The 279,555-nt window shown below is 37.9% G+C and overlaps 14 protein-coding genes across 24 annotated transcripts; 7 read left to right on the top strand and 7 right to left on the bottom strand.

Moving 5' to 3' along the window:
- The first annotated feature begins 2,124 nt into the window (after nucleotides 1-2,124).
- Nucleotides 2,125-10,317, top strand: LOC134648916 (uncharacterized). Its single transcript, XM_063503526.1, has 7 exons — nucleotides 2,125-2,440; nucleotides 2,858-2,997; nucleotides 3,650-3,809; nucleotides 4,576-4,794; nucleotides 5,454-5,612; nucleotides 8,906-9,040; nucleotides 10,119-10,317. The coding sequence occupies exons 1-7, from the start codon at nucleotides 2,291-2,293 to the stop codon at nucleotides 10,275-10,277; spliced, it is 1,122 nt and encodes a 373-aa protein (XP_063359596.1). The 5' UTR covers nucleotides 2,125-2,290; the 3' UTR covers nucleotides 10,278-10,317.
- Nucleotides 10,318-13,973: 3,656 nt separating this feature from the next.
- On the bottom strand, nucleotides 13,974-19,185 carry LOC134648915 (probable nuclear transport factor 2). 2 transcript variants are annotated; one of them, XM_063503524.1, is made up of 4 exons: nucleotides 18,972-19,185; nucleotides 17,568-17,639; nucleotides 15,775-15,873; nucleotides 13,974-14,282 (listed from the first exon to the last, which is right to left on the bottom strand). In XM_063503524.1, exons 1-4 carry the CDS (start codon nucleotides 19,077-19,079, stop codon nucleotides 14,169-14,171), a joined length of 393 nt encoding a protein of 130 aa, XP_063359594.1. In that variant the 5' UTR covers nucleotides 19,080-19,185; the 3' UTR covers nucleotides 13,974-14,168. The 2 variants fall into 2 exon arrangements, with proteins under 2 accessions (XP_063359594.1, XP_063359595.1); XM_063503525.1 differs by having other exon boundaries at nucleotides 18,953-19,075.
- A 323-nt stretch (nucleotides 19,186-19,508) lies between these two features.
- LOC134648944 (U4/U6 small nuclear ribonucleoprotein Prp31) lies at nucleotides 19,509-48,480 on the top strand. 2 transcript variants are annotated; one of them, XM_063503596.1, is made up of 10 exons: nucleotides 19,509-19,744; nucleotides 20,258-20,393; nucleotides 20,722-20,926; nucleotides 21,203-21,345; nucleotides 21,797-21,981; nucleotides 23,115-23,255; nucleotides 24,612-24,761; nucleotides 30,559-30,744; nucleotides 30,988-31,029; nucleotides 48,265-48,480. In XM_063503596.1, the coding sequence occupies exons 1-10, from the start codon at nucleotides 19,544-19,546 to the stop codon at nucleotides 48,373-48,375; spliced, it is 1,500 nt and encodes a 499-aa protein (XP_063359666.1). In that variant the 5' UTR covers nucleotides 19,509-19,543; the 3' UTR covers nucleotides 48,376-48,480. The 2 variants fall into 2 exon arrangements, with proteins under 2 accessions (XP_063359666.1, XP_063359665.1); XM_063503595.1 differs by lacking the exon at nucleotides 30,988-31,029 and having other exon boundaries at nucleotides 30,559-30,786.
- Nucleotides 48,481-57,938: 9,458 nt separating this feature from the next.
- On the top strand, nucleotides 57,939-156,090 carry LOC134648935 (cerebellar degeneration-related protein 2-like). 3 transcript variants are annotated; one of them, XM_063503576.1, is made up of 6 exons: nucleotides 57,939-58,284; nucleotides 148,135-148,247; nucleotides 150,378-150,526; nucleotides 151,317-151,760; nucleotides 152,116-152,290; nucleotides 154,161-156,090. In XM_063503576.1, the coding sequence occupies exons 1-6, from the start codon at nucleotides 58,209-58,211 to the stop codon at nucleotides 155,478-155,480; spliced, it is 2,277 nt and encodes a 758-aa protein (XP_063359646.1). In that variant the 5' UTR covers nucleotides 57,939-58,208; the 3' UTR covers nucleotides 155,481-156,090. The 3 variants fall into 3 exon arrangements, with proteins under 3 accessions (XP_063359646.1, XP_063359645.1, XP_063359644.1); XM_063503575.1 differs by lacking the exon at nucleotides 57,939-58,284 and adding an exon at nucleotides 120,627-120,939; XM_063503574.1 differs by lacking the exon at nucleotides 57,939-58,284 and adding an exon at nucleotides 138,407-138,626.
- On the bottom strand, nucleotides 77,246-78,142 carry LOC134649089 (serine protease inhibitor dipetalogastin-like). The gene is made up of 2 exons (XM_063503806.1): nucleotides 77,991-78,142; nucleotides 77,246-77,802 (listed from the first exon to the last, which is right to left on the bottom strand). The coding sequence occupies exons 1-2, from the start codon at nucleotides 78,028-78,030 to the stop codon at nucleotides 77,246-77,248; spliced, it is 597 nt and encodes a 198-aa protein (XP_063359876.1). The 5' UTR covers nucleotides 78,031-78,142.
- Nucleotides 156,091-157,601: 1,511 nt separating the features above from the next.
- LOC134648914 (ATP-binding cassette sub-family F member 3) lies at nucleotides 157,602-173,534 on the bottom strand. The gene is made up of 12 exons (XM_063503523.1): nucleotides 173,393-173,534; nucleotides 173,082-173,187; nucleotides 171,978-172,146; nucleotides 171,253-171,467; nucleotides 170,165-170,428; nucleotides 169,008-169,208; nucleotides 167,982-168,164; nucleotides 165,670-165,843; nucleotides 163,193-163,367; nucleotides 160,042-160,222; nucleotides 158,474-158,694; nucleotides 157,602-157,767 (listed from the first exon to the last, which is right to left on the bottom strand). The coding sequence occupies exons 1-12, from the start codon at nucleotides 173,463-173,465 to the stop codon at nucleotides 157,612-157,614; spliced, it is 2,118 nt and encodes a 705-aa protein (XP_063359593.1). The 5' UTR covers nucleotides 173,466-173,534; the 3' UTR covers nucleotides 157,602-157,611.
- Nucleotides 173,535-173,901: 367 nt separating this feature from the next.
- LOC134649266 (uncharacterized) lies at nucleotides 173,902-175,458 on the top strand. Its single transcript, XM_063503989.1, has 4 exons — nucleotides 173,902-174,159; nucleotides 174,373-174,498; nucleotides 174,587-174,723; nucleotides 174,926-175,458. Exons 1-4 carry the CDS (start codon nucleotides 174,114-174,116, stop codon nucleotides 175,433-175,435), a joined length of 819 nt encoding a protein of 272 aa, XP_063360059.1. The 5' UTR covers nucleotides 173,902-174,113; the 3' UTR covers nucleotides 175,436-175,458.
- A 197-nt stretch (nucleotides 175,459-175,655) lies between these two features.
- On the bottom strand, nucleotides 175,656-176,972 carry LOC134649265 (uncharacterized). The gene is made up of 2 exons (XM_063503988.1): nucleotides 176,627-176,972; nucleotides 175,656-176,547 (listed from the first exon to the last, which is right to left on the bottom strand). The coding sequence occupies exons 1-2, from the start codon at nucleotides 176,916-176,918 to the stop codon at nucleotides 175,742-175,744; spliced, it is 1,098 nt and encodes a 365-aa protein (XP_063360058.1). The 5' UTR covers nucleotides 176,919-176,972; the 3' UTR covers nucleotides 175,656-175,741.
- Nucleotides 176,973-177,701: 729 nt separating this feature from the next.
- Nucleotides 177,702-179,034, top strand: LOC134649264 (nuclease SbcCD subunit C-like). Its single transcript, XM_063503987.1, has 4 exons — nucleotides 177,702-177,800; nucleotides 177,903-178,022; nucleotides 178,116-178,258; nucleotides 178,451-179,034. Exons 1-4 carry the CDS (start codon nucleotides 177,755-177,757, stop codon nucleotides 179,027-179,029), a joined length of 888 nt encoding a protein of 295 aa, XP_063360057.1. The 5' UTR covers nucleotides 177,702-177,754; the 3' UTR covers nucleotides 179,030-179,034.
- A 2,712-nt stretch (nucleotides 179,035-181,746) lies between these two features.
- On the top strand, nucleotides 181,747-185,419 carry LOC134648983 (transcription factor E2F4-like). The gene is made up of 7 exons (XM_063503653.1): nucleotides 181,747-181,950; nucleotides 182,050-182,159; nucleotides 182,263-182,364; nucleotides 182,974-183,127; nucleotides 183,843-183,950; nucleotides 184,386-184,464; nucleotides 185,162-185,419. Exons 1-7 carry the CDS (start codon nucleotides 181,843-181,845, stop codon nucleotides 185,260-185,262), a joined length of 762 nt encoding a protein of 253 aa, XP_063359723.1. The 5' UTR covers nucleotides 181,747-181,842; the 3' UTR covers nucleotides 185,263-185,419.
- A 14-nt stretch (nucleotides 185,420-185,433) lies between these two features.
- LOC134648939 (WD repeat-containing protein 46) lies at nucleotides 185,434-194,396 on the bottom strand. Its single transcript, XM_063503580.1, has 11 exons — nucleotides 194,190-194,396; nucleotides 193,823-193,954; nucleotides 193,365-193,621; nucleotides 192,644-192,895; nucleotides 192,283-192,433; nucleotides 191,947-192,182; nucleotides 191,156-191,320; nucleotides 188,035-188,174; nucleotides 187,400-187,590; nucleotides 185,934-186,032; nucleotides 185,434-185,574 (listed from the first exon to the last, which is right to left on the bottom strand). Exons 1-11 carry the CDS (start codon nucleotides 194,271-194,273, stop codon nucleotides 185,452-185,454), a joined length of 1,830 nt encoding a protein of 609 aa, XP_063359650.1. The 5' UTR covers nucleotides 194,274-194,396; the 3' UTR covers nucleotides 185,434-185,451.
- Nucleotides 194,397-195,796: 1,400 nt separating this feature from the next.
- Nucleotides 195,797-239,027, bottom strand: LOC134648913 (myelin transcription factor 1). 7 transcript variants are annotated; one of them, XM_063503520.1, is made up of 17 exons: nucleotides 238,572-239,027; nucleotides 215,107-216,140; nucleotides 214,293-214,365; nucleotides 213,993-214,033; nucleotides 212,580-212,738; nucleotides 211,739-211,994; nucleotides 211,230-211,427; nucleotides 210,919-211,126; nucleotides 210,279-210,427; nucleotides 209,575-209,672; nucleotides 207,402-207,615; nucleotides 200,199-200,408; nucleotides 199,339-199,401; nucleotides 198,720-199,009; nucleotides 198,072-198,232; nucleotides 197,769-197,829; nucleotides 197,200-197,323 (listed from the first exon to the last, which is right to left on the bottom strand). In XM_063503520.1, exons 1-16 carry the CDS (start codon nucleotides 238,595-238,597, stop codon nucleotides 197,776-197,778), a joined length of 3,234 nt encoding a protein of 1,077 aa, XP_063359590.1. In that variant the 5' UTR covers nucleotides 238,598-239,027; the 3' UTR covers nucleotides 197,200-197,323; nucleotides 197,769-197,775. The 7 variants fall into 7 exon arrangements, with proteins under 7 accessions (XP_063359585.1, XP_063359586.1, XP_063359588.1 ...); XM_063503515.1 differs by lacking the exon at nucleotides 197,769-197,829 and having other exon boundaries at nucleotides 195,797-197,323; nucleotides 238,572-238,878; XM_063503516.1 differs by lacking the exon at nucleotides 197,769-197,829 and having other exon boundaries at nucleotides 195,797-197,323; nucleotides 209,575-209,666; nucleotides 238,572-238,866.
- Nucleotides 239,028-247,787: 8,760 nt separating this feature from the next.
- Nucleotides 247,788-249,722, bottom strand: LOC134648912 (uncharacterized). Its single transcript, XM_063503514.1, has 2 exons — nucleotides 248,272-249,722; nucleotides 247,788-247,803 (listed from the first exon to the last, which is right to left on the bottom strand). The coding sequence occupies exon 1, from the start codon at nucleotides 249,667-249,669 to the stop codon at nucleotides 248,362-248,364; it is 1,308 nt and encodes a 435-aa protein (XP_063359584.1). The 5' UTR covers nucleotides 249,670-249,722; the 3' UTR covers nucleotides 247,788-247,803; nucleotides 248,272-248,361.
- A 17,225-nt stretch (nucleotides 249,723-266,947) lies between these two features.
- On the top strand, nucleotides 266,948-269,520 carry LOC134649155 (uncharacterized). The gene is made up of 2 exons (XM_063503868.1): nucleotides 266,948-267,360; nucleotides 267,628-269,520. The coding sequence occupies exons 1-2, from the start codon at nucleotides 267,168-267,170 to the stop codon at nucleotides 268,695-268,697; spliced, it is 1,263 nt and encodes a 420-aa protein (XP_063359938.1). The 5' UTR covers nucleotides 266,948-267,167; the 3' UTR covers nucleotides 268,698-269,520.
- Nucleotides 269,521-279,555: the final 10,035 nt, after the last annotated feature.

Raw genomic sequence — 279,555 nt, 5'->3', positions numbered from 1 at the left:
CCGGTTCGACATTTTTAAATAAAATAATAAAAAATTCGCACCGCATCGCGACCTAAGAGCGGTTCTAGGAATAGCTCGTACTGGCGTGGGCCTGGGCTTCCACACTATCGCACCGAACCGTCAAAACGGTGCGTTCCTAGTTTACATACTGCCGCACACGTGCGCGAGTGTTGCCAAGTGTCCAATATTTCCGTGTTTTTCAACGAATTTTTGCCATGGAATCCCTTAAGATTTAATTTAAATTATTGTGGGTCTGCTTTTTTAGAGGTAGATGAAGGGCCTGAGGTAATATAGCTAGTCAAGCAAATCTTGTCAGTAAAAAAAGGCGCGAAATTCAAATTTTCTATGGGACGATATCCCTTCGCGCCACATTTTTCAAATTTGTCCACATAATCTACTGTTATGCCTGAAAATCTTTGGGAATCTACGTCCATAAAGCACAGCTTCCGCATTTTTGCTATTTCATCAACTGGCTACATTGCCGTCCAGTTTGGCATTGACATATTCCACTATCATAATTTGAAAATGACAGCTGTCAATCGGTGCGATGCAGCCTACACACTAGGGAAATTGGTGCGGAGCGCACCAGTATTATTACGTGTCAGTTGGTGCGACGTGCATGCCCATCGCACCACTATTAATAGTAATTATGTGCGATGGAAGCTTACACACTATCGATACGTGCGTCTTACCGCACCACTGTTACTGTTACTACTTTAACGTGTGCACACCCGTCGTACTCAAGTTTGCCAACAAATCCAACAATCAACAACCACGACGCCACAGAGCCAAAATAGAGCGCTAATAGCTTATTCACACGACACTTTTGGTGGGGCCCAATACCTATATCAAGATTATCAAGCTTCTAGCCGTAACAGACTACCGCACGTATACCCTGCCTTGACCCTCCTTGCATCTCCCTGATCCGCCGTACCGTACTTGCTTTTTATTATTAGGCCGGAACATACGGACTTTCTATTCGTCTTCCGCATGAAATGGCATGTGCAAAGCAAACCAGACAGCTGTATGAATGTGTATAGCGAAGTTCCGTTCACACATCATCATCATCATCATGATCATTTCGTAAGGAAATTGGGTAAACATTCCGTATGTATGTGGCCGACCTAACACTGCCCGACCCGACAAGGGGGGCCTGACCAAAGGGATGGTCAGAGGGGCTACCGCGAACCACGTACGACGTGTTGCCTCCCTGTCACACTTACGTACGAATTTACAAGTGCGACAGAGAGGAAACACGTCGAACGTGGTTCGCGGTAGGCCCTCTGAACCACCTTTAAAGCGACGAAAGATCATACAATCACGTTACAATTCACTGTGTAGCGTAAATCGGAACGTTCAGCCGTGTATTTCTTTCTCAGTCGCACTTGCGAGTGCAAGCAACACAGAGTGGGATACACTATGATATCGAGAACGTTTCGTTTCCAGTATAGTATGTAGCTTCTCACATCGTGAACCCTTTTAGAAAAATCCCTAAAAAACCCACTAAAATATTTAGCCCCTAAAAAAACCACTAGCTGCATTTTTTTCCCCTAAATTTAGTGATAAAACCCCTAAGTTGGCACCCCTGGACAAGAGTACAATGACATCTTGACATTTTATGTTGACAGCTTGGTAAACGAAAACTAGTCATAAACAATAGAACATAAAGTGGAAGATACATAGTAGAAGGTATTTAGATAAAGAAAATTGAAATATTGTTTGGCAATATTTCCGTTAGTAGAAAAAGGAGGCAAATTGAAAACATGGAAGCGTGTAGAATAGGAAGCACAACCCTCTACGCCGTTTTTTTTTATTTGCCGCCTGTTTTTACTGACGGAAATTGCTTGTCAAACTATACTTATTGGTTCATTGGGAGTTGTGTATATGATGCCTTATTGTCTATGTTTTATCCGAAGAAACGTTCATAAACCATGCCATTACAAAATTTGAATTATTGTTTATTTAAGTTTCCTCCGATCATTAATTAAATATGCTACAATCAAATACAATTTCCTTAATAACATCGTAGATACATGATTTTTGATACGCATGATATACTAATAAATGTAAATTTTTGGCAAGTTTAAAATCACTTTCCCTTCTGGATTCCGAACGTTACAAATCGCTATTTATGCTTGTCAAAATAACGAGAAGGAAGAGAGATCTATTTCATTCGTAGTGATAAAATTACCAACTTCTCAATATTGTGACCCCAATATCTATTATTTCAGCCGAAAGTCCAATTCAAAACTAAATGAGAAAACAGTTTTCATGTTTTATCCCAGACTGAATGGTCGAAATGAGAGACCTACCATACTTTACTTGTTTGGTTCTGTACATATTTTCTTTCCAAATTATTGCTACGAATTCTCGTACATCTAACATTTGGAAACTTAATCCTGAAGAAGGTACAATAGTTGATGGCAATACGTTGACCCAGGTCAGTTAATTCTATTCTTAAATGGACTTTTATATAATCAATGCAAACAACATTTTTTAGCATCACGATATACGTTACAACCCTCGCCGTGTGCTCAACGTATTTTATTTTACTATAAGTCACGTGAATATGAACTTTTTACACCTACAAGTAGTAACTAGTTGTGGTGCAACTTTGTAGAAAATTCATTTGATTGCATATCAAGTTGTAGAAATAGTAGAAGCTTATTAATATTTCTAGATCCCTAAGCTAAGTTTTTATTACATTCGGTGTTCGTTGGAGTTTTACTACCTATATTACCAGTGTCTTACACACTAAAATATTGTCTACATGAGCAATTACACAACAGTAATACACTATAAGTGTTAATTTTATTGTTTACTATCAACTCTACTACTATACTCCATGTCATAACAGGATGACGCTGATAAGCAAAAAATGACTGAAGAAGACCCCATATTCAACATAATAACCTCCACTGTGTACTACGGGAACACTTGGACCAAGCATGGCTTCGACATGTTTTGTACTGACTGCCAAGCTTATGAACAGCAAAGGTAAATGTGGATGTTATGCATAAACTTTATAAAAAAATTCAAAATTATGGAATGCATTCAAGTAGGCCAAGAAGCATTGTGGTAATCACCCTAAAATCCAATTGTTTAATATATCGTCAGGTGACAAGCAAAAGTAACTAATTACTATAAAATATTTAAACAAAAATCAACCTTCTTTTCGCACTAATATGGTTCACTATGGCTATGAACTTGTGGTGGTACTTAGTGACTTTTGCTTGTCACCTGATGATATTTACGTTTGCTTTTATTAAATAGTTTGCTCCTTATTCATAAACATGTACCAAAAGTCTCAATTAGCTAATTATCGTTTGTCTTTATCTATCATTTTGAATTGTGTTTATAAGAAAGGGATAAAACATATGTTAACTAATTGAGGCTTGTATGCATAAAAAATAAATAAGGGGGTTTATCTCTGTAGTCATACATTTCTTTTGGCTCCTGTTCTCATAATTAAGGTTTTAAATTACTAATAAACAGACAGAGTTTATTTATTTATTACTCTTAACTACTGCAATAGTTAGGCAGAATATCTTACTATTAGTCAATGACAGTTTTCTATTCAGAAAAAAAAAACAAAAGAAACCTTGTAAACATATTACTAAGAGCCAGTAATATTACTTTCCTGTCACAGATCCGGTGTTGAAAACGGAGATGAGTCAACACTGACTGAGACTAATGGTGATGTTGACGATGAATACTTGGACTGTGGGAAGGCTGTCAACTTCACATACTATGACAACCTTGTGGGGGTGGCCAGGCGCCATAGACATCCAAATGTTCCTGAGCCACAGGTAATTTAAATAATCATTTTTACCGTAGTTTTTGCGTTTTTGCGGGCAATGCTGCCTACCTCATTCTTACATTAAATTTCTCCTCCTAATTCAATTTACACCCCTTTCTTGAGGGAGATTTTTAAAATCATGTTTTCCAGGTTATAAACTGTCTGCTTAACTTTTTTAACCTAGATCCTCTTTTATCCAATGTGACTAGCAATTACACAGTGTTTAAAAAAAATATTGGAAGTAAATTGATCTTTACATGATATACAAATTAATTGTTATTTTAATAAGTTCAATTTCCTAACAATTTATACCGTGAGGCAGTTAGTGTTTATTTTAGATTTTACACACTAGATGGCCTTCAATATTAGGCAATGACCTTTCATTCTTGTATTAGAATTAATAAGAACAAGTTTATCTATTCATGAGTTACATGACCTAGTTACTTAATGCTGTCTTGTGGTGTAAGTGAGGAATAAATTGGAAACTAACACCTGGGCTAAGTAGGTATTGTAATGTTAGAATATTAGATATATATCAATGCGCTAGTTTTCGCCCAGCTCTAGTTTTCGTCCACTTGACAAAATTTGAAAAAAGAAATCTACATTGCTGCACAAAAATATTGCACTTATCCATCTATCTACATGAATGTCTAAATGATACTCCGCAAGTAGAAAATTAAAAATGAAACATTTTATTTGCTAATCCGTCAAGTGGACGAAAACTAGAGCAATATCCCTATCAAACCGTCGAATTTCCTACAATTTTCGCTTTACAGGTGGCTCTTATATTCACAAAAAAGAAGTCCTTTAAAAATGGTGTGACGGAGCTGGATATAAACGCTCTGGAGAAGCGTCTGAAGAAAGCTAAGAGAGAGAAACCAAAGTCGGTACAGCTGTACAACCAAATCGGCAACTTTTGGAGAATCAAGGGAGACACTAGACAGAGCATCGAGTGCTTCCGGCGAGCGTTGGCTGTGTCTCCTTATAATGCAGAAGTAAGTTACTTTTTTTTATAAATTAAACCAAATTATGTGTACTAAATTTCAACCTAATTGGTCCAGTAGTCTGTCTGTCTGTCACAGTCAATGTACTTCTACATTAACTGTGACAGATGGACAGACAGACACACGAGTTTAGTGATCTTGGGTTCCGTTTTTTACGGCTCCTCAAACTACCTCCATGTTTCATCTACCTAAATCGGTTTAGCCGTTTAAGCGTCAAGCGTTAAAGACACAAGAATGACTTTCGGATTTACAATATTAGTAAGGATAATAAAACTATAAATCATAATGAGCCAGTTCAAGAGTTCAAATACCTCAGGTTATGAAAATTAAAAATGTTTCTTTAAATATTGTGCTCGCTGTCATGTACCTTAAAATCTTAAGTTTCAAACAGGGGACTGTTATGGTGTAACTAGAAATAAAAATATCTCATAGCATTCACAATACTTTTTTGATATTCTAGAAAATCTAGAATAGTATTTAGATAAGGATAGTGATTGATCAGATTAGCTAAATTAAATCCAAAAATATACATTAAACAACCGTGATACCGAAATTGAATACCGGTTAATTTGTATAAAAGTATACCGGTATTCGGTCCCTGGTTTCAAACGTGGTGCTTAATATACTTACAATAACGTCTCAAATCCCAGGTGCTCCTGAACCTGGCGCGCGTGCTATTCACCCTTCAGTACCTCGACGACGCTATCTACCTGACGCGCCGCTCGCTCGAAGTCCAGCCGCCGGACCGCAGCGCGTGGCAGCAGTACTTCACGCTCGGGGAGATATTCAAAGCTTATGGACATTATCAGGTAACAATTCGACCTTACTGCAAAGACATAAGGTATACTTAAGGCCAATTAAGACTTGCTGTAAGTCACTGTAGTATTTAGACGACGCTAACCTGACGCGCCGCTCGCTCGAGGTCCAGCCGCCGGACCGCAGCGCGTGGCAGCAGTACTTCACGCTCGGGGAGATATTCAAAGCTTATGGACATTATCAGGTAACAATTCGACCTTACTGCAAAGACATAAGGTATACTTAAGGCCAATTAAGACTTGCTGTAAGTCACTGTAGTATTTAGACGACGCTATCTACCTGACGCGCCGCTCGCTCGAGGTCCAGCCGCCGGACCGCAGCGCGTGGCAGCAGTACTTCACGCTCGGGGAGATATTCAAAGCTTATGGACATTATCAGGTAACAAGAAGTAAACTTTACTGCAAAGACATAAGCTATATTTAAGGTCAGTTAAGACGCTGTAAGTCGCTGCAGTATTTAGACGACGCTATTTATCTGACGCGCCGCTCGCTCGAGGTCCAGCCGCCGGACCGCAGCGCGTGGCAGCAGTACTTCACGCTCGGGGAGATATTCAAAGCTTATGGACATTATCAGGTAACAATTCGACCTTACTGCAAAGACATAACGTATAGTTAAGGTCAGTTAAGACTTGCTGAAGTCGCTGCAGTATTTAGACAACGCTATTTATCTGACGCGCCGCTCGCTCGAGATTCAGCCGCCGGACCGCAGCGCGTGGCAGCAGTACTTCACGCTCGGGGAGATATTCAAAGCTTATGGACATTATCAGGTAACAATTCGACCTTACTGCAAAGACATAACGTATAGTTAAGGTCAGTTAAGACGTGCTGTAAGTCGCTGCAGTATTTAGACAACGCTATTTATCTGACGCGCCGCTCGCTCGAGGTCCAGCCGCCGGACCGCAGCGCGTAGCAGCAGTACTTCACGCTCAAGGAGATATTCAAAGCTTATGGACATTATCAGGAAACAATTCGACCTTACTGCAAAGACATAAAGTATACTTAAGGTCAGTTAAGACTTGCAGTACCTCGAGGACGCTATCTACCTGACGCGCCGGTCGCTCGAGGTCCAGCCGCCGGACCGCAGCGCGTGGCAGCAGTACTTCACGCTCGGGGAGATATTCAAAGCTTATGGACATTATCAGGTAACAATTCGTAGACCTTACTGCAAAGACATAAGGTATAGTTAAGGTCAGTTAAGACTTGCTGTAAGTCGCTGCAGTATTTAGACGATGCTATTTATCTGACTCGTCGCTCGTTCGAAGTTCAGCAGCGCGTGACAGCAATGCTTCACCCTAGGGGAGATATTCAAAGCTCATGGCCATTATCCGGTATGTTATACCCTTTTGCATCTGCTGTACCTGCCTTGTTCACACTGTACGAGGGGCGTTCAATATATAATGAGAATGAGATGTAAACTCTTTAAATATTAGGAAAGTAAATACTGGCCGGTAAAGCTAATCTACCTAGCTGATCGCCATGAAAAAAAAAACTAACTGTTTTTTGTTTAAAAAAAAATACGGCGATTTCTTTGCGATGCTATTGAGTACGTTAGCGAAAATGGAGAAAATTGAACTGCGCGCCGTTATCAAATACTTGTGTTTGAAAAATTTTTCTACGGACCAAGTCGATTTAGATTTACGGGACACTTTAAGGTCTAATGCTCCTCCGTATTCGACAGTCGCACGTTGGTGCGCCGAATTTAGACGTGCAAGAACATCGACCATGGATGACCCCCGCTCCGGACGCCCTACTACAGCAGTAACTGAAGAAATTGTGAAAAAAGTCGAAAACTTAGTTTTGGCGGATCGTCGTGTCACGGTTCGTTTTATTGCTGAAAATGTAAAGATTTCAACGGGGAGCGTGCATAATATTTTACATGAACGCTTGGGTATGAAAAAGGTATCAGCGCGTTGGGTACCCAGAATGCTTACTGACACGCAAAAACAAACTAGAGTCGAGATTTGTCAAGAAGGTTTGGACCTGATACAGCAAGACAGGGAACTTTTTTTGGCGCGATTTATAACAATGGACGAAACATGGCTCCATCATTACGACCCTGAAACGAAACCGCAGTCTATGACATGGAAAAGGCCATCATCTCCAACTCCGAAGAAATTCAAGGTGGGCCCATCTGCCGGTAAGGTCATGGGCTCTGTTTTTTGGGATGGTAAAGGGGTCGTAATGATTGAGTATCTCGAGCATGGAGCCACTATTACGGGCACTTTATATGCCAAACAAATAGCAACATTGCGCAATGAGATCCGTGAAAAACGGCGAGGTAAACTCTCGAAAATTGTGTTGTTCCATCAGGACAATACACCGGCACACAAGTCCGCCGTTGCAATGGCTGCAATACGTGATGCTGGGTTCGATATCCTTAAGCATCCTCCGTATTCACCAGACCTCGCCCCTAGTGATTTCTACCTATTTCCGAGATTGAAGGAATACCTGAGAGGCAAGAAATTTGAAGACGACGACGCGGTAGTCGCTCCAGTACAGGATTTTTTAAGTACTCAAGATGAAACCTTTTTTAGAAATGGAATTTTAAGTTTAGAAAAAAGATATACTAAGTGTATTATGCTAAAAGGTGACTATGTCGAAAAATAAAATAATATTTAATAAAAGTTGTATATAACATACTCATTCTCACTTTTTATTGAACGCCCCTCGTACCTATCTGACGCGCCTCTCGTAGGTATTTGTTTCCTGCTAATTGTGATTAATATAATATGATTGACCAGAACCTCGGTTAACTTTGTTAAAGGATGCGCACGGGTGGATGCAGCAAAAGAAGCCTTAATCTTTTGCCGTCGCCGCTTAAAAGTCACTAACTGGCAGTCAGAATATGCCACCTCGTAAGGAAATTTCCGCGCGCAGATGTTCGGTCTGTAAACATCCTCAGCCGAGACAAGGGCAAGCGCGGCCTCAATGCTTAGGACTCATTTAGACGGCGTTACACGCGGCGTATTACATTGCGTTATTTAAAAATTAAAATTAAACAAAATTAAAAAAAAAACGTAAAATATACACGTGTTTATAAAGTAGGAGATAGTGATCAGTCGGCTGAATTTTAGTAACCTCAATGGTCCGCAATGAAACTAAAATCGCATGCGAGTTCGGGCGCCGTCTAAATCAGCCATTAGGCGCGAAGCGTCTACACAGATTGAGCTGTTTCGTGCACCAATTTCCTCACGAGGCTTCGAGGGTCACCCTTCATTGTTCCGCCCACTCCACTGCCTTATAAACCTAGTATGTTACTTGTGTAATAAATTAATGTAATTTCGCAGGAAGCAGCGGTACACCTCAAGCACGCGTTAGATTTGAGACCGGACTTCGAACCGGCGCTGACGGCGCTTAAAGACATTGAAAACATACCGGAGGCAAACGTGCATGTGTACACGCTCCTTATTATTGTGTGTTTGGTGAGTGTATTGAATTACCCCCTTATTCATAGAACTTAGCAAACCTTTGTTAAATTGTCTAATCTATCAAACACAAATTTGTAAATGACAGGGCAAACTTACGCCTTGCGTTACTAAATGAAAAGGCTTTGTTGGTACAAAACTGTTGTCAATTGATCCGAGCAACACTCACGAAACTAATGTCATGTTTTGTGGCAACTTCACAGCCAGAATTACCGCAAAACAAAGATGGTACGATCCTAAAAGATGTGCTATAGGTACGCGTGCGTCCGTGTGGGGCAAAACATACGCAATGCGACACTATGATTGGTCGAATTTATTTGTTGCCCACCATAATCCATACTCAATTTACGGTGGGGAATAAAAAAAAAGTGAGATTGTGACAAGGACAAACAATAGCGCTTTCGCTGCTACTCATACTGAAAGATACATCGACTATCCCGTTCGGTCATTTCCCCCCACCCCTCATGCCTACATTAGCTGTCAAACTCGAAGCACGAATTTTTCTTCGAATTTACGCATTTTATTCAGTCGATGAATTTCCTGGTTGCAGCTTAAAGACTTTTTAAACAACTTTTTTTTTTTTTTTTTTTTTTTATAGCCTTATTTCAGAATACATTTTTTTTTTTTTATTATATCTACAGTTTTCCTTAATTTACTATGGCAACTGATTCTGTGTGCCTTCGGGCAAAGGCCTCCCCCAATCTTCTCCACTCTTCCTTATTATGAACTAATCTGGTCCATGTTTTTGTTTGATCTAGCACGGTTAGTGAGTATATAGTCAATTTCATTCTTATAACGTCCGTCAGGCGAGGACCATGTCCATCTTCTGTTTTGTTTTTTCTTGTAAAATGAATTCAAAATTACTAAGTGTTGTTCAAAGGCTAAATCTATTAATTTCTGTCCATTTCTTGTTCTTTTGCCTTGGTAGTGGGGTCCCATTATGATTTCCTCTCCGTCTCTCCTGTTCCCTATTTGGGCATTGAAGTCTCCCATCAGGATTAAATTTGTTGGACTTATTTCTGTTAATGTGTCATTTAGTTTTTTATAACTATTTAATGTTAAATCCTGTTCCCAGGTGATGGGCGTCCTCCTTGTAATCCTGTCGTCCGTGGACAACAACGGCGAAGCGGAGGAACACAAAACTCAGCGACACTTCAACCGCGCCATGGCGATGCGCTCCCTGCGAGGCGTGGCCTTACCCGGCTCGCGCGGCCGCAAGAAAGGCGGATCCTAAGCGGGATAGCGGAGACCCGGTCTAATGTCGATGGTTTTCTGCAGTTTCGAAGATGTACGTCACAGACAATCCAACCTCTAGACATAGCATAGTCGCGCTACCCCCTCTGCCACACATACGGTAGCGTTACTCCATCTTCGAGTCAATCCCGTGCCGTGATTGGTCCCGTGTCTTTGAACGGACCAATCACCCCCGTATTTTTGGCAGCATCGGTTTCATGAAAGAATTGGCCTAAGCTCAGTCTAGAGGTTGGATTGTCAGTGATGTACGTATTTTGTAGGGATGTAACGATACCGATACCGATACGAAATATCGGCCGATATATCGGCATCGCCGATTTAAATACACCCGATATCATAACAAAATGTAAACAACCCCCAGTAAAATATTTTATTGGGCAAGATTTTTTTTACCTTCATTTTAACTTGATGTGTCAAAACTTACGTAAGGTTTACTACGATATATTACTTAACTCAACGTAACAATGAAGCTACGATAATCGTGCTATTTTGCTAATAGGAATTGTATATCCATATTTTTATTTATCGGTTTTTCACACTTCTTAAAATCGAGTGTCTATTAACCATAAGTATGTTTCATGCATAAAAAGGATATAATTATTTATTTATTTGATTTATTAACTAACTACCAGGCTATCGATATCGGTATCGGTATCGCCGATTATTTACTTTAAATATCGGTATCAGTATCGTATCGGCAAAACCATGTATCGTTACATCCCTAGTATTTTGGATTTAAATTATTTGGACTTTGTTTATAATTTCTAGATGGCGGTCGAAACGTTTCGAAATATTTAACACAATTATTATATATCGAATATTGCCAGCTTGAGAAAATAAAGTAAATTAAACAAGTCATAAATCTGTCCAGCTTTTGGTATGAGCTTTTATTGCCGACTGTACTTTTCTTCGTACAGTCATCAACTACTAGATAGTTCAAAGTAGATAAGGTTATTTTGGTTTATTACAGTTCCTATTACCTTTTGTGTCTATTTATCATTAGAAAGGTACATAAGTTAAGTGTGTACTTAGTTATGCTCAACTTCATCGTAATTGGAATACTAGGAAGTGAAATTAATCGTGCAAATACCTATTTAAGAGTGTTGCAATAAGTCACAAGCAATGTGTTTTTAGTGTCTAGAAATTATAAACAGTAGGTTTTTTTTAAGTGAAGGAAATTAGTAATCTGATTTGGTTAATGCTCAGTTAGGAATTCTTAATTATTTTGGAGGTTGTGATTAAATTACTTAATTTTTATATCAAAGACATTAGACCGGAGGTGTTTATAACATTTTATCGCTTGATAATTACAAAATTGACAGCTAAAATGTTCCAGTATCGCTATTGATATCTATGAGTATGAGTAAGAAACCGATGTTGTGGTACTGTTTCGTGAAATATATTAAAAATAAAAATAGTGAGTAACTTGCATTTAAAGTTGAGTTGTGATTGTAACTAGAATTTTGCAGTGATGGGAAAATTTAGCCATATTTTATAATATGACGCAAAACTCTGCGTAGAGAGCGCCACTAGTACAGGCGCTCCTATCTGGAGCGCCCGAGGTGCTCAAAGAGGGGCAAAAATAGGCCAAATATGATCACATGATTTCTGGACGACCCCATACTGAAGGCCTACCGCTACCACGAAACACAAAATCGTAATTTCGTTATCTGCCTCTCCATCACTCTTGCATATTCGAGTGATAGAGAAGCAGATAGAGTCAGACCGAGAAAAGTCTGCAGCGATATCCCACGCAGTGCAAGTGTCATTTTAAACGTCAACTTCTATGAATTTATGATGTGTAAATAACACTTGCACTGCGTGGGCTATCAAAATCGCTGCCTTGGAGGATACAACTAAACGGAGTAGCCATTAACAGGCTTTCCCCTCTGTCGAAAATAGGCGGCCAACGGTCATACACAATGTATGGACTGACGTTTATCTGACATGGCTATTTTTACGTTACGCATACATTTGACGTTCCCCTCCCCCGCTAAAATCGGCAGACTGTTTTGTACAGAAAATTACAGACATGGCGTCTCCGTTTGATTATATCCTCCAAGATCGCTGCAGACTTTTCTTGGTCTAACTCTAACGAAATCTGGATTTTTGCGTTTTGCGATAGGCTCTCTGACCTCTCCGTAAACAAACCGCCTTGATACTTCTCAAAAAAACTGTATGTATAAGTATGGAGTACCATGGTGTAGAATATGTACTAGTGCTGCACTCTGGCGGCAGAACATTGCAGTAATATTACTATTCAATTGTCAGATTCCTATAATTTGACGAAACAGTGCGACAAAGAGAGGCTAATGTACAAAAGTGACCTAACCGGTCTTGCCATGTCTAATTTGATCTCTGCTTAGTAGTCTTCGTCACCTAATTGATAGTTCCCTAATGTGTCGTGTTTCCTTTTAGCGGTTTCGGTATATCGGACGGCTTATCAAATTTACAAATGTTAATCTACAAGAAAAACCTGGTTCTTGTCATAATGTATTTTATTCTAAGTCTTATTTAACTGCTAATGCTTGATAAGCAATAATGTTAATACATAACTACATGGAAGGAAATGGAATAAATAAACCTCGAATTTCGCCAAGTCATAATCAATAATAGTTATATTTTTGCAAGTTGTTACTCCTTCAAAATGCAGTATTATAAGGGATCTACATACATATAAAGCGCGATTTTGGTTTGAAGACTCGGGTCGGTTGTGGCGTGCAAGCCTTTGGAGCGTCAACTTTTGCAACCTAGTCATTCACTTAGACAAGTGGGCCTACAGGCCGCGTGTGTTTCGTTAGTAGTGCATGCAAATAACTTGTTAAGTGTTCGTAGTGTCTAAGGATTTAAAGGGAGGTGCGTCTTAAATTCTGAGATTGGTGAAATGTACCTGTTTTCAGTGTTTCTTTTGTTAATTTTTGACTATTTATTACTTAATACATGATTGTCTTAGCATCGACCTTCGTTTCCTTTATGGGCAGTTTCAGGCTAGCGTTTTATAAGCGTCTATAAGCTCGTTTTTGGAAGCGTAACCAAGTATAGCGCGTGTAAGCGCGTAACGCCGAAACGACTAAAACGCACAAAAAAACGCTAATGTGAAACCGCTCTATCTACTCATTTTCAGGTGATGTGCAAAAGAAAGGATGAGAAAATGAAACCTATTAAACGAAACAAAATGTTACAAAATTATAATGTATTTATTATAAAATGTATACACGTAACTGAAAATTACGCCCTTTCGAAGCTTTATTTTACATCTAAGCTGAAAACGACCATTTACTTAGAGGTTCTTAAATTTGAAAATTCACAATTGGGCAATTCATTTACTAGTTACTTACACCTAGATAACCAAAACAAGATGGACTTGCAGCGTGATGACAAATATTGAAAAATGTTGATCGACATTAAAATTGCAAAGTCGCGAGTCAAGCGAAAGGGACATTTGGCGTAATTCATAAAAACACCTTTAAAATTCACGAGACATACTCATTAAATTGGAGCGAATAGTGTCATGAAACTGTTTTTGATTTAAATATTATAGATGGTCAACCAAATCTTGTCAGTAGAAAAAGGTGCGAAATTCAAATTTTCTATGGGACGATATCCCTTCGCGCCTACATTTTTCAAATTGGCCGCCTTTTTCTACTGACAAGATCTGCTTGACCAAGTATATATCATTCGCTTCAATTGAACCAGTTGTCAACACATTCACAATTTAGTGTGCCATACAACGTACAGAACAATATATCTATAGGGTTCAATGGAATCTCTATGGAAGTTTATACATTGGACGCTCAGGATTGAAACGGGTTAGGCTAAAAGTGGATGTGGTAGTCTCTTCACATTGATTCGCGATGGACAGTCTATGATTTTAGGCGACATCGTGGATGCAGAGACGGAAAATGTCATGCTGAACGAAGAATGAGTCTCCAAGTGTTTTTAGTACAAACGTCTGCATGTAGGAGTGTGGTGGGTCGTCGTCACACTGAAAAGAAATAAGAAAATCTTTAGATATACATACAATATTTTGAATACCAAGAAAACCTTAAAGGTACCATGATTAGTGCGTGTGGCACCAAGAACATCTAGAAATGTCAAGGCTTAAGCTACCAAAGTAGCCTTCCCGCTTCCGGCTTCAAGTAAGTAAGGTTTATAATTGACAACATCTGCCAATGAAGTGGGCTTGTGTGTGACATTTTAGGGGAGACATACACAAAAATAATCAAGTCTTTTGAAGTGAACTTCTTTAGCGGCGCTGTGCAATTTTTGAGGTGGGGAAAAAATGTTAAACTCGCGAGAGATGACGTGACCGTAAGACGACACGTGACCGTAAGACGGACACGTGACCTGATCGAAAAACTGTATGTAATGTCATTGAGTTGGTCTTTATTGATTTAAATGCCATCTAGTGAGTTTAGCTCTAACTGGTATTAATATAACTCGAGTACTAACAGTGATGTGCTTAGGGGTTTCAAGTAATGCGACGAAATAACGCTAGATGGCGTTAACCTCAATTATACATAGTGCATTATGCACTAGTCATTGAGTTTTCACTTCTGCCAGCACTCCCCGAGTGCAACCCGTTGTTTATTTCTTTTGTTTTCTCATCTAACTCATCTCAATATTAGCCTTTTTGCATTTGATTGAAGCATGGAAGCAAGCATGTATTACAATCTATTAATTTTGACAACCCTACTTTAAATATAAATCTACAGTACTATTAAATAATCGTTTTTGTAATTTCCATCTAAGAATCCAATTGAATGTGTTATCTCACTTGCTGTTCAATAATTATAAACAAGCTAATAAGGTTAATGTCATTAGCAAAATGTCAATCACCTCTGCAAAGAGATAACATTATGATTATTCTGACGAACCTACTTTTCAGTCTTAACAATAAGACACAAAATGCATTACATTTTCTTACCGCAAAATCAACATTTTATGATTTGGGTTTTGAATGCATTTACATAATAATCCTATATATTGATAAACTGGTAGATGAAATTATTTGTACAGAATGAATGATTTATTTGCAGAAGAATATAGTTTTCAGTTTTCATTTATTTGCACTGCATGCTTATCTGAATATTTGTGTATTTATGAATATATGTATATACGAGACTGCTTAGCATGACTTGCGTTGTAAGAATGCAACTTTCAAGGGTATCGTCTTGGGTCGTCCCATTCGTTTTTCGTCAAGTTCTTAAATTAGTCCTATTCTGCTTTCGTCACCCATTCTACATTCGTCACAATCGTCGGTGGCTTTCAATGTAGAATGCGTGACGAAAGCAGAATAGGACTAATTTAAGAACTTGATGAAAAACGAATGGGACGACCCAAGACGATACCCTTTCAAGAACGATGTCGCGCGCGACAACTCAAGTCATGCTGAGTGGTCAGATGGTTCTAAGATCTGCAAATATAGAGAACAAAATATTCTTCAGTATTTGTTAATATAAAAATATAATGCTTACTTGCAACCTGCCAAGAACATTAATTAGAACACCACCATCAAACATAGGCTGTGAGTCAATTGATGTGATAAACCTGCCGATTTTTTGGAATCCCAAGGCCTGAAAATAAAAAGTAAAATTTATTAAATGTCCCCTAACAAATGTAAGAAGCAGCAAGGAGTAGAAGAACCCTATATTAATATTATCAAAAACATCTATGGCAAGAGCACAGGCCGAATAAAATTGGAATCTAAAGGCGAATCCTTTCCTATAAATAGAGGTGTGAGGCAAGGAGATCCCTTGTCTCCTAAACTGTTTAATGCAGTGCTTGAGAGTATATTCAGAAAATTAGACTGGTTTGATAGTGGCCTCAAAATAGACGGTAAACGACTGAATCATCTGAGATTTGCGGATGATATTATACTACTAGAGGAAGACCCTATGAAACTACAAGGCATGGTACAAACCCTGGCAACCAAAAGCAAGGAAGTGGGCCTTGAATTAAATGCGAGTAAGACAAAAATGATGACTAACACAAAAATCGTCGATATAACAATGGATGGCACCAGTTTCGAATATGTAAGCGAATATGTTTACTTGGGACAAATCATCTCGGTGGAGAATATGATGTCCAAGGAAATAAATAAAAGAATAGCCAGCGGGTGGAAAAAGTATTGGTCACTTAAAGAAATTATGAAGAGCAAAGATTTAAGCGTCAACATCAAAAAGAAAACATTCAACACCTGCGTTCTACCTTGCCTAACGTATGGCTGTGAGACCTGGTCTCTTACCGAAAACCATCGCGAGACACTTGCAAGGTGTCAAAGGGCAATGGAGCGTAGTATGTTAGGGATCAAACTATCAGATAAGATCAGAAACTCAGAAATAAGAAATAAAACAAAGATTACCGACATACTTGCTCGCATTGACCATCTAAAGTGGGGATGGACAGGCCACATGCTACGCTGCCCAATAGAAAAATGGAGCAAACAGATTACTCTATGGTACCCCAGAGGCTGTACTAGAAAGCAAGCACATCCATTCACAAGATGGAAAGACGACATCCGTCTGACTCTGGGGCCATACTGGATGAGGGTTGCTGCAGACAGATCCCAATGGAGACAGTTGGAGGAGGCCTATGCCTTACGGCACACCGAACTAAGAGATATATTATAAAAAATAAAAACATTTGTATATTCAATTGTAACTTGATATCGTTCGGAATAAATGGCTATATTATATTATATTATTATAAAAACAAATGTAAGACCATAGTCAGCTCAAATTACACATTTTTAAACTTTTTAGTCAAAAGACAAAGAAAATACCAACTACTATTGATACAAAAAGTGGGGTCAGTGTATAAAATGTATATATGCAGTCATATTTTTTATTATTTATAACATTGGTAGTATAACCTCTAGAGACCCACCATAAAAAATTAGGTTAGGTAACCCAGGTGTACCCAAGTAGATACAATGGGTGAGTAATGGCTACTAGGTTAAAACTGAACGAAACAAAAGCAACTCTGTTCCATTTAATAATGATTAAAATTTAATCGTATGTATAATTAGTTAGTACTAATCTTCTCTAGTGAGAAGGTGCATTATGTTTTGCAATAACAAAGTAGCAATTGTATTACTGACACAAATTGAGAACTTATTAATAAATACATAAATGGTTGCCATGCAGAGTGCAGCAATATTGTCTAAAGGTTGTAAAATCATATTGTTTGGCAGCTTGCCCAAATATCTTTGACTTAGCTAGAGCTCGTCTATACGTAAATAATCATTACTTTTCTTCTAAACACTTACATTTAATTTTTCCATAATTTTAACAGCACCTTGTAGTTGCACTCCTTCAAATGTCATAAAAGATGATTCTACCTGAAATAAGCAATGATTCAAAATTAGCAAGGATAGAACTATCAACATTTCCTTAGCTGATGAAATTGGTTCATCCATGGCCTGTTCATCTGACCTTAGGAATAATGGGTATAAAATTTTAATTAACAGTAAATTAGTAGTCTTTAAAAGTTAATGTTTTTTGTTACATAAGTTTGTTTACTCTTTCATATCCATAGCCATACTATTTGAAGATATGGTCAAACACTGCTACTTAGATGGGAACCTGGCCAAATCCGTACTTTCCAAATACCATTATTTAAACTGTAAATGTGTGGTGTGTGGGATGGTGCAGATGGACTGCAACTTGTATGGGAACTGCAAGCCAATTGCAATGTCAGTGTGCAGTACAAATTGCAGTCCATCTTAACGGTACTTAGTCAGGAAAATACACATGAAATCGGCACTGTTTCTTAGACAATTATGTTCTATTGTAAGTACCTAGTTCTCCTAAATGGCTCTAACCTGGAAGATGTCCTTAACATCAGAATCAGCCATTTACATAGAGATCATATGGAAACCCAAACTGCCCAGGACCACAACAAGTGCAATAATATGATTTAAGCCCTACAATTGAACAGAGGGTAAGATAATGAATAGGAGAGAGGATACCTTATGACAGTAGGTATAGACTGCAGTAGTTCCTAACCTGGGGGTAATTACCCCTGTGGGGGTAAAACTGGTATTTTGCGGGGGTAATAAGCTGACCTAATATGACAATACAACAAACATACATGTTTTCTTTTTTATTACCATTGGGAGGGGTAAAATCAGGTTCCCTAGTTAGTCATAGGGGTGACCCGACTGAAAAGTTTAGGAACCACAGGTATAGAGGATGGGTAGTTAGTAAATTCAATTGATCAAAAACTTGGTGCTTTCAACTCTGCTACAATATTGTTAATGTTAGTATAACAACTGACAGAGGCTAACATTTTAAAACACTTTTTTACCAGGTAGCAATATGTTGGTGTATAATTTTATTGTAATTGCCAATAACTGCACATTTTAAACATAAATATAAATGATAACCTAGTTGGTGTTGTAGCAGTATAACAAATAAGTTTGCGTTTGAGTACACTAGTATGTATCGGCATTAGCCACTTTCTAATGTTAACTACTTTTACTGCAGATATAGGACATCGCACCGAAAATCGTAATATTGCGTAGATGATTCATCTGTCTTATAAACAAACTATAGATATGACATCAGAACATCCCATAGAGAGGTTATTTGAAATGTTATGTGTGACAGAATGAAGCATTCGTCTCAATGAAATATAATAGCTGCAGCTCACAATGCAAAGAAGCACTCACGTTGTACAAATTTGCCAGATTTGGTCGCTGTGCCGGGTCGTCGAATAGCGCATAATATTGTTGAACAAATCCTTTTCCGATTGCATCGTATTGTGGATTTAGCGCCATTTAGACGATTTTTGGTTTCAAACTCACTGTAACGTCCACAAAATTGCCGAAAATGTAAATTTCAGGCTTTCGGCATGCCCCTTCCACAGAGAGCGAAAAATGGCAACCACCAGACCACCACACTGACGACACTGACCAACCGTTTTCAGTGTTACCAGTACTTACTTTTCGTTCAGAAATTAGAATGACATTATGCCGTGATGGCGGTAAAGGCAATAATCGGATAGCGATTGATGTCGATAAAATATACAATGTAGTACAACACTATACCACCATAGACAAATCTATTGTAAAAAAAAAACTTGACATTACATGACACATTGAATGACGATTTCGTACCGATTTGTGCGTGGTGTTGGTGGTTTTTTGTAGCAATTTGATAAAAGTACACCAATACTATAATTTTCATTCAGAAATAATTATAATTACTTAACCCGGTGCTTTAGCCACAACCATCTCTTACCATGTCTTTAGCGGATGAATTGCTCGCTGATTTGGAAGAAAACGACGATGGGGAACTGGAAGCTGCTATTGAAAACAAAACATCTAAAGATGCCGAACACGAATTCGCCGTACCCCATCCTGTTATTCCTATGGAGGAAGACATTAAAAGTGTCACTATAAGAGAATTAGCGAAATTGAGGCACTCGGACCGCCTTCAGAGGGTATGTTGGATTGCAATGTATTTTACAACCAAATAAATGTTATTCCTTCTTTTTGGCTCTCCTGTGATACTCAAGCCAGTTATTGAATGAGACCGCATACGGCATTTCTAAAGATTTCATTTACCATGCTTAAGATAGGACATTTCTAAGAGATTTCCACAACAAATACGTTATAATCTATCCAATACCTTTAAACGAGCAATTCTTGCATATTTATTTATATATTTATTTATTTATATGTATATATATTTCGGGGATCTCGGGAACGGCTCTAACAATTTCAATGAAATTTGCTATATGGGGGTTTTTGGGGGCGAAAAATCGATCTAGCTAGGTTTGGTCTCTGGGAAAACGCACATTTTCGAGTTTTTGTATGTTTTCCGAGCAAAGCTCGGTCTCCCAGATATTACTCTAGAAATGGGGTTTTAGTTGTTCAGTGGCTGTATTCTCTCCTTTTTTAAAGTATCGCCATAAAAACGGAGAATATTCACCCATCAGCATTTTTTATCACAGGTCATAGCAGAAATTCAGCAGAATGTTGGCAACAATCGTAAAAAGATTGAGGTGACAGGACTCATGGAATCTGACCCCGAATACCAACTGATCGTGGAAGCTAACAACATAGCTGTGGAAATTGATGGGGAAATTGGTAGGTTAATAATAAATTGTTTTATCAATTATTTTTTATAAGGACACAGTTATGCATAATACAACTAATTAGAGCAAGGGGTGAAAAATATTTTTTATTTAATTATACACCCGCTCCAAAAGCGAGCTGATCACAGTACTTGTGTTTCTTTTGCACTTATTAACATTCTAAAATATGTGTTTAGACTTTACAATTGCAATTTCACTGATTGTTACAGTAAATTGAAAAATTAAATTTATTTATCATCTAACATTGTATAACTACAATTATAACTTGTTGTATTAATGCAAAAGTGTCCAGCTTGTAAATAGGCAATCTTATTTTCCAGCTATTATCCACAGATTTGTCCGAGACAAGTACCAGAAACGTTTCCCGGAGCTGGATTCCTTGATTGTGACACCGCTGGAGTATATCCATACTGTGAAAGAACTTGGCAATGACCTGGATAAAGCCAAGAATAATGAAACTCTGCAGAGTTTTTTGACACAAGCCACCATTATGATTGTGTCTGTGACAGCTTCTACTACACAAGGGTATTTATTTATATTGATAATAATATGGAATTGTAAACCTTGTCGGAATGCACGAAAGGATATTGCACGCGTCAGTTCATGTCTTTAGTGGTCAAAGGATTAACACAAGCTTGTAAAAACTTACTAAGACCAGCCTTTTTGACAGCTTTTGTTAGAAAAGGACTTCCACTTGTATTACAAGTTACAAGTCACAAATGAAAGAATAGAAACTGTAAAAATTAAACACGAGAACTTACTATCTACAGATCATTTTTACTAATTGTTTTTTATTTGTAGGAAAATCTTGACAGAAAATGAACTAGCTGAAATTTACGAAGCTTGTGACATGGCCAGTGATTTAAATAATTTCAAATCAAGCATCTACGAGTATGTGGAAAGTAGAATGACGTTTATTGCGCCCAACATAACAGCTATTTTGGGTAAGTTATTTTTTTCTATTATTTATGGGTGACTTAACTTATGCTCTTCTATGACGACTACTGCAAATCATAACTTGGGTTTGTTGATGGCAGTAAGAGTTTATACTTTGCTCGACTAAGAACTTCTAATGAGAGCAAACTGCTTTGGGACAAGTGCAAACACTCTATTTTTCTTTAGCCTGTGCTGCCATTTTACCACCAACCACCAGTATATAATTTTTATTATTACAGCTCTATTCTCCACTTAACAATGTATTTTCAGTTTACAACTTTAACTATATCCTTGTCTTTGTTATTTGGCCCATCTAAGGGTAAAAGCCTCCTCCACTCTTTTCCATCTTTCCCAGACCTTTGCTGTATACATCCAACCAGTTGAAGGTCAGGGAAGGTTAGATTCTATATACTGGTTGGATAACCAGTATATAGAATCTGATTTAATTATATTTTTCAGGTGCATCGACAGCTGCAAAGATCCTCGGTGTGGCGGGTGGTCTGTCCAAGTTATCCAAAATGCCAGCCTGCAATGTACTGCCCCTAGGTCAGCAGAGGAAGACTTTATCTGGGTTCTCACAGGCTGCATCTCTGCCTCACACTGGTTTCATCTATTTCTCACAGATTGTTCAGGACACTACCCCTGTAAGTTTAGTTTAGTTTCAAGTTGTCTAGGTCTTATTGGATTAAAATAACTTATTGGAATAAAAAGAATAAGGACCCAGTTGCCTATTAAAAAACACAAACTAGATAGATCTCCTTGGTTTTAAAATCTAATCTAATATCCCTCTCAATATGTATAAGACAAGCCCCGAGCAAGTTGGCTTTCAAGCGGTTGCTACATAAGTATCTGCTGAAACAAGAGTTCGAGTAGCGTTCATCATTATATTATATATTATGAGTATGTATGAAATATGTAGTAGTATATTAATTATATATATTCTAGTGTTTTTATTTGTGAAATAGAAATAGAAATAGAAATTTATTTGCTAGAAATGTGGTAGGTACAGAAATTAGGTAGTAACATGCAATTTAGCGAGTTCAGCACATTTCGCCAATAATCTAGGCATGCAAATTATGTTTTGTTTTAACCTATATTGTACTATACATTATTTACAAACTATTTACATAATATCATAAACTCACCATCGCATTACAGTGGCAAATATCGCATTATAGTGTGTATTCTACATGTAGTTTATCATAATTATTAATTGTTTAGTTGTTTACTAAGTTCTAATAAGTAAATTCCTTTTTTCTCCTTGCATCAATTTTACATGTCTCTGTTTGGCCCGATGGTTGACTGGTAGAGAATGCCATTAGGCATTAAGTCCGCCATTTGTACAGTATTTTTGTGTATTGTGCAATAAAGTTTAAATAAATTAATAATATTACCAAATATATATCGTCATGCATAATAATAATCACCAGTCTTTGTATAGTCCCTCCGTTGGACACAAGCCTTCTCTTTGTTCTGCAGACCCAATTAATTTCTTCGCAAATCGCAGACTTATTGTACTCGCGCGATTTTATTATTTGCTAAAGAGCAACTAGTAAATAACCTCGATATCCAGTTTGAAAGCCGCACCTTACTGCTCGGCTACAAGTCAGATTAGAATTATACATGATCATCATCATCTACTCAAACGTTAACTGGAAGAGATCCCTCAAAGGGATAAGTTCGTCTTTGTACTTCTTACAATTTTTTTTGTTATTTTTAATATGTCTTTTTGTACAATAAAGAGTTTACTATTACTACATGATTGACATAATTTTAGGAACTGCGTTACAAGGCGGCTAAGCTAGTGTCCACGAAGCTGATATTGGCGGCGCGTGTCGATGCCTGCCACGAGAGTACAGACGGACACATCGGTCGGCAGCTTAGGGAAGGCATTGAGAAGAAACTGGACAAATTACAGGTATGAACCCCACCCCCCCGCCCCCCCCCGCCCCCCCCCCTTTATCTCCGAAACTATTGGGTCTAACATTTTGAAAAATACACAAAATAGTTCTTTACTATAGATGACAGGAAAACCAATAGAAATGTGCAGTCAAGCGTCAGTCGGACTTCATGTACGGAACCCTTGGAACGCGAGTCCGACCCGCACTTGACCGGTTTTTACTCTTCGTGGTATTATCATTTTTAGGGTTCCGTACCCAAAGGGTAAAAACGGGACCCTATTACTAAGACTCCGCTGTCCGTCCGTCCGTCCGTCCGTCCGTCCGTCCGTCCGTCCGTCCGTCTGTCACCAGGCTGTATCTCACGAACCGTGATAGTTAGACAGTTGAAATTTTCACAGATGATGTATTTCTGTTGCCGCTATAACAACAAATACTAAAAACAGAATAAAATAAAGATTTAAGTGGGGCTCCCATACAACAAACGTGATTTTTGACCGAAGTTAAGCAACGTCGGGCGGGGTCAGTACTTGGATGGGTGACCTTTTTGCTTGTTTTTTTGTTGATGGTGCGGAACCCTCCGTGCGCGAGTCCGACTCGCACTCTGTTTTTTTTTTGTTATTCATCCTACTTGAAAACAATTATTAACATACACCAAGGGATACTAATAAACATAAAGTAGTGCGCAATGTTGTAGCAACAAATTTAACAGCTAAGGTAGATGGCACTTTTCGGCCCCGTACATTATAGGTACGAAATATGTCAAGCGCAAATGTTTGTCAATCCTGTAAAATGTATGGCGCCGTACACCGCCATCTGATTCAGATACTAAATTTAGCTAGTGAAGGTACTATTTTGCACTAGGTACTTCACGCGTCCTCGTAATCGCTTATTTATGCTTAAACTAATATACATGTAGCTTTCAAATCTTTCCTTTATTGTGAGTTATAGGTACCTACATCAAACTTACGTATTGTAGACCGTGCGCGGTGAAAAAACATCACTGAAAAAATCCCTCTAGATAAAACCGAAACATATCATATCAATATTTGTTGGAAAAAAATTACTATAGTGTTGATCAGTTTTAAGTAAATATTATTATTCAATGTTAAATTATGGACAAATTTTATTGGTTTTTGACATATTGTAATTTTATCGTTCTATGTATTTTAATTACTTTTAAAAATAGGCTCAATTATGTATTATGACTATAGGTATTATTGTAAAATTGTAAATGAATATTTGTAAATTGTAAATAGGCATGATTTATTTAGATAATAATGTAACATTCAGACACAATTGTATTATTGTTTATGAATAAATGAAAAAAAAAAAATATGCGAGTCTAACCTTTTCTTTTTAACTTTTTCACACAGGAACCACCTCCAGTAAAGTTCCTGAAGCCTCTACCCAAGCCTATCGAGCAGAGCAGAAAGAAGCGCGGCGGCAAACGAGTTCGAAAAATGAAGGAACGCTACGCCATGACCGAGTTCCGCAAAAACGCCAACCGACTCAACTTCGCTGACGTGAGTGTAATGTATACAGGGGTTGAAAGGTGCTTATTGCTACACAGGGCGCTTAATTTAAGGCTAATTTAGACGGTGCGAGAACTCGCATGCGAGTTTCATTACATTGCATCATTTGATCGGTCGGCTGAATTGATGTAACCTCAATGGTCCGCAATGTAAGTAAAATCGTATACAAGTTCGCGCGCCGTCTAAATGAGCCCTTAGGGTCCAACTTCTGTAGCCTGTGGTATACAGGGTGTTTGGTACACCGTTTGCCAAATTAAAACGGCAGACAGGTTGAGTCATTTGCTATCTTATCATGCCTAGAAAAAAAAATGCGCACGTTTTTTTTTCAGCTCTATGCCAGGTTTTCAAATTGTTACTTGCGCAGTAGTAAAAAAAATCATGGCCAATTTTTTAAAATAATGTATTTTTTGTCGAACCATGTCAGCACTAATTGTTTTGGTTTACGACTTAAGATTTCTAATTCTAACAATGTTTACAGTCGGAAATTACTTTTTAATTCGTTGCGCACTAATTAAGTACACAGTTTAAGAGCTATCCAGGACGGAAAGCAACAATAAACGAACAGGAAACAACCTCATAATTTAAACTAAATATGAGCATTAATAATTTAATATTAATTAAATGCATCTACTTTTATTAATTTGGCCTGACGTCTCGAACGCTTGCCTGCTTGCGACTAAGGACGTAATGTTACGTTCAAAATTTCATTCCAAATAATAAAAAGCGGCCAAGTGCGAGTCGGACTCGCGCACGGAGGGTTCCGCACCATCAACAAAAAATAGAGCAAAAAAGTCGTGTTTGTTGTATGGGAGCCCCCCTTAAATATTTATTTTATTTTTAGTATTTGTTGTTATAGCGGCAACAGAGATACATCATTTGTGAAAATTTCAACTGTCATCGCGGTTCATGAGATACAGCCTGGTGACAGACGGACGGACGGACGGACGGACAGACAGCGAAGTCTTAGTAATAGGGTCCCGTTTTTACCCTTTGGGTACGGAACCCTAAAAATGAGGGCACCCGTTCCCGATTCAGTTTAAATTATGAGTGAAAATTGTTTTAAATTAATAGGAGAAACTACCCAACAGTTACCAGCTTAAATAAATTCACTCATAAATGTATCGCACTTAATTGTGATTACTGTGCGAGATCAATTATAAACCGAAGTCCGTATAATGAAAATTCCATGATTGCTGGAGAAAGCTATTTGAAAATTGGAACCAATTACAATGGCTCTCTTGTCATGTTCTGAGAAAATAGAGGTTTCTTAGCAAAAAGCGGACTAGCTGTTCGTTAATTGTTTTGGTAAATGTGATTTCATCGACTTCACTATTTACATTAAAAGATGCTCGGTTCACTCTGTGAATAATAAGTAACCATAATCTGCACGTACTTTAATAGTTAAATTGAACCACAAATTTCTTCAAAATTCGACCCAAGAAAAATTCTAAATTGCATACAATCCGGTCGGCGAAAATCAAGCGGAGGACTGATTGTGGCCCTTGGGTCACAAAGTTAGGAGACTGACCCACACTATGTTGATGCATAAATTTGCCGTGATTTTGCTGGAGAGGCTGAAAATATAAGGCAATAATAGCTTCATGAGACAGAGTCAAAGTTATAAAAATATCTATTAAAATTTTCTTTTGTTACCACGATTGTTTTTCGATAATTACAAAAAAAATCTATCATCAATCATAAAAATAAAATTGGTATGACTATTATAACTTTCCCCGCTATCCCCCTTCAAACGATTTCTTAAATCAATTAAGCTCTTTAACGAACGAACTATCATATATACTAATTACTTTTCCACCCATGTAAAATGTAAGCCCTCGCAATACAGTCAGCAGCAATAGTTACTAAGCGGCGAGGTGTTCAAAATTATCTTGACCCACTATTATTCTCTTAACAATAAAGTCGCTTCAAGATCATTTTGAACACATCGCCCGCTTGGCAACTTCTGCTGCTGACTGTACATCAAAGCTGTACATCCGCGTTGAACGTCAAACTAACCAAACATCGCTTTCCTCACGATCTTCTCATAACTAATTCCTAATTACCCTTAATTAGTAACCGATAAGCCAAACGATTAATCAGATTAGCATCTAACGTATTCCCAATTCGCAGAATCCTAAATGTGACGGCACGCTCGGCGAGCCGTGGGTGAATTTCAAGTAGACTAGACTGCATGTGGATCGTTTTTAGGGTTCCGTAGCCAAATGGCAAAAACACGGAACCCTTATGGATTCGTCATGTCTGTCTGTCCGTCTGTCTGTCCGTCCGTATGTCACAGCCACTTTTTTCCGAAACTATAAGAACTATACTGTTGAAACTTAGTAAGCAGATGTATTCTGTGAACCGCAATAAGATTTTCACACAAAAATAGAAAAAAAACAATAAATTTTGGGGGTTCCCCATACTTACAACTGAAACTCAAAAATTTTTTTTTATCAAACCCATACGTGTGAGGTATCTATGGATAGGTCTTCAAAAATGATATTGAGGTTTCTAATATAATTTTTTTCTCAACTGAATAGTTTGCGCGAGAGAGACTTCCAAAGTGGTAAAGTGGTAAAATGTGTGTCCCCCCCCCCCCCTGTAACTTCTAAAATAAGAGAATGATAAAACTAAAAAAAATATATGATGTACATTACCATGTAAACTTCCACCGAAAATTGGTTTGAACGAGATCTAGTAAGTAGTTTTTTTTTAATACGTCATAAATCCCCTAAATACGGAACCCTTCATGGGCGAGTCCGACACGCACTTGGCCGCTTTTTTCGCAAGTCAAATAGACCGGAACGCGACCCGCGGACGTCCGTGCCTGTGCGGTAGATACACACTGTTGTTGCCATTGTCAAACGCTTACTTTTGACTGAAATAACTTCTTGCCTCGGTTAAACGGTAGACTTATAAAGAAATGGTGGGATAGTGGATCTCTATTGTACGTAAACTTGTTAAATCGTCAGGTGACAACCAAAACTCACTAATTGCAAAAAAATATGTAAACAAAAATCAACTTTGTTTTATTACCTATGGCAATAATAATATTGGTATGCTGTTTTTATTTTGGCTCTAAACTTATGGGAGTGAATTTTTGTTATCACCTGACGAACATACAGGATTAAATATTCATAGGCAAACTATCAAGTACCTAAAACGTTAGAAGCTTTTGGAGAGAATAGAGCAAGAAAACGTAACTAATCTCAAAAATTTCATTACTTTTTAGCGTAATTTATATTTAAGTTTAATTTTTTTTATATAGTTCTGCTAAATTATTTGACAGCTTTCTCGACAGTGTGTTCCATTCGCAATAAATCTACCAAGCACAATCCTCTAGCATAATTGCACATCGTAACTCATTACAATTATATCAAACACTAACGATGGCTCATTTCATTTGAATCGAATGCTTTACAGGCATGTTATGATATGTTATACTAACTATACGATGAACAGTTAACGAGAGATCATTTCTACCAATTTGTTACACGCAATGTTCTTCCGCAGTCGACATGGTGTAGAACCATTTCTAGAATGCATTTTTCGTGATGGTAATTATGGGACTATGGGTGAATAACCTTCGTATAGTATAACAAAAACTTTTAGGTGACAACAAGCGTTTTTGTACAAAATATACAATTTAAAAGTTGTTTTTTGACGATATTCTTCCGTTATCAGACCCGAGTAAAAAGTACCTACTTAGATTTACTGTTTTGAAATACGTAATTTTTTGGCAGTCGCTTTTATAAAGCCTACTGCTTGCACCAATTATTATTGAACTAGGTGGTATATAGAATTAAGCCTTTTATAAAACGCCTAAAACTTACCACTTATATGAAGATGAGGAAAAAATATGTTTGTGTTTTCGCAACCAGATTTTGTACTTTTAAATTCGCGAAACATTGATATATACATTTTTCTGTACGCCATCCAAAACAAAGTTACGTAGGTATATTGCGTTTACTGATATAGCGATAATTCTTGCAGTCCCTTTATCTATTACGGTATTACTTCACTTAAGTACTTAACCATGTTGTTATGCATGACGGACCGTGCAATCTCTTTATTTGGACACAAGAACATGGTTTTGATTTAAACGATACTCATCGTTATGTAAGCGTCATCCCATATATAGTTATTCTTTTGTTTATACGGTAGTTGATCGTGCGTGCCAAAGTTTTTTATAACTCTTTCATCGCGCGAAATTGATTAATAACTTCTCTTTTCCATGATGTTCTTTAGGTTCAAAATCGGATGAGTTATTGTTCCAGAAGCACTAGACGTTTACTGTCGTAGCGTAACGATTTATAGCAGTTAATTGAGGGGAGAAATAGCTTAATAGTTGTTCGTAGTTATCGATTCGTTTCTTTAACACAGATGTTGTGATGAGATTGAGAACGTAGAAAACTGGGTCGATTGAGAGAAAAGAAGCGGAAAATATCGCGTGGTCCTCAAAATAAATACTCACATGAGAATGTTATCGAAAGTGTTTTTTTTTATATATCGCTTGAAATATCTCTTACATTTTACATTACAATAAAGACATCGACACACTAAGCACTACATCCTCTAATGATAACTATTGAATATCGACTCCATTAAATCGTTGTTCATCTGATTGTGACCTTACTGCATTTGGTATCCGAGAACCATTCATAATCACGACTATAACTAAGTATAAGGTCAACTATAATTAAAAAGCGGCCAAGTGCGAGTCGGACTCGCCCATGAAGGGTTCCGTATTTAGGGGATTTATGACGTATTAAAAAAACTACTTACTAGATCTCGTTCAAACCAATTTTCGGTGGAAGTTTGCATGGTAATGTACAGCATATTTTTTTTAGTTTTATCATTCTCTTATTTTAGAAGTTACAGGGGGGGGGGGCACAAATTTTACCACTTTGTAAGTGTCTCTCGCGCAAACTATTCAGTTTTGAAAAAAATGATATTAGAAACCTAAATATCATTTTTGAAGACCTATCCATAGATACCCCACACATATGGGTTTGATGAAAAAAAAATTATTGAGTTTCAGTTCTAAGTATGGGAAATCCCAAAATTTATCGTTTTTTTTCTATTTTTGTAAGAAAATCTTAATGCGGTTCACAGAATACATCTACTTACCAAGTTTCAACAGTATAGTTCTTATAGTTTCGGAAAAAAGTGGCTGTGACATACGGACGGACAGATAGACAGACAGACATGACGAATCCATAAGGGTTCCGTTTTTTGCCATTTGGCCACGGAACCCTAAAAATGGCATATTATTTCATTAATACCCACGCCACCACCGCCGCCGGAGCCACGCCATTTTGTCGACTAAATAACTAGTGTTTAGTTTTAAGTTTATAAAATACATATGTATGTTAGTCTGTAAGGTATTTGTAATATGGGCCTTGTTGCCTGATTTAAATTTCAAATAAATAAATATATAAATTAATTGGCTGATTATGCATGAAATATTCTAATTTAAGTTTTTTACAATTTACAAAAAGTAACTGTATTCAAACCTTTCATAATTACATTGTACCTACGGTAAATCGTATTATTTAAAAAAGTACGAGTAATTGCCTCTACCTGTAAGTGGATTGTATAAACTTTAAATTCTAACCATAATCCATTTATTGCCAAAGACGGTCACAGACCCACACAGTTACGGTGTATTCTACCTAATATAAATCTTCATACATTCCAATTAGGTTAATGATGGCGCGTATGGTGTTAAAAGGGGTAATAAAAAAGTATTCACTTGTTTTCACAACTAAACATCTTTCTTTCGTAGATCGAAGACGATGCCTACCAAGAAGACTTAGGCTACACGCGCGGCACAATCGGCAAGTCCAGCACCGGCCGAGTCCGTCTTCCTCAAGTAGACGAGAAGACCAAAGTGCGGATCAGCAAGACGCTGCAAAGGAATCTGCAGAAACAGAACCAGCAGTATGGAGGAGCGACGAGTATTAGAAGACAGGTGTCCGGTACTGCGTCGTCGGTCGCGTTCACACCTTTGCAGGTTAGTTTAAACTGCTGAATTAGGGTTAATGTAGGTAGATCGTCTTGAGAGGCAAAACGGAGATCTGTTAAGGGACCATCGGCAAGTTCTCATCTTCAATAAGTAGACGAGAAGACCAAAGTGCGGATCAGCAAGACGCTGCAAAGGAATCTGTAGAAACAGAACCAGCAGTATGGAGGAGCGACGGGTATCAGAAGACAGGTGTCGGGTACTGCGTCGTCGGTCGCGTTCACACCTTTGCAGGTTAGTGTCATCATGTAGATGTAGGTTTGTGTGAGTTAGCCTATACAGATACACATACAAGTATGTGGTGACGTCATAATCAGAAGTCAAGTCAAGCGTCCATTCAGGCGAAAAACAAAAAGAAAGTTGAGTATGGAGGTTGCCAACTTACTGCTCTCAAATCAGAGATGACAGGAGACAGCCATAAACGTGAACCACGGCATTCGTTAATTAGTCTCTTTGCCTCTCATTCGCTCTTGCATATTCGAGCGAAAGAGAGGCAAATAGACGTAATTTATATTTTCTATGTTCGCGGTAAGCCCTCGGGTATCATAAGTCATATCTAGTACGACCACCATTCGTTTGATATATTCATTCGATAGACCTAGTAGAAACTCCGTACGTTCCCAGCCTTTCCCAATTGCAAAAAAAAGCGGCCAAGTGCGAGTCGGACTCGCCCATGAAGGGTTCCGTATTTAGGGGATTTTGACGTATTAAAAAAAAACTACTTACTAGATTTCGTTCAAACCAATTTTTGGTGGAAGTTTGCATGGTAATGTACATCATATATTTTTTTTAGTTTTATCATTCTCTTATTTTAGAAGTTACAGGGGGGGGGGGGGGGGGACACACATTTTACCACTTTGGAAGCGTCTCTCGCGCCAACTATTCAGTTTAGAAAAAAATGATATTAGAAACCTCAATATCATTTTTGAAGACCTATCCATAGATACCCCACACGTATGGGTTTGATGAAAAAAATTTTTTTTTGAGTTTCAGCTGTAAGTATGGGGTACCCCCAAAATTTATTGTTTTTTTTTTCTATTTTTGTATGAGAATCTTAATGCGGTACAGAATACATCTACTTACCAAGTTTCAACAGTATAGTTCTTATAGTTTCGGAAAAAAGTGGCTGTGACGTACGGATGGACAGACAGACGGACAGACAGACAGACAGACATGGCGAATCCATAAGGGTTCTGTTTTTTGCCATTTGGCTACGGAACCCTAAAAACGACTATAAAATTTAACGATGCCATATATCGCCATGTCGGCCATTATCTTAGTGGATCGGAAAGTGTCATCGGAGCGCTCTGTTTAATGGGACTGATGGATGCATTACCATCAATAAAGCTTTAATTGGCGCGTTTAGAGTGCCCTTTTCTTACATATATATTATTCTTGGCTATTTGTGTTAAGAGTCACGCGAACCTTGAAGTTACGCTTTCATTTTAAAACGACATGCTGTAACATATTTGGCGTCTCGGGGCCCGATTCGGATTTTGTAATAGACATCTATTAGATATCTTTTCGACATCGCCAAGATACGATAACGATATGTTTAAGATCTATCCTGTCAAATTTGACATTTCCGCGATTCTGGAGATACTCTAGAACGATTTCCACAAGATATTACTTAGAGATCTAATTCACGTCTAATAGATATCTAGCACGATCTATCGCAAAAGCATGTAAAAAAGAGTACTAGTTGAAATCTAAACTATAACGTATCTAGAATGGATCTAGTACGTGTCGTCTCTTGTGAATATCTTGAAGTTCGAATACGGCAGTCGGAAATCGCACACCTACGGATTTTGCTTTCAAGCGAATTAATAGCTCTTATCAAATTCATTAGGTATGCCTAATGATAGGTGTTCATATCATTTTAAAGCACGATGAATACGCTTTAAAACATGCATAGACCATTTTAGCAAAAAAAAAAACACGAAATAATGGCGTCCCTGAAAAACATCTAGACTACGCGTTGTAAGGTAGTTGCGTTATTCATATTCATATATGTATATTCATATTCAATCATTTATTTGCACAAAAAAACATATACGAATGCATGCAAATACAATTTTTAAAATCACATAAAATCTTACAATTTACCTCTTTGGAATCGTTCTCGATTCTTTACTACGTTGGTTATTTATAATATACACTGTGTGAAGATCTCAGAATAAGACCCTGAAACCATATTGTCTATGCACTCTTGATTAACGATCCTATCATCTATGTTTTCATCAAAGCTTATTGTAATGTTTCGTTGATCAAATCTTAATTAATACGATCGCTTCAGAGATAATTGTGACCAATTGTTGCTCTGAACGCGTGTGAAGACCTTGGAAATGGAAAACGACTAACGTAAGTTTATGCAAATTTCATAACAGATGCATTGCGGAACAAATGCTCCAGATACCAAGGTTCAGTTGTAAAATGTGACAAACGAAATCCTATACTCGCCTGTAGACAATCTAAAATTCGAACTCGCTTGGTAATTACATAAATGTGGGTTAGGTATCCTCATAGACTATCCTTATGTAGATTATGCATTATCTTTATTATGAATCATACATGAACAGTTGAGATCACCATTGGTAGTCCTACATGTATGGAGTCGTACATATCGTGCCTCCGAAGAATCATTGTCCTATGTTTCAGAAATACCATCATTCAAATGAAATTACACATAAGTATCGGAGAGAAATGCGTCGGAAAATTTATGCGTTAATCGCTACATAGTATAAAACAAAGTCGCTTCCCTGTCTGTCTGTCTGTCAATGGATTTTGATGCGGTTTTTTTAATAGATAGAATGATTCAAGAGGAAGGTTGATGTATAATTTGTTAACCCGTGCAAAGCCGGGGCGGGTCGCTAGTAAAATATAAATAAATAAACTATTCATAAACGCTAAAGACATACACAAAAAAAAACTATTCAAAAAAGCAAAACGTAGGAAGGAGAGAGTGCCAAATGGTCTTAGTCTTATCCAGAGATGTACAAAATGGTTTTAAAAAAGCATTTAAATACAAAATGCAAAATACTTTTCAGATTTACTATTTCAAATGCAAAATACCAAATAGTTTTGCGTTTTGTATTTCAAATGCTAAATGCAAAATAGGTATTTTCAAAATGCTTTTTCAAAATAAAATGCCTTTTGACCAAATCTCAGATATTTTTGTTTATTTTAGGTATTTATCATGAGAATAGCCATAGAATAGATAATGTTTGTCATTTTCGTTTCACATTGACACTAGTCAGACATAATAGTCGGTTTAGACTCTCGTGGCTCGCAAGCTCGTCGAGCTAATATAATTTAAACACTAACGGCACGGCATAAGGTTTATAACCGAATGACAAGCCGAATGCGAGTGTGTCGAGGCGAGCCACGAGACGCGCCGCGAGCCGAGCCGCGAGCCGCGAGTCCACCGCGAGTCTAAACGGCTATAAGGCGCGCACTCTGACCAAAGAAAAAATAATCTTTAATAGAAAAAAACCGACTTCTCTAACTACTAGCCTAACCCACTTAACGGTGCTTATACTTTATTTGGTAATATGTATACATTTTATGGTAATCATAGTGGTTGATTTAGTTTAGGTATCATAGTGGTTTTCCGGGTCAAGGTCCGGGTCTGGGTCCGAGTCCGAGTCCGAGTACGGGCCCGAGTCCGGAGTCCGGGGCCCAATCCAAGTCAAAATCGAAATTGAAAATCACAAAACGTGTACTATGCGTCGTTGAGGAGTTCTGTTCTGATCATCATCAGCAGTTCCACTTCATCAAATGCCACAGTTTTTAATGTAAATGCTTGATTTTCTGATGAAAATATATAAAATTCTATACGGATGCCTTTAAGATTTGAGAAGTTCCCTCGATTCCTCATGGATACCATGTTCAGGACTTGAGATTGACATAAATGTGCCTAAAAACCTAACTTGCTTAACAAACATAACGAAAAGGACAAATCGCCAAATGCGAGCTATGCGTCGTTGAAGAGTTCCGTTATGATCATCATCAGCAGTTCCACTTCATCAAATGCGACAGTTTTTAATGAAAATGCTCGATTTTCTGATGAAAATACAAAAATCTCTATACGCATGCCTTTAAGATTGGAGGAGTTCCCTCGATTCCTCGTGGATCCCATCATCAGAACTCGAGCTTGACAAAATTGTGGCTTAAAAACTTAACTTGCTTAACAAACATAACGAAGAGGACAAATCGCCAAACGTGAACTATGCGTCGTTGAAGAGTTCTGTTCTGATCATCATCAGCAGTTCCACTTCATCAAATGTCACTTTTTTTTATGTATATGCTTGATTTGTTAATGAAAATACAAAAATCTCTATACGCATGCCTTTAAGATTTGAGGAGTTCCCTCGATTCCTCATGGATCCCATCATCAGCACTCGAGCTTGACAAAAATGTAGCTTAAAAACTTAACTTGCTTAACAAACATAACGAAGAGGACAAATCGTCAGACGTGTGCTATGCATCGTTGAAGAGTTCCGTTCTGATCATCATCAGCAGTTCCACTTCATCAAATGTCACTTTTTTGAATGTATATGCTTGATTTGTTGATAAAAATACAAAAATCACTATATGTGTGCCTTTAAGATTTGAGGAGTTCCCTCGATTCCTCATGGATCCCATCATCAGAACTGGGTTTTGACAAAAGCGGGGCCAATCTGTATGCATATACATACAATCAAAAAAATAATTTTCAAAATCGGTCCAGTAATGACGGAGATATGGAGTAACAAACATAAAAAAAAAAAAAAAATAAATAAAAAAAAACATACAACCGAATTGATAACCTCCTCCTTTTAGATTTGGAAGTCGGTTAAAAAAACATACAACCGAATTGATAACCTCCTCCTTTTAGATTTGGAAGTCGGTTAAAAAGGGCGCGCATGGCTAGCAGACGCCTCTATCGGTCAAATTCGGCAATACAAGCGTCATTCGTTCATTTCATTTTGTTTGACTGGTAATGTTGGCTAAACTTAATCAAAAAGTATTTTGCATTTTGAAATGAATATTAAAAATGCAAAATACATCTCGAAAAGTATTTCAAATAAAATACAAAATGTTTTTTACTAAAAGGCATTTAAATGCAAAATACAAAATAGGTATTTTGCATTTTGTATTTGCATTTTAAATAGAAGTATTTCAAATAAATCGCATCTCTGGTCTTATCTCATTATGATGCAGCCGACTTCCAACTTCCAACGCTGGTCTTCCTATGAAACCATCAGGTCGTTAGCCATTCTTATTGCAGCTCATGTTTATCTCTGGGGCTAATTCTAGAATCTTTCTACGGTTTTTTTTACGTAACAGGCCGTAAACGCAAGACGCAACTGAAAAAGCGGTCACACACCGCTGCCTTTACTTTTATGGAACCAATGCTGAGCCCGAGTCTTACATGCTGCATCTAGCGATAGCGATCTGTCGGTATCCTCGAGAAAAAAACCGTGCCGATGTACTGAGTTAACAATTTACATTGTCGTCGTGCCGTAATCGTTGCTGTTATCTCACGTATTCACTCATGCGACCTTACATAGACATTATATTAATACGCTACCATCTTCCCATTGCAATTTGCAATTTTTTCATTCTTATCTAAACGTAATTACGTTCAATCGCACAATAGACTTGAACTGTTTAAAAAACAACAATTCTGTAATTCGACTATTAAAATTAAGTGGAACTTGTCCAATTTGAAGGACCTGTTTAACAGAGGTTTTAACGTTTTAAAATTATGCGCGTGTTGTAATATGAAAAGGCGCGTGTGTCTTGGCCTAGCTTATAGGTATAAGAACGTCTACATACCCAGTACGAGCGAGCGAGAGTTCAGAGTGTGCACGCCGCGCCTGTGCACTACACGTTTTCGTTAACGCTTCATGTATAATGCAGAGTCTATAGAAGGAAATCTATTTGAGCAATGCATCAAGTATGCCATCGCATTCTTGGCGTTCGCGGCGCATCGCGCACCGGCATTGTACTTTATGGTGGAGTAAAGACATTAGCGCTATCTAAGATCGTGCCCTTAAGGAACCGGCTTGATCTATCGCTGCTCGGACGATTTAGCACTTAGGCTCGAGTTCCCAATCTGTAGGGGCATGGAGATAGCAAGAAGGGCAAAATATCTAGAGGCTTTAACATTACCTACCTTACTAAATAAAAAAGCTTGAGGCACAAATTCACGTCTCTCGCCGTTAACACATCCTTCAGAGCTTTGGCAACCTTAGGGCTCATTTAGACGGCGCGCGAACTGGTATACGATTTTAGTTACATTGCGGACCATGGAGGTTACATCAATTCAGCCGACCGATCAAATGACGCAATGTAATTAAACTCGCATGCGAGTTCTCGCACCGTTTAAATGAACCCTTACTCTGAACCAAGAACATAATAACTACATCTAGACACTCTAGAGAGTAGCTATAATAACAATACAACCTATTAGTACATTCTTTTGTACGATAGAGAAACAGTCAAGAAATTTTAATTCTATACAATTTCGTACATTGTCTTAGTGACTATTAAAATAGAAGCCGCTATGCTAGGGATCTCATAGTATTGTCCCTGTGACAAGGTGCGAATTGACACGGAAATTAAATTCCTTCACTGTGCCTCTACCGACTTTCCGTTGTGCCCTACATATTATGCAATACAAGAAAAATTTCTTCAGGTTTTACCACGAAAATAATTAATCATGGGAAACTCCATGCAAAAACTTTGAAAACCGCTGATTTAGACAGGGCTTGCTTAGGCTATTAGACTTAGCCTTGACTATAGTCCTTCAGCCAAACGTCGCCTAGTAAACCCCATTGAGCGCACGGTAAGTTATGACAGTCATTCGTCACTGGATTGCGACGCCGCTAGGACTATAAACAAGTGACGCATAAGTTATGGTCATAAATAAATCGTTGGAAAGTTAAATAGGAGTGACAGTCCTTTTTGATGGCGGTCCTTTGCCGCGGGCGTTACTAAGCAGTTGGTTACTCAACTAAATCATTACTCAGTTGAGTAAAGACACACTGATGGCCGCTGATCAGCTGTGTGTCATGTTTTTAAATTAGGCTTAAAGAGGATTTTCTTCAATGTTGGGTTTGGGCGTTTTCTAAAATAAATATTGAAAACCCGATTCTCCCAGATCCTGGTGTTTTTGGGTTTTTTCAACTCAGAATCACTAGCATATTCAATCCTGATGATAAAAAAAGTTGTCCCAAAATTTTGTATGAAAATTGTACATTCCACTACGTCACGTTACATACAAATGAAGAAATTTCTCATACTAAAAACGTGACGTAATGGAATGGACATTTTGGGACATCTTTTTTTAATGGTAGGATGGAGAGTGCTGTCGATTCTGAGTAGAATGAGCCCAAGAATGTCCAGATTTGAAAGAATCGGGTTTTCGATATTTATTTTAGAAAAAGCCCGTTTACGTTGACGAGATCGCTTTAAATTGGTGTTGCGTTACTTTATTGCGCTTATACTCGTAGCAAGTACCTTAAGCACCAATTTCAACAAAATTGTAAGTGATCAAAGAAATAAAGCTCTACCACTTATCAGGAGGTTGGTAAAATAGTTGTGCGGCGATTTACTAGTAGAATGTAGTTGACTTTTGAGTTAATGTATTTCATTTTTATTTACTTAATTAAATTAAATTTAATTTCATGCAGCAAGGTTTTAACTAGTCATCTTACCAACCGTCTCAGTTAAACTTTAGAGATTTAATAAAGCTGGAGAGATTTTGAAAATAAAGTCGCGTTCAGATGGTTTTATTGTAAGTTTCTTGTCTAATCAAAAATAATTAAGCGCGACTATAGTCTATTTGTGTTCACTAATTATTCAAATGTATTATTACCTATAGTCTGTCTATGAGAATACCAGTAACTCATGTTAATCCTTCCATTGTGCCGGCATTCCCACACGGTTGACGATTTCATGTCGTCGTCCGCTGCCCAGCTTATCTAAATAAATTATGATATTTTTGTTTTTACCGTGGTAATGGAATATTATAGTCAACAATCAATGGCATGTCGTATCAGTAAATAGTACATTGTTGAAAAGAAAGCCGAGGGATGGAAAGAAAGGCATTTTCTGACGAGGTACCTAGATGCCAGGGCGATGTGGTAAAAGTCCGAGTCGGAAAATGTCTGTTTCCATTTCTCAAACTATGTAAGGAAATATTTCAATAATAAACCAAATTTAATAGAGGTGAGTGATTTGATATTAATGCCATGTTTAATCAGGATTGCAAATTTGAGCATAACAAATAGACGAATCACTACTTACTCGTCTTTTCGTGTACCTATCCCTACTTGAGTTTTCTGTTTTTAAAAACATGATATCCATTTAGTGCGTTTAATTGATTTAAATATGTACACATTTTTTACTATATATTATAGTACGGCCGTGTACTGCTAGGTCTACTAGGAGGAATGTGTACTATTAGAAATGGCTGACCCGGGAAATATATCTAGTAATTCCATGAGCTCTTTATCCCTTAACCATACCAACATCAAAACATTTATAGAAACTAAATTGACTATGTAATTACTTTCCCTTCGACGCGGGGTAATGTTTCATAGTCTGTCAACAACATTAACAAGTACACCAAATCTAATTTAACTGCCCGCCGTCTGCCCGTTAACTTACAAGGCATAGTCTACCACAGTAGACTCCGCTCATAGAGCGTTCACGCTGAACGCATAATTTCCGGTACGGATATGATGGCCGACATTTCGATTTGATTGTATGACTGTTATGTAAAATTCGCAAGAATATTCTTGTGACTCTTAACGACGTGACATCGTGATAATATCATTGTCAGTTTAATTGCGCGGTGTTAAAAAAGACGTTTGCTCTATAACGTTGATAACAATTTATATTATAGCCAAAAGTATCCACACTTAGACGCTATTTTACCTATACGTAGGCAAAGCCACTCCAACAGCCACCTAATTCAGTTGGAGGTTGGAGGCGACTCCATTTTACCTATAGTACAAATAATGTTTAACCCAATAACATTTTTATTTTCTTATTTTTATACATTAGTACCGATCGCAAACTCAGCAAAGTACATATCGTAAAATGAGTACGACACCAATGCCCTGAGACCGTGAGTTATGTACTCCATCTGTTACGTAAGTAATCTGTGTCACAAGTATAATTGCGCCTGAATACATTTCAGCCGGCCCTCAATTAACAGTATAGCAAACAGTCGTGAATTGAAAGTACTAGGGGAAAGTAGAGACACTAGAAACTCTGCCCATGGCCCTAACACAGTACAGGGACAGTGACAGCAACCTATCCCTGGTTAAGGAATTATCGTGATGTCACGTTCGATGTTCAACTCTCGAGCGTTCGTTGTGTCTTGTAGTACTAATTGCACTCAAATCCAGGCTAGTGTCTTTTCAGTTTGAATCTTATTAATAGTTTTATTTGAAAATATAAAAATCAGCATATTCCACACACATCACTTATAAACTAATTACATTTAATTTAAAAAAAAACCGGCCAAGTGCGAGTCGGACTCGCGCACGGAGGGTTCCGCACCATCAACAAAAAATAGAGCAAAAAAATCGTGTTTGTTGTATGGGAGCCCCCCTTAAATATTTATTTTATTTTTAGTATTTGTTGTTATAGCGGCACCAGAGATACATCATTTGTGAAAATTTCAACTGTCGGACGGACGGAAGGACGGACGGACAGCGAAGTCTTAGTAAGGGTCCCGTTTTTTACCCTTTGGGTACGGAACCCTAAAAACGAACTTGTAACCATCAAAAAAAGTCCCCCAGATCTGTTCCCTGCCGAAGGGTGCCCATAATGCTGGCTTCATTCCCCCGCTTAATGGCAATGCCGATTCTCTGGCCAAGGAATGAACCAGCCCTACCCTAGGTCTCTAGTGGCGTCGAGGAGTATCTGCTTTATCTTAATGCAACTATGAGCATCCCGACACCAAGGTCCCTAAGTCTCAATCGCAAACGTGACGCTCGTGCGAAGGCAAAATACTCTGAATAAGTCTACTTCGTTCCTTGTAGTTAGTGTTTATTTATTTTTACCCTAACATTTATTACAGGCGCATTATGTGTACTTTGCATGTGGGCGGGGAAAATTACCCATTGGTATTTCAGACGATCTGGTTAGGACTTTCACCGTTTAGGTGCATGGTATTTATGCCATCGGCGTTGCCCTCACGTTAGTGCATAGCTTGCATTGCAATTTACATAGTGTACGGACAACTTTATCAGAAATGGTGGTGTAGGTATTTTATTAAAATGTCGTAGTTACATTATAAGCTTCCCGTATAAGCTGAGTGATTTGATTAACCCCTGGAGCGCCCCAGAATTACCGTAGTATGGAACTCCTATACTAGTTACTAGCACACGTGTCTTGTTAGGGCGCTCCACGGGTTAAGTATACAGGCAAATGATTAGCAGTTACTAACTTGTTTAAAGTATATATTAGCTACTTAAAGAACTAGGCTTAGGCTATAGGGTAAACTGGGAAGACTTGATCCTAGGAGAGATTAGATCACCGAAATTATAAAATCATAATCTTAAAAGGGGCCCACTGATTAACAGTCCGCCGGACGGTTTCGGCCTGTCAGTTAGAACAAAACTTTAACAGTTCCGAACAACTGACATGCCGATACCGTCCGGCGGACAGTTAATCAGTGGGCCCCTTAAAAGTCGGATATTAGAACTCTTTGTGGAAGGTAAGTAGGTACTCGTATATGAATACATTCCAACCATTAGATTATGATCATATAAGTTAGAATTACTACTTCACTAAAACGCATATCCTTTTATCCTTACGTGGACTAGCCTTATATGTAATTTTATTAATATGATAACATATTACGAAATATATTTATACGATCCTCATTAGGAACTCGCAAGGCAAGAATTTAAGATAAGCACGAGAAATAAACTTATCTCACTGAAAATTATTTACGGAAACAAAGGCTTTGGTAAGAAAATACATATTAGAAACTTTCGAAGAGCGACTGAGAATTGTCCCTGGCAATATTAAGGGTAGCAAAATTAACAAGTTCAATGTCCCCATACAAAATGATGTAACAAATTAAAATCACACGGCCAAGCGTGCTTCCACTTTGAAGGAAAAAAAACATCATGACCCCATATTGGGACAGGGAACGTGTTAAAAAGATTAATTTGCTACATCTAGTCCAATAGTTTCAATGCGTACGCCTTATTCCTGTCCGTCATCCCACGATTATCATACTAATACGTCTAGCATTTGACACAAGCATCATCTATCAACTAGGTATTCAACATTTGTATGTTAAAGCACTTGTCTCGCCGGGACAGAATGAGCCACGAGCTTACGGTTAACCATAAGCACTATGGCTAATGAGCTCTCCCGTGTAATGGTATAATGTTTTGTTCTTTCAACTAACAGTCCTCTACTTTATTACGGAACTTACTTACAGCGGTTTGATAAAGTTCCGTTAAATGCAGGATAGATCAAGGCAGTTCAGTTTGAAGCTTGTAAATAAACATACAAATAAAATTAAAAAAGATTTTAAACCCCGTCTATTTTACGCATACATTGCTATACTTAACTCCATCATAGAACGTTTGGCTTACAAAGAGCGCCATAAAAATATGTTTAGCGTGCTGCAAAAGTGCATGACTACTTTATGAATGAATGCCATGCATAATGTGTCCATGCAATTTAGCAGATCTACACTTCTTTAGTCGAGTACCTACACTGAAATCTCACCAATATTTAGATAAAAGTATGCCAGCTTTTGCCTGTTTCTCCATGGATATTTTCTATTATATGATATCATACATTTCCGCTCCCAGGGTGTAGATACGTGAGAGATCATAACCGGTCCGAGCACTTATGTCATTCCTTCATATTCCACGTCAAGATAATTATCCTTTTCCCGCATTTAACACGACCACATCCCAACAATCCGACGTAAAACCCACGCTTATAACATATACCAATTCCGCCTTAATCGACCACAACCACACCTGTGGTGCAAACGACCAGTCTATTCACAAATCATTGTATCTGGACTCTATGAACGCGTTACTTATAATACACGTATTCACGTATGTACTTAGAACTTTGATAATTATCTCGTTTGGATTCTTGTCTTTTTCGTCCGGATTCGAGTATCAACACCGTTCTAAATTTTTTTTTAAATTGTAAATGGGCTTACTCATGGCCACAGACTAGCCGAGGCGAAGACGTGGCCTACGATGGAGCGAGCCTGCCCAGAAGGTGCCTGTTCACCCTTGATTTGAAGGTTGCCGGGTTATATGTGCTCGGAAATATAGACGCCGGCAAGGAATTCCATTCCTTGGCAGTGCGCATTTTCTGGATCAACATTAGCAACTTATTTCTTTTACTGTCGTCATTCAGGTGGTGGTCTTCCTGCTTCTCAGTTGTTCTGGCGGTGTGTTTCCCAACCTAACCACAGAATAACTAATAGTACTACCGTACAGAAAATTCACTCCTTCACAAAAGTCAGATTTAGGTATAAAATTACACCTATATCGCCGCCTGCAAGCAAATTTGAAACTTATAACCGCGCACGAACCGTGAATCTCCTTTGCGCGCCGCAGTTTTATGACCGAGCTGTGAGTGTCGGCACGGGGTTATCACTTGACAAGTTTTTATACCTAAAGTCTATTTTTTTATTCGGTAGACTAAAATGACATTTCATAGTATGGACATCATGTGTCATTTCATACTATGAAATGTCATTTTAGTCTACTGAATAAAAAAATAGACTATTACCCACTGATTTATTATTTTTAAGATAAATATGTAGGAATTACAAACGTTGATTATGTAAACATACATTTTTTATCCGGAGATAGTAGGTCTGATTCTCACGGAAGTAAGTTTCGAAGCCATTGTATTTTCAATTTTGCGCGAGCGCCACGTGACACGACACGACTCGTGCACGCCGAGCGGCAGCCCACAGCCATACGCCTGTCCGATGGGCGCGCCGGCCAAATGTACCTAAACTGCGGAGTGACACCCCCCTGACCTAACCCAAGAATCATCAACGGGATCGATTGTTCATTGTCATCTCAAGATGTCATATTCTTCAAAGACAAGAGGCAAGGCAAGAGACAAGGCATGCACAATTTAGGGAAATCACTCTCTCTCTCTCTTGGTTAATTTTGGAATTCATGTTCTAGCTAGGGTAATACCGTTGATAAACCTAATGAACAGTGAACACTTATTGGACAATTTTTTATTTATGACATGGCATTTTGCGCGGTCCGTGATTTGCGGCCTCTGGACCTATAGCGATGTATTTTTATACACATGCGCAAACCAATTTCAGAGAAGTAGATGTTTAGCACGATCTGTACTTTGTGAATGCTGTACCTAGCTGCAAACTGGGGGCTATTACTGCCCTCCGCCCAGCAACCGTTAACCGATGGCAATCAGCGAGATTGTGGCCGCCAGCGCCCGCTGATGTTCAGTGTGCGTCATATATACCTTCTGTACCTCAGTGTACAGTCGCCATCAGATATATCGGAGCGGCCAAGGTGCTCAAAAATATCTGAACACGCACTCTAACGCCTTGACAATAGAGGCGTGTTCAGATATTTGTGAGCACCTTGGTCGTTCCGATATATAATCTGATGGTGACTGTACCTACGTTTTATATAAAAATAATGCAAGATTACATATCTTAATCAGTTAATCATGGTAATCACCGAGTCCATCGGTCATATAGATTTTGTATGAGATAGGTTGACCGCGGTTAGGTCCGGTTACCTCAGCCTTCCTTGCACCTCCAAAATATATCAGGCGTCAGAATGCTGTATGGGTTAAAAAGTAAATCCCGATTAATAATGTATAATGGCATGCTTTTCTGTACTTCTATGTTACATACACTTACTTACGGTACCTTTTATAAAAACCTATTCGCCTGAGCTATCCTGAAAAAAAGTTGAGAAATAGTTACCGGTTAATAAGTCATATAACAGTGCGAAACGAATCTATAACGAAACGTAATATATATTATTATATAGTTGAATAGTTAGCTAAAATTAATAGTTTAATATTAACAGAAAGATGCTCCATTCATTTGGACATTACAAAAATAAACAAACTTAATTGTCTAGTTTTCAGCTCGATCGTTTTATATGGTCCGTTGCTAATGAGAGCAAATCGTCTTAATCATCTCAAGCGCTCATATAAAGTAACACATTTCGCGCTGACGCCACGCTTTCTTCGTCGATTTCACACTATTTTTGCAAAATGTCCAGCTGTTAAAAAAGGTTAACATTTTTAACCGACTTCCAAATCTAAAAGGAGGAGGTTATCAATTCGGTTGTATGTTTTTTTTTATTTTTTTTATTTTTTTTTATGTTTGTTACTCCATATCTCCGTCATTACTGGACCGATTTTGAAAATTATTTTTTTGATTGTATGTATATGCATACAGATTGGTCCCGTTTTTATCAAAACCCAGTTCTGATGATGGAATCCATGAGGAATCGAGGGAACTCCTCAAATCTTAAAGGCACACATATAGTGATTTTTGTATTTTTATCAACAAATCAAGCATATACATTCAAAAAAGTGACATTTGATGAAGTGGAACTGCTGATGATGATCAGAACAGAACTCTTCAACGACACATAGTTCACGTTTGGCGATTTGTCCTCTTCGTTATGTTTGTTAAGCAAGTTAAGTTTTTAAGCCACAATTTTGTCAAGCTCGAGTTCTGATGATGGGATCCACGAGGAATCGAGGGAACTCCTCCAATCTTAAAGGCATGCGTATAGAGATTTTTGTATTTTCATCAGAAAATCGAGCATTTTCATTAAAAACTGTCGCATTTGATGAAGTGGAACTGCTGATGATGATCATAACGGAACTCTTCAACGACGCATAGCTCGCATTTGGCGATTTGTCCTTTTCGTTATGTTTGTTAACCAAGTTAGGTTTTTAGGCATATTTATGTCAATCTCAAGTCCTGAACATGGTATCCATGAGGAATCGAGGGAACTTCTCAAATCTTAAAGGCATCCGTATAGAATTTTATATATTTTCATCAGAAAATCAAGCATTTACATTAAAAACTGTGGCATTTGATGAAGTGGAACTGCTGATGATGATCAGAACAGAACTCCTCAACGACGCATAGTACACGTTTTGTGATTTTCAATTTCGATTTTGACTTGGATTGGGCCCCGGACTCCGGACTCGGACCCGTACTCGGACTCGGACCCAGACCCGGACCTTGACCCGGAAAACCACTATGATACCTAAACTAAATCAACCACTATGATTACCATAAAATGTATACATATTACCAAATAAAGTATAAGCACCGTTAAGTGGGTTAGGCTAGTAGTTAGAGAAGTCGGTTTTTTTCTATTAAAGATTATATAATAATCAGTATTAAGAATGGGAGAGAACCGGACTGCCAAGAGGGCGTACCTGGGAAGACCGACTGGTGGCCGCCCGGTAGGTCTGCCCAGATACCGCTGGAGAGACAGTGTGGAAGCGGATCTGCGTCAGCTTCAAGCCGATAATTGGCAGGAAACGGCGCAGGATCAGGAAAAGTGGTGTGCTCTCGTTTCGGAGGCCAAGATCCTCTTTGGGTCGCTGAGCCGTAATAGTTAGTTAGTTTTATAATACACTGGGGTAATAACTAAAGACCTGTAATTCTCCCTCAAGCTCTCAATAGTGACACGTTTATTGTTGTAGGCGTTGCCCCGCCGGTGTTCTCTGGCTAGTCATATCGTATAGAGACGCGCGCGACAACACCAGGGGCTCTAGCCAACATGACAATCGTTGATGGAAAACGCCAATCGAAACTTGAATAATGTATGGAAATATCGATGTACGATTGTCGTCTTGCCTAGGTACCTGTAAGCGGTAGTAATGGGTCTGGATAAAACAAAGAAGACTAAGTGACAAATAAAAAGGTTAGCACTTTTAGCCATCTTACGGCATCTAGGTTAGATCGCGTGTCATGATAATTACTCAGTACAATATAATTAGCAAAAAACTGTCGTGCTGAGCGCGAATGAAGCGAGAAATTCACTAACCATTGTATTGAACCGGCTTACTTTACTTAATTCGATGTGATGATGGTAAATGCTCTGCCGTGTGGTCTGCCTTACAATCAGGCCGTGTGTTCTCAATGGAGCGCGAGCACGCGCATTGTCGTTTGCTCTTGTTCTAAGGTCTAAAGGGATCTTAATCTGTTTGGTTTATATATATTTTAAATATGTATAATTATGGTCAAAGAAATTTGAATGAGCAATAGGCGTTCATGGCAAATCACCGTAAACACTCATCTAAATCTACAAATTTTAATAACAAAGGAAAGCGGAAAAATTCACTGCTCCAGGCAAGAGTCGAACTTGCGACATTTCGAAAAACCGGTGCGATCGGTCTTAACCAGCTGGGCTACCGAAGATTTCCAGAAGCGTATGAATTTGTGTTCCAAGAGGTCATAAGTTCGTGTCTTGCCCGAAGTGGTGATTTTTTCCATTTTTATTTTACATTTGTAGTATAGCTTGCAGACGTACGACTCGTACGAGTATCTGCTTGATAAAAAATAGTTTGGCTTTTTTGACACCAGGCGCGCGGCATGTGAGAGCGATAACACCAAACAGGCTCCTACACTTGAAACAGGCGTTCCCATCAAGGCAATAAATTATATTTCCCATTTGGCGTGGCTCGCAGTATGCATGGGAGATGATGGTTTCTAATATGACCTGAAAACTTGAACGACTTGCGCCTGCATGACCCTAAAGGTTAACGCGCTTTGCGGAGGCATTTTCCTTAACCCAGAAACCTGGATGTATTTAGTCGTCAAATACTTATATTATTTCCTTATGCAGGTCCGGTTCGGAATAACATTACGAGTATTTAGGTGTTTGGCGCAAATACGAGAAGTTTTTCATATACTCGTACTACGTTTTTAAATATTGAAAACAATTTTGCCAATCATCACCGTTTAGACGACAACGGTTTCACTCACTTGAATTTTTAGTCGCTGTTTTTAGTGCACGAGTTGCAGTCGCCGCAAGCACTCGAGCCTGAAGAAGGACCCCCGAAGGGCCCGAAACATGTCGACAAGATAGCGACTAAAAATTCAAGTGAGTGAAACCGTTGTCGTCTAAACAGTTTAAAATATGTCTCACGAAAGTTTAATATCGATCAATCATCACCGTGTCTACACAATTTTGCCAATCATCATACTATGAACGATAGCTGATACTATACGGTGACCTTTGTGCTTCCAATTCCAGCGTAATTGGGTACATGCGTATGCGTATTGCCCGCTCGTATAAACATATTAAAATTCGCTGTTGGTACTCAACAACAATTTAAGACCTTGTTTTGGGCTTCTATAAATATCTCCTTTCCCCATAGTTCCGTTATTTCAACTTTGTTCAATAAATGATCGCTCAATGTATATTGTTGTCTTTGTTCTAGGGTTTGGAAATCGTGAATCCTCAAGCAGCAGAGACGCGTGTGAACGAAGCGAACGCCAAATACTTCTCGAACACATCGGGATTCTTATCGGTAGGAAAGAGGACAACGTGAGTTATGTCAATTTGATCTCAATGTGCTTTGCTATTAGGGTGAAAATGGAATACGCTCCTGGTCGATGTACAAACTTGTCATGAATAAAAGTATTTGGTAAGTTTATTTTAATTTTCTTTTTGAAATTTCCCCTAATGTATACCTAAATTAAATATTAAGAACCCATGGCTAAAAGAGTTGAGTATTCTTCCGTCTAGTCTCGTGCCAGATACCTAAACCTGGGCACTGAATACCTGAAATTAACATATAACTTAATTACGTATAGCTCAAATATTTAAGAATCCATTTTCAAATATGAAGATTAAAATTGTCTGTATGTTACAGTGAGGCTCCATTATTTAGTCCGTTGCGTTGCATTGTGTCGCGTATATATATATTTTTACGATATGTCACATTTATGCGTTGCGACGACACGACGCAACGCAACGCACTAATAGATCCTCACTCTTACAGAAGTTGCCGTTCCATATTTGTATTCAGACTTGAATTCTATCATCATTCATCCAATTCTGGGCTATAACCGCGAAAATCGAAGTTCGTCAATAGCGGGAATTTTTTTCTGTCACTAATTACGTCTTAATAAGAGTAAAAGAGAAAGATCCCCGCAAGTGCCGCTTACGAAGGGCACTTCTTTTTTGTTACCTTTACCTATGCCCCTGTTTAACGATGGGGTTAAAAATAGAAGATTTCATAAACACGTAACTGAAATGTATCAGGGTCAGCAGGAAAACTTGGCATACTTCATGTAAGCAGTTGATGGATACAAAGTAACACAAACCTACGGTTCCATTCGGCGGCGAACGATTTCATTCATATCCAATTCAATTTTGATTATAAATCCCAGCCGGGCTGACACATGATTGGCGCGATAGTATCTCGCGGCGAGATAGACTACCCGTCCCTCTTTTATTAACATAGTTAGAAAAAGACGGGTAGTCTATCTCGCCGCGAGATACTGTCGCGCCAATCATGTGCTAGGCCTTCAGACGGGGAGACCTCATATTAATCTTCGCATGACATTCTGAAATAACATGAAATTTGTCATGAACATAAAGTACCTTAGTTTTCGTTGCCAAAATGAGAGCGTAACTTGGATTGTTTGGGAGCGCCAAAAAGTGAAATGAGTGATTTGATGTGAGCGGGAATGACATACAGTCAACAGCATTCGTTGCTAAGCGGCTGAGGTGTTCAAAATGAACTTAACACAAATTAAGAGAACACTACTGTTAAGAAAATAAGAGCGTGCGCAGTTAATTTTGAACATCTTACCAGCTTAGTGAGCTTAGCTACTTTTTCTGCTGACTTTACAATAGCTATCAATACAATCCTTTTTAAAATTTAGCCGTACGAGAACTGAGTTCTAGAGCTTTATACGCAATCTATCTAGTAAAAATAAATATAATCTAACAATATCCACACCACGTGGCGCATAGTACACAATCGCGCCTTTTCTTATTTATTACTAGCGACCCGCCCCGGCTTCGCACGGGTTAACATACATTAATACACATAAACCTTCCTCTATCTATTAAAAAAAAACGCATCAAAATCCGTTGCGTAGTTTTAAAGATCTAAGCATACAGACAGACAGACAGGGAAGCGACTTTGTTTTATACTATGTAGTGATAGTGAAGAGTGAATAGGCTATTACTGAACCGGTGAGCTCCATCTTAGGCTCTGTTTTCACTTTCCATCAGGTGTGATTAGAGCCAATCGCCGATCAGTTAATTATAGAATAAAAATTGTACTGTACTTATGTACTTACTTAGTACTGTTTAAAAATATAGGTGTACCTATTATAAATAAATGATATAAGAAGAAAAAAAAGATAAGAAAAGAAAAAACGTCAACGTTGTTGTTCACCCCTCGTGCTAATATTGAGACCCGATCAAGCGAAATGAGATTCCAAAATGAAACCCCGAGCGTAGCAAGTAATTTTAAATAATATGTTGTGTCCATGTTGTGTCCTAGATAACTAAAGCCTAGATTTGGCAAAGCAGCAACTGTGTGTCGCAATGAGCATATAAATAAACTTAGAGATACATTTATCAAGTTGTGTGAGACATATGCCCATTTATGCTGGTTAAGGTAATAAACGTACCGTGAGAATGGTTACCGTTACACTCTAATATGAAACCTAGGTCCAACGTAGTCCCGTCAACGGGGAGTTTTGTAACAGCAATATTCTTCCCATTCGCACTTTTTTTTTTTGTAAATACATCCACTATCTTTACAGGTAACCCTTATACAACAGTGTATTAAATTAAAATAATTTATGATGATTAAATTGATGGATTACCTACGTAAAATAACATAATATAGTAAGGCTTTGCTCAGAATATAAAAAAGTCCTTAATTCAATGCTAATAAGAGTACGCCGGACTAAATGCGCTGTGTTTAAAATTACAAGATGGAAAAGTATAAAAACAGTTGTAAACCTTTAGGATAAATTATGCTCAGTTGGTACAAAATTAGCCAGCCGAGTTTGATGCACGTTCCGCATTGTTTCATAGCCTATCCATTTTCTTGTAGTTCTAGCAAAAAGGCACGGTGGGAGAAAGGTGTCTTCTTTGATCAGGGTTATACCACGGTCGCCAGTCTATTTGCTATAAAATGTACTCTGGTGTTCTTATCATCTCGAAACGCCTTTGTTGTGGTCGGTAAATTGAATAGCCGCGTTAACATCGTTAAAGCTGATCTCGGCTGTAATTCCAATCGAACGGATTCAAACGAACGAGACCGAACCAGTATTTAAGCTTCTGACGGTCTTGCTTGCAGTCTGGGTAGAGCAGGAAGCAGCCATGTGCTAGAGAGAGAGCCATATGTACCTAATATGTGGACATTACCATGACCAGTCGGCCATGTACAGAGCGTTATTTTTTTTGTACTAGGCAGTTGTCCCACCGCAAGCGATGAGCTATAAGCGAACGATAAACTAGAAACGAGTGGGCGAGCGGCGAGAAGCGAGTGTTAGCTTCAATAGTTTTGTCGCTCGGCTATAGGCGAGTGTTCGTGTGCGACGGGCTATTACTCGCTTCACTCGCTCGGACAGTGCAGCCGAACACGCAGACGTCGCAGATTGGTCTCGCAGCTTGAGTTCAACTACCAAGCGAGCATCGCCGAGCGAGTACCTACCGCTAGCTAGTTTTATCTCATCGCTCTTATCTCGGCGACAAACTATACTTCGTTTTTTTTAGGATTAGAAATTTGGTAAACAATCTTGATGTGTCTTTTAATTGAAAAACACTTTTTAAAAATCAATAACTATTACTTATGAAAGAAGAAGACTATAAAAGATCGTATTAGATTCATAATTGTTACATATTTACCGTAACTTATTTTTAAATTGTGTCTTTCAATTAAAAGACACATCAAGATTGTTTACCAAATTTCTAATCCTAAAAAAAACGAAGTATAGTAGAGCGAGTGTTCTCGCCGGCAGTGTGAACAGCCAGCGATGAACTATAAATATATGTATCTCTTTTACTAACACTGGATCCCTATCTTTTGTTCGTTTCTTGGGCGAGAAAATCGCCGACGCCGATAGCTAATCGCTTACTCGCTCTTGGTGGGACAACTGCCACAATCGCATTTATTTTAATATATGTAGTAATAAAAATCATAACAATCATATTACATAGGCAAGGGGGTAGATAATACATAGGTAGGGTAGGGTAGAAAAGGGGTTTCAATCGATGTGTGGAAGGGCGGCACCGTCGTCCAACCCAAGCCACAGAGCGTTAATTGTTGATTACGCGTAGTTGTTAGGGATAATAGTGTTCAATATATTCACCTTTGCTGTTTATGTCAATTACACGGTGTGTTATGAGACCAATATTTTTGTATCTTTGATATGCTTCTTTTCAATGGACAAGTTTACTCAATCCTTTACGCAACTATCCCGTTATTTCCTTTTCTCCGATGTGACTTTGGTGAAAAGATTAAAAGCAAATCACTTCCAATTACTAAATAAAACATTCAATTAAAAATGTTTCCAACCAAAATATTGAACTGCGTCCCAGTTGGCATTTCCTCGTATTTCGATGTATCTAAATTACGCAAAGAGATGCACTGGCCGCTTAGATCTATTACTAAACACACTTGCACACACTATGGTCTCACATTCCGACCATTTAGCTATTCGTTACGGCGCGGCGTTATGTTATGTTAGAAAGGGCTATGGACATTTAAGTCTAATAGTTATTATGTAACATGTTTTATCCAGGCAGGCATGTTTTGTGCCTTAGCACGGTGTGATAATCTTGAGAATAATGTTAAAGAACGATGCTACAAGACAGTTTAAAGTTGCATTAAATTATACTTACAATCATGGTGTGTATTTTTATAAAAGTTGAAATTAACTAATTTCGGAACCCAACCTTAAAAGTAAAATATAAATGCGACCACACATGTATAATAAAACCCGTATAAATTTTAACTCTATGATAGGTATCGTTCATCGACATTAACTTATCAAGTACACAACTGCGAGAACCGTGGATAAGTCTAACCATAGCCTTTTATGCCTTCTAGGGTTTTCTAAAGCGGTACAAAGATTCAACGTACTTATCTAGACTTTGTGATACTGATACCATAGAGCCGATAGGGCCTGCCATAGTTTTAAGTCAATAAACAACTTGATTGGTTGTGGTATAACTACATACTCGTAGTATAAAACAAAGTCGCTTCCCGCCGTCTGTCTGTCCCTATGTATGCTTAGATCTTTAAAAGTACGCAACGGATTTTGATGCGGTTTTTTTAATAGATAGTGATTCAAGAGGAAAGGTTTATGTATAATTTGTTAACCCGTGCGAAGCCGGGGCGGGCCGCTAGTGTATTATATTTATACACAGTGTGTGACTATGCAGATCATACTGGACAAATTTTACTATGCAAGTATGCAACTAAGCTCGAAAATGTTACTGTTCCATAAAAAAACATTGACATATGATTAGGCGAAATGTACGAGACAGCAGATATTTTTTATTGCATTCGGGGTTGGCCCCTTAGTAAAAGTTGTTCTGTATGACCAGACTATGTATGACACACATATTCAGCCCTCAGGGTATGGTCAAACATAACAAAATCACACTGTCTGTAAGAAATAAATAACCAACCATAGATGATTTAAACCCTCGGTATCGAACTGCAACCTTGATTGCAAATAATGCACAGCGCGGTGTTTTTCGAAGTGTTGATTGGTGTTTGTTATCAGATTACTATCTAGGTTCTAATTACTGGTTCTTGTTCTGCCGGCCGTTTATTTATACCGTGTACCGTGTCCGACTGATACTGTTTGTGAGTGTAAACTGTAGTACTTTGATTGATAATCGAGGTAGCTTTATCAAGGCTGCAACCTGTTTATTAGTGTCCATTGCGTTACAGTTAAAATAAATAACGATCGCCAACAAATTATGATTTATGACGTAGGTAGGTATATTATGAAGCACTTAATTCACATACTTAGGTAATAGATTTTACGGAACAAAATCGTATACGCCCAGCCGAAAAAAATCAAGGCCACCTTATGTATGAATTCATTCATTCATGTGAAATGCAATGAAATAAGCTCGCTGTACAGTCGCCATCAGATATATCGGAGCGGCCAAGGTGCTCAAAAATATTTGAACGTTCACTTCATAGGTAATAGTGGCTTTGTTCAGATATTTATATACCTTTTACGGCTCCGATATATCTATTATCTAATGGCGACTGAACAGGTAGGTATCAAAGTAAATGCTGGATGTATTAGCTCCGAATAACCCGACTTGTATGTCTTGGTTGGTGTATACAGAGCCGCTGCTATATCGAAACCCGAAATTACCCCAATTATTTGAAATTATCCCTCCTAAAGATCGTCATCAGTGAAATGCGTTGAGTTTCGCCAACGACAGGTCCGGCGCTCGCGCACGTTTCATAATAACGTCCGCGTAACTTCAGTTCAAGGACGTCGACCGTATTACGCCGCTTTTATCATATCTCGTGTGTCCACGAGTCGTTTATTGGGGTGTTTTAAAAAATGGAGAAAGTACAAATAAGACATTCTTATGTAATTATAGGTAGGTAGTAGATTAATTACTAATTAATAAAATATTGTAATAAAATTAACATAACTAGATAGTTAGCTAAATAGAAATGATAATTTTTATACGAGTATCGTAAATCGTGGTTATTCGTAGATAAATAATAACCCTTGTATCCGTAATATTAACTACGATTTATTAGATAACTATTGGGAGGTTATATTTTAAAGAAAATTTTGCTATTCTAAGTCCAACTGCTCACTCTAGTTAAGAAAGTTAATCCACCAGCCTAAATTATAGTTATACATATAATATAGGCACTATCTTCTTACTCCTCTACGTCCTCTACGTATCCTACTCTTATATACCCAGAAATAAGGCTTATTCTATAGTCCGAAATAAGTATCATATACGAAGGGAAAAATTACCAACGTGTCCAGAGCTGGAATCGAACGAGCGTCGCTCGTTTACCGGACAGGTCCCTGAACCACTTGGCTATCCGGTCACGGTGGCATTGGTCGAAATTTCCAAGTACCTATATAACAATTTGCTGAAGGCTTGTGGCGCCCCCTGGCTTTTGTGGCTTATTATATATAGTGCTGAGTTCCCGATCGCGCTATTAGTAAGGATATACTTTTTCTCTGCAAGTACATACCTATGCCACAACGTAACAGATAATGATACTTTCTTATTGCAAACTATCTGTAGGTATGAGATCACTACGCATACAATAGATTACGTCTACGTTTATCTCCTTGTATGGTGTATCACTTCAAATGTATCAAGGGTCGAAAGTCGCGACCTTTCAAACAAGAATAGGTATCTAAAATTCATTAATCAAAGCTTGCGTGACCGCTGCCAGCATTTACCTGCAATTGTGCTAAAATTACATGAGCTTGGGTGTTGTTACACTCTCTTACCGAGAACGGGTAACGGACCGGTATAAATCTATGTTATAAACTCAGCAATATTGCTAACTTTAGCAACTTTTGAAGCCATTTACCATCCCAAATTCACATCGATGGTTTTTTTTCCATACTTTTAAGCAACTTTTGGATATTTTCCTTGAAATCGTTTGGGACTAGTACGCTTAGTGGGAGTAATACGCTTTACATGAAATCATCTAAGTTTACCCTGGAGGATAAAAATCGCCACTTTCAAACACATAGGGACATAGGCTTATCACACACACATTAATTAGTGGCGAGTCCATACATTTGCCACTAATCTCAAGTAGTAAATGTATGAACTCGCATTAAACACTGACCAATGTGTAAACACCCTATGACAAGTCTGGACTTCCGACCATCAGTAAATATTACAAAACAATATCTTGGAACCGTTTCTCCTATAGGCGTGGTAACTAATTTTTAATCAGATATTATTCAACGTGAAAAAGTATTCATCACAGCAAATAATCATGGCATGAATAGTTGTTGTTACAAATATCGAGGCCACGCTACACTGGTTAGCCAGAGAACTCGATGCGCCCGCGCCCGCGCATCCAATAGAAATAATTACTTACAGAGCCTTGCCGGATGAAACTTTCTTAATAATTAAATTGTGCATTACTTTCGAGTCTAATGACGGATTGCTGTTATCCAAGCCGGAATAATACAATTAAGTGGATTCTGTTTCATCACAACGTTTTGTCGTGATCACATTACAGAGCAACAAACTGGGGTTACTTCAGACAGAAGTGGAGATACTTTGAAATATAAAAAAAAACAAAGCAGCCTTTTTATTTCAGACCTTTTTAATAGTTGAGTTGGGGACATATCGATTAAGTTCTTAAAATAGTTCGATAAAAAAGTGTTATGAAACTAAAAGGCTGAAGACTTCAAAAAGTAAATCGGCATGTTTGTCATATGTATAAAATATCTAGGAAAATTGAGACAAACTGAATACAGTAGAAATTATTAAGTTTGGTAGGGAGTTGAAGATTAATATATAATTTAGTTGTATTTTTAATAATGCATAAAGCTTCAGAGCCAAATGTTAAATCACAACGGCTGACAGGAACTTAGATATTATACCAACGTTATGGAAACTTGGCAGTTGGGCCAAAATGTTAACGGAGTGGTGGCCGCTTACAGACGAAAGGAGTGCCTGGCGTCCGTTGGGTCGTTGGGTAGACGATATTCGGAAGATTGCGGGTCACTTCTGGATGAGATTGGCTCAGGACCGGGATAAGTGGCGTACTCGAAGAGAGGCCTATGCTCAGCAGTGGGCGATAAAAGGCTGATATGATGATGATGATGATGATGATGATGATGATGATGATGATGATATGGAAACTTCTCACTACTTGCCTACTTTTCGTAAGTTATAATATTCGGAAACTGTAAACTTATCCCTTCGCCGTGCTTTAGTATACATTAACAAACGGATATATCTCCATTATTGTATAAATGTAGGTACTTAGTACCTCTTGCTGTTTGCTCACGGTCGGATAAGAAGTGTTAACTTTTATGATTAGAATAATTCTCTTGACAATTCTACTTCATTACAATACATTACCGACTGCTCTAACGTTTAGCAGAATATGTTTGAAAAAATTACATATCCTTCGTATGAGTGGGTATATGTCGTTAAAATGACTTGGTTTACCAACGCACAGGAAAACCGCCAATAATTACTTCAAGATCTATAACAATTTAGATCCTTTCTCGTTTGAATGCCGGTACACATAGACTTAAGTTTGCACTTGAAATGCGCGTGGGCTTGCATAAGCCTAAGGACGGCTCTAACGGCCGTTCTACGTGCCTCGAATTACAAAACGTGTTAAAAATGCCAAATAATAGCATTCCAAACTTAAAATAGGTACCTACCACTTAGACTTCGTAATAAAACGTTTATTGAAACAGTTTGGTTTTTAGGGCGTATTTGCATTAGGACACTGCTACTTTTGTTAATGAAATGGAGTCCTACCCACGTGTATAATATATTCAACGCTCTATCTTACCATTATTTAAGAACTGGTCTTTAAAATCTCATGATGACATGTCACTCTTGTCATAGTCGTCAGGCTCTGAAATGCAAATACGAAATATACAGTCCACGGTTTGGCGATAATGATGGCTACATATTATGAGGTACACTAAGTTTCAATAATACGTACATCATACAATTAGCTACAAAACAGTGGCATGCAGCCCTATTAACGGAATGATAATAAATAAATATCCTGTTCGACGGCGATCTCAGATTATCATAGCCACCAAGTAGTCAAATTCGATATCCTTTTAAAACCAAGATGGAACGCTTGGAATTCACAAACAAGATATTATCAAATGCAACCTGCAAACGATTCGCGAATCCGCTCCAATTCCTAACAATCACAACTGTTGTCCATTGTGTAGCTCAATGCAATATTACGTGATAGATAGATAAGACGACACACAAGAAAAAAAAAGTTTTAACGGTTCGGTTCATTGAAATCGAAAGAACTCTGAGCGCAGGAACTGGTTCCGAGCGGCATCCCGAGACACCCGCACGGTTGCCGCGCAGTGCTCTGCTGGCCGTTTGCGCGCGTGCGCGTACATTCGAAAATCGAACGCCCACACGAGATTGCCGCGGATTCCTTTTATTTATTTTTTTGAACTCTATAAATTTATGCGCAGTGTATATCCAGCCAGTACCGTTTTGTTTTTTTAATTGTACATTTCTAAACAACCAGTGTTGTAATCTAATTATTTTCAAATACCTGCTGACCTTAAGGACAGGTTGTGAACTGCAACTGGATGTGAACAAGTGTTAGTGCAAGCTGAATATTATGTTACTGAGTGGACTGGAAGTATAGCCGTAGCCATGGCCAGCTTCAACGACCTCTCCTTCGACTGGGAGTCGCTCTGCCAGGAGTGTCCTGAATGCTGGACCACATCAGGTAAGATAAGATAAACTGACTAACACGACGGTATTAGCGCAGGATCGTCTCAAACTATTTCGACAATGTTTTGAATATGCAACTACAGACGGTATACATATACATCGGCATTTTTTTTTGTGCATTGAAAAAACTACCCTCAAAATCGGTTAATTTTAAATCTGTATTTTTTTTACTCTTTTATATTATATGCAATATGCAATAGGTATTTCAGATAAGGGTAGGTATCTATATCTTAGATATGATTTTTAAATGTGTGTTCCTTTATCACAATTACCGTACATATGTATAGTATTATGTATGATATGATACAATCGTACTAAACACGGTAGAGGCACCAATGACGGACACTAATGGTATAATTAGTGGTGCAATTTGATTAGTTATCAATTACAAGCTGTCAAACGAAACATATACGTAAGTGCTTACCACGCACGATAGTGTAACAACAGGCATAAACATTCTGCGGTTGAAAATATTATGAAATATTAGCTTGCGCCCGCGACTTTTTCTGTATACACGCTAATTAGCTACGACTTCCATGGTAAATTGAAGTCACCTTTTCAACCCCTTAAGGGATGACTTCCGGGATAAAAACTTTTTGTCTATCGCCAGGACTCATAGGTATATTTACTATCTGCACATCAAATTTCATCTAAATTGGTTCAGTGGTTAAAGCGTGAAGAGGTAACAGACAGACATACAGACAGTTGGTTTCGCGTTTTTCAAATAATTTATAATCTATATAGATATTTATAATATTATATAGATATTATTTAATATAGATTAGGTATTCGTCAACGCCTACGAGTATGGAGAATTAGCGCAACTGGGTCATACGCGAAATTAGGATGCGATTTGCTAGCTGGCTGGCTCTCCGGTTCCTGTTAGTTCCGGGCTTGGAGCATTGATACCCACACATTTTGCACGTGCCACAACTTTTTCGGAAGTAAGTAAGCTATATGTATGTACAGCGAGCTGCAAAAGTGCCTACCCATTTTAATATGAATGAATTCCATTCATATTGTGTGTTGACCTTTTTTACAAAGTCTTATTTCAATTATTGTTTATTTATGTAGGAACTTACTTATTATTTTTTCGGGTGTAATCACGGTTTATTCGGTATTAACATTTTTTTTAATCCCAATTTTTCACCTTTTAAATAAGTTTGAATTAAACAGGTACAATTGAACGCCAACGATAATAATAACTAGGTAATTTTCTAGGTCTTTAACTTAAGCTAGAAATTGAACTGATAATACAACCTTCAAATTTACATTGAGTCAATTAATAAAGGTGAACTAGATAAATAATTCATATTTTCTTGAAGGTACAACCAAGTACAATGGAAGGTTCCTACAATGAAGTAACTGATTGCCTGCTAAATAGTACCTATTCAAGAATAAGAACTAACTTTCGTTGATGTCTTATACTTGAATACTTAGGTCAGTCTAAGCTAACTTTGTATCGACTTGAATATAACAAAGTGAAGTCGTGTCATATTTTAAGGCTCCGTTAACGATTTTAGAGCCAAAATGTAAAATTGATAGATTTAGTCGTTGAAATTGTACTCCTTTTGTCACTTAATATCTAAATAACAAGTATTGGTTTCTATTGACACGTCTTCTCATCTTGCCTTTTAATAATAAGGTCCCGAGCGTGCGTCACCGGCAATATATGACGAGCAGGGGCAGTTTTTAAAAATTCATCAAAAAATTATAGTTATAAATTATAAAAAATTATGTATAAGGACAGTTTCAGGAAATGTTGTAGATTGTTTAAGTATCAAAATTACGTTGAAATTAAGTCGATTTTCACGAAAAATGTTCACTTGTTATGAAGTAATTTCTGGTGAAAATTGATTTCGTCTAACTTTCATTTACTCTTGTTCAATATCATATAACAAAAATGTAGTCTATGCAAGTTGGAGTATAGGATATGTGTAATACATAATTACCATTTTTAGCAGTCCAAACTTTACGGAATTTACAAATAAGATCGACTAAATCAGTGCTTTACGCGCGTTTACCTAAACGTCCATCAGAAAAAAAAACATTACTAATTTAGTGAGTCAGTTTTCAAAAAAATGATCTGTACAAATGCAAGATAAGAAGACGTGCTAATACCAGTACTTGTTATTTCTATTACGTAACAGAAGGTGTACAATTTCATCGACTAAATCTATCAATTTTACATTTTTGCGCCTAAAATCGATACCGGCCTCTTAATAGAAAATATCAGGGAGACCGAGCAAAGCTCGGAAAACATAAAAAACATGAAAATGCGCGTTTTCCTAGAGATAAGACCAAGCTAGATCGATTATTCGCCTCGAAAACCCCCATATAGCAAATTTCATCGAAATCGTTAGAGCCGTTTCCGAGATCCCGAATAAATAATTAATAAATATACAAAAATTTCTCGTTTAAATGTATAAGATTTGTCATTTTCTTTGTTAATGCAATTGCTATGCAGAGTTGGCTTGGTCGGAGTCGGGCTATACTCGTGAGGCACACCCAGCATACTGAATAAACAAAAACTTCATAGACGGTTTAGTGTGTGACCTCATGGTGTATGTAATTTTAGTCACCTCACCAACCCTACGGTAATATGATACATAACATATATGTATGTATACTTGTTAAAATAACATAGGATAGTTATGTAATATGAAACCAATATGGGGTTAGATGGTTTGAATTGAACGCGACCGAAGCAAAAATTAAAATTACCCAGGTACTCATTTATTAAATGAAATGGGGTTACCTGTAACAATAAGTATGATGTTCTCGCCAAAATTTATCTGTTTCAAAGCTAGAATGCTGCTGTGTCGTTAACTTATTAAGATAAAAAATATATATCTGTTTATTGCTTATAAATGTTAGAGGTACAGTTACACTCAGTTACAATCTCTATATTTGGAGATTATCATAACTAAGTAAGTAAGATAGTTGTTTATGAAGTGAAAACTTCTTTAGCGGCGCTGTGCACTTTTTGAGGTGGGGAAAAAATGTTAAACTCGAGACAGCGTAAGACGATCACGTGACCGTAAGATTTAGATGGCCACTCATTTAGAATATTTAGATGGCATTTAATACAATAAAGAAAAACTCAATGACATTACATGAAAAACTGTTACATGTAATGTCATTGAGTTTTTCTTTATTGATTTAAATGCCATCTAGTGAGTTTCGCTCTAACTGGTATTAATATAACTCGAGTACTAACGGTTATGTGCTTAGGAGTTTCAAGTAATTAACGCTAACGCTAGATGGCGTTAACCTCAATTATACATAGTGCATTTTGCACTAGTCATTGAGTTTTCACTTCTGCCGGCACTCCCTGAGTGCAACCCGTTGTTTTTTAGGGTTCCGTACCCAAAGGGTAAAAACGGGACCCTATTACTAAGACTCCGCTGTCCGTCCGTCCGTCTGTCACCAGGCTGTATCTCACGAACCGTGATAGCTAGACAGTTGAAATTTTCACAGATGATGTATTTCTGTTGCCGCTATAACAACAAATACTAAAAACAGAATAAAATAAAGATTTAAGTGGGGCTCCCATACAACAAACCGTGATTTTTGACCGAAGTTAAGCAACGTCGGGCGGGGTCAGTACTTGGATGGGTGGCCGTTTTTTTGCTTGTTTTTTTTTTGCTTGTTTTGCTCTATTTTTTGTTGATGGTGCGGAACCCTCCGTGCGCGAGTCCGACTCGCACTTGGCCGGTTTTTTTTATTTATTGCAAGATTGTGTTAATACTTCTGACGATCCGAACTGTTTGGATTAAGTCTGTTAATGCAACTGACAAGTTCTATATTTGTAGTGTTTATCCGAAATCCGAAACAGTTACTCAAGTTAGTTCTAGAATCTTTATTTTCACCAGGTCTTTTAAAAAAGTTGGTGCGGAACTAAATATAAGTACCTATACATATTTGTCATAAACTTACCTCAGGATATTTCAAAATGACTACGATCTGTTAATTTAAAGTTTCCGGAAATATTGCACGTATTGGAGCCTTCTTTTGCTGTTGACTCTCCGATATATTAAAATTGTAATTTTTAATCTTAAAAATATATATCATATTTACCTACCTACTATTTGAAAATTAAATTTTTGACTTTTGCTTTTCTACTATTTTTGAATTTTGCCCTCAATATTATTTAGACACGGAAATCAGCTTTGTTTTTAATATTAACTCTAATTTTAAAATGTTTCTTAATTTTAATTTTAAACTTTTTCCAATTTTAATTCGACATGTAAATGGGCGTTTTTAGGGTTCCGTAGCCAAATGGCAAAAAACGGAACCCTTATAGATTCGTCATGTCTGTCTGTCTGTCTGTCCGTCTGTCTGTCCGTCCGTATGTCACAGACACTTTTCTCCGAAACTATAAGAACTATACTGTTGAAACTTGGTAAGTAGATGTATTCTGTGAACCGAACCGCATTAAGATTTTCACACAAAAATAGAAAAAAAAAACAATAAATTTTTGGGGTTCCCCATACTTTGAACTGAAACTCAAAAATTTTTTTTCGACAAACCCATACGTGTGGGGTATCTATGATAGGTCTTCAAAAATGATATTGAGGTTTCTAATATAATTTTTTTCAAAACTGAATAGTTTGCGCGAGAGACAGTTCCAAAGTGGTAAAATGTGTCCCCCCCCCCTGTAACTTCCAAAATAAGAGAATGATAAAACTAAAAAAAATATATGATGTACATTACCATGTAAACTTCCACCGAAAATTGGTTTGAACGAGATCTAGTAAGTAGTTTTTTTTAATACGTCATAAATCGCCTAAATACGGAACCCTTCATGGGCGAGTCCGACTCGCACTTGGCCGCTTTTTTTTTTGTTGTCCCCTACACTTTTTTTTTCAAATTTGGGTTTTTTTTATGTTATTTCTACTCAGAATCACGAGCTCTTTCTATCCTAATAGGAGAAAAAAAGTGTCCTAAGGTTTTTATTTCCATTACGTCACCATTTTTCATAGACTTTGTATGGCGGTCGCGGAATGGAAAGATCGAAAAATTTATGGAAATTTTGGGCCACTTTTTTTCTCCTATTAGGATAGAAAGAGCTCGTGATTCTGAGTAGAAATAACATAAAAAATCCCAAATTTAAAAAAAAAAGTGTAGGGGACAACAAAAAAAAAACGCCCAAATAAGATTTGTTTTAATTTTCGATTATGATTGTATATATAATTTTAAGTTTAAGTGTAACTGTATAATTCTAATTTAATTTGACATGTAAATTGGCTTTATGAATAAACGAGTATGAGTATGAGTATAGCGACCGCACTAGCTGTATACCGGTTATCCAATGCTTGCACTTGGTGTTGACTCGGACAGCCGGACACACTTTCGGGCAACGTTCGCTATCGGCCAGGCGGCCATGGATCATAAACTCTAGGATTTCATACTGTAAGATGTAGTGTTAGATTATTAAAATGTGTTTGTTTTGCTCATCTGAAAAAAACTGATCAAGCCCTCCGGTGGCGGAGGCCGGAATCGAACCAGCGTTTTTATCTAATTCGGCTAACGTCTTGACCACTAGACCACCCGGTCACTTTCCGTTCACTTTTTCTTTAATATGTAACATCTTTTTCAATTAATAATTTATACCTATATAGTAGTGTGACTACTTAAAATAAATAAATATTATAGGACAATTTTACACAGATCAACCTAGTCCCACACTAAGCTTAGTACCTAAGGCTTACTTAAGGGTAGGTACTAACCGAGTAACATTTATATATAAATACTATACCTACATAGAAAACATCCATAACTCGGGAACAAATATTTGTGATTAACACACAAATACGACTCCTTACCTTAAAATGTCCTTATCAGGAATCACCAAATCAAAAAATATTTAAGTTATAAAATAATTTGAACAACAGCAAAGTTGTACTCTGCTCTGATCATTTTGAAAACTTCGCCTGCCTTTGCAGCTGATTTTATTTTTCAACATAAGCATAAATATGCATCATAGTAATTATAGATGTTATGTTTATAAATTACACCGGAACGATTTCCTGCACTTGTTAAATTTATGATTTTAATTAATATCTTCGCGGTGAATTTCTTTGGCCATAAATGTAGCATCAACACATCGTTAGCTGAATAAAAGTGATTCAAGATAACTACATAAATACCAATTTAGAGGCGAAAGCCCCAAACTTTAGCTCTCACTGACTAATAGCTATTAAACTAAAACGATTTATCAAATTATAGTGATTTGGAATATTTGAAAAAATAGAAATTCATAGACTTCTCTTGACTTTTGGGTGACTTACAATAAATAGTTATTTGTACAACAAGTGATCAAAGTTTGATATTTCTTCGAGTGCTTATTTTGAGTCCCGTGCAAGCGAAAGATTCTATAACAAAATCGCATTTTGCTCACTGTTTTTAAGAATCAAAGTACCCTTGTTCGAGCTGCTGAGGTGAAAAAATAAATACTTTAGGCCTGAATACAATTCCATTGTGTTATCATATTTTTACTTACATGGTTATAAGTTTATTATTCTTAAAAAAATTACTACCTGGTCAAGCAGATCTTGTCAGTAGAAAAAGGCGGCAAATTTGAAAAATGTAGGCGCGAAGGGATATCGTCGCATAGAAAATTTGAATTTTGCGCCTTTTTTTACTGACAAGATTTGCTTGACCAGCTAATTATATTTATCCTTTCACATTACCCATTCAGATCCCAGGATCAAATGTTAATGAGAACAAAGAACAAGTCATGACCACTAGAGGTTTTAATAAATAAATCCGTTGAACATTCCGTATTAAAAAATCTATATACCTACTCATGACTTAATCTATGGTTGCGATTGCTCTGTTGATTAATCAATGGTTACCAATGGTACAAGTAGGCCTACGGCGTGTCCGGATACCATGCCGTGGGTGACCAAGGCTAACCAGAACCTATATTCAAATCTGAGGGAACCATGGTCTATCTATAGACATTTTCGAGTACGAATCCCTATGCGTGAATTAGAAACTAAAATAGATTTAAGAAAAAGCCACCGGATTCAACGAATGACGCGGAAAAATAAAAATAACAAATTAAATCGAAATACCTATTTGATAGGTTAAGTGTGGATGCGGGATAGGTCTTTTTTGGGCTTTTTAGGGCGATGTCCTGAGTCCAGACTTTTGTCAGGGTTATACATTTTTTCTTATGGCAACCCTACCTCCGGTAAACCCTGCACATAATTTATCATAAGTGTAGTCTCACACGGTAAATCGATCACCGGTTGTCCACAATCAGTGCAGCAATCATAAGGCCAAACAGGTTGGTCAAGTTATGATTTCGAAACGTTTGATTCGAACAAACTCCTACGGAGCACACTATTTATTATCTTTGTTTCATTGCCAGCAAACCTACGTGGTACAAAGCTGTAACATGAACATGACAACTGGAAAGCATAATATCTAACTGCTCAATGTTTAGTTTATAGAGGTTGATTAAGACAACATCTTAACATTTATAAGTGATTATATTCCGTAACATTCAATTTTATTTATAATTTTTATAAGCATTTTTTTTATAGGTTCACGATAATACTAAATTTATGTCTTCGGCTGATTACGATTATTTTATTCACCAGTAATTATTGTCATTATTTCTCTAAGACCTTGCAATCTACCCGCGTAAACCACGCTTAATTAAATAAAAATTACCTATTTTAATCGCGTAACAAAGTATTGTTCTAATCTACGCGTAATTTGGGTTATTAAACACTTGAACAGTTCCTATTAGTATTGAATGTAACGGTGAGTTCACACGACGCCTTCTCACGACTGCGTTTAATTAGTGCATCTGTCATTGACCCTCCAATCTCGACGTGATGCATGAGGAGTAGGTAACATTCGATTTATTCAACTATTGTAAAATTGAGTTTAGTTTTTGGGAGAAACGACATTTATAACGAGATCTCCGCATCTGTAAAGGGGCCACTGATTAACAGTCCGCCGGACGGTATCGGCCTGTCAGTTGTTCGGAACTGTCAACTTTTTGTTCTAACTGACAGGCCGTTACCGTCCGGTGGACTGTTAGTCAGTGGGCCCCTTTAGTAATAGCTCAGCCACGTTTAGCGTAATTTACGCGATTTATACTGGTTCAAACGATGAACTTCGAACAACATCCAAGTTCGTAATTTAATGGCCCTGATGATTATAAAATTCATATTTCGATTATGGCGATGGCGGTCACTGGAGAACCGGTACGGGCCGGGCGTGATTCATTTCGCGGATTTCCATTGTAAGCGGGTTTTCAACGGTTTTTGGTTTATTCAAATTAGCCTTGATGTTTCATTTATTGGTCAATTAGCTGAATCTTACATTAATATTATTGAAATATCCTGCATTATATTTGATTTTTTTGACAGCTCGTGAGATATCAAATGTAATGTAATATCATGTTATCACAACATCACATATTAGCCATTCGAAAAAGCGAATATCGAGTGATTAGCTTCGATCACGCTTCGATAATTCAATAGATGATATATATTAATTATATTATATGGTGAAAATATCTATCATAAGATAAGTAATACAATCACAACAGCATTACATAGATTAGGTAAACCTACTTAGCGTCACTCACAAACGCATTAATGCCACGACACAGCAATGATTATTGAAAATAAACATCAATACAACTAGTACAGTAAAAAGCTAACGGCAGCTAATGGGCGCATGTTTATAACATAAATAAAAGTCACTTGTCAAATAAAGTGGCATTTACGGTGTTTTATCACGTTGAGAGTAGTGATGTGCCGAAAGAGAATGTTTCGAACAGGAGAATAGTTAGAGTAAGGAACGAACGTAACAGTAAATTAGGTATGCTTCACTATAGGGACCTGCATTTTTCATATAAATCTACCTCTGCGTCTTTATTTCATACATAATTACTTGCCTTTATTTTATTATTAAATTAAGACATACTATTTTATGACTGAATTTTGCAATATTTGAATTCGTATATTTGAAGGTGCAAATGTAAATAAATAGCCAAGACAAATAGGTGACCTATAAAAATTCGTTATAGTCTGTACAGAAAGAGAAGAGTCGTGGAATATAAGGAACCTGTAGGTACATTTTATGAATCTTCTCTTTCCACAAAGACTATAAGAATATTTGTATTTTTTCTTATTGATGTTATATTTCTGAGAGAGGATGTTCATATTTCTCAGATCGCTTTAGAGTAGGTACATATGGTAAATTCATGTTTGCTAATGACTTACTTGTCTTGATAGTAAAATGACTTAAATTTCGGCTGTTTAGTAAAATTTTGATGGTGTCTTTAATTTATATATTTGAAGGGTACACGGAAAGAACATATCTAGTCACTTTGACAACATTTTGAGTAATCGCGGTTTGAAAGGAACGATGTATTTAATAATTAACCATACTATTTTCGTATATAGGTGTTTTAAAAGTGAGAAAAAAGTAGTTTTATTTATAATTACAGAGGTGACAGAAGCTGTAACTAATAGTTCATTGACAGCTCTACATTTTGAGATTAAAATCTCATTTTCCAAAAAAAGTGACTAGACATGTTTTTTCTGTGTACCCTTCATTTGCATTATTCTGTATCTTCGAAATTTCCCTAAGTAATGTCGATATTTTCGTGATCAGAACATCACTAGTTCCAACCTTACAAGTATACGCATGGCCGAGTAAATTGAAATAACTGTCCAATATGTCGCATGGGACTTTTGAGACCATAACGCCACCTGAATAATAAGGAACCTGACATGGTGAAAAGGCCGTTATGCGTCAGGAACTAGTTTTGGCAGCCGTGTTTGTGAGTCCAAATCAAGGGTCATCAAAATGCGAGTACCTACTTATGATATCAAAAAAAAGTCCCAATTCCACAATTCACAAGGAAACATTGCATATATAAGAAGATACAGACATAGACATCCTGTTTTTTATAAAAGAGTAAGCGATTATATAAAATGATTGCAATTAATGATGACTGTCTGATAATCAGTCATCTGTTTTCCTCTGATAACGATAACCAATCATTAAGATCGATAATTAGTTTAAATTGGAATAGATTAGATTTTTAATTATTACATATCTACATAGCAAACTTCTTTACTTATGCAGTCAGCAGTCAGACTCATATACATATTCAGTAACATACTTGCATCCGAAGTAAAAAAACTTCTTTAGCACGATCATAAACGAATAACGGTAGAATTATGCCAAATGCTTAGATACCTAGGGTCTGGCCAAAATAACTCAGCATGGCATTTGCAAAATTATGGTAATGTCATCATTAAGGTCAAATTTTTCTATAATATTTTGACTTTTTGATAAACAAATGCTGTTTTTCTATTTCAAAGTATGATCGCTGTCGTGGCAACGTTGTCTTCAGTATGTCGTCGATGAGATCCGCTAATTATTTTCTTGATATGATTTTAATCATTTGTTTCCTGTTTAAAAAGACACTACCACTTATTTCCAAGTTCGGTAAATAATGTTATTCACAAAGTAACATTTACGCACGACTTCACATTTAACGTTTGCTCAGAACATCTCAAGTAGGTAAGTAAGTTCACAGAACATGTTGATCGGTAGGTTGAGAGAAGCTAGAGATCCGTAAAAACGTATTTAGTACTGTAGCGTTCCTCAAGAAAAGTTACAAACTGCAAACAAAATTGCCAAAGCTATGTAATGTCACACAGCAGAACCATTTTACTTATAAAAATGTAAATGACATTTTAGTGGAATATTCTTTCAGGTGATTCGACTGAAACAATATATAAGTATATTGTTGTTCAGTACCTACTACCAGTAACAGTTGTGTTCAGAAGTTTTAAGGAACTTTTTTACAATGGGGAGAGAACAAATGTGTATTTGATATGTAGTTAATTTGCAGGACATCTGCAATTTACAAATTACAAGTCGCGAGAAGGAACACGCTCGCAAAATCAACGAGATTACACATTACACTACAATCACGTATCCTCTGTTAGTAGGTAGTGTATGCGCAATCATTCCTAATAATCCTATAGAAATAGAAATGGCACCTCGCCGCGCATCGCACATGTAATTTGAATAAGATTATTCCACCGCACGCTAACGATCGTTTTTGCCGGCATTTATGTTTTCTTTACGACTTTCCATGTGAGGAACATTTCTTTTCAAAAGCATTTAATTATTGATAAGAGTTCATATTAAACTGAACCTTCGTTTGTTCCGGATAAAGTCTAGTTTAGAAGCAACCTGAGGATGGATTTAGAACTTTTAAAAATTGAACTATTGACTGTGACTATGTTGTATTCATCCATATATTACGGGGAGGCTGAGACTGCAACCCATCCAAGCATTATAAAACAATTAATTTAGCCTATAAAATAAACGGTAAATCATAGTCGATAGAATAGTCGTTTTGTGTTTAACTACTATTTTATAGTCTATTTTTACTTTATTGTAATCTTATTGATTAATTGGATCAGTCCCAGATTAGAATTAAATAATAATATGCATAGCATATTAATTAGTATATCGTGTTTTAATACAGTGTGTCTTTTAACGTTTACACATCACTGGGGTGATCGTATTGAACATTATGTACCTACTATGAGAACGTCCTGAAACCGTAAAATAAATTCTTCAATATTGTAACAGTTGGCGTCTTGTCTCTTTGCGTTTCATTTCAACTTCGATAACAAGTATTTGTTCTATAAACTTTTGTGTATGTATGTGCAGGCATACCTATAATGAATTACACTTTGATACAATGACTCAAGGATAGTCGATGACAACAAATCTTGCAATACGCAATATGGCTTTTTTTTATTGTATCACTAGTTATATTTCCTCCTGAAACGGAAATAACTTTGAATTAAAGAATTTGCTCTTAAAACCTAAAATAAACCATTGTGTATACTTACACTTACCTATGCACATATAAAGCGAACTCTCTACAAAACCCTGCCTGTCTCGTTAAAATTGACTTAATACGAGATAGTGGGCCCGATTCGGATTTTGTAATAGACATCTATTAGACATCGCCAAGTTACGATAACGATATCTTTAAGATCTAACCTGTCAAATTTGACATTTCCGTGATTCTACAGATACTCTTGAACAATTTCCACAAGATATTACTTAGAGATCTAATTCACATCTAATAGATATCTAACACGATCTATCGTAAAAGTGACATTGGTTGCCCGAATTGCGCTGCATAAGAGAACTAGTTGAAATCTAAACTATAACGTATCTAGAATGGATCTAGTACGTGTCGTCTCTTGTGAATATTTTGAAGTTCGAATACGGCAGAGTGTCTAAAGAAAATTACAGCGATAATACACAAGAAAATAAAAATTGTGACAATGACATACATTATGTTCCAGTTTATACTTGTAAATTTTCTTTAGACACTATCTCGTATTAAGTCAATTTTAACGAGGCAGGCAGGGTTTTGTAGAGAGTTCGCTCTCATTTCTTAGACTGGTACGTAGTACGTACTACGTACCATTTTCACTGTCACCGAAATTTTGAATCGTACGAAACTAGTTTAATAATATTAGTCCAGCTACTATTAAGGTTACACCATAAAAACAATTGACGAAAGAATGGCCTGGTCTCAAACTACTATCAAGCCCTTAACATATTAAATTACATACGTGCCAATCCGGCTTTACAACAACAACCCTAAAACTATAATGGCAACCACAAAAACTGGTGTCCATTGTGGCAGTACTATTGTCTTAGGCAGGTTCCAAGCCTGTTGTTCTCCGAACTTACCGAGCAGCCGCTATTGAACCAGTATAAATGGCAACTTTTATTACGCACGGTGGGAACGGATCATAAGATCATTCTTATGTTGGTTATTTTGAAGTAAACTTTTGCCTTAGCTTAGTAATAAAGACCAAAGCATCTCCCATGAAGCTTTGCGTAACCCGACACATCGTGAGACACTCACGTGTGTTTTCAACCGAAGCTACGATACCAAAAGGAACTAAAAACATATGGCTTGCATGTACTTACTACATCTTGTTTCTGCGGACATCTTGCCGTATCTGTAGCACGTGTATCAAGCAATAATCGACCTTCAGCGAATGTAGTAAGAGCTTACATCTGAGATAAGTGGACCTGTATGTGAAACCCTGATGTCAATGGCCACTGAACGGCCACTACTACGAGCTTATTACGCTCGAATTGTATTTAATACATGGGTACTATATATATATATATATATATATATATATATATATATGCAAGCAAGTACATTATTAATTTTATATTATAAAACTAGCGACCCGCCCCGCAGGCTTCGCACGGGTTAACAAATTATACATAAACCTTCCTCTTGAATCACTCTATAAAAAAACCCGCATCAAAATCCGTTGTGTAGTTTTGTAGTCTTAAAGATCTAAGTAAATCTAAGATCTGTATGTATATACAGACAGACAGCGGGAAGCGACGACTATGTAGTGATAATAAACGAATTCAAGCTGACATCTGGTTATTCACTTTAAAACTTTAATTAATTTCGATGTCAGCTATCACAACATTTATGGCCCACACAGACAGCCATAGAGATTGAAAGCAACTCGTACGCTACAATTTCTTCCTGTATCACCTTAAATGTCTTATCAAATATGTACATGTATATACCTAAGTACATATGCTCAACGTTTCATTTACCTATCTAGAATATACAGTAGGTGCTCCGTGAGACAGGATGTCAGAGCGAGCGGTCGCGCCCAGGGTCAACAGCTAATCAGGAACCACATTCCGATATCGAATATTGCGATGCTAACTGATATTGCCTCAAATTTATGGGTTTAATTAAAGTGTAGAGAGCCTACTGCGAACCACTGCATTCGTTAGTTCGGATATGGACAATTGATAAGAAGATGCATTGTATTGCGATGCAATTTAGTATTGTCTAACGCGTGACAATCAACAAAATAATTAATTTGTATGCCAAATAGGAATTTTAAAGACTTCATATATAATTTAAAGTTGTTAAACAATAGTTCTATCGTTAATGTCATTATATTATAAATTATAACGCTAGGTGTCTCCCCCTTCTAATCTGCATCCTCGAGATACAATGAGATGTTAACTTTCATGTACAAACAGCATCAAATATATAGTGAGATCCAAAGTGGCTAAAACTAAGAAGATTTATTCCGATACTAAAAAAGGTTGCAATGCATTCGGCCACTTGCTCACTGCACCTAGTCATATCTGTAGGTACCCTACACTTAGTATTTATAATGTTTGCGACTGACGCAAATTCAAGAACATTTTCGAGGTCACCTGAACCTGTCATTAAGTTCATTTATCTACTTCCACGGAGCTACTCCTAAACCTGCCGGTTGTACCGCTTATAAACAACAACCTTAGGTAACTACAAGCTCGAAATATTATAATAGGTATATCAAAATACATAGATCATGTAATAAAACCGTAAATGTTCGTTGTTTTTAACTTTTCAGTTCATTTTAAACAAGCAATCGTGTTTTTAAATTTTTAATTATTTTGTTATCTATGCACATAATATATAGTTTCAATCTTACTCTACCAATCCGTACATAGTGAATTGTGAAACGTATGTTTTTGTGTTTCATGTTTCATAATCACCTCTACTTGCTTCCTTTGCTTCCTCGTTCAGAGTTCAAAAGTTATTGAGCAAAACAGATTCTAGGAGATTATCCTCATTACAGTTTATTGAGTGTACTTCAATTACTTCTCTCACTAGCAATTTATATAATATTTTCTTAGAAAACTTATGTCTATGTTTTTCATTTCCGTCACTTATGACAGCCCCCAGTAGGTTATTTGTGAGGCTTTAAATGTAAATACAAGTGGGCGATTCGAACTTTATAATCTCATTATGGCCTTCGAAGAGTAACATAATTATTGCAGGTGACTGTACTCTCGTACCCAAGAAGTAGGACGGGCTTATCGTATCGTAGGAAAGACGCTATCTATGGCGGCATAAACTCATCTATCTATTTAAAAACACCAGTGAAACGAAAGTACTAAAAGAACCGCTAAGTAGAAAAGGTGTATTAACACACTTACGTGCTAATCCATTTATTTTACAGTTTGCTTTCATTATCACAGACAATGCAATGGCACGAACGAGAACAAGTATTGTTCATCCGAAGCGTTTTGTTCTATCAGCAATCTTTAATTTTCATTGTCACTCATTTTTAACTGCAATAGTGTAGGTTATAAAGTAATCCATCTTCAAACGAACGAACGCGCGCGGGTGATGTGCAAAAACAAACTCTACCCAATAGAAACTGAAAATAATGCACCTATGGAATTGACTGTTCGATTGGCGTTCCTCGATTAAAGATTCTCATCTTCGCTACAGCCTCAAAGTAACACTAAGGCTATGAAGCTAACTTGAATTATGTAGTAGCGCACCAGTTGTTATGTCCAAGATTTAAAAGTGGAACTTAAATTTCAAAATGACTGGAGGTAGTTTACTGTTTTTGGTCCTTACACTGTAGCTACTATCTGTGTCACATTCTTTGAGATTCAGGTACATCGAGAATAATCGAGATAGTCATAAGGCAGACTAAATACTCTGACACATTCACACTAAAACAATACGTGTTCCATAATCATTTAATTAAGATATTGTCCACTGTTCTCACGACTATGTAACACTGATCGAATTACACCATAATTACAGACTAAATGCTGTAATTTTGAGACAATGTTAAATACCTGGTGTCTAGCCAATCAATATATCCAATTATGTATTAAAAACCATGTGAATTTATCTTGTAATGCAATGTAATTAAAATAAAATACCAATCCCAATTGTCAGTGAACTATTAGTTACAATAATTGAACACGGAAATACTTACCTACTGACCGCGGGAAAATATACTGCAAGTCAGTCGTCATTAGTTTAAATCCATCTATATAATCTTATCTTCATATTGACCAATCTTATAAGATCTTTACGTCTGTGCAGCGTCTTCTTTTTAACGTATTTCAGTCTTTATGTCATGTGGTATAAGGTTGATAATTTGCTAGTTAGTTAATGGATGGTTCTTAACGTTGTGGTCAGTAAGAATGCCGCATTAACTTGAACTTGTCTTTTGTTTGACGCCTCAGCACCTGACCAGCAATGTGGGTCAGTAATAAAGCAATTTGTGTCGCCAGGCGGAAACAAATGCCGATGATGCTTGGTACCAAATAAATGGCCTGTTTAGCTGATAATAAAGGTCACGGCATACGTAAGGATCGTGATTAAAAGTTGTATTTAAATTAAAGGTAATAAGGTAAAGGTAATAATTAAAGGTAAAGGTATAACATAAGAATTTCTCTGTCGAGCTAGCTGTTCCTCATTTTATAATTCTTTTTTTCAGCCTCGTTTTGGACTGTATGACTAAGTCACACTATCGTTATATTTTGCAGTTTATTTATTTAATTAGTTGTCTTTACTTTCTCTGACAGTTTCCAAATTCTGTGGTTAAATGCTTAATTTTGAGATATCATAACCAAATTCATCGTTGGTATAACTTAAAAAAATCTCCAATCACCCTTAGCCCGTAGAAGAATGTCTTTGTCTACACGTTTGCTTAAGCGATGAAAACATTCTTACAGTCTTTGTTGCAATAATATGCTTCGTTTTCAGGAATGCATTGTTCATGGAAAAGAAACATAACATGTGAGAAGTTAGAAATACAGCACCTACAATTGAATTAAACAAGTGCAGTGCAACTAATGACACAAACCGTTAGATGTTGATCGAGTCATAGTGTAATGGTGACGCGTCAATTTTAGTTTTATTATTACACTGTCATTGTGATAATGCTTTCATTGTCACCTGATTATCGCTTATAATATGTATACGAGCGAGTACACATATTGCGGAGTTAAAATGTGTTTCACTGATTAGCCATTCTTTGGGAGGTAAATATGTATGTAGGTACAGTTGTAGTTGACGAGTACAAATTGACCATGAGAGCTGATACACGTCAGTTCAGCTGATCAGCTCTCGATGTTTTCTATAGGATACCCCACCACATTGAAAACGTGTTATCTTTCATTAAATAATTTCACAATGTAGTACTTATGTACTCCAGGAATAATTGGCAGGGAGTGAAAATTCATATTATGCATTTTTAACTACTTATTACACGAGAAAACGGCAACTATTCGTCTGGTTAGTTAGTAAGTTAGTTAGGTTAGATTTAAGAACTTAGTTAAGAATTAGCTTTAGGTTTTTTTCTGGTTGGGGACTGAAAATCAGCGGTCTCGCTGAGTCTCATCCATTTTACTGCACAAATATTTGTAAATTCTACCTGTTTTTTTCAATGTACTTGCAATTCGTTGTATTTTTGTGTGTCGGTAAATAAATATCTTTTTATTTATTTTATTTATTTATTTATTATTATCCTGTTTATTTTCTAAGGTTATACCAGCTAATTGTGTAAGTAGGTAACATATTACTTAAACGCTTAGTTTTAATAACAGGAAATCACAATTTAAGGTCACCTAAGTCTAATGTAGGTGTACCCCGTTATGCCTTACAATGTCGATAATTTATATGCTCATTTGCTTTGTACACGCTACATTTGAACAGAACTGCAAAAACGTTGATAAATGGAATACATTTGAATTTTATTTCAATCTTTTGGAACGAGAGTTAGCTTGGAAAGGTAAAATAAGAACGCCTGTTCACATCTCTACCGCGCATAATTATATTGCTGTCTCGTCGATGATGCCGTAATATAATTATGCGAGTGCGATAGAGAGAGGAATAAGCGGGTCAACGTACGAAATTCTCCGTGCTTAGCGTCCTTACTTTATTACCTACACATCCATCACAGCAGTAAAATGTTTACTGCGCATATACTCGTACCACAGAAAGTACCACTGTCTCCTGCCTGAAAAGCTGATCTTTAACAGGCTGCCCTACTTATTCAGAATTACAGCGAATTATAACCGCTGAAATACTCCGAGCATTACAAGATTCGACTGATAGCTAAGCTAGCCCGGGCCGCTGTTGCAAGCGAAGCTGAAGAAAATTATTTCATAACGACCACGCCTCTGCATTGCTGATAAATATTTAGGAGATGTTCGGCAAATTGTTCTGCAACGCGAAGTGAGATTTCAATCTGTTACTCAACTGTTTGTACCTGTTGTTATACAAATGTCGCATCTCGAGTCTTTAGTCGATGGCTATCATTAGAAGCAGTTTTATCTCTCATTGTATTTAAATTCCAACGATCTTGAAGTCAAACGGAGTCGGGTCCTTTGTGTTATGTAAATTGTGATTGACGACAGCTGACCTACATTCGAGTCAAAGATCGCCATCATCATGCCGAGCTTTGATTAAAGTTTTTATATGAGTGTGGGCTGCATCGTGGACACATATATTATTTACGAAATCAATCATCGTCATCGTTTCAGCCAAGTGACGCACACTGATAAATAAGCTTATCCATATTCTTGATAGTACCTTTGGGCTTAGCCAAGATGACAATCATTGATATTAAAATGCCAATCGAACGTTAAATAATGTATGAAAATAGTCACACGACTTTTCGATGCTACGAATCGGTCATCCTAATTCATTTCTTTGAAGTTTTTCGGTGAAGGATTGTCATTTTTCCTAGGCCTCTAGGACCCTTGCCGCCATCTAGTACCTACTGCCACAAGTCCCACACTCTGCCAAGATCGTTATCTTATAGGTTTAATTACACCGTGTTTTTCATCCGTCTTACAAGTAATGCTAGTCACTATTAAAAATATAACTTCAAAAAATATGCATGACCATACCAACAAAGGGTTGGTAAGGTTGACACAGAGAGCACTCCAGCGGTATTATGAGTACTTATTGCGTAGGTACCTAATAAAATAAAACAAAGGAAACACTTTGGTACTCGATATTTCTATATTTTTATTTCAATAACAATACTTGGCAGTGTAGTAGCACTATCCTAGCCCTTGTCATTTTTACGCGGCTTTCTAATTTTCTTAGTAGGATGACCAAATGACAAATTTTCCTTTTCTTTGGAACGTTCTTTTTTACCTTTCGCTTTGATATCACGAGGTCCGTCCGCCAAATCGCGGCTACTAAGGGAAGCAAAAAGTTTTTTGGGCATGAATGAACTCCACAACTTTACCTTTTGTAGATCTCTATAGGTTATCGTATCTCTCTTCAGCATAGCGTTACATAAACCAAGATGCCGTATAGACAAATGTTCACTCTTCCTTGCCTTTTCCAATTCGCAGTTGTTCGCGTAGGACTGACCGTTTGAAGCACATATTGGATCCCATTCATGGCCTTCCTTTGGATCACAGAAACATGCTCCGTTTTCTATAATTTTTATCGTCGGATATTTTTCGAGAGCTTTTTGAAACTCGCATAGGTTTAAATATGTGACATCGTCGGAACCACACAAGAGAGTGTCGTGAGCGGATTCGCACTCGTCTTCGGACTCTTCGAGGGATTTTCGGTTTGGCATACCGTGCCCGGGAGCTAACCACAGTAAGGCTGTAGATAACAAACAATTTGCATACAATTTCTTTGATTCATTAATGCTATTCAATAGAAACATGGACAAAAGAAAACAAAATGTCTAAATAACTTATTAACCGACCTTATTAATCGAAAAATCATCTTCGTCTGTGTTATACCCAGATGTTTTTCCAATTAAAATCAATAATAAAATAGTAACTTACTAATCGCTAAGAACAGCAGAATCCCCCGTCTAGTTTCCATGGTGCGTCCAGTTTCTTCATCTAACTGCCTTCAGTTTCTTAGCATCAAATTATTAGGAAATTAAAATGACTTCTTAATATGGCTAATTCATATGCATAACCAAACACGGGTAAATTAATTAGGGTCTGAATTCGGCTCGAGAACTACAATTCCAATCAAATAATAAAACGAGTGTGTAAAACCAATTCTTACGATAGATAAGGAACCTAGTTGTTTACCTTCTCAGCGTGTGAGAAGAAACCAATAAAACTTAGATTTAATTTCATATCATCAATTTACAACCTCCATAATAGTGTCTTAAGGTGCATTAGTACTTTAAGCTGATGTAACATACTTTTAAATGAAATAATATGTAATCATTACTTAAGAATGGAAGTTTTAATATTGGTTGCTAATCGGCTGTCATGCCCCAGTGCTGTCAAATGTCTACTTAAGTATATAAATACGAAACTGTTTTAGGTACTTATAAGGCAAAATGGATGGTTGATATATATTATGTTCACGTTTATATAGGTAGGTATATTATTATCCTGAATACGATTCCTGTAATTCCGCTCACAATAAATAAACATACCGCTTCAACAGCACTTTAATTATCCTAAATAACAAAACTGAATGTAATAGGAGCCAGTTGAACTTCTTGACACATCAGAGGTGTTAATTTCATTTGTTTCGCAGTTCTATTGTTTAACTTCATGTAACTTTAGATGTGCCGACTGTGGTGCATTTTTTTGTAAACCTACTAAATAAAGCACCAAACGACAGACGCAACATGTGACATTGGATTATATTTCAGGAAATGAAGCCATTTCAACGCATATTTCCCAATGCTGCTTTTTTAGTTCATATAGTCAATCATACCTGCCAGCTGAGCCTTAAAATTTGAAAACAATAATATTTTTGTGTTAATATATATTAGGTACCTAATGATGACAATAAAACTAATTTTGTGACAGTATTTGAAAAGCTTCATTCGCCGATACAGCCATAAAATCTATTGGAGGTCTAGGAGGTATACGAGTATAAGTATTTGACAAAAGATAAAAGCTAGGCGGCAAACTAAATACTTAAATGTCTCACTAATTTTAATTATTATATTATCTTACCTGTATAAAAAGTTAAAACATATCCCGGTTTTCAAAGATTTGTTAGACTGTTTGTCAAATATTTAAGTATTATTCTGAATACAATGAATTAAACAAAATGCAACTTTCCGCATGGATATTTTATTCAGGAAAATTATACAGCTGATCGCGGTCTAAAGTCAATAAACGCCCTCGTCTCACATCCACAGATAGAGCCATCTTCTGAAAACATTGCCAGTCTGACATTCACATCGTCTTTTATGTAATTGCATAAGTTAGTGGGTCCGAAACAAACATCCTTCTTTTTGTTGGCTGAGCCGGTTCGCCGTCCTCGCCTGATTGCCGTACATTGGTCAGTGCAGAGCCACAAGGTGACTAAATAACAAAAGTAAAAACAATTTAGGTACCTACCGTAAAACCTGGATGGTTTGACCTGGAACCTGGATGGAACCGTGGTCTGAAATCTCCCAACTATGGTACAAACCTAACTCGCATATCTTCGTTTAGGTAATAACTATTATTTGAATCAAATAGTTCTAATGCAATATAGTTTCATAAATGGAATAAAAAAAAACATACAAAACTAAAAGGGAAAAATAACGTGGTTATTGATATAATTATAATTACGTATTGAACCTGTAGACTAGAGTTGCAGTATTGGACCATAGTGGGGTGGTTTTACTCGAATGCAATTGGTTACGGAAGGACTACAATAATTTGAAAAGCTCATCGACAGATATACTGAGGACTGAGGGGGCTTCCGCGAAAACCGAATTTCGCAAATTGGGGGCATTTTTCTCTGTCACTCTAATTACGCCTTCATTGGAGCAAAAGAGAAACATCCCCGCAATTTGGGTGAATCAACTTTTAGAACACTGATTTCGTGTTCCTAGACTCCCTAGCAAAGAAAAATCGATTTTCAAAAACCATGTTGATTTTTATACTTTTTTGTTTACGCGGGCATTATTAGATAACTAAATATTTAATTACCACAATAAATTAATAACTTGATCAGATAAAAGTTACATTTTGTGAGGTAACGCAGTAGAAAAAGGCAAAAATGTCGTGTCCCTGATTTTTGTATGGGAGATAACTTTTTTTCTCCTGCGTTACCGTACAAAATGTAACTTTTATCTGATCAAGTTGTTAATTTTAATGTGTTCTTAATTACTTATGGATCTAATAATGCCCGTGTAAACAAAAAAGTAGAAATATCGACATGGTTTTTTAAAAATCAATTTTGTCTTTGGTAGGGAGTCTAGGGACACGAATCTAAGTGTTCTAAAAGTTGATTCACCCATTTGCGAAATTCGGTTTTCGCGGTAGCCCCTCTGTATCAGAGTTTCGACCTTGCGTATAAAAAACTACGGAGCCACTTTGCGTTCCAACTTTAAAATTCTCTTATTAAAGTTAGTTTAGTAGCTACTTCTAAATACTGAATTAGGTATTATCATATCACATGACGTGGCTTAGGTACCTACGTATTTAAGTTCCCAATAACACATATATGAGTATATTTAAATTTTTGAAATATTAAACTTACCGATGGCTAGCAACATGAATGTCCTCAATTTATATGCTGAAATCCATCTCAATCACAAAATCATATGCGTGACGGAACATAACCGAATAATAATATTATTAATTCGTTTTATGTCCATTCATTCGCTATTTATTTATTGACTTGACGACAAATTGAAAATTATCGTTCAATCTTGCATACATCGCTATGCTTGACCATGTCATGGCTAAATACATACCTACATTACTATGTTAACTCAGTGCCTATAAAGGCTTAATATACTTAAGTATATTTTTTAACTAAATATGTATGTATGTAATGTACCTGTCCTGTTGCTATATTCCAATACATATATCTAATAAACAATATATCTGATGAACACAGATTATTTTCCTATTTTCTATGTATAGAAGTATGTATTTATCTATACAAGTATGTATATCGTCGCCTATATAGCACCCATAGTACAAGCTTTGCTTAGTTTGGGGCTAGGTCGATCTGTGGAAGATGTCCCTAATATTTATTTTATTTATTGACCGAAGCGTAGCGAAGGTCTACGCTTTGACTCGGGCATTTTGCTTTTGTATGTCCGGATGTTCTCCTCTACAGGTCGCAATTCTTAACCGATTTTCGTGAAATTTTGTGACCGAATTCTATGACTAAATAAAATTTTTTTGTCGATCCGGTTTTTGGAAATTTTTCAAAATGGCGGAGTCGTGATAGCTCCCGCCTAAACAAATAGTCGTATCGGTATCATAAGAGTTTTTTCTTTTTGAGATATATTTATAGATTAAATGGCCAAAAATTCAGAAAATTTGTATCGCTGGTTTTGGCGGTATTTAGATATTTAGTTTTTACTTGAGAATGAGTAGCTAAATTTCGTCAGCTTTAGTAAGAACTATAATGGCGTATTTTGCGAACGTTCGCTTTTTTTTGTTTGCATCGGCAGGTCCCTGGTTCCATCCCCAGGAATTGTATACTGCTACATAACTTTTTGTATTTTTTTTTATACTTAAATTTCGTATAGTTGTTTTTTATTATAATTTTTTTATTTTGAAAAAATTAAAAAAATCGTATTTTTTATTTATCAAGCGCGGGTTAAGCGTATTCATTTAATTTTTGTTCGTAGCTTTATGTAGTTTTTAATTTTTTGTTTATATTACATGTACTATACCTATATTTTAATAAATATTTTTGCCAGTTTTAAGCTCTGCTCGCGAGGTCTACAGCTCACAGAGCCACTAGTTAAACATATGTAACATCAATAGCCATGTGGCTGCTACTTTTCTCCGGAAAGCTTTCCATAGTTACACAACTTACATAGCATAGGTACAGTACATTGATACAATTCGACAATGTAACGACTCCTTTCCCAATGAAGGCCACCGCAAACCACCTTCCTTGTCTGTATGACATAACGACGGAGTCACGACAAATTAATGTCAAAACAAATACTTTTCTTTAAGTGACTAGACAAGATTCCGCAGCATGACGTACAAAACAAAACATAAACTGTCGGCGTGATACAATATGATTATTTCCAGTTGTTGGATAGGTTTTAAGTCCATTTCTAAGTCTTATAAACGTAAATAGGCACATTAAAATAACTACTTAGGATTAAATTTAACTGACAAGCCCAAAACAGAACAGCAATTTAGTTTTACACTGTAGGTAAGTACCTAAACATATCAAAACAATCGAAAAAAGCAATTGTTGTAACAACTGAAAACTTTTGTGGTTTTTTTAGGGTTCCGTACCCAAAGGGTAAAAACGGGACCCTATTACTAAGACTCCGCTGTCCGTCCGTCCGTCCGTCCGTCCGTCCGTCCGTCCGTCCGTCCGTCCGTCCGTCTGTCACCAGAGCGCCTACCGCGAACCACGTTCGACGTGTTATCTCTCTGTCGCACTTGTAAATTCGTACGTAAGTGTGACAGGGAGGTAACACGTCGAACGTGGTTCGCGGTAGGCCCTCAGGCTCTATCTCACGAACCGTGATAGCTAGACAGTTGAAATTTTCACAGATGATGTATTTCTGTTGCCGCTATAACAACAAATACTAAAAACAGAATAAAATAAAGATTTAAGTGGGGCCCCCATACAACAAACGTGATTTTTGACCGAAGTTAAGCAACGTCGGGCGGGGTCAGTACTTGGATGGGTGACCGTTTTTTTGCTTGTTTTGCTCTATTTTTTGTTGATGGTGCGGAACCCTCCGTGCGCGAGTCCGACTCGCACTTGGCCGGTTTTTATTTGAATAACTAAGTAAAAATGATTAAACAGCTGCTGGTAAATTAGAACATACCAGCAGTAGGCCTTTCATTAAACTTAGTCCTAATTACCATAGTTTTTATTATAATAATTGAAATTAAAATACGAACATCATTGTGTTGCCAAAGTCCAAATATCAAATGCGAGGTATTGACACCTTGATAAAATATTTAATTAATTTAAATAAAAAAGGTGTTATGTATATAGGTATGTAATTCCATTAAGTATTTCATAAAGATGGGCAGATAGATCACAAAGGCCATTTCTACGATACTACGATTTGACTACGACTGCAGTAACTCGTAAGTACATAATATTTTCCCTTCTTTCTTCTTCTTTCTTTTCGACGTTAAAGAAACCAAACACATTAAAATTAATTCGAATACGGGACATTGTGACATAAACATGTTTTGTTAGTCAGTGAACGTAAAAGTCTGAAGAAATGACAGGTTGAAAAAATTTCGCAAAAGGTGTAATTAATACCTATCGTAAGCATTCACCAAATCATAAAGTAGGTATGCAGCTTTATATTGCATTTACTGATCTAAACCCAGTCTGTTCCTATTTATTTGTTTCTATTTTTTTTACTTTTTGTTTTACTTTGACTACGTGATGGAAATCTAATCTAATCCCGGTCCTTACCTCTGTGATCAAGCGTGATATTTTGACTAATCCCCCCTAAACGAGTCTCGTAGTATGGTTCTTGTATTTAAGGTAGATCTAACTTTTGGCGGATAAACTAGTTTCTTAATGTATAATTAGCGGTAACCCACATTATCTCAGTATGGGTTTAAATCGATCTTGACGTCGATATCTATCAACCAAATATCCTATAACACGATCAGAAAGATTACGCAATTGAACGTGAGAAAAACGGACCTCCCAATCGTCGGCACCTGTTCCCGAACAATGGCGGCTGTTCATAATCTCGCGTTCACTTTCTGCGCCCACGCAACTAGTTAACATTTTCGAAAATCGAACGCGAATCGTGACCGGACCATCGCGGTTCCCTTTCAAACGTCACGAGCCGGCACCTAGTTATCGGGATTTGCGATTCGAATCCGTTGGGATGAATTTGTTACGAAACGGTCCTGTAATTTCCTGGGCGATGGTTCTGATCTAGGCCGGTTACTAAACTTTAAATTGTTCGAGAGCATCACATTATATCCTACAGTATATTTGTGTTTGGAATATAATAAAACACTATTTTGTGAATGTATGTGTAAAGTAATCTCTAAAAAATATATTGAGATTTTTGGAAAAAAAAAATTAAAAATTTAGTTTTAAAAAGATGTAAACATCAAATTCTACAGTAGCGATTTTTTGTTCAAAAGGCATAACTAAATATTTTACACTGTAAGTAAAATATGCACCACTTTTTTAGTGGTGCATACGTCACGAGCAATAAAAATGTTTGAAATAAATAATTACAATACAACATTAATTAAACACTTGGTGATTTTCCACTATATTGTTACGCCAATCATTTTACTCAATCTAAAAAAATAAAAAACCAGGGGATTTTATTTTTACTATTTTTTAAACAATTATAACGTATTTTACCCCACGCGCATTAATTCTACAGTATATTTTTTTAATGCACCATACAGCCTGTAATTAATGTTATCACAACGTCAAAGAATCTCCTATTAATACAATGAGCTTTTGTCACAATTGTAAAAATGGCTATCGTTAAATTATTTAAATGATCGGCGCGGGGCGGGAGGGGAAGCGATGGCGATACCTCAAGGCCGCACGGCCGCAAAGCAACGGATTGGATAGGATGAAGGTATCTTAGGGCGGTTACAGAGTAGCGTTTTATACGAGCGTACGCGTACAGTCACCAGCAATTAAATGTCTGCTAGTGCACGAAAATACTAACGACCTTTTTTCCTACGTCCAGTTGACCTAAGTTTAAAATGTATAAATTGCGAAACTTGTAACGACATGTGTCCCACGTTTAGCTGACCTAAGTTTAAAAAGTCTACCGTACCGCGAAGAAATTCAAAGGTGTATGTGAAGTCCCCAATCCGCATTGGGCTAGCGTGGGGACTACCGTACGAAACTGATAATTTTATTTAACATCACGATTTTTGGTCGTTCATGAACTGTCAAAAGTGACGTTTCTTCAAATAAAAACGTCACTTTTGACACTTGTATGGATGGGATATGTCAGTGTCAAACAAGTGACTAAAGTGACGTTTTTTTTTAGAAACGTCACTTGACACTTGTATGGATGGGATATGTCAGGGTCAAACAAGTGAGAAAGGTGACGTGTTTTTAAGAAACGTCACTCTTGACACTTGTATGGATGGGATATGTCAGTGTCAAACAAGTGACAAAAGTGACTTTTTTTTAGAAACGTCACTCTTGACACTTGTATGGATGGGCTATGTCAGTGTCAAACAAGTGACAAAAGTGACGTTTTTGAAGAAACGTCACTTTTGACATGTATGGATGGGCTATGGCAGTGTCAAACAAGTGACAAAAGTGACGTTTTTTTAGAAACGTCACTCTTGACACTTATAGGTATGGATGGGCTATGTCAGTGTCAAGTCAAACAAGTGACAAAAGTGACGTTTTTGAAGAAACGTCACTTTTGACATGTATGGATGGGCTATGGCAGTGTCAAACAAGTGACAAAAGTGACGTTTTTGAAGGAACGTCACTCTTGACACTTGTATGGATGGGATATGTCAGGGTCAAACAAGTGAGAAAGGTGACGTTTTTTTATTAATATTGACTTTCAAAGTATTGTCATTAGGCTTTTTGAACGTAGCTATTTTGAGCGTAGCAATTTTAAAAGTATTGGTCTCAAATTATTTGTTATTTATTTTGATTTCTCGCAAAGCACTTGTTATTATTCCAATATTTTTTTGATAACACGTGTTAAATAAACAGATAATTGTAGAAATATAAAATTTTCGAGTGTAGGATGAATAAACATATTTTTTAAGCATAAAATAAAAAATAAAAAATCATAATAAATAGATCTCACGGTATCCGAGTGGTGCAAATTTCCATATCAATTGAGATTAATATTATGACCTAATCATCAAATTTTCGAATTGTGTAGGAATTTTTAAGTTACATTTATATCGATTATTTAAAAAAAAACTATAGATTGAGCTTACTGTACACAGCTCACAGGAAACTCTCGGGATTTCTTTGTTATTAATCATGAACTAACTTAAGACATATAATTGATACATTATCCCGACTGTATGACTTAGTCTGTATAGTGTTCTAGATATTGACCCTAGGGTCATTAATTTCATGAAGAGCTCAATTACGGTACTGGAGATAATCGTATCGTGGGCATCTGTAAACCCTAAATATTGATTAGAAAAAGCTTTCGAAACTGTACGAATTAATGCAAGCAAAATTTTTTCTTCCCCGCCTAATCTGGTTTCACATTAATCTGGCTGCTAGCTGGCAGGGAAAACAAATGCTGTTAGTTTCGTAATGTTGACACATTGATGGTTACAGTCTGATCGTAAAGCTTGAAGCTCTTACACGATGCTTAGGTTTACATCGTTGTTTTAAGAAACTGATTGGTACTACTTATGTATAAGTAAATCTTGTTAAGTAGGTACCTAATGTTGGCGAAATTATTAGAGTTAATTAAGTCTACATATATGCCAACTAAGTTGTCACCAAAAAGCTCCGTTGCGGTTTCGACGTTACAAACGCAAAATACGATCGATTCGCTAAAACTGGCAAGAATTGAATAAACTACTACATACGCGTTGCATGGTTCCATTAATTTCTACTATAGATTTACTGTAAGTCTGTAATTGCAATATGGTATTAAAATATGTAGGCGGTACATGTACACTGTACAGGTACTTCATTTACGAATAAGCACTCGCTCTAATGAGATTATACAATCGCGATGTCTAAATAAGGTTTGGTTACCAAAACTAAACGTGCCACTTATTTGATAAACACTCACCTTTAAAAGTAAAATATATACAAAAATTCAAGCTTAAAACTCGTGACGCGGTTTTGCAATAAATCGGGTCTCATAAGCGTTCCTTTGCTCTCAATCTAAATTCTGTAACAACATGGCCTTTAAAGGCCGTGTACACAAACTGGATAAAGTAAAACATCGGGTCAATACGATAGTTATTTTAATAAGGTCATACAAGTACAAGTAGGGATCCAATATCACATTGATGAAACAGGGGCTAGGAAGCTACTAGCAGCTTCCTAGCCCCTGTTTCATCAATGTGATATTTGTCACCTGAAAATGACAATACTCCGCACATTGTTGATCCAACTAATTATATAGGTAAGTCTGAAAATCGGTCTGATAATCATAATACAGTCGCGCCTTATGGAGACTTGGTACGAATGGTAGGATGCACTGGGGGCTACTTTTTAGATTAGTTTTGTTTTAATTTTGTTATTGTTTCTTTTATAATTTTTCACATACACCCAGCTGCAAAAGTGCATACCTACTTTATGAATGAATTGGATTCAATAAATTCCTTCCACGGAGAGTGGACAATTGTATCTAGATTTTTTTTACATAGCCTCTACAGCTACACAATCATACAAATCATCACATACGAGGATATAGGTACCGATATATAATAGTAATCTTCTAATGCAGCGGGGAATTATGTAGCAAGCAGGTACGGTACTCTAGTCAAACCACGCCTAACATGTTCAGGGCAAATTCACAGTTAGGGTTAACTTTAAAGCCACGCCCTATCTCCGTATCTACATAGAAAGTCTGTGCTTCTATCTACGGCACTAAGCTCACTTAACAGTATCTTAACATGCAGTTCCGGAAGAAATGGACCACAAGCGTTTCCGCATTAGGGCTGCGCTGATAAATAAGAAAACCATGAAACAAATAAATCAAGATAACTACTTAATAGGTACTTTATGTAACAATCCTGAATGCACAGTGAAATCTAAATAAGGTAACGAAGAAATTTATTGTCTTACAGAATAATGCAATTATTTAAGGTGATCGTGTTGATATGTTTGTATGAGTTCCGTTTCATTGAAAATAACAGATCTTTTGATTAATATTCGCGACAGGTAGCGTGTTCCGAGAAGAGTTCGCAACATACTTAAGTGACCGTTGGACTCGCCACCCACACTCATTTTGGCACAAGTTTGGTATAATATGTGGACTCTCTTCGGTTGTAATAATGGATAATATAGCTTGAAGGTGTGCCAGCTAGTTGAATACGTGAGTGAGGTTTCAAATGGAGCGAATTTAGCCTAGAGCTTGAATTTAGAACTGCGGCTTACAAACTAACAGGAACACGGAACCAAAACATTCCTCAGTCAGATCTCTAAATACATTTCCAGTAGAATTAGCATAATCAGGTTGCATGAGTCAAGGTAGTCAAACTATTGTACTTGGTTACAGTTCGAGTAAAATCGACATTTAATTTATCAAATTTTTAAAATAAGGAAGTAGCAGGCATCAATAATAGCAGCGGATGAAAAACAACGCTCCAAACCTGCCAACCTGCAATTTTTTTTTTAAATAGAGGTATACGAGTATCTCTACAGTTCACGTTATAAAGTATATAATAGGATCTACATTACATCTTATCTTTTGTTAAGCTATTAGAGAATTGTAGATACTTTTGACGTGTAGTCTGATAAGTTACTTTTTATGCTGAGTGTATCTGCACATTCGCTTACAGAGATTATCAATATAAATTCAACGATAATGTAGGGATATTTACGATAATGTAAATTAGTTTTTTAAGAGACTGCCGTAACCGCTAAGGGATGAAACATTTTTATGTAAATGCCTGGATTCTACAAAACTAAACAATTATTATGTCAATGTTACAAACTTATCCCTAAAATAAGAATACCAGTCGGTAAAGTCGGTATTATGACAATAACGTAAAGTAAACCTGCATAATTGAAAGTGAATTTTATTCACAAGTGGCTTTAATAGTAAACATACAATTTCACCAATTTACATTCTTAAAAATTTCACTTTCATGCTTACGCTCGCTGTTAGCAGTTATTACGGTTTGTTCAAAAAATAAGCGCCGCACACCGAAATGTTTATGGGTATTTTATTTGACGCCCGTTCAATTTTAAAGTGACGAGTGACTGTTAGCCATGTGAGTAGGTATTTCGTTATCGTCATTTGAAATAGTGATGCCATATTATTATCCGAGTATGGTGCAGCTGATTTATTTGACCACGTCTGATATGACTGACTGCGAAAGCTAGACGTTGTTATTGTGATAACTTATGCAGTTTCACTTGCTTTCTTGTATAGGCTTAGGTATTATAAATCGAGCCAAACGTCGCCTGTATTGACGCTTAATGCGCAATGTGAAAGCAATTTTGAATAAGTTCTTGCAGACACCTGCAATATCTCGGGATTATCAGATCTTAAACGTTATGTAACCTAAGATCCTTATAAATAGGAAATGCTCAAATATATTTAGCTTTTATTTTAGTAAAGGTCCTATGTCCTCACTCTATGAGTGTGTGTTTGTGGCGAATTGTTTCTACTCCACTATGCATAATAACAGTACGAGTAAGTGTCATAACACAAAACCCATGCAATTTTTTACCGTATTATCGCACAATACAATTCAAGTTATAACTAATTTTTCACTAACGATCATGGTATAATAATATACTCCGCCTGGTACTCTCTTCCGAGATTCGCGAATGACCTAACTGTCACTTGCCTACGTCATCATGCTGTTTACAGGTTCTCAAACTTTAAAATGTGGGAGAATTTTAACCAACGGTGAAAATTATTTTAACGGCATTTGTTCTAAGTTATTCATGTAGAAACATAGTAAAATAAAACAAATCTATACTGCACTTTTCACTCCTACTCTTACAGTTCTGAATAGAGCAGCCAACCATTTTCGTAACAAAACATTAATTACCAAGCTTACGACGTGAAAAGTTTGGAAAACACTGCGACTGCTGACACTGAGCGAGAAGGAAATAACAATTAACACGCGTTCGACAAGGATGACGGTCAGGGACAAAATGGCGGATTGTCAAATGTGACAGCGCTATCCTGTGTTGCCAGTAGTGTAAACAGAATTACCCGAACGTCTGAAATTTCTTTCGTGAATCGGAAGATATTGCTAACGAATAATTAAAAATGACGTGTTATTGTAAAATTTAAGATGAAATACATATAAATGAAAATTATAAAATTATAAAGAAATATTTTAACTTATTAACCATAGATATAATGTACCCATGTAACAAGTTATGTTGAAATAAAGTGGCAATGTTATTGTGACGTAGGCAAGTGACACTCTGGGAAGAGAAGACCATGTTTTATTAGACCATGCTAACGATTGTTATACAGGTATAATCGTCCCTCTTATTCGATAGTAAAAAAATAAGAAGCCAGCGATGGGATTAGTAGAAATACGAAATTCAGCAACAAACAAACCTGATCCGATTTCCGTAATAATTGTGACAGATAAGAGTATAAGTAATATAAGTTCGTGTTGAATTAAATTAATAATAAAGTTTTCTAGGTGCGTATGTATTCATTTATTAATTTACTCATTTATGCAATAGCTACTAATGTTTAACACTAATCGTAATAGCACATTGATAGCTCCTCATAGATCATATATATCATGTTTATCGCTCTTATCAGCACATTACATCATTTAAGTCGACCATGTAATTTCGTGCGTATCTATGCATGCTAAGTCACCTCCCACATAATAGCATATTTTCTCTACCACCACCGTTTAGCCGCACGTCCTCTCAATTTGCATGTTTGCTAAACCGATACAGTTTTGTAATCAACTTATTTCACATCTTGTAACATGATATGATACTGTAATACCGTATAAGCGTTGCGATGTGATGAAATCGCACATTAGTGTTAAACCTAGGACGAAACTTTCCTATACCACTTACGATACGTATTGTGACTTTCGATGGCTTTTCGCTTATTATTTTGATAGACGGGACAATACGTACGTAGTTGTAGAAATAAATGGCCAATTGTAGTTAGGTCTTTGGCCGTCCTAACATGGCGAAGAAAGTCTAAAAGCAGTTGACCACGCCCGACTGAGGGCAATAACTCAAGCAGATCTGGAATCGACACATCGGATATTTATAGCGGCACGAGTTCATCGTGGGAGCGAACTTTAAGGGAAATTACCGGTAAAAGTCATCGGGGCAATAGCTGTTACAAGAAGCAATAAGTTTGAATGTTGACTTACCAACGATTAAACGATACTATAGAAACTGATAATTAATTTCTATTGTTTGCAAGCGCTGTTTACTTTCATATATTTTTTCCTGCGATGGATATTTTATTTATTTACTTACCTATGTAACTATGCCACGAATTTAATAATTCGGCAATTAACCAAAACATTTTTTTTGTTTTCAGGTACTTACTACTTTACCACTATCAGCCATCGGTTAACATGGTGTGTCAGGAGTTTAGGACATAACTAATTAACGCAGGTAAGAGGGGCCCCAATTGAATGCGTTGCGTCGCTCGACACTCTTCATTCATGCCAAATCCATAGGTTATACAAACAATGCTGAGCAAAAGATTTCAGTAATAAAAATAACAACTACGGTTTCTATGACAATGAGAGCCGAATTACAGCTCACAGTTTACCATCGAGTTGATCTTGTAATGGACACAGTAGGAGGTGGCCATAGTAACACTGTGATAAAACAACGCACCTTGATTGTGTTTGGGTTTGTTATAATTGTCTCGATGAGTATTATTTGTCTGTTGAAAGAAAAGTACAGTCAGCGATAAAAGATTGTATTAAAAAATGAAAATTTTGTCAAAAAACGTATAATTATTTTCAGTTTTTCAATGCAATCATAGATATGCCTTAAACCTTTATTAAAACAGCAGGCACCATAAAACAATCACTTCACTTTGGTTCCTAGATCACGCCTATTATATAAACTATTACCTATTGTTCTTACTATGAAAAAATATATAACATTACCTACTACAGTCATATTTTTATTGTTTTCGCACAATAGAACATTGAATTGGTCTATTTGATTTGATTTTAGGGGACAAAGGTTGGATACCATAATTATTATTTGTGATCATCTGATAAAATAAATGTTCATTGAATCGAATGATATATTATGCTTTAATAAACTACAATTTTATTTTAAGATTAAACGCCAATACTACTGAAATGCAAATTTACAAATAATATTAGGTAGGTACCAGAGAATTAAATCGGATATGTTTATCATATCATACGAGTAGATATCTCATTTATCTGTCAAATACCTGTTGCTAATGTGTATTTTCAAATTCAGTTCCTTAAAAACAGGTCCAAAATTCAGTAGAATATCTTCGTTCAGTACGGATATGATGGTCGTTCTTGTCTACGTGACAGCGTGATAAAACGGTGTCCGTCACTTTCTTTCCCACGGTGTTAAACAGTGACAGTTATTTTATCACGTGGATAAAGATGGATAAAGCTATCCATAATAGGCTGGCAGGTGTGATTAAGTATTTAAAATATTTAATGTCGTAGTTCTATGGGTTGACCATGTGTTATAATCGTATGTTGCAATGGAAGACAAAACGCACATTGTTATCAAATACTTTTTTTACTGAATCAAGGAAATATTTATTTCGAAACACCATAAATTACTCTTAAGTATAAATACAATTAAAACTACAAAAACACCTACTTAATTAATATTGAACCATTGTTGTAGTTCTGGACTAGTTGGTTGGTTTTACGGTTTAAAAAGTTGATCTGGCAAGTATCGCAATAAGTATCACAACAACCATATTACACGGTCATCAGCATCGTGAGAAGTGGTCAAAAACAATGTCCAGCTTCATTCAGATCATTCCGCGTGATTGATATTTTAAGAATGTACACCAAATACCGGCGTCTCGTACCTGACAGCGTAAATAATCGTAGCGTACGTTTCCGATACACATACGGCGGTTGTGCTATTAATCTTAGAAAGGCTGCTTTCTCCGGCTTCCTAGCTCGGACAGAAAAATTGCAACTAATCTGAAGGTTTGCGTAAAATGTTCTGCTTATTCGAATACGAGTATAATAATAACAAGTATAATTTACGAGTCTGGAGAACAGTTGTTAAGTTATAAGTGTAGGTAGACATAATGTAATGTATGATAACTATGGTAAGCACATACTATGATAACTATAGTACATACCTACTACATTTTAGTTTGTAATTTGTTACTTTTCCTATTTACGTAAAAATAAAATACCTGTTTTATGTATTGCATATTATTATTGTAGGTAATCAATCATTGCGGTTTGTTGCCTGGAGAGTGGAGAGCATATACTTTATTTTTAAGTTTTTATTATAGTTTAGTTTTCATTTTAATTATTAGTTTATTTTTATTTTTAGTACTTATAAGTATATGATAATTTTATACTAAATGCTAGGATATAGGTAATTATATATCTTATTATCTTATATAGCTTATCTTTACAATTTAATGTTGTTAGACCACTATTATACGAGTATTTTTAGCAAACTTGAAGTAGATATCCGTATACATCAATCTTCGCCTTTTATTTCCCAGAAGGTAAGTAAGTTGTTTTTTTATAATTTCTTAAGTTTCATAAGAGATCTGTGTATTGTTTCTGTTGTAAAATCAGAGCAACAATAGGTAATAATACTAATAATTATGGATTCTTTTCTACATTTGCCAGCAATTTTCCTATTTACCATATATTAATATCAATCGTCGCTTTCTACCATATCGTTTTTTATTTATAAATGAATGGTAGTTGAGTTCACGCACGCATAAAAGTGCACATCGGTCAAAGGTGCCTGTCTGGCAGCCGACGATTTTAGCACCGTCAGTCATTTTCTACAGTAAGTCTCATAATAAAATACAATACAATTTTTAAGAAACTTTTGAAGCGGCTTTTCGTCTCGGGCTGAACACTGAAGGTCATTGATTGGACAAAAAGCCTATGTCAACGCGTGACAGGTTTGCATTGACCAGTCAATTAACACCTTACATTTAATGCGCATCACATGAGCTTTAGATTTATATCTAACAAAAATCACGATAGACTGAGGCTTGCAAGTCTGCCTGTGTAAGATAAAGTAAGATAAATGTGCCGTAGATCTGCTATTGAAGTTTAAGCTCATCTTTAATGGCTTGGTAAAATTACAACCTATAAGTGGTATTGGGATGTGTCCCTGTGTTACTGTGGTAAAGGAGTGTTTCTACACAAACTAAAACCAGTTCTTTCGTTCCGTGAAGAATCGCAACCTATTTTAAATTGCGGACACTTGCTAAATGTCGGACACGTTAGATGTGGCAAATTTTGAATTATCTGTGAACATATAAACTGTGCTTAGGCTTAAGTATAATAATTTCGCCGAGCTTAACAAACCTACAGAATTAAGTACCACTACCTACATACATTTCTTAATTAAACATATTATATGGTGTCGTATACTCAAACAAAATGAGTGTAACAGATTTTAGTACCCCAAAGATAATCTTGACCTCCGACATGATTTATAAGAATTTAGAAATATTCCTAATAATATTCTGAATATGGAAATAAAGTTTATTTCTATATGTAGGTACATCATAGAATTTAATTTCTCGCAGACAGAGTAACAGTCACATTGTAAGTATTAAAGTTGGTACCGCTTAAATATTCCTTATTTATCGTAAAATATTTCTCTGGTAGACAACAAAACACATCGTCGGAGGATGCAGCCTACATTATTGCTAATAGAATTGATTTCACATAAGCACTCGATTAGATATCTAGCGAAGTGGAAGAAAGCAGGTGCGTCCTATCCTACGCATCTGTTGCTCAACCTGTCGAGCACAACCGGCGCTGCCCGACCCCAGGGGTTAGAATGATTTCTAGTGAATTACGGGTCAAATGTACGTAAGTACATACGTCAGGAAGTGTTTAGATTGTACAATTGTCAAGAAAGTGCCAGTGTACTAATTTCTAGTGAGTAGATATGCGATTAGATAGGTAAGTAGTTAAAGCAGGTATCATCAGGTAAAATCCTGCATTCCTGCCACAGACCAACCCCTATAGACCGACCTTATAGGACGACTCGCGGTCACCGCCCGTATGGTGTATAGGTCAAATATAAAATTGTTCGCGCACCGCTCCGATCAGTTGCGCCCAAGGTTACGACCTGTTAGCAGTATGCACGAGTCTAAGAAAATAAATCGTAAACTATTGAATTCATTGGGAAATCATGGGATATTGCAGCGTAAAATGGTGTGGCAAGTCATCTAAGACTTCTACTTACGAAACAGATGGAATAACATCCCACAGGAAAGTCAAATTCATTATTTCATTGAATAATGTTTCTTGTCCGCGGGGTTCATTTTATACTGGTCAGTAAGCAGAGGCGAAGTATGTCCGTCCCTTTTCGTCAACTTGAAAATGCAATGCGCTATCCCTTTCCCTTTCGTCTAGTGATGTGACGATGATGGTTTCGTCAGTTGCGGAAACTTCGTGCTTCGTCATACCGTATTGTACCATTTTAGACATAATATATAGGTAATATGTTGTGTAAGTTTTTTTAGAATCCTCTAGGCCAGCGGAGCAGTTAGGCCGCATGTCACGAGATGGACCTGATGATGAACTTCAAAGAAGTGCGAGGGATCGCGGTGTTGGTTTGTGATAGACATATGTTGGTGGTATAACTTTAGATTCTAAACTCCAGTGGGGTCCCCATATTGCTACTCTTTCGAATAGACTGAGTTCTGCAGCTTTTGCAGTGAGCAAAATCCGTCAGTTAACTGATGTGAAAACAGCTCGATTAGTATATTTTAGTTACTTCCATAGCATTATGGCATATGTTATTTTACTGTGGGGTGGTGCTTCAGAGATAAATACCATTTTTGTTCTGCAGAAGAGGGCTATTCGAGCAATATACAAAATGAACCATAGAGATTCACTTAGAGATAAATTTAAGGAAATTGACATAATGACAGTGCACTGTCAATACATTTATGAGAATATTCTGTATGTACATAAAAACATTATAATTTTAGAAAAAATTGTGAAATTCATAATATTAATACTAGAAATAAACATAAGCTCGCAGTGCCCTTCACTCGGCTCCATAAAATTAAAAAATCATTCATGGGTAATTGTGTGAGATTTTATAACAAACTTCCAAACCATATTACTGAATTATCTATTAATAAATTTAAGAATTATGCAAAGCGTAAACTTATTTCTAAAGCGTATTATACCACACAAGACTACATGAATGATTTAACAACGTGGGATTAATTGTTATTCGAAATGATTATTTTTTTAGGTATGATTGATTAATGATGAGGAAATTGATATTCCGATGGACATACTTCTTTTGTGTTTTTTATTTATTTATTTGACATTTAGATTTTATTCTAGAAACATTCTAGACTAGTGTTTTTTATACAGTTTTTTTTCATGTTTGACGATCCTTTTGTGAAATTCTTAATTTAATTTGTGTTTAATTTGATTTGTATAATAATCCAATATTCTTATGGAATAATAACATCAATAAATTGCTCTGATAATTAGCTTAAGATAATTTATAAGTATGTTACATACGATTCATAAGTGCTTGTTGCTAGGCCTACATGAATAAAGTATATTTTGACTATTGACTATTGACTATTGTATGGGTTTTTTATAATCCTCTAGGTGAGCAGTTAGGGTCTCATGTCACGAGACGGACCTGATGATGAACTTCAAGAAGTGCGAGGGAACTCGGTGTTGGTTTGTGATAGACATATGTTGTATGGGTTTTTTAGAACCCTCAAGGTGAGCAGTTAGGTCTCATGTCACGAGATGGACCTGATGATGAACTTCAAAGAAGTGCGAGAGGACTCAGAGTTGATTTGTAATAGGCATATGTTATTGGTCCTTTTGAATATGTTTTCAATACAACCTTCTATGACCTTAATAAAACGGACAAAAGAAAATAATTGTACCTATGAGATTTTGGCGACACTTTTTTCTCGTATCGAAAGAGATTGCGATTCTGAGTGGAAATAATTATAATAATTCTAAACTTTAAAATTCAAGTTCTGAGTACTTTAAACAGAAATGCCCTTATATGTTAAGTAAAAATTTCAGGTACATTGTTAAATTACTTAATGAAATATTAAATTAATCAATATAATTATTAAGTAAGTTTACTATAAGTATACTAAATTGGCATTAAATTGGTAACAATTTTACCACAATAAATTTCGGTATCACTGGTAGCAGTACCCACTACCTGTAATGAACATGTCCCATCCCTACGCGTACACGTGTTAGCGCGCCATGTTTGGAACGACCAATCGCAACGCCGTGAGCACCCCTCCCGCACCTCACAGTTTGGTGATTTGCGTCGGGAACAAAATGGCCAATATTAGGTTTCTATAGGCGGTGTTCTGTGATTCCTGCACATCAGTTACGCAAACTGTCTAGTAACTAGTTATAGTGTCGCGTGCGCAATATTTGCGTCGATTCGACTTCAGGAGTTATAAGGAATTATGGCCAGAGTAATAGAAGTGAAGAAAGGTATGTGATTTATAATTATTAAGTAAGAACATTGGCAAACATTAATTAAAATTAATAGGTTCGATTCATGTTCGATTGACACGCTAAGGTTTGAATGTCTGTTGGTATTTAGGTGATGATTATCAGTGATCGTTAATTTTCCAGCAATTTTGGTGCAGCATTGTTGGTTAAAAGCATCTGTATGCCCTACTCTAGGTGGAATAGATAATTAGGGTTAATAACAGTAATAATATTAACTAAAACCAATCCTCTTCCTAGAAAAAAAAGAAGAAAATCCTTTATTTTTACTATGCTGCACTAAAATTGCTGGAAAATTAACGATCACTGATGATTATCTATAACAGTAAACATATCCACCAGTGAGGCTTCGGACTTTTGTTTAATAGTCAGGTCCGATTACGTAATTTTAGGAATTCTAAAAGAGTTCATGTAGAATGCACACAAGCTATGACACCTTGGCATTTATGGCAATATCTAATTTGAGTCTTACCTTATCGACAACTAAGTAATGTAAATAACCAATACATCACGGCGGTTGAAGGGCTTTACCAAAGAGCAAACTTTCCGGTTTTAGTTATACCACTTTCCCTACTTACATTGGGTCATTACACCATCCTCATCAGGCGAAACATACCTGACCATCCTGGACGTTTCTGCGTATCCACTTATACTCGCACATTACTTGCATTTTATAGTAGGTCCATACATACACTTTCATTCCTTTCATTCCTGTAGATCTAGTCGAATGAGATTTATCCGAGGCAAGTTTCATCTCGAGATAAGTAGAGGTAACTAGGTGTTGGTGTTGGGAATGCTGGTCTATTACAAAAGGGGCTTGCGGTTAAATTCCTAAGTTGAGTTGTTTGTCGTTTAGTGGTTTTAGAAAATGATATAATTCACGACGACAACTATGGAGATGTTGAAGTTAAAATTGTCTAGTTGTCATCACTGCAGCATACTGGGCTTTCTTCGTTTAAAATGAGGAAAGTCTACAACCATACGTACATTTTCGTTAGTCGCGTTTATCGCGCGACGAAAATAAGGTAAAGTAGGACATTCATCGCGTTTTATCAGTATGTTATCCATTAACAAATTTAATGTAAATGTAAATTTCTCATTGTTAACACTTTATTTCAGTGCAATTTTTTCGATAAGTAAGGTGGTAGCATAAAGTCAGGCAAATAATCAAACAAACTGAAATGATAGCATATTCTAGCATAGAATCTATTTGAATAAGAGTCACATCTCCATAGGTACTCTTATTGACCCACTTCCATTCGTTGAGCGCTGCCGCTACATTCGCGCCTATCAGTACCTAGTACCCGCGAGTACCTACTACGCATCGTGCACGTGAGACCGGAGAAAAGCACGTCGTTTTGAGGGTTCTGTAGCCAAAATTGCAACATCGGAACTGTTATAGTTTTGTGCCTATCTTTTCTGTTCGTCCGCATATCCTAGTCATTACGAGTATACTCTATTACATTAATTACAAGCATTAATGCAACATCCTTACTCGTAGGTGTATTTTTCGTACTAGCTACCGCCACATCAATTTGTAGTTAAATTATAGAGATAATAATGTTTGTATTAGTGGACTGTCCCAATTTAAAGGAATACCTACTATTATCATAATGGTAAGTACTTCTATATTATACTAAATTACTTCTATCAATACACCTTATTAAAAATATCATTACTTATACAACTTACAATTGGCAAAGTAATACACTGTTGTTGAAATGTCTAAAAGTTTAATGAATTATTTTAGATAGTCCGTAACTGTAAACATATCTGTTTCCGACTGTACGCGAACTGTACAATCAGCCTAAGTATCTCAGCCTTAGGGAAAGTCTTGTTGTGGTCTGGAATCTATTTACATTGCAAGATGAACTTTAGCTAAGAGATAATTCCGTGGAACAATGATCTTTGGAATTAATTGTTTGATTTACTATCAGACTAACGGTACCTTATTTAGTTTGCTAAAGGTGTTTATCCTTTTTGGATCATCAGGAAAGGTTGTATTGGCACGAATTGTTATGTAGTACGAATAGTTTTTAATAGACCGTCACTACTTTGAAAAAATCTTGTATCTCGCACTGCTACTCAAAGTTAAAACGCAGTAGCTCTTCCTCATAATTAATTACCACATTTTTCTTTTGATTGACAGAAGAAGCTACGAGTTTTTTTCAAAGTAGTAACAATTATAAAATAAAAATAAACTCAAAAACAAACTAGGTACCTATGCCTACTATAAACGTATGTCCAACATCTATTACAACTGACAATCAAAATAGTCGACAGCTGAGAAGGGTTCTAACTCCAACACTTCAAGATGTCAAAAGAAGGACCGTTTAATGACTATTAACCGACCGACTGGTCGAAGGCATAAAGTAACTTATTTAAGCCACTTTTATGAGTTATGAGACTTGCGTATAAAATAGTGTGTTCTTACTAAATGTATTCGTTGCTAAAGTGACAGATTTTAATTTACTATTTTTCTCACAATTTTTTGGGTGAACAACGACACTATTGTAAATTACTTATACAAATCAGTTTAGTATGAAATTTCACATGTAATGTATATCATTTTATCAACCTTTTCCGTCCTAACGTCTCTTTCGATACATCGTACTTAATCCAGGGAAAGTTTCCCACGTTTGAGGGCACGATATGCACCGTTTATCTGACGACATTATCAAATGCAAAAACACATAACTAGCATATCAACTTACATAACTAGATGGTTGCTAAAGAGGTTAGTAGTCTAACTTAGCAAGTTTTAAGAGCTTTCAATCAAACGCTTGTTTAGATATTAATGCCAAAGGTATCGAAAAGGTTACGCAAAGTATAACTTAATTATTCATATGCATTTTATTTAGAACGGATAAGTGTTTGTGGCAAATTATGAACGAATATTCCATATTACATTAAACATCAACTGCCAAGATCAAGATATTAATCAAAACTTTAAATAAAAACAAGAGGGGCTATATTTTATTTTTGTTTACAATACCATTAAATAGACTACAAAAGACTATATCTAATCTAAGAACGCTTGGTGCTTGGCTCGGTAAAAATATCTATTCAAAATTAAATCAACACCGTCGAACGTCCAATTATGTATTTTTAAAGGTGGAACCATGACGATTCTTAACTTCAACGACATTACTCAGAGAGAAAATAAACATTTCCTTTCACAAATGCTGGCGCTCCGCTCATAAGCAAATATTGAGCAGGTACCTACCTACACGTGCAGTCGGTGCAGTCACAAGAAGGACTTCGTAAGTTCAATTTACTTTGTAAACGCCATAAACGTTATTTATAGCAATATCGATATTATAAGCAATCATTCATCATAACTAACGGTATTCGAAGAAGGGCCAATTACCATCACGATACAAGGTATCAATAAAACGAAGATGAGAACTGTCCCACTCTGCTGCACTTAGGAAGCGACAGTATCTGCATTTGAAAATTCAGCCAATTGTATACTTTGTTCTCATACGATAAGTTACACAATCGAACAAGTTTTCAAATGCACATACAGTCAATATGGTAGTACTGGGTACTTTTCTCCGTCACGGTAAAGCAATTCCTAGGCACAATATATATCCGTCACAAGATCAAAGGTACGAACATCCAGGGATGTTATTCTTATAATTTAGCGGGCTCATGCGAGAATTTGTCCAGGAAGATTCAACAAGTCTAAGAGTGGCATCTCAAGATCATACCGAACGAGCGATGTTGGAGATCTTATTATAATGGTCGTCTTGAGTGAAACACTCGGTAAGCTAAGCGAATATAGGACTAGAGTGGAACTAATCGGTTACCAATCGATCCCGTCACGATGTCTCGTCGTGCCGCCACGTTGAAAGCTCGATATATACGTTGGTGGCAGGGAAAGTTGTGGGAATCGATTCCGATGGAAGGATCGAGATTCTGTAGATACTGTGCCACCAATTGCCACCATTAGTACACTTACAACATGCTTCCTCAAGAGTATCAAGACTCATATAATCTGAAATAATAGAATATGGCAAATAACTGAAGGATAAAATTTACTTGTTTTAAATATCGCATTTTTTTAAGTTTTTTAAAGAAAATGCTTTGTTGAAGTGTATATTATTGATATCAAAGTAGATTGATAACTTAAAAGCATTTGTAGATCAATGAGAAAGAATTTGAAGAATTATAAGTCAATGGTGTTGAAATGACATTCTTACAATATGCCTGCCTCTACACACCCTAATAAACAAATTGTTTGCTAATATTGTAATTAAAAGGTTCACACTTCATAATTCTGAGCTATAGAGATAAGATAGAGGTTTCAATGTTTCGCAATAATGAGCCCAAAACCAAATGATTCTGGGCTACATATGATTTCAACAGCGACCATATAAATGCCAAAAAACCTCATAAAGCCCTACCTTATCTGCCCTAAGTAATGAAGTGTGAACCTTATTTCGTAATGTTTACACTGATAATTATCGAGATAATTCTGCCCGAATTGTAATGAGAAAATTATACAGAACGTCGCGACCTGTTGAATATTTAAACGTACAGTTACATTCAAAGATATATATGTATTCATTTTCGCCTTATTACCGTGGAATAAGGAGTGAAAAGACAATGCCTCGTAATCTAGATAACGTGTTGCGACCTTGTTACATCAGTTACTTCACGCGTTCAGGTCAGTTCACAAGAGCCGGCGCCGATTGTGTGTAAAAACACTGACAGATTTTACTTTACTACTACTTTAAGGCTAGGATTACCACTATCAGGAACGTTAAAAAAACTCGACTTTTCTTTCATAGCTTTTCTTAGGTTCAACCATAGACTAGGAATCCTCTAGGCGGAGTTTAGAGCAATTATTTCATGAAACCGATGCTGCCAAAAATACGGGGGTGCGGGGGGACGAGGTGAGCGAATCCCGTGCCGTGATTGGTCCGTTCAAAGACACGGACCAATCACGGCACGGGATTCTGACACTTTGACTCGAAGATGGAGTAAAACTACCGTATATAGTGGCAGAGGGGGTAGCGTTACTATGCTCATTCTAGAGGATGTATTGTCTGTGCGTTCAACGGAGCAAACACCCGAACAATGACAAGCTTTTCAAGTAATTTTTAGGACCTTATCAAGACCCTACTCGTATTATATACCTACCTAAAGCAAACTTTCCTGGGTCTCTAGGTTTATTATCAAATTTTATCTCAACCAGTTTCCGCTTGTTTAATTAAATGTAACCGGTATCTGCTGGTAATCTGAAGCTGCCATGTACAACATGGTCGGTACATTACTAACCTCGTTTCCTAACATAGTGATGAACTCCGGGGAGGCAATTACCCTATTATTAGGTTCTTTGCAGGTTAAACTATGCATTTTACTACCTACCGTATAGAAAATTTGGTGCATTATTACACTATGTACTTTTAACCTTATTGTTTCTAAAATATAAGATCCTAGTCTTGCGGTAGACCGACATCTCGCATCGTACCTTAGACCGATCATCGAAATCAGCCACCAAAATCCATAAATCGTCTGTAATAGACAAAACGGCCCATGAGAGAGTCCTGTATATTATTATAACCCGTACATTTATGGTAAATCTGATTTTTACTTCGATCGATTAAGATTAGGTAAGTTTTTTTAATCAGTGCGGTGAGGCACTTGTTTGAATGTTATGTTGAAATATTTAGCATTTTGAAAACGAAAGGTGATAGGTAACAGTCGTAAGTTTTTCCTTTTGTGTAATTATTTTTGCATTACTATAATGAAAGTAATAAGCAGGTGAATCGGTAGAAACGAAACGTAATAGCAATTGAAATGCTTAGCAGTTTTAAAACGGTTAGCCTTTGAAAGTGATTTTTAAGCACCTATTATTATGCTTTGGATTAAAACGTTTAAATAAAAGACATGGCGGCACGGTAACCGTTTATTTGTTACCTAGATTAATTTATAAATTATATTTTGTAGACATGGAAATAAATAAATTATCATACTATATTTTAAATATTGTCTTAATACATATAGATGCATACTTCATAAATACATGTAAGTACAATATAACTAAGTATTACTTCCCAATTTAAGAATTCAATGTAGGTTAATTTAAAAAAATGTACTTACTCCTATGTATGTCTTTACACTGTGTCACAAACATATATGACATATATTCCTCGAAAACAAAATACCAATCTGACGACATTTCACACAACATTAAAATTACGCAAAGTTGTATACCACTTAATAAAGTTTCCATAAACTGAGCTTTACTACGTGGCATTATAGTTGAAATTCCAAATAAACTAAACCACGGAAAGAATTTTACAAAGTAGGTATCTCACATATGGTTGTAGGGTGCTTACTGCTCAGCTCATATGGTGAACTGAACCGGGTTAATTACGTAAACTACCATTCAGGAGAAAAGAGTCTTAAGAATATTATGAAACTCACAGACTTTACTGCCTTTAATCGTTGATTAATTATTAACTCTTGCGTCCCGCTTATGGCCGACTGATTCGGGAAATGCTTTTGACAAGTTTTTCATGTTTTCCCTGAGCTAACGTAGCGTATATAGGTGTGTCGTGACATTAAGAAATTATGTGACACGCTACATAACTTTAAGCTGTAAATTAAGCACATGCCCCTAATTTAGTAATACCGGTTATGTGTTAGGTTATTAGATTAGGTATCCCACGCACGTCGCACAGGAGAATAATATCCTTAGGAAACATATGGGTACCAACCTAAACATAACTATTACTGAATTTCCTGTACAATTACTAAGAACACGCTGCGCTTCTTCAATCTTATTCTCTTGCATAATGAAAACTATAACAGTACGAGTACAAGAGTATTCATTTTTAATCATCAATACATGTCATATACTAAACCACAGTGTTTGAAATAGTGTGTTAACACTCAAGACCACATAGTCTTCACAAATACGATTTGACATATAAGTAATAATATGCGAAATTTTTGACGGTATGTTTTGGTGCGAACGAGTGCTTCCGTTGTGTCACTGAATGATTGGAATGAGACCTACATTTCTATTTGTGTGGCGTTGCACTGCTTAATAACTACTGTGTAGTTGTGTACTACATAACTATATCAAATTTAAGACGCTTATATGTATTGTGGCCATTGTGGGATAGTTTAAGATTTAATCTGTTTGGTTTTATAGGTTAGCATTTCGCTGAAGCGTCAAAAACCACACTAACCTACGTAGTGCCTCTAGTTTCTTTCACAACAGCTTGATGAGGAAGGTACACTGCTGCATCATATATATTCGTAGACTTTTTGGATTACCTATGTATAATTTAATTCGGTGGATGTAAATAAATTGACTATCTGTCACTTCCAAACAATTATTAGGCTTTAACTTAATCATAAAGTACTCGCTCTTAAGACAGCCAATAGTTATCTGTATCGTGAGTTTGTTTGAAATGTCAATGTCAACTCTAGAATGGCTTGTACAGGAACCGAAATTATCTTGAACTATTAAATAAAAAATAAACGTTTATTTATGATTGTAATCATTTTCTATCAACTAAAAGTCATAAAAAGTACAAATGCAACAAACAGGTAGATATGTGTATCTAACTAAAAATCATGAGCAGTAACTAAGTACTAAGGTATACGTGATTATTTAATTCGTAAGTTTTTTTTAAAGACCAAACGAGACCCAAATTTTGCTCGTGTCATTTATTCGTAAGACTACTTACGGTGATGATCTAAAACTGTTACGGCATAAGTACCACACACAATGCGTAATGTAATCGATTATAGATAACAATCAATTACGTCCAATCTGTGTCTCAATCGATGTAATTCGCTTGTGAATGAATGGTCCGGTAATGCGTATTGAAAACCGTCTAATTTCTATGACATTTGACAGTCTAGTTAGGCGCTTAAGCACTGCTATTTAGTACCGAGTTGGATTTCGTTGTCTATTTAATTAGGCACAGCAATAACTGTACCTACTCTCTATGGGTTAATTCTTCTTTTCCATGGCGAAATCTATCCACACATTAAGTAGTACCTTGTTTACGTATAGGCCCCTGGTAGGTATAAAAAAAATCTTTGCACTAAAAACACAGCCATACTGGGATAGTTTTGGGGTTATAGGGGTCGTGATCCTGAATGTCAAAAATGTGTTTACGAGTTTCACGTCGGTTCCGGAAACCATCTTAATACATTTTTAACATTCGGGATCACGACCCTACATTTAAAAATAATTGAAATGGATGGGATTTCATTCACAAGTCACTACTGGTTCCCCAAGTTAAATTAAATAAAACTAGAACAGAAAGTCAAATAAAATAAATCGCTAGTTGTTACTTAAAAGTGTAACCCATTAATCAATTCATTCGGACACGGTGTAGCGTGGCGTAATAATGTAATTATTTTGATGATTTTACGATGTATGTTAATGTTAAGACGATCAGCGAAATTCACAACGCTAACCCGAAATACAATTTAGCTTTTACCATGTACCAGTTAAGCTCTTAGGGCCCACCAAAAACATCAATAAAAATCCGGCCAAGTGCGAGTCGGACTCGCGCACGGAGGGTTCCGCACCATCAACAAAAAATAGAGCAAAACAAGCAAAAAAACGGTCACCCATCCAAGTACTGACCCCGCCCGACGTTGCTTAACTTCGGTCAAAAATCACGTGTGTTGTATGGGAGCCCCACTTAATCTTTATTTTATTCTGATTTTAGTATTTGTTGCTATAGCGGCAACAGAAATACATCATCTGTGAAAATTTCAACTGTCTAGCTATCACGGTTCGTAAGATACAGCCTGGTGACAGACGGACGGACGGACGGACGGACAGCGGAGTCTTAGTAATAGGGTCCCGTTTTTACCCTTTGGGTACGGAACCCTAAAAATGGAAATTTCGTTATCTGCCTCTCTATTGCTCTTGCTTGTTAGAGCGATAGAGAGGCAGATACCGAAACTGGAGGTCTCTAGGGTCAAGTTATGATAGGAACACGCACACAGTCAAATGCTAGTGCTAAATGAATAGCAGCCAAGGAAGATTAATAATTGTAAGTGGAAAGGCTGTTAATGCTCTTATGGGTTGCGTGTGAAGGTGTAATGTGTAACATGTGTAATATGCAACTTACTATTGGATTATTTAACAGAAATGAGAGCGTGCAATATTTATCATCCTAAGGAAATATGTGCAGCGACTTTTCGTGACTTTAGTGTAATACTGCAAATATTTTATGCAAAAATTTACAAAATATTATCTATTTTAAAGTACAGCCAATTAATTTAAATTATAGGCCTCGTTGTTACCTTTATAGCGCCTTAGCAAGTGACAACAGGTACCTAATATGAGATTTCTTGTGATTTTCAATGAATTACCTCTATGTCAACCTATGCGTACAAGCAACATGACCAATATATATTTGAAATTAGTAGATTAAATTCTGTGCGTAAAGAGAAGAGTCGTGAAATGTATGGGGTCCAAGTTCTACGACTCATCTCTTTCCGCACAGACTAGTAGGTTTATATTATGACATACATTCATAATATTTGCCAAAACCTAAAGTTCTGATCTTACGAAAATGAAAGAAATAATCAGTTTCATTAAGATCTCTTCAAATTGTTTGCTAAAACATTTGTTAAATAACATAGTGGTGTTATAATTTTATAAACGCCATTAACACTTTTAGCGCATTTTAATGGACCTTAACGGTTTCATGAAAGTGGATGTTATGTTTGTCTTCGACTTTCTGCACAGACTACTGACTTTTAAAACGCGTTTAAGTAGGTATCTTGCGAATGATCTTGCGTAACTTGGCATAATCTTCATTTTTCGGGTAAGCCCCTCTCAGCCCCCCATTTACCCCTAAAACAAGAAATAAACAGCTTTGCCTTATTTACAATATTAGTAGTGGTAATTGCTATTAGTTTTCCATGTAATGGTAACGGTCCAACGGTATTTATCTGAGAAAAACGCATTTTCCGATTTTCAAGACCGAAGTGATCCCAGCAAAGTTTTGTACGGAACACTAAAAATTAAGTTAAATCGCGAATTCGCAAAAAAAAAACAACATATCCGTTTGACTCAAGATAATATTTAGGTACTTACGAAAAGGAATATTTTATAAGCATAGCGCTTAAGTACATAATATTATACTAGCGCTAAATATATATACCTATATACTTACCTATAGGTACATAACAGAGAATAACACCACATTGTAGCAAATAGTTGTGACGGATCGTCTACGGAACTCGATTCCTATCGGCTTGCATAGAATTCAAACAGAGCAGTACAATTCAAGAAGAAAAGGAGAGCCAAATTAAGCCTAACTCGCCCACTTATGAAAATATTATTTGCCAAAAGCTAAAACGGCCACGACTTCTTACACAATAGCGTTTAACATCGCATATTACCTCCGCACTTTAACCGTAATCGCCTATCGTCTTTTATAAGAGGAAATCCGATCTGCTATTCTAGATATTGATGCAAGAGGGTGCTAAGACTGCTAAGTGACGCCTTCGATAACTTTCTTCATGTTGTAAACGTTTAATGTTTCGTCATAAATTTATGATCGAGAGTCAAGAAAGAAGCAAGTCGGAGTGTGTACGTTGATACAATTAATTGACATAGGTACAACATTAACTTTAGCACTGCCAAATACGATAATTATATTTACTTACTTAATGCCTTATTGTTCATTTTAACAAACCTTTTTAGTTTTTTCAGCTGCAGAGAAAAGGTAATCCATATAAGCATAGATGTATAGAAGTTTGTATGAATAGTATTGCAGACTGTACATGATAAATATTTTTAACAACTTGGAAAATTTGCAAGATATTAATGCAAGTGACCCTGTCAAAAATAATCAACTGAACCAAATAGTCGCGTGTCAGTAATACATTTAATAAGCTACCGGATATATGCAATATATGCATGTTATTATTAAAACCAAAAGTAATCACAACTAAAACCGAGTTACAAGCTAATTTAACACCAATGCATGTACGTGAAGGTTCTAATTCCAAAGAACTTGATAATTTACATAGTTCATTTTAATTACATTTCCGCGACCGATTGACGCGTATCTGACGAATCAATCACTTCCCACCAAACTTTCGTAGAGTGTATGTATGCATAAATCTATCATATCATAGATCGAACTTCGTATCGATTTCATCTTATTTATTTTTATTACTAACGGTAAATTAGTTAAGCGTTATCTGAACGAGATGACACTTTCTTCCTTCATATCAATATGTGACATGACACTGATGACAATGACAGAATCTTTGTCTAACGGAGTCGATATTTGACTTAGTTTTTGATAGCTGTGACATTGCCAGTGTTTAGACATGACATGGCCGTGACACCGAGACATTGTTCCTGAACCGATTAAACTTTCTGTGTGTGACTTCGCTACTGCTCTTTTGTATTTTTTGTCTAACATAGGTATACCTACTTGAAGCATTAGAGTCTGGCGAATGAAAGTTGAGACTGAGATTTATTTAAAACTTTTTATATGGCAACTTTTTTTCCTATCAAATAAGCTGTCAGTTTCAAGCTGTCATTTAATTTCATAGTAATTTTATTGCCAGCTGCGGTTTTTATTGAAATTCCCGCGTTTTTTTCGTGCCACGACACGCTGATCAGACTCTAGCATTATTAGGTCTGAAAAATCTAAGATTAGAAAACTTTTATCTATCTATTTAAATACTATACCTAATATTATTTTCACGGCATTACCAAGTGTAACGTATACAAGGAACTATTTCGCTCTTATAAGAAAAGTTTTTACGGCAACTGAGTTTTACTACATAACGGGTAAAACGATCCTTAACTTAAAAAAAATAATAGGCATATTCTACCCGAGGTTTGCTTGAGTAAAACGGTCCTTAATGGTCGTAAAGGTTCCTGTTACTAGATTTTGTTTACACCTTATACTTACGTCACGTCAGTACATATTAGATAAACGGGCGAAGTGTTCACAATTCAATACGTCTAATTAAGCATGAATACCAATGTTCGGTTTAGTTATAACTGGATTTTTTCTCCCATTCTCGAAAATATTTTATATTTTGCGTTATTACTACTTACACCAAAAATCTGACTCACGAACTATATACACCGGTCAACAGGTAGGTAAAAGCATAATCTATTTTAGGATATTAATCGAAATTTATATCTTTGTTCCCTAAGTTCAGGTATTTTTTAACATACTTCGCACTCAATGAGTTCAGCTAAGTATTGTGTCCAGAGTAAGAATCAAATAATATTTCGTTCAAAAGTTCTACAAAGCAAATCTTTGGTGCAAACCAATTTTTGAATCCGTGACCTGATTTTAAAGTTGCACGCACCATTCGGCTACCAAAGATCTTTATAATAACTAGTCGGAAGCTCATAGTGTGTGCAAAAAGTTTAAACAAATAGGCAGGAAACAGCCAATCCATAATCTACCGTGCCTAATTAAAAACTTTGTCCGATGCTACAGATAATTCATAATACTTACGCAACTAAGTCATTGCCACATTTTGGCTTAATACTTATCGATGATGAATGAGTCCATTGTGAGGTAATTACTTTCATTTAATCGATACACCTTACTGTTTGGTTAAAGCTTGAGCGTACAAGGGGCTCTGTTCCACATGGAATTATGACAAGTTATTATGACATCGCCGATTTTGTCTCGATAATATGAACATTATTATCTCCGTCTGTAGACATTTCTTATAATTTAAACGACGATATAGTAGTAGTGTAGTAGTAGTGCAGTGCGATGCGCGCTTGGAATCGGACGCGCTTCACTGCATAATATCGAATAATATATTTTTTCGCGATCGGCGTGACTTAGGTCGCTGCCCCGTATTTTTTCGCGATGGGTTCACAACAACTCATAGCGAATGAGTTACTGGCGTTTGTACAGAATGCCATAGACACCATGGACGAAGTCAGCATCAGGCAGATCTGCAAATCGAGTTTCAATGAAGACGACATTTGCAGTGGCAAGGCGCTGCTCTTCCAGACGCTCGGCAAAACTGACCAGATGCCATCCCGTCGGAGGGATGGGGGTGTGAAGAGTCTCCAGGACATAATCAAACTGTTCAAGGAGACCGATCCAGACGACGTGCCTGCCTTCGTTGCGAAGCAGCTAGACCGGTTACCACCGGTTACCTTCGATCACGTCGACGTCACCAGGCTGCTGAAGGACATTACATTCCTGAAGACGAGTCTGGCAGAAGTGCAGGCTAAGTTAGAGGTATCTAATAATACCATCAGTGAGCTACGTTCCGAATTGGCATTATTACGTAGCGCAAGTTCGGAATGTAGGTCAGATACCTCTAACATAGCCGTGTGTCACGTGGCGCGGAATGTGTCCATCGGCGGTTTAAAACCCGCGAATTTGGATGCGTCGGCGATTGCTGACAAGGCGACCGCCAACCCGCGCCCCGCCGCCCGCCCGTCTACGTCACCGGAGACGCGCACGTCACGCGAGAGTACGTTAACCCCGGAACGTTCTTACGCTGATACTGCCGCTAAGCCGCCTGCTGTGTCCAAGCCTAAGCAGCGGCCGAAGAAAGGGGTGCAGAGCCTTCGTGAACATGTTCACAAGGACCAACAGCCGGCTCTAAGGGAGTCGCGATGCGACGAAGATGGTTTTAAAAAGGTGGAGAAGAGAAGGAAACCAGCTCGTCAGAACCAGTGCGGTACCGCACCGACCGGACCCAATCATTTGCTGCGTCCTGCAACACCGTCGACGCTGCTGTATGTGTCCCGTCTACACTACCTTACGAAGGTCGATGATATCGTAAAGTATGTGAAAGTAAAAACCGGATTCATCCTGAGGGTCGCGAAGTTGGAATCTCGACACAATGCGAATTTTAATTCGTTTGTGGTGATCGTTCCGACTGAACATCTAGCGACCTTCACCAAGGAGGAGTTTTGGCCGAAGGGTGTCAAGTTTCGGCGGTTCCGCGGCCGGTTCCCTGACACTGCGGGGTTGCGTAATGCATCGCAATCATAATGTGTTTTTTAGTGTTTAGTTATATTTTTATAGTATGTATGCTAGTTTTAAGGTATTTATGTATGGGCCACTAGTTGCCTGAAATAAACTATTTCATTTCATTTCATTTCATTTCAGTACCTAGTAAGGCTAGTGGCTAGTAAACTACCACATCGGCCCTACCCTACAGTCACTTCCCATTCGGTGAGACTATACGGTCAATCAAAATGGATTAAAAAATAAATAAAAAAATCAAATTCTACTAAATGAATACTCTACTCATATAACACCAGATGACCAGAATAACCTTTGAAGTACCGACTATTCGAGAGCTTTCATAAATAACCACAACAATATATTTAGAACAAATGGACCTTCAAGCACCGAAATAAGGACCATCAATAATTACAATATTGCGTCGCTGCGCTTGTAAATTCCGCTATTTGATCTGTCGAATTTAAAAAAGAAAACCTGATGTATAGTTTTCAGGGTTTAATTCAGTTTTCAAAAATCGAACACATGTCGGTATTTACAAGCGCAGCGACGATTGGCTATGTCACGAGCGGTTAGTAATAATTTGGAATAATGCTCAAGGACGTTGGGTAATGGAACGGATACCCTACCTGGCGGATTTCGTTTCGACATGCTGTGTGCTGTCAAAACTTCAGAGCTGACACTAATATGCAGATAGAGCAAAGTGGAAGGTGTCAGGTTGTCAGGTCAGGCCAAATGCATTTTGTCAGGTACCGTTTGCAAATTTTAATACTATACCTATCTATACCTTACGTACCTTCCTTACGTTCCTTAATAAGTACCTTCTCGCTCCAGTGGTGCCCGTGTTTACGTTCGACCTATTTACTATTAGTGATATCTTAAGCGCTATTAAAAACATAAAAAGGAAGCCTTCTATGGACGTTAATGACATGTCAACACACGTTTTAGATTACTATCCCCCAATTGCTGTGTCTATCCTACTTAATTTATTTAATCAGTGTGTTAACAGTGGAGTATACCCAAACCCACTGAAAATAGTAAAAGTGCAACCAATATATAAAGGAAAAGGTGACATGGACGCACTTAAATGCTATAGGCCTATTTCCATGATACCTATTATTTCTAAAGTATTAGAGCGGCTAATGAGCATGCAGTTAATGAAATATTTTAATGAAAACAAACTTATTAACCCCCAACAGTATGCATACCAGCCGGCGCGGGGCACGGTGGACGCGGCGCGTGACCTGACGCGGCGAGTGCTGGCCCACCTGGAGGGCGGGCGACAGGTCGCAGCCACGTTCTGCGACCTGTCGCGCGCCTTCGAGACCGTGGACCACGCACTACTGACCGCAAAGCTGTCACGGTACGGTGTAAATGGTAGTTTTTTAAAATCAATTAAATCTTTTTTGGCAGATCGTAAACAAAGTACTTTTGTTAATTCGTGTAAATCTAACCTAGAAGAAATAGGCTCAAGTGCGGTCCCACAGGGCTCATCGATGGGGAATACCTTGTTTTTGATTCTTGTGAATGATATCACCTCCGCCTCTGATCACTCGGAATATGTCATGTTCGCAGACGATACGTGCATTATAACATCAGCTGATAATTTCGCTGCCTTAAAAACTAAACTAGCTCGAACCTTACAAGATATTTCGAACTGGTTTTCTGTGAATGGCATGCTACTCAATATTGAGAAAACAAATGTAGTACACTTCCAACTTAGAAAAAACACAAAAGATAAACTTGATATATTCATGAATGACATTCCTGTGCCGCAGGTTAACGAGGTCAAGTACTTAGGATTTATTATAGACTCAGGACTATCATGGTCAACCCATATAGAAAATACATGTAATAGGCTCTCCTCGGCGTGTTATGCGTTATCCAGATTGACCCATAGCCTCTCTGAGGAGAACTTAAAAAAAGCGTACTTTGGGTATTTCCACTCCATACTAATATATGGAGTGGACCTATGGGGTACTGCTGCAGACCGCGATAAAATATTTAAGTTACAAAAACGTGCACTCCGCATAATGGCACAAAAACCTCAAGACCACCCGGCGGAGGAACTGTTCATTAAATTCGAAATATTAACGTTGCCTAGTGTATATATACTTGAAGCATGTAAACACATAAGACGGAACCTTGCCTCGCTGCCTACCAATGGGCAGATGACGGGCACTGTGACGCGCAGGCGTAACCAACTGCGGGTGCCCCCGCGCCGGCTCGCCAAGTCAAAAAAAACCCTGGACGTACTCGGGATTAAACTATATAACACATTGAATGATGATATAAAGCAAACACCAACTGATAAGATGTTTGTTAGGAAACTAAAGGCTATATTAATACAATTAGCTTGTTATAAAATTGATGATTTTTTTCTCCGACTACAAGTCATTGGCCCAATCATAAATTAGGAAATAAAAACTGACGTTATTTAATAACATGTTACTTAAGTTAAATTAAGTTTAAAGTGTTTACAACTTTGTATAATATCATAATGTACCTACTATGACGTGTAAATAACTATTTACCAATAAATCATTATTCATTATTCATTACGTCGTAACTGAGTAGGTACATAACAGCTCTGTTTTCCAAGTTTAGAGCGCTACTTATCTTGTAATACCTAAGTAGGTAACATATCCAATTTTTTACAGCAATTCCTATCAATATTAATAAACAAAGTGGTACCAACTGGCCCAAAATTTGTGATGAAAATGTAACAATATTTTCCGTCTTAAGTAAGGTAGTATGTAGTATGGGAGGCGCGGTAACAACCCCTGTCTTATAATTGCCCCACATACCATACTATGTTTTATAGTCCAGCCACCCTACGCGAACTAGTACATAAGGAATTACACGGATTACACCATTGTTACACAACTGTCCTCCCACATTTGGTTTTACGATTATCGCCACTCTCACCATTGCGCCCTGAGCTATAAGATTACAATAAATAACTATCACTCCGTTCTGACTGCCATTTGACTGTGATATACAGTCAGATATAATGAGACGATGACATAATTATAGGTACGCAAACGTACGATAGCCCGAAGCCGAAACGCTAAAGCGTTTGTATCAGTTGCTTAGTTGCTATCTCTATTTGGCTAATATATTCAATTCAATTCAATTTATTTATTTTAAAGACAACAATGGCCCATAATGGTTAGTAACAATTAAGATTAAAAACTAAGTGTTAGTGGAACAAAAACAGATAGCGATTTAAAACATAAACAGACACCAATAACAACCTATCACCTAGTAGCGGTTATGACACACTCAAAATGCCGCATTATAGGTGAGTCGTATCGGCCCGCTACAGTAGTCAGGATGGGGTTGGAGCTGGCACGCACTCTGCAGAGCAACTCTCTTTCGTATTACGGCATAGTAGTCATATAATTTACACATCACATGTTAATGTAAAAAGTGTAAATTATATGCCTATGTCTATCCGGTATTGGCAATGTGCACATAAACGGCAGCCAGCTTACCTAATGGTAGTATTAGTGTGGTATTTTACGAACCATAGAAAATCCATCTCATTTTGTGGTTACGTACGATTTGCGATGAAACGGGCCTGAAAACGATACACCTACACGAAGAGTTATCTAACAAGCATTGGTATTACATGGCATCAATCAAATTTAACTGAGGATTGAAAAGATTATAATCACCTAAATGGTTGCACAGGCGAGGGTTTATCAATGATTTCTAATTTGACATGACAACATTAAAATAAAATAAATAAATAAAATACACATTGTTTGTATAGTTTGACGGTGATCAAAAAGCATACGGTCCTCCTGACAATAAGCTTTTATACGCTCTTGGCTCTAGAGGTGTCAAATGTGCGTTGATAGCCTTATTGGTAACAGATGTACATTGGTATTCAATGACACGATTTTTACACTAACTATATAAAGCCAAGGTGTTATTTTACTATGTTGCATTCTGAATACTTACTACTTTGTACTCAATTACATCGTATTCATTATTTTCCGACAAAACAGGATAGGTCGTAAGAAAACCTGATCACTTCCTACATTAACGCTTTTCCCCATTTCCTGTACAACTCATTTCACTTTCCTCCATTTGGTTCTAATTCAGCTGTCATATTCATGTCATATGTACAACAACATAACAGTTGGCGGTGAGAATCCGCGGTAAATGTAGAACAATCGGGTTTTCTAGTCGCACGAGTATCGAGTCGATACTATCGACACGCCATAAGCAAAAAGCATTTAATGAAGTGCAATCATACTATCTTCCATTTGATCACAGTCGAATCGGAGGTTTTGTTTTATTTCTGTTTTTACACCTCTTTTAGTATAATCTCGTGTTTTAATTAGGACGCATAGGAGATAAGATCTTACTTATTACGAAACTGTAAAGAAGGTTTTCAATATGGGTGTTTTTTTATAAATAGCAGACATGGATGGAATAACTTTACTTGTAGAATTGTAGTTCCCAACAGTCTAATCTAACCTAATGGAGACTCGGAGAGAATCTATGTGGAAACATAAAATAAGAATTTCGTTTCAGTATAATCTTATACGTTCCTTCACATGCTAATGGCGTTACGTGAAAACATCTTAAATGAAACATGTACCTACATGTAAAGGGGGTCTAGCCAAAATTACAATCTAACGCTAAAGCTAATCGAAAAGTAAACATTTAAGGGGTAGAAAGGGACAAACGCCACGAAAAATTACGTGATCTTTTTTATTCGTTATTTTAGTTTCATTTGGCGTTTTTATATACTGTACGATTGTCACTTGGCTAGGCTTACTACTTAGGTATTGAACATGTAAAATATTTGTACACTTCGTAACATTTATGTTTAGATACGTTTAGATACGCTTTCAAACCTTGAACCTCTATACCTAGTGTAACCGGCAAAGTTACGTAAATGCCGCCAGCATGCCATTATTTCAAGTTCAGTAAGCTTTTGTTTTCCTTTGAAGGTGAGCTTTGAGCTTTTGATTATTGACGTAAATGCGTGACTTGCAAGATTAATTTAGGCATCTAATATCTAAACATGTTTGAAGTATCCTATTATTGACATCATATATTGTTCATTAACACATGCACAGGTATGTAGAGCTGTTTTAATGAAAAAATATAAACCGCTTAGGTAGAGTAGGTAACGTAATATCGTATTTATCGTCATATAGGGGTTAAAAATACTGGATTATACGAGTACCTATTCCGAATTCAAAGTCAATTTAGTTAAGTGGATAAAGCGGATATACTGACCATAATACATCAATCGCGCATGTCTGATCTATTTTTCTCCTTTCAACCTTGTTCATAAAACTTTTAGTAACCTCTTACAAACCTCTGTTAAATTTTGTTTCTTTGACACAAATGATTATCAACGGTTTGTTAGATTTAAGAATAACACAATTATCGTAGGACATTAAATAGTTTAAATCTTATAGCACTTTCTTAGTCCGGTAAACTTAACTGATTATAAACCTGCAAACATTGTATCTAGTTTTATTTACTCATAAAATATCAAATGGCAATGTTTCCTGGGTACAGTCGCAGAGAAACCCGCCGATAACAAACACTTTATGACTGTACAGATAGCCCGTGGCGTTCTGCAACCCTATAAACAATGTGTGTAGATCTGCTTGTTTATAGGCTCGCTTGTCACAGCGGGATTTTAACTGCGTTGCCAACGACCTTAATGTAAATTAGGAGGTTGACTGGTTGAGAAGTAGCTGTACACTTGGTTCTTCGTAAACATAGCTGCAGATTTAGTCAGTCGCGTAAATGGCATTGTTGGCGTAAAATGAAATATGTTCTTTAAGAATCACAATGGGCAGTTTAGATTAAATAAATATATGTAGTACCTTTAAATTTATATGTGTATGTAGAGACTCTTAATTGCAGGCAAACTGTAAATATAGTTTTGCTGGGATCGAATAAATAATATTATTATAAAATAATAGGTACGTAACAAAAATCGAGGTTAGTTACTTTATGTAATACCAACAAAGTCTATGTAACTGTCTATCCACAAAAGCAAACGTCACATTACTCTTTTAAAAGGTATTAAAATGAACATAGGACATAAAATATTTTAGTGCGTCTTGAAATAGTCGAAACATTAAAAGATAATTAAGGAAATAACAAGGTACTATTTAGAATGACTTAACTGCAATTTCTTGTCAAATCAAAGATTACTGCGTGTAGTTATCTAACAAATCGGCGTCGAATGAGTCAGATCAGCGATAACGATAACATTGTTCTAGTATTTATGGGGCAATTAAAACCGTGTGAAAATTTGTCTACATAAAGGCATTAGCCGTTATTGAGCACTGATTCTTGGCGCCTGTATCTAATAGTATTTTTGCTATGCCATTGATAACGTTATGTAAGTTATAAGTGTATTTATTGCTATGAAAATAGCAGTTAGCATTAGAATTTCAGTATGATTCATGTCTCCATTAGACGCCTAAGGCCGATAACTCAATTGGCCGATATTGCAGATATGATTCTGTATTTATATTTGTATAGTTTGTAGTTTTCTGTGTTCTGTATTTTAGGGTTTGGTTTTTATTATTACGCTCTGGATAGAGATGCAACCAAAATAGTTGGGTAGATATATAAGTTGACGTATTAAGTTGGTTAAATTGCTTTTTAAACGGGCTCCCTTATTTTCACTCAAAACGGGAGCCGTCCTTTTGATAGCCAATCCAGAAGAAGAAGAAGGCAGATTAGGGTCTAAGCTCAAAACCACACCACCTGAGTTAAGTTCGTACCGTATATGTACGTATGTATACCTACGCAGCGGCTACGCTACACGGATCAAGTTAGTTGCCGTGCCGGATTAAGATGTAGGCAATTTCATTGGCCTGATTGTTAATTTTATTAATGAGTTACAGTTTAACTACTCATTGTCCGAAGGAATGATGTAAGTTTTGTCATTAGGTCCATTAATTTGGCTTTAATAGTCGTTTAGTACTTACATAAGCTTTCGGCTGTAAAATAATGTAACTATTGTACGCCCGCGAGCACCTTTGTTGCTTCCCTGTGGGACGTAACAAATAGTCTGCCAAACTTTCATGCGATTAATTTCCACTTGTCACTTTGACAGTCTCGTATCTCATTTACTTTTATAAATTGAAAAGCAACCTTGTGCTGTGCAAGTTAAGTTGCGTATTTCAAATTAAACCAATGCAGAGTTATAAGAAGTTTGTTGTAAGAATTCGATTTGTCGTCCAAGAACCAATGGATTGTGTAATAGCGATTTTATCGTATCCAATAAGTGAGTATGAAACCCAAAGTGTAACGATGCAGTGTCTAATTAATTTATTAGCCTTCTTTGTTGTACCTACTGATTATAATCTTGTTTAAGATTTTTGTTCGCGAGAGAGAACTTATTGATGATCTAAGCTGGTTAATGACATGTTTTGAATATATCCGGTTAGAACATGTATTACAAGTTGTCAACCTTAATTTGATTTTTTTTTGTCCCAAATGTGGAATCAGAGTCTGAGTAGGTAGGCTCGTAGGTTTTGGTTCGTCCGAAAGGTTCGGCAATCAATGGTCTGGTTGAAACCGAACCTCTTGCCTAAACATTATTTTTATCCCGGAACCTGCCGAAATCGAAATTTCGGTCGAATACGAATCTTCTTCTTCTTCTCAGCATATTTGCGTCCACTGCTGAACATATGCCTCTTTCATGGATTTCCATGTTGTTCTGTACGCGGCGGTTTTATGCCAGGTCGGCCCTGCCGTCTTTCTAATGTCGTTCGACCATCTGGCTCGTGGTTTCTCGTCACTTCGGCTTCCCAGTCGAGGTCTCCAGAACAGTACTCGCTGGCCCCTTTGGTCGTCATCCCTTCGACAGATATGGCCGGCCCATTCCCACTTCAGTTGCGCAATTCTTTTGGCGATGTCGGTAACTTTCGTGCGTTTCGTCTAACTTCTACTTCGTCTTCGTCTAACTTTCGTGCGTTTCGACGTTTCGTCGAATACGAATATTAATACGAAATTAACATCCTTTTTTTAAAGTAGGCGCCCCTCTTTATAAGTAGTTACCTCCGGAATAAGCTTGACATCATCTTCTTGACAACAAGTTCCATGATGTCATGTTGTAACGTTTTTTGTCGCCTTTAAACTCGTTGATCAAAAATATCAAACATAACATTTACCTCATAATCATAACCAAGCACGAAATACAAATTAATATTTTCTGTGGTCTTAAATGCTTTTATTTTCAATAATAGCCTCGGCCTAACCACATTTTGAAACAACTCAATTATTCAAATAAATTTATTTTATCTCCACAAAATCTTTAATGTTACATATTTGACAACTAATTCTCTCCTTCCTGCTATTCAACTATTTTCTTATATAAAACAGACTCAACAGAAAAAATAAAAAACCTTAACAGTTTCAATATAGGTACATATTACTTATATTCGGTTACGAACACAATTTATATTTAAGTTTACCATTAAGTATATATGCTTAAAATAATATGTAGTCGAATAGGCCCCCTGAAGCTTAACGTTACCTAGGTTGGAATAAAAACATCAATTAAAAAAACAAATTGGGAACCTTCTATTTTTGGAAGATTTGGAGTGTTATATACTTAGAATGTAGGTAATTTTCACGTGATAGTGAAAAAAGTGAAGGAAAGGGTGAAGTTGGGGTAGTATAGATAGTTAACTGGTAACTGGTTATAATGTTAGCAATGTTACCAGAAGTTCATAGCGCCTGCACGATATAAAATAGCACGAACATTGGCAAAAGCTGCGCGAGAAACTGTAGGCGCTTTCAAGTTACTGCGGTTTAGTTTACTCAGTACTGACCAACTATTGCAAGCTTGAAGTGCAGTAAAAGTAAATCTGAACCTTATTCTAAAATACATACAGTTCACCGTTCACATTTGAAATCATATAATATTCTCAAAAACAACCCGGATCCAGTTAAACAAAGTCGTTCTTGTTTAACTGGAAATTTCATCGCAATCTTAGACCTTGATAAGGAACGCTGGCACCAATTAGTTAGCCCATTATCATCTATGATAGGCGGTCAATGGCGCTGGCGTCCCGTCGCCGCCATAGCGCGTCGATACCGGAGTCTCACGCATGCGTACATTCCCAAGGACTGACGCATGCCCGCGGCAGCGCAGAACAGACTCGACGCGGCCACTTGCGACACTCGACTCCTCTTTTCGCGGCCCTGTCGCATAATAAAATTGATTGTACAGTCGATTCGATACTGACATTGAACGGACAGTGCAAGCGACTCTTAATCAAGCCAGTTATTTGCGTTCATTTGCCGCGATAGCGCGTCGGTGGCGGCCGACCCCTCAATCAGCTGGCCGCTCTGACGCAGCGACGCCGCGTGTGCATGTGTTGTGTGCAAAATGCCGTAGTGTCTTTGTGATCAAACCATGGATATCGCGAAGGCCAAGTCAGGGGCGCTTGAGGACTTCGAAGAGGATGATCAGGCGTCACGCCGATGCATGCTCGACGGTGAGTCACATAAAACGAAAACATCATAAGAACTTAATTTGCAAATTGAGAAGACAAAGTACAAAGATCATGGTTCATATGACGCGACGTCAAAGTCTGTCTCGAGAGCGAGATGTTATTGATTTTCCCCAGATGACAGAAGGCTGCTGGCTGTTTACATGCGTACTTAACTACTATCGCGATTATTTATCTCTAACTACCTTCATATTCCCTAAAAGTAACTTTTGCACGAGTATTGTCCTTACTGGTTGAAGCTTATTACATTATGATATTGTTAATCTCTTACATAATTTTCAAGTTTTGATTTGACTCAATGAAATAAAGCAATCGCGACACGGATTGCTGTAGTTACTACCTACCTGCTTAGCATTGCGATAGGTTAATCATTGCTAAAAATAAATCCCGATTAGTGTCACTAACCAAGATGGAATGTCAAGCGATTTTATAACGAGCCACGAGTATAGCAATGATTTTTCCAATTATACAATTATTTGACGTGAATTTGAAGAAAGGAAGCGCTGTCGACCAACGAGAATCATTTTAAGTAGCCATGATTATTGTTTAATGGTTGCCGGGCTAAGGGGACAGTACCCAGTTTTGGCAAGTTAAGGTTTCGTATTGTGACCACCGCGTGCCGTCGCGAACATTCACCCCGGCTCCCCTAGCTACTTTGTAGGGTTTTAAAATCGATAAGTCTTTTAGCCAACCCAACCGGTTAAAAAGCGATTTATTCGCCCCTAATTTTTATTATTCCGGGCACCTTAAACTTCATTCATGTAATGTTCACTCTGATATCAATTTTCAATTTGACGCTCGTCCGTCTGTGTAACCTTTTCAACGCCGTGTCAAACACAAAAGCTGTCACGCTGACGCCACGTCACCGAAGTGTCAAAACTGAAATTGAACTTTATATGCATAAATGCATGCACGTGCAATGCTTTATATGCATGCACGTAGGTCTATGTTGCTCTGTGGTCTGTGACCGAATAATCGGTCTTTGGCGTTGAACCTACGGTGCGGATATATCGGTCATTGGCGTCCAAAAGGTTAACAGCTACTCGTTAGGTAAACTTTTTAGTTACATTCAGAAATATAGAAATATCGTTTAATAACCTCCCCTCCTTCCTGCCTGCGAAATTATTCAAAAGGTATCTAACCTTACGTAAAATCCCAGCCCAAACGGGCACAATCTAGATTCTAGGTAATCCACTCTCGCTTTTTTAGATCTCGTCTGTGCCTAACAATAGGACTTATTATAAAGGCCGAATTGAACTACCTTCCCGTCTAATTCATGGCATAATATTGTCAAAACGACGACTACACAACAAGTATACTATATAAGTATATTAATAGACTTAATTTATCTCAAACGATGAACTAGGGAATTCGATATTTACTTACTAATTCATCTAAAAATGGAAAGAATGGACATGTTATTTTTAATTATATATTTTTTTATAGTATGTCATTATAGTAAGTTATTAATTATGATACTCTGTGCATCAATGCACCTTCAAGGTTGGCAATAACATAAGACAATGGGTTTGTCTACACGTGCACTTCTTCAAGCGTGATTTTTTTATAAAAGAAAACTTTTTATTGAGATTGAGATATGATCAGGGTTGGGCAGTATTTCAATTACATGTATTTGAAATACGTATTTGAAATACAAATTAGTATTTTGTATTTGTATTTCAAATACTACCTCAAAAGTATTTTGTATTTGGTATTTCAAATACTGCACTCACATGTATTTAGTATTTTGTATTTCAAATACTTCAAGCTTCAAAATACATTTCTATAAATACATTTTATTAAATTCTATAATCCTAAAATGTCTAATCTCTCGCACAAGCTGTGAGCCGACCGCGAACCTCCGATCCAGCCGAGATACAATTTTCATTGGCTGGATACTGGATCTATATTAGGTCAACTTCTGCGTGGAACTTTTCGTTTAAATCTAGGGGATAGGGTCATTGCAGTAGTTTCCGTCCATGCACTAGTTTTCGACGACTTGACGGATTATCAAATATATATTTCATTTTTAATTTACTACTTTTTGCGAAATCTTCATCTTCCTCGCGTTGTCCCGGCATTTTGCCACGGCTCATGGGAGCCTGGGGTCCGCTTGGAAACTAATCCCAGTAATTGGCGTTGGCACTAGTTTTTACGATAGCGACTGCCATCTGACCTTCCAACCCAGAGGGTAAACTAGGGCCGTAATTGGAATTAGTCCGGTTTCCTCACGATGTTTTCCTTCACCGAAAAGTGACTGGTAAATATCAAATGATATTTCGTACATAGTTCCGAAAAACTCATTTGTTTGAGCCGGGGTTCGAACTCGCGACCTCCGGATTGCAAGTCGCACGCTCTTACCGCTAGGCCACCAGCGCTTCCTTTTTGCGAAATATCATTGTTATATGTAGACAGATATATTGCTTAGACGCCTTAGACATAAGGATTGAAATCAGTCCAAATTTGTGCAGGAATGTAGGTATATATTCAAATTTCGTCAAGTGGACGTAAACTAGAGCTGGACGAAAACTAGCGCAATGACCCTATAAGTTTATATGAAAGGATATTCGTTAACGTTAAAACTAAATGCTAAACAAAAAAATAAATAAAGGTATATTTTGTAATTGAAATACATTATTTTAAACACTGTAATTTGTATTTTGTATTTCAAATACCCGTCACCAAAGTAGTTTGTATTTTGTATTTCAAATACTTTTAAAAATGTATTTTGTAATTTGTATTTCAAATACGTGGAAGCCAGTATTTTGCCCAACCCTGGATATGATGAACTAGGGAATTCGATATTTACTTACTAATTCATCTAAAAATGGAAAGAATGGACATGTTATTTTTAATTATATATTTTTTTATAGTTATGTCATTATAGTAAGTTATTAATTATGATACTCTGTGCATCAATGCACCTTCAAGGTTGGCAATAACATAAGACAATGGGTTTGTCTACACGTGCACTTCTTCAAGCGTGATTTTTTTATAAAAGAAAACTTTTTATTGAGATAAAAAGTTTTCTTTTATAAAAAAAATCACATGAGTGCATGAGTGCAGAAATGTTAATTGTCGCTGTATATTCTTTATTTCTATTGATTACGATGGTTAAATGTATTTTGCTAACCATCTAATTTAATACGAATTTCGGATGTGATTAACAAACAAAAGAGGCTTAAAATAACTAGTTGTAGGTACTTATTCAAGTATGAACCTTGCATTAAAAGTTCAATATTAAATCGTCCTTCTAATTCATATTCATAATTCATATCTAGTCATGCTAAATTAACTGTGTCTAAAGTACCTATTACCTATACATTTATACATGCAGTAGGTATTACCTGTCTCTGAATAAGTGTACTGACCGAGACAGAATTAGGTAATCAATACATTTTATAAATAAATATTTAATTTATAGTTAGTTATTATATTAATAAATGTATAGGATTATTTGATAAATGTATAAATAAATATGATTTGGTACACAATTACCAATTAAATGTTAGAAGAGAGAATATTTAATCATATTGTCATTATTAAAATCCGGGTGTAAACGTGACTACTTTCTTTCAAATGCTAAAAGCATGTGATTACATTTCAGATACTACGTGAATAATTGACTCATGTGCGAAAGATTAATAAAATTTATAGCTAAGTAGATAAATCATCATCAACATTTGCATAATATCCGGTATCTTTACGTTTAATTAAACTCAGTAGATTTTTTGCAAACATAGTATACACCAGTAAATATAAAAGTTTTATTTTACGGTGTTTGTTTTGCATTTGTGTGCACAGGGATCGGATACCGGTATTTTTTGTATGGGAACGGAAACGGTATTTTTTCGTTCTTTGCTAATTACTTCATTTCTAATTGGGCAATCTAATAATACGAAGTCGTAACCTACAAACACAACTGAGTGCTACATTTCGAGTATAAAATAATTCGAAAAATATGGTTATTTCTATGTTTTTGCAAAAAACCGGTTCCGATCCCTGGACTGTGCACTGTTTTTACTCAGGTTTATATCATGCTCTTAATTGCCGATGCAAAAAGTGGTGTATTGAATTCCGAAGCCAATCATTTTATATGTTTGTACCTACCTTCGTAGAGAGCCTTAGGAAGACAGTCTAGGTATACCCCGGATCAACTGGTTTGAGTGCGGTTTTATTTATCAATTGACTGAACAAAACCCAGGGTAGGTACTTTTTGTAAAAATACATAACAATATTATTGGCTAGGTGCGAAGTCGGTGGAGGGGGAAGTGGCGCTGATCGTCACAAACACAGGTAATCTTATGGAATGTCCGTCATTAATACTAGCGGCAGCCGCTTGAACTAATTTTACTCCATAAGATTTAACGTAGAAAGTCCGCCAAAATGACGGCAGCACCAGTCGTGCACCTAGCGAATAAGTGATTGAAGCAACACTTTATTAACTAGGTAATTTTTCGTGTTTCATAAACTTGAAAGGCAAAGAAATATATTAGAATAAATAGGTAGGTACTATTACGACAGGTGTGTGACTTAATGGTTCAAGTTGAATTCAAGAAAAATATTGATGTCATCTTCTCAAATTGTTACGCGCAGAGAGCTAACAACCTGTTGTTAATTTATTTCTTATCTCAGAGCTGTAAAACTCACAATTTGGTTACAGATGGCTTGTAAAATGTCCAATAACATTGTTAGAACTTATTTAGTCATTTTCTCGAACCTTTTATGTCATGGAAAGTTAGCTTGTGGGTTTTGTTTTTAGTGTATCTTTTTTAGGGTTCCGTAGCCAAATGGCAAAAAACGGAACCCTTATAGATTCGTCATGTCTGTCTGTCTGTCCGTCCGTCTGTCCGTCTGTCCGTCTGTCCGTCCGTATGTCACAGCCACTTTTTTCCAAAACTATAAGAACTATACTGTTGAAACTTGGTAAGTAGATGTATTCTGTGAACCGCATTAAGATTTTCACACAAAAATAGAAAAAAAAATTTTTTTTTGGGGATTCCCCATACTTAGAACTGAAACTCAAAAATTTTTTTTTCATCAAACCCATACGTGTGGGGTATCTATGGATAGGTCTTCAAACATGATATTGAGGTTTCTAATATCATTTTTTTCTAAACTGAATAGTTTGCGCGAGAGACACTTCCAAAGTGGTAAAATGTGTGTCCCTCCCCCTGTAACTTCTAAAATAAGAGAATGATAAAACTAAAAAAATATATGATGTACATTACCATGCAAACTTCCACCGAAAATTGGTTTGAACGAGATCTAGTAAGCAGTTTTTTTTTGGGTTTCCCCATACTTAGAACTGAAACTCAATTTTTTTTTTTCATCAAACCCATACGTGTGGGGTATCTATGGATAGGGCTTCAAAAATGATATTGAGGTTTCTAATATCAGTTTTTTCTAAACTGAATACTTTGCGCGAGAGACACTTCCAAAGCGGTAAAATGTGTCCCCCCCCCCCCCCTGTAACTTCTAAAATAAGAGAATGATAAAACTAAAAAAAAATATATGATGTACATTCCACCGAAAATTGGTTTGAACAAGATCTAGTAAGTAGTTTTTTTTAATACGTCATAAATCCCCTAAATACGGAACCCTTCATGGGCGAGTCCGACTCGCACTTGGCCGCTTTTTATAACTAGTGAAGTAAGGTTAAATAATCACCGTATTCACAGTCAGCGCACGCTTTAAATGACGCCGGTGCCTGTGGCGTTTCTCAACTGTGTGCGCGACAGTAGCGCCCGCCTGGCGGTTACATATATGACACATTAGTTGATAGTTAACAAATGTGCCTTCGTGCCTAGCCCTCCTTAACCTAAGGCATGGCACCGCAGGGCGCCAATGACGCATTATCTTTCCTCAAAGCTAGGTTTAGACGAAGCCAGCGCTGGCTTGTTATTGGCCTCGTATAAACAGTTTTTTAAGACAAGCCAGCGCTGGCTGCCAGCACTGGCGGGTGCTGGCGGTAATAGAGCGCTTGTCTATTCGCACCAGTGCTGGCTTGTCTGAGGACTGGGGCCAGCGTTACCTACTGGCTTCATCTAAACCTAGCATAAGGCCATTATCATTAATATTTTTACTGCTCGGCGCAATGGTGACCCGAACACACCAGAACAATTGAGTGAAATACCACCAACGAAAGTCATTGTTGCCAACTGACACCAGTGACTGTCACCGAACATTATATATAGGTAAGTAAGAACATTATCCATTGTCTGACACGTCGCTATGCCAATATAACCTTTGCCAGTAAACGATGCATTACACAAGTTGACTAAGACAATATTGGAATTGATTGCTAAAGTGGCCATGGCTCAGTTAATTGTGTGTTAGAATTCTAGACAATAATATCATTATAAATCCCAATATCATTGGCTGATAAGGCAGCGAGTTAGGTAATCTATTTTGATTAGTTAAATTTACACCTATTAATTTGGCCTCTATCTACAGTACCTAAACATAATATTAATTTACCTACCGTGATTTCCCCGTAGTCGCGTTAAATTACTTTAAAAAGTCAGTAATTGAGTGTTTAGGTAGTTACTTAAATTCACTGAATTATATATTATTCAGTAAATGAGTTCCTATTTTTCTTAAATTATTTTATGAATACCTATTTAATTTATAGGTATAATCTGAAGTTATTATAGGGAAATTACTGGAGCAGTATATTATTAGGTACATATATTTAAACTATCACGAATTCCACATATTGTTTGTACAAAACTGGACGTTATCTGCCTTTCATCTTAATTGGAATCGGAATTGTGGGAAAATCGTGAAAGTTTAAACCAATATAGTATTGCTTGAGTACAGTCAGCAACATAAATAGCTTTATGTAGAATAACATTCAACATTAAAAAAAAAATAGTCTAATAGGTATTTAAATTTAGTGAACATTAACATCATTTCTTTTTAGCTTAGGTATTTAGATGGCGTCACGATGATATGGTGATAAGAGTTACGTACTTACCTATATATAAGCTATGTAAAACTACAAACATGTTTTTTATGAACATTGAAATTGATAAACTTTGCCCTACACTCTAATATTTAATAGTTGATTTCTGCATAATATATTATCTCCACCCGTTTTTTTTTATGTTTAATAAGTGGTATCGATTTACCAAACAACAGACGTTATTTGACTATACGTTACTTCCAATCGCAAAAGTATGTTTGAATATCAATAGGTAATGTGAGCCACAACACTCGGGGTGTCTAATTTCAGTCGCGGTTTATATTTCTTCACCGATAGGTACCAGTTTTATCCATAACTCCATAACGGCATGAGTTATGACATGCTTGATACATGCCTACTTATTTCATCTGAATAATCTTGATTATTTTTACGAATTGAAATTAGCGAATTCAGAACACTAGCACATCATCTAGCTAGTATGTATCCGCAATACAAGAGCGAGTAAGATTGTTCCATAAAACACATTTTATTTACTAATAATTCCCGCAGACACAGATATGCGATAAAATAAAGGTTCCTTGTTGACCTTGGATAGTAAAAAATCGGCCATGTGCGAGTCGGACTCGTGCACGGAGGGTTCCGCACCATCAACAAAAAATAGAGCAAAACAAGCAAAAAAACGGTCACCCATCCAAGTACTGACCCCGCCCGACGTTGCTTAACTTCGGTCAAAAATCACGTTTGTTGTATGGGAGCTAGGGTTGCCAACTATTTTTTGGTGGAATATAGTATTTTCCAGAATAAGGCATCAAAAATATAGTACATGTCAATAAATATAGTATTTTTAGATCAAATACTAAACATAAGTGTAATATACGAGTACGTTTAATCGGAAATATAGTATTTTAGCGTATTTTTCCAAAAGTATATAGTACAGAGAGCCAAAATATAGTACAATACTATATAATATAGTACGGTTGGCAACCCTAATGGGAGCCCCACTTAAATCTTTATTTTATTCTGTTTTATGTGTTTGCTGTTGCGGCAACAGAAATACATCATCTGTGAAAATTTCAACTGTCTAGCTATCACGGTTCGTGAGATACAGCCTGGTGACAGACGGACGGACGGACGGACGGACAGCGGAGTCTTAGTAATAGGGTCCCGTTTTTACCCTTTGGGTACGAAACCCTAAAAATCGAAGGAAATTCAACTTTAATAATACACAATTGTAATTACATTCGATAAAGATTCGGAAGCAATATCTACTATATCTTAACTCTACGAGTAAGTAGGTACGTTTTCGTTTTATTTAACGTTTTTCTGTAGTGTGCCGCTTATATCAGTGCGAAACTTATTTTCGTTGAGTTCCCCTTCAATAATGTACCTTACTAATTAGCAAAGATAGTAAGTAATCTGACAAAAATATTGCCAACCTTTAAGGTACTAAGTTGTACCTTTGTCACGGTGACTATTATTTTGAAGGCCACGCGAGTACTCTCATATTATATTCAAATTAGACGAGAGACGACTATACTTATACTTATACATGCGTCAAAAACCAGTTGCCCATGTTTTATACTAACATAAGTGTACAATTAGAAAACAACTTGTCAAGTCGGTGAGTGAAGAAGCTTGATAATACGAGAATATGCCGCAGTTTTACGACTTGACTATTCAAACCGTCCAGTCAACCGTCAGCGTTGCATTGAACGTTCATGATCATACCCTTGAACTGACAGGTTCCTGCTATACCGACCGGTTTTAGACTTATTTTTGCGTTTCACGATGTACAGTTAATGTGGACAAGCTCTGCTCAATCTGGGGGCACGGCAGTGCCCCCGCCAAGTCGAGCGCGAAGCAAACACTGCCGTACCATCCTTTACTGGAACCATTTCGCCGCATTTTCAGGCCCCTATTTGAGAACCTCTGGATAAGACTAGAACGCAGAAATTTTCGTCATCCAGTAAGCTATAATCACATACTTAAAATACAAAATTTCAAGTCTGTAGGTCATTTAGTTCCGAAGTTAAGCGAAAGCAAAGTTTCGCATTTATAACACTCACTCATCACTCACTCATGATCATTAGAGTAGAACTAGTACTTCCCATAAACTCAGAGAGCTGAAATTTGGTACAGAGTTAGGGTTTAATGGCCACATAAAGGGAAAACCTAAAAATATTGCAATATCAGTCACGTTTTAAAGATCTAAGAACTGCATAAGTAAGTTTGTAATCCCATATAAATATATGATATTACAAAGTTACTGTTGCAGTTCCTACAAATAGTAGGTAAAGGTACACTACGATGTACGATGTGAGTATGAATGAAGATATGTTTAGTTATGATATGTGTATACATAGTATGGGTATGAGTTCCCGAAAAGAAGGACTGCCTACAAAAAGAGATGAGATCCCATCAAAAACATTACATGTAAAAAGGTGCAAGTCTCGCAACGCTTTTATTACAAAAAAGTTTTGAGATGTAATGTGAAACCAAGTTGGTTATTTTAATCAGTGCCAGGGGGTGTTAAAACCGTATAAATAAGATATCTTTAATTTGTAATACATATAATGACTTGGCAATCGCACATAATGCTTTACTCGTACCGTACTCGTAAATATGTTTAATGCTCAAACTGCAATTAGCGCTAGCGTTATGTTCAATTAGAATTATTTTTTAATAGGTGACGATGATCCTTTTGTCATTATGCAGCCGTGCGATGGCCAAGTCATTATATGTATCACAAATTAAAGACATCTTCTTGATACGGTTTTAACACCCCCTGGCACTGATTAAAATAACCAACTTGGTTTCACATTACATGTCAAAACTTTTTTGTAGTAAAAGCGTTGCGAGACTTGCACCTTTTTACATGTAATGTTTTTGATGGGATTGAGTTTTCGTATTCGAATGATCCCTCCAGAAGTGAAAATGATTTTCTTTATTCAGGCGTATTTATGTACAAATATGATTCGGAAAGTAAATCAAAGTAATTTTAACTCATGTCGATTTACTCTTTCTAATTTTAGATATACGAGTATAGATGTTACGAACCTTGTTACGAACGTTTTGACATACGATGTACCTATACCTACTCAGTACGGCTTCGAAAATATAACATTACAGGACTGATTTCAGGTAAATCCCAGATTACTGTCATTCATTTCATGAACCTACTACATACGAAAAAGGAAAAGATTAAAGCCAACTTGTAGTATTATCCGTCTGTGTCTATAGGTATAAATCTCCCTATTGTATATTAGCTATGAATGCACTATATGTGCCTACTAACCGCCGTGCGACTAGGTCATTATCAAAAAGAATATAATAGATTTGTACCTAGTTGTCACCTAACGACGAGTTAGTATCTAAATCATAACAATACGGTTTGATAATGGCTTGTTTAACTATAATTAATTATCGTACTTGTTACTGTCGCTTAAGTTAATTGAGTTATTTTGTTGTTTAACTGATAAAGCAGCGGCGTTACTATTGATTCCATAATGATTAATTCATTTGTTTGCGCTTAAGTTGAAACTCAATACAGAATCTGACAAATACGTTTAGTAACTATAATACGTGCCAGTGCTACTAAATTATCCATAGCAATAACATATTAATGTAAGGTCATGACCTCATGACTGTAGGTGATTTTCTTATCGTTAGTGATACACTCTGTGTAACTGTAACTTATAGGTACCTAGGTATATACTATATATACACACTGATATTTTGGATACATAATTGCATGTGACAATATACGCATAGGTGTGCAAAACTGTAAAGCTAATGTAACATGTAACCTAGTAAAAGTCACATTTAATTAACTTTCTGATGTTTCTCTATATAAGTACAGCCGCAATATTAACCGCACTGTCCTTAGACCATAGATAGAAATAAATACGGATACCCGAGTGATGAATTAGCCAATTTCAAAGACAAAACGGTGCTCGGACTGCTCAGAGGGGGTGCGTATCATAATGAATACGCACTTTTGGTATAATTTCAGTTTACAAACGTTCAAAACGTATACTAATCTTATGTATAATGCACTAAATCTATATTTTCAATAAGTATAACATAAAAATAATATAACATACAATATACATACCGCTGTTTGGTATAACATACAAATCAACTAATTATATTTAATATAACATTCATTATGCATATAAATTAAAAAAATATATATAACATCTCATATAAGTATCTGAACAAAACATCAGTAAAATTATTTGGATAGCTCAGTATTTCATAGGTCATCGAAACTAATTACTGTCAGAAAAGTAGGTTAGGTTAGGTTAGAACTTTGACTCCCCAGAAAAAGAAACTGCTACCAGAAAAGTAGGTTAGGTTAGGTTAGAACTGTGACTCACCAGAAAAAGAAACTGTTACCAGAAAAATAGGTTAGGTTAGAACTGTGACCCCTCAGAGAAAGAAACTGCTACCAGAAAAGTAGGTTAGGTTAGGTTAGAACTGTGACCCCTCAGAGAAAAAACTGCTACCAGAAAAGTAGGTTAGGTTAGGTTAGAATTGTTACCCCACAGAAAAAGAAACTGCTACCATAAAAATAGGTTAGGTTAGAACTATGACCCCCCCCCCCCCCACAGAAAAAACTGGTACCAGAAAAGTAGGTTAGGTTAGGTTCGAACTGTGACCCCTCAGAGAAAGAAACTGCTACCAGAAAAGTAGGTTAGGTTAGAACTGTTACCCCCCAGAAAATAAAAGGTTAGGTTTATTGCGTGGTATTTGTTTTGTATATTATATTATTTCAACGTTATACCTTTTTATACTTATCATAAACGATATTATATGTAAAGTTCATTATACATTATAAAATTATAGAATTCATTGTTATACGTATCGCACGTTATACTTATTGCACGTTATGCCATTCAAAATTATACTAATTGAATTTATATATTCTGAGCGATATGTTATATGTTTGTATACGTTCTATTACTTACCCTTCCAGCTTGTTCGTTCAGAGGTAGGTATAGTGTACTCTTGGTTTTATCGGCGACGTCGGTCGAATAAAACCATACGCAATAAATATAAAATATTTCTTATTTTTATGATCCACTCAGCCTTATGGTATATAAGCATGTATGGATTGAAATGAAACATGGTGCCCCACTTGGCTCTGTATCAACACAAACACAGATGTGCCTAACACGCAAGGCTGCCCTACTTAAATTATTTCAGGTTCAAAGGGCGCTCGGGAATAAATTTACTTATTTGGTCAGTTGAATAACGTATTAGAACACACTTTGTTGACTAAGAACTTGTTGCTATGTCTGACTACAAATATTATGCTGCCGCGTGAGGTTTAAAAGGGTTAGAGTTTTTTAGTCTTTATGGTGTGGTATGATGTTTACAGCTGTCCCTAGTTATCTTTGATTCATTCGACTTAAGATACGACGATAATACTCAGGTAACTTAGGTATCGTACATTCACGCCACCGTTAAGAGCCAACAGGAGTGGTCATTTCTCCATACAAACGTACTCGACTGTTTCGTCTTAACTTCCGTGATCATTTCGATTTTAAAACAGATTTATTGGGTTATTCCCACTAGTTACCACCAAGTTGTTACCAGTGGTAACTACTGGGAATTTTTTTCCCACCTTTTACCACTGGTAACTACTGGGAAAAATTATTCCCAGTAGTTACCACCAAGTTGGTTTAGTGGTAACTACTGGGAATTTTTATTCCCAGTAGTTACCACCAAAATTTTGTTAGAGTTAAATACTAATAAAAACAGTATAAAATAGTATAGTATAAATATAGAGTGATTTAATAAACAATTATAAGTCCATTAGTGTTTTAGTAAACTGCCTTAAACGTGACCAAGAATATTGAAATTGAAACAGTTTAAGGCGACGGTAGAGGTGGGTAAATTTTCAGATTCTGTCAATTTACCCCATTTCACACACAAGCGCACTTCACGCACACTACCCCACTTTACTGGGACAGGTCATTGACCCATCAAGTTTTTTTTAAGATAGCGTTTTGAGTTTAGTGGCCTCCTTTTAGGAAAAGCGTTCCATTGAAAGAAGAAAGAGAAACAATACATTTAATCTTGCTTTCCTTGTCTGTTCATGTCACACGTGACGTATTTAAATTCTAATAATTCATTTGGTTGTTGACAATTTTCTACATTATGGCTTTGTCGAGATACGCGTTTTCTAAAGTTAAACCGAATAAAACCAGATGTCATTAAGTCAGATGTAAAATTTTATTTACTACTCTATACGACTTAAAATCAAATTACTCTATATTTATACTATATACTATTTCTATACTGTTTTTATTAGTATTTAACTCTAACAAAATTTTGGTGGTAACTACTGGGAATTTAAACATAATACAGTAGTTACCAGTGGTAAAAGGTGGGAAAAAAATTCCCCGTAGTTACCACTGGTAACAACTTGGTGGTAACTAGTGGGAATAACCCGATTTATTTTGCAAACGGCCAGACCATAGACAATCTACTTTCTAAAACAAATTGATTCGACTTTCAACAAATTGCGCACGCGGCGCGATCCAGTGATGGCCTGACATTTCGAGGCATAAATATCATAAGCTCATATCTTCTTTCACGGTGTATTGCAAAATGCCACCCTATTACTTAAGTTTAAAGTACATTTTTAAGGTAACCCTGAAAGGTTATACGAGTTTGTGAAAATGATGTACAGAATTGTTGCGGCTAACTTGGCTTCCTTGTAAGAAAACTGTTTAACATTTTGTTGTGCTCTGCCTATTATTGCCTTACCCGGAAAATATCAGAGAGGGAAGCTCAGTAGTCGGTAGCAGACAGACCGACAGCGATAATATTTACTGCGGTTGTTTTACAGAGGCCGCACACTGCGTTCATGATTTGCACGTGTGGCCTTTAATCAACACAAGCGCTGAGTAACACGCGTGTTTTGTTTTTCTGTGAGCCAAAACTACCATATATTCAAGAATTATTGTGTCACTAAGGTCAGTTAAGCATTAATCTGTCCTATCCCAATGGCTCAAATAAAAGTCGTAATTATAAGGCGTCGAGAGGTCGTGGGATCGGAGAGGAAGCCGTATGAAACGAAATATGTATTACCATATTTTTCTTCAAAGCTTGGAAATAAATGAAAATGAAAAAATTCACTGTGTTCGAGCGAACACGCGACTCTGGATCACTAGCCCATCGCCTGCCTACTGAGCTACCGAGCCTTCGCTATACGCGCGTCCTGCTTTACGTCTACTATAGATATAGTAGGTACCTCTTACGTATAATGATTATAATGTCAAACTTGTCAATATTAAAAACTTTTTATATTACTAATAGACACACCCATACCTTGAAATTCGAACTAGAACCAGTTCGAGTAGGAAGTTGAACTAATGAATGGCGTCCCTTGTGAATGAAGCGTAGTGCGGCATAATTAGTGGCTATACTAATAGCTATATACTACATTGAAGGTACTCTATTTGAGCTCGCGGCATTTGATTTAATTACAGAGGGAATTGAAGTTCATTAAATCGAACTTCTATGTAGACCTAATTATTAGTTTCACAGATATATTTTCGGACAGACTTAGCAAACTCATACAACACTATTTTAGGATACATTCTTGCATGCATACGTCTAAATTTATATTATATGCACTTATTTGAAAAAAAAAATCAAGCGCAACGTAATATATTATGTAATAATAATATCACAAACAAGAAACCTAGTGTCAAGATTCATTAAAATAAGTATTCCGACCAATTGTACCAATTTCATAAGTTATGACTTATGAGTGATTATACCTTGCACTCTGCCACGCTTAGCATCTCAGCCGTATATAAAATCTAGTTCAAATACCTATATGCTTTATTCTTTGAGAGCAAGGTATACAATTGAATGAGTTTTCTTTTGCACATACAGTTGGTAGGTAACCTACACTAATACGGGTATTGAGCAAAATATTTTGAAACTTAGTTATGCAACTATAATATTTGCCGGGTCAAGCTAATCAATCCCATTAAATATGAATACAAAGCATAGAACCTAGGTAATCTTAAGAGTGATCTACTATTACAATCTAAGTACATAGGTATAAGTATAAACTTATAAAGAACCGCGAAAGCTGAGTACATAGTTCAGTACAAACACTAATAATAAGTTACTCAATAAATACTCAGTGGTTATAACTACAGCATTTACTTTTCCAAAGATATCTATTTCAAAGATATACCAAAAGTGACATAGGTAGTGAAGGAAATGTTATTAGTTCACAATAAAAGATAACAGTAAGAATAAGAAGGATCATTAATTTAAAGAAGTGTATTTATAAATTGTGTAAAAACTCGAACCAACGGAAGTACAGACATTATAGATGTCAAAAAGAACATACGCTTCAATTAACAAGAAAAAAACGTCAATATGTAAATTTTCGTTTTTCGCTCTAACCGAAGATTCACTTTTGTCAAAAGTAAACAATCGAATTGGTATTACACCAATCTCTGAATAAAGCTTCCCAATTAAAACGAAACGAAATGCCAGAACGTCACCAACACACATGCCACCAACTAAAAAACATAGACAATCAGCTCGTAAATGCACAGCACATTTTTTAAGCAGACTTTGGGAATTGAACCAATTACGAGTGGCGTGATGCGATGTGCGTGACACGGGACATGATTGAGATGGATGTTGTGTTGTGTCAACGATCCCGAAACGTGTGGATGTGGATTGGTGCAAGCGGACGCTGACACGGTATTGGGTAACTCGGTAACTGGTGTTTCGGTACCTGCATGCAATACGCACGCATGTGCTTGTTTACCTATGAGATGGTGATGTAGCAAAAACAGCTGTTAGAATTGGTTGGTAGCTATGTACCTACATATTTATACGTGTAATTTTTGTACCTACGTGTAATTTAAAAGTAACGTGATTAATTTACCATGCCTTCTGCTTTGAATGCACTATACATACAAAGACATGAAAGCAGCAAAGCAGTTTCGGTCCATACTTTGTCCAACAATAGGAGTCTCTTGGACAATAAGCAAAAGTTACTTTGACTAACTTAGCTAAAAGGATTTTGGAAGTAATTCTAAGACGAGGTGAATTAAATCATTCTGACCAAACGTTACAATTAAACACTGTAGGTAGAGGTAATAAATGAACCCGGAAATCAAGATATAGGTAATCCTCCTATTGATTAAAAATATCAATCACTAATCTAGCTGAGATACCGTATGATCCTTCTTTATATCAGTCCAGTAGGATTTTGCACGTCATTAATCGAAATGTCTTAAATCAGTAATGTTTCCTATTCTGATTCACAGTTCATTGAATAAGTCATTTACCTAATTGTTCTTTTCTTTGTGATTTTTTTATCTCTTGCATCGTTTACATCGTTGTTCCGTTTCATCGACCTTTGTGCGTACCGTCAGCGTCACAAGATATGCGCGCACGCACCCATCCGTTAAGCAGGTTCCAATAGATTAATTAACAAGAGCCGGCGCCGAATACCTGTATCTGATAATGCTTTTTGACAATGTAGCTTTAGCACTTAAGTATATTACTTGAAATGCAAATGCATATTTTGCTGAAATTCTTGTCAACTGCCAACACAAAGCATGATAACATTCATAACTGAAATTAAAGCACCACTTTTTGGCATAGACAATGGCAAAGAAAAAAGCTCTTAGGTACATACTTACTAAAAGACATGTCTAGATTAACAGATTATAGGGTATGTACAACAATAATTTAAGAAGGTCACTACTCCTTTTCGTGTCTAATATGACTCTCGATCTAGAGCCTCAGCTGATTGAATTGCGTATCTCATTGACCATACCAATAAAACTTGGCTGTATAGTTGATGTTGATGGCCATACACAGAGAGATTCAGGTCGTGTGCAGTCAGCCGTCAGGCGCGATCAGCCGTGGCGCGCACCTGTTTTGTCACCCGCCCTCCACCGGGATACCGCCATCTTGAAAATTATTCATTAGTTACAAAATTAATATTTTGCAGCTGCCGGCGAATCACCAAAGCTATATGTAGCATAAATGCATCTGCATTTAGACTGCAAGTTGAAGCAATCTCCTTTATCCAATTTATATTTTAATATCTGACGGGCCCTGTAAAGCAAAGAATGTCGAATGTTAGTTAATTTAATACAGACTCTAGGTTTACTTACACTGAGCTAATTATAGATAAACTGTAACGTCATTGACCTTCGCGAAAGTTTAAAGATAATCTGCATAATAAAGATCGAGCGATATCAATATACTCATAAAGACAGCATACCCATAATTTTGCACACATACCTACCAGCATCTTGATTGATCGCTTTAGCGCGAGACGAATCACTTTCTCCGAACCTGACTCGAGTTTTACTTTTTGTTCATTATGTTACATTAGTAAGATAACATTCGTTAATTTCTTGCTATCGGCGAGTAATCGAAAGAAATGAGATTGTGGATTGGGTTCCGTTGGCGTCGTAATTGCAATGCGGTGCGGTGTTTGTTCGCCGCTCAGTCTGTGTTGCGCCGCCGTGGAGGGCACGCCGCAGCCCGCTGTCAGTCAGACATGACAAAAAAAGCCAAGTAAAAAGTTGACGTTGACCTTGGTTCGCGTGTGTCCCATGGAAGATGAGCGAGGAACAGGAGCAGCCGGACTCGTTCAACTCCTGGGAGCTGAACGGGCTCAACTCCTTGGACCTGTGGGACTACACGGTGGAACTGGAGTGTCTGCAGGGGACCGAAGGTTAGTTGCGCAAGGCTGTGTGAGAGGCATTTACTGGCCGTTGCCCACGAAACGCCTTCAATTGTACCGTAAACCGGGGTGACTTTCAAATGCAGGGGCGACTTCGATATTTCAGTTTTTCAGCCGTTACATATTTTTATTCGGATTTTTTAGTAGTAGGTAAACAAGTATGTATAATAATCTAACTTGTTACGTACATGAACAGTTCGAGAAAATAATGAATAATGATAATTTAGTGGCAGTTTTAAAACTATCAAAGTATCCCCAAAATTTCCTAAAGTCACCTCGTTTTACGGTACCATGAAATTGTTCCACTGCGTTGGATATTATGGCTGATTCTTTCAACGGTGAATAAATTAGGGCCTTATCTCGTGGTCGGTTCTAGAATATTGCTTGAATTTGAGCCTAGTGTTTGTTTCAGCAAGTTTGAGCCGCATAATACCATAGTTGATAGTGAATAACACCCATATAAAAACTTTGCTTTTGGATTAGATTGATCTATACAAGTATGTCCCCAGGAATATTCAGGTAAATATTAGATTGGCTTGGCTGAAGCGTCGAGATTATAATCGTCCTTAGCTTACCTACTGTGTAAAACTACCATAATACTTCATGTGCTCATTAAAGTTTGCCACGTTTGGTTTTACACGATAATAATAGACAGTTTTGTTTTGTCTCAGCCACTTTTACCAGCAAAACGAGGTCTCTTCTATTGGTTTAATTGCATTTGTTAGGTTTAATTGAACATCCCGTATGGCCCTGTGCCGGGGCGTTAAGCAGTTAAGTGGCCTCATCTAAATTTGTATTCAGATATACATTATGTACCTATTCATAGCTCAAGTACATATTATAAGTATGTACTTATCTATTATCATAATAGGCACCTATCTGAGGCAATTCTTTTGTGAGTTACTCTCTCTCGCTCTCTTGCCATTCGTTATATTGGTAATTCATAATAATATAATGATGTGGTAGATACCTACGCTAAAAGATACGTCCAATATCATTTTTTATTGCATTTTTGTGGTGAAACTAGCCAGTCTTTATAGACCTTGTTCTATATTCTATGCAGATTTGTGATTCGGTACCAAAACCGAGGTTTTCTAGTTTGTCTTAAACCTACGATTACCGACTTGGTTGTTCTACCACCATTGCTAATATTTATAAAATCTATTATGTATCGCTTATCAGTAGATAAGAAACACAAAGCAGTTTATCAATTAGGTAGATACAAATCTATATGCCTTTGGATAAGTCGTTGCACTCCATATCATTCTTACGTTGAGGGCATTGTATTTATTTTAAGTAGGTAGGTAATAATTATTTTCAGTAACCTATGTCTTCACTAATTTGCATACAAACGAATGAAGTCAGACGAAACCCGTAGGTATGTTCTCCGTCTTTAAAAAAAACACGTGGCACAATCGTATTTTACACACAAAGTCTCATCTCAGTCATAACATAAAAAAGCAAATCTGTAATTAGGTAAATATCATAACATAAAGTTGAAATGGCAAAAACCGTACAGTGGCAGTTTGTCAGTGTGATTACATACAAATTACATGCTAGCTCCATTATTGTGGCTTCCGTATATCGAACGAGTTGTTCTAAACGCTCAAAAAATAATCTATTATAAATACAAGCTTTTCAGTAATAAATCTGAATAGCTATTTGTATGGAATTTAATAATTTCTTTGTTTCACGGCACAGTTACGTGCATAACGGCGCGACTGCAATTTGGTAAGGATTGAGATTGCGCTACAAACTAGCTATTTAATTTGACTACTAATTGTACCTACAGTTAAAATATTCGAAACAAGCATTAGGCATACTTTTGTGAAGTCGGGGTATGGGTATTGTAACATACCGAACCGACTGTTTTTTATCATTATGGTAGGTAGCATTACTTAATTAGTTTCTCTAATGATAATAACGAAACTAATACTTAAGTACCTATAGTAACGGCACCAGTCATGGGACATTTAAGAGGAAATTTGGAGTATTTGTGATATTTCCCTGATACATGTAAAAGTTCTACCGCTTAGCTTGTTAAAAGATGAATATCCTATCCTTCTCTCATGTTTCAGGCGTGTTGTATCAAAGATACTGCAGTTAGTTTCCACATAATTAATAAATTAAAAGTATGTTTTTTTTCTCCAGTCATGGACACCAAAGCTCCAGTAATGGAACCCCGGTAATGGACGTGGATCCAGTAATGGGCCCCCTATAATGGGCATACCCTATCAGTATAAGATATTGGAATAGGGAATAAGTTTTAGTCATTTTTGTCACCCGATTGCATTGTCATCCGATTTGCATACGTATCCAAAATTTCAACTCAATCGGAAATCCGAAAGTGGCTCAAATGCCATTTCCAAGATTTGAACCACACTAACTAATACAGGGTGGATTTTCTTTTTGGGTCAGTGAGGGCAGCTACCAGATCCCGTGCTGCTACGAGAAAACGGTCTTAGAAGACCTTCCCTCGATTTCAAATGAATGAAGATTGGCTTTTACAGATTTTGGAAAAAACATACAGGGTGCGAGGAAAAGGTAATTTTTGACAAACTTTTTTTTTTGATGCCAATCGATCCCATTCCTATTGAGGATCAAAAGCTTGTATGGAACAAAAAAAAATTCCGGCTAGAAAAGCCACAAATCGAGGAAAACATTTGCCATACAATTTGTATGAAAATGAAAACTTATATTTTTCACATGCTATTTTTGTATGCCAATCGATTCCATTCCTATCCAGTATCAATAGTTTTTTTGGGGTCAAAATTAAATTTCACATTTTCTCCATAGTAAATGTACCTATGGAAAAAGTTTTTATTAATTTGTGGCTTTTTAGTACATTATCGTAAGTTGACCCCAAAGAAACTATTGATACTAGATAAAAAGCGGCCAAGTGCGAGTCGGACTCGCCCATGAAGGGTTCCGTATTTAGGCGATTTATGACGTATAAAAAAAAAACTACTTACTAGATCTCGTTCAAACCAATTTTCGGTGGAAGTTTACATGGTAATGTACATCATATATTTTTTTTAGTTTTATCATTCTCTTATTTTAGAAGTTACAGGGGGGGGGGGACACACATTTTACCACTTTGGAAGTGCCTCTCGCGCAAACTATTCAGTTTAGAAAAAAATGATATTAGAAACCTCAATATCATTTTTGAAGACCTATCCATAGATACCCCACACGTATGGGTTTGATGAAAAAAAATTTTTTGAGTTTCAGTTCGAAGTATGGGAAACCCCAAAAAAATTTTTTTTTTTCTATTTTTGTGAGAAAATCTTAATGCGGTTCACAGAATACATCTACTTACCAAGTTTCAACAGTATAGTTCTTATAGTTTCGGAGAAAAGTGGCTGTGACATACGGACGGACAGACAGACGGACAGACGGACAGACAGACAGACATGACGAATCTATAAGGGTTCCGTTTTTTGCCATTTGGCTACGGAACCCTAAAAATGGAATCAATTGGCATAGAAAAATAGCATGTGAAAAATAAAAGTTTTAATTTTCATACAAATTGTATGGGAAAAGTTTTCCTCGATTTGTGGCTTTTCTAGCCGGAAATTTTTTTTTAGTTCCATACAAGCTTTTGATCCTCAATAGGAATGGGATCGATTGGCATCAAAAAAAAAGATTGTCAAAAATTACCTTTTTCTCGCACCCTGTATGTTTTTTCCGAAATCTGTAAAAGCCAATCTTCATTAATTTGAAATCGAGGGAAGGTTTTCTAAGACCGTTTTCTCGTCGCAGCACGGGATCTGGTAGCTGCCCTCACTGACCCAAAAAGAAAATCCACCCTGTATACAAACTAACAGGGCAAGTTAAATAAAATTTTGTAAAAACGATATTAATTTATCCGAAGTCCGAGAAGACCTCCTGACATAGTTCGTACGAGTAACTACATTATACTTCTGTATTGTTTAAACATGAAATTACGCCATGGCAAGCATCATTATGTAAATTATCCCATCATAGGAGGTATGCAGTTTTACAGCTCCTATAATGGGATTGGGCAAAATACCACTATTTTTTATACATCTCTAGAGTCACAACATAATGTGTTGTATACCTTATCTCATGGTAAATGCAATTAACAAAACACATTCTAGTTTACACCAAGTAATCATTAATTACAATTTAATATATGAACTCACCTCTCTTAGCGAAGTTGTTAAGAATTCTTACTGGTTATTTTTTCCAGTGACACGACAACTTTTGGGTTGGCGCCAATTTCTTAAAAATTAACCGAAATTAATAAAAAGTCAAACTTAAACAGCTCTATGACTCTTATTTATGGTAAAATGTTGCCAGTGTTTATAAACTACTTTTACATACTTATTTTAGAGGATTTGTGGTTTTATGTCCCATTACCGGTTCCACGTCCATTATAGGGTCCTTTACGTTACTTGTTTATTAAGGCCTGCTCTATTTGTTAACGAACATAATGAGTATAATGACAGTTAAATAATATTAATTAGCGTGATAATGATAACTCTAAAGCTTATTAATAATAATACCTATGTTCTGTGTCTAAGCACACTCGTTAGCGTTGTAAGTTGTTAGCTAAAAAGGTACGTACTACTAATGTTTACTGCAAGATAATTAATATTTTAATGTAGGAGGAATAACATTAACTAGTGAAATAATATTTTCAGTGTTTATAACATGCGTCTCTGCCTTATAGCAGTAGGTAGAAAAATGGTTGATAATGACATATACCTACAAATTAGTACATTTGGTAAAAAAATAGCCTCCGTCGTACTACGTACTACTTAACTTGTTACATACGAGACACTTTAATTGAATTGCACATTGTTTTCAGTTGCACATGATTCACATATATTTCGCGATTGCCACAGAAGTATTATTATTAGGAATTATAATGACTTCCTAATCACGTTATTAAACATAGCCATTTTCATGAACCACAGGTACATAAGTTGTTTACTGCAAATTAACTTCATTAGGCAACTGTAACGAATTCGAGCAATCACGTGTCACCAATAAAGGATTATAACAAAAAGACATCAACGTGCTACTGTTTAATGAATAAGAAGTGCGTTGGTGTCTTTTGTACTATATTTTTATCGACTGAGATACTTACACCTTATTTCGTTTAATTAGGTATTTAGGTTTTATAGTAAAAAGAGTATTATTTTAGTGGACTCGTAGAACAGTATGGTATACAATGGTGATATGGGTGTATAATTTTAAGGTACCTACCAACGTTTTAGATTCTTTTTTTATTTAGGTTCGGATTGTACTTTCAATACTCGTATAACTACATTTTTAAGAGAACAAAATACACAGGCATATAATTATGGAACAATGTTAAAGACGTTTCTTATGATTCAGGTGCTACGGTCCATACAAATACAATATACATTGTATACTATAAGGGTACAATTAGACCGGCAGCGCATCCGAATCATTAGACCAGCCTCGCCTGAGAAGCTAGAAAGTTATCATACTAACCTCCATAATATAGGTAGCCATAGAAACTGCCGCATTGTATGCTACAACACAGATCCGCGTATTTGAAAGTTACTTCGCAGATTTAAGCACATACCATGATAGGAATAATTTTATGTTTGATCCCACAATTTTGAGTAATGGATGAAAGTTGAATTATTTTGGCGTACACTAGCTTCAATAATAGGTAGGTACCTACAATAAGCCTCCAAAAACAAAAATAATTCTACAACTTCTTCCTAGAATGCTGACCTGGGTTTAGGATAACGTTTGTGTTGACCATTTATACATAGTATATACATACGTAATATCTATCAAAAGTAATTAGTTTTTCTACAAATTGGCCATAGGTAACGTTTCTACTACTTAGAAGCGCTGGTGACCTAGCGGTAAGAGCGTGCGACTTGCAATCCGGAGGTCGCGGGTTCAAACCCCGGCTCGTACCAATGAGTTTTTAGAAAAATACGAATGTACGAAATATCATTTGATATTTACCAGTCGCTTTTCGGTGAAAGAAAACATCGTGAGGAAACCGGACTAATCCAAATAAGGCCTAATTTTCCCTCTGGGTTGGAAGGTCAGATGGCAGTCGCTTTCGTAAAAACTAGTGGCCATGGCCACGCCAATTCCTGGGATTAGCTGCCGAGCAGGATGCAGGCTCCCATGAGCCGTGGCAAAATGCCGGGACAACGCGAGGAAGATGATGAGGTAACGTTTCTACTTAGTTGATTAAACAATTATAAAAATATATTTAAAACGGAGCTTCATACATATAAAGCATTTCCGTAACTTAGAAATCGTACTGTAAATCAGGAAGTTTAAATAAATGTTTCTTATCTGATTGCGTTGGTGCATATGCATAGCTAATGCTCGTAATAAAACTGCATATTGATGGATTCATCATGCATAACAGACACGTTTGTTTAGTAGACTGGCCGACAGACGTACAGGTAATAATTATGCGTTTAAATTTTTAGTGTCTGTTGTATAATTAAATTAATTAATGTTTTTAAATATTAGTCGTTTGACAAGCACTTTGATTTAAATTTGTAAACATTAAGACGAAACAGGAGCTGAGATTTAAATATTTTAGGTATATATACCCGTCTCGCTAACGGAAGCGGCTCCTAAAACTAGTGCGATAAGGACAAGGCGAAAAATCCTGCGTAAAATTCTCAAAATCGAGGTTCCGTACTCGACTGTTTCCTCCTCCAAAACTTAACCAATCGTAACCAAATTTGGAAATCTAAATGATTATGAAATTATCTGTGTCGGACCGCTTTGCTTTTTTGGCTAATTGATATCAGTTCTGAATACCACGTCTCTCATCGCGGCATAGTCAATTAGGCCATTTTGGCCATGTTTGAAGGGCTTATATCAAAGGGTTTATATCAAAAAAAAAACGGTCCGACACAGATATTGACAATATTAATCTGTGTTGAAAAAATCATTGCTCTAGCTTCAAAACCCACGGAGGAAACAGTCGAGTACGTTTGTATGGAGAAATGACCACTCCTGTTGGCTCTTAAGTAATCGAGTTTTCCATAGGTAAACATAGGAACTTCACCTTTGTCACATTGTATTTAAGTTCAAGTCACATTGTAACATTGTAGTTACACGTAAGTAAACCGCTTGAGCAGAGAGAATAACAATAACAATATTTTTATTGACAATAAAAGTTTAACAAAATTAAATGTATATTCTAACACTAAGTTACTGGTTCAAGATCACACGTGTTTTTTGTTAATATAACTCCTCTGCGTAACGTAGGTAGTGAAAGCAGATATAAAATTATGTGTACCGATCCAGACATCTAAATTAATAACACGTAAAGAATGTTCTTATATCTTTAAAAATAATGAGAATTTATTGTAGGCACATATTGCGCTACTTAAATTTACAAATGTTAGGCATAGCTTGCCCGCTTGCCGTCATAAACTGCAAATTGCTGATTTTTGGAGCGCAAGATATTTCCTTATACAAACTTACCTAACATCCGTTCTTAAAACTTTATTGGGTATGTACCATTGCCCGCCATAGATATATGTATGTATAGCAGAGGGTTTTACCACCAACATCGAAAAATAGAAAGGCTTTTGGGTGGTAGGCCCTCTGGTTACCGACTGGCTTATAAAATCGCGTTGTTTCAATATAATATAATTGCATAGCACATGTATAGTGCTTTTCTCAAACATGCAATGAAATAAAAAAATACACCACTAAAAAAAAACAAATTTATAATCTTTATAATAGAAATCCAACTTCACAACAAAAGTTTTTTAATTTTCCTTCCAATCCCGCCATAATTGTTTTTTTTTACGGAAGTCGTCCGTATTTCGCGTGTGTAGTGTTCGAATAGACCTTATTAGGGCCATTATACACAATCTGATAATAAGAATCTCAATTTCTATAAATAAAATAAATGCAGAGGATTTTAAATATTGTCTATGGTCTCTGGTGACTTACGTATAGACAAAATTTTAAATTTATTCATCAACACATTGAATCATACAGATTCGTATTCTTAATATCAGTACGTTCGTGTATAACAGGCGTTAATACGGATATTTTGGTCCGATAACCATTCATTCACTAAAAAAAATATATATATATAATTCGGCTGTTTAGCCTGTTCATGGACACAGACCCCATGTTTACATTAGAATTTAAAAAAAATTACTTCCCGGCCTAGGCCTTCAATTTCGTATGAAATTCCTTTACAGTTCTCTGGAGTCGCTCCGCCCTAAACGTGATACTTCGAAGCCTGATATAACGCCCGGAGCGACGACATTTCATTGCATGTTTGGGAAAAATATCATTGCGCTAGACACGACGCCTTGAAAACAAAACAGCGTATAGTGCGTTTACGGAATTTTAGGCGTAATTGGGAAGCGTTAGGGTTGAATTTAGTTAATAGTTTTCGCCTTTAGTTTTAAGTTGCGATTATCCGTGCTTCATCTGACTGTTGTAACCCGGGGCCTCGACTGCACTGGGGTTTTATTACAATCGCTTACCGAGTCGAAAGCTTAAGCGAACAAGTGCAAATACGCTTTCCGATTAATTGTTATGGACCTCGAGGTTCGAGTTACACTGGTTTTGAACCAATAAGCCTCGGTAAGCAGTGAAGATACCTCTTTAATGCTATTCCAATATAATTCGTTGTCTCAAGCATGTCTTTCACTGGCATGTTGGAGTCGCTCTCACCTTATTTATGCCGATTCGACATACCTTTTGAATCAGACTGGGTGGGCCTTGCAGTAGAGCATAGTCCGAATATTCTACGTTACTCGTACTTCAAATTTGTTGAGTAAATTTCATAGATCACGAGAGCTCTTGGGGGTCTAACGAATGAATCCCCATGCTCATATGGAGATAGCAGACTCTACATTTCATGTGTCGGCAAAGCAAATGTTTACCGGGGTTAACCGGTTAAACCTGGAGTTACCATGGTTACCAGTACAATTTGACACTGGGTTAAATGGTTTAACAGCGTAACCCCGGGTTAGTGGGATGGTGCAAGTGGCCCTTAAGATGCATTATACCCAAGCTAAAATTACCCTTTCACACCACCTATTCGGAAAAGAGCTTTTTCTTCCCTGCTAGGATCCCTCCTAGCAGGGAGGAAAAGTGGCATTTTTCCTCCCTGCTGGGAGGGATCAAAGTAACACTTTTCTGTTCTAGCACACTATTTTTACATTTTTTTGCGCATTATTTTTTTAGCTTAAATAATCTGTTCAACAGATCAGATCAGATTGTGTCAATACTAAGATATTTTATTTTCCTCATAGTTGATGTGAAAATGATTTCGTCTTGGGCGTTAACACTTAAATCCCTCATTACGCTCAGGATTCTACTTTAGAATCCATCGCTTCATTCAGGATTCAATGTATGCCCTTGACGGAAATATATCATTTTGATCCCTTGTATTTACCACCAGTCAGACTAATTGCGCTTATTTTTCAACATTGTTGTATTCGATAAAGGTTTTAACTCTTTTTTTTTTGCGTTGTTTCAGACTTGCAGCTCGCGGCAGAGCTCGGCAAGACCTTGTTGGAGAGGAACAAGGAGCTTGAGACCGCACTGCGACAGCACCAGAATGTTATCGAGGACCAGACGCAGGAGATCGAAGTAACACTTATTTTTTTAAATACTGGATTATTTTATTTCTAACTAGCGACCCGCCCCGGCTTCGCACGGGTTAACAAATTTTATACATACTTAAACCTTCCTCTTGAATCACTCTATCTATTTAAAAAAAACCGTCATATCCCGTTGCGTAGTTTTAAAGATCTAAGCATACATAGGGACAGACAGACAGTGGGAAGCGACTTTGTTTTATACTATTTAGTGATTTATTTATTCTATCCAACCTAAAAGTTAAACAAAAGGCTAACGTGACAATAAGTTATATAATATTTTTTTAACTTCACTTTTTACCCGACTCCGGCAAGGGTTATCTTATGAATTATGATTTAATATGTGGTTATGTTTGTGTCGTCTTTTATCGTATCGTCTGAACTACTAAGCCGATTTTGATGAGATGTCATACCTAAGCCTAGTTTAGAGACGTTTATGTGACGTGGTGGTCATAGGCTACAGCAGGGGTCACCAAATGGCGGACCGCGGTCCGCATCCGGACCGCTGACCTATTTTTTTGTTGCTTATTTAATAAACTCAAGGAGAAACAGACCGTGTTGGTCATTTTATTTTAAGAACCGGACCCCTGAAGAAACTAATTGGTGACCCCTGGGCTACAGTTAAAACCGTATTTGAATGTGTTACCGGCTTTTTAAAATCTTGTTACCAAACTAAGTAGGTACCTACATCATCCAGCCTATTATGGATAGCTTTATCCATCTTTATCCACGTGATAAAATAACTGTCACTGTTTAACACCGTGGGAAAGAAAGTGACGGACACCGTTTTATCACGCTGTCACGTAGACAAGAACGACCATCATATCCGTACATATTTGTACAACTATTGCTTAAAAGATTGTACTACGTACTACGCCGCGGAGACTATGTATAATAAACGACGATGGCTATTTAGTTTTTACGCCACGCGTAGACGTTACGTAAATGAGTTAGAGCCCGAGGACAGCGGCTTACGTTTATTACCCAGTAATTACTCTAAGCCGGCGTTTTGAAACAAACAAACAAGCATTCGATCCTCGTTTCCAACATGGCTGGATTATTTTAACTGCAAGATGTAAAAAAAACCTAGTATTTTTGCGACTCATGGTGAACCATCAGTTAGCCACAGTCTAGTGAAGGTTTAATTTAACACAGCTTCGTACTTAATTCTCATTTATTAGGCAATAATAAAAGGGCAATTTAAAAAGGTTTAGAGGTTACAACGATTACTTTATAGGTACTTGGTCAAGCAGATCTTGTCAGTAGAAAAAGGCGGCAAATTTGAAAAATGTAGGCGCGAAGGGATATCGTCCCATAGAAAATTTAAATTTCGCGCCTTTTTTTACTGACAAGTTTTGCTTGACCAGCTATAAGGTAACCTAAATTGTAGTATAGATTTAGACTAAAAGAATATTCACGTGCTGGCTGGTACAAATTTTGGACCAATTACGGAAGAACTTTGAATTAACGTTGAAAGAACTTTATATCACAACAAAAAAGAAATTTTCCCTGACTTAATGAGAAAATTATATACGAGAGTACTTCTCTAATTGAAATTTTTATAACCCCGACAAAAATACGACAACGCCTTTTAGTGAGTTAAAACCTAATATCTAAGTCACCTAAGTGCCATCGCTATCAATGTTACTTTTTAGGGTTCCGTACCCAAAGGGTAAAAACGGGACCCTATTACTAAGACTCCGCTGTCCATCCGTCCGTCCGTCCGTCCGTCCGTCTGTCACCAGGCTGTATCTCACGAACCGTGATAGCTAGACAGTTGAAATTTTCACAGATGATGTATTTCTGTTGCCGCTATAACAACAAATACTAAAAACAGAATAAAATAAAGATTTATGTGGGGCTCCCATACAACAAACGTGATTTTTGACCGAAGTTAAGCAACGTCGGGCGGGGTCAGTACTTGGATGGGTGACCGTTTTTTTGCTTGTTTTGCTCTATTTTTTGTTATGGTGCGGAACCCTCCGTGCGCGAGTCCAACTCGTACGTGGCCGGTTTTTTTTTCGAAAACCACAACTAAATCAGACAAGCCGTCAATCTTGCACCCATGGCACCTACATTTATAAGTTAGTGGATATTAATAATTACGTGTTAATAATTTCAGTACTTAACAAAACAAACGGTCGCCCTGCGCGAGGTGAACGACTCAAGACTGAGAATCTACGAGCAGCTCGAGGTCAGCATCCAGGACCTAGAACGCGCCAACCACCGCCTCGCCGTCGACCACGCCGGCGATAAGAAACACATTAAGACGTGAGTCACACGATAATACACTCTAAAATCTTTACAATAAGCATTATAAAGGCCTGCGCAAACCGGTGGAGCGCAGCGCAGATCAGGGAGGTAAAATCCCCCGCGATACCGCGAGCGCGGTGGCGGCTGGCGCACCAGGGAGCACTTCGGCGCAGGCCGGGGGATGCCGCGGCATGCCGCCGCGTGTAATCTATCACAAGGGATTAGTGACGTAGTGTGTACGAGTTCTCCCCCGTCGTCCCGGCGCTACTCCGGCGCACTCGGGAGGCCTCGGCGCATGGCGGGGGATGCCGCAGCATGCCGGCGCTTAGCGTGCTCCTCGATGCCGCGGAGTAACAATCCTCCGTGATGCTCCGAGGTCGGTCTCAAAGCATTTAAATTTATGCCTGAAGGTAATTGAAATAGGGAAGAAAATACATTGATAATTTTAAAGTGATCTGCGCTGTGCTCCGCCGGTTTGCGCAGGCCCGTCAACTCCCACGTGTGTGACGTCACCATAAGCGTTCTGGCTCAAATTTGAGCCCTTGGGATCTGACAGGTTAATGCAACTGATTCCTTACAAGCTAAAGAAGTCCAAGCGATTAACAACTCTAAAGTTTACACAATACATTTCAAAATTATAGGCACGACACGCAAGCTACCGTTATAAGTTGCTTTGTTTTTCTGCATTGAACACATTTCTCGCAATTATTTATGAATGCACATTAATCTCCTACACTCTACAGCATTAGTCTCGGCTTAGCGGAGAAACAAACGACTGTTGTGACACACCCACTTCCTATCATTACAGGTTGTGCGCGAACATCGAAACGCTCGAAGGGAAATGCGAGGACCTACAAAAGACTGTCGACGACCTTAACGCCCAACTGGAGATAGCGAGGCGGCGCGCGGAACGGAAGCCAGAGAGCACTGAAAAACCCAAAGAAAAAGAAATCAAACCAGAACAGACGCCAAACTCGAAAAAAATTGAAGCGAGTAGCACGCCTGTAAAAACCATCGCTCCCCTCCCAGAACTGACTAAGGAAGACGAGGATCTGCTTAGGTTAAGCGATGAGTTGCGAGAAAGTAAAGTTGCCTTCGCACAAGAGCAGAGACGAGTTACAGAGCTCGAGGAGCAGTTAGCGTCTATAGTGCAGGAGAACAACAGATTGCAAGATCAGTTGAGGAATTGGAACCTGAACAATGAGGAGCCCAAGTCGATGCACGAGGAATTCGCGATCTTGGAAGAAGTCAGGTATGAGTTAAAATCTTTCTGGGACTTTTGTGAATCCACGACCCGAGTGAATCCTTTACATCAGTATTTCTAAGCTTAGTCTGCACCGACGTGACGACAAGAGAGTGTGGCAGCGATAAACGACATGTCATATTTTCATAAGTAGGTTTTGTTACGTTTATGGCAGCGCTGGCTTCACTTTGTCTCTAGCATTTCAATGCAGGCTTGGCGAAGACAGATTTTACTAGTGTTTCAAACTTTTACACATCCAGAAAATGTAAAGCTAATCCTTGTGTAGCCACCGTAGCGAACGGTCGTATGCCACCAACACAATGGAGGTCAAAAAGTCATTGTAGTTATATGTCCTTTATTGCAGACAAGGTCAACTGTGCATCAGATGTCTACGGGGCGTCGAGCGGGGAGACGACATGTCCTCCATGCTAGACGGAGACGACGATGACCGATCAGTCATCAGCTCTCTCATTCTCTCCCCCTCAGTCCAAGACAGCCCCAGAGAAGAACGCGTTACAACGAAACTCATCAAGTTCGATGTAAGTATCTGTACAAAATCTTGTAAAATATCCCTTCTCTTTCTTTCTTGAGTCTATTATTTCTGTGTATAATTTTCTGTCCTATTAACTTTCTGTTTAAAGTCAATTCTTTGCATAATCAGTACCTATCTAACTGCACTTTTTCAAAATTATGAACAAAAGTAATTAACAATACTAACGGCTGGACTAATATTATGAAATGACAGCAACTTATGAAAATTAATTATTGAGTGTTTAGTCCATTTCAATATATCACGAGTCAGCTTTCACATTTAGAACGCATGCCATACATATGTACTACCGTGGCGTTGACAGATATATGTCTAAGTAGACAACGCAAACGAATCTACTTCGCGTGCCAATTACAATGCTCTGCTAAGCTGAATTTTTTATGCATCGGAGTCCAATTCAAACTTAATCCGATTTTATTTCACAACTTATTCGGAATATTATTTTCTATTTGGAGTTACTTATTTGCCTGTTGAGAAAATCCGAATTTGAATCAAAGCTCTTCAAAAGTAATTGTCAATAATTGTTAAATAAAATAATGTATTAATTCGTCCATGTATTTATTTGCCTGTTACTAAAATACCTACTTTAGACGACGTTCTTATACCTCACAAAAACATTAAAATTGGCACGCTTAGTTTAAGCATGAGATGCATGCGGTACACGCGACGTCTATCTAGATGTTTGTCTATCATAGCGTTTCCCTTCAAAATCTCATGTGAAATGTTTCACTCGTTTCTAGGCGACAATGCTTTTCGAACTGCCCCTGATGTTGTTGCTCACGCTTTGCATATGCATAATGAAGCGCATTTGCAGTAGTTTTCTTTGGATTTATCGTATGTAGTCAAAGGTACGTCCATTACTGACACGTTACTAGACTAAGCGATCAGGCGTGTTCCGATTGGTTGCGCGAGTGCGTGCGAGTAGTTCTCGGACGGACCAGTGTGACATGACCTCTACTTTTACCATGAGTTTATTGTAACTGCTAGCGACTTGTACAGCGCCTCTAGCGGTCACTTATAGAACTAAAGATCACTAGTTTGAGTCCATATTACTTGTAGATTTTTCGGTTGAACATAGGTTATATTTCTATGGATTGCAATTTGACTGTTTTCGATAAATACCGTATGGACTACTAGTAAAAGACTAAACTATTCAAAGCTTTTTTTTTGGCTTTTGTTGTAACAACGTAATGAGTTTCGATAGCAAATCATGACAAGGTGATCTGAAACAGCTGTGCGTAACCGGAGAGCGCTCTTATGCTGGTTCTTTCAAGTGGTGAACTCGCCCGCGCTTGGCAACCGATCAGAATTACACCCAGCACGAAATGGTGAAGGTACTTGTGACAGTATTGGGACGCACGAAAGTTGATTTTAAACTTCGGAAATGCATGGCCTTTCTCTTACCTTACTTAATACTTAACCAACTTAAACCGCGTATTTTTTTTAAATGATAATAGTAGATTTTAATCAATTGTCAATTGTGATGTGTCTAATGTTAAAAAGTGGAGTAATGGGTGTATGTTTGACTAATCATCTTCTAAATTAGAATTTAAGTATCATTATAGTTTGACTATACTCGTATCATTCATTTAAAATGACCTACATATTATGCAATGTTACTATGAACATTGACAACAATTTCTGTTACTTATTATTAATGATGGCTTCTTTATCTTTTATCATCGAATCAATTTTCAGTAATTATCATGGATTAGTAATCACTTCAATAACACGCATTATTCAACCAATTATCAAATTTGATCATCGAGCAGCTATAACAAATTTCATCATCATGAGGTATTTTACTAATAAAATAACACTAACTTGTCATCTCACCATAATTTTCCATGTTTCCTCAGAATGCGAAGGAAAAGCTACTTCAAGGCATTTGGGCTAATAACAAGGAGGATGGTCACGACAACCCGTACCGGGAGCTCGTGCAGAAGTACGAGGCGCTGCTGGAAGTGCAGCTGTCGCAGGTGAAGGGCATCCGCAAGAACAAGCCCGCGCCCTCCGGCCCCGTGTCGCTGCAGGACGAGCTGCAGGTCTCCGGCGACTTTAGCCACTTCAGCGTCAAGGACACGGACGAGGAGAGCGGACACGGAGAGGACGCCAAGGAAAAGAAACCTGAAACGCGCAAGAAATTCATCCAAACCCCAGACTTCTCTGAAGCGGAAACCTCCAGCTCTGGATTCTCCGATGAGACCAGTAACAAAGCCACGCAGACGGAACGCGAGCGCCCGGGCTCCTTCCTCTGCACCATCGCCGACGGGGAGGACTACCGCTTCAGCATCTACGACGACGTCAGCCCCATGGACAGTCGCTTCCGCAACCGACCGGAATACAGAGAACTCTTCAAAGAGATCTTCACAATTTTGAAGAAAGCGGCGGAAAACAAAGACGAGGGCGAACAACTCCCGCTCCTAGACGACACGGGAAAAGTTCCCCCCGTCACCCCCGCCAACGAGGAGCCCCCAGGAAACTTCACCGACGACACGCAGAGCGTACTTTCCTCTGTCATGTCTGAACAATCGATTCCAGTGTCCGATATTACCGCTCCGGAGACGCCGACGCTCAAAGAAAAGGTCCACGTGCTCGAACCCGCTAAGAAGGAAACCGAGAACAAGGAGAACAAACCAGTGGAGGAGACCGCCAAACCGAAAGAGAAACGAGAGCCCGAAAAAGCTGAGAAGGCAAACGAGAAAGAAAAGGAGAAGGAGCGAGTTTTGACTCCCCTGGTCCGCCAGCCTCTGGAGTACATAGCGGCCACTAGAAAGAAGTCCAGACATCGCAACAGGAAACACAGCCAGGAGCGACAGGGCGCCGACTCGCCGGTGTTCCCGTCGCCGCCTAAAATCACCTACCAGAAGTCGTCGAACAAGAAACGAAGAGACTACCGGCCTATCGAAGTCAGTCCGCTGGTGCGGCCGAGCGAGCCCGCCGACTGGAACGGGTCGACGCTGCAGTTCTACAACCGCAACTTGAACTCGCCGACGCCGAGCGCCAGCGGCCGCACCGGCAAGATCTACCAGGGCTGGAACCCCGAGACCGACTCGTGGGACATCAAACAGAGCACGGCCTCGCAGGAGATCCACAAACTGCGGAAACTAGAGCTCTCGTATGCGGAGGTCCTCAGGAACGCGGACAAAACTAAGCCGCGGCGCAAAAAGCACCAGTAATTTATTCGTTTTATTTTATTACGTCGACCCCTCTTACTCATCAGTAGGAGCCGAGTGATCCGAACGCCATTTGTCTTTGCCAACTGGACATATTAAATTTAATTTAAGAGTATTTGTTTGTGATCTGCTAGTGTTATTATTTTATTTTATTACTTGAACATTATTCGAAATCTTAATCGAAATTGCCATAATTAAACCGGTATATTGTTTGTATACCTCGCCGATACGTATACCTTTGTAAGTCTGTCATTCTGTATCAAATAGTAATAGTACTGCCCTCCGATATCCCGAACAGTACGTACGACAAAACGACCTTGCATTTATGTCAATAAAGTTGAATTTGGCTTGAATTGAGTACCCGCATTTGGAATGAATTAGGATTTTAGAATTTTAAAATGTTAACTGTTTCTGTTGCTATATTAGTCACTATTTTAATTGTATATTATGTATTCGATTTATAATTTGTAAATATTATTTTCGTTTAAGTTAATTATATTTTTTTAATTGCCATGGATATTTGAGAGTACTCAAGGTTTGTATGGAATCGGATGCTATTTAAAGAAGACAGGAAGGTTGAAGGTATAAATAAAAATTTGCATTAATAATATAATCAGCATTTCATTTCGTTCCTTACTGCGATATAAATATATGTAACATAAAGCGTAATAAATAATAAAACGCTGTAAGTATATTACAATAATATAATTTATGCATTTTTATACAGTCACTAAGTAGCATTCGTGTGAACGCCACGAGCGTCCAGTATCTTGCTTCGAACGCGGCATTGGCAGCAATGAACGATGTTTGATATAAAACTATTCATCCTAATGTAACGTATTGCTTTATGTCACATACAGGCGATACGGTGTAAGCCAAAGTGCTACTTGAACAATATAACAATTGCCACATGATTTTATCATGCATTGTCACCAAGTAATTTGTCTGCAACGAATCTTTTCAAAGCTAAAGTACTAGTCACTGTGTAGAGTGAACAGTTTAGTCATTATAAATAATGGTAATGTTGTCCTCTCGGTTCGTATACCTTATAAACATGCGTCAAAGTGAAGGTCGGGTGGCAATTGTCGTATTGTTAATACTGGAGTCCCGAAGAAGACATTTTTCCATTTAGACTTAGGTAAATAAAAGTTATACCAAACATATCGCACCTATTGGCAGCTGACGCGGACAGTTCGCGAGCTAAGGCCGATGAATCGTAGGGATTACCTACATATGTGCAAGTTAAGGGACGTTATTTAAACATTGGGATTGGGTGTCTCAAATCTCGGAAAGTTCATAAAAAAGGGTGTATTCCCATTTGTTTCCGGCTCATGTAAGGCGGTGATCACGTGGGGCGAGGACAAATAGTAATACACCAAAAAAAGGAAGTTTCCCAGGTTTTTGAGAAATGTTCCAACGCAACTTACACAATGCACATACGAGGTGTTTTTTTAACCCTTGGCCATATTTTGCGACATGAACATGTCCTCCTGACGACCGATGTTCCTACAACATGTAGTACAGTAGACCCCAATGAAATTTTGACTTTATCTATTTATTAGCCCCGTAGACAACATGCCAATCGCTAACGCTCCGAAGCGAACGAAACGCAACTGTCACTGTCACACTAATATGCAAGAGTGATAGAGAGACACAAAGCGATTCGATGGCGAAGCGCAAGCGATTGTCACCTAGGCTAGGCCGCCGGTTCAATTCAAACTACGAAATTTTGATACCCAGTCGTCAGGAGGATAAAGGTCATACTGAGCATCTCTTACCAACACCGAAATCGCGAAAAAAGTATCGGCTCCGCACCCTCCCTCAGACTTGGCGTGCGAACTGTCGCTGTCAACTGCTGAAGTCGTCATCGGGGTCCATAGACTAGGAATCCTCTAGACGGAGTTTAAAGCAATTATTTCATGAAACCGATGCTGCCAAAAATACGGGGGTGCGGGGGACGAGGTGAGCGAATCCCGTGCCGTGATTGGTCCGTTCAAAGACACGGACCAATCACGGCACGGGATTCTGACACTTGACTCGAAGATGGAGTAAAACTACCGTATATTTGTGGCAGAGGGGGTAGCGCTACTATGCTCAGTCTAGAGGATGTCTTGTCTGTGTCGGGGTGATTCTGCTATTTGTTCTGCTCGGCGAGCTCCCTCTCGACGATTTTGCGGTACTCGTCGAAGCCGCCCTCTATGCTGGTGACGGAGCCGTTGCCGCAGATCCACAGCTCTTTGCACACCACTCGTATTAGCCGCTCGTCGTGGGATACTAGGATCACGCCGCCCTGGGGAAATACGTATACATGTTGTTATGAGATTCAGGATTAATATCATAGACAACGAAAACATACATAGTCGAATTGGACACTTAATGGAGACTATAATAATATAAGGGCGGTCAATGTTAAATTTGGCGGCGGTAGCTGGCATCTCATACATTTTCAAACTTTTCATAGTAAGCATGTTGACAAGTGCCCCTATTACTGCTGCGTTCGACTTCGTGCTATACCTTCGTGCTATATGCTTCGTTTTATGGTACTATACCTAGTTTGTTTTTAGTGCTGACAGTACAAAACGATGAGACGATGTGGAAGGTCACACATGACTACTTTCTTCCTTTCCTGTTTGATAGAACAAGTAGAAAACTACTTCATTATGTTTCATTATTTGCACACAAAAAATCTACCGTATACTTGTTAATCGTCAATCAGCACAAGTTGGGGTTGCCCATGCACATGATGGCGATGGCCACTCGAGACTTCTGTCCACCGGAGAGACTGCCTATAATCTGATAAAAAAACAACAAAACTTACTGTATACTTGTTGATGCCCTTCCCCAGTGCCTCAATAGTCTCAATATCCAAGTGATTCGTCGGCTCATCGAGTACGAGGAAGTTGGGGTTGCCCATGCACATGATGGCGATGGCCACTCGAGACTTCTGTCCTCAGGAGAGACTGCCTATGGTTTGATATAATAACAACTAAACTTACTGTATACTTGTTGATGCCCTTGCCCAGCGCCTCAATAGTCTCAATATCCAAGTGATTCGTCGGCTCGTCGAGTACGAGGAAGTTGGGGTTGCCCATGCACATGATGGCGAAGGCCACCCGAGACTTCTGTCCTCCGGAGAGACTGCCTATGGTTTGTAACGCGAGGTCACCGCTGACACCGAAACTGCCTAGTTGCCGTCTATATTCTTCTATCGTTTTGCCTGTGAAAGTAGAGTAAGATATAAAATCGATCAAATAACAAGTTGGATTCGATAAATCATGCAGACGCAAGACCTAAATACAAATATAACTCATTTATTGTCAGAAAGTGAGTAATGGAAATGATGTTTACGTTAAATAAAGTGCCTGTAACTGTGTTGATTTAACTTGCCTGTTGCAGTAAACACATTGACGATAGGTATTGTGCATAATGTGTAAAGAGTCCAATATCGTCAGAAAAATCGTCTAACTTTAGAGTTAACTAATACTTAGGTATTAGTAGTAAAAGATACGGTTACACGGTGGGAACATCAGATATGAACACAGCTCATGTTTTTAAAAAAATTGTAAAACGTACGTACAAGACAAGACTAGCTGTTAAACTCAACAAACAACGTTCACCGAACCAGCGACCCAATGACCTAACCCCCTTATTCTTATGAATCCACCAAACAAACCTTTATACGTTTGCTAAATTAATCAGCTGATGATCATCGTTTCTCCCTATCTATGACATAACGACATTAGGGAGAAACGACGATCATCAACTGATTAAGTTAGCAGCCGTTTATGAATAACGCCATAAGGGCCAGTTGCACTAACCACATTTGACTGACTGATCAACGTCAGCCGGCGCGCCCCGGCTTTACTATGAAACTTTCCATACATACAAATTTAGCGAACGATATTTACGATACGAACAGTTTGATGCAACCGACCGTAAGTGTAAGGCCTGAGTGGACGCTCGAAGCGGAGCGTTGGGCGGGGCGTGCAGCGTGGCGTCGGGCTCACAAGTGATGTGAGCAGCGTGCACTAAGGCCGCTCCTATACGCTTGCATTTGTTTAACATGCACGCCGCACGCCCCGCCCCGCTGCACGCCCAACTCGAGCGTCCACTCAGGCCTTACACTATAACAGGGATGTTGCGAACATCCGCATCCGCATCCGCAACCGCGGAACTTCCGCATTATTTTCAACATCCGCATCTGCATCCGCATCCGCATAAAATCGATGCGGAGCTTATGCGGATGTCGAACAAGTCGGTACAGGAACGTCTTAGCGGCGGCGTAAGTGCTAGGTAGGTTCGTCATTACCTACAACGAAATCGTCTAGATCCAGAAAAGTCGGCCAAGTTACTGTTTATTAAATATAACGCATCTATATTCTTGCTCAAATACGTTTCGTTTTTTTTAAATAAAAAAATACTAAAAATATAATATTTGACGTTTTCTAAGTACCTAATCTTGACATCCGCATACGCATCCGCATCCGCGGATATGAGCCTTTAAATATCCGCATCCGCGGATGTCAAAAAATCTGCATCCGCAACATCCCTGCACTATAAGTACCTGGGTAGCTCTTCTGGAGTAGCTCGACCGAGTTGACGTTCATCTCGAGCTGGTCGACGTGGTGCTGCGAGAAGTAGCCGAACTTGAGGCCGCGGTGCACGTTGCGCGCGCCGCTCGTGGGGGAGAGGATGCCCATTATTATCTTTAGTAACGTCGTCTTACCGGCACCGTTGTCACCCACCTGCGATGAGAAAAAAAGGAGAAACTTAGTAAACGTACCTAAAAAATACGGTTGCCCCAAATACAACCGACTGACAGAATTTTAGCAGAAAACTATGAAAGTCCCCTGGTCAATCTGGCTAATAGGGAATATTACGCGGAAGTCTGCGTAGAGGGCGTCACTCCCACAATAAGTGACAATCTAAGGGTCTACCGCAAACGAGAGAGTCGACATTTTGATATCTAACCTCTCTGTCACTCTTCCATATTCGAGCGATAAAGAGGCAGACAGCTGAGTTTCGATTTCGCGTTTCCCGGTAGGCCCTTTGTAAACAGACCGCCTTGATGTATCAATGTCATATTTGATTGTCTGTGCAAACTTGTCAAAAAACAGTTTAAGTTACTAGCACTTAAGTCACTAGTGCTGCACTCTGGCGGCAAAACATTGTAGTAATACTCCCTATTCAGTCATATCCGGCTATTCCGTCCACGAGCGTATATTTCTTTGATTTATCAATCGTAGGAAAAAAACCATTTGCTTTTGATTGCTGAAACTAAAAGCAATCGCTGCTTTGTCGATGAATTTAACAATTTTGTTCCTTGTTCGAGAAAAACGCTAATGGACGGAATAGGTCCTATGACGGAAATAGCCACATTGACCTTACAAACAATTACAGCGCACGTTGTAACAACTGCAAAACTATTTGGTGTAACTCGAACTAAAAATTATAGTAGCATCAGAGGTGAGTACAATCTAATCCGTATCCATTATTCATTTTATACAATAAAGTTAATTTAATGGAAATAATAATTAAAAATTTCGGCTAAATTTCAGATTGAGAAAGTTATTTTGTGAGTTCACAGTATGGTAAAGCGATTAGTTGTAAAAAATACTAGATATATTTAAACACATTCACTGCCTGCCACTGCTAGCCGCTTTTCGCTACACACGGTTTTTCCCGTCTCATGGGCTACGCTACGCTCATAGCGCGTAGCTGGCGCTGGCACCGAATGTGTTAAACAATGCACTAATAATAAAGAAAGCATCTCATCTATTCTCATGGTACAATGAATAAAGATAAAACTGTAGAATGCCTAATAAACATAATTGTCCAATTATAAATTCGATTAGCTATGCTAACTAAAGTAACAAAAAATCATTATTCATCAATGTCGTTCTGTTTACTTTGTTTATATTTTCCCACGAGCTGATTGGTATTGAAAAATTGCATTAACCTTCACAAAGACGAATCATTTAGCACGTTTAGTCTCACAACCTTGCATTAAATAACGCAACAATTTAAACCTTCGATTGTTCTACTTAGTAACAACACACGATACAGTCAGCAGAAATAGTTGCTACGCGGGCGAGGTGTTCAAATTGATCTTGACACGACTTTATTGTTAAGAGAATAAGAGTGCGTCAAGGAAATTTTACCCAATGCAATTATGCCCAGAATAAATCAACAATTTAAATCACATTCGAGCCAACACCAAGTAATACAAGTAAATGTGAACTTAGTAACACTAGAAGAAATCAAAATTATACAGAATTTGCCATTCGTTCAACCAACGCGGCTATTGCATTTGAGAAATAATAAAGATCTTCGGGCGCAGCAATTATTGTTCGATCTTACAATTTTACGAATATGGAATGGACGCAGTAGAGGTGATTTAGCGTTAATAGCGGTAAGGCGTGAGGCTTTCAAGCCGGCGGTCGCGGGTAAATTCGTCTATTACAAATGAATTTCTAAGAAAACTTACGATACGAAATAGCGATGTGACGAGTCCACTTTTTTTCAATTCGAATCATTCGAATTGATTCGGCCGCTGATTCGAATTCAAAATCGAGTTGACTCGACTCGACGATTCGCGTGGTTCGCGACAAGGTCACAGGCACAGGCGCGGAGCGAGTTGAGACGGCGAGTTACGCGGCAGTTGTTGTAAAAAGAACCTTCAGGGAACGGAATTAAGGTTTATTTTTGAATGGCCATACTAGCAGTGAACTCGAGTTGGGATACTTGGAATGGCGAATCAAGCGGCAGTTGTTGTAAAATGAACCTTCGGGTCACGGAATTAAGGTTTATTTTTGAATGGTCATAGTACCAACTCGAGTTGAAACGGCGAATCGAGCGGCAGTTGTTGTAAAAAGAGCCTTCGGGCTACAGTATTAAGGTTTATTTTTGAATGGCCTTAGTAGCAGTGTGATAGCGTTGACTCGGCTCGGCGAGTTGTTCGCCGAGTTAGCTAGTGGTCGAGTTGATTCGAATTGCCCATAGTCTTAATTCGAATTAACTCATCTGTAGGCTGATTCGAATTATTCGAATCAGATAACTCGACTCGCCCATCGCTTTACGAAATATATATAACTTGATATTTAACAGGTTCTCTTTGGTGAAAAAAAGCATCATGAGGAAGTCGGACTAATCCCATTAAAACTAGGCTTTAATTTCCGTCAAGAGAAGTTCAGAAGGATGGTATTCCACCTGTCCAATTTTTTAACGCAGTAGCTTTCGTAAATTCCCGGACACCTTTATGGAAGCATTGCAAGCGGGAATGCGCTAACATAAGACATAAGGAGGAAGAAATAGTTATTTGTACAACAAGAGATCAAAGTTTGATATTTCTTCGAGTGCTTATTATGCGTATATGCGTAGTAAGGGACTCAAAAGCGCACGAGATGTAAATAACTTTGATCTCGTGTAGCACACAACATTTTTCACCTCAGCAGTGAGAACATATTAGAGAACCCGAAAAATGTATTCCTTCTTCATCACTTACCTCTATTCACTCATGTTTTCTTAAGATATACCAACAATTAAATTTTCACCTCAACAGCTCGAACAAGGGTACTTTGCTACTTAAAAACAGTGAGCAAAATCGGATCGCATTTTGCTCATTTTGTCTCACTCAGTGAGCAAAATGCGATTTTGCTCACTGTTTTTAAGTAGCAAAGTACCCTTGTTCGAGCTGCTGAGGTGAAAATACTTACAATACATATCCTAGACTCCAGCGTAGCGCCAAGGTTGACGTTGGTGAAGATAACCTTGTCCTTCGAGTAGTAAAAGCCGACCTCGTTCAACTGCAGAATGGGCGGAGAGAGGGGCTCCGTCTCCGGAAACCGGAGCACCACATCTATTTCCTTCTCTACCGGTTTTAACTCTGGACTGTAGAAGAGAAATATGGTTAGATTTATGTATACTAATACAGGGTGCTTCCTGTAACAGGAGCAATAAATTAAACTGTAGGCTGTACTCCTCAAACTGACCAACATTTGTTCAGCAACTTTTGAAAATAACTCAGGTTTCGATTTTTATTACACTTTTAAGTTTATTCTAAGACGCAATGTATTGCAAATGTTGTTATGTTTAAAGCGTGACAAGCAATGTCAAACACACTGATGTCAGCGTACATTGAAGGCAATACATATTTATTTTGTATGAAAAAGAGGAAGTCTAAAGGATTCATAATTTTAAAAAGTTGCTGAACAAATGTTGGTCAGTTTGAGGAGTACAGCCTTTAGTTTAATTTATTGCTCCTGTTACAGGAAGCAGCCTGTATAATAATGGAATCATACTATTGTTAATCTAGGCACACAAAGCAAAGCGACTATGCTCAGTTTTAAAGTAATCTTGTAGACGGTGGTTCGGCCCAAACGGCTGTTTGTTATAAAATGTTATATCATTGTATCGTATGACAGGGACAACAAAATAAAACACTATCAATATTATCATATTGTCCCTTTCACACGATGTTATATAACGTTATGTAACAGCCAATTGGGGCCCACCATAAAGCACATAAATAAAACAAAGTTCGGTTCTTTTAAAGTGTCCCCTGGGGAAGGGGAGTACAGTTTACAAATGGTTAATCTCTGACACATTTTATTCATATATGGCTGTGAATTACAGCCCGCTAGATGGTAAGCGGTTGCCATAGCCTGAGGGCGCCTCCAACTCCAAGGATGCCACACGCCGTTTTAAAGAAAACCCTTGTACATACCTTTTTTGAAGAACCACATATCTACTTCTCCTAGTTACCTCAAAAGAAAGTAGAGGTAAACAACAGGCGTAATTATCGCTAAAGAGGAATCTCTTCCAGACGGTACTCACAGTTTGTCCAACATCTTGATCTTGCTCTGCACGGAGGAGGCGCGGTTGGCGTTGTAGCGGAAGCGGTCAATGAACTCCTGCGTGTGAGCCCGGTGTTGCTGTTGCGCCTCCCATTCACGTTGCTGGTTCTTGTGCTTCTGTCTTTTTATAATGAAACTAACAGCACAGGCGGTCTTATCTCTTCCAGTACTCACAGTTTGTCCAACATCTTGATCTTGCTCTGCACGGAGGAGGCGCGGTTAGCGTTGTAGCGGAAGCGGTCAATGTACTCCTGCATGTGAGCCCGGTGTTGCTGTTGCGCCTCCCATTCACGTTGCTGGTTCTTGTGCTTCTGTCTTTGTATGATGAAACTAACAGCACAGGCGGTCTTATCTCTTCCAGTACTCACAGTTTGTCCAACATCTTGATCTTGCTCTGCACGGAAGATGCGCGGTTGGCGTTGTAGCGGAAGTGGTCAATGAACTCCTGCGTGTGAGCCCGGTGTTGCTGTTGCGCCTCCCATTCACGTTGCTGGTTCTTGTGCTTCTGTCTTTGTATAATGAAACTAACAGCACAGGTGGTCTTATCTCTTCCAGTACTCACAGTTTGTCCAACATCTTGATCTTGCTCTGCACGGAGGAGGCGCGGTTGGCGTTGTAGCGGAAGCGGTCAATGACCTCCTGCGTGTGAGCCCGGTGTTGCTGTTGCGCCTCCCATTCACGTTGCTGGTTCTTGTGCTTCTGTCTTGGTATAATGAAACTAACAGCACAGGTGGTCTTATCTCTTCCAGTACTCACAGTTTGTCCAACATCTTGATCTTGCTCTGCACGGAGGAGGCGCGGTTGGCGTTGTAGCGGAAGCGGTCAATGTACTCCTGCATGTGAGCCCGGTGTTGCTGTTGCGCCTCCCATTCACGTTGCTGGTTCTTGTGCTTCTGTCTTTGTATGATGAAACTAACAGCACAGGCGGTCTTATCTCTTCCAGTACTCACAGTTTGTCAACATCTTGATCTTGCTCTGCACGGAAGATGCGCGGTTGGCGTTGTAGCGGAAGTGGTCAATGAACTCCTGCGTGTGAGCCCGGTGTTGCTGTTGCGCCTCCCATTCACGTTGCTGGTTCTTGTGCTTCTGTCTTTGTATAATGAAACTAACAGCACAGGTGGTCTTATCTCTTCCAGTACTCACAGTTTGCCCAACATCTTGATCTTGCTCTGCACGGAGGAGGCGCGGTTGGCGTTGTAGCGGAAGCGGTCAATGACCTCCTGCGTGTGAGCCCGGTGTTGCTGTTGCGCCTCCCATTCACGTTGCTGGTTCTTGTGCTTCTGTCTTTGTATAATGAAACTAACAGCACAGGTGGTCTTATCTCTTCCAGTACTCACAGTTTGTCCAACATCTTGATCTTGCTCTGCACGGAGGAGGCGCGGTTGGCGTTGTAGCGGAAGCGGTCAATGAACTCCTGCGTGTGAGCCCGGTGTTGCTGTTGCGCCTCCCATTCACGTTGCTGGTTCTTATGTTTATCTGTCTTCGTTTTGTGGAACTGCTCGTAGTTTCCTCTGAAAAAAAAACCAATTAGAACGCTTGGAGTAACCAGCGCATTTTATTAAAAAAACCGGCCAAGTGCGAGTCGGACTCGCGCACGAAGGGTTCCGTACCATTACGCAAAAAACGGCGAGCCCCACTTAAATGTTTATTTTATTTTGTTTTTAGTATTTGTTGTTATAGCGGCCACAGAAATACATCAGCTGTGAAAATTTCAACTGTCTAGCTATCACGATTCATGAGTTACAAACTGGTGACAGACAGACAGACAGACAGCGGAGTCTTATTAATAGGGTCCCGTTTTTACCCTTCGGGTACGGAACCTTAAAAAGACTGACACAGTCACACTTATAGTAAAGTAAACTAACGTCATGGCACGGAATAAGTAATAGTAAAAATACAGAAGATTCTATCGCCTAATGTTCCTTATAACTACTCCAAGACCACAGAGCGCACGCTCCGAGCGTGCACTCTTGACGCTAACGCCGACCGCTACATACATTTATTTTAGCTTTTACCCACAGTTTGGTGCGACCGAGGCTTTAGTGGTCGTTTCGTAAGGCGTTCTTGCTGCGAAGAAACGAGCTTACACTGGGATTATCTCGTCAGGTAACAAGCAAAAGTCACTAAGTACCACCACACAAGTTCATAGCCATAGTGAGCCATATTAGTACGAAAAGAAGGTTGATTTTTGTTTAAATTTTATAGTAATTAGTGATCTAATTTAAACTGCTGTGAGACATACTAACATTGAATAATTTTACGGTTTAGACTCACTTATTTTATGTCACTCGCGCGACATGTTTCGGAGAGCCTAGGTCTCCTTTCTCAAGCACTAACAGTGCGAGCAGCGTTCACGACGGCCGTGTATCGCGTACTGCGGCACGCCGCGTCGCACAATTAGTGACTTTTGCTTGTCACCTGACGATCTGTCTATGATGCCTTGTGGGCTGGTCGAAGCTAGTTCTCAAGCCAACCTTTATGTCCAACTCGTGATATTACCTGTAAGACTCTATCCTCTGCGTGTGCAAGTGTAAGATGTCTGTGGGCACCGTGTCGAGGAAGTTTCTGTCGTGGGAGACCACTAGTAGCGTGGTGGACCAGTTCTGAAGGAAGTACTCAAGCCATCAAGCCATACAACTTGTAATATTACCTGTAAGACTCTATCCTCTGTGTGTGCAAGTGTAAGATGTCTGTGGGCACCGTGTCGAGGAAGTTTCTGTCGTGGGAGACCACTAGTAGCGTCGTGGGCCAATTCTGAAGGAAGTTCTCAAGCCATCCAACTTGTAATATTACCTGTAAGACTATCCTCTGTGTGTGCAAGTGTAAGATGTCTGTGGGCACCGTGTCGAGGAAGTTTCTGTCGTGGGAGACCACTAGTAGCGTCGTGGGCCAGTTCTGAAGGAAGTACTCAAGCCATCCAACTTGTAATATTACCTGTAAGACTCTATCCTCTGCGTGTGCAAGTGTAAGATGTCTGTGGGCACCGTGTCGAGGAAGTTTCTGTCGTGGGAGACCACTAGTAGCGTCGTGGACCAGTTCTGAAGGAAGCACTCAAGCCATCCAACTTGTAGTATTACCTGTAAGACTCTATCCTCTGCGTGTGCAAGTGTAAGATGTCTGTGGGCACCGTGTCGAGGAAGTTTCTGTCGTGAGAGACCACTAGTAGCGTCGTGGACCAGTTCTGAAGGAAGTACTCAAGCCATCCAACTTGTAATATTACCTGTAAGACTCTATCCTCTGCGTGTGCAAGTGTAAGATGTCTGTGGGCACCGTGTCTAGGAAGTTTCTGTCGTGGGAGACCACTAGTAACGTGGTGGGCCAGTTCTGAAGGAAGTACTCAAGCCATCCAACTTGTAATATTACCTGTAAGACTCTATCCTCTGCGTGTGCAAGTGTAAGATGTCTGTGGGCACCGTGTCTAGGAAGTTTCTGTCGTGGGAGACCACTAATAGCATCGTGGGCCAGTTTTGAAGGAAGTACTCAAGCCATCCAACTTGTAATATTACCTGTAAGACTCTATCCTCTGCGTGTGCAAGTGTAAGATGTCTGTGGGCACCGTGTCTAGGAAATTTCTGTCGTGGGAGACCATTAGTAACGTCGTGGGCCAGTTTTGAAGGAAGTACTCAAGCCATCCAACTTGTAATATTACCTGTAAGACTCTATCCTCTGCGTGTGCAAGTGTAAGATGTCTGTGGGCACCGTGTCGAGGAAGTTTCTGTCGTGGGAGACCACTAGTAGCGTCGTGGGCCAGTTTTGAAGGTAGTTCTCGAGCCAAATGATGGCTTTTATGTCCAACATGTTGGTGGGCTCGTCGAGCAATAGTAAGTCGGGTCTGAAACAAAAAAAAATTGATTAATTTTACGGTTTAGACTCACTTGTTTTAAGCCGCGTACGCGATACACGGCCGTCGTGAACGCTGCTCGCACTGTTAGTGCTTGAGAAAGGAGACCTAGGCTCTCCGAAACATGTCGCGCGAGTGACTTAAAACAAGTGAGTCTAAACCGTAAAATTATTCAATATTAGTATGTCTCACAACAGTTTAAATTAAAAAAAAAATTGAATAATTCAATCTGTGGCCTGTGGCCATGAACTCTTTGAAAATAGACAACGATCGTGAGGCAGTGCAACTAAGCAGTGGATAAAAAGTTCTGAAGCTGTTAATCTCGGTTGTTATCAGTAGCAGCAGTCATTAGATCTAGTTAAATAATTTTGATTAGAGAACTAGATGTTCAAAATGATCTGCACACGCTTTTATTCTCTTAGGCCGTCGTCACACCGTCTTAACAACATTGTGCTCCGATCATTTTGAACACCTCGCTGATTAGCTATTTCTGACTGTACATCTAACAGTTCGACGATGTCAGAGAGATGACTTCTGCAAAAAGTATAGCTTTCGACTATATTATAAAACCGGCTTAATCCCTAAAATCCTATCTTTGTAGTGTTTTAATATGTAGCTTTATGTATTATCTGTCGTGGCATCACCGAATGGGCCCTACGGAAGACCAGCGCTGGCTATACAGCTAGCATTACGCTGAGTTGGGTCCATCGGCACACTTATTAATTTCTTCTTTTCTTGCTGCTGTTGTTGTCTGTACATGTCCGTACATGTTTTGTGATCGTCACGAATAAAAATCTTTTATCTTTCTTTATCTTTAAAATAGCAATATCTTACTTTGAGAATAGCGCTCGGGCTAAGGCGAGCCTCATCCTCCACCCTCCGGAGAATGTTTTAGTGGCACGAGCCTGCATCTCCGGCGTGAAGCCCAGACCGCTAAGGATGATGGACGCCCGAGCGGGCGCCTTGTCCGCCTCGATCGCTTCTAGTTGTGCGTAGATCTCTGTCAACTCTGCTGATAGCGCTGGGTCTGTTGATCTGTGAGAAAGATGGCGTTATTCTTAAAGGGCTACTAACTTATCAGTTGATGATAGTCGTTTGTCCCTATCTGTCGTTATGCCATAGAGAGGGACAAACGATGATCATCAGCTGATTAACTTAGTAGACGTTTATGAATAACGCCGTAAAATAATTTCTGCGCTTCTGGACAGAGTTCAAAGTTAAGCTGGTTAAAGTTGGCAAACCAAGCACAATGACCCGATATCTACGGGCTAAGTGGGGATAAGGAGCCCTTAATCTATTAATCGCCAAAGACGCCAACTGACGCGCGCAGCTACATTCCAATATCAATCTTGGTGCATTCCGACTAGGTTCATAATGGCGCGCCGCGCGCCGTATACGATAGGCGTGGCGTTTAAGGGGTTAACAACCATTTTGGTATGGCAAGAACGTGTAAACAAGTTAAATTTTACTCTGTATAATTTAGGTTTTTAATTTTAAATCACAAAAAATTTTGGAATTTGGGTCGAGTCTAAGTTTAACATTCTTAATTCCAAGGTAAAAACTACAGGCACGTTATTTCTCAATACTCAATACATTTGCGTTCTAGATGGTTGATAAATTATTCATGTTGAATATGACTCCAGGTTTCTCTGTAATATTTCAAACTGTCATCTTATGAATTGTCATTGAGATACTTAAAGAAGAAATTCTATTGCTATTCTTAGTTCCATATTAAATCTTGTACAAAATGTCGTACAATTTACTTAGGACACCAACAAATAAGTATATCTCTATATCAACCTGTCAGTTTATAACTAATTTGCGAAAATTTATCTGAATTTGGTTTCGTTACTAGCCAAACTAGCCCCGGCTTGCCTATGGATATGTTTAACGCGCCGCCAATTAGCCTAAGGGTCCCTAAGAGTCATTGCTCCACATCCACCCAGTATAACTTATATATGAAACATAGGTAACATTTATAAGCGAATTACCCATTATTAATAGCCGCTGTAATCTCCCTCTCTCTCCGCAGCAGCCTGTCCCTCACAGTATCACACTCCAGCACGCTCTGTAGCGCCACCGTGTCGTCTCCAACCACCTCCTGTTCCACATGCAGTATGGAGATGTGTGACGGTATCTTTAGTTGCTTCGATGAGATCATGCGGAGCACTGTGGTCTTGCCGAGACCGTTCCGCCCTACCAGGCCGTAGCGCCGGCCGAATGCTAGTATGAGATCTGCGCCTTGTAATAAAACTCTGAAATAAAAAGGGACCTTAGGTAAAATTTTAGGGTGTAAACGGCTGGCGGCAATAGTTGCGAATGGTACTTGCTTTTTTGGGGGTTAGGCTTTAAAAAAAATATTCGTAGCTTTATAAATTTGGGTCCAACTCTTCTGTAATTTATGAGATCTTATTGTTGTTTATAAACAATGTACTACAGTGTCAAACAAGTGGAGGAAAATAGGTAGATTTTTTCTACATTCACTAAGTCTAAGCTGTTCATCTTTCAATTAATTTACTATCACCAATATAATAGATAGTAGAATATAATAATAGATTTTTCACACCTCCTATTCAGAAAATAGCTTTTTCTCCCCTGCTAGGAGGGATCAAAGTGGCACTTTTTCTCCCTGCTAGGAGGAAGCAAAGTAACACTTTTCTGTTCTAGCACACTATTTTTACATTTTTTTGCACATTTATTTTTTAGCTTAAATAATCTGTTTAAGCATCAGATTGTGTCAACACTAAGATTTTTTTATTTTCCTCATAGTTGATGTGAAAAGCAGTATGTGTCACACGTATCAAAATTATTTCGTCTTGAGCGTTAACACTTCAATCGCTCATTACGCTCAGGATTCAATGTACGCCCTTGACGGAAATATATCGTTTTGATCCCTTGTAACACAAACTACTATTTTAAGTTGTTTTATCAACCCCTACCCATACTCTGTCAGGTGAATAAACAATTAAACCACTTTCATTATGAGCCACCTCCAAAATTTCGAAAAAAATGTATGTAAATTTTCAGTTAAACCAATTAACATTAATTTGCGTGACAATGTGAGTAAGATTGACCATACCTGTCACCATAAGCGATATCAAAGTTCTCTATCCTAATATCCTGTGTCCGGTTATTGCCCTTGGCTTCAAGTTTGCTGTCCTTCTTGGATGTGACCTGCGAGGCGGTGGCAGTCTGCAGCACAGGGGCGGCCACCGGCACTTTAATGTCTTTCTGCTTATCCTTCTTTTGCTGTAACTTGGCCTCAGCTTTTTCTAACTTTTTTGCATCTACTTTCTGAAATTAAGGTTTCACATGTGATCAATTCATTTAGCTATAGAATCATGGATTTGTATTTGAAAAATCCACAATTCTATTTAGCATTGACGGCAAACCAGAACAGTAGTTAAATATTGTGTTCTCAAAGAGATTGTGTCACTTAACAGTAATAAAAAGATTGATTTAAACTTATACTAATTTTACAATTATTATTAACAATAACGGGACTTCGAAGGTAATTTTTAAACTGAATCATAAGTGTGGGAATAATCTGCCACCACCAATAAGAAATTGTACTCCAACAGCAACTTTTAGAAGTAAGATTAAAAAGTATTTAATTGATCTTCAAACTTACAACACATGAGCTGAAGTATCCAGTCTAACAGGATCAATTCTTCATGAGCTAGCCAATTTAATGGACCACCAGGTCAATATTTCCTCTCAAACAGTTTATAGATTTACATTATTAGTTACGTAAGTTTTTGTTTAGAAGAACTTTATAATTTGTTAAAGAAAACCAAGGCTTACCAAATTATCATCCCTAGTTTGAAGCCATATACTCTTAAGGTCCTCCGTGGGCTCTTGTTGTGACGTCATAGAGGCAAGGTGTATGGGCGCATCCAACACTTTCCGGGGTCCATTGCTTGCATTTGTCTTCTCCGGTTGCATCATGTGAAGGAGTATTTCACATATTTCTCTACAAATAAAAACATTTTAATATCAATTTCTTTTCATACATCATAATGGTTTACAAATAGCTGTAGGTTTAAAATTCAAGGTAAACAAATTAAAATCTTCTTGCCATACTTAGGATATGTACAGTCAGCAGCAGAAATTGCTAAGCGAGCAAGGTGTTCAAAATGATCTTGACGCGACTTAATTGTTAAAAGAATAAGAATGTATCAGGATAATTTTGAGCACCCCATCCGCTTAGCAACTTCTGCTGCTGATTGTACCTGGTAATTATGGCATTTAAAAATTATTTAAAACATCCAAGCAGTAGGAAGGGCCCATGCCCATAAGTAGGCGTGGCTCCGCGATTTCGTCGCTTTGCTACAGGTAGTTAAAAGTACATCTGTTCCACACCAATTTTGGTGGCTAGCCTTAAGCCGCTTGTGGCGCTGTCGCCAACTAGCGGCCATATCTGTGCTTTTCGTAACAGACGCGTTTTGTTAGAGAGTGAGTCTTCTGTATCTAGTACTATTATTTATTCTGTGCCATAAGCAACATTTGGATTTTACATTTTCTCAACTATACTCTACATTTAATAAAAGTAATTGAATAAGTTTTCAAATGGAGGCAGAACATACTAAGAGCAACTAGATTATCAGCATACAACTATGTTGTCAAGAATGTGCAACTGGTTTATTTACAAAGTATTGTAAGACTTATTCAAATGAGATTTATTTATGACGGAAAATCTGTTTGAATAATTAAATTAACATGTGTTTGTGATTGTGAAACTTTTGAAGGAGACCTAATTATTATTATTGTAATTTTTCTTTAACAAGTATTATTTATTGGTTTCCTCCCTTAACAATATACATTTAAAAAAGTAATGTTAATACAAGACTAATAATATAAAATTGATTGGCATCAGTTATTCTCATGTTCCCTCAGAAACACATTTACCTAATATCATCTTCAGATTTTTCGGAAATGCCTTGTAAAACTTCTCCGACGGCTTCGTACACCTCCTCTGTATCTTCAAACTCTCCAGCACTGTTGTCCAGGATATCTACAACAATTTAATCAATCTCAATTGGTACATATTCAACTTGGCACATTCAGTTATTTTAATGTCAATGACCGACACATGGCCAATGAAGCTGAAATAATTACCAAAACCAGTTCATATACATTAACCATACTATATAAATCGTCCATATTCACTGAACTTAGACAATAAGCAACAGCAGTGACTATAACCTCAGAATACACACCTTCGACATATTTCTTCAATTCTTCATCTATTAACGGGAATTGACTTTTGATGTATTCACCACAGCTGGCCATTTTCAGTGAATATATACTTGGTAATTACCAAGAGAATATTATTGCATTTATCATTTATTTATAAAAAAAACTTTTTTTTTTTTTTTTTTTGTTAGAATGGCTTAGTTAGAAACTTTAAATGCACGAACACGAACCGATGTCACGTCAGTCAGTCTACCAGCTGTCATGTCATTTTTATGAGATAGACAAGATAGAGTGAGAAATGTTTGAGACACTGATAAAAACGCTGCACAACACCACAATCTAGTATAAATTACATGTTCGCCAACATAAGAAAACTAATGTATCGATATCGATAGAAAAGCACTATGGAAAAGCATTAGAAAAGCTAGGTGTAGAGAGCCGGCACAGAAAATGGATTGACAATGACAATTGACAGAACACAAAAATTGTCTACTGTCTACTGAACACAGCGAATTGCGTGACATATTCTCATGGTTTGTGTCGACACCATGGCGACACAGAGAATATTGTTTCGATGGACTTCAGCGACACAGTGCAGCAAAAACTGACACAGAAGTATTCGTGGATAAACCCTGTGTGAGCTGCAAGCAAGCTGCAAGTTTCCAACTGGCACAATAGCAAGTTGAGCACGGTGCAGAGCTATATTTAATTTTGTCTTGTTGGAAAACTAATTTGGCAGACAAAATGGATGAGAATAATGTTGCCGTTTTGGCTATTTTAGATAATCAGTGTAAGTATTCATATGAACATTGTGAAAGATAAAAGTATTGTGTAAGATATATATTATATATTTGAATTTAGCTTTCAGTCCCACTTTTATCTTATTATGTTCACAATAACTATGGAAGTAAAAACATGGTAACTATATTAATGCATGTAAATATTTGATTTTATGTAAATGCCTTGATTGTAATTAACATATTTATAAACCTGCAATTTCTAGGTACCACATCAGTATCTCCATACAAACAGAACATGGGCATTCCTACCTACAATCAAGCACATACGATGACCAATTTGCCTCCTCATCCTCAAGAGGAACCAGATCCTAGTGAAGCTAATAAACAAAGTAAATCAGTAGTTACTAAAAAAATACCTATTATTACATGACTATAATTTATACCAAATTAACAGAATTGATTTTGTCTTTATTTTAGATGTAATTTGGACTAAGAATGCCACATTGATGCTTTTAAGTTTATATGAAACCAAAATGCATTGTATGGACAATCCAAAAAAGAAAACTAAAATGTGGAAATCTATAGCTGAAGAGTTGAGATCGCTGAATGTTGAGGTATGAAAAATATAATGAGAATAAAATAGAATAGAATATCATTTATTTCAGTATAAGTACACAGTTATACAATACAAACACAGAAAGAGTACACTATGCCGGATCCTACTGGATTAGTAGGTACCTGACGCTGGTCTTCCCTTCTTCATGAGCATGTTAAACCTAAATTTATAAAATTTTACGTTTTATTTTATCTTTAAAGGTCACCCCAGATCAAGTAAGATGGAAAATAAATGCCCTTACAAAAAAATACAAAGATTGCATAGAGAATGGTCAACAAATGTCTTTTAAATATTTCAATGAAATGCATCAAATTCTCGGGCGCTTCAGTGATGACAGTGTTACATATAGGTTAGCATCAGGAGTGATGCAGAATCAAGAAGACATGGACAGAGATCCATCATTATTCAAAAAAAGAAAAGCAGGTACACAATTTAGAAATTTACGGATGGAACAAAGAGCCAAAATACAATTAGATAAACAGTGGGTTGAGTATTTAAGAAGGCAAGAAGAACAGAAATTAATCAGGGATGAGAGGTATGAAAGAAGTTTAAAATTGAAAGAAGAAGAACTACAACTGAGGCGAAAAGAATTAGAAATGAAGCAAACATTAGCCTTAAAGCGGCTACAACTAAAAGAAAGAAAACAAGAGGAAATGTTAAGGATAGAGAGGGAAAAGTGTGATTTACTGAGAAAATTATTAGGTGATTAGTGAAAAAAATGCAATGAATGCATTTAGTTGCAAGACCGGTCCTTGAACTTTTTTTAATGATCCCATCATCCCACCTTGTTTATGAAGTTTTTTTTTCTTATCATTTCCTAACCTATCATAATCAGGTTCATTCATAGTATGTACTATGTACAAATAATAAAATTGTATTAAATTGTAGGTACCTAAGACATATATAATAAAAAATTACAAGAATAGTGTCATTCAACAAACTTACACTTTTCATATTTATTCTATACTACTTATATTAAGTAGAATAAAAGTATACTTCATCCTTGATTAACAGTCTTATTCATTTTCTTCAAGATGATCATTTTCATTTATACAGTAGTTATGTAGAATGCAAGCAGCAACAATGGTGTCTGTGATAAAAGCTATATTTCTATATACAGTAAAATGTTTTATCCTGCGAAATCTACCTTTGAGCAGATTAAAAGCTTTATCACTTATCTTCCTAGTAGATGCATGTATTGTATTATATTCTCTTTGTTGGGTTGTTAAACGCTTGTTCTCTCGAAAAGGCGGCACTAGCCATGGCAGAGCTGGATAACCCGAATGTCCAACAAGAAAAGTGTCATGTGGAAACAATGAATCTCTGCTAGACATTGCTGTATTATATAAAGGTGACTTCCTCAAAACCCGAGCACAATTTGATGATCCTGGCTCACCACAAAAAATATTTGTAAATCTCATATGGGAATCCACAGTTGCTTGCAAAATTATTGAATAATATCCTTTAGGGTTGCAGTAGTCTCTTGCATTTTTAGGTTTTTCTATTTTAATATTAGTGCAGTCAATAACTCCTATTGTGTTAGAAATCCCAGTCTTCAACTGAAAAGCATCGCAAATTGTTCTAAATTCAATATAGTTTTGTGGCCACTTGATGGCATCATTTAATTTTGTTAACATCCAAGCTACAACTCTTCTTATAACTCTGAAAGTTGATGATATGGAGATATCAAATTTAGTAGCTATAGGTGTTAGTGGCTCAGTATTTGCAATAAATGATAAGAAAATGTAGAAGCATAACTTAGGTTCCAACGGCTTCAGTCCAAATTTGTGTGATGCAATAAATCCTGATTTTTCTAAGTCATCTGAAACAAAAGCACAAAGTTTACTCCTAGGTATTGACTAATTGCATGAAAATAGTAGTAAACTTCTAAAGAATTATACCAATAAGCCGGTAAGCTGTCTTTCGAGAAAGTCGCATGCGATTCTTGAATTCACCATCCGTCCACGAATCCACAATATGAAGATAATCATCGACTCTTCGACGTCTCAGTCTTATCAAATATTGCATTAATGGAAAAAATAGCGTATCTTCTTCTTCGCCCTGACTCTCGTATTCAGACGAATCACCTTCAGCTTTAAGGCTACACACATCACTCCAGCTGCCTGAATCACTGTCCTCGCTGCTATAAACTTTGGTCTCTGCTAAGAAGAGAATAGCTTTAGGGTCAGCCATTTAGCTTTTGAATGATTCTTTTACTATTTATGTTATTTACCATAACAAATCAAAACATAAATGTCAAATTTCTAATAGAATAACTGTCAAGTAGATCGATAACTCGATTAATTCGACTCGATATTACTACATCATAACATTTGAAATACTTAAGAAAATTTAACAGAAATACAATATCAGTTTTCATTAAAACTTTATTCTAATAATTAGCTACACGGCATTTAATTTTTAATAATAGGATATAATTATATGAGAATTATCGAATTTATCGATAGTGGAACAACTCAATGCAATTTGTAAAAAAAAATATAGAAATTGTCTTTGGTATATAAAAACTGTCACAGACACCACACACGGGTCCGGGTCGGTAGCCGCGACCACGGTCCGGTCCAAGGCCTGTTCGATTGTGTAAAAGGTAGTCAATCCGTCGAACTTACGTTAAAGACGCAGCTAAACTAAGAACGAAAAAGATAGAACACTTTAAACTCTCGCGTTTTGTACACATAATTAATGTCATTAATTGATGGGGAAGAAAGAGATATGCTGACTGGACTAAGGTCGCGGCTCGGTACGCCCGTCTGTGATGGCTATAAGTAATTAAGTATTTTAATTTTCTTTTCTTTTCTACATTTCTACACAGTAAACGTTTTAAGGTGTGTGTGTGTAGTTTTTAAGTAGTTAAGGTTCTTATATCAGTTTGTAATGTATTCAAAATGTAATTCATGTTTAAGCTGATGGCCGTGTTGCCAAAGCTTCAATAAATTAAAAAAAAAAAGTAAACGTCAAATTAATGTTTACATAAAGTAATATCTAATAAATGTATTTGTAAATAAGAAATGGACGGAAATAACGAGGACTTTGTTGAGGAAATACTACAGGAAAGTGAGTATTTGTATTTCTACAGTAAAATTTCTGATATTGTTATCGCCGTTGTTATGGAAGACAAAATTAATTTGTATTTATTCTTCCATCTTAAATTTGCAGATCAAAACACGGATTCAGAAGCAGCAGATATATCTAATTTACAACATATATCTAAGTTAACCAATAATATAAGTCAGGAAATAGAAAAGGATTGCTCAGGCGAAAGTTCGGATAAACATAGTAAGTCATTATACTATATTTTATACATGACTATTGTATAGCTTAATTATTATTTTTTTATTAAAACATCTAATACATAAATTCATATTCCAGGCGCAGCAGCAGTTTGGACTACCAGTGCCACATTGACACTATTGAAACTATATGAAGCGAATATAGAAATGGTTGAAACACCTAAAAAGAAAACTAGATTATGGGTTGCTATATCTGATAACTTAAAAAGTTACAACATAGAGGTAATGTTGCTTGAATAATATTTTTTATTCAAAATTAATCTTGGTAGAGTCTGTGCGGAAAGAGAAGAGTCATGGAATGTATGGGGCCCAATACATTCCATGACTCTTCTCTTTCCGAACACACTTTACTTAAGTAAATATGTTAAGCCTACTTTTAACATGTTGTTTTGTCCATATTTCTCATACTTTTAGATGACTCCAGATCAGGTTCGGTGGAAAATAAATGCACTTACAAAAAAATATAAACAGGCAGTAGATAGTGGGCAAAAAAGGTTTAAGTATTTCAAAGAAATGAATAATATTTTCGGCCAATGTGAAGATGAAGAAGATTCCATAAATTCGGAACATGTCCAGCGTAAAAAGCATTTCCGGAAAAATCATCTCAATATGTCCCTGAGTGAACCAAGTCATATGAGGGGTAGTTATGAAAGTAAAGCTACAATTGAACTTCGGAAGTTAAGATTGGCTAATCGTATTGAAGCTGACAGATCCCAAAGCAAAATAAATTTGGAAAGACAATGGTTAGAATACCTCAACAGACAAGAAGAACAAAGACAATGGAGGGACGAAATGTTTGAAAGGAGTTTAAGATTGAGAGAAAGAGAGTTAGAGTTAAGAAGAAAAGAATTGGAAATGAAAGAAGTCTTTGAATTGAAAAAACTGCAACTAAAAGAAAAGGAGCAAGAGGAACTGCTGAAAATTGAAAGGGATAAATGCAACATATTAAGTAGAATGGTGGATAAACAAAGGTTGCAAAATGTACAACAGTAAAATATACCATTACCATTGTAAATGAATACACCTACACATTGTGAAAAAAATATTTTTACCATTAAAATATTGTGCATTAACTTCTAATATGTATGTGTGTTTCATTACTTAAGTAGCATCTCGTAGCATAGAATCTATTTAAACAAACACAAGTTACTCTAAAGGCTTGGCCAAACACACGGCGCGACGCAGCGCTGCGTGATGCCGACGCGATGCCTGTTCAAACAGGGTGCGCGCGGATCGCGCTCTCATCACGCCCTCATCGCGCGCGCGAACGCGGCGCGGCCGCGCGCCACCGCTCGCTGCCTAACGTCCGATCCGACTGATGTGACCCAGCGCGACGCGGCAGGCCGCCGCGTGGACGCAAGGGGCCGCGCGGCGCGGGGCGCGAAAGAAACGGGGCGTGATACCGGCGGGACGCAGTCTGTTTGACGTCGGTAACCTGTTAGCATGTGCCGCGGTCGCGCGGCGCGACCGCGGCGCTGCGTCGCGCCGTCTGTTTGGCCAGGCCTTAAATCCATAATATAGTTAAGCCCTTGCTACACGGTCGCCGACAAGCCTTCTAACCGTCTGACCTTGGTCTGTCCTTGGTCAGTTTTGGTCAAATTTTGTTGGAAACAACTGTCTACACGGTCCGTCCAGACCAAGGCCGCGCGGTCTGAGGGGCTTGTCGGCGACCGTGTAGCAGGGGCTTTAGTGTTATCATTGTATAGGTGAACCAGGATCTATTGAGGGTGCGCCATGTTGCGGAATTTCACTGGAACTAATTTTTTCATACTACACTGAATTGTCACCCTATACATGAGAATAACAGCGCCCTCTTGACAATTATCATATATTACTGGTCAGGCTATAGCTGTTGAAACTGATTACTATGAGTAGACAATTCACAAAACTCATGTTCCTACTAACAGTAGTCCTGGAGACAGCTAGACCAAGTTAGACCAAGCTAGGTTGGCAGCGATTTTGATATCCCTGTAATTGCTAAAATGTTCTAGAGCCATCTCCACACTCGAGTTCGCGGCATCGGCGGCGATTTTGATAGCACTGCAAATTGTGTTATAGATGGTCAACCAAATCTTGTCAGTAGAAAAATGTAGGCGCGAAAGGATATCGTCCTATAGAAAATTTGAATTTCGAGCCTTTTTTTACTGACAAGATTTGGTTGACCAAGTATATTTTAAACGTCATCATTTCATAAGCCTCCTCCACACTCGTACGCGAATCGCGGCGCGACGCCGCGAATGCGAGTGTGGAGTCGATTTTCACAGACAGCGAAATCGACTCCAAACTCGCGTTCGCGGCTTCGCTCGCGATTCACGCACATAGTCTGGACTGGAGGGGGCTATAGAAATTTGATCTCCATGGGAATTGTTTTAGAGTCGGACCAAGAAAAGTCTGCAGCGGATTTGATAGCCCACGCAGGGCCATTGTTATTTTAAACGTCAAACTTCTATGAAATTATGACGTATAAATAACACTTGCACTGCGGGGGCTATCAAATCCGCTGCAGACTTTTCTTGGTCCGACTCTATATACTTGGTTAACCAGATCTTGACAGTAGAAAAAGGCAGCAAATTTGAAAAATGTCGGTGCGAAGGGATATCGTCCCATAGAAAATTTGAATTTAGCGCCTTTTTTTACTGACAAGATTTGGTTGACCAGCTATATTATCTCAAGTCTGCTGTCGCTGCAAAGTAAAATCGCATCTGAGTGAAAAGGACAGCCTGCAGCGATTAATGTAACTTCGTTATTTGCCTCTTTGTCGCTCTTGCACATTCGAGTTGATAAAGTGCCAAATGGACGAACTAACACGGCGTTTAAGTGTTTCGCGGTCAAAGCATAGCCTTTCCTTACTAATTTGGACAAATGGGACACGTGATATATTTTCAAATATAGACAGAGAGAATCATACTATCTTTATCTTACACTAGTACTAGAGTTTGTGCGGAAAGAGAAGAGTCGTGGATTCTATTGGGCCCCATACATTCCACGACTCTTCTCTTTCCGCACAGACTCTAGCACCCAAAAGAAAAGGATGAGTATAGTTTTTTTTTGTTCCTATTTACTGACAAGATTTGGTTGACCCAGTATAACGCTATGCGCGCACGAGCAACTTTGTCGCCGCGACTTTGTGTTTTGTCTCTGTCGCACTCAAGTGTCGAAGTCAAGTGCGACCGAGACAAAACACAAAGTCGCGGCGACAAAGTTGCTCGTGCGTGCATAGGATAAAAAGTATTTTTATTATAGTTGGTCAAACCAAATTGGCAGTAAATAAAAACAAAAAAAACTATACTCATCCTTTTCTTTTGAGTGCTAGTACTAGTGTAAGACAAAGCTAGTATGATTCTCTCTATGTTTGAAATGAGACAGTCCTTTGACAAACTATACTTATTTCATTATGTTTTTTAGGAAACAAATTAAATTATAAATAATGTAGTATCCAGACAAGACAATTTTTCGCCAATCTGATGAAATTCTCCGATCGAATCAGCAGGTGCGGACACATAAATGCCAATTTTCTAGTCAATTTCCATACTAATTATCTATGGAAAGAAAATTTGCTGATCAAATCGACTGATTTGATCAATCCCGTCTGGATACCACTTAATGTACAACCACATTATTATCAGAATGTTTTCAAGTTAGCCAACATAAGTAAGCAAATTGTGTTAGGACGCTGACATATTTAAATTAACTGTAATTTATTATCTGTGCCAGTGCCAGAACTGCCAACATTAGATACCCCGCGCTACGCAAAATTATATGGCGACTGTTGTATTAAAATAATTTTTAATTGTGTAAAAACAGTGATGACCGACTTAATATACAAACGTTATGAAAAATCTTTAGGTCTTCTTACGACACGATTCGTTTCATTATTACAAAAAGCCAAGGATGGGGTTTTGGACTTGAAAATCGTGAGTACAATGCTGGGTCCTGTCAAATCAATTTTGGCACGAAAATAAACATTTTGAATTAACAGTAGCATTATTCTGTAATGTTATTATTAATTTCAGGCTACCGATTTATTGGCTGTAAGACAAAAGCGACGGATATATGATATAACGAACGTATTAGAAGGTATTGGATTGATAGAAAAACGAAGTAAAAACAGCATACAATGGAAGTGAGTAAATGTCTTGTAGAATATCTTTATTGTTCATGAGTTTTTTATTGCTTCTGAATTTGTATCACGATGGTGACTAATTTTAAGGTTATATAATTCACAGGGGAGCAGGTCCAGATGGAAATGCTTCGGACATTGGAGAGAAAGTTATGCAGCTGCGGAGACAGATTGGACGGCTAGAGGAACATGAAGAATTGCTTGACAAGTATGTTTAGAACAAGTTTTTGGTAAAATCCTGTAGTCATATCTGGCTGTTAAACACCTTGTCACTAATGGTTAATAAGCTGCCCAATGAAGAAAAAGGATAGGTTAAGAAAAGCAACTAGGCACAGAATTGTTCAAATAATAATAGTAGAGGCTGTACAGTCTGCCATCAAATATATGGGAGTGGCCAAGGTGCTCATAAATATGTGCAAGTCTAAACAATCTTTTTAGTAAACTTCCATTTTTGTTTTACTAACTCTAGCTCAATAGCCAGGTCCACACAGAGCGAGCATACAAGCAAGGTAATTTCCTCGCGCATATGCTCGCTCTGTGTGGACCCCTAATGTAATTCGATTTTTGAGTGAAATATTGTACTTATGTTCAGTTTTACATAAATTATTTCCATCCAAATGGCTTGACAGGTTAATCATATTCTGTTGTTAGGTTGCCTAGTTTGTACTTCTCATTTGCACAATCCTATTATAATTTGCTTACCTAAGCTTTATAGGCATCTGACACCTGTTGTTTTGATCTAATTAGTGTGATTAAAGCACTTTTTTATTTCAAGTCTTATACAAAACGAAATAACTTGTATCTTATCTCATTACAGACAAATCCATTGGATAGAGCAGAGTATTAAAAATGTATTAGAAGATATTGATAATGAGCCCCTTGTTTACGTGAGAAAGAATGACATCGAGCAGTGCTATGAAGAGAGCCAGGTGCTCGTTTTGGAGGCCCCCATAGGGGCCAGCTTGGCTGTGGCATCTGTACCCAAGGTAAAGAAACATTAGTAATGTGCATTTTAGCATCTTTGATACAAAAGTTTTATATGATGGTATTTGGAATGGATTTAAATTTGGAAGTAATAAATAATACAATGTATGTTACCTGTGCATCTCCTACTTAAATATATAAAAGTATAGATATACTGTACATATACCAAAATGTGGCAATCAGGATTTCTTCATGTAAGTATTTTTTACATGTTAATGGTCAAAATTTAGTCCCAGTCTTAGTTTTTTAACTTCAGCAAACAACCTGCTATGAATTAATTTATCACTTTATTTTAAAATTGACTATTGCCTACAAAGTTATCATATTACTATCCCCTAACTAAACCCAGTCCTTTTTCAGATACTTGATGCTCACTAAGTCATTGTTGAAAGAGAGGTTCCCTTAAGATCTTATTCAGGGATTAGCATTCTTGCAATACTTACACCAGATTGGGATGGCGTACCTACAGGATGTTTACCCCACTAATTCTACTTTTGCATATTCATTAAATAGGATGTTTTTCCTGCAAGTTTCTAAATAAATATACCTGTTTATATGATAGTTTTTTTCAAACAGTGGTATTCAAGCTACAACCCTTAGTTTAGCCTGAGCAAAATAAGCGGTAGAGCCAAGGGCCACACAATCCAGCCCGCAAAAACTAATGGTGATAGCCGAAGGATTGGCCAGGACGATAATACTAAGCAAAATTTATTTTTCGAATTTCAGGGCAGAGAACAGCAATTCATTCTACACGTCAAATCTGATGATCCAGTTGGCGTAATCTTGTTATGTGACTCGGATAAAGAAAAGGTATTTATTTATTCAAAGCATACCAAATAAACAGTTATTTATTTAAAGTTTATTGCGCGAAATACGACAATGTAAATGAAAATAAATAAATAAATACATACCAGGAAAAAATAAGAAAAAGTAAGAATTGTTGGTAGTTTTCTAGTAGTAGGATTTGGTTTGTGTCCTTTACACTCCCTTCCTAGTTTGTATTTAAAAAAATAGTCCATTATTCTTAGCTTAAATCTAAAGAAAATTAGGTAGCGGTGGAAAGAATATAAAAACCGACAGAGTTACTTTTGCATTTGTAATATTTTGCTTTGTATAGAGATTGTGATAAATGTTAGGATGGTTGGCACTTAATATGGTTATCGTCTCTAAGTTTAAATCATGCGGGATCAACTATAAATTTCCTTACCCACATACATGATGCATTTGAAATTGTTTTTGTTTCAGGAAATTGAAGACGTAGCCATGCAGGACAGTGAGGTTCAAGACATTACAGACAACTTTGTTCATTCCATTGATAGTGATGGTAAGATTTGCACATTTCATAAAATAATTTCTTGTGATGTAATGAGAATTACATGTTTGATGCTTTTATCATTTTTTCAAATTAATTTACTACTGACTAGTTATAATGACATGAAATTAATAGACAACAGTTTTAGTTGTTTCTGAGAAACAAGACAATTTCTAGATTTCTACCTCTTTCTGAGGACGCTTATCGCGACGATAACGGTTACTACACTTACACGGTACCTAAACACGATTTTCCTTGTCATTGTCGTATTATAAGTGGTGAATTCAAGTTCTATTTCCGAAAGTAAGGATATTGGTATAGGCACATAATAAATATAAGTACTAAGTACAGAAGACACACTCTAACAAAACGCGTCTGTTACGATCAGCACAGATATGGCCGCTAGGTGGCGACAGCGCCACGCGCGGCTTATGGCTTTCCCCAAAATTGGGGCCGAACGGATGTACTTTTAGCTACCTGTAGCAAAGCGACGAAATCGCGGAGTGAGACACGCCTGGTATAGGCCTAAAATACATCTGGGGTCATTCATTATTATTTTTAAGAACGGAAGCAGATTTATTTTGGAACCTTCCGTTTTCGTGGGGCCACCGACGTCGTTAGCTGGCCTTATAACTTAATTACATTATGTCCTTACTAAATATATTTTTTGTTACAACTTTACTAAAGTAACATAATGTATACTTTTCAGATTATTTACTGCGATTGAGTCCTCCGGTGACCAAGCAAGACTTTTCGTTCTCCTTGCGGGATTCCGAAGGTTTATGTGATCTCTTTGATATTCCTTGTTAATTTAGAAACTGATCTCTACAGACTTTTTATGTAATATTTTCAGACATTTTATATTTTGTTCTCTACTTTGTGATCATGTTTAAATTGACGTATGTAAATAATTAATCATGTAAATAAAAATCAAGTTTTTATTGACAGTTATTTTAGGGTCGTAAAAATAAATTAGGTAAGTCAAGCTTACATTGTGTTTTATTTCTTATTCTTAGGGTTAGATACAAATCTATCCAGAACACCATAAGATATTTTCGATTTGGTTGGCTGCACTGGTGTTTCCAAGGCTTTTTGCGCTTCTATTGTTTCCTCAATATATTTCTGAAAACAAAAAATGGTGTGTTAATCAGTGTCTCAGGTATTGAGCGTATTCTTCTTTCATACTAACTAGTGCAAGGTGAAACTGTTCCCTATGTGGTGTTGGTCAATAATCGTTCTCGCAAAAAATGCAAAAAGATGACAAAAAATTCGGTCAGGAACCCTATCAAACATAGTAGGCAAGGGGTTAATTATTCTTAAACCTATGCCAGTGGTGCTGTCGGTAAAGTTACCCAATTCCTACTTAAGCATATGAGTTAAAACCGTATCGTTTTATTAACCGTAAACATTTATTTAATCAGACAAAGCTATTGCAGTTGAAAAATTTATAATTGTTATAAATGAATCAAGATGTTTGTTACCTTTCTTGACGTTTCTTTGATGATCTTCTTTCTTGCAATATTCGTTTTGCCTTTGTTCTTGCGTCGAGGAGTCAAGTCTACCTTTTTAGGTCTTACATACTGTAACGAAAAAAAGTAAGTTATTAATTTCCACAAGGTGATTCATCAGCATCACTCAATACGTAATTTTAATGCGAGATAAAAAAAGATAGGCATGATCACATTCTCCTACACTACGATAACGTCATACGATACTCGCAAAATACTCTTTTTTTCGCCACACCAGCTCGGAAAGGCTCTATTCTTCAAAAACAGATAGTAAAGTTGCATCCACAAGAGTGTCGAAGTAATTTGGAATCATTCGCTTTCTCGAGTTTCAATAATAACATGAGGTCTAAACCCTTCGTACCTATGTCTAAATACACCTTAGTGCGCATGAATTTTTAAAAATCTATAGAATAGGTTTAAATTCGTTCGCACTGATAAGTGCTTAGACAATACGAAGGGTTACAACACAACAACAGCCTTAGTTCTTTTGGGCCCTATTTCACCACGGTGACAGGTGCGACAATTGTCAACATCTGACGTCACAGGCCTCCATAGACTACGGTAACCGCTTACCAGCGGACGAGCGGTGTGCTTGTTTGTCACCAACATATTAATTAAAAAAACTCCATTATATCGCCAATAAATAAGTACTTATTTTGCGAAGCGAATGACAATTGTCACAAGAAACACGATAATTGTCACGAAATTCCGACACAACTCATTTTCTGTCAAGAATTACCGAAAGTTCTATTAAATCGTGTGACAATTGTCATCATCATCATAAACTTCGAAAGAGAAATACCTGTTTTTTGCCGATATAATAAAGTTCGTCTAAATAATGATGGTGGAAAACAGGAATACGGCTCCCCCGATAGTAAGCGGTAACCGTAGCCCATGGATGCCTGTGACGCCAGCATTTTCGGCAGCAGCATTTGTCGAATTGTCGCACCTGTCACCGTGGTAAAATAGGGGCCTATGATCCTAGCGAAAAACATCACCCTCAAGCTATGAGCTCTCCGTGTCCACCTTTAAAATTCACCTCCGTAAGTACATACTGGCCAAACAAAAATGCAACACTTAGGCAACCGTGCACACACACACACACACACCAATCACATAGACATTTACAAACATACAGAAGACTTATAGGCTAATTTCTATTGAGTAATTTGATTTGATTGTTAATGTTTAATTTTAGTTTTACTTAAGTTTTCCCTTATTTTTGTACATTGTGTCCATTACTGAGTGCCACCTAGTCCATCCACTGGGCCTTACTGAAAATCAGCGTCGCGGAGTGTGCCATGTGGCTCATACCGTGACACCTAGCTGAGTGAGGACCATTTAGCGCAACCTCTCATTTTGTGTTCTCTTTTGTTAGTTTTTAAGTTTGTTATTGTGCTAATAAATGCTTTTTCTTTCTTTCTTTCTTTCTCTCTTACCAGTAGTGTCTTTTTAGCCTCCATCTGCTCCGTCATGGTGGGCACGTCGACCTCGGCCACCTCGAAGGGGTTGAGCGTGATGAGCTCGGGCGGTATCTTCTCGAGGAGCGCCTTCACCTCGGCCTCCTTGCGCTGTTTCTTGGTCTGGAACGGATTGCTCTCTAGGGCGTCGAAGTTCGGCTCACCGCTGCCTGTGAAACAAGAAAGAAATTTTTGACACATTAGGTTAAAATTTAAAAAGACACATATCATAATTTGAATAGCACTTAAAAATCTATGTAATAACCAAATACTCTTTAGGTACACTATTCAGCACGTTTTTTCGCGACTGGTGCGACACATCGGGGCTCGCTTGATGTGTCAAGTCATGCGATTCTAAACATGGTAGACTACCTATTATATTACTTTACTCTTTGTGGTAGATTCTAGACATACAGGCACGGATACGTTGACTAGGGAGGGCATAACCCAAACCAAAATATTGATAGATACGCGAATGCAGCCAATACAAGTACCCATCAAATGAAGCGGCAGAGAGTAATGATTTTTGAGTGTATTTTTCTAAGTAATTTGTGTGCAAAGGCTAACGTAGGTCCCTTATTTCGAAATCTAACAGTTGTTGGAATTAAGCTTACCAGGTATAATGATGCTTGTGAACCCTTTGGTCGTGCCGATCCCCAGCACGTCCTCATACGGGCAGAACTTGAAATTGCAAATGTTCTTCCCCATCCTGTGTCTCATGTACGGTTTTACTGTCGTTTGTGTGCAGCAATTGCTAAAATAAGAACATATTTAAAATTAATATTTACAAACATCACCCTGAAAATAACCTAAACCTAACCTAATATGAGATTGGAAAAAAAAAGTAAGGTACCTGCGCCTTGTAAGGCCCATTTTTTGCAATAACTAAAAAATAAACAAATATTTCTGAAATCAAACTTTATTGAAATATTCCTTATTTATTTGCGAATACACTCAACATAAAAGTTAACATATAACATTAAATTTCTTAAAGAAAATTAATTTTTATAAACCTCGAATGTGGGCCTTTTTAGGAACATAGGCACTTATTATAGCCCAATTTTAAGCAAGTAATTTCTAAACGCTATCAAAACAAAAATTATCTTTATGCATTATAATTAATGTATTAAATGCGTTTCTTAGGTAATCAGTCTCTTATAATATACTTTTTGGTCATAATTGGACGGTGGGCCATCTTGGGCTTAGTAAAACTTAATCTATCAAAAAAACAAATAAAAACTTTATAAAACATTAAAACAAAATTTTTCCTCTGCTTATTCTAACATTTGTTTAAATTTAAACAACGAATAATCTTACAAATTTCAAACTTTTTTTTTAACAATTTTAGTGGGCCTTATTAGGAGTAAGTATAGAAAAAAAATCAGTGAAATAGGAACAAAAATAACTAACTTACGAGGGGTATTCAAAATATTCTCGGTATGAGAATGAAAACAAACAAGTACGAAAAGTTTGATATTTTTATTTTTCAATATACTCCCCCCCTATGTTCATACACTTAAAAGATCGATCAATCATTTTTTTTAATCCCTCGTAAAAATATTTTTTATCTTTCGTGTAAAAATGCTCCTCCACTGCCGCCTTCAATGCTTCATCGTCAGAAAAATTATTTCCACGCAGATCCTTTTTAAGATTGGGGAGCAAAAAGAAGTCGCTGGGGGCTAAGTCCGGACTATACGGTGGGTGAGTAACAGTTTTAAACCCACATTCAACAATAGCTGCCTTGGCAATATGAGCAGTATGGACGGGGGCGTTGTCATGCAGAAGCAGAATACCTTTGGTTAACTTTCCTCGCCTCTTTTCTTTAATTACATCCTTTAATTGACGTAGAATGTTAGCGTAGTACTGTCCTGTGATATTTACACCTTTTTCTTTATAATCGATTAGTAATACTCCTTCACAATCCCAAAATATCGTGGCCATGACCTTGCCAGCTGAAGGGATGACCTTCAACTTCTTGGGATGAGCTGAACCCTTAATGTGCCACTGCATGGACTCTTGTTTACTCTCTGGGTCATAATGATGAACCCAGGTTTCATCTCCAGTAACTATTCTTTGCAGCACCTCATCAGGATTTTCACCGCACAGGTCAATAAAATCGGAACAACAAGCTACACGCATGTCTTTTTGAAGCCGAGTCAGCATTCGCGGAACCCATCTTGCACTTACTTTTGACATATTAAGATGGTCATGTATAATATCATGTACGGTACCAATAGAGAGATTGGTTACTTGTGCTATAGATTTTACCTTCACTCGACCATCTTCCAATATAAGTTTTTCCACTTTATCAATATTTTCTTGTGAAGTAGCTACTACAGGCCGGCCAGGTCTAGGGTCATCTTCAATACTCTCCCTTCCGCGTTTAAACTCGCTTGACCACTTTTGAATGGTAGATAAAGAAGGAGCAGACTCACGGTAAACACAATCCATTTCCTCTTTTATGGTTTTTTGATTTTTACCCTGTTTTGTCAAGAATTTTATCACGCATCGATGTTCTAATTTAGTTAACATTGTCAATTCGCACAGGATGTTCATGTTTGTTCAGCAATTGCAGAAAAACAAAAGACTATCTCGGTTCGAATTATACTTTTTTTTAATGTCAATGAATAAACCTTAGCGGCCAGTAACGAAAGAAATTTTAGAAGAGGTCGTAAGATATCAATACCGAGAATATTTTGAACGCCCCTCGTAGGTATTTATATCTACGTAATTACACGTAACTAACAAAAATCAAATTTCTTGTAGGCCCTTTTAGCTGCATTCTGGACATAAGAAATCTTCTGCATCGTTCTTAGTTATCGGGTCGTCGGGCTATCTTGGGAGCCCGTGTGGTGGGCCTTTATAGGCACTTCTCTCGGCAGCTAGAAATATTTCTATAAAATGAAAATAAACATAAAATATAAACAACGCTTACCTTCATAGGAATGTCCTTGAATCTTAGCAACTTTGTATCAAAAAGGAATACTAAAACTGTTCGTTTTTTTTAAAGAAACACTAAAGTATGTGAGTGTGAGGTTATTAAACAGCAAGCCATTTGCGACGTGACTGACAAAGTGTCAACCACTACAAAGATGGCGGCATCTACCATTTAACGTGAACTTGCAGTTATGTCTATGGCACTAACCGAACATGGGCGCGAAATTTAAAATCATTCGAACGGTTGTAAGTATAAAATTATGAAAGCGGGCCATCTTAGGAACTGGGCCATCTTTGGCGGAGGTACCTTAGTCTAAATACGATCTCTTCCTTATTCACTCTGACTAGGGTTTGCACGACGGATCTGAAATGTATGGGAAGATCCGCGGATCCTGATCCAGATAATTTCATACATTTCGGATCCGGATTGCAAACCCTAACTCTGACTGATCATCGGTTGGCATCGTACCTGTGTATATCTGGAATTGAATGTGGCCACATGCAACACCTTCATTGCGCTTAACATCAGGAGGGCTGTATGCTTGGTGCACCTTTTATTGAATAAAAAAATACGCTTTTACATTTTGTGTTTCCATTAGTTAGGTCATCTTTGCCAGCGATAGCTGCGCGCTACGTTCGAAGCCGATAACACGTCTCTTCCACTTTGTAGCGAAAAATGTTTACGAACAGAAAACCTGCCTAGCGGGTCGCCAGCACTCTAAATAAGGCACCTAGGTACACAGTAAGTGTATGACTAGTTCTAGTTCCACAGCATCTACTTAGCATTTTGTTACTTACTTGTATACTTCAACGACGTCATCCAACCCCACCGCCAGCATGTCTTTCTGTGAGAACGTCAGATCTACGGGCGCGCATCTGAGCTTGTAGTGTTGCACGGGCCCGTCCAAGTTTCGGATGTCGTATATCTTCAGGCTACGGTCTACGCCTGATGTGGCCATGTACCTGGAATTCGATAACATGAATAGATGTAATGTAAAATAGAAAGAACAACCAAGTGGGCACAAATAAGTGGGTTAGAAATAATTTTATAGCGCTCTCTTATTTATTTTACCGTCGGCGACCAAAGCGACACGACTCCCTGTGAGTTGCCTATACACAGAGTGCCGTTATAATTATAAGGGTCCTGTGTCATGACCGAGGTTCGTCCAAGATTATTTGTAGTAGCTACTGTTACTTACATGCCTCTGTTATCCACAGCTATAGCCGTCAATGGCACAGTATCTTCGCCAAAGGATCCTTCACTGTCGGCGACCAAAGTGACACGACTCCCTGCGAGTTGCCTATACACAGAGTGCCGTTGTAGGGGTTCTGTGTCATGACCGAGGTTCGTCCTAGATTATTGTTGTAGTAGCTACTGTTACTTACATCCCTCTGTTATCCACAGCTATAGCCGTCAATGGAGATTTATGGCACAGTATCTTCGCCAAAGGATCCTTCCCTGTCGGCGACCAAAGCGACACGACTCCCTGCGAGTTGCCTATACACAGAGTGCCGTTGTAAGTTTGTAAGGGTTCTGTGTCATGACCGAGGTTCGTCCAAGATTATTTGTAGTTGCTACTGTTACTTACATTCCTCTGTTATCCACAGCTATAGCCGTCAATGGAGACTTATGGCACAGTATCTTCGCCAAAGGATCCTTCACTGTCGGCGACCAAAGCGACACGACTCCCTGCGAGTTGCCTATACACAGAGTGCCGTTATAAGGGTTCTGTGTCATGACCGAGGTTCGACCCAGGTGGTTGTTGTAGTGGCCTACGATCTCGCCTATGGAAACGTCCAGCCACGACATGAAGCCAAATTCATTCTGTAACAAGTGGACAGTTTAAAATATATAGTACTAGATTCTGCCTGTGACTTCGTCTGCGTGGGATGGTGATGATGAAATAAAAATATTAGGTACTTACAACACCAGCCAAGAGGAAGTGGTATGGCAGAAACTCCATCCTCATTATCTTGTCCATTCTTTTAACACAGTGAATTTCTATGCCGTTGTTATCATAAATATATAACCACTCCTTCTGGGCTACAGCCATCATTGTTTCTACGTGCAACCAACTGTAATATTAAATGGCGCAGTTTAAAATATACATAAGTTAAAAAGATCTTTTTCATAAGCAGTTAAAAGACTTATAATGATATCCGCAATTATTAGAGATTTTCTAACGTAAACAAAAAAAAAAATTAAATTTGCTTCCAATATTACAATGTATCAATGTATGTTTGCTACAATTTGGTCATTGTATTAATTTATGTGGTGATACTTACCTCACATCATGTATGGATTCCATAACATTGATCTCACAATGCAATTTCTTGGTGACCCAATCAAAAGCTGCCAAATGTCCCTTCTTGCCACCCACCAGCAGATGTCTCCCGTTACGGGTGTATTTCATTCTGTACGGACCAAAGTCCATATTTATGTCGAATATCTTGGTTGCTGCTGTGATGTCCACACTGCCTCTGATCAGGTCTTGTGTTATTTCTGTAGTTTTGCCATCATCCTCAACTTCAACATAACTGAAACATTAAGAATTAAATTGAAATTTTTGAGGAACTAGCTTTTGTTCTAAGTTGTGTATATTTACTGATTTTATTAAGAGCTTAGTTATATAAAAAAGAGTTTTATAAATTTATTAAAGCAGTTTTATATTTTACAATAATTATCTAAATGAACTTATTAATCTATGTCACATTTTTAATGCCTGAGCAAGATTAATGCAATAAAAATACTAGACTTAGTATTTAAATAGAATATTGTGTATGTAAATGTATATTTTTTTTACTCTTTACCCAACTTAGTATGTTACTGCATTGAACTGATAAAGAATGATGATATTTGCAATTTTTAATGCCTTTTATATGAATTACGTTTGTTTTTTTTATACTGATTTTTATTGAGGCTTTGGACACTCTAGGTGAACATGTCAGCCTTATGAATTACTTTTGTTACAGGTTCTAAAAACTTAAATGACTACAAGTTGCTCACCCTTGCTCTTCAGTCAACAATATTTCCGCCCTGGCCGCCTGCTCTTGAGCGTAATTGTATATCTTCTCCTTCTTCTTCAGTTTGAGCGCATACAGCGGATGCCGTACCCCCTTCCCCACCCCCTCGCCGCGGGAATGCTGCTCTAACTTGTGGGGTTTCACCGGAGCTTTACCAGGATATTTCCTTTTTGTATTTTTAACAGGCTTATTTGGAATTGGCTTGTTGCGCTGTGCATTATCATATTCTTCTTGTTTTTTCTAAGAAAAAGTGCCTATGTTAGTTACAGACTTACAATAGATCAACCATATGTAGTGTTCCATGCCTAAGGGGTTCCTATGCTCCATGGGCATGGGCATATACCAACAAAGAACAAAACAATTGTTTATTTACTGAAAGGAATAACTTTTATTCACATTAATAAGAAAAACTAATTTAGGTTTTAAGGAAATTAAAGTTACCTGTCTATGCTTTAGTTGGAACATCAACCGCTTGTTGAATTTAACATTATACACTTCTTCCTTTTGACTTCCAGTCTTTTCACTAGCATCATTTGCGTTGTTGACATTTGCATCTATTTCAAAATATCTTTTCTGTAACAAGAACAAAAGTACGTATTAGCTGTGTAAAATTAGTCCGGTTTGTTATGCTATTTGTGAAACCCTGCCTGTAAAGCCTGACTGGTCGGATGAGATTAGCCTGTAAGTAAATTAAACTCTTACCTCTTTAGTTAACTAATGAATATTTTAATTCATTAAGGGTTTCTTCCATGTTAATTAAATTTAAGACATGAATTTTTTTACGAACCATTTTAAAGTACATACATACCTTCTTTTCTTTTGGTTTCTGTATCATTGAGTTTTCCTTGTGTTTTGGTTTCATAGAATCAGGCTTCATAGCCTTGGGCTTCATTGTGCTCTTTTAATTAGCCGTTTACACAATTTATTAAATAACTTTGTACACCGTAAACACTAACATGTGTAAAGTTAGTGAATATAAAGAGGACAAAGAGGTTATCTTTTTGACATATTTTGAATTGTGACGTTTTTGACATGTAGTTAAAATGTTGCTATATTAAAATAATCCACGGACCTAGAATAATATTCAAAGTTACTAAAATTTCTACCATGTTAAATTTAAATGCTTTATTTGTTGTGCGCATGTTTGGTTTAATCAGTTAATAATATTGACATCATAATTATTTACACATTACTTAAAAGTTATCAGAACTATAATCTGAATATAGCACTAAAATTGTATAAGAAGGTAATTAATTTCAGTAGTATATTGATATGATTTCTACCACAGTGGTATCTTTTTAACATTGGCAACATTTGCGAGTGAGACACAGGGCTCTGGTTTTTCTATCTCAAGTGGACCGTTTTCTCTAGTCTGGTACGAACAACTTTCTGTCTCGGTGATAAGGTTCAAATTAGTATGGCAAAAAAAGTGACAATTCCCTCCAGTTTAAAACATTATAACTTCATGAAATAATCAGAGCGCCTACCGCGAACCACGTTCGACGTGTTGCCTCTCTGTCGCACTTGCATATTCGTACGTAAGTGTGACAGGGAGGTAACACGTCGGACGTGGTTCGCGGTAGGCCCTCTGAATTGTCTTAAAGTGATAACACACTATCGCACCGCGTCGCGACCTTGGTGCATTCTACCCATAAGTGAGAGCGAGAAAGAGATATCTCTTTCTTGCTCTCACTTATGGGTGCGCGCACCAAGGTCGCGGTGCGGTGCGATAGTGTGTTACCACTAGAAAGGTGGTCCGCCGTAGTCGCCGTACGTCCATTATAGTGATAACACACTATCGCACCGCACCACGACCTTGATGCGTCGCACCCATAAAGGCGTATCCAGATTAGTCAATTTTTTGCCAATCTGATTCAATTGCCCGATCGAATCAGGAGGTGTGGACGCAAAATTAAATACCAATTTGGCTCGCCGAATTCAACCGCCGATAATTACCGATATTACCGATAAAATGAGGTGCAGACGCAAGAACACCAATTTGTGAGGCCAGTATTTTCGTTCTGGGGCATTTTTTCAATTTAGAGGGCTCTATTAACACCATAAATCTAAAATTGGAGATTGACGCCAATTTCATTTCTGATCGAATCAACTGATTTCATCGGTCCCGTCTGGATACTACTTAAGTGAGAGCGATTAAGAGATATTATCTGTTTCTCGCTCAAAGACACACCCATTTCGTCAGTAGAAAAAGGCGCTAAATTCAAATTGTCTATGGGAAGATTATAGAAACGATATTCAGGGAATCATTGAAGTGTTTTAGAAATGGAAGTATATATATATAAGGAAAACGCCTAAAACATTCAAACTTTTCAATTACTTTGCCCATGACCACCACAGGAACGGAAGTCGGAAGAGGAAAAACAATGGGTAAACAAAAACTGAAGCGATAATCTTGTAGGTATTTATTATTTTTATTCTCTTTAACAACACATACTCAATATATTACAGAAACGTATATGACAATCAGAGTAGTAACATAGTAATAGGTTTTAGTATTTAAATGCGAATATAAGTAGGTAGTATCGATTTCAGTTTACCAATGTGGTTGCGTGAAATAAAGAACAACAAACAAGGAATCCGCATCATAAACAGAATTGTGTAAAAGACGTCACCTACTTACAATTGAAAAACAATGATTGCACACATGGTAAGCACAAATAAACGTACATCGCAAATTAACTAACTCGAGTCGAACAAGCTATCACATTCCGTAAGGTCGATAACAACAAATAAGTCGTAACACGTAACATAATCACAGTGAAGTGAACATTGGCTAACAAAGAAAGTATTAATTTAGTCCTAAAATTATCAATTAATGACTGAATTAACTTACCCGATCTAATGAGATCTTACGTCCTAGTGTAAACGTCTGGCGACGTAACAACTACATATTCACAATGTTATTTACAAAAAGTGACTAGAAGGTCCTTAAAGGAATAATTATTTCGTTCGATAGGTATCCGGGCGGGCGCTCCGCGGCTGAAGCATTTGGCACATCCCAGGGTGAGAACTTAAACAAATATTTAACACTTGTCCTTATCACCTACTAGGTTTATGATAAAAATCTGAGTCTGCTTATTCATAATTTTCACTAAACCCTGGCCGCTGACGGCAGCCTGTATCCATAGACGAATTAATCTTTGTTGAAAGTAGGTACAATATTTACATTATTGAAATCGTTATGTGTTTGTGGGGGTAAAATCGCTTACATACAATAGTATAAATTTCTTCCCTAACAATTACATTTATTTTACGCATATACGAGTAACGGTGGTTAAAATTCATTTATGTATGTAAGCTTATGTTAAAGTCCATCTTATCATTAAGTTAGAGCGTCTTCGTGATGAAGTCACCGAGAAGTCATCGTATACAACGGTTTACAAAACGAACAGACATCGTAGTTACCTAAGCGGAACACATCCGAGACTCGCGTGAGCGACACTGTACACAGTTCAATTCGGTCACGAATCGTCACTTAATCTACCGATTTAATTCGAACACTGTCCATCTTTGGCGCGTAGCGATCACAACATTAATCGCACATCCAATTGCACTAAGTCAGTTCAGTCGTATTAAGCGCTCGCCGGCTCACTGGCGCTCGGAGTCGGCGGCGCTCTGTGAACCTTAAATGGGCGTCGGGAGCACCGTGAAGTCCTGGAGCGCGTTTTTGACGGTCTCGTATATGGGGCGGTTCTCGTCGGGGCAGTAGCCGTCGGGCGAGCAGAGGGTCTGCAGCTTGGTGAGGTAGGAGTCGAAGTTGTCGTGCGCGGGCTTGTCGGGCGGCGGCGGCCCGCCGCCCGGCGCCGGCGCCGCCTCGCCGCCCGGCAGCTTCACGTGCCCCAGCAGCGTGATCACGTTGTTGCGCAGACTCTCGTAGTAGTCTGTGAGGTTATTGTTCCGTTGTGATATCAACTGGCTCTCCTGTAAACAGAAACAGCAGGAATTCAGTTTTTGATCACAGTCTATATAGATTTGACGGATCACAGTTTTTCAACACCAAATACTTATAGTTGGTTTTTTTAGCATTAGAAATAAGGTAAACAATCTTGATGTGTCTTTTAATTGAAAAACACATTTTAAAAATAAGTTACGGCAAATATGTAACAATTATGAATCTAATACGATCATTTATATGCTTCTGCTTTCATAAGTAATCGTTACTGATTTTTAAAAAGCGTTTTTCAATTAAAAGACATGTCTAGATCGCTTACCTTCTTTCAAATTTTTCTAATGCTAAAAAATACGAACTTAAATTAGTAAGATTTCTAATTCTGTGATAAATATGCTAAGCTAAAGCAATGAGGCTCTTATCTGACTTCCAGACCCGAGTGGCTACTAAATCGTTAAGTAATTTGATGGTACTCACAATGGTGTTAGTAGCACTCAAAGTTGGCTGTGTGACTTGTTTGGAGCCATGACACTACCATCTACGTTTACGGACAAAAATAATAATATTTTTAATCGAATCAACTGAAGAAGCAGGAAGCTAAGTATGTTACGGCACAATTACAGTAATCAAGGTCGTCTTATCCTACGCAGAGTTTATTTGATTCTAAAGTCCGGTCTACAAGATGATTATAAATTTATAATGCTTCAAACGGATTATCGTATATAAGACGACAGAACGGCTGTAATCGTACCTTTAATGGTAACATGAAATTGTTGTTACCCGTTCTCCGTGGCTGAGGTGTGTCTCCATAGCGTTGATATCAGACTTGAGACGCATCATCTGTGACTCCACCCGCGCATTCTCTCGCTGCAGCTCTGTGATCTCTTGCTCGAGGGTCATCAGGTCCTCACCATTCCCCGTCTGCATGTTCATCTCCATTCCTGGAAAAAATACAAGGGGGCGATATAATTTAATTGTTTTTACCTTTAATTCCGACGTTTCAGCTGAGTTGCACCAGCTGTGGTCACGGAAAGACTGCAACTCAGCAGCTGTGGTGCAACTCAGCTGAAACGTCGGAATTAAAGGTAAAAACAATTAAATTATATCGCGGTAGACCCGTTTGTGTAATTAAATATGTGTACAAAACGCGAGAGTTTAAAGTGTTATAAAATACAAGGGGTTCTTGAAAAAAAAAAATTAAAAACACTTTTTCCGTAACATCACCATTACACAACTATTTTTAGAGTTCCATAGTTGACTAGGAACCCTTATTAAGAAAGCAGGCAGGATTAAAATATGTTCAGGATGATGAAGGTATATACCTAGTTGCAAGCATTATTCTCGAAGCCAGAACCAATACTTCGTTGGAGTCAGATCTCGAGCGTGTCTAAGAGCGTGTCTGAGATGAAAATGGTATTGGTTAGTTACCTGAATATGGTTTGGGATACAGCGGCGTGATGTCATCAGGGTACTTTGGTTTCTTTGGTTGAGGTGTAGGGGTAGCGGCGCCCGCGACAGGGCACCCCGACAGCGAGCGATGCGTCAAAAACGACCCGTTGATATGCCCCGATCCGTCGCAGCCGGGGGTCGGGCAGTTGACGCCATCGAACTTGATGGCCGATGCCGCGGCCGCCACGGCCGCTTTGTGTTGTTCAACGGTTCCTCCGCTTTCTAGCACTCGCATCTTGTTGCGGTTCGCGATCGGGCAGCCCGAGGCACTGGAGGTAATGGACAAGATAAGTATGAGGGAAATTCAGTAAGTGATTGTTCAAACAGGTTGGGTTGCAGATACGTTGGCAACAGCGAAGTTTATAGCTAATTTAGTTGATGCCTGTCACTAGTCGTCTCGCTGGCCCACTAGCATACCATCACGTTAAAGGCTAGCTAAGTCAGAAAGGTTCTAGTGACTCGCATTCACTGAATGAACTTTTTCCCATTCTATATTACAATTTACAACAATATGTAAGGAAGTCGTGTGTTTCTACTTACGCTACAACTACGGTTACATCTATTAGGTACTACTTTCTATTTCGCGTTAAAATCTTACCTTCGATGCGATAAGAATTTCCCTGTAGCGTGTCCAGATCCATCACAGCCCGGTATAGGGCATCTAAGCAGCGTGCAAATAACCAATTGATCGTAAAAATAAATTACACAGGGATTCGTCACGGGGCGTAATTGCAAATCGAGGGAAACATCAGGTTTACAAAGTAGTCGACCGAGTTCTGTTGTTTTCGGTTCGGAATAATATTTTCATACTTTATAATGTAAACCATACATGAATAAATAATGGCTGAATGCTAAATAAACATTAGGTAGGTACGAGTCGGATACGGTCCAAGGCTCTCTTCTCAATTCATCGTGAATTTACGTCACAAGAACTAACATTGTAGACAGAATGAAATGATGTGTGTAAGTTAAGACATTTATTACGATAACACTTGCGACATAAAAAGGGTCAGAAAAAATTATAGGTGTTAATACGTTTCTAGTTTTTCCGATAGTTAATATGGGAGGGTTAGATATAAGATATAAGTCAAGACTATGTCGGGACAGTTTACTCCTAGACTAAGTATGTAATCAGAATTTATGTGTATTTATAAATGTACCTATTTAAATCTTCGGTGTACATACCTGCCCTAGTAGCACGGTCGCATTTTTATCATTTATCACCATGCCTGTCACGTTCTAACAAGTATGTAAGTGCGAAAGTGACGGGCTTAGTGATAGTGGATAAAAAATGGAACCGTGCTGAGCCCGCTGAAGTGTCTTTGCATCAATAAACTAAGTATTAAAGTGTTAACCAAATTACACCCTAACCCAAACCCATCACCAAAACACTCATTAGTTTAACCAGCTACTCGTACGTATAACCCAAACCCCTTAGCAGTAAAGGCATCAACTGACCTGAGTGGCTCGGAGTCCTGTCCGTCCCTGGGCTTGCTCTTGGGCTTGTTGGCCCTCGGGCAGCCCGACAGCGAGCGGTGTGACGAGTAGTTCCCTGTGACGTGGCCGGAACCATCGCAGCCGGGCGTGGGACATTTGAGCTCCTGCGAGTGAGGCTGCAGCTGGGAGCGGTCGGCTCGCGGACACCCCGATAGACTGCACATATAAAGACTGCTTACAATGGCGTGACGGGTAAGAGCGGAGATACGGGAGATGATTTGAATGGAGATATGGAATTTATTGGGTAAAGTGGTGATCAAGCTGCATTAGGCAGCCCAGGGCTTGTCAAGGCAGCTTTTTTAATCTGATTGTTATTTTCAGTGGAATATAACAAAATATACTTAAATGCAGTATAGACATCACGGTGGTGGTAAGTCCTCTGGCTTATGGTGACGATGATTTTTAAGTTTTGGGACGAAACAGTCATACATTAACCAGGCGAGAAAAGAGAAAGAAAGGGAGATATATCCACACAATTGCAGCCGTTGAACTTGGTGTTCTTAATATTAAGTCAATGTCACCCTTAAATCTAAACGTTTCTATAGGTAGGTACTTTTAGTAAGTTATCAAATTAAGACCAAAGTCGTAAAAAGTTTTCAAAATAATTGTATCTTACACGCATGAAAAGTGGGTTAATTAACTTTAATATCAACGGATAATTGGCATAAATTAATGACTAAAACTCTAGAAGTCTCTAATGAAACGTCCCAGTTTATTTGTATTAATTATCGCGACCCGAGCTAAGTAGCACTAGTTTTTAATGTTAATTACCTAAGTAGATATAGTAACTGTAGTATACAAGTATTTCTGTCGGCATCGGCAATGCACTTGGCGGTAAAAATAGGTGGTTCGATGAATGCATTGCATGTGCCGAGTTTTATGGGCAGGAACGCGCTAGTTTATATTAAGTTTATTTATAACTGAGATGAAACACTATTTAGAACACTTCCACATATATATTTGTTTACGTGAACGGGTTATAAATAGTATAAGTCTTACTGAAATTTGGCTCGTTTCTCTCAATGTTTTGTAAATAGAAAATGGCTAATAATGAATTGATTTGAATGATAAAAACAATACTGAAATTATAATAAGTTATGAACACATACAAAACGCGTCTCATTGTCTCACTCGTCATCTTGATAATACGCGCCACAAAAGTCAAGTTAGGTTAAGTTAGCCAAAGTGCAGGTTTTGCTAATGTGGAATATTCCTAATTTCTACCAACTGATAGGTATGTATTTAGCTACCTACCACATTACGCAGGTAGTAACTACGCATGTAGCAAGCAGATAACGTGGAAACCACAATAATACACGTATATAAGTGTCGTATAATAATATACGAAGGTATTGCAGAGCGTTAAGTTGGCTATTGGTTAGTAATAACGATCTGACATTAGGAAATATATTACTTAGGCATTTATATTTAGTGAAAATCCAAATTTGCAATATGTCCTGCAATCATTAGATGAAGGAGTACGAGCTTAGCTATCATAATTATATTGTAGGTATAGTAAGAAGTAGTACGCATGACTAAACATAGGTAGTCAGGCCTTGCTTTCATTCTCCCATTTTATCAACGCACTTACAAATCTGCCTTTATGTTTTGTTATCGGTGCGAAGTCATATACCTAGTAACTATAAGCCTTTCGAAGACAAAAACAAAAGTAAGTATGTGAGAAAACATGATATTGTTTAATTCTCATATTTTCATAACAGTGATGTAGGTTGGCAGTGAGCTAAATCGACACCAATCGGCAGCCTAGGCAATATCCGGGGAAAAAATGCAAAAGGAAGGAAATAATGACATTTATTGTAGTTACGGGCACTGATTACTTCGCATTTAATATTCTCTAGGTAAAACGAGAGACCAAGATCAGATCATATTATACCAGACGCATGAACTTGACATATATGAACATCTAAGGCACTAACTCCCCATTTCTAGCCCGACAGTTGCGGTTGCTGCACAAAATGTGCAACTAAATATGTGGGAATCACACAACAGCTTTTCAGGATGCGGTGAGTTTGCGGCTCAACCTTCTCTTCATCGAAACTGGGCTCCTAAAGGAGAGGAGGAGGAGACTACCTAAGTTTAATTTAAGAAAGGAAATCGGGCAGTTTGGCAGCTTTGTAAGTATATAGTCGGTTTGGTACAGGGCTGTTCTCATCGCGTCATACTACCAGTATATGAGTAACCTCGAGATCTGTGCCAATTACCCGCGCACAGAGATCTCACATATATTGGTGACAATATCTGCCCGGAAGAGGGGAGGTGCTGTTTAGCGGCTAGACGGTGTCATTTGCCTCGGCTGGATGCGCGGAAATGCGCAAATTGCCGTTGAGGGGCGCAATTGTCACTGCAGCGTGCACCGCGCTAATACAGTCATATTGCACTCCCAGAATATTGCCCTGGGGACTCAGAGAACACTGGCAATAACTAGATGTATAATCTAATTTCTAGCATGAGTTGGAAATGGAATAATTTCTGAATAGCGAACATTACAAAAATTACAATTAGGTACATACCTAGTTTGAAACTTTTTGCATAAATTAATAAGCCAATGTTCATACCAGTATTTGCCATACCTGCATAATTAGTACCTGCACTATTTGTTACACTAATCCAATGCAAAACACGTGGTGGTTAATATATCATAAGGTCTATAATCGCTTGAAAACTAAAGAGCTATTGTGAAAGTGTGAGGGCCACGTTTGTACAGAGGGGCTACTTTGATTCCCAGCCCTTCTCAGAAAGATGTAAGCTTCCATTCAAATAACGTTGTGACGTCACAGCATCGGCCAAACTAGGGTGGAGTGAAACGGTTTTTATTTCTATTGTAAAGGCCTGCTTCGTAAAAAGGGTCCCTATGTCGACTATTTAAAGTGTATCATCTCACTAGAGTTCGATTAAAACCCGAATACGACGAAGTGTATTTAACTGTTGAAAACTCCTGGAATTTTATTTGAATTAAAGTTGGCTTATCTTATCGGAATCGAGATAAAGAATTCTTAAGTATGTATTACACTACAAATTTATTAGGTGTGATTTCTTAATGACACAATAATTAAACTACACAATGTTATTGACATAGCAATGTTTATCATTTCAACGGCTAACGACAACAAAACATGCCTTATTTCTCACATCTGCGTTACGAAATACGTTCGATTCTCGACCAGTGCGAAAAAAGTACAAATAACAGACAGCATGTGAAGAGCAGGCAGACATAATGTAATGCAAGGAACGTGGTTTTGAGTTTCATCGTGGTTAATCACATGTCTATTGTCAGGTTGTCAGGTTACTATGCCACTCGTAATGTAACATAACCTAACAAAATATAGAATCGTATCATTATAAATATCCTTATCATTTTAATTATATTCTTCCCAAATACTGACTTTACAGAGACAAAACGTCGCCATGAGAAGAGTTTTCAAAAGTTTTAAACAAAGTTTATACGTAACGCGCGAAACTTTTAAAACTTTCTCAAACAAATTCTACATAGACAGTGGCGCCGCCAAAGATACAAACATAAAAACAAATGAAAAAGTAATAAATTATTAATGGCCCAGTAACGTCAGCTGTTCTTGGGTGCAAGTAACGCCAATTCTAGTTACGGCAATGTGTGCCGGCCGCTTGCCTGCGATGCGTCGCGAAGTTGCCAGAAATGTGCCCGGAGCCGTCGCAGTCTATGACGGGGCACTGGATTAGCTCCCTCTCCCGCGCCTCGGGACCCCGTATTCGGTAGCCCAGTTTACCGAAAAACTCCTCGTGAAGATAGCTAGCAAAACAACAACAACTTAACAAAACAAAAAGTAACAAAACTATTTAAAACTTGTATAAAACAAACAGAAAATGAAACATCTACTACGGTCGGCGAACTAACAAACAATAATGAACTAAAAAAAGTTCCACCGACGCATTGTTATGCGACCTTAACGTATCCAATTTTAGTAACTCAAGGCATTAACCTAGAACGCACGCTGTAAATCATAAATTAGCGTGAACTGGTCGCCATTAATAGCTAAATATACGATCACTATCAACGTGAAGCGTGTGTAAATGTTTACAAAAGTTTGTACGTCTTTTGTTAGTATAGTTTGAAAAGTTAGCAAAAGTTTTGGAAAGTTATGTAAAGTGTTGATATTGGCACATACCTGTTTCGTTGCATAGTTGTGTTCGGCGTAAAGTCTATAATGGCACGGATATTATTATTTGTGTATCTTATCGTTCAACTGGTTATCTAGCGCGCGGCGCACAGCGTGGTGCGCAGGCGCCGGTATATTTAGACTGATCCATCGACTGTGACTCGTACGCGTTCGGATACTTCGCGAACTTCACACTGCTGTCACGACACAAAACTTATTCAAACTGTTATTATATTGCGTAATTCAAACACCGATTCACTTGTTAATGTTTAGTAAGAAAAGTTTTATTTCTTCTACATATTAGTTTTTAATTAAAGTAGGTTTTACATAAAATTACCGTTATAAATTCAAACGTCATAACGCAACGTTCGCGCGTCTCAAATGCCAGCGGCGCGAGTATCGGGACGGCCACGATGCTTCGCGAGGGCTGCCCGCTTACGTCACTCGCGTCGTGCGTCGAGTCATTGATCAACAACACAGGAAAACTCGCAATTCAATTACAGAATATAATAGCGATAACGGCATTATTTTAAGTTTGAATTTGTTACTAATTCACAATGTCACAACTTTTTGCATTAGTTACAAAAGTTTCTAGTTGAAATAGTTTGTTTAACAGTTGTTTTAGCCGCTTTAAAAAGTATGATTAACACATTCGCAAGTCACGTTATCAAGGTGACTTGCCGACTTTTATAATTAGCCAGACTTTTATGGGATTCTTTTTAAATGTTTGCGAGTTCGCTAAAAGTTCTACCTGCTACTTTCGCCGAGTTAACGCTTGTATAACGCCATTTTAAATACCTCGAGGTGCCCTTCAAAGTGCACAAAAAGAAGGATGCGTGAGCTCGGACCAGCGTAAAATTCCATTCTTTGTTTATCGGGGATTTAACTCTAAAGTAACGGATAAAGAACACAAAGAAATAACTAGATAATATTTGTCCGATGTTCGACACCACAAACGTTTTCAAAGTTTTGAAGTATATCTATAATGAAGTATATATAATAGTATTTTATATCATTAGGTACCTATATAAAAACTTACTAAAAACTCGGCGACATGAATGGCAGTTTGATCACGTGTCAATTTGTTGATCATTATTAGGTACCTATTTATTGTAGATACGTACGTACTTAAAGTAAATAAAGATAAAAATTTTTTTGAAGCTATGTACTTTCTATGCTCATCAAATCAAAGGCATCATTGTATTTTTGATAACAATTTCGATCTAGTTATGCTTTTATGGTACCTAGTGTTAATTAGGTATAATTATTAGGTTTTTTTTATACCTACCTAGTTCAATTTTATTGTTATTGTTATTATTGTTGTTGTTGTTATTGTTACTGTAGGCCTATAGCATGGGATCCTTTCGGTTTTGCAAACCGGTTAATTTTCTCACTGTATCAATTAGAGAGGGACGGGAAGCTAGTCTAGCTCGCGAGCGAGATAAATACCAAGCTGTCGCGCCGCTCCTGCGCTAGGATAACTGTAAACTTGATCGTAACTATTTTCAATCTATATATGTAGGTATATAGTAGGTAAGAAAACTGGTAAGAAACGCAAATCATGGTTGACCTTAATATATTCAAATAAAAATTCCTTATCAGTACTTACCTACTTATATTTATAAGTATAAAGTACCTCTACCAATAACCCTGCTTAGATAAGTTTAAGTAGTATCGTTGGTAAAAGTAACACTTCCGCTTGATTTTCGATTATATTGTTATCGCTGTGTGTTGATGTTAAGTGTGATATATCCGGTACACTGACGTGTTCTGGATACTCAAATCAACATAGGTTTATTTTAACCATTTGGTACCTGATACAATACATTAGCCTTACCTACAGGTAACCCAATCTGTATAGGTAAGTAATTGTTTGCTGTAACTTGGACAACGTCTAACTTAGTTCAATTTACAACAACCTTTTAGCCTAGTCTAGACTCTAGCCGTATAATAGGTACATAAACTGGCATATAGGTAACTGGAAAGGGGTAAACTGTCAGTATCGACCTAACCTACACACCTATTGCGTACCAGTAGTTCAATCAAGGTACTCTTATTATAATTTAAATTAAGAGCACGCTCTCCTTATTGTTCCGAGCGAGGACAAGCGGAGGGCATGTTGATGCAACTTAAATAGGTCTAGGTACTAATAGAGGTACTAACTAACTGCTTAGTGACAATTGTAGTTAGTTACTACGTGATTACTATGAATAGGGGATATGGTAGGTAGGGTATTAAGGGAAGTCGGAAGGTAAACATTGTTTCTGCAATGTAGGTGCAAACTAAAGCCCCTTAGCGCCACTTGCACCATTCACTAACCCGGGGTTCTCATTTTCTGTCTATCTAACTAGATTTAGTTATAAAATTCAACATGTGCAACAACCCTATATATTGTGTTAAGTAGCTGTTCAGTCTGGTGTCTCCTTTCTTTCTCTTTTTACATGGTATATTACGCTAACGTCGCTAACAGAACTGAGGGCCTACCGCGAGCCACGTTCGACGTGTTGCCTCTCTCGCATTTGTAAATTCGTACGTAAATGTGACAGGGAGGCAACACATCGAACGTGGTTCGCGGTAGTGTGGGTGTGGGTATCTCACATCTCTCTTTTTTTTGGCCTCTGGGCGGCTAGAGGCTACATGTACTAAAAGCATACCTACATATACACGCTTACACAAGCCTGTGATATGGAATTGTAAGCTGTTATCTCGCATCTGTTGAGTGCCATATACGCTACGTGCACGACTGGTGCTGCCCTCATTTTGTCGGACTTTCTACGTTAAATCTTATGGGGTAAAATTAGTTCCAGCGGCTGCCGCTAGTATTAATATCGGACATTCCATAAGATTAATTACCTGTGTTTGTGACGATCAGCGCCACTTTCCCCTCCACCGACTTCGCACATTGCCAATACGCATCGGTCTGAGCCGTGCTGCGCATCTGTGTTGCCAGTAAGCAGAAGCAGTCCTTTAAATGTTGATGCAACCTGCACCGTGAACATGCAATATTCACCTGCTATCCTTAGGCTTGTCGTGCGGCGCGTGCGGCGGGGGCATGTAGCAGGGCGGCGAGTAGGGCGGCGCGTGCGGCGGGTACGCGGGCGGCGGGGGGTACGCGCCGCACTGGTACTGGTAGCCGCCGTAGCCGGCCGCCGCCGCCGCCGCCGCGTAGTCGGGCTGCCCGAGGCCGTAGCCGGCCACTGGGTGGGGGCTGACGCCGCCGTAACCTGCGGAAATGGTTTGTTTTCAGGACTTCAAATACCACGGGCTTAACGTCGCTAAGACAAAAGTGTGGCTCCATAACATCTAACTTTTGTCGTAGGTACTCACTACTCGAGTTGTTCAAACCACGTGTGTGTGAAATCGGCGTGCCATGGAGTCATAGCTCTCAGGGCGTAATACGATTTGGTGGCAAAACACCAGTCAGTAGTGTCCGACCGAAACATGATTTTTATGCCGAAACCGAAACATTCTTGGGACACTAGCCATGACCAAAAATAGGTACAGTCTTGTAAGGTTCGGCACGGCTGAAATTTTCGACAGTGTTTGGGCCGAAACCGAACCTTCCACGAAAAATGATTTTTGTGCCAAAACCAACCGAAACCGAAACTTCGGTCGGTCACTACAAATCAGTGCCTACTACAATGTGACTTTAACTGCTATTAAGTCTGCTACTATAAGTAATTGTAAGTTGTTTCGTAACATTAGGATGGAGTAAAAGAAACAACAGGAAAATGCATTATTTAGCTAATAAATTACGATACGGTTTTTCTTAACCTGGTACCTAAATCAATATTCATAAATGCAAATTTCTATCTTTAGTAAATATCTAGACTGCAGCATCGCGTTCTTTGTTTTTCGAACTGAACCCCATCCAAGTTTCTATTACATCATTAGTCGACGTAGAGAATAATTATAATTTAATTTTAAACACATGTGCACCCGATGGCAAAGTTGAACCGCGTCGTCGATCAGTTACCGCATGCTCTGTTTTCCTGTAACTTAGCAAGCGCAAGCGAGCAGCTGACTCAAGTAAACCGGTATAAAATAAACTGTAATCTACTACTTGCTATCTATGTGCCACATGTGGGTTTAGTAAATATACTGTGTCAAGATAATACAGGTATGTATTACCTACCTATAAATTATATACATACAGAAAATTGAAAGTTTTCGTTTTTATGATAACTGATTTCCGCATTCCGATGCGTCTTAAAGTGTGTTCATGGTGTGTTTAAAGAGTTTATATGTTACTTTTGCTTCATTCTGTACAAGATAGGGTATTGCCACAAATAAAACTTTAGTAAAAAAAGGAATTTAATACTTTCAGTTTGGCGAAATCATGTTTACAATGTTAAATATCGCGTGGGCGCCATGTTCAATGTACTTTTAAGGCCGACGATTCGCCATAATCGAAGATCATACTTATACTGGCTTGGAGCGAATGCTTGCTTCGGTAAGCTACAAGAATACCATTAACGGCAACGGCATGGCACAGCGCCTGCCAGCTAAGATTAGCAACATTATACCGCGTAGCGCGTTGCTCGCTACATGCCACAGGGTGTACGGGGAGTGATTATCGCGGTCGCGTTTTAATTTGTACGACGTGTTTTACGTGTGGAGGGCTCTAACCCCTTGTGGAGGGGGTGGAACATGAAATTTGGGAAGTTTGAGATGTAAAAATTTCTTTTCTCTGATGGTTTAGGTTGGGTTTAGGTACATAATCAAAATTTCTTAATTTAGGTAAGTACCTAGGTACTATGTATATAATATAATAAATAACGAACTGTATCAGTATCACAATGATTGGAATGAACTAAGGAATCTCCACAAGGGATTATTTTCATATTATATATTCAACGGCTAAATACTTAGGTATTTATCAAGTGCCTAGACTATCTGCCGCATACACATAATGAAGTAAATTATTAAATAAGTAAGTACCAAAATTTGTAATTAAGTGAAGAACTTAAATAGTACCTAGGTATTCTTTGTTGATACTAGGTACTTATTTTTTGTAGAAAAGTCAGCAATGTTGCCTTGAAATAAGGTTAAAGGCGCTAACAATACTGTATTTTGCGTAGTTTCAGCAGTTTCAGCTTCTCACAGCCTCTTATATCTTCAAAGGCTGCCAATTACCGAAGTAGGTACCTATTTAGCTTTACCGACGGAAGATATCGACTTACCGGCTGTATCTCTATGGTAGGCTTCTAGGTACGGATGGCTGCCTCCGCTGTCGGGCGTGGATTCCCTGCTGTACGACACGCCACCGGGGAAACTGCGACTGGTGACAAATCGCACCCATTAGATTAATTACTCCCAACTGATTAAGATATAATTAAGGGAGAATATTCTTCAGTCTAGTCGGCGTTTATTAGAGGAGGAAAATATTGGTGTATTGTGGTATAGTAACTTAATGAATGGTTTATACCTAACGAAAATATTATTTAATAAAATGAAAAGCACATGAGCGCCCTTATGTGAATACGTAAACGTTAAACATCATTGAAAATTTAAAGATTTCGAATCGATGGTAAGACTAACTCTAAAGGTCGTCTTAGAACTCAAGTTTAGTGAGACAGGTTTCCAGAATAAAATTGATTGTCCTAACTACTAGTACTAATTAAAAAAAAATCACGAATTTCTTGAACGAAAAAATAAGAACCGAAAACTGCTATGTTTAAAGCTGGAACAAAAAAATAACACAAAACCACAGATAACATATAGGTCAACCACTCGCTTGGCTGTATTTATAATTGCCATATAAATATGGCCTTCCACCTTTTATTTACTAAACAAAGAGATGCGACAGGAAGAGGAAAATACAGTTAAGCAAGGTGGCCTACAAAAAAGTTACACAAAATATTATCCTAAGAACTGAAAGCCTCACCTATGTGGTAAACGTGACACACTAAGGTCGAGGGTCTGCCCCTGGGGGCTCGGGACCTGGGGGCTCGCGGTCAGCTGCGGCGAGGCGCCCGGCTGCGGGCTGCCGCGGGCGCCGCCGGCGCTCGTGTACACGGGCGACGCGTACGGACCCTGGTGTAAACAAACTGTTAGTAAGTGTTAACTAAGGCAGTCTAATTACCAATAAGCGATCGTGCTCCTAGGTCAGTTCGTTTTAGGCCGAAAGACTATTGCGGCGCTCGGCTAACTTGCAATGCGCATAGATTTAAAATGACCGTCGATTATCGAACAACATCACAAAATTGAAACAATAGGCACACCAACAAGTCGCGTACCTATTTGAAGTTTAAGTACACCGCAATGGGGTTTTGTCTTTGTTAAAGGTTTATAGGTAAATTAAATGGCTTCTGGTCATGAAATTATTTGGTTTGTAATTATTACTGTATAAACGTGGCAGTACCTATATACTAGTAGCGTACATAAATTAGATGAACTGCTCTAACTTTCAGACTGTTAAAAGAAAAGTGATGGATGCTTCTTTTGATAAGCGCATTGCTGTTGCAAATTTGTAACCCATTGCCACTGACGGAGCTTTTATTTAGACCATGGGCACGATATCTCACCTGTGGACTACCGCTAGACGTAGAAAGATCTATGGCCGGACGAGGATCGCGCGGGTCGCGCTGGCTCGGACTGCGCGGCCGCTGAGCTTGCGCCGCCGCGATCTTGACCGACAGGTTGATCGCCGAGAAGCCCGGCGGCACTCCCGGCCCCATCGCGACCGCCCCGACGCCCCCCACTCCGCTACTCGCTTCGTAGTGGTACATTGGTCTAGGAAAGGGGGTTCAATGTCAATCATACCGAGGATTTTGACCCGATTCGATAGATATGTCTCGTTTACCACATAGTTGACCCTAACCTTATCTAGACATACCTGGGGTAGATGGGTCCGGAGTTGGTTTCCTGCTCGGACTGGTCAGTCTTCATGGGTGTGGGGAGGTGGGGGTCGTGGTAGCGTTCCTCCTCCCAGCCGTAGGGGCGTTGGGGACACTGCGCGGGGTCGTACCGCTCGAACGCGGGGACTCCGTCGTAACACCGCGATTCGTAACCGTACCGCGCTTCGTTCATTTGGCTAAGGAAAATTACAGATGCTAATATTGTCTGTAGAACTAAAAGGTACCTACCTAAAGCATGTCAACGGGGCAAACATTAGGGTATCTTTTAATGTTTGAGAAGATTTAAAGTTTGCCATTCAATTCATGTTCTGGGTTAGAAAATTATTTATACATACTCAATTAGGGAATGTCGATTAGTCATTCAGGGCTCGTAACATCTTTTAATACAGTTCAGTAGGTAATTAGTAGGCAACTCTCAGAAAAAACTTAATTCAACTTAAATAAATGGTAAGTACTTATTATACCCCAAGGAGAAAGCACGACTTACCTATAAGACCGGACGTGGTCGTCCGGCGGCCGCTCGTACGGCGACCTCTGGTCAGGCGGCGCGCCGTACCCGGCGTGGCGCGTCTCCATGCCGGGGGAGTCGCGCTCGGGCTCGGCGGCCTCGCGCTTGGGCACGATCAGCTCGGGCTCGCGCTTCACGGCGGGGCTGCGCGGCGACGCCGCTTCCGAGCGCTCCCGGGTCGGCGTGCTTTCTATCGTAATCGTTATTGGTGCTGGCGCTGGCACTGTGGGGAGACCTGAGAAAAATAATGAATAAAAATTAGAATAAGCTACATTTATTGCTTCACAAAAACTAAGATGCAAGATACATTATAAAAGATAACATTAACAATTGACATGCGTGAGGAACGGGCGCAGCATGAACTGCGTCAGCCATTTTTCATTGCAAAATGACCTTCAGTCGGTCCCTCCTTTCACTGAACCACAACTACATTGATAGGGATGCAGTCAAATAATGACCAGATGAAAAAGATTGATTTTAGTAGAAATAGTAGGTACCTTACTCTGGTTTGTGTTTAAATTTTTAGCATGTGGAGAGACTGGAGAGTTCTTTGTGGTCTGACCCTTTTAAGATTTATATAATATATAGATAGATATTACTGCACCCTAGATATTGATATTAGGCAATATGATATTGTGTTACTTATTACTCTTATTAGATAACTTCTTTTGAAAAGTGGCAGTGAACCTGTCCCAGGTTGGAGGACGAACAGTGATACGATACAAGAGCGGATAATGAAACGTTACCTCCGGCTCCGGCTCCGGCTGGTTTCAATGGAGTGTTGCTACCTAATAGGTAGAAGAGAATGTTACCAACTTACCAGTGAGTCTAGCGCGCTGGGATCTCGCAGCGGCCTTCCTCGCAGCAGCGGTCGGACAGCCTGACAGCGAGCGGTGAGTACTCCGGTTGGAGCTGACGTGGCCGCGCCCGTTGCACCCCGGCGTGGGGCACTTCAAGATCGTCTCGTGCAACGCCAATACTGATTTCGAAAAAATGATTGTTTATAGATAAACAGGTAAATTTAAATTTTCTATAACTCAAATCATGAAATAATCAAGAAAAAGGACTACAAAAACAATCAAGAAGTGTTAATGTAAAGTTGGAGATTTCACGAGTTGACCTTAAACAGAAGTTTGAAAACTTTTGAACAAGTTTTATTAAAGTTTTGAAGGTCGCATTCAAAGGGCTACTTTAAAAAGTTAGCTTACAAATCTATATCTATCATGAATTTGTACATTACAAAAGCAAGGTCAACGCGTCAAGACTACTTATTTGCATAAGGAAGGGTACTACTCATAATGTTAATGATGACACAATAGGCTACATGACTAATTTTCATTTATGGTATCAACCGATCGGGTTTGTTTTTAGGATCAAATGTCTTTATGGGACCCATTGCATTAAAGTAACACAAAAGTCAGAAATTGTAGTCAAAGGCCGACAGTTGCACTTCACTCGCGAAAGGCCCTATACAAAACGGCCAGGGGCCGTGACGTCATCGCCCATCTTGTAGTATGGACAAAACAAGAAAATTGCGTTTTTGTCGGTGAAATATTGCGTTTATGTATATAGTTGCTATACAATATTTTTTTGGATGAAATGTAAGGAATCGAATGGTACCCTTACTTTTATCGATTTGGAAGTTAAAAAAAAACTTAAATTTTGAAACTATCAGGTCCTATATTTTTGTACTTAAATTTTCAATATTTTAATATCCACATTATTGTGATAAATTGCTTGTTTGCTATCTATTTTACTAGATTTTGTTATAAAATTCAACATGTGTCAACATCCCTATTTATGTGCACGTATTACGAGTATATACCTACACGTATCGTTCGTGAGCTTGCGTGTATTCTATGGAACGTTGAATAAAAGAACATTGGTTATTGATAAGAGTATTTTAATTAAAAACATATGTTGCCGTGAATGGAGCGTCATCTGCTATTATTTATATATTGTTTTCGAAAGTATCCATTTTTATTCCACTTCTACAATATAGGTATCTAAACTAAAGTTAATTAGGCAAAACAAGGCTCGTTCTAGGCTGAGTAGAAATCTAATCTAGTACATATTATGCTACAGTTTTACTAAAACAACTAAGTAATAAGTAGCAAATAATCAATATTAACATAAAATAAGAAAGTGAAAGATCATACGAGTCTTAATAAGAAAACAAAACGTTAAAGAAAACTGAAGAAGCTCTATTTGCCATTAAAATCACATTACTTACTCTCCGGTGTAACTTTATCCTTTCTTGGACATCCTGACAGACTGGGGGAGTAAACAGTTTACAAATCAATATCGTGAAGACACGTTTTAGATCAGTTTAACTATTGCGTAATACGTAAACAGTACTAGACCCTTGGCCTTCAACTCTGAAGTTTAGCAGTTTACCAAGGTTAATTGTTATGAGCGAAGTTGTGTTCAGAACCAATGTAGTATTTTGTTTAACATGTTGCTGGGCAAATTACAGTAAAGTTACTATTGCAGTTACCTCGATGACTGAAATACATGATGATCATCGACTCACCTCCTGTGGTGTGTGTAGAGCCCGGTGACGTGGCCCTGCCCATTGCAGCCGGGTGTGGGACACTTGTTGCCTTCTGTGAACAAATCGACCGGTGCACAAATCAGTATTTCCCTAATCATCAGGGGGGCGTGGGTAGATCGATACGGGCAGGCGTGCCGGCCGGGGCGTACCTGCGCGGCGCCGCCCACCCGCCCGCTCCGACCCCTACCCCGTACAACACTTAAAAGAAAAAATAAAGAACGCCAGGCGGCTGCGCGGCGGACTCACAATTTTTCTTTCAGGAAAAACGGGGCGGCACGTAACCCCGCCCACCGCCTGCCTGACCGTTTTTATTGCGCGTCGCCCTAACGTAAACCCAGCTATCGCCCGACAATACGAGGAAAATATTTAACTGTCTTATATACTATATCCACGTAGGTGGGGGCTTCAATGTAACCGTCGCAGAGTAAATTATGAGAGGCATCTTACAAATGAAGGATGATTTGTTGCCAGCGTCTGTTGCGGACTGGCATCTGCTCGGACAGATGAGGATTGTTTTGAATGATAAAACCCATTTTGAGACCTCTCAGTTGGAACTACTATAATTTATACGGTAAGTAACAATAGATACTACATTCCATTCATAGAAGGCACATAAATCGTCTAGACAGTTTAGGAAAGACGGTTACAACGTAGAACATCAGGTTCCGCCGCGGGTAACGTTATGAGTTATCGAGCGACCTTGAAACAAACTTGGGCGAAGTTGATAGCGCGGAGTTCGACGTTATAGTAATGTCGTTAAGGAAGTTTTAGGTGTCGCTGGAGGTGGTTGTACCTCTGTTGACCGGCGGGGAAAGCGCGGCGAGCGGCCTGGAGTCGCGCGTCGGCGTGGCAGAGGGAACCGTCCGTGCCTCTTGTAGAGCTGTTGCTGCACGGGACCCCGCGCCCGCAGGTTGCAACACTGTGTACTGCTTCGAGCTCTTCCCCACGGAGCTCTTATCATGCTCGTTGGAATACCCTCCGAAGGGCTCGCTGGGAAATGTCGCTCCGTGTAGCCGATGCTTCACCTCCGCGGGTGGCTTGAACGCGGACTGCGTCGAATACGGCAACGCTGCTGTCGCAGCTTTGTAAGCGTTGTATAAAGACTGCTTATTGACCGACATCGTCTCACTTTTACGCTTTGGCTTAGTTTCTCTGTCATCATACTTATCGTCATGCCGGTCAGACATATCTATCTCAAGTTCATTGGAAGACGAATCTACTAGCTCATCAAAATTTGGCGCATCGTAGTGATTGGAATATTTTCCGTGTTTTTCATACTCATCGTCACTTTTGTCGCGTGCGACTTTCTTTATTTGTACTTCATTTTCAATGGAACCGTTTCTACTTTGTTCTTCTTTTCTGTGGCGCTGCGTGAAGCTCTTTTGCGAGCCATCTGCGCTGTCGGAAGACGGGGAGGGGGAAGACGGAAGCATATTGTGCGATTGTTTTTCTTCGAAGAGGTTTTCGAAGCCGTTAGCGTCGTCGTTTTCGTCGCCGCTGTAGTTTTGGGGTTGTTCTCTGGACCAGCTGCCGGAAAGTGTTTTGAGGGCCGCGTGTGTTTGTCTCAGTATTGTTTCGTCGTCGTCGTTTTGCGCAGGGCCGGGTCGGTACGGAAGGGTTCGGCGCCGGAGGTCGTCTTCCCGGCATTCGTCGTCTAATAGACGTCGCCTACGTTTGCCGGCCGCTTCCTCCTCGTCCATCGAGCCCTCACTACTGTTACGCTCCACTCTCCGGTCGGCCACCCTGAACGACTCTACATCCACCCCGAACTCCAGCCTCCTCTTGTTGATCTGCGCGAGCGACGACTGCGCGCTCAGCGGCGCCGTCCTGCAACAAACGGCTCCGTCAGACTCATCCCCGCGTCACGTGACACATTCACGTATATCAACATTAATATAATTAAAATATTGTACTTGCGATTCGATTTTCCATCCACAATCACAATATTTTTACGCGGAAATGATTCTAGGCGTTTCCCATCGACGTTGAAACACTTTAAGCACTTGTTTGTTATGTTTGGTTGCACAAAAATCGTTCCCACGTAAAAACCATTTCACTCAAGAGCTTTCAGACCAAAAATAATTTTACATGGTAGAAGAAGAATGTAGGTCAAAAAGTTTGAACTCGAGCATAAAAAGTTAAAAAAAGTTCATAAATTTTACACAATGTAAGCAAAAAGGAATTTGGTAATACAATATCGCGTCAAAAAGCAGTCAAACCGATTATTCCGTGCGATGTTCTTCCTAGAGCGCCCAACACGAGTTTGAAGTTAATGACCGAGGTTATACTTATTCTGTTAATTTGGTGAAAAACATTTGTACATACAGTCATTTCGTTGCGTAGTTATATTCAAAATGTGATTACTATGCGCATAATTAACGGGAAAAAACTTTTGCACAAAGGGTGAAACTTTTCAGGAAACTTTTTGAGATCTGTCAAACATAGTTCTTCAACTGGAACGGTATTTTTTTTCATGGTTTATCGGTTGCCATGATTTTTCGACCAGGTTTAACGAACCATTTATAGCATATCTCCGTGGAGGTCTATCTATCAAAAAGAAGGTTTACAAAAAGTCTGAAATTATTTAGTGTCAGTTTAGTGCTTGGAGGATACAACTAAACGGAGTAGCCATTAACAGGCTTTCCCCTCTGTCGAAAATAGGCGGCCAACGGTCATACACAATGTATGGACTGACGTTTATCTGACATGGCTATTTATACGTTACGCATACATTTGACGTTCCCCTCCCCCGCAAAAATCAGCAGACTGTTTTGTACAGAAAATTACAGACATGGCGTCTCCGTTTGATTATATCCTCCAAGGTTTAGTGTAGCTTTAAGAAGATATTTAAAATGGGTATGATTAAAAGAAAAACGATGATCAGCCAGAATGTCCGTATTACATATATTATGCTATAATAAAACATAGGTTAGCCGCCAAAATAATAATATTTTAAAGTTAGATTACGCCTTGAGTCTGGGGCCATTTTCGAATCTATAGGAATTTATCGGTTTTATTTAGGTACCTAATTTTGATTGTTTACTAGGATTTATCCGCGATTCGGAGTCTGTGCGGAATGAGAAGGGTCGTGAAATCTAAGGGAACCCATACATTCTACGACGTTTCTCTTTCCGCATAGACTCTAGGTCAGTGGTTCCTAACCTTTTCAGTCCGGTCACCCCTATGACTAACTAGGGAACCTGATTTTACCCCTCCTCCCAATGGTAATAAAAAATAAAACGTGTACGTTTGTTGTATTGTTATATTAGGTTAGCTTGTTACCCCCGTAAAATACCAGTTTTACCCCCACGGGGGTAATTATCCCCAGGTTAGGAACCACTGCTCTAGGTATTATTACATTATCAATGATATATTTTATATGATATTGATATGTTACTAATACTAGCTAATACACTCAAGTGACGATTGGTGTTTCTGGCAGACGTCTGCTCATAAAAGTTGACCCGTTGCCAGTCTTATTCGCAACAATTACAAATAACCACGTATTGATATAACGCTTACGACTTTTGTGTACCTATTAATTTAACGAATAAGGGTCTATAGCGTAGATACCTACACGTTTACCTGTATACATGTACAGTAGGCCAATTTAGTAAACATATCATCTAGTCAGACGGGACAATGTACAATCAAACAATCACATTGTCAATATGTTCAGAAATTTATTTTGTGTCAATCTCATCTAGCGTCCTCACATAGGTCTTTACACAATTTATCAATATATTACGAATTTTATATTTATGGGAATATGACAGTCGAGCGCTCAATACCAAAAATTGACCCCAAACGCTTCGAAAATATATATTTTTGCGTCTACACCATAGACCTAGAATATTACGGACGGACTGTCACCTAAGTTAAACTGTGACACTGCAATGGCGGACGGTTTGAATGTGTGCGTGTAGACGAGTGTTACCATGTAACACAAATTCTCCCCTGAGTGAAACAATTATTTTTAATATCGTCCTTGTTTTCAAATAAAAAAATTAGGACAGTTTTACGTTAGACAATAAAAAAGGTGTGTATGTATCTGATTTTATAGGTCTTGAATATGCGCAATATTGCACAATTACTTTGTGCAAACATTATTTTCAATACCTAATGATACGAGTACTTAGCATCGTAATGAAATCAGTTCGTCAAGTTTTTTTAATTTATACATTTAACTTGAAACATATCTGGTTTTCAACAAAAAAATTATAATACATAACAAACAAACGTTAACTATCAAACATGCATGTAAGCGTCTAATCTCCTTAGTATCGGGAAATTACCATACCGACCTAGTTTGAAATGCACAATCAATAATTTAACCATTTACCTAAATGATGTCTTAATACATAATGATTTAATAAGAAGGGCATCAATTACCCTACCTTTGGGAAATTACCCTATTCATGTTACTGGTCACACTCCTGTTTTGCAGTTTGATAATTTATAAACAACAAATTATCGTGATTTTACGTAGTAATTGATAAACTTAAGTGTGAAAAGTTATTCCGTGACTTTTTTTCTTTCGATCGGTACAATTCTAGCAGGATTTAACTACGCATGCCGGCATATTTTATATTTTTCTTCGACATGTTTACTTCAATGACGTTTCGATTCGTCTGACGGCAAACTGGTGGATGTGGGCTGTCAATGTGTGTGTGTCACGCGTAAATACTATGAAACTGGTGGATGTTGGAATCACAGTTGTGTTGTAAGCGAAACTCTGTCCGTAATATTATAGGTCCATGGTCTACACCTCCTAATTTGATCTGTAACCATCGAATCAAGTGCGATCGTACGAGCCAAATGTCCTTGAATTTCATTTTCACCTCAGCAGCTCGAACAAGGGTACTTTGTTACTTAAAAACACTGAGTGAGACAAAATGACATTCAAGTGACCTTAATATTCAAATGTCATTTTAACATGCGGGGTCTAATACAAGTTCGAAATACTTGGATTCTATTATCTGTCCTTTTCACGTCTTTAGCAAAAAGAAAGAGACAAAAAAAAGTTCAAACTACATTCAACGGTACATTGACGATTTATAATAGACCTCCGAAAAACGTAAGAACGCATCGTTCCAAAATACATACGAGTATGGATTCTTAATAATTAATTAATGAAAATAAAGTTTAAGATTTGATAAAAACTGATAAAAACACTATATTTTACGTAATTTATTGTACGATTAAAATAATGAACTCAAAAATACACAGAATATCACGTAAAATAAATAATTATAGTTTTAAGAATCTCTACTATAGTTTACAAATACTTAGTAAGTATCCGCAATTCGGACCGTATCTTACAATGTTTTTTTTTTTACGAAAAAAAAAGCTGTCGATTGAAGTGTCAATCAATTGATGGTCGTTGCAAGCACAGACATACAATTCGCGCTCGCGCTTGACAGACAGCTTAAGTGTGCGAAAGGGAAGCCATCACGTATATGAACATCCCATGAGTGCGAAAAAGTCAGACTACCAATGAGAAAACGTAACCACTTTTGAGTTTGACGACGGCCGCGGACGGCCAAGAGCGTATCACGGTAATTTTCAAATTGAAAAATATACACGGATTAGGACGAAAAGTATTAAATAAAGTAATTCAGTCAAGATGGTGTCTTGTAGTGTGCCGGATTTCAGTGTTACAGTGCCAAATAATCCAAGCAAATACTCATTTCAAAGGATTTATGATATTCCGAGCGAAATTTTCATAACGATATTTTGTCAAATTAACTGCATAAAAAGTGTAAGAAGCCGGTTTATAAAGTTCATTGTAAGTTTTTCTTCCTTTGTGTGCTAATATTTTATCATATTAGTCTATAATTGAAAATATTTTGTGTAAAAACATAACCTGTTACTTTACGCTAGGGCTTGACAAAATGTTCATATGACAGTGACAGTATCGATAACTTGTCGGTATATTAAATAGCTATGTAATTATTTCTTCACAAGACATCATTAAGATATTAGCTTTTATAACCGAATTCAAATAATAACGATTGTTATACCTTTTTGAAGGTGCTCATGTTTAGCGGTAAATTTAAACTTCACTTTCCAACACCCAGTAAGAGTTACATTAAGATAAGTCTGCAACGATCTTGATAGCACACGCAGTGCAGCCCTAGTAGCACGGTCGCATTTTTATCATATATCACCATGCCTGTCATGTTCTAACAAGTATGTAAGTGCGAAAGTGACGGGCTTAGTGATAGTGGATAAAAATGGAACCGTGCTGAGCCCGCAAGTGTTATTTATACGTCATAATGTCGCAGAATTTTAACGTTTAAAATAACACATTTGAAAAAGTAGTCTATAAAGCAATCAAACATCGACAGATTATTAATATGTTGTAACATGACATCACTATTTTTGATCTCACATAGACAATTTACGCACACACTTGCATCTAATTTTTGGTCGCACTTTTGAAGATTGACAGTTGTTCTAGTCATATTAATTCTATGGTGTGTGTGAGGCTACCGTGACAGATGGCTTACGCTCCATCTTTAAAAATAATACATCTATGGGTCGTTGTTTCCATATACAGGGAGCTTCCTGTAACAGGAGCAATAAATTAAACTAAAGGCTGTACTCCTCAAACTCATCAACATTTGTTCAGCAACTTTTAAAAATTATGAATCCTTTAGACTTCCTCTTTTTCATACAAAATAAATATTGCCTTCAATGTACGCTGACATCAGTGTGTTTGACGTTGCTTGTCACGCTTTAAACATAACAAAATTTGCAATACATTGCGTCTTAGAATAAACTTTAAAGTGTAATAAAAATCAAAACATGAGTTATTTTCAAAAGTTGCTGAACAAATGTTGGTCAGTTTGAGGAGTACAGCCTACAGTTTAATTTATTGCTCCTGTTACAGGAAGCACCCTGTATTACCTATTTTACTGAAATTTACTATGTTTTGTTTTTGTGTTTGATTGTGGTAATTGAACTTAGTTGTTAGTATATCTTAGGAAAGCATGACTGAATAGGTAAGTGATGGAGAAGGATTACTTTTTTCAGGTTGTCTAATATGTTCTCACTGCTGAGCAAAGAATATAATACTCACTAGGAGAAGAACGATAAACCATACAAAAAAATGACCCTTTCAAAAGTTCGTTTATACTACTAGCGCTGCTGAGGTGAAACGTTTTGTGAACTACACGAGATCAAAGTTATTTACATCTCGTGCGCTTATGAGTCCCGTGCAAGCGAAAGAATCTTGAGCGTAAATAAGCACTCGAGGAAATATCAAACTTTGATCTCTTGTTGTACAAATAACTATTTTGCATCCGCACCTCAGATCCTTTTTCCTTCCTTTTTCCTCAGAGAATTTTGGTACGCCTATAACCTATCTTTAGTTATTAATAATATAATTGGTTGTAAGCATAAAATCTGGAGATATACGGAGATAAATGTGGTATGTACCTGCCTACTTATAAAATTGTGTAAACGCCTAGAATTTACTGATAAACCAAGATAAGCCATTTTTGAATGAATGGCTCATTTCAAAAAAGTTCATTTCAGATGTCGAATTTCCCTCTAGATGTCGCTGTACCGTACCTAGTTCGCGGTGTTAAGATTTTTCCGGGAAACATGACCTCTGGCCGGTACCTTAGTATTTTCTGACATTTATGACAGTTGAATAGTTGTAGGTACCTTTATTCGATATACAGTGTGTAAATCCAATACCGGCAATAAGTTAATAAACCAGATATAGAATTAATTTACCCGTCTTATTATTAATTGAAGTTTTTTTAAGTTACACCATGTTACACTTAATTATGACCCCGTAGTTATTATTGTTTTAATTTGCCGAGCAGCAATGTACTGCAAACATTCAGAAACATAAGATGACATGACATTACGAGATACGAGCTTTCTATAGTAACTGCCAACAAGCGTTGACGGTTACTTTAAAAAGCTCATATCCCGTAACTTGTGTGGTGTTATTATACTTCTTAACCTATGCTTCCTATAGTTTAAATATTCGCCCGTATTGGATTTACACACTGTATTACATTATTATAATATGGGCAATAAGAGGCTTTATTACATTATCTATACAAACAAAACACCCGAGTGCGTATCGACCGGACCGAAGTTGGGGCTTATGCAATATGCTTCGAGATGGAATCGATGGTCCTTGACTCACCGGGTCACAGTTTACCTAAGTGTAAGGCCTGAGTGGACGCTCGAAGCGGAGCGTTCGGCGGGGCGTGCAGCGTGGCGTCGGGTTCACAAGTAATTTGAGCAGCGTGCACTAAGGCCGCTCCTATACGCTTGCATTTGTTTAACATGCACGCCGCACGCCGCGCCCCGCTGCACGCCCAACTCGAGCGTCCACTCAGGCCTTAGAGGCTTACACTAACGTGCGTACATGAAGGGACTAGTGATGAGCAGAGAAGTCGATTCCCACAGTTGTACTAATATTATTCTTGATAAAAAAAGAAGGAAATTTTATTAATACATTACTTAAAATATTTGAACTAAATCAATATATATTTGAACTAGTGTGAATTTGGAGACAATAATAAGAACTATGATAAAAAAATAAGGAAAAAATAAGGAAAATTAATATATACTTAAAATATTTACCTAAACTAGTGTGAATTTGTAAGCAATAATAAGAACCAATATAGATAGAATGGAGTACCTAGTGAGAGAAAATCAAAAACTAAAAGAGGGACCTTTTATTTTTACTAACCACTAGGCCGATTTTGGAGATAAGTATGGTATGTAATATGTAATAAAATTACACACTACCATAGAGAAATATAGTAAGACAAGAGTGCTCACTCCATACATCAGTTCAGACTATTAATTTCAGTGTCTACATCTAGCATTGAGTAGCGGATACTGCTACTTGACAATAGATGTAGCACCGACCGGAAAGTGATGTATGGAGTGAGCACTCTATGTATTTTTTTCTCTATGATACTACTATTCGGACAGGGTCGACATCGCGCGATCTTTACTTAATGTTTTCAAACATACGTAAGTACTATGTACAAATGTAAAAATGTATGCTAAGAAACTTAAATTTACTTTAGAAATACGCCAATTTGTCTAAATTTTTTAGGGTTCCGTACCTCAAAAGGAACCCGTACCTAAAAAACGGAACCCTTAATAGGATCACTCGTGCGTCTGTCTGTCTGTCAGTCTGTACGACCATTTCCTCCCCTTTATCTCCGAAACTACTGGGTCTATATTTTTGAAAAAAATACACAAAATAGTTCTTTACCTATAGATGACAGGAAACCTATTAGAAATGTGCAGTCAAGCGTGAGTCGGACTTAATGTACGGAACCCTTGGATTGCGAGTCCGACTCGCCTTGGGCCGGTTTTTTTTCTTGTAAGAGTTCAATTTTTTGAAGTGAAAACTTCTTTAGCGGCGCTGGGCACTTTTTGAGGAGGGGAAAAAATGATAAACTCGAGACAGCGTAAGGCGATCACGTGACCGTAAGCCCCGTAAGGTGGCCACTCATAATTTAAATGACATTTAAATCAATAAAGAAAAACTCAATGTTATTTGACATTTATGTTGCGGACTCCTTTTCAAGACTCTTTACCTATGTTCAAATAATTTGACGTTGTCATTGCAGTATGTAAATAAACATGTCAATGAAAATGTGTGATCTTATTTGAGAATGATAATAATATATAATAAATAAATAGAATACCTCCGCTAAACGTATGTATCGTGTTACCGGGCGTCGGTAACATAGTGAGGTGAGTTTTCACTCCCGGAGTGCAACCGTTGTTGCTTGTTAGGGTTCCGTAGCCAAATGGCAAAAAACGGAACCCTTATAGATTCGTCATGTCTGTCTGTCTGTCTGTCTGTCTGTCCGTCTGTCTGTCCGTCCGTATGTCACAGCCACTTTTCTCCGAAACTATAAGAACTATACTGTTGAAACTTGGTAAGTAGATGTATTCTGTGAACCGCATTAAGATTTTCACACAAAAATAGAAAAAAAACAATAAATTTTTGGGGTTCCCCATACTTCGAACTGAAACTCAAAAATTTTTTTTTCATCAAACCCATACGTGTGGGGTATCTATGGATAGGTCTTCAAAAATGATATTGAGGTTTCTAATATCATTTTTTTCTAAACTGAATAGTTTGCGCGAGAGACACTTCCAAAGTGGTAAAATGTGTGTCCCCCCCCCCCCTAACTTCTAAAATAAGAGAATGATAAAACTAAAAAAAATATATTATGTACATTACCATGTAAACTTCCACCGAAAATTGGTTTGAACGAGATCTAGCAAGTAGTTTTTTTTAATACGTCATAAATCGCCTAAATACGGAACCCTTCATGGGCGAGTCCGACTCGCACTTGGCCGCTTTTTTATTATCTTATATACTGTATTACCCTACTAAAGATTATGAGTCGGTTTAAGGTGCGCTAATGTTGTTTGCTTAAGCTTTGGATTCCTCCGAAAGCGGTGCCGTCATATAGCGGCCGTCTCCATACAAATACAACGACATCCATATTTAGCCGTATTATTTAGTATGGAGCCTGCCGCTATATGACGCTATCCTAGGAAAACCGACCTTTAGTATTCCATTGCCGACCAGTTTGGAAGTTGTGCAATATGCCTCGAGATGTAATCGATGGTCCTTGACGCACCGGAAGTGTGGGTACGCGTAGGTACGTGAGTAGGGTAGAGGAAACGGACTACCGGTAGGGTTGGCACGTGACTGTTTCCGTGAGGTTATATTTTGTTTATTAACCAACACAGTTGCAATACTTTTATATGAAATACATACCAGAGGAGAATATGCACATAGGTATATGGTCAAGCCGATCTTGTCAGTAGAAAAAGGCGGCTAATTTGAAAAATGTAGGCTCGAAGGGATATCGTCCCATAGAAAATTTGAATTACGCGCCTTTTTTTACTGACAAAATTTGCTTGACCAGCTTTATCCTGGTAAACCTGCTCGGTGTAGCCACCGCGCTCACTGGCCGGCGATAAAAAAATATGCTCTTGTCACTCGTCTTTTGTTTTTGTTGGTCAATTTTCTCGGCAATTTTACTGCAAATTGCACAACTTTTATTTATAAATAATATTCAAATTTGCTTATGTTTAAACCTGATCCAAGTCTTATTTATTTTGTACGTCAATGGGCTCCTAACAAAAATGAGGCTTGTAACAAGTTGCGAACCAATATAAACTAGGTACGATTATTCCAGTCCTTTCTTTTGGTTTTAATCTCAAGGTATAAGATTACTGATTTATTTACTGAGTTTTGCTGCTAAAGTTTTTCACTACGCCCTACACCTGTGATCAATATTCATCGTTCGGTTCCGTGAACAAAGATCAAGAATCATGGACGTTAAGGTCAGTGAAGATCTTTTATTAGTATACGTACGTACTTAGGGATATTTGTTATAAATATTATGTAGGTACATAGCCGGCTACAAATATTCAAATGAAGATATACTTTTAAGAGTTGACAATAACAACAGTGATTTTGAGATAAGACACATTTAGGTAAAGTAAATAATTAATAAGTATTGGAGTAGCCAAGATATAACGCTGGAAGAGGCATGATTATATAAATTAAAACTATAGTTCGTTTTTTTAGCATTAGAAAGAACTTGAAAGAAGGTAAGCGATCTTGACATGTCTTTTAATTGAAAAAAGCTTTTTAAAAATCAGTAACTATTACTTATGAAAGCAGAAGAATATAAATGATCGTATTAGTTTCGTAATTGTTACATATTTGCCGGAACTTATTTTTAAAATGTGGTTTTCAATTAAAAGACACATCAAGATTGTTTACCTTATTTTTAATGCTAAAAAAAACGAACTATAACGACAGTAAATAAACTAAATAAAAATAAAAGTATATATATATACCCATTTGGTCAGCGTAAACTGTCAACAGTACCTTGCAACGTAGAGTACAACAGAAATCAACGTCGGATCTTAAAACAAACTTGTAATAAAACGTAAGTTCACATGAATGATAACCTTTAAACCTTTTATTTACTTTTGAATAAGATGTCGTAATTTAATGGCGTAGGTAGTAAAAATGTGGAAATATAAACTTACAATAAAAACTGGATTTATATGCGCTTTGGATTTGGAGTTTAGGATTGATACAACTGTCTTACGTAATTTACTTTTTAATCACCTTTCGTCACCTACAAGGTTATTCGTAAACGTTTTTAAAATGTAACAAAATGTTGACAATAGTTTGTCCCTATCCGTGTTTTTGACACTTCTGTTGGATAGAAAGAGACAAAATTTAACAGAGGTAAAAGGTACTCGCAAGTTTGAATAATTTTGCTAGTATAAATTTTAACTGCATCAAACTCAGTCCAGGTGTCGCAACCCTACACGCGTGCCCGTGTTGGCGTAGGGTAATTAGATAAACCCTGAGGGCGGTGTAACCGGTTTAAACTAGTGCAGCCTATCGGCGGGTGGCGAGTGCGGGTTATCTCGGCCTGCGTTAATTGTAATGCCCCTAGATTACGCCTGATAGGGATTATGAGGACGCGAGGATATTGTCTTAGGAGGCCGAGATGTACATGTAGAGGTATACCTATTAATGAGGCTATAAAACACAGCATATTAGGCACACGCCTGTGTGTGTTAAATTTGGTAGTTTATAGTTGACGAAAAATATTTATTGGACGTTTAACTTGTCCAAAACAATAAGCAGCATTTACAATTACAACAGTAATGACGAAATGTCATAACTGTTGTAATTGCAGCAAGTAAACTTTAACTTTAGTACCTAAAAACGGAAAACGGAACAGTCAAGCAAGTACCTCCTACCACACAAGCAGACTAAGTAGATTTAAGAGTTCCTGCACAATCTCATTGCACAATTAAAGCTACACGACATAATTCCTCGGAAAATGAAAGGTAAGCCATAAGATCTGAGACCCTTTCCGCCCCGGGCAATAACAAACACGCGCTGCCCCCCTCTGAAATCGCGGCTTCAAATTCAAATTGCACCTTAGAATTCTTAATTATTGAAATCATAAATCAAAACGTGCCGTCTGCGCGGGCGACCATAAAATTGGAGGGGGTTTCGAGTGTGGTAGGATTAAGACATTATCACTTTTCTTTTGAGACGCCCTCGGGTTGGCTCGGCTCCTGTCGGGCATCTTCGGCTGTAAATCAGCGGGTAAATCCCGTGGATTAGATTCATAGAGTTGGCGCGGCCTGAGGATCGCGAGCGCGCGATAATAGCGTCGTGTGCTTGCGTGATTCTGCTTTTAAATCGACTCCGGGGAAAGATAAATGCTCTTCCAATTTGGGCCGAATTGAGTTTCCCGTTTAAATGGCTTTAGCGGGCTGAAGTTTATAGCTCAGTGGAACTGCCTGATAACTGGACATAATCTACCTTGCTGAGATGTTGTGTAAAGTTTTAGCGTAGGTTCTTAGCCCACTTGAGTGACTTGAGCCCGACAAGTCAGTGCCAAGAGCTGCTTTTGCGATAAAGTGAATTTGTTAAATACCTACTACATTAATTATTCTTATGAGGAACTCTGCTTGGGGTCAGGGCATGTTTAGATTTATTTGTGTTATGTGTCTTGAGATTATTACATTCTATGTTTTTTCAGGACTTTTTCTATAAAGAAGGAAGGAAAAAGATATATGTAATAGCTAAAAGGATGTTAGATTACTAATACCATCCGAGTTAGCATCCTATAACAGCAGTTTTCTGTTCCACTTAATATACTTAAAAAAGCTCCGCTACAAATAATATTATGCTTAAATAAAAAAAATCTGTTTCATAAATTTCATAATCGACATTCCTAGTTGATGTTTAGTGTAAAAGTATAAAATTTTTGTTAAAATTTCAATTATTGTCCAATATATCGTATATTATGAAACAGAAAGCTTCGCAATTAATTTCTTTATTAGTAATTGTTTAGAAAGTCACCTAAAAACGATAGATCTAATCGAATACCTACCCCGTAAGATAATAAAATAAATGACATCTATTTCTCTGGACTCTCTCTCACATTTATCTGAAAATTAAGTATATAAGTACAGTCAAGTGTAAAAAAATATGGGTGAATACAACTTACTCAAAAATATGTCCCATAGTTCTTAATTCACTGACATGGCTATTTTCAAAATAAAAAAAAATAAAAGAAGAGCTATGGGACATCGTTTTGAGTATGATGAGTGCACCCATATTTTTACACTTAGTCAAGTGTAGTGTGTACAATTGGTTTAGACAAAAAAGTTTAATATCAAACAATCTGCATTACGAGTACTTGCTTTTAAAAATGAACATATTTTGACAGGCAAACGTTGGTTTCGGTAATTTGTATTTTTTCAAGTTTTTTAACAACAAATCAGATAAGGTGACCTTATGACCACAAATTTAAATATCAGACAAACGATAAGTAACTTTAAAATCAATATACTAACGATTCCAATTATTTAAATAAAATAAAAAAATCAGACAGAAAAAGACAACGTATAAAAATAGGAAAAGTGTTACGGCGAAATCTGATGAAGTTTTTTATTTTAGAGACAAACCCTGAAAGTACCCTGGTCAAAAGTGCTTCCCCTGTTTCCCAGTTACTTTGCCAGATCTGAATAGTAGTATGTGTTTTTCAATGTCTAACCGCATGTAAAAATAAGAAAGCATAACAATATTCCTATTTGGAGCGCTTGTAATCAATCGAAATAATTTTTAGTTTTTTGTATAAAAATTCTTAAACTAGCTAAAGAACAGTCCTCTGGGCAGTCCCTTTTCTAGAATTGAGACTTTGAGATTTAATTTCAAGATATAATATAATTTTGTGCATACCGTTTATAAACAAAATTAGTTAGAGTCCGGTGGCCAACTGCATGAAACCCTACCTGATAAAAAAATAGATAATAGGTACTCTGTAGGGGTAGCTGACTTTAAGTAGCTTCAACTGCTCTTGGTCGGCTGCGGCTTAATTTGGCAAATTGTGAGCAAATGGCAAAAAGTGGTACAAAAATTCACCTAAAAAACATCGAAAAATAGGATGAAACTTGTATGTGAGGACATTTGAGGAAATTAAACAGTATGACTATAAGAATGCTAAGCCATTATATTAATATATTAATAAATTATTATAATTATGGTTTTGATATATTTGCAACAGTCCCCTTATTTCGAATAAAAACTAAAAATTCCATGGGCTTTCTATTACTTATCCTGTAAGGTGGCCTAGCGGTAAGAACGTGTGACTTTCAATCCGGAGGTCGCGGGTTCAAATGTATGGGCCACTAGTTGCCTGAAATAAAGATTTCATTCATTCATTCAAACCCCGGCTCGTACCAATACAAATGAGTTTTTTGGAACTTATGTACGAAATAGCATTTGATATTTACCAGTCGCTTTTCGGTGAAGGAAAACATTGTGAGGAAACCGGATTAATCATAATAAGGCCTTGTTTCCCCTTAGGGTTGGAAGGTCAGATGGCAGTCGCTTTCGTAAAAACTACTGCCTACGCCAATTCGCTCCCATGAACCGTGGCAAAATCGGATAACGCGAGGAAGATGAGGAGTATGAGTATGAAGTTTTAAATTTCGAATGTTTCCTACCGCAAGTTAGCGAATCTAGTAACAATTCTTTATTTATTTATCAACAAACTCGTATTATACAGTATTACGACTAGGCCCCAATCTCATGAATCTGACTTTATGTTCTGCCAGTGCAAGTGCAAAAATATGTTACATTATTGTAATATTTCTTTTCAAATATTATTGTACGTTAAGTAAGTTTGTCTATCTAATTCGATGTTTCCACTCAGTAACTCTCAGGTTAGCTGGAAGAGATGCCTTATAGGGATAAGTTCGCCTTTATGTGAATTTCATGTGAACCTGTTTTTGTACAATAAAGTGATTTACTACTACTACTACTTCAACGGTAAATAAATGTATTTTCTTTCTTTCTTTCTACAACAAATTGTGGTGAAATCGTTAGAGCCGTTTCCGAGATCCCCGAAATATATATATTTTTTGTTTTCTTTGTGGCGCAATAAAGAATAATTATTATTATCATTATACTCGTATATACATATAATTTACAAAAATTGCTCGTTTAAAAGTATAACATTTTATATATTTCTTTTTTTACATGCTCGCGTTGCCGTCATATTTTACTCTTATAGTGATCAAAATAGGTAACAGTTTCCAGCAAGTAAATACAAAAAGGTTGGTCGATAAAAATAGAAAATTCTAAGAGTACTTATTACTCGTATTATAATGGAAAGGACAATGGAAATTGAAACTGTAATAAAATAAATTCATTGAATATACCTACTGCGGTAGTTAAATATATTTTTAAACGAGACAAAAAACTCAAATCAGAAACTGTAAATTAAAACGAAGGACTAGAGCTCCCGAAGACAAAGTTTGACACTAAATGGCGGTTTTTGTGTTTGGTACGTATGTACTGTTTTGCCCATTAAACTCTCACTTCTGTACATTACATACTTAGGTTCAAATTGATAAAATATTTAAGTTAAATCATTTTTACAAATTATTTTCAAATCAAGGGTGAACAGGCACCTTCTGGGCAGGCTCGCTGCATCGTAGGCCACGTCTTCGCTTCGGCTAGTCTGTGGCCATGAGTAAGCCCATTTATAATATTAAAATAAAACATGTAATTTTTTAGGATAACCTAAAAACACTGACCGATTACCAGCATAATTGTATTCTTTATTATATTGCAGTCATGTTCTTAAAACATTAGGAGTAACAAGTTGAGAATGGTAAGGGCACTCAATCTTTTCTTAAATCTAAGACCCAAGTACATACGTTTTATACCCATAAAAATGAAATCTAGATGTCATCGACATTAAGCAATATAAAAGTATGCGTAATTTTTACCCGCAAAGGTATCGGTGTAGGTTTTAGATTCCTTTTGCAAATTCATTATAAAAAGTATCGACAAGATATTATGAGTTTATGAGACTTATCAGAATTAAAGTAGGTACCTACCCTCTTTATGAATAAACATAGGCACAGTAATTTCAGTTTCTCTAACACTTAACCGAAAGTATCTAAATAAAAACCTCATCGTAATCAGTACCACTACCACCAGTTTGGCACTGACATAAACGTCATCGAGAACGTAATTTAATTTCTATGCATCTCGGTCGTACTTGCATATTAGTGAAAGCGAAATGTATAGAAAGTAAATTACGTTCTCGAAAGCGTTTATGTCACTGTCAATGACTCATGATACGGGCTCTGATGTGAACTGTGTTTTCCACACTTGTAACACGAAAAAAATATTAGAAGCTAGTTTTAAACGATAAAAAGTTTCACAGACTAAATTAAACATTTGTATTGTTTTATTTTTACCTTAAGTAGGCCACGCAGGTAATGTTATATCAGAGTGTTCTTTAAACATGAATATACACAGTAATAGTGCTGGGAAAGCAGCGTGAATAAGTAACACGCAATACGTGTCCGGGCACGAGAGGGTCCGGCGCAACCCTCGCTGGGCCCGCGCTAGGGCTGTCGCGCGTTACACGATTACTGTGAGAAACGAATATCGAAATTTCGTTATCTGCCTCTCTATCGGTCTTGTACCTTTGAGTGATAGGGAGGTAGATAAAAAAAAAACAATTTTCGTTTTTCTCGGTAGGGTAGGTTCCAATCAAATGTTGTTTTAAATCACTACATTTATTGGATCTAATTTTGGGCGGGTACTTGGTTTCATTTAAATAAATACTTAAAAGATTAATTTTGCAAACTCGGAACATTTATAGATTTATTATTAAAAAGTAATGTTTGTTACCAGAAGAAGATATGATTTCTAAGTATGCATAAGTAACACCAAATTCGAAAACACTTTTGAAAGCATTGGCTCATAAAATTTCTCGGTAGAACAGCTGGGTGAAAGCGTTTATCAAGCTGAAACGGGAACATTTCGCGATCGGTCAGCTAGGTAATAAATCAGTCAAAATTGCTTACCGAATAGGTAGTAGGATTTAGGTTCTAGAATGAACCGTGTGGTTCAAAGAGAAAAATACAGTTACACCTGTCCTTTAGTTTCATGCAGCCATATAGAGATATAGGGGGTAACTTGCAAGAAGGAGGAAAACCTACACCTGTGTGTACCTATACTTTATGTTTCGCAATTTACGCATCACAAAAAGGCGCTAGTCTCAATAAGTTTAAATTTTACTTTAAGTAAATAAAAAAAATGGTCACTGGTCGAGACGTCCTTGTTCTCACAATCGAAAAGTAAAAAAAAAACATATTTTGTAGTTTTGTCATAGAAAATAATCTATAAACTACTATTCGATGCTATAATTCTAACTAGGAAATGAGTTCAGCATATATTTGTAGAATATTTTACATATACACATATATACATATCCACCAAATTTTGTGATATGACATAATTTATTTGTTTTTTTAATTTCAATAAATCTATTTTCAGATGAGAAAATTATGATATTATCAAATAATTTTGACCAAGGCGTCCCAAACTAAATCGCGAAAACAAAGAATAAAATATAACATATAATTTACAAAATCAAAACCAACAATAATTAAAAATCCGTTATGTAGGCAGCCCTATTGGCGAGCGTGGGCGTTTCGCGAGGGTGCAGCACAGTGCACGACCATTACCCCACTTACGCGAACGCGGAACTACTGCATATCGATTCTGCAGCCACTCACATGTTGCTCGTACCCCTTTGTTGCGAATAATCGATACGTTTGTTCGTACAAGTGTTTGTTTTTGATTTTAATCAAAATTTTGTATGTATTTGTTTACTTATTTGAACAAATATTGCACTGTTGAGCTATGAATTTTGCTTTAACGTTTGTTTTTGTAAGTATTAACAATGGTAAGGTAAGGTATAAAATATATGGTAACACTTATGCTTCTTATTTTCATTTATGTAACGGTCTCCTAGAGTAGTCGGTAGTGATCCTGCATATGAAGATGGAGGTTCCGGGTTCGAATTCCGGCAAGGTATTTACTTATACAATTTTATGGATGTGGTTTACCTACTTAAAAAAAAAATTGTATAAAAAGTTCAATGGCAACCATGCAGACCTGGTCGTAAACAGATGCTGAATATTGTTGTGTAATTCTTTATTATTTGGATCTTGTAGACTCGAATTAATTACAGTAATTAAAATTAATACATGTATGTATACGTATCTGAAATGCTTACTGTACTACGTGTATTTTTTTAAATGATTTGGGGTTTATAAGTTTCTATTTATGGATTTATAGCTCTAAATATGTGTAAACAAGTGAATTTATAAATTTAAAAGTAAAATAAAAATTAAATCATAATCAAACTCTTTGAATCAGCAAAAACTAAGGCAGCTTCTTTTTTACCTTTTAAAGGTACCTACTAATAAGGTAAATGTACTAGTGCTCGACATGCTAATGCCCAATAGATGACACCCTGTTGTCATCTCTATTGACAATGATTTAAGCTTCAAAATGACATGGACCGCGTCGAGCACCAGTACGTTTACCTTACAGTTGTCACATATACCGTTTTTATCATATTTACTCAATATGAATGGAAATAAATATGATGTCAAAAACAACGCTATTTTCAAATAATGTACTTTTTCTCCAATATGCTCGGAAATGTTCACCTTATTGTAGCAAAAATAGTACGGGAAGTTCTACGTTATTGTCAAACTCTAATTTAAAAAAATCAAACTATCGCTGTCCTGTTCTAGCGGACGGGAATGAAAAAAACACTACAGTAATAACTTATTACTGTAGTGTTTTTTACTTTTTAAAAATAAAAAACGCAAACAGCCAATTATTATAGCCGCGAGCCGCGTCTACACGACCCGATCAGCTATCATTTCAAACTATAGGATAGAGTGAGATAGTAAGATAAACGACCTTACTTGTCTCGTTCTTACAAGACCGTTAAGTGCTCGTGTATGATCGTGCAAATACTGCTTAATAAAATCAAAGATTATTTTTATATTTTTTTAAGGGTCTCATCCGTGTACATAAAGTTGATATAGTTTGTCAAAGGACTTTCTCATTTCAAACATAGACAGAGAGAATCATACTATCTTTGTCTTACACTAGTACTAGCACCCAAAAGAAAAGGATGGGTATAGTTTTCCTGGTTCTTACTGACTGACAAATTGGTTTAACCAACTATATTGCACAATTATATTGAATGGTACTGAATGGCTGGCGTCATTCTACACCAACATTATCGATACTGGAAAAATGCCACCCACGATGAAGTCATCAAAAATAATAGCCTTGCTTAAGCCAGAAAAGCCCGAAGACAGGGTAGACAGCTACCGCCCAATAGCGTTACTCAGCGTCATTTACAAATTACTAGAACGCCTAATCTATAACCGCATATCGAACACCATTCTCTCAGAAATTCCACAGGAGCAAGCTGGATTCAGGCCAAAACGAAACTGTTGTGATCAGCCAGCCTATTATGGATAGCTTTATCCATCTTTATCCACGTGATAAAATAACTGTCACTGTTTAACACCGTGGGAAAGAAAGTGACGGACACCGTTTTATCACGCTGTCACGTAGACAAGAACGACCATCATATCCGTACAGGTTTTAGCACTCGCAACACATATCGAGGCCGGCTTTCAGTCAGGAACAAAGTCTTCCGCGGTCTTTGTAGACCTCACGGCCGCCTACGACACAGTTTGGCGTCAGGGTCTGCTCTATAAACTGTTGAAAACTGTTCCATGCTTAAGAATATTTAAAGTGGTAGAAGATGCTCTAACAAATAGACCGTTTCAAGTATATCTGGGCCAACAATCTAGTAAAGTAAGAATTTTAAATAACGGCCTGCCCCAGGGTTCTGTGCTCGCTCCGCTCCTCTTCAACTTATACATCCACGACTTGCCTGCTACGACCTCACGCAAGTTTGGCTATGCTGATGATCTGGCCCTAGTAACTCAGAACAAAAGCATAGAAACAACAGAAGGTATATTAGAGAGAGACCTAGAGGCCATGGACGAGTATTTCAAGCAATGGCGCTTATGTCCTAATGCCAGCAAAACCGAGGTCTGTTGTTTCCATCTGTCCAACAGGTTAGCGAACAGAGAGCTAAAAGTGAGATTCAGAGGTACAGTTTTGCGTCACAATTTCTGCCCAAAATATCTGGGTGTAACCCTTGACAGAAGTTTGACGTACAAAAACCACCTTGACAAGTTGTCTGGAAAACTGAAGACTAGGAACAATATAGTTCAGAAGCTCACAGGAACGTCATGGGGTGCCAGCGCTGCCTGCCTAAAGACCACTGCTATGGCCCTCGTCTACTCGACGGCGGAATACTGTGCACCAGTATGGATGAACAGTGCACACGTGGCCAGGGTGGACGTGGAGCTTAATCACACGATGAGGATAATATCGGGCTGCATCATGCCAACGCCTACTTACTGGTTACCAGCCCTCAGCAACATTGCACCGCCGAATATCCGCAGAGAAAAATGCCTAGCACGGGAATTCACTAAAATGTCCGATAACACTCTACTGCCAATACACGAAGACATGGACAGCCTCAAAAACACCCGACTGAAGTCCCGAAACGCCCCAGCGAAATCCTTTCATACCCATGACCCGACATGGAAGGCCAGTCAAGCTTGGATGAGGGACTGGGAAGCCCAGCAGCACAAAAACGCAGCCAACCCCTTCTTTGAGCTCAGCACACAGGAGCGGCCCAAAGGGTTTAAAGAAAGCCGCCAAATATGGTGCAGGCTTAACCGTCTGAGAACCGGTGTGGGCAACTGTGCGTACCTCTGGCACAAATGGGGGTGGAGCGAGTCGGCGGCGTGCGACTGTGGAGATCCGGAACAGACCATACATCATATAGTTTTTGATTGCCCCATCACTAGATACAACGGATCTGTCGAAGATTTTAAAGAACTGACAAAGGACGCGAGTGTATATCTGCAAAACTGTAAATTTTAATTTGATGTAATCATTATTGTAAAAACCAGTGTGTAAACGCCATACGATAAATAAATAAATAATGGCAGAATAAGTTTGTGCCCTTAACTTTAAAAAAAATATTTTAGAGGGAAATTGTTTTTGACATTTTTGATGTGAAGGTTCGATTTGAGTGATGCTTGATGCTTAAATAATTATTATTTTACCTTATTTCCTCGCATGTTTGGAGAAAAGCACTATATATGCCTCGGCAGGAATAGCAATTCGTGGATTCGTCTTCTTTGTCGGACTCCGCTTCGCGTCGTCCGACAAAATCGAAACTCATCCACGAATTGCCCTTTCCCGGCCTCTGCAATAATGTACTAATGCTTAGAGTTCTATCTATAACATTATCTCAGTAAAACAGCAAATGCCATGATAAAAATAAAATACCTGCAGAAATAAGGACGGAAACATCCGATACAACATTCAAGCGTCGATTGAGAAACTTTTAACACATAACTGTATAATTTATAATCGTATACCTATTTTTGACATTGTTTTTGTTTATTATTGTTATTATTTGACGATCCTTCTTAGGTGTTTTTTTTCATATTATGAATTTATTTGGATTATCTTGCTATTATTTAAATGTATTTCTGACGATCACAATATAGATTCTTATAAATTGATATTAATGTAATTTGTACTGTAATCATATGTTGCAAAATAAATAAATCTAATCCAATCTAATCTAATAAAATAACCATGTTGTCAAAACATATGTCAACAAAAAACTGTTTATTCATGAATTTCATGATCGTTGTCACCGTTCATATAACCATAAATCTAAGCTTCCATATGCCACCCAAAGGTAAAGGCGGTATTTTCTCCCATTAAAGCATTAAGCTACCGTAAGTGTAAAATATACCACAATTACGCTCACAGCCGATCAGATAAGCGGGTTCAGCTGAAACAATTTGCTCCTTATCAAGATGGGCACGCTCGAACACTCCTACACCTGACGCTAAGGGTTACTTTGAGGTTGCTGTTTGATGTTTATATCAATTTGTGTACACATTTCTAAGTAGGTTTGACGAGATGGGATTCTTAAGGTTTTTGCTGATATGTTTACCGCGATAAATTCAAACTTGTTGAAAATGAGAACACTTTTATCCCACACTTTTCGTTAAGTGGTTGATAAAAAGCTTTTTCAAGTTTAAAACAATGGTGAGGCAGTTTAATAATTTTATTACGTATCTAGAATGTCTGAGACATACTCGTACTCGAGAGTACTCGTATTTACATTTGTTATTTATATTTATGGGAATAAAATATTCGCAACCACTAAAAGGAAAGCATATATACTTAGATATAAAAAATATATTATTAGAGTCAGACCGAGAAAAGTCTGCAGCGATTTTGATAGCCCACACAGTGCAAGTGTCATTTTAAACGTCAAACTTCTATAAATTTATGACGTGTAAATAACACTAGCACTGCGTGGTCAGACTTTTCTTGGTCTAACTCTACCTACAAGCCTCCACGTAATATTACCTATCGCGTGCAATAAATAATCTATTTCGATGTTTACTAACCTAAAAAAAAGTCTCAAGTCAATAGAGAGACTTTAATATAAAGGTTAATTTTTTGAAAGTTCTCTTTGATGATAACTGAAATTAAATATTAAATAAGTGGTTATATAAACGACTTTCCGAATCTGTATTTATAAACTAGGAACAGATTGGACAACTTCTCAATAAAAATATAAAAAACGCCAGCATGCAGGAGACTTGAGTCAGTGAAAGAGTTATAATCAAAGCATTTTTGATTCATGAAAGTAAACTAAAACACGGCAGAGAATCTTAACCGTAAAACATGTAGAGGTTTACTGATGGCTATATTAACTGCTTGTAGCAGAATCATGTCAATCAATTACGTATTCCGCATTCGCGTAATGTCGCGAGTCATTCGATTACGCGCCGCAACGCGAGCCGGGGAGGAATAATCAACCGCGAATGGCAAATACGAGTACGCCCAACTAATCCATATTTAACCCCTAATTAAACATCAAATACGCATAAATTAACCAGGTTAATCACCTCAATTTTCACATCAAAACAGATTGAAAGCATTTCGTGAAATGGTTTTACGAGCGTGGGATTTGTGCGCAAACGATTTCTTTATTTTTTATCTTGACACTTCTTCAGTTTTTCACCGTAGGACGCAACGCTGAAATAACAAACCGTTTTTGAAACCGCAAAAAACAATACACTAACGACGCAATTTTAAACAACAAACGCGCTCAACTATTCGCCTTGGTCGAAAGGAAATAGTTGACGGGTAGTGGGAAAATATCTGCGACTTACCAGACTGGTCGGACGAGAGCCGACATCGCTATAATACACGGGGCCACATCACACACTAAAGTTTACGGAACACTACGTCACTAAAAAAAGTTTATTCACTGCACTGAAGGCACATTAGTAGTGCGTTACAGACTTTTGCATGTCGAAGGCCTGCGCCTTCGTAGCACCGCGTAGCGCGTGGTAAAAGTTTGTGGTTGCGGCTCGTAGCGCACGTAGCCTCGTAGCGAGTGCGAGGAGCGAGGGCCGCGGCGATTTGTGGACTAGTCGAGTGCCGGGGCGAGGGCGAGCCCGCGGGCGCGCGGGGGCCTGCGCGCGCAAGCCTCGCCCACTCCGGCCCGCCCCACCCGCAACCTATTTATTTCTAGTTACGTAAAATTTACGCGCAATATCCAATACTGCAGCTTATGTTACAATCTATTTGGCAATACATAAAGCCTATGCAGGTATTCTCTTAACACGAAATTTCGTGCCAACATTTACCACACTTTCTGTGGCCAGTGTTTACTGTTTACTTTTCGTCTGCAAAAGCCAAGCGATTGTAAATTAAACGCCAATGAATGTTTTTACCCAAAGCCTATGACAGGTGAGGCGTGAACGAAAAAAGAAAACACCGAGGGGACGCGCCGTCAAATGCGGCAGACGAGTTTTTTGGCCGCAGTCGATGCTATCAATGTCACTTAAATAAATTGAATAAACGCGTCGAGTCCGAGGGCTGTTTACAGACCCTTCGTCACCTATGCGATTACTCACTAATAGACTGCAGACACCTTAGGTTGCTTGGGGATCTGTTTGAGCTCACGCACGTAGTGGCCAGTCGTTACGAGTCGTAAAGCAAAAGTTGGGAAGTGTGTCGTCACAATCAGCTGGCGCGCCAGCGCAACAGACAATGCGATTAAGATCTACGCAGGACAACTTTCGCCGGCGCCGAGCGGCAGTTAGTTGTTATGAAAGAGAGAAATTTGTAAATTGTTGGCGCCCGAGTTCACGAACTCCGTCGAACCGGAGTTTGTTTTAAGAGTCCAACCTTGAAACAAGAAGAAAAGTAGTCCTGTAAAACAAAGTTTTGCGGCCGCCGTCGCCGGCGCAAGCGGTTCAAGGATTGTGCCCGAACTGACTGTCTGTACAACTTTACCGATTAAAAGCTCAAAAGCTTCCAAAGTCATTTTAAAAGTTTATCTGCACGCGGAGGGGGCGCGGGCGGGATAGGCGCTCCGTTATCATCCCGCCGCCATGCTCTAGTTAAAGCTAGTTAAACTTGTTTTAAGAATCGATGGCGGTCGTCGGCCGGCTCCCGAATTAAACTGTCAAAGTTGAGGCGAGGGTCCGCGAGCGCGCGTCGCGGACACGTGGCCGCGCGAACTCGTACACACCAAGTTCCTAGACCCTTCGCTACTTTGTTTTACAGCTGTTCCACTTAGCGAACTATGCCTCGAGTTGGGCGCGAGTTCTTGCATGTGTATCGGCACACCCCCGCACCCGAATAGTTTCATAAACATAACCCAACTTAGTTTTGGACGACTTTTCAAAGTCAATGCATACTAACTTTCGATGTCTGCCAGTGCGATATTACGATTGGATCAGGTTTGCGGGTTGACTTTAATGCATTCGTTTGTTCGGAACTTTGTTTTATTGGATCAAACTTCGCGGGTTAAGTGTCTTCATTTGGTGTTTGTAGCTCGTCGAGGTCGGAACTAACTTTTTGGTGTTATAGTGAGATTAATTTTCGTCGAGTTTGCTCAAACTTCTTTGTTATTGTCGCGTCGCCTAACCCGAGGCGCAGGCATGCTGAAGTTAGGTAACTCTTTCTTTGCTAATTAGTTCATTGGACAGAAGTTGAGCCATTAACCGCCTGCGCGAGTCGAGTATGCTTTATTAATGACATGTAATATTATAATTTTAACATTTTCGCATTCAATGGTTCAAATTAGTGTCTCGTTTCCGTAGTCACGTTTGCGCAGGTATGGGATCTTTTAAGTACTCTATATACGTGGTAACTATAGTGGATACTATGGATAGTCTAGTTAACTGGATTCGTTGTCTACAGTTCAACTTAAGTAAGCAGTGCGTTAATCAGTAGGGTGCTACAGCGACAGCATACTATTATTTAATGATTTAATGTGTCCTGTTGTTATGCTTTGAAAATGTTAACATGCTTGTCTGTTTTCAAGCGCCGAGTTTAACAAATAACGACTAATTTAATTTCAGTAGAGATGGCTCAACAAATAGGCATTTTCACGAAATGCTGACAAGGTAAGTTTTTCCAACTTAAAATATGTAGGTGTACATGTACAGAGGTACATATTTAGTTGTAAATAATTTGTCTTGATTGTGACAGGCGCATAGGTGATATAAAATTTACTTGTTAAGCTGCCAGTTTAAAATTTTATTCCCATTCGTAACATATTTAAACGTACAAAATATGGACCTCATTTCCAGGAATACGATTTCCGCATGTCGGTAAAAGGAAATGGCGATATATTAAGTGCAAGAGCAACATATTCTCGTGATCAAAGTAAGACGCGGTTGGCCCGCGGCGGCTAACTTGTGAGCGTGGATGTAGTCTGGATGCAGAAATACATAGGACTGACTAACTGACAACTTACCTACAACTTAAACCACTAACAGAATTAGCAAGAAATGTTGCTTTTATAGTTTCTAATATGTGATAGAGAATTATTCTACCAAAATGTAATAAACGCAGCTTTATCCCTTAGATCTTTAAAAATTAAACGAATTCTTAGAGTATACACAATACATAGGTACATGTTGTCAACCCTACAAAAGACTAAGATGCCAGATATGCATTGTGTACAATGGTATCTAATTTCGATTCCCATTTCTTACTAAAATCCCCAGGGTCCATCGATAAATAGCGGCACGATTCTCATAATCAGCGTAATTAGCGAAATCTCAGTCGGAAAGTCACGACCAAGAGTCAAACGCGTAGATAAAGCTGCCACCGCTCCGAGCGGTAACGCCGTCACCAAAGCACCGTGACCTACCTCATCCCTCTTCCTTCTAACACAAGTAGAATTCAAAAGGGGCGGATCAGAAGCTTCGCGGGTCATTTCAAGCTGGTTAATGGCGTACGTGTTATCTTCCTTCGCCAATAAGTCACGCAATAATTGCCGCGAGTCGCGTCACGCGCACATATTTATGCGACACATAAATAAATGCGTAAATATCGTGCGACAATTGCAGGATGTTGCTAATTGCCCGCGGCGCAACTGTAACGTCGATGTTGCGACTTCGTGACTAGCGGATCGTCGAATGGAATTTATACTTACTATTGTACAACTTGTATTAATTTGCCTAGCAATAACGATTTAAATACGGAATCCTTTTAGGCACACCAGACTACACTTAATAGACTAAACTTTATTTATTTGACAGAATTTCCACTGTAAAATAAACGTAGTTAGTAAATTAAAATAACTTTGTATTTTTTTGTGGTAAGGCCAGTTAATTTCGTTAGTTTTTTGAGGCAAAAAGAAGCCTTTCTAAGGTTTAAAAAAAATTAAAATCCTAATCATTTTATGAAAGATTTTATCTGACATATCCTTATTACCTACGAGACATAAGAAATTCTCATTAGTATTTCTATAACAACTTTAAAAAATTACTTTGAAATATTTTGGTAACATGGTCAATATTGGTAGAAAGCTCTTGAGTTCCTATTTAGAATAAACATAAGTAAATGTGGATGAAAATCAAGAACATGCGGTATTTGAATCCCTTTGATTGGTACCTATTAATTAGGTTTAATTAAAAGTTTTCAGACTTCAAATTAGTAAACTTAGATGTATTCAAATAATTTCACAGTAAATTTGACCTTACTTGTCTTATGTTTTGGAAAACAATTTACCTTAAAATAATGCACCTAGTGAAAATATTTCATTTTAGTATTCAGTTTAGTGTTAAAGTTGCAAAAGTGTTTAAGTACTTGTAAAAATTATTTACACAAATAAGACAAGTAAAATTGATTGGTCTTTTATATCCTCAAAATACAGTATCAAACTGACCATTGCGGACAGCTCCTCTATATGGCAGTATTGAAGTACTTACTTATGAGAAGTGGACGGTCTAAAGCGTTTGTGTACTATCCCATCCTCCAGTTTCTGAAACAAAAACAACATTTTGGTTATTAGCTTTATCTGTCGTTGACTAAAGAAAAAAGGTACACTTAATAAATCTTAAGTACCCACGTCAACATAATAGCTGAGTAGAAAGTTGTATACATAAGTTGGATTATTAAGGTACATTAGGAAACTGACTGTACTTTACTCGTAAAATAGTGCGTGGTAGCAACTTTGAGGCCTCATATGAAGGCTCAAAAATTACTCGGAGGATAATGAACGAGCCGCATAGTATCGGTTTGGCTGGTCTGTTTTCGCGACATCGAATTTCAAAGGAAATCTGCAGGAAAACCAAAGTCGTGCACAAAGCTGACAATTTCCAGATTTCAGCGAGCACGTTTTGGATTCATAGCATGGGAAGCGGAAGCAACAAGATTGACCGTCTATTCACGATCACAGGAAACCTCCTAAAATCCTTGGAGATAGGGTTTTATTATTATTATTAGGAGCCGACAATGTCCCACTGCTGGGCAAAGGCCTCCCCTCACCTTTTCCAGTCTTAGTCAGATATAGGGTTAATCTGTATATTATTTCAGAGTGAAAAATGATTAATCAATATAATTATTAGTATAGCGAAATTGATATGATTTTTTTATAAATGGTATTTTTTATAAAGAAATGTTTAAGCCAGGAACAAATATGTAGCTACCGAATGTCAATACAATTACAAATACATTGTTAAACTCAATTTTAAACCTGTTGTAATCGTAATTGCGGCGTACGTTTCAATAGGCGCTGTTTGGACAAAGCGCAGTCGTGTAATAGTGGTATTAGTGTGGTATTAGAACTGGTATCGGATCGCGGGAAATTGTAGCATTACGTGTTGGACGACTCTAAATGCGATTTTAATTGATGTTACGCGACCGGAGTTCTTACGGGTAACGTTGGCACAGAAATGACATCAGATTTTCAGGTTTATAAGAGAACGGCTTTATAAAGGCTGTTTCTGAACAGGCAAGTAATTTTATTTATAAACGTAAATAAATTTGATTATAGGGCAATTTTTTATGCTTAATTTCTCGGTTCGGTTGGTTTCGATATAATTTGGGATTTCGTATTTATTCAGCTAAGAATGAATTAAAAAACCCTGTAGTCGAATACACTTTAGGTGTGGTAAGTGCTTCGCAGTTAAAGTACCCATTGGTTTTATTAATATCAATCGGTATTAATATTCACTGTAATTTCTGTTAATCTTCATAACAATTTGTATAAACATAATTATTTATGAATATTGACTGTGCACTGTTAAGAATAAACGCGGTCACATGCCGACATGGAAAGTCAAACAGGGTTTCGGAGCTGTCTGCTATCCGTACCGTGGGTCCACATGTCACCAAAGCTCCTCTGCTCCGTAAATTTGATTTTAATATTGAGCACGTAATGCCGTTTGCTTACGGCCAGTAATTGATACGCTCTTACCAATAATTCCCGTTATTATTTTACGATTGGCTTACCTACCGACGACAGTTAAGCGCCCCATTAAGTATTCCGAATTTGAATTAATTTAGCGGTGTTTTTGGTAGTTTGATAACGGTTTCGGTTTACGATCGTTAGTTTATTTTGTGTACTATTTTGGACTGCGATTAATTAATAAGACAGGTTCTTTAAATAGATAAATTATGAAATCAGCTGTTTAATTAAGACAATAAAAGTCGATGCGAGTTTTCTTATTTTTATCATATCTGATGGCTAATCCAGTGTATTACCAAATACTTGGAATATATTTCAACTACCTATTGTAAGTAGCCTAAATAAAACATATTCTACCGAAAGTAGCACTGGCTATTTTTCTTAAACTTTTTGTACTGATAAAGATAATACAGATGATGGAAATCTTTGTTAGAGATACATGGGTAATACTCAACAGCAATTTAAAATGTTGTATAGAAACACTGCAATTACTGTTAATTACTTGACTATGCTTATTTGGAGTATAAATTCCTGATTAAACAATTAATACAAGCCTCCTACATTTTCTTAGACCGCGCGTAAGAAACCCTCAACATAAGCCGGCAACCCACATGGCAGGTGAGCAGAGATTATGGCGGCGCCATCAAATATGCATAAAAGCCGTAAAATGCGCACTTTACCGCTCCCCGGCGCGCGTTGTCACCTGCAAGCGACCTGGTAAGGAATTAAGGTTCGACGCACACTGTCACGGTTCACCTTCATCGTTCACCTTCAAGATGTGCTGTTACATTTCTTACTGCTACGGGTTATTGTAACGTAGATAACACGTCTTTTTTGACAATGGTGACGACAAAAATTGGTGAAGTAACAACAACAAGACAACCCGAAACGTTATTTCTACTACATATTTATAACTAAAATAATTTGGGCAGTTGTGTGGGCTGAATAATTATTAGTCATAACATAGGCATTGCATGTACCTCATTATTACTGTTAGACAAGATTCAGATAGAGTAAGGCAGAAGAATAGACCACGACTAAGAACAATTAATGCATCATTATAAGGGAAATATACAGCTTCCTAACAGTGATACTTACAACTGAAATCCATCATACTTCAAAACTGATGATTGCTTTATTCTAATCTCTCGCGTCGAATAACGGTACAGTTCTTTCAAGTCTCTTAAGTTGATTGAAGATTTCTAAATACATTAATGTGTTTGTAGACATTCCAAAAAATATCTACGAACATTTTATATGACAGCTACTTCCATCTAAAAATGAATTGTCATATGGACGATCATTCGACGTGAGGTAGAGGTATAACAAAGTCATAAAACATAATCCCCACGTGCACAGCCAGCCTTAGGCCGTCACAACCGTCGCAGACAGATGCTCAGACACATCGGTAATTAAAAATCGCCTCCGCCTCATAAATTTGCATGAGACGCGACGTAAGGTACATGTGCGCGTATCGCGCGTGTCTTAGGAGACAGGCATTTGCTTTTAGAAATTGCGATCTTCCACTTGTAGGAATAATTTTACGGGGTACTTTTGTACAGAGAGGGAATTCTCTAGTAATATTAATGAAGACAATGTATGCGCAAGGCATAAACTAATGTTAATAGTTAAAAAAAAGTTAATTTTTAAGAATGTTGCATTTACAAGCCGTGATGGCGATATTGGCGATTACAGTAAAATCCTTAAATCCCAAATTAAACTAAGAAGTGATAAATCCATATGGCTAGCTATAGTCTCTCATTTAATTGGTATGACTCCTTCTAATTTGTCTATGTCCTGAAACAAAAAATGTCAAGCTTGTTTAAGTAGGGAAATCTAGTAGCAATAATTGTGTCAGTATCAATCGTTCGTTGCTTAATCCCTATTGAAGCCGTATTCAAATCACTACGTTAAGCAATGAGCATGAAGCGCGGTGTGTCGACACCTGTGCGTTAATATGGAAGGAGCTAATTGTGGATGTAGGAGGTAAACACATTTTGGGTACACAAGTGTGGAGGTAGCATTCTGTTGCGGTTTGAAGTGCTATATAGGTATTTATAATAGGTATAATTAATATATTTGGTTATAAACTAGTGTTGAGTCGCTCACTCGTGAGGCACCTCATTTGTACCACTCATTTTGTTAATTTGTCGCAGTACTTCGTACCGCAAAAATGTCTTACTTCACTATTCATTTTACTTGATTCTAAAATTATCTTTCTCCTAAAAGTTCTATTCTTAACCTCCAGAATTGCACTCCAATTAAATGTTACTTTTATTTATTTATAAAGGAAGTGATGAATACATAAATATGTATATACATTAAATATTTTTGTCGCCGTTGGAATTAATGGATAGTCGACGCTGAAAATATGCTAGTACCTCACCTCATTTGAAGTAAGACATTGTAACACCTCATTTTAGAAAATGAGGTACTCATACAAACTCATTTTAAATTGATGTCCTACCCATCACTATTATAAACTTTCAAAAACAAGTATTAGTACTCGTAATAGTTAGTAGAATATTTAGTACAACTCGTCTTCTAAAAGTGAGATTGTTATGTTTAGCAATCGGGTGAGTTTCTACACTCAAGTGTAATGAAAATAGATAACTAAAAATTTTTTTTATTGCGTTGAGTGTGTGTGCGTATGGTCGTTGCGAAGCGGCTAGACCGGTTACCGCCGGTTACCTTCGATCATGTCGACGTCACCAAGCTGCTGAAGGACATAACATTCCTGAAGACGAGTCTGGAAGAGGTGCAGTCTAAGTTAGAAGTCGCAAATAACACCATTTGTGAACTTCGTACCGAGGTGGTGACACTCCGTGACACTGTTTCGGTATGTAGGTCACACGAGGCCACTGACTTGGGCTCGTGTAGTGATGCGCGTACAAATGTGTGCAATGCTGGGTCAGCAACGAGCGATACGACGTCAGTACCCGCCGCCGGCCCGCCCCCCGCACCCCGCACGCCGCGTCTCGTCGTGCCGTCATCTGCTCCAGTTGGTGTATCAGCGACTCCTGGTCTCGATTACGCTGCTGCTGCAAAACGAAGAAAAGCACCTTCGAGGGTGCCTGAACGTGTTTCTCGTGATGAGAAGCCACCCCGCGCCGAAAAAGGATTCACACAGGCGTCGAAGGAGAGGAAGCCGCGCAAGGCGCCTCGCAAGAGCCAGTGTGGCACTGCGGAGCTAGATATTGCTTCTGGCCTGAGAGTTGCCACGCCGAATACGGCGCTATATGTATCGCGCCTGCACGTTTCCGCCACGGTTGACGATGTGGTGGAATATGTTCGCAAGAAGATCCGGTACGAGCTGAAAGTGTTCCAGCTGCGATCGCGCCATTACGTGCACTTCACCTCGTTCGTGGTGCGCGTGCCGCGGCCGCTGCTGGAAACCATCTCGAGCGCGGACTTCTGGCCGAAGGGTGTGGTATTTCGGCGGTTCCGTGGGAATCTGCCAAATCCTACACCTGAACATGCGACACAGCAGAAAACCTCAGTGTCGCCGAAATAATTTTTAGCTTGTAAGGTTATTATTATTGTATGTATGTTAGTTTGTAAGGTATGTATCTATGGGCCTTAGTTGCCTGACAATAAATGATATATTATTATTATTCTCTTTATTTACTTGAACTCTCTAGGCTAGGTGATTTATAATATGAATATAAAAGTAAAATATAAAAACACTTACAAAACAATAAAAAATACATATAAACACATTATAAAAAACCTAACCTAGGGTGCCGCCAGCAGCGGGGCAAGGCCCAAGCTGCCGGTGGTCAGGGCCGCAGAGAGAGGAACCGGCGGACTATCCGCGCCGTGTCCAAGATCATTATTATTATTATCTCTTTATTTATCTTTTCTCTTAAGTTAGGGTTTTTATAATATGAATATAAAAGTAAAATATAAAACACTTACAAAACAATAAAAAAAAACATATAAACACATTATAAAAAACCTAACCTAGAATGCCGCCGGCAGCGGGGCAGGGCCCAAGCTACCGGTGGTCAGGGCCGCAGAGAGAGGAACCGGCGGACTATCCGCGCCGTGTCCAAGATCAGATTATTATTATTATTATTCTCTTTATTTATTTATCATCTTAAGTTAGGTTAATTTATAATATGGATATAAAAATAAAATACAAAAACACTTACAAAAACAATACAAAATACTTATAAACATATTATAAAAAAACCTAACCTAGGGTGCCGCCAGCAGCGGGGCAAGGCCCAAGCTGCCGGTGGTCAGGGCTGCAGAGAGAGGAACCGACGGACTATCCGCGCCGTGTCCAAGATCACCGCCTTCTGCATCTGACTCTTGATCCAACCACCTAGCGAGAGTCTCTCAAGATGTTGGTCGAGACTCTTCGCTATTAGACCGTTCGCTGATACAACTATCGGGACAATGATCGTCGAATCAACATCCCACATGGCGGTTATCTCGTGAGCCAAGTCTAGGTACTTACTGGACTTGTCCTTCTCGGCTTTCACGAGATTCTCATCATGGGGGATGGTGATGTCAACGAGCACGGCCCGGCGTTGCGCTCGATCTATTATCACAATGTCAGGCTTATTGGCTACAATAGTCCTGTCAGTGATGATAGATCGATCCCAATAGAGCGTGGCACGACCATTCTCGAGAACTGGCGCAGGTGAATACTTGTAGTACGGTACTTCGCGGGCCACAAGGCCGTATAGAAGAGCAAGCTGCTGGTGAATAATCCTGGCTACGAGGTTATGTCTGTGCAAGTACTCGCCGTTAGCAAGATGAGAGCAACCGGAAATGATATGCCTGAGTGACTCTCCGGGACGGCGGCATGCCCGACAAATGTCGACCGTACCGTCCCTCAGGATATATTTCCGATAGTTGTTCGTCATCATTACTTCGTCCGCAATTGCACAGGCAAAACCCTCGGTTTCTCCGAAGAGGTCCCCGAATCGTAACCAGTTCACCGACGCGAGCAGGTCTACATCGGGTCCCGTGAGGGCCTTGTAAAACCGCCCGTGTAGCACCTTACTCTCCCATGCCGCCTTGCGATCCGCAGTACTTAGTACCACAGGTTTGCGCCAGTTCTCGTTTGCCAAGGAGAGAGGCGTGAGGTTCCTGTCTACTGCCACCACATCACGATGCATCCCACACTCGTTGTTAAGGAAATAATTCCTGAGATTGTACACCTCGCGGTTGTGGAGATCCTTGGCGTTTAGGAAGCCTCGGCCTCCACATTTCCGTGGGATGTACAATCTCATAACTGACGAGCGTGGGTGTAGCATGCGATGTGCGGTGAGCAGTGATCGGACCCTCCGATCCAGGGCGTCCAGCTCGATCTGTGTCCACCTTAGTATGCCAAAGGAGTATGTGAGTAGGGGCATTACCCAGGCGTTGAAGGCGCGCACTTTGTTGCCTCCTGACAAAAGACTGTTAAGAACTTTTGTGAGCCGACTGAAAAAGCGCTCCTTCACCGACCGTCTAATACCCTCGTCCTCAATACCCAACGACTGTGACATACCAAGGTATTTATAGGTTTCTGATTCAGAGATAGATCTGAAAGACATTGTCTCAGAAGGTTGTAAATTTGTTGAATTTACAACCTTCCCCCGCTGTACATGCATAACCGCACATTTATCGACACCAAACTCCATGTTGATGGCACTACTGAAGACTTCGGTGGTTTTCAGTAGCTCCTTCAAATCTTGGTTATTTGGTGCAAATAATTTGAGGTCATCCATGTACAGAAGGTGAGAAATGACTTCACCCTCTCTCCGAAGCCGACAACCTAGTCCCAAATCCTTCAGCAGGGTGCTGAGGGGATTCAGAGCTAGGCAGAACCATAGGGGACTCAGACTATCACCCTGAAATATTCCTCGCTCAATCCTTATAAATTCCTGCGGGCCAGGGCGGTCATCCCCGCCTCCTGGTTGACGAAGGACTGTGGTCCACTGCCTCATACACGCGCTTAGGAAGGCTCTCAAAGCTGTATCAACTTTATACAGCTCTAAGACCCTCCCCAGCCATGAATGAGGCACCGAATCATAGGCCTTCTTATAGTCAATCCAAGCGGCTGAGAGGGCACTCCTGTTCCGCCGGATTTGTTGGCAGATGGTCATGTCTATGAGGAGGAGCTCTTTAGTACCACGGGACCCAACCCTACATCCATTTTGAGCGGGGGCCAAAATATTGTTAGCGACAATGTGCGCGTTGATTTTTGTTCTCAAAATGGATGTAAGGAGCTTATAGAGTGTAGGCAAGCACGTGATGGGTCTGTAATTCTTCGCTTCCATGGTACTACCGGACTTATAGAGCAGGAAAGTGACACCAGTTGTTAAGGAAGGTGGGAGAGAACCAAGCTCGAAGGCTTGTTGAAATTGTGCTGCCAAGCACGAGTGCGAGCATCGGAACCATTTTAGCCAGAAGTTGTGCAATCCATCCGGCCCAGGGCTTTTCCAGTTCTGGGCCGTGCGGATGGCACAACTTACGTCATCGGGGGTGATAGTGACTACCCCCATAGGTTCGATGGACTCGCATTCACGTTCGACAACATTCATCCAACTCCCCTCGGTGTGTCCGACAGGCACCGACCAGATGCTACGCCAAAAGTCAGTCATGACAGTAGGATCCGGCGGCTGCGTGTCGGACTCACGAAGATTAGTTTCCTCCCACTTTCGGTACACCTTCCTTTGGTCACTCTGGAAAAGACGATTCTGCTGGAATCGATTCACACGCTCTCTGTAGCGGCGAATACGGTTTGCCCATGCATAGACTTTCTGCTTTAGAAAGTCGATGCGCTCCATAACGTTGGCCATGTAGTCGCGGGGCCTGATATCCGTCCCCGCGAACGCCTGGTTTACAAAGCGCATTACTCGGGGGCGATTGTTGCCCCCCCTGAAGCAGATCAGCTTTGCGATAAGAGTCCTAAAGGAGCTAATACGTCGCTCGATCCGTATTTGCCATGCGGGGGCACCCCCAGCGGTCCTAGGTGCACGTTCAGAGTCCGGAAACTTGACTCGTGCAACACGGCACGCCGCGATGGCTCCGCAATACATGATCGCGTGCGTATCATCTAAATCTTTACTAGTCCGTAGATATGGCTCTAGTTAAGCATTTAGGGCTCCCATTAGCGCTAGATTGCGTCTATTCATAGGCAAACGTGGTAATCGTGGCCTAGTGTTGGGAGTGGAGCGATACTGCGTAATCGCCTCATCCAGAGTCCTCCTCAGATGCTCATTGGCTGTACTACTCACACTCTGCGCGATCTCCTCCTCGTCGGCGTTGAGATCCACCCGCGGTACCCCCGGTGCCCGGTCGGGTGCGGGCACCGGATTCGGCGACGTCGCGGGCGGGTCCCGCGCCGAGGTGGAGGCCGCGCAAGCAGAGAGAGCCTCCAGGCGAAGCCGATCAAGTGTCGTGTCATCCAGCCGCTTTAGCCGCTGAATGACGCGCACCTGATCCGATAATCGCTGCTCCGACACGGTGATGGTGGGTTCAAGAGCCTTATTATTATTATTATTATTTGTTTCAATTTGTTTTTCTCTCCAGTCAGAGGTGATTTTACTTCCATATTCGCGGGCTTTTGGCCAAACGAATATAGAAGGATATGTAATACCCTAATTTTCTAAAGCTAAGAATTTGCGTACTATCCGACATGTGTTCAATATAACAGCTTTCTGAGCAAGAATGTAGGTGAGTGGGTGTATATCGAGGGTTTTTAGACTGGTATGCGGAGTGCGAGGGATAACACCGGTAGATGAAATTATTACTGGTATAGTCTTTACAGTATTCACCCGCCATTGGGTTTTTATCTCTATTGACAAGTCTGCGTATTTACTAATCTTTTCAGTGTGAGTTGGAGAGAGGTTATGCGTGTTGGGTATGGCTACGTCAATGAGATACACAGTTTTTGCACCTTTATCGTGGAGGGTAATGTCAGGTCTATTGTAATGTATTGTTTTGTCGGTGATGATAGTTCTGTCCCAGTAAAGTTTGTATTCGGTAGACTCTAAAATAATTTGTGGGGTGTATTTATAGTAAGGGGACCTGTTATTAATGAGGTGGTATTTAACTGCAAGATATTGGTGAATGATAGCTGCAACTTGGTCATGGCGGTGTTTGTAGTCGGTCTGGGCTATGGATCGGCATGCTCCTGTAATGTGTTGTATTGTCTCGGACGCAGCATGGCAGCGTCGGCACAAGTCAGTTTGTAAATTACGGTCGCGGATTATATATTTTATGTAATTCTTAGTATCTATTATTTGATCTTGAATGGCTATGATAAATCCTTCGGTTTCCGGAAACAACTCACCTCTCTTTAGCCACATATTGGAGGCCAGCTTGTCGACACTAGGGTTGATCAGGTCGAGTCGATGTCTACCGTGGAGTGACTTTTGGATCCAAGCTTGTTGTTTTTGCTGGTGATCTACTATTACCTCACTTTTCTGTGTCCTGGGGTCGCATAAGTTCAATGGAGTACATTTTTTATCGGCGGTTACAATAGCTTTATGTATGCCGGAATTAATAGAGCGGTTGTGAAAAAAATTCCTGAGTGAGCTTACCTGTCTGTTGTGAAGATTTTTAATATCAATTAAGCCCCTTCCGCCTTCAGATTTTGGTAGGGTCTGTCTCTGGATACAGCTTCGCGGGTGGTGCTTTCGATATTTTGTCATTAAAGTGTTAATTATTCGTTGAAGATTACAAAGGTCTGTTTGTGACCACTGTATAATACCAAAAGAGTAGGTTAGAATTGGAACGGCATATGTATTTATTGCCTTGATGGTGTTACGTGAATTAAGGTAAGAGTTGAGGATTTTGTGCAGCCTGCCTGTAAATTTCTGTTTAAGTGAACCTTTAGTTATTTTATGGTGAATTTGCTGTGTTTGTTGGTAACCGAGGTATTTGTAACCAGTTTCTTCGTCGACAGGATCTACTTGTTCTCCATTGTTGAGGGTGTAGCTGTTACGTTCTATGTTGCCACTTCGAACTGATTGGATTTTACACTTGTCAATGCCAAACTCCATGTGTATATCTGAAGAAAACGATTGTGTGATATCAGCGAGATTATAGATATTATATATATTATTACTATAGAGTTTGATGTCGTCCATATACATCAAATGCGATATGGTGTGCGAAGTATTTTCATAGCAGATTTTATATCCAGATTTGCTGTTGTTCAGTAAAGTGGATAGTGGGTTGAGCGCAAGACAGAACCAGAGCGGACTCAGGGCATCCCCTTGGAAAATTCCTCTACGGATGTTGATGGGTTCCGTTTCGACGTTAGTGGTATTGCTAATTATTTTCAGAACTGTTGACCAATGTAACATAGTATTTTTCAGGAACAGTATGATAGAGCTGTGTATTTTGTAGTGCTTAAGAATATAGATTAACCAAGTATGCGGTACTGAATCAAAGGCCTTTTTATAATCTATGTACATAGTGTAGATATCTTTCTTGTTACTCTTAGCTTGTTTGGAGATGACGGCGTCTATTGTAAGCTGTTCTTTGCAGCCCTGGCTGTTTTGTCGGCACCCTTTTTGCTGATCGGCTAATATACTGTGTGCTTCTATATGACGGTAAATAAGTTTGCTAATACATGATGTAATAATTTTATAGATGGTCTGTAAGCAGGTAATGGGTCTATATTTAGCGGGATTTGTTCTATCTGATTTGTCTTTAATTAACATATATGTTACGCCCTGTGTGATGTATTTCGGTAGTGTTTCTGGAGCATCAATGAATTCATTAATTTGTCTGAGCAGTATTGGGTGCAAATAAGTAAATTTTTTCAACCAGTAGTTGTGGATTTTATCTGAACCAGTGGCTTTCCAGTTATGCGTTTTACCTATTACTGATTGTAGTAAATCAATGCTAATCTGATCATAAACCATGTCAGGAACCGATTTTAAAAATTCTTTATCAGCCTCAATCCATTCGGCATTCCTATGTTCTACTGGCTTGGACCAGATCTCGGACCAGAAATGGTGCAAGTCTTCAGTAGTCGGGGATACGCAGTCAGGTCCTGAATTTTGTTCAGACTCGTTTGTATTGCTGTTCTGAAGATTTCTGTAAAATACTTTCTCATTGTTAATAAATTGTTTATTTTGTTTTTGGCGTAGGGTTGTAAGCTTATATCTACGGAGTCTACTTGTGAGTGCACTAAGTTTTTGCTTAAGGGTGTCTAAAAAATGAGATAGGTGTGTATTTTCGTGTTCGTGTCGGGAATGTAGTTTATACTGTCGCTTAACTGCATCTATATGTCTTAGAAGTCGCGGACTAGAGTTGCCGTTAATAAACTCTGTTACTCTACCTATTTTAGCTCTAAGATCCGTTATTCTATTTTGTAGTCTCTTTTGCCATAGGGGCGGTTGGTTACTGTGCTGGCGATTATTGTGAGAGTCATTAATCTTAGATCCATTTTGTGTGGCTGCAGCGAACGCTGCGCAGTAGAGGGTGCTATGTGTATTTTCAAAATTTGAGTCTTGGGGTAGATATTTCGGCAATATTACGTTATTAATGAAGTGAACAATAGAAGTAAATTTTTTTGATATTTTTTGTTTAGGTATACTGGGTCTGGCTATGGGGTCAGAATTTTGAAAGAGGCTTATAGCAGTCAGGAAAGTTTGTTCAATTTCCTCTTGAATTGCTGTCGGGAGCGAATATTGTGGTATCGACTGTTCACTATGGTCAGAATTATTAGATAGAGAGTCATGATTTATTTCAAAGAAATGTTCATTTATAGTTAAATCGTCAGTAGGGTCAGTCGGTAAGGACTCAGTTACATGGGGTAAATTGTTTCTGTTTTGTACATTATCTCCGTCTAGAGCTAAGCCTTGTGATATTTCAACCCTTATTTCCTGGAGTCTTTGTTCACTTATGTACTTATTGTTAATGATAACTCGCCGTTGGTCTGCTATTCTTTGTTCGGATACGTGAGATACTTGAGGATGCAATGCTATAATAGCTTGATGTAGTGGTTTTCTATACGCTGTTATGTTTGTTTCCAGTTGTGTTATTCGGTAGTATTCCTTTATTATCGCTTCGTTGATCTCGTTAGTCCAGATCATTCGCTGACTGTTATTATGTGTGTATGCGTGCTGGGAGGGTCTTGAGGAATTTTTTAGATCGTTTTCTGCTAGTTTCTTAATCTCTGCAATATCTTTATCGGAAAGTAGCTTGCTACGCATTATGGCCCTACGTTGATCACCTAATCGTTGTCTGCTAGCTTGATGAGTCGGGAATTTTTCGCTGAATTCAGCATGTAGCTGAGGCAAATATTTTCGGGTTTCAGTTTCAAGAGCTGTGATTCTAAAATATGCGCGCAAGATGAAAATGTTCATATCACGTGACCATTTCTTACGCGCATTTTGACGATCCGTGGCGGGTGCAGGTTGGTTGGCGGTACTTGCCTCCTGCACAACGTCCTCGGCCGTATTAAAAGAAGGTGAAGAGCACACTGATGTCCTCTCGGACCTTGAAATATTTAAGTAAGAGGCTGGTGATGACGGAACTGAAGAAAATAGAGACACTGTCGACGACGGAATTGAGGGACACAACGATGTAGGTGAGGATTCTCGAGTAGGGTGATTTTCGGCTGTAGTATATTCTTCGATGCGAGCCCGCCTGCTCAGCTCCACATCGCCGCTGGATCGCATGCTGTGGCACCCAGCAACGGCTCCAGGTGCGCCCCGACGATCGCCCTCGGGAAGCGGCCCGTCTGCGGCTGTAACAGATTGTTCGATGGGAGCCCGCCTGCTCAACTCCGCATCGCCGTTGGATCGCATGCTGTGGCATCCAGAAACGGCTCCAGATGCGCCCCGACGATTGCCCTCGGGTAGCGGCCCCGGACGTAAACTTCTTGATCGTAACTGCATATTTAATCTAGGGTAGCAAGAAAAAAAGAGAAAAGGAAGGAAGAAAGAAGAAAGGATAGGATAGTTGGGATCTTAGTTTGGGAAGGGTAAGCCTAGTTGATATTGGCACATATACATATTGTGTCTCCCTATAATTGGGGTGTGGTTCAGGTGTTTTGACCTTGCATTTATAGTATCACCAACCCGTAAGCCCGCCCACCACGACAAGGTGATCCCTTTGGGGGGTTATTATTATTATTAAATATACTTCTAGGGTCATTTGCAATTTTTTTGTACCTTAGTCTATTTTTTTCTTAACATTCTCAGTTTCGTAATGAAAATTAACCATACAAAAATGTTTCGTTACGAATGTTAGCTATAAAAATTTGCATTTTTGTATGGTTAATTTTCGTTACGAAACTGAGAATGATAAGAAAAAATTAGACAAAGGTACAATAAATTTGCAAATGACCCTTAACGTTTAGTATGTGGTCTTCATACGATCTGTATGTACAGATCAAAAGTCTCTGCTTCGAATAAACGACAAACATTAACAATTTATTGTGGCAGTTTAAGTAAACCTAATGAGCTAATTTTGCAGAAATTAAATTGACAAATTGAATCAGTATTCAAGTAAGCTTGACAGCAATCAACATTAATGTAAAGCCGTTTCGACACCTGCGGTAATCGGGCTAGGGGGTAATTGTGTGTCGCGGGTAAACGTCATACACGTAGTGAGCTAGCCTTATGCGATTGTGGTTTAGACTGAGTAATTAGATGCTCATATGGCAGGGGAGTTTGAGGAACTTGGCTATGCCGAATGTTACAAGGGAATTTAAATTTACACAAATCAAAATGGACACCTGTAAAGGATGGGAAACGACCGTGCTGTGGTGAGAGCATATGCCCAAATGAGAAACGTCCGGTTGGTCGCCTTAGATATCGCTGAAGTTATACAACCCGTAAAGATATGCTCAGAGTAGGAAAGAGTGGGGTTTTCTGGTATTCAAGGAGTGTTTGGTTCGCTTTGCTAACTAGTTTACCTACGCGAGTAGTTAAATATAATAATACCTTTTACTCGCCCTAATCAATCGCTAATAATAACAACAAATTATTATAGATTTGTTGAAAAATCGGAGCTCATACAAAATTGTAAACACCATAAAAGATTAGTGGCAGTAAAATCGGACGTAATCCACTAATTTTGAGCAGAAACAGCGCAAAAAGAAAGTGCAGTCAGTACGTGAACTTAAAGTTTTAACAAACATTGTTGTTACCCTGTTGTAAGAAGGATTAATTATTTTTAAGTACAATTTATGTATTGTTACATCAAATTTAGTTTATCACTCAGATAGTGTAAATTAAACCTACCTACAATTTTAACAATATGAAATATATATAATTATTCATGTTTAATTGCTTTCGTCGCAACTTTCGTAGCTCTAAAGCCACTATCTCCCCACACACTAACGTCAATCGGTATTCCACTGACTGGTTCCCGAATCCCGCGGAAGCGTACCTCCATGACTCCACTTACGCAATCACGCGTGATCACCGTCATTACATGTCTTCATGACAATTAATTATACGCATTTGACTTGATTTGATGGCAATTACAGTGTCTAATTACGTGAATGAAAATAGACGAATTATGTGAGTCCAATTTAGTTTTTTTACATTTTTATTATCGGTGCAGGTATTTGATCCATAAATAAATTGTTAGGTAGTTACATCGTGTTTCTTTTTGTGTTAGAATGTTGTTAATGTAATTTAGACAATAGTGTAAACTGTTGTTGCTACAGATCAAAATAAAAAAAAACTGTGTTGTTATTGTAGTTCACTTTTAATCACAGCTAATTTTTGGTTCGTAGTAAGAATATAGTTATAGTTTTAACTATTTTTTTATATTTTTACTCCAAATTGCATTGGCTAAAACGCCATTAATACATGTTATATAAAGATCAGATTGAAATAAATCTATAAAAAAATAATAAACCTTTGCCGATCTGCAGTGACTAAACGGCACCTATGCGTCACGATTTTACATTTTTATAGATTTCAAGTGTTGATTTAGTCATAAAATCCCAATAAAGCTAACAGTGGCGCGGGTTTACTGCCGCCCGTGGTACTTTATATGAGGGGAGATGTTTGACATGGAAACGTAGAACACGGGTCTGTATGAAAATCGGAGTTATGTTTTATAGTGGACGTGCAGCGAATAGGCGCCTTTTACTCGGGTGCCGGCTGCTTGCGACGATTTTCCAGAATTATTTGGGTTTTGAAGTACCAATCGCGACGAAAGATGCGTTCAGTTAACAAACAAAAGTAGTTAAGTATATAAATATCTAACTTATGTAAGGTACCTATGAAACGATTTTACAAATATTGCGGTCATGTTCCTAAGGTGTACTTACAGCAAGCTACAGAGATAATTGCATGAATGAATTCCAAGTTTTTATAGTTCTCCCCTTGCAAACCACAGACTAATTTTACAAAAGATTTTGGTAATTTTGCCTGCACAAAACGGATTTTTTTAATGTTCGTCGTTGGCGAATACATATTACATATCAGTACAATCATGTACAGTCGCCATCAGATATATCGGAACGACCAAGGTGTTCACAATATCTGAACACGCACTCTAACGCCCTCACAATAGAGGCGTGTTCAGATATTTGTGAGCGCCTTAGCCGCTATGATATATCTGATGGCGACTGTATATGCAATTTTTTCTCATGTCAAAGATTTTTCACCGTTCGTCGCAGCGAGTCATCGCTCGCGTCGCCTAGTCGTCGGCGTTCGGCAATTCTTTATTATTCATGGGGCGATCTCGCTCGCGGAGTGTTTTATATGAACGACAATCGAGTATCAATTTGTACCGAACGGCCCGTATTAGCATTTCCCGTGCTAGGCCTACATTGTTTTAGTACAAAGGGGAGCAAACCTTTTTCGTTAGTTTAAGACCGAACATAAAGTTGCCACGTTACGATCGGAATAAAATTTTGTATTATGTAGGTTGGTGTTTTTTAATAAATGTGTGGCGCTTGAAGTGCCTAGATTTTTATTTATTAACCTTTTGAACGCCAATGACCGATATATCCGCACCGTGAGTTCAACGCTAAAGACCGATTAATCGGTCACAGACCACAGAGCAACATCGACCTACGTGCATATACATAAAGTTCAACTTCAGTTTTGAGACTTCAATGATGTGGCGTCTGAGTGACAGCTTTTGTGTTTGACACGGCGTGGAAAAGGTTAACGAAAACTGACTGAGTGATCACGTGGGAAAATAACAATAATAGGCTACATGACTAATTTTATTAAATGATATCAATCGATCGGGTTTGTTTTTAGGATCAAATGTCTATATGGGACCTGCATTAAAGTAACACAAAAGTCAGAAATTGTAGTCAAAGGCCGACAGTCGCACTTCACTCGCGAAACGCCCTATACAAAACGGCCAAGGGCCGTGACGTCATCGCCCATCTTGTAGTATGGACAAAACAAGAAAATTGCGTTTTTGTCGGTGAAATATTGCGTTTATATATATAGTTGCTATACAATATTTTATTGCATGAAATGTAAGGAATCGAATGGTACCCTTACTTTTATCGTTTATGGAAGTTAAAAAAAACTTAAATTTTGAAACTTTCAGGGCCTGTATTTTTGTAATTTTTCAATATTTTATTTTAATATCCACATTATTGTGATAAATTGCTCGTTTGCTATCTATTTTACAAGATTTTGTTATAAAATTCAACATGTGTCATCATCCCTATTATTTATGGTTAGCGAAATGTCAAATTCAAAGTAGTACTGTCGCAGCGTTCGAAGCTGAAGCAGCCCAACTGATGAACTGGGGATATGTATATGTGCCTACATCTATGTAGTGTGGTGTTATATATTTTAATATGAATTTCGTTTTGATTATATAAATATTTTAATACTAGCTCTACCCGCGACATCGACTGCGTAGAATGATGATGATGATTGATAAAAATTAGGTACCCTATGTCCTACCCTGGAACTAATACTATCTCCATACCAATTTTCAGCTAAGTAGATTAAGCGGCTTAAGCGTGAAGAGCTAGCAGAGCAGAGAGACATTATATTCATATTCGTATGTCAGACATACATGGTTACTTTCGAATTAATTTTATAATAGCAGTAGGGATTTCAAACATCGTTTTAATAATTAAGAACCAGCTGACGATCGCGAGTACAAAACGCAAATCCCACAAAGCGCTAGGAGTCGCAGCGCTAGGTAACGTCTAACCAGCACAATACGTTAAGTAGTGTGTACGCTTATGAGTGTTCATTAAAGATACGATAAAGACGGCGGAGGCGACGGCTAAATTGGCTGTTTCTGTCTAGGTATTAAGATAGGGAGACGTTTTAAATGACAGCTGTATTAGGAATTTGGTTAGCGTGCCGTTTGATGCTGTAGGTTTCTATGTCGGCTTGTAGGATAAGCAAAACGAATTTGTTAATAAATATATATCTGTTTGTTATGTTATATTTATAAATGTTAAAATGTTGTATTATTATTTTTACTGGTTTTGTTGATGTGGAATAATTATTTGCTGAGTAATAGTGTAACGGAGCGGTGTTAAGTTGATTCCGGGCACCTATCTATTTTTTTTTCTTTTAACAAATGAGTATTTCTATGGAAATTCATACACATGACCAATATTTCCACAATGTCAGCGTTTTTATGACAACGCAAACTTATAATCCTATCTTCCCTAGGTTTTATTAAGTGTATATGAAGGAGTTTACCTATTTTGCCGGCAAGCTCAGTGTAACAATTTTTTTTATTGGATAAGTTTAAGTATTTGACCACATACAATCTCACCTGATGGTAATTTCCGATGCCGTCTAGGATGAAGCATGCTTACCTAAAAGACGTCTATTCACTCTAAGATTATTTACAAGATATTCCATTAAAAATATCCAAGTTATAATTAGGTTTCGATGTAAATTAAATTAAACAAATAACACTAGTATAAGATTTAATTTATTTTACATGACAATGGTAACGACCTTTGCTTCTAATAAAGTCGAATATCGCGTGCCTCACGAGTCTACTCAACAATAACAGCAACGCGACACTATTCCGATTTTCGCTTACGAAATGAGCATTCATTCGAGTACAGATGTAGTTCAGCTAACAAGGGGCTGTTAATTTAAATTTAGTATCTTAGAGCGTAATGAACGGGAAGGTGATTGTTATAATGGGATTGTGCGCCAAGAGTTAGTTATGTGTGAATGTAGCGTGTTTGCGTAAGCCGTGTTTACATTTCGGTGAATTACGAGTAAGTTGACAACACTGAGGTTCTTTTGTCAGGAGTTATGATGATATTATTGAGTTCCTGTTAATTACCAGCCTCGTAATTATTACGATTAAGGTTCTGAACTGAATGGCACTGAACTTGGTAGCGTCAATAGTGAACTTGTCAAGCGAATAAAACATAAACCTAATCCGATTTGCACTTAAATCTCGCTAATTAAACATGCTCCTAATAAGCCTTCTGAAGGTCACTTTATATGAAATCATCCAAGTTGAAGACACCTTTCGCCACCTTACACATCCGTAAGACGCTACGGCCGCTACGCGCTACGTTTGTGCTACATCGTAGCACAGTGGGAATATATTGAGTATTAGCCCAATTCGAAGTTCGAACGTACACTGATATCAGAATGACATTTAACTGACATATTCAGTTGTCGTGCATTTCGCTCGTACTTGTCTGTATATCTATTGGCGCGGGCGAGACACACGATATATTAAGAAAGAGGACGAAGTCACGTAACCGCTTCTTCATACATACATAGTCCCTAATTTCCTAATACTATCCTCTTAATAAAATAGGAGCAACATTTTGTATTCTAATAAGTATACTATAGTTACTTTTTATGGGCCCGATTAGGATTTTGAAATAGACAAATACTAGATATCTTTTAGACGTCACCAAGATGCGATAACGATATGTTTAAGATCTAACCTGTCAAATTTGACATTTCCGCGATTCTGGAGATACTCTTGAACGATTTCCACAAGATATTACTTAGAGATCTAATTCTTATCTAATAGATATCTAACACGATCTATCGTAAAAGTGACATTGGTCCCGAATTGCGCTGCAAAAGAGAACTAGTTGAAATCTAAACTATAACGTATCTAGAATGGATCTAGTACGTGTCGTCTCTTGTGAATATCTTGAAGTTCGAATACGGCAGTGTGTTTACTTCATATTTTTATAGAGTTGTATGCAAATTTGACGTCGCATCTGAACAATTGCGGCGTTATCTTGGCGTGTAAAGACGCTGCATTCAACACGGCGCGGGAGGAAGCGGGAACAAAGCGTTGCCCGGCGACGAGGGCTTCTACCCGTGCTACAATATACTACTAATAAGTAGAATTTATTTTTAACTTAGAAATGTACCTACTACCTACTGATTTATTACGCGCAATATAGTCGCTCACTCAGCAGTCTATCAGGAGTAAATTTTAGAAAAAAACATATTCACGTTTATTATAAGTCCTGGCAATTGCTACGTAGAAGTTACCGCTATTAAAATAATATTTGTCATTATAGATTGATCAGGCCCTAATAATGATTATAATTTCATCTATAAATAAGTGTTCCGTGAACAAAGTTTTGTACGGAACGCTAAAATTAGTTCGGTAGGAGGTATTATCTAGATATGCTAGATGCTGTAGGAGCCTGAATCATGCTCTTTGATAAAAGAGTAAAATGTGTTTCAAAATAACTTTAAAATACCAATGGTACCTATTTATACCGCAACATACAATAAGATACTTATTTCAGTAAACAAGATTTATTAAAAGCACATGAAAACTGAAAATATAGTTTTACTTTTTCTTAGCTTTTTTTTTCTAAGCCAAGTTACCTACTATCGGCCATATTCGAACTTTAAGATACGTCAAATACTAGAGATTGAAACTATATGGAATGGATATGTCAGTGTCAAACAAGTGTCAAAAGTGACGTTTCTTCAAACAAACGCGTCACTTTTGACACTGACATATCCAATCCATATCGTTTCAATCTCTAGTATTTGACGTATCTTAAAGTTCGAATACAGCCGTATTTCTAAAAATAATGTAACTAAAACGGGCTTTACTACAGTTTCTTAACTCTACATTCGTCCTTAAACGTACCAAGAAGGTATTCAACCGTGCATCGGCACCACCAAAGAGCATAAAGATATTGAGCGCAGTCCGACTATTGTCGCCGCGATAGTGCCGTCGCTACCGGTCGCTTTCTCTAATTGTTACACCGACTACACCCTCCTATCCAAAAACGACGTATCTCCATATTAAACGTGAGCAAAAATGCCTTTTCGAAAAGCGGTATAGGACAATGCAGCAGAAACAAACGCACACTTGTTAGCAGGCTAAACGCCGTAATAACATGTCTTCAAACAATTGTTCATTTTCCAATACGTTAGGAAATTGCTTGGGTACCATGCGGGCTTTTGTTCAACAAATCGAATCGCTGCATACGATATTCGATTTAAATTCTGAATATTCTGATAAAAATCGACCATGACTGTAGCAAGATAAATAACTTACTTTCTTAAAAGAGGTTGGTATTATATGATCAGCAAAAAATACTAAACTAACCTAATAACGATATGCGCAGCAAAAAAAACGCTTCTGCTTTACAAAATCAGAATACAAATTAGAATATTTTGAAAGACGTATTTTTTTAGGTACGATTAAAAATATCTCCTTAAAAAACTAAGGTGCTTTAGCTAAGCTCTTAAATAATGTATGAATATATCTACACAGAAAGGACATTTAAGATCAAAATAAAGAGGTATTAAATTGGCCCCCAAACAGCGCTAATGATCCTAATTTTCGAATTTCAAAATCGACGTTTATTCGTTTTAAAATGTACAGCGGCGCGGCGGCCTGTCGCTCTATGGCATCAATCATTTTTAGAGGGCTTCGCTTATCCAAGTTCCTTCGTCCTCCACATCCAACTTTTGCATCGAATGATCTCGGCTAAACCAACAGCGTTCGGAGCTCCGTTGCCGTGTTTTGTATTATTTTTTGTGAATAAATAATATTATTTCTCGAGGGAAAGGGGGATTGGATTTCGTTAAATATGGTCTAGTAATTGAATTGAAATCTCTCAATGTCGACGTTCAATTAAGCTTTATATTTCGTGCTGCTTTGTTTCTTCCTGTATAATAATTTCATTTTACTTAAAGCCTTAGCGTTTATTTCGGTCGAATCTTTAAGGTGCGAACAGCGAACTACTGCCGTATTCGAACTTCAAGATATTCACAAGAGACGACACGTACTAGATCCATTCTAGATACGTTATAGTTTAGATTTCAACTAGTTCTCTTTTGCAGCGCAATTCGGGCAACCAATGTCACTTTTACATGCTTTTAGATAGATCGTGTTAGATATCTATTAGATGTGAATTAGATCTCTAAGTAATATCTTGTGGAAATCATTCAAAAGTATCTCCAGAATCGCGGAAATGTCAAACTTGACAGATTAGATCTTAAACATATCGTTATCGTATCTTGGCGATGTCTAATATATATCTATTACAAAATCCGAATCGGGCCCCTAGATACGTGCAAACGATCTTTATGAATGAATTCTATTTATAGCATGTGTATAAACTTTTGCACCTGTGTGTACATGGGTTGAATAGGTATCGTTGTATAGTTCTAGTAAAATAATTCAAATTCAAATGATAAATCATCGTCATTACTGAAACTAATTCTTACAATTAATTGCATTTAAGTAATTGTTGTACTCGTACGATATATAACCACAAAAAAAAAAACAAAATCACGCACATATTGGCGTGTCTTGTGGTAGGTACTAGGTATACATTATTCAACCATATGTTTACAAAGAAAGTTGCCAATGTTGCCATGGCAGTCTGTCTGAAAATCTTCGATGTCAAGAGCTGTCAAAAAACAACACATAAATACCGCTTTAGGATTACGTCATTCTCGCTGTAAGTGCACGTAATTACTTAATATCCATTACTAGACTGTCAAAAGTGATTAATGCTAATGTCGTGCGCAAGATTTTTAACTAAGTTAAGATTAAAATAGCTTACGGTATTGTAATCGGGCCCCGGGCGGATCCGTCATCTCCCCCTACAAATTATAATGACACATCCGCCGGGAGGTTTTAAGCCAATTCAACCTCCAAGATTTTCCATGCTTTTTCCCTAAGAAGGTTAATATTTTAAAGTTGAAATGGAATTTGTTTTTGGGTTTATATTTTAAGTGCGGTAAAGTGCGCTGGGTTTGGGGATTCGTTTAATTTTAAGTAGTTGAAAGGCGTGAGCTTAGTATCTATAAACTAAGCACTCAGACATAGTAATTAATCTTTATATTTAGCGTGAAAAAGACTTTAACAAGGTGATGGTTGGGTGAGAACAACGTATACCGGTAGTTTAGAAGATTTCTAGACATAGTGATAAGATTTGGTATTTTTTAATTTGTTAATTTTGTAATCTCCACTACACACTCTTCTACTTCTCTTGATAGATACCTTACCTTAAACCAATATACCTTAGATATTTCGAATAAATTACACAACTTTCGCATCAAAAATGTAAACAGCAATATCGCTATAGCACTCAGCGTAAAACAGAATCGTCGTCGACCGCCATCACAGGCAAATGAACCGCAAGTGCGCAGAATCGCTCGTAATTCCATTTTGTTCTTTCCAACGTACTAATTTAAGTTCCAAAGCAATTCCAATCCAAACAATATCGATTCAGGGGAGGAAAACAATTTGCGGTAAAAATCCGCAGTGATAGCGCGATATGAGCAATGCAGCGGGGAGATTTTTTACTTTTTTTTGCCACGGGGGAGTCGGCTGATCTTTGTTTTATGAGAACGATTAAGAAAAGCATATTTGAAGTGTGTACTCGGCTTTATTTGACGGAGGGTACGCGCTTCATTGATCTGTAATCGTTTTTCGCATTTTATTGCCACTGTGCTTTGGTTACTCGAGGGTTATGAGTGTAGGGAGTTCTTTATTTTGTCCAAATTAGCTGCCATTTATCATCGCGTACATACCTATATAGAATATCAATGGTGTATTTTTATCCATTAACTAGTAAGCAAGTTCTGTATTTTTTTGTAATTATAGTTTGCTATTTATACCACGTTCCTGGCAACCAAACATACGTCAGAAGGTGGCCATCGCTGCTTATTAATCTTTGAAACTCCAGGGGTGTCATACACGCGTCATCGATACATCACATGAGTAAACTCATTCCTGCATAGACAGACACTGCGAAAAGACTTGCTTAGGTACATTTCCACACTTGATAATGCCACAAATCTCCCACTGTTGAAATGTACTTACAAGCTAACAAATTTTTAGTAGGTAAAAATCAGGTATTATCTGATTTTCTATTATAATAATAAGAAATATGAGCCTTGAAATTCGAAGGTGCCGGACGTAAACGCTGTTTCGCAACATAATTTAGTGCGGCGTGGAGATCTTGTTATTTTCGCACTTAATTCGGGTAAGCGTCGTATTGTAGCGCGGGTGATTAGAATGCTAAGTACGCACAGAACGGGTTGCCTTAATTGTGTGGTGCTTGCGGACGAAGCCAAACATCGCTGGAATCAAGTGGTTGTGTTGGATGGAAATTATGTTTTTCTATTCAAAATTTGATGTAGGTAATATACAAAGTTAAAGCTTATAATTACTTGTTTGAATTAAGCAAACAAAGTAGAGTAAGAGTAATGAGCTAGCGAGCTAAAGCACGCATAAGTAATAAGCTAAAGAAGTCATGTGAAAATTGGAAATAAATGCAATGTTCCAAAAAATCTAATTAAAGAACTTTTTCTTAACTATTATAGTAGTTTATGCAACAGTGATATAATAAGGGTTCTTAAAATTCAAGGGTCGAAGTTACAAAACGAGACGTAGTCGAGTTTTGTAAAAAAAGACCCGAGATTATGTTTCACAGCTTCATTCTTTGCGATTTAAAGTTAACATAGTGTAGTAGCACCCCCAAGCATCAGCCTTGCACGGTTTTTAAAGTTTTGTACTGGCAACATTTAAAAAGAAAAAGTTATCCCTTCCACTAGTCCCACCTGGCGACGGTTGGAACCGCCATTTTTACTTCATTATTCATTCCCGTGCTCAAGCCTTCGCACGCGTACCTTCCACTTTAAACATGGGGAAACGGAAGAATGAAGAGGAGGAGATTAGGAGAAAAATTAAGAAACTGGAATCAAAATTGCCACGACGGACACGTGGCCGATCTAGAATTTTATATTCTTCAGATTCTAGTGAAACAGACGGTGAGTTATTATACTTATTATTTTTTCTAGCAATTTCTCATAAACTGATGAGGTTCTATCGGAAATGTGATGCGTTTTTGCTAATTGCGGGCATTAACTGTCACACATACGTTACTTTTGTAACAGCTTGAGGTCCAATTTTAGACCCATTTCAAGGACTGTGATGCGTATTTGCTAATTGCGGGCTCTTACTGTCACACTTATGTTACGTTTGTAACTGTTTGAGGTCAAATGGCCAGTTTTGAGGATTGTGATGCGTATTTGCTAATTACGGGCTCTTACTGTCACGATATTCCTTCCTGAGCAAAATACTGAACGAATGGTTCTTTTCAGACGACATGATAGTCGATTCTGAAGCACGCCAAGAGCGAAGCTCATCGCTGCGCAGCCACGTGGCGTCGCTGCCGCCGCCTCGCGCCGCACCGCCGTCGCCAACACCAGCGCCAGACTCGCCGAAGCAACCATCGTCCCAGCCCCCGATGCAACAAGAGCCGCCGCGACCAGCATCTCCACGCCCAGGACCGTCGTCTGCTCCAGATCTTCCAGATACTCAACCCCAGGTACCCCAGGTACTTTCGTCTTCCGTGGAGGATCAAGAACTCGATGACGACATCTTGTTAATGTTAGGCGATGCTCCAAAACCAGAACTGGCCTTAGGCGACAGCATACACAAGGACGTGGCCAGTAGGTGGCATGAAATCTTACTAAAAGGTTTACAAAAGGAGGTGAAAGAAAAGCTTTTTCAGGAATACCTTGTTCCCAGCAATTGTGACCTCTTAGTTGCTCCTACACTTAACGCCGAGGCTAAGGCGGCATTGACAGATAGTTCAATAAAAAGAGATCATGCCATAATGGAAAAACAGAAGCAATTAGGAATTGCTCTGTCTGCTCTCGCGCAGGCCATGGATTTATTGCTTAAACCAGATGCATCTGCGCAAAAAATCTTGAAACCAGTCAGTGATGCTTGTCGTATCTTGTGCGATAGCCATTACTTGGAAACAAAAATACGTCGCTACTTCGTAGTTTCGTCAATTAACACCGATCTTAAAGAGACGCTTATTAATACGGTTAGAGACGGTTTCCTTTTCGGAGATAATGTATCTGACAAATTAAAAGCCGCTCAATCTATTCAAAAGTCTGGTGAAACATTAAAACACACACCAAAACCGGTTAACAATCGTTTTAATAAAAATAACTTTGTACTTAACAAAAAGTCTCAGAAAAACAATTTAAACTTCAAACCCCTGCATCAAAGGACGCAGAGCAAGTACGATGCAGGGCACTACCGGCCGTCGCCGCGCTCCAGCCGCCCGAACAGCGCCCGCGCCGCCCCGCGCCGCCCGAGCTCGCCGCGCCGCCCGAGCTCGCCGCGCCGCCGCAGCTACCGGAGCTACAGGAGGTAGCTGAACACGAGGTACGGTACGCAGGACGATTACGTAACTATACCCATAAATGGGCACAGATCACTTCAGATCCTACGATCCTTGAATGGACTCAAGGGTATAAGATTCCTTTTACTTCTGTGCCTACCAGAAGAGATTGTCCTGCTGTTTATTCCAAGACAAGATCGGAAAGATCTCACTACGAAAAAGCTATCAATAAACTTTTAGAAATTAATGCCATTTCAATGTGTGAGCATGATCCCGACGAATTCATTTCTAGTATTTTTCTGGTACCTAAACCAAATGGCGAGAAAAGGTTCATTCTAAATTTAAAATGCCTCAATAAGTTTATCGAAACTCGCCATTTTAAAATGGAAGACTATAGAACCGCGTCTAAATTGATAACTCAGGATTGTTATATGGCTTCTATTGATATTAAAGATGCTTATCTTTTGATTCCTATATATAAACCACATAGAAAATATCTACGCTTTATGTTCAACGATACTTTATTTGAGTTTAATACTCTCCCGTTTGGTTTATGTACCTCGCCATACGTTTTCACAAAAATGCTAAAACCTATAGTCGAGTACTTAAGACTACACAACTATCTGTCGTGTATATATCTGGATGATATATTATGTGTGGGTAGATTTCATGATGAATGTCTTGCAAATGTCACTGCAACCAAATCTTTATTAGAAGATTTAGGATTTATTATTAATAGCGAAAAAAGTTGCTTTACACCAAGTACAAAATGTAAATTTTTAGGATTTATTTTTGACTCGAAAAGAATGACGTTAAGTTTACCTGACTCAAAAAGAGACAAAATAGAAGATAAGCTTAAGAAATTTATCCGAATCTATAAATGTAAATTACGCGAATTTGCTAGATTAATTGGTCTTTTAATATCTGCCTGCCCTGCTATACAATATTCTTGGTTATACACAAAGCTTTTAGAACGTCATAAATATCTCTGTTTACTTAAACATTCTAACTATGAGGCGTCAATCACAATATCATCTGAAATAAAGGATGACTTGTGTTGGTGGATTAAAAATATTGACAATGGTTTTTGTTCATTCAGATTTAATCAATTTCAATTAGAAATATTTTCTGATGCATCGAAATCCGGCTGGGGTGCATACTGTAATCATCAAAGAGCGTATGGTTACTGGAAAGAGAGTGAACGTTTGTTACATATTAATGAATTAGAGTTAAAAGCAGCTTTTTTGGCTTTAAGGACATTTGCAAACGAAATTCATAATTGTGAAATTCTTTTAAGAATCGACAACGTTACAGCCATCGCTTGCATAAACAGAATGGGTAGCGTCCAATTTCCTCACTTAAATCGTATTACAAAGGAAATCTGGCAGTGGTGTGAAAGACGTAAAATTATAATATTTGCATCATATATCAATACTAAGGAAAACTATGAGGCTGACAAATTATCGCGTACTAAATTTTCTGACACCGAGTGGGAGCTAAGTAATAATGCATTCGTACAAATTAAACAAACTTTTGGTATGCCTGAGGTCGATTTATTTGCAAGCCGTTGTAATACTAAGTGTTCTCTATACGTTACCTGGAAGAACGATCCAGATGCATGGACGATCGACGCTTTTACATTTTCCTGGAAAAATATAAGTTTTTACGCTTTTCCACCATTTTCGTTGATTTTAAAGGTCATACAAAAAATCATTAATGATAAAGCTGAGGGTATTCTTGTCGTTCCAAACTGGCCCACACAGCCATGGTTTCCTTTATTTTCGAAATTATTAATCGAAGAACCCATTTATTTTCGGCCAAGTGCTAATTTGCTAACGTCTCCTTGCAGATCGACTCACAACCTGCACCGGACCCTTTCGTTGATTGCCGCAAAATTATCAGGGACTCGTTATTAAATAGATCATTATCGCCCAGATCGGTTGAAATAATGTTATCTTCGCTCTCTGATAATACATACAAACAATATGGCCCATGTATTAAAGCTTATATTGATTATTGTAAAACCCATGGATATGATTATATGGAAATATCAATACCAATTATTATTGATTTTTTGACCCGTATTTTCGATACTGGCGCTAAGTATGGAACGATTAATAATTACAAATCGGCTATTTCATTATTATTAGGTTGTACTTTAAATGATGATCGAATCAAACGGTTCATGAAAGGCGTTTTCAAATTAAGACCGACATTACCCAAATATAATTTAACATGGAACCCGAGTACAGTTCTTAACCACTTGGGCCACAAATGGCCTAATGATCATCTTAGTTTGGAAACGCTTTCAAAGAAAACACTCACCTTGTTGGCATTATGCTCTGCACATCGAGTGCAAACCTTTTCATTAATAGAGTTGAGTAACGTAAACATGCAAACAGATTCAGAAATAGTTATCAAAATTCCAGCTTTAATTAAAACATCACGACCTTCGTCGTTCCAGCCAATTCTCAGACTGCCTTTTTTCAACGAACGTCCTGAAATTTGTCCAGCGAGGTGTCTTAAAACGTACATAAATAAAACAAAGACACTCCGCCATTCAAATAACCATTCTTTATTTATAAGTTACAAAAAACCGCACAATAAGGTCACATCTCAAACTCTAAGTTCTTGGATAAAAGCAACACTGCGCGATAGTGGAATAGACACTTCCATATTCACTGCACACAGCACTCGCCACTCTGCCACATCCACAGCCAACAAGATGGGTGTAAGTCTTGACCTGATCCGTAAGACAGCAGGATGGACTGATTCCTCATGTATATTCGCCAAATATTATCATAAGGAAATAATCACTGATTGTAATCAATTCGCTCGTTCAATTCTCTCTTCTGCCGGAGACCTGTAAATAAAACAGAAATATGGTTATTATTTGATATATAAATATATATATGATTGTTGTATAAAATGTTATGTTTAAAATAAACAATTAAAATAAATCTATAAAGGATGTCTGATTAAGTATAATGATAATAAGCGTGATATTTACAAATGTGAATAAATAAATGATCTCATATCATTAATGGTTATTACTTACCTAAGTAAATCCTTTCCGATCCTTCACGCTTTATTTCACATTGGCATGCTCTGAACATCCTACACTATGTTAACTTTAAATCGCAAAGAATGAAGCTGTGAAACATAATTGAAGATCAAACGAACTTACCAAGTGAAGTTCGATCGAAATTATGTGAACAGCTTCATTCGACGCGATTTATAACAACCCACCCTCTAATTATAAATATTGGGCACAATATTAACGCCCTACCCACATTAATGTAGATGTGAAATAAATGCGTTCAAATTAGGCTGTAAACAAATGAAGTAAAAATGGCGGTTCCAACCGTCGCCAGGTGGGACTAGTGGAAGGGATAACTTTTTCTTTTTAAATGTTGCCAGTACAAAACTTTAAAAACCGTGCAAGGCTGATGCTTGGGGGTGCTACTACACTATGTTAACTTTAAATCGCGTCGAATGAAGCTGTTCACATAATTTCGATCGAACTTCACTTGGTAAGTTCGTTTGATCTTCAAATTTTAAGAACCAATTATGAGCTGTTGCATACATTACTTTTTCTATGACAGCTGCAGCAAAAAAAAAAAAAAAAAAAAAAAAAAGTTATTATTAAAACAAAAAGAGATTATTAAAAAAAAAAGTTATTATTAAAAAAAAGAGTTGTTATTTAAAAAAACTTGAGTTATTATTTAAAAAAAAAAAAAAAGAGCCTATAGACAAAGCATTCAAATGACATTGCTTTAGATATCACTGTCAGTCATTTAATTGACACATTTGAGTGCTGGAGTAGAAAAAATTAATTTGTGTAAAAACAACGATAAAGCAATACAACATGTTAAATACAGTAAGGTAAATATCGATAAGTGTAGCATACGGGTAAGTGTGGTCGACTTTCACATTGGATTGGAACCTGTTTACATGTTTATTAGGGTTCATACATTTGCCAGTAAACGCAAGTAGCATATATAGAACTCGCCTCTGTGTGTATTCATTATATTTTCACGCCTTTGTTATTAATTGTAAAATACATCTTAAATAAACTGCCAAAATGGGAGATTCGCGGCTTTCAAACATCACAATTCATAAACGAAGGCGGTCCTTTTGTTTAGCCGCAGCATGGTGTAAAATAAAGGCATATTAATTATTCAACGCCACACTCGACGCAATCAGAATAAGTGCTGATGTTTCTGTCACCCGCGGAGGCTGCTGCGCATGATTAGAATTCTTAAGCCGCGCCGAAGGCTCTTGATTAGAGGAAATTAAAATCATTATACTCCGCCGCGCACCGCGCCGCGCCACAATGCCGCTACCCCGAGTAAAAATAAGGGAAACGCACATAAAGAAAGCCCGGCGGAAACGGAAGCGGCACCATCTTGGAGCCGCCGGGCGGGAAAACAATGGATTCGTTAATTAACATTTTCTTACGCCTCGCGGCTGTCGAACGAACGGTTTATCGGACAAAATATTTATGACGCAGACGCTATGGAAATTCCACCATGAAATTCCACAAGTGAATTCGGATCGTGGGAGTACTGAACTGGCCTGATACTTACTGCGCGTAGACAAGCATTCGCTTGAAGCGAACCAGTACCACTATGATCTCCGATTACGTACAGTTGTAATGAATCGCGAGGTTACCGTTATACTGTTCAACTTAATCGAACTCGATAAGTGGTTGGAACAACAATCCTGCGCTCGCGCCTTAATTACTTCCCAGACCCGTTTTAATTGCACCACAGTTTACGTTACCTATACGTAGATACATAAGATGGTCTTTGAATTAGAGCAATTTGTTTTAAATCAGCTCACGGAAAAACGTGGTCTGAATAAATTTGCAATTTTAAGTAAGCTCGTCGTATTTCAAGAGCGCTGCATCTGACTACCAATCTAAAATGCAGCTTCATTATATTTAGAAATCTATATCATCCCACCGAGCTTTAAGTACCTAAGTATTATCTAATCTCATTTATATATAATGAAACATCAAAAACAAAGAAACAAACTATACAAGACGATATGGAGCTAGTAACAGAAATGAAACGCAACAAGTGACGTCTCAATAAATGAAAGGAGGTGGTCCTTTGTATGTGTTTTAGCTGAATCATTTAACGTACAATAACGTACAACGTTTTGATTTGATGAATACCTACTGTAAAAAAAACTAAGTATTGGGAACTATAGCCTGTTAATTACTTCCGTGATGGGATGGATCGAAATACATTTTTTTAATATACAGGGTGCCCAGTAATTAATGGATAACCATCTAACCACCATCAGGGCACCTTAGGCTGGTCCAGAAAATACACTTATAGGTCTAGTAAAAGTTTCGTGATTTTCGAGATAACCGAACTTTTCTGTCTTTTTTAATAGCTAACAGTTACTAAAAGTGCGATTATCTCGAAAGACGCGAAACTTTTATTAGACTTATAAGTGCATTTTCTGGACCAGCCTAAGGTGCCCTGTCGGTGGTTAGAAGGTTATTCATTAATTACTGGGTACCCTGTATAAATATATCTTAATCATCATAATTAATAAAAATATCCGTATTTAACTTAAAACTAGACTCGTTAAAGCCGGTCATACTAACGTTTATAACACATTTATACACTATCATCATACCAACGTATCAAAACACCCTTCACACCGTAACTATTTGCAGAGCAAGCACCACTCTGACCGTTAAATCAACAGCGCCATTGAAACGCGTGTAGTGCACTGGAGCCCCGACAAATGATGGCACTCTGTCAAATGGCCAATGCGGTAATGGTCGATACGATACTCGTTTAGGTTATCAGAGATGAATTTACATGTAGGGATTTGGTTTGCTTTTTGGGTTCGTTGCGAGTTTTGTAAAATGGGTTTAATGTTAATTTAGTAAGTCGTAGGTAATATTGTTGAACAGTGGATTTGTGTATTTAACATATAACGATCGTAAAATAAAACTTTTCTTTAATTATAACATTACAATTTACACATTTTGTTGCATCTGTGTGACGTATTTTATGAACATTTTTATGTCTATCTTATATTATAAGTATTATTCTTGCAAATAAAATGCTTTTTTTCTACTCGTCGACTGCAATGCTTGAATTAAGACTTCGTATACCAAAGTGAAATCGCATACTTTTTTCACTATGGGACCCCAACTCAACTATAATATTTATTTCGATACTGTTTAGGCAACTATAATATTCATTTCGATACTGTTTCGGCAACTATAATATTCATTTCGATACTGTTTAGGCAACTATAATATTCATTTCGATACTGTTTAGGCAACTATAATGAAATTGACCAATCGAAAGCGCGGAGCAAGTACCAGGGCCTCATGAGTTACGAGAAGGTGTCGTTGACCAACCGGCCGGGGACGCGGGGCGCGGGGGCCGGGTCACGTACGAGTATGAAGGTATCGCGGCTGCTCGCGCATCTTAGTTGTATACTTTTGGTTTTTTTACCTACATATATGATTCTTCTACTAGTTTTAAGTATTTTTTTTTGTTGACTCGTAGAAAAAGTATTGTATACAATAGTGATATAATCAAGCTTTTCAATCTCGTACCTTCCTTAAGCAACTCAGCAAGCATCATTGCCTAAACACGGTACTCGACTGAAAAGCTCTCCATTATATCACGATTGTATAAAATACTATTTCAGCCACTTGGCACTTAGATACTTATCTAACCTCTTCTTTTTTCTCCAAAATATTGCAATATTTGTAACTACATAATATCTGCTTACCTAAATAGTATTAGTATCGTATATTTCTCATCTGTACACATTTTCCTTGGTACTGAGCAACACTTTTATCTACTTATCTATAACTATATAATTATTTAAATTTCCAATATTTGCACAAAGGCGATTCCGTTCATATACCCTCAAATTAATCAACATACTCCCGAAACAGTCGCCACAAAAAGCCACAGACCGTATTCATATGTCATATCAATTAATCACCATTCACAATCCCATGAATCAATCAGCCCCGAGCGCTGTACTGCGGGTTATTGATGGGGGCATTTTTCACCCACATTGCCTCTTCATGACCAAGTACCGGTCAGGGTATCGTTCCCATCGCTCATCTATCGAGGCAAGGCGAAGCCAGTACGGATAATCGTACTTGAATGGTCGTACCTACTTGGCTATGTGACAGTGGTAATGACAGTACCTATTCGTATTTTTCAGTCGTGGCATGTCCATGCAAATGTGACGTCTATTTTATCGCATGGATGACGCCATTAATTATTATGGATGTCTGCTGAAGTAAATCAGCATAGCACATAACACAACTGTTAGATCTTCAATCTCAGGAGTATTTTACGAAGTCCACTCAGTGTTACGAGACCAACCAAAACTGTGTTGTGAGTTGAGCACTTATTTGGGTATTCTTTAAGCGTGACTCACAAGCAACATTAGTGCCATTGCCAAAAAGTCAACTTGGATCGTATGTTAAGTTCTTCTGCCTGATTTTAACTAAGGCTAACGGGATAAAGACTGTTGTACAACAATGAATCAAGAGATATTTGATTTCATCCTCTAATTGGTCGTAATATGGCAACTAAGGCGAATTATTACCTAATGGTGCATTTACCTGGCATTTACAGACCATATAATATGTATATTATAGTACGTCAAATGGAACATTAATATAATCTGTCACGAAGTTTATGACTTAATGGGCATATCACGTCCTTAGAATGTAACCCTTAATGCAACATTAACATTCACCTAGTTGCCGCCTTAATTTGTTGCAACGACATTAAATCTTCATTAGCGACATTTAAAGGCGCAGGAAACCGTAAAACGGGTATTCAAGGTTTCTCAAACCAAGAGAGTATGCTTGTTTTAGAAGTGGTGGATTAGCCATTCCAAGCAAAAGCTTAACTATTTTTGGTAATAGTACCTAAGACAATCTAGGACCATTTCCGATCCATTTTTGTTAAGTATAACTAAGTATTTTGTAAGTTTACCTATTTTGTATATGTCATGCGTGAACTTAAATAATTGTATTTTATTGCAGCATCATTTAAGATCGTTTCGGGCGGTCTGGTCGATGTCGTATGCTTCAGTAAGTAACAAAGAAACACCAAATAAAGACACGATACTCCAGCCTCCTCGGCCGCCGCAGCCGCGTCCGCAATTGTCTCAATTATTATTAATTGTAATTTTTGACAGGCACCTGTCAATTTCGCAGCATTCAACCCTTCCCTAATCCTCCCCAAGACGCGAGGCGCCGGGACGTCTCCTTAGCCGGTCCCCTGGAATAAATTAGCTCTCTCCCGGCCACATCGGGATATAAAATTTTGAATATGAATGGAAAATTTTGCATTTGTAATAAACCGCTTTCCCTGTAACGCTGCAGATGCGTACTCGAGCACTGGATAAAGATGAGCTCCTACCCAGTGTCGCCGTTCCTCAGGTGGCTACCCATAAATATTTATTAATTATTTTTTCAATAATCTCTTCTCTCGTATCCTCCGAGGACGGAGGGATATCTCCTCCGTTAATTGCTTTTTGTTTCATTTGAATAAGTATTGTTTTTGACTGTTCGAGCGTGACGTCGAGTTTTATAAAATCTCAACGATGAATAATTTTGTTGAAACGAAGTTAATTGAATTACTGTTATTAGATTCTGTTTATTGATTGCTTAATCAATCTTGCTACTTCTCTTTTATATTACTTTCAAAATAAAGTATTTGTATTTGAAACTGCTCTAGATTGCAAACTAGCAGTCCCAATCAAAAACCTAGCTACTCCAAAAGTTTGAGTACCTATGCTTTACAGGTACATCCAAGGTATAAATAAGGTAGGTATAAGGTCCATACCTAGCCTCAGCTAGAAATATACATTATCTCATCTCACTTTATTTAATCTTATCCTTTCCTTGGGTATGTAAACTTAAACACCTGTGAAGTTTAGTTCGAGGCACAAAATATATATGTCAATCGATTCAAATTCGTAAGTCTTATGTTAGGCTTTCTTATTCAAATTAAAAGATGGTTATTAATGTTGTAAATAACAAAGACGTGGGTATTTTGAAAGCTACACAGTAGATAAAAAACCCCAGCCTTACTCGGCGGCGGTTCTACCCAATTGATTTTATAATTCGAGGGAAATTCTAAGAAAGTGTCTTGTCTGGTCACAAGTCACTGATAGAGCCGGGTGTGCTGATCACCAAACTTAATTTACCTACATTGGAAAATTATTACTATAGGATTGTTATTCTTATTACCTACATCTTGAGGTGTAACTTATTTCGAATTTTAAACAAACTGGCATTAATAATTTAGTGTTTTCAGATTAGATTTTTAACTTTCATGCAGTTTTTATGTTCTGTTGCAAGAAATACATTAGTAGAGTTCTTTCTTATATTCATAAAAAAAAAAAATTTCATAAAAATGGGTAGGTATACCTACACAACTTATGAATTCGCCTGATAATACAATAATAATAAATTATTCTATGATACGATATGCATGGTATTAAGTAACAAGGTTTTTCGACATGATTTACAACGTACGTCCGCCCTATATCTTTTGATTCCGATAAAAACGCAAATCGAGTAAATTAATGTGTTTGGACATATGATTTCACCACCGGGGGCACTTTATACCCTTAGACGAGAAATGACGTAAGTCGCTACTTAACTGATTGTCACATATTACGTTGTTCTTCCGTAGGTATCAGTTGAGCGATCGGAACAATTTGTCCGCGCAACGGTCACCCTCGACGAGTTAATTTTTTATTTGATCAAGACAGTTACTGACGGCGAGTACTTCCATAATAAAGCCAATTTTTTGTTAATGCCATACTTTTACGTATATTTTGAGCAGCTTGTAAGTAGGAAATTACGTAGCAAGGTATGTTATTTCAAAAACAATTTGTTTCCAATTTACCTCATTAAACTAGTATGAATTTGAAAATAAAAAATGCAGTTAACACTTGAGTATATTCTTGATTCATATCTACAATTCTTATTAAATGTTCTTATAGTACAAATCTCTTTATTTATTTTTTGTCTCAAGTTAGGTTAGGTTAGGTTTATAATATGAATATAAAAGTAAAATATAAAAACACTTACAAAGCAATAAAAAACACATATAAACACATTATAAAAAACCTAACCTAGGGTGCCGCCAGCAGCGGGGCAAGGCCCAAGCTACCGGTGGTCAGGGCTGCAGAGAGAGGAACCGGCGGACTATCCGCGCCGTGTCCAAGATCACCGCCTTCTACATCTGGCCCTTGATCCAACCACCTAGCGAGAGTCTTTCAAGATGTTGGTCGAGACTCTTTGCTATTAGACCGATCGCTGAAACAACTATCGGGACAATGATCGTCGAATCAACATCCCACATGGCGGTTATCTCGTGAGCCAAGTCTAGGTACTTACTGGACTTGTCCTTCTCGGCGTACAAATCTTATCATTATCTTATTATTGGAATAACTAGTTTTTTTTTTAAAGTAGGCAGTTTAAAACATTGACGAATAAGTATCATGTATTCCTATATATGTATAAATAGGTATACGCAAAGACATAGGTATATCTCAAACATTATGTAAATTCCAAGATCCATCCCCTAATATTTTACCCCCAACTAGTTAGCCTGTAATCATAGTTCTACCCGCAATTTGTCTCAGGGGCTGTGTTCAAATTGATAATCGATGGGCTCCTGTACGACCTTGCCAAACCGAAAAGGTCTAAACGCATTATATTTCCAACCGTCATAGAACTTTTCAAATTAGGGTGATAAAGGGGCCTAACGAGCTAAGCATTATCAATCTTGGTGTCCGCCTCGTCAAGGTCACGTCGGTGGATGATACAAAAGATTGCAATATTGCTGGTGTTGCGATGTCA

The sequence above is a fragment of the Cydia amplana genome, chromosome 6 (assembly GCF_948474715.1).
Source record: "Cydia amplana chromosome 6, ilCydAmpl1.1, whole genome shotgun sequence".
Lineage (NCBI taxonomy): Eukaryota > Metazoa > Arthropoda > Insecta > Lepidoptera > Tortricidae > Cydia > Cydia amplana.
Note: the sequence above shows the minus strand (reverse complement) of the source record. Positions and strands in the feature narration are given on the sequence as shown.

Excerpts from the sequence above, each read along its gene's own strand:
- LOC134648916 (XM_063503526.1), top strand. The coding sequence starts at position 2,291 with ATGGTCGAAATGAGAGACCTACCATACTTTACTTGTTTGGTTCTGTAC. Across the intron at positions 3,810-4,575 it reads CAAATGTTCCTGAGCCACAG|GTGGCTCTTATATTCACAAA; the intron begins GTAATTTAAATA and ends TTCGCTTTACAG. Across the intron at positions 9,041-10,118 it reads TCCTTATTATTGTGTGTTTG|GTGATGGGCGTCCTCCTTGT; the intron begins GTGAGTGTATTG and ends TCCTGTTCCCAG.
- LOC134648915 (XM_063503524.1), bottom strand. The coding sequence starts at position 19,079 with ATGGCGCTAAATCCACAATACGATGCAATCGGAAAAGGATTTGTTCAA. Across the intron at positions 17,640-18,971 it reads ATCTGGCAAATTTGTACAAC|GTAGAATCATCTTTTATGAC; the intron begins GTGAGTGCTTCT and ends TGCTTATTTCAG. Across the intron at positions 14,283-15,774 it reads ATGTTCTTGGCAGGTTGCAA|TGTGACGACGACCCACCACA; the intron begins GTAAGCATTATA and ends ATTTCTTTTCAG.
- LOC134648944 (XM_063503596.1), top strand. The coding sequence starts at position 19,544 with ATGTCTTTAGCGGATGAATTGCTCGCTGATTTGGAAGAAAACGACGAT. Across the intron at positions 20,927-21,202 it reads ACAGCTTCTACTACACAAGG|GAAAATCTTGACAGAAAATG; the intron begins GTATTTATTTAT and ends TTTTATTTGTAG. Across the intron at positions 21,982-23,114 it reads TTGTTCAGGACACTACCCCT|GAACTGCGTTACAAGGCGGC; the intron begins GTAAGTTTAGTT and ends ACATAATTTTAG.
- LOC134649089 (XM_063503806.1), bottom strand. The coding sequence starts at position 78,030 with ATGGAAACTAGACGGGGGATTCTGCTGTTCTTAGCGATTA. Across the intron at positions 77,803-77,990 it reads TCTGCTGTTCTTAGCGATTA|CCTTACTGTGGTTAGCTCCC; the intron begins GTAAGTTACTAT and ends TGTTATCTACAG.
- LOC134648935 (XM_063503574.1), top strand. The coding sequence starts at position 138,512 with ATGAGCGAGGAACAGGAGCAGCCGGACTCGTTCAACTCCTGGGAGCTG. Across the intron at positions 148,248-150,377 it reads ACCAGACGCAGGAGATCGAA|TACTTAACAAAACAAACGGT; the intron begins GTAACACTTATT and ends TAATAATTTCAG. Across the intron at positions 150,527-151,316 it reads GATAAGAAACACATTAAGAC|GTTGTGCGCGAACATCGAAA; the intron begins GTGAGTCACACG and ends CTATCATTACAG.
- LOC134648914 (XM_063503523.1), bottom strand. The coding sequence starts at position 173,465 with ATGGCCAGCTGTGGTGAATACATCAAAAGTCAATTCCCGTTAATAGAT. Across the intron at positions 169,209-170,164 it reads ACAGCGGCTATTAATAATGG|ATCAACAGACCCAGCGCTAT; the intron begins GTAATTCGCTTA and ends TCTTTCTCACAG. Across the intron at positions 160,223-163,192 it reads TGGAGTCTAGGATATGTATT|GTGGGTGACAACGGTGCCGG; the intron begins GTAAGTATTTTC and ends TTCTCATCGCAG.
- LOC134649266 (XM_063503989.1), top strand. The coding sequence starts at position 174,114 with ATGGATGAGAATAATGTTGCCGTTTTGGCTATTTTAGATAATCAGT. Across the intron at positions 174,160-174,372 it reads GGCTATTTTAGATAATCAGT|GTACCACATCAGTATCTCCA; the intron begins GTAAGTATTCAT and ends TGCAATTTCTAG. Across the intron at positions 174,499-174,586 it reads TAGTGAAGCTAATAAACAAA|ATGTAATTTGGACTAAGAAT; the intron begins GTAAATCAGTAG and ends TCTTTATTTTAG.
- LOC134649265 (XM_063503988.1), bottom strand. The coding sequence starts at position 176,918 with ATGGCTGACCCTAAAGCTATTCTCTTCTTAGCAGAGACCAAAGTTTAT. Across the intron at positions 176,548-176,626 it reads GACAGCTTACCGGCTTATTG|ATGACTTAGAAAAATCAGGA; the intron begins GTATAATTCTTT and ends CTTTTGTTTCAG.
- LOC134649264 (XM_063503987.1), top strand. The coding sequence starts at position 177,755 with ATGGACGGAAATAACGAGGACTTTGTTGAGGAAATACTACAGGAAA. Across the intron at positions 177,801-177,902 it reads TGAGGAAATACTACAGGAAA|ATCAAAACACGGATTCAGAA; the intron begins GTGAGTATTTGT and ends TTAAATTTGCAG. Across the intron at positions 178,023-178,115 it reads CGAAAGTTCGGATAAACATA|GCGCAGCAGCAGTTTGGACT; the intron begins GTAAGTCATTAT and ends TTCATATTCCAG.
- LOC134648983 (XM_063503653.1), top strand. The coding sequence starts at position 181,843 with ATGACCGACTTAATATACAAACGTTATGAAAAATCTTTAGGTCTTCTT. Across the intron at positions 182,160-182,262 it reads AAAAACAGCATACAATGGAA|GGGAGCAGGTCCAGATGGAA; the intron begins GTGAGTAAATGT and ends TATAATTCACAG. Across the intron at positions 183,128-183,842 it reads TAGGGGCCAGCTTGGCTGTG|CAAAATTTATTTTTCGAATT; the intron begins GCATCTGTACCC and ends GATAATACTAAG.
- LOC134648939 (XM_063503580.1), bottom strand. The coding sequence starts at position 194,273 with ATGAAGCCCAAGGCTATGAAGCCTGATTCTATGAAACCAAAACACAAG. Across the intron at positions 186,033-187,399 it reads AGGCTAAAAAGACACTACTG|TATGTAAGACCTAAAAAGGT; the intron begins GTAAGAGAGAAA and ends TTTTCGTTACAG. Across the intron at positions 185,575-185,933 it reads TCAAAGAAACGTCAAGAAAG|AAATATATTGAGGAAACAAT; the intron begins GTAACAAACATC and ends TTTTGTTTTCAG.
- LOC134648913 (XM_063503515.1), bottom strand. The coding sequence starts at position 238,597 with ATGTCGGCTCTCGTCCGACCAGTCTG. Across the intron at positions 212,739-213,992 it reads GGATAAAGTTACACCGGAGA|TATTGGCGTTGCACGAGACG; the intron begins GTAAGTAATGTG and ends TTTCGAAATCAG. Across the intron at positions 209,673-210,278 it reads GTGTCACGTTTACCACATAG|TCGCAGTTTCCCCGGTGGCG; the intron begins GTGAGGCTTTCA and ends ATTTGTCACCAG.
- LOC134648912 (XM_063503514.1), bottom strand. The coding sequence starts at position 249,669 with ATGTCTTTCAGATCTATCTCTGAATCAGAAACCTATAAATACCTTGGT.
- LOC134649155 (XM_063503868.1), top strand. The coding sequence starts at position 267,168 with ATGGGGAAACGGAAGAATGAAGAGGAGGAGATTAGGAGAAAAATTAAG. Across the intron at positions 267,361-267,627 it reads GATGAGGTTCTATCGGAAAT|ACGACATGATAGTCGATTCT; the intron begins GTGATGCGTTTT and ends GGTTCTTTTCAG.